At 49.4% G+C, this 283506-nt stretch overlaps 5 protein-coding genes and 1 long non-coding RNA gene across 16 annotated transcripts; 4 read left to right on the top strand and 2 right to left on the bottom strand.

Annotated features, from left to right (window-relative positions):
• Nucleotides 1-257: 257 nt before the first annotated feature.
• On the bottom strand, nucleotides 258-8336 carry FCF1 (FCF1 rRNA-processing protein). Of its 3 annotated transcripts, none has more exons than XM_048852128.2 (8): nucleotides 8210-8336; nucleotides 7856-7923; nucleotides 7313-7384; nucleotides 6757-6905; nucleotides 6104-6176; nucleotides 3533-3620; nucleotides 2705-2799; nucleotides 258-1234 (listed from the first exon to the last, which is right to left on the bottom strand). In XM_048852128.2, exons 1-8 carry the CDS (start codon nucleotides 8210-8212, stop codon nucleotides 1186-1188), a joined length of 597 nt encoding a protein of 198 aa, XP_048708085.1. In that variant the 5' UTR covers nucleotides 8213-8336; the 3' UTR covers nucleotides 258-1185. The 3 variants fall into 3 exon arrangements, with proteins under 3 accessions (XP_048708085.1, XP_048708084.1, XP_048708083.1); XM_048852127.2 differs by lacking the exon at nucleotides 8210-8336 and adding an exon at nucleotides 8092-8185; XM_048852126.2 differs by lacking the exons at nucleotides 7856-7923; nucleotides 8210-8336 and adding an exon at nucleotides 7606-7736.
• AREL1 (apoptosis resistant E3 ubiquitin protein ligase 1) lies at nucleotides 8292-36781 on the top strand. Of its 3 annotated transcripts, none has more exons than XM_048852121.2 (20): nucleotides 8292-8404; nucleotides 15320-15578; nucleotides 16779-16838; nucleotides 17727-17923; nucleotides 18643-18880; nucleotides 19915-20084; nucleotides 20172-20352; nucleotides 21209-21456; nucleotides 23606-23683; nucleotides 24663-24804; nucleotides 25257-25378; nucleotides 27264-27339; nucleotides 28148-28257; nucleotides 28960-29139; nucleotides 29299-29424; nucleotides 29650-29779; nucleotides 29860-29918; nucleotides 31963-32052; nucleotides 33050-33225; nucleotides 33537-36781. In XM_048852121.2, exons 3-20 carry the CDS (start codon nucleotides 16823-16825, stop codon nucleotides 33637-33639), a joined length of 2442 nt encoding a protein of 813 aa, XP_048708078.1. In that variant the 5' UTR covers nucleotides 8292-8404; nucleotides 15320-15578; nucleotides 16779-16822; the 3' UTR covers nucleotides 33640-36781. The 3 variants fall into 3 exon arrangements, with proteins under 3 accessions (XP_048708078.1, XP_048708076.1, XP_048708082.1); XM_048852119.2 differs by having other exon boundaries at nucleotides 8293-8404; nucleotides 17727-17953; XM_048852125.2 differs by lacking the exons at nucleotides 8292-8404; nucleotides 15320-15578; nucleotides 16779-16838; nucleotides 18643-18880 and having other exon boundaries at nucleotides 17829-17953.
• An 8665-nt stretch (nucleotides 36782-45446) lies between these two features.
• LOC142072560 (uncharacterized) lies at nucleotides 45447-66341 on the top strand. Of its 2 annotated transcripts, XR_012669000.1 has the most exons (5): nucleotides 45447-54713; nucleotides 55822-56305; nucleotides 57739-57938; nucleotides 59315-59620; nucleotides 65713-66341. It is a non-coding gene; the product is annotated as an uncharacterized LOC142072560 (long non-coding RNA). The 2 variants fall into 2 exon arrangements; XR_012668999.1 differs by having other exon boundaries at nucleotides 57739-59620.
• Nucleotides 66342-85620: 19279 nt separating this feature from the next.
• LTBP2 (latent transforming growth factor beta binding protein 2) lies at nucleotides 85621-215646 on the top strand. 4 transcript variants are annotated; one of them, XM_048854680.2, is made up of 36 exons: nucleotides 85622-86578; nucleotides 98185-98255; nucleotides 113324-113567; nucleotides 139712-139890; nucleotides 141427-141597; nucleotides 143057-143257; nucleotides 144570-144835; nucleotides 146746-146848; nucleotides 169494-169568; nucleotides 177907-178029; nucleotides 178959-179123; nucleotides 180249-180443; nucleotides 182611-182630; nucleotides 184225-184264; nucleotides 184954-185043; nucleotides 186653-186778; nucleotides 187240-187368; nucleotides 188233-188352; nucleotides 189051-189170; nucleotides 189450-189572; nucleotides 189858-189983; nucleotides 190625-190750; nucleotides 197020-197142; nucleotides 197408-197533; nucleotides 197954-198076; nucleotides 198463-198594; nucleotides 200211-200336; nucleotides 201091-201234; nucleotides 201783-201974; nucleotides 202108-202191; nucleotides 208290-208418; nucleotides 210645-210785; nucleotides 211241-211408; nucleotides 212271-212558; nucleotides 212833-212982; nucleotides 214559-215646. In XM_048854680.2, the coding sequence occupies exons 1-36, from the start codon at nucleotides 86055-86057 to the stop codon at nucleotides 214729-214731; spliced, it is 5436 nt and encodes a 1811-aa protein (XP_048710637.2). In that variant the 5' UTR covers nucleotides 85622-86054; the 3' UTR covers nucleotides 214732-215646. The 4 variants fall into 4 exon arrangements, with proteins under 4 accessions (XP_074985876.1, XP_048710638.2, XP_074985877.1 ...); XM_075129775.1 differs by lacking the exon at nucleotides 190625-190750 and having other exon boundaries at nucleotides 85621-86578; XM_048854681.2 differs by lacking the exon at nucleotides 197020-197142 and having other exon boundaries at nucleotides 85621-86578.
• A 499-nt stretch (nucleotides 215647-216145) lies between these two features.
• On the bottom strand, nucleotides 216146-242164 carry NPC2 (NPC intracellular cholesterol transporter 2). Of its 2 annotated transcripts, none has more exons than XM_048854146.2 (4): nucleotides 241957-242164; nucleotides 218186-218293; nucleotides 217681-217853; nucleotides 216146-216948 (listed from the first exon to the last, which is right to left on the bottom strand). In XM_048854146.2, exons 1-4 carry the CDS (start codon nucleotides 241973-241975, stop codon nucleotides 216862-216864), a joined length of 387 nt encoding a protein of 128 aa, XP_048710103.1. In that variant the 5' UTR covers nucleotides 241976-242164; the 3' UTR covers nucleotides 216146-216861. The 2 variants fall into 2 exon arrangements, with proteins under 2 accessions (XP_048710103.1, XP_048710101.1); XM_048854144.2 differs by lacking the exon at nucleotides 241957-242164 and adding an exon at nucleotides 226003-226318.
• A 133-nt stretch (nucleotides 242165-242297) lies between these two features.
• On the top strand, nucleotides 242298-246617 carry ISCA2 (iron-sulfur cluster assembly 2). 2 transcript variants are annotated; one of them, XM_048854139.2, is made up of 4 exons: nucleotides 242298-242432; nucleotides 243344-243515; nucleotides 244079-244194; nucleotides 244399-246617. In XM_048854139.2, the coding sequence occupies exons 1-4, from the start codon at nucleotides 242371-242373 to the stop codon at nucleotides 244571-244573; spliced, it is 525 nt and encodes a 174-aa protein (XP_048710096.2). In that variant the 5' UTR covers nucleotides 242298-242370; the 3' UTR covers nucleotides 244574-246617. The 2 variants fall into 2 exon arrangements, with proteins under 2 accessions (XP_048710096.2, XP_048710097.2); XM_048854140.2 differs by having other exon boundaries at nucleotides 242338-242432; nucleotides 243347-243515.
• The last annotated feature ends 36889 nt before the right edge of the window (nucleotides 246618-283506 follow it).

The following is a 283506-nucleotide window of genomic DNA, read 5'->3' as shown; positions in this document are numbered from 1 at the left end:
TAATAGTAAGTGCTGCATCAGTTTGGCACCTTTTCTCCTCTGCCCCAACCCCTCCCAGCGAGAGGAGGGTAGAATGCTGAGAAGAGGTGCCCTGTGCCCAGCTATGAGTATACTGTGGAATAGTGCCTGCATCAAGCAGGATGTGGGAGGACACACATGAAGACATGCAGAGTTTTGGGAATGCAAGTAAGACACTACCATGTTTAATTCATTATGGTGACGATATAATAGTTGAAGAAAAGCTGACTAATTCCAAATAAAGACTGAACACCTTTATTATTGCCCGTTTAGTAGAGACACTGCAGTTTGCCTACGGCGCTTTCATCAACCGTCATGCTTGCCAGTTTTTCCTTCAGCAAGGACCCCAGGAAGTTGATGACAAGTGAATTTTTTAAGTTAGTTTATCCTAATGCTTGACAGTCACATCTAGACAAAGCATCTTCTTAATTTGAAACTTGATGGGAGATTTGACCTCAGTAACATTGGCCCCCCATGTTCTCACGTGGAGGAGAGAGGAGAACTTTGTCAGTTTTGTTCACACACAGAATCTACTTAGTCAGGGATTTGGAAGGTGGGATGGTGGTGTTCTATTTAGGTCCCCACAACCCAGCTTCTTGTGCTGATTTTTTTCAGAGCCTCTATCTCCACATGAGGTATATCCACTGCCGTGGCCTCATAATTTTGCTGATTCCCCACCATTCAGATAATGAAATTCAAAGTGTGGGGCAGACTTCAGCTGTGCTAGGGAAATGAATGTCCTGCTGCAGGCAACATTTTTTCAGACTGTACTGCAACTCCAGTTTCTAGGAACTTTTGTTTCCATTCTGTTCCGTTGCTGGATCCTTCCTTGGCCCTTTCTCTAAATACCCCACCTACAGAATGAGGAGGAAAATAGGCAGATGCATTCTCTGGGTCCTAGTATCCCCTCCCACACATGCTGATGTGACAAACGGGTTTAGGCAGAGCAAGGATGAATAAAGGTAGACAGATCTAAAACGGCTTTTCATTAGAAGACCAAAGCTGCAAAGCCAAGGCCTAAGAAATCAGTCCCGTGTCATCTGCAGGCCTGGGAGCAATCCCAGCAGAGGGAGGGAAGGGGAGAATAGAAACAGAGGAGCCCTCTAACTGGGCTTAGGGTCCTGGCGCTTGGTAGCAGGATGTGCTGGGAACATCTGTAGCAATGGGTTAGAATCGAGGGGCTCCATAATCATCTGGCATCCTCTCAATGTTATACCTGAAGGCAACAAAGAAAAAAAATGTGAGTATAGAACATCCTGCTTGGAAAGCAGTCTCCTCCAGTAACTGCCTTGCCATCTTCCCCTTCAGCATGCAGCAAATGTGGAGAGGAGCCTAATGCATTCAGGCCCACAACAAGCAGCTTCATGGCATTTTGACCTGCAGCCTGAATACCCAAGGAGGGCAAAGATTGGCAGTAGTGGAACTGCAAAGAGACTTGGAGAAGTCCCCACCAGTGTTCCAGCATTACAAAGCTCCTCAAGACCAATCGATTGGGGCTCAGGCACCCCAGAAAACTTATCACTGCCGTGGGAGGAAAACAGCTTCAGACCAAGGTCTTACATAATAAGTAACATTACTCCTTTCAGCCCTATGACAGAGCAGCATGGAGAGCAGAGCACTTCAAAGAGCTGCTATATTAGTCACCCAAGCTGCATTCAAGGGCACAAAAGTATGACAACAGGAGACACTTTGTGAGAGAAATATACAGAGCTACATTCCAGTTATGGATCAATTAAGATGCTTTGTGGACTTGCCTCAGCCAATCTTGACACACTGCTCCCCTATCACATATCACCAGACTCCTCCTCTCTTCACAACTAGTACAAAAGCTTTCTCTCTGCTGCCCTTAGGATCTGGAATAGCCTCTCCCTCCCTCATTCCCATTTCAAATCCCACCTGAAAACATCATTTCTCTGCCCATACCTTGTTTTCTCTCTCCGCCTCTATTTAACAGGGGGTATGAAAGATACAACTGTTGTATTTCATGCAGAAGATCATATTAAAATATTGAAGGTGCCCTACAAAGGTAAATAAAGGCCTCTTTCTCTAGGTCCTTATAAACACTTTAGGAAGGCTGGGATTGTTGCAAATCCTTGCAAATTTAGATTATGTTAAAGCAGATTACAGCTCCTGAAATGTTTAAAGTAACTTTAGATTAAGCAAGCAGCCCCAAACAACACATGCTTGGAAAAATTCACTATTTCAAAGTCACTAAATCAATTTATTTCGAAGTTGTTTTGTTTTATATCAGAAACTAGGTCAGCCACTTACTTGTGTACACTAAATTTGTGACAGATGTGAAAAAACCCTACTCTTCAAGGAACTTCTGAGTACATTTTGCTGATACTTCAGAATTAAAAAATAAATAAGCCACTTCTTGGCTGAGATCAAATACTGGAAACTGACCCCAAGGAAATTATTATTCCAAATTATGAGCAACTGAATGAAATTGTTAGTAATGGAAATGGCATTCCAAACTTAGACTACTAGGTACTCCTGTTACAACAGTGTACAGTCCTTTCTTCACATAGGCGGTCATACCACTTCCGTTTATAAAGACTCAATGACTCTACAGTTACAGGCACTATAGAAAACCACAAGATAGATAGAAAGACCCAAACATGTTTGGGAATAAACTGCTAAAAAGTCAAAGTCAGTGTTGTGTCCTGCTAGAGAGGTCTCCCACCTGTGGTTGGAAATATACATGATAGGAACTCCAGGAATCTTCCGGATTCTCCGCTTAAGGTCTCTGTCCACCGTGGCCACTATGTAACACTTGTGCTGCAAGAAAGGGAGGCATATCAAACTCTAACAGTGACCCAGCCCAGTGGAAAGAAGGCCAAACAAATGATTCTGTTCACTTAGTCATAACGCTGTGGGGCACCAATTCTAAAAGAATTGGATATTACTAGGATAAGATGCTATTCTTATTCATACAAAGTCCTACTACAGATTAGTTGTGCTCTTCTTCTCATCATAGTGTCCAAGTGACTTACAGGTGGGAGGCAGTGTTGCCTAATGGATAGTGTTGGACTGGAACTCAAGTACCTGGGTTCTATTCTTGGGTCTGCCCTGGCCTGCTGGGTGACCCTGGGCAAGTCCCTTTGCCTCTCTGTCCCTTAGTTTCCCCATCTGTAAAATGGGGACAGTGATACTGACCTCCTTTGTAAAGTGCTTTGAAATCTACTGAAAAAAACCATTATATAGGAGATTGGTATTATTATCTTTATTGCTACTAAAGCTACTGGCCTGCAAGCTGGAGTATTCAGGAAAGAATTTCCCATGCCATACGTATTCCTTCAGATAGAATTGCACAAGGAGGTGCATGATGGGTATGTTATATCTTCCTTTGAAGCAAATAATGTTAGAGATTGGATACTGGACTAGAGGAACTTTGACTGGCTCCCACAGTTTCTCAGAAGGTCTCAGATTTTATAGGTCATTAGTGCCTACAGGATTTCAGCAAGTTTTCATGCCAACAGTGCAGAAGAGTAATCCTTGGAATGGGAGGTACCTGAGTGACCCTCTGCACCAAGCAGTCATCTGCATAGGTCCCTTTGTGTGTGCAAGGCAGGCGTTCAAATCGCGGGTCCTTGGCTATCCTGTGGGGTCATAAAAGATGTCATTAGGAAGACTACTGAGGACACTTGACCTATACAGAGGCATCTTCAGATAATTCCAGGGTGAGGAAGTAGGAACAACCCCTCTTCCATTCTGGGCAATTTCCAAACCTCAAGACCACAGCCAAGACCAGGGGGTTAAAACCTCTTCAGGCCAATTTCAAATGAGGAGCAAGGAAGGTCAAAAAGCACAAGTTGGATTAACAAATATTGTGGCTAATTATCATTGTTTATGTATTACTTAGTATTTATTGCAGTAGCCCCCAGAGAGCACAATCAGGATCCGGGTTCTATACAAAACGGAAAACTGTAATTAGAAATGTCAGTTCTTTAGACAATTCCCCTACAGAACCTCAGTATCATGTCCAGATGGCAAGAACAAGCCTCAAACGTAGCCAATGTCTTCTTGAGACAGATCCAACAGTCCAGCCTCCTGGTTTTGGTCTTCCAAGCCATCTTTGGGTAAAGCTCAAATCGATTTAGACGTGCTGATAGTGACTGTAAGTGGGGTCTTTGTGACGCCCCCTTTTACAGCTGTGGTCAGTTAGAAGATGTAGGCCACATATTTGCAGGTTGCATCCATGGCGAGGGCTGCCTGGTTCTATCATGGACTTGTATAATGCCCTTCCCTCAGCTACTGAATGATTAAGACATTTAGACTAACACGCTTGCCTTGATTGTCTATGTAGATGGAATCACTACATAGATATCAGGGGCAGGGATCATATTTCCCTTTAGCACCTCATCTCAAAGTGCTTTACAAGCTATATGCAGAAATAACTTCACCCACCATTAAAAGAGAGCCCTCTTGAGAGTGGAACACAGCAGCTCTTTACTAGCTGCACTGGAATACTACATATTAGGTCAAGAATGGAAGTGAATAACTATGACTGATTGACAAAGCAGAGTAAAATTAGTTATCTGACTTGGACTAATGTTGTATAGACAATGGAACTATGAATATACTTGCAGGCCAGTACCCTGATTCTTGGATTACCAGTTCACACTATTATGCTGCTATAGGACTGAGATGGAACTCAGCTGATAAATCCCTGAAAACATGAACTAATCTTGAAGAAAAAAAAAAACCCACAGACACCCCTCCTCCTTTGGGCAGAGGTTTCTCTCCTACTTATTCTCAGCTGCAGGGAAATGTTCTTTTGGAGAGTTTGCTGCAATTTAAAGTATAAACAAAATATGTCACACAGATAAGAGATTTGGAGATTGAAAAAAATCTTTACAAGATTCACTCAGAACTTGTTCCAGACCCACACCTTAATGCCGGCAGGTGCCTTTGATATGGTGGAAGAAATATGAATTAATTATAAGAACTGGAATGATTTCAAAATCCTCTGCAGTATGGATGTTGCAGTGGAAAGTTACAAACATTTCTTTTTTGCTGTGCTGATGTACAAACCTCTGGAAACCCTGGAGAAGTTTCTCAATGATCATGCTAGCAAATACCACAAGTTTGCAGAAGTATGAAGATGGATTTTTTAACATAAGATGCAAGAAGTATAAATGAATGCCTCATTGTCAGTGTGATCATTTAAATTGACATAAGTCAGGAAATTCAGAGTTACAGTTGGAACATCAAGGATCCAGCTGGTGCAGGCTGAGGCCAGAATCATCTTTTCTCCTGTCTTGATGAAAACCAGTTTCTTTGTATCATCTCCTGATATTAAAAGGGATCAAGTTGATTTAAGAGCTCTCAGTGCAAGAACACAGTGCAGCCAGCAAGACTATTATGGGTGACCTCGCAGGACTTTATAAACATCTTTTGTCCTCAGTGTAGGAACTCCTAAATGCCCTCTTCTCAACAGGTTACCCACTACAGAAAGAACAAGCACAAAGGAAGAAGAACAGAGTGCCAGTGGCAGAGATCTCATTATAAACATGGCTGATTTGGATAAAGATTTTTTAAAAAATATGGCTTGCAATCGTGACAAAGGTGGTTTTATCATCCTCCTCCAGAATATCCATGTGGTCATGAGAAGCAGAACTGTCCAGGATGATGTACAAATTGGCGTATATAGAGTCAAATGTTTTTCTCGTGGTGGATTCCTTCAATTTAATTCAGACTGGATTGCTGCCTCCACTGCAGCAGGCCTTCTGTGAATGATCTGTTAATGTCTTTTCTGGGTGTTTTGGCCAGTCTTGCTCACAATGACTGTACATAAACTGGAGCTGTGACTTGCACCATAATGACTAGATATTTTTTAAATAAAAGCTTACATTGTGCAGGAATTGATAGGCCAAGAAGATAAGCTTTTGCAAGACTTTCCACCCTAGCCCAAGCTTTGGGAACAGAACTTTCCACTTCCCCATGCCTATTTAAAATTCAACCATAATGGTTGAGATTAAGTGATATAAAGTGCTATCGTACACAATCTAGTCAGTGATGTGTCTGAAGCAGCCAGGTAGACAGATGGACTAAGGAACAGAGTTGAGTGTCCTGCACCTACCTTAGTGCCACACGATACTTCTGCCCTAGCTTCTCAATTTCAGCCATTACGCAATCTGTGATACAGGGGATACCTGCATGAACAGATTATTATCAATATTAGTTATTACCTCTATAAGTGCCAAAAGTGTATTAGCTCTTACCTTACAGTACTTCGCTATGACAATGTGCTCTACAGAAAATACTAAGATAAACTATCAAGATCTCTGCCCTGAATTGCTTACAGTTTAATTAAACGTACAAAAAACTCATGAAGGGGGATGAAATGCAAAGCAACCTAGCAGCTATTTGGCCATATCTTGTTAAGTTTGTTGATCTTTTGAAGGAATTTGGGGTTTAAAATTTTTGTTTTTATTTTTTTTATTTTGTCAAGATTAGTATTTAAGACTCATCTAATTATTAACTGCATAGAGTTCTAATGTTAATGCGGATCAAGAATCCCAGGTTCACTGAACATCATTAAGCTCCCTTGGCCCCTGTACTTGGCCAGCAGCATAAATCCTTTTAACTGGACTTTTGTTACCTTAAGCTAGTGCTATGTGGCCTGCAAAGTGTTTGTGGCAGAGTGAGGGATTGTTCCAGGCAAGAGCAGACCTCACCATACCAGGGCACCATGCTGTTTCCGGAGAAACTCTAACAGGAACAGACACTCACACTTGGCATAGAGACAGTCCATCATTGACTGCACCAGGTCCAACTTGGCTTTAATGGAGAAGTTGATGAAGTTTGTATCAATCAGAATATAATAGGGTGGGCCCAACTGCATGTTATACTGGAAGAACAAACAGGAAGGGTGCTGAGGGCTGTCAGGAAAGAAACAATTCAAATCAGTTACTTTAAACTAACACCACCAATGCATCAAATCCTATGACCTGGACAGATCTGCTAGGAAACACGCCCAGCCAGGAGCAGTTTTGAGATAATGCCTGGAGAGAAAGATGGTGGAAATTACCAAGCAGCCCACCTCCACCTCTCTTCCTTCTGAGAGCCCACTCCCCCTTTCCCATAGTATACACATCAAAAAGTTCAGGCCAGGGGTGGGGCGCAAGTTCTGACAATCTTTAGAACACTCCTCTAAGTGAAAGAGATGGGGAAAATATTCTTGCAACTGCCCAGAGCTGCCTCTCCTCTGCTCCCAAGTGCAAGGCAAGGCAGAGGGCATCTCCACTCTCCAAGATGTAAGGCAGAGTGCAGCTCCTTGGGTACTTACACCTCTCTTTCCTTGATTGCACTGGGATCATCCTTCTTTTTCACATTGGATTTTGCTCGCTCCGACTGTTTGCTAAAGCAACAAAAAATAAATTACATTTTTGTGTGACACTCAGAAGTATGTTAGTATGGAGTGTGTGTATGGGAAAGACGGGGACAACAATGGATAGAATATTAAAACAAAAATGCCTTAATTATGTAAAAAACAAGGGAAAAAAGGAACAGCTAAGAATGATACTAGAGAGTAAAACTAGAAAGTTTGGACTGAAATTATGAAAATTTAGGTTAGCTCACAGGAAGACTCCTTGACAGCGAAATGGATAAAAGTGGGAAAACATCTTCTAAAGCAGGAAGGGAAAGCAATCACTCGGGATCCTGAAAATGGGACAAGACACTGGAGAACATTCAACCCAGACTCATCCCGCACTGGCCTTCAGAGATTGACTAGGGGGAACCTAAGTTTCTCTGTAGCTAAATCTCCAGTACTATGAATGGGTCCCCGATAAGCTGTTCCCACACCCCATTGCTGCGAGGCTCAGCTCACATGCGCTGGTCTCGGAGGTTGATCATGCGTTTCACGATAGCGTATTTCCTCGCTTTCTTTTGTTTCCCCTGCAAGGAAACAGTGTTAGAGGAGAGGAGGAAAAACAGACACCCCGCAAACCTGCCCCCCGCCCCGTGACTCCCCGGCATCCGCTCCCCAAACCCATCTCCCCTGCCCCCAGCAATGCATCCCCGCCACAGAACCACCCTGCAGCATCCCCCACCCCTGCCGCTCACGTAGAGAGACCCCCGAGACTCGGGAAATCAGGCGCGAGCCACCCCCGCGCGGAGGCAGCCAAGCCCCACAGCTCCCGTCCGCGTGCCTGGGAGCAGAGCGCCGCCGCTCACGACTCACCATCCTGCTCCTCGGCCGCCTCCTCTTGGCCCCCCGGCCCGGACACTTCCGGCGCTCGCCTCGCTCGTCGCCGCTGACCTGCCCGCGAGGAACTATCACTTCCGGCCGCCGCCTCGGAGGCGGGGGCAGCGGGAGCCCGCGCCGGCCGCGCGCACGACCAGGGCCCAGACTCGGAACCGCTGCCCGTAGGCTTCGGTAACTGTCTCCCTTCAGGCCTGTGAGCCGGGGGCTGAGCCCGCGTCCCGGGGAGCCCCGGCGGGGGTTCGGGAAACCCCCCGACTCGCCTGTGGGGGGAGGGGAGACCGGCCTGGAGCCAGGGCGGCCTGGAGCCTGCGAGACGCAGCGACCCCCGGCGGGGGTGGGGTTGTGCGCGCGCGCCTGGAGAGGCGGTGCCTGGTAGCCCCATTACAGAGCCCCACCAGTGCGCCTCGCTCCCGGGGAGCCGCGGTCCGGGGGGGGCCGCGCGGGGGGGGAGCAGAGGAGTCCGGCCAGAGCGGCATGGGGGGCTGGGCAGCGGGTGTCGAAGTGCGAGGACATGGCGCCCTGCACCCGCTGCGGGATGGGGATACAGCAAGTGTCCACCCAGCACAGGCCTTCGCAGTATTTTTACTGTCTGATTCCCCAGTACGTTAAGCCTCTGCCCAGGGTGAGGTTTCCTGGCATGGCTGGACTTGATCCCCTGTCTATTTGCGTTTAGTGTTTGTTCCTGACTCCCTAGTGCAGTGGTTCTCAAACTTTTGTACTGGTGACCCCTTTCAAATAGCAAGCCTCTGAATGCAACCCCCCCTTATAAATTAAAAACACTTTTAAATATATTTAAGACCATTATAAATGCTGGATGCAAAGCAGGGTTTGGAGTGGAGGCTGACCGTTTGTGACCCTCCATGTAATAACCTTGTGACCCTCCTGAGGGGTCCCGACCCCCAGTTTGAGAACCCCTGACCTAGTGGGTTTGTGGGCCTGCTATCCCCACAGGTTGGGAGAGGGTGGGGTCATTGGGTCAAGTGTCTAGTATTATGCACAGATACTCTCCTCTGTCCTTGGATTAGAAGTCATTTCTGATCTTTAGAGGAAGTGAGTCTGCAGTGGAGCAGGAAATAATTTGGACCTATTCTGTATCACGTGGGAAACTTGGTTGTTTCTTTGGTGCCTTATTACTAAGGCTACGTTTATGTCATGGAAGTCAGGGAATCATCCAGAGACCTCAGTGACATTCTCTGCTTCAGCCCCAGGGACTGTAGGACTGGAGCTGGCAGCCAGTGGGGCCCTGACAGGGTTCCAGTGACAGGCGACAGCCTCGTGCAGGGGAGAGGAACGCCTGGGGTGAGCGGCTGGGGGTGTCCTGTTTTCTCTTTGGGAAATGTGGGCACCCTGCAGCTTCCAGCTGCTGTGGGCAGAGGGGGAACCACACAGCTCCTAGCCATCACAGTGGCAGGGAAAACCTTGGAGCCGCAGCAGCAAAAATCACAGACAGGTCACAGCTTCCATGAATTTTTGTTTATTGCCTGTGATCTGTCCATGACTTTTACTAAAAATAACCATGACAAAAGCTTAGGCTTACTTATTACCTCTCACTTCTGGTTTCCAATCTGTGGTCTCTGATTTTGCATTTGAGGAAGTCTGCATGCATTTTGCTCACCTCATTGTAGTGAAGTATTTGTTGGTGAGAAGGTTCTGTTTGGCATCTGCACTTGTCTAGCTGGTTGTTGTAGTTTGTATCTGTCCTTAATGATTGCTATACTGTAAAGTTTTTTTTAAGTGATTTACATTATTTGGGCTTAGGTGCAATTGATTATTTCATTGTTCTGGAGGTTAGATCTTTTGTTGAGGTTTGGCTGTGCTGCTTTACCTGCAGTCATTGTCAGGTTTCTGTTTTTTCTTCTCTAGTGCTTTGTGGTGAGCAAAAAGTTTGTGGCCTTGGCTGAGGTGTCCCCAGAACTTGTCCTTATTGTGTGTTGATTAGCAAAAGGTATCTCTAGTTCTGTCCTGCTGCTGTCTGTTCCTGTGGATACATACTATTTATTTGCAGAACTTGTAAGGTTTCTCTTGTGGTTTTGTCTTCTTCAATGAATGTTGCAGATACAGATGGGTCCCATATTTTGCTTCTCTATAGTAAAATGGTTTGGATTATGTTATCAAATACTTTTCACAAGACTCTAAGCGTATGTATGTGTGTGTATCAGGGGATATTCTATAGCTTGCAATCTCTATCAAAATTTGCTAGTGGTTTTGAAAGGGGAGCACACTCCCATTTCCCTTCTCCCTTTCTCTTCCCTCCCACCTCATTGCAAAATGGAGAGTAGTTCTATATCCCCTCTCATATGGAGCTGTTTTACTTGGCTGTCTTTTGTAGGTGAAACTCTAGGGTCTGAAGAACTTGTTTAGTGTTGGTTCTGCAGGACCCTGACTCTGGATGGTCCAGTCCCTCATATAAGAGAAAGGTATTATCATCAAACATACTTCCTGGTAGTGGCCATTGCCTGAGGTCCTAACAAATGCATGGAACTTCACTGGGTTTGCCCGCAGAGAGTGATAGCTAGTGGGTTGACACATTCCCTTTTCTGGCTATAGGTCTTTTCTGAGACCTCTTACTGCCATGAGCCAGTTTGTGGCCTATGTCCCTGATGCCTTGTGAAAGGAACAGGGAGTTAAGTCTAAGCCTTGCTGTGGTGTCTCTTCTTCATGCATGTCCTGGGATTGCTGTGAGCTTGGAAGCGGAGCTGATGGTGCCTTTCAGATGCGACCTTTTAGTACTCCTTTTCTTTTTGCTGATTTGCTGAGGTGATCATGAAGCATGAGGAAGACAAGCATCAGCACAGGCTGAGTTACAGCTAAGCCACTTCTCCCCAAAGTACTTTCCTCAGCAGAACTGTAATTAAGGAGCTAGTGGTGTGGAAGAGAATCAAAGACTGGAAGGAGAATTGGGCTTGGTAAGGAAATGGGGGGAGAGGTAGTTGAGAGAGGTCAAAATATGGGCAATTTTACCAAAATTAATTGTTGGATGAAGAGATGCATTCTCTAGTGCTTTGCTTGTGATGTTTAGATCATAGAATCATAGAATATCAGGGTTGGAAGGGACCTCAGGAGGTCATCTAGTCCAACCCCCTGCTCAATGCAGGACCACTCCCCCAATTTTTGCCCCAGATCCCTAAATGGCCCCTTCAAGGATTGAACTCACAACCCTGGGATTAGCAGGCCAATGCTCAAACTGATGGTCCGAGTGACCCTGCTTTGGGAAGAGCTGGAGGGCTGATCAGCAGTGGTGAGTGGATGTTCCCCTGTGAGCAGTGGCTGAGGCTTATTTTTACTTGGAAAGTGAATGTTGTGTTATGCAATGAATGAAGAAGGCTGACCTGCTGTATCTGTGGAGGAGGTGAGGAGCACATGTGTACTGACATTGATTTAAGATCTACTTTGGAATAGAAAGAATGGGGGATCTTAGATTTTTGGTATTGATCTGGGATCTCTTGTGTGTGTTTTATTTTTTTCAAAGCCAGCATTTCACCTGGACCTTGTTTAAAGTTTCCGATGGCATGGTCCAATCCCGGAGAGAGAGTGACAGATCTGTTTGTGTTGATCTTGGCCATCGATGTGGCTTTCTGTCCTTGCTGCTTGATATTGGAACCTGCCCAGTGCCCTTGAGCTGACTCTTCTGACTTTCAGGATCATATTTTAAAATTAAGTGCATATGTGCAATTGCACTGATACCCTTGCACACATTTGATTTATGTGAGAAAATACTGGATATTCTCACTCCAAGGAGAATCATCATCTTGTGCATGATCTGAGAAGAACTGACCATTGTCAGTGGGTATTTGTCCACAAGGCTAGATATGCCACGTAAGGTGTTCTGTTTACAAAGTTGCTGAGGTGCTCTCTCAGCTTGGTTTTTATAATTTGAGGCAATACTCTCCTGCAGAAATGATTTGTAAGCCATTTTTCCTGAAAGCTGTTGGAATTCGGGGGGGGAGGAAACCAAGATAAATATTTATCAGTGCAGGAACAGATATCAAAAGAAGGAAAATCTGATGTGTTCTAGGGCCTCAACAAGTCTTTTTTATATAGTGTGTGCCCTCTAATGGCTCTGCAACTTCAGTTACATTAATGTACCAGTGCTGGCTAGTATTTCCCTTATAGCTGCAATTACACTTGCGCACAGCTCTCAGAGCTTTGCTGCATACTCTTCTGTCTCCACCACAGTTCTCTCTGTGGTGCCATGCATTCCATTCTGGCTCTGCAGGTAGTTCGGGAGGGAAATCTGGATTAAGTCCTTCCAAATTCAAATTCTTCCTGCAGGTGGCAGGAGGCCATCACTTGCTGTGTCCTTGGATCAAGCACATAAGGCCTGTAGGAGTGCTGGGTATTTTCTCTGCCCAGTAATGAGGTTGACTCTGTACTGGTATCTTTCACAAAAAGGTTAGTTCCCCACCTTGTTGCTTTTGGCACTGCCTGATGCTCATCTAAAATAACTTGTTCATCTTGTGAATAAATTACATATCTGGGTACCAGCTAACCATGGCAAGAAGCTTACCCCACAGTACCCTGTCTGAGTAAGTATCTTTGAGGCTGGTTCTAATGTACATGCTAGAAAGAAGCTGGCTGTGAATGTGGCAGCTCCTTTTGTCTCTGCTGGCCTTCTGACCTGGTGCCTTGCCTGCCATTTCATGCAGCGATAATGAAATAAGAACTTGCTGGGCTGATTAAGGGAGACAGCTTGTCAGACACAGGGGATTAATTCTGAAATTCTGTAACCAAGACCAAATGGCCCATTTTCATATTGGCCTAAAGCTCCTTGCTCATTCTGGAGGTTTCAGGCACCAAACTTAGAACAGACAGTAACTTTCAGCATGACTTGGGGAAGGGAAGAAGTTATGGGCTGAGACTGGGGTAGCTTGTGCATCTGGGCCCAGAGTGCCAGTTTTGTACTGAGGTTTTTCACTGTGGAGAGGGAGCTGATTCTGTAGATGCTGGTGAAATATTTCCTTCGAGATTCAAAAACATTTCAGAATTGCACAGTGATAAGAGTCCCTGTGGAATTTACAAACTGCTCTTGGCTGGAGTGCACTCCATATTCGGAGGGCGAGCCGTTACAAAGGGAGCACTTATGGAATGCTAGGAAGAAATGTGTAGAGAGGTAGAGGCAGGAGTGTGTTACTGTGTTTAAAAACATTTCGGCTGCCAGTGTTAGAAATAGTTCTAGAAACTACACCCTGCACTGTGTTCCTTCCTAGACTGCATTGCAGTTTCAAAACCATTTATGCTGGTGGGTGGGCAAAACCTTGTAACAAACTAGCACAGTTGGAGCAGAGTTTGAAGCCGACATCGAGGCCATATGAATGAGCATCAAGGAGTACAGGTTTGGGGGTGAAGTCACTAGTACATATGTGAAAGGTTTTGGGTCAGAGCCATGAGTCAATTACCCAGCCCATATCACAGGGCATTAGCTAGATTAACAGCTCCTGCCTTGCTGTGTTAAGAATAGAGAATTCAAAGGCCTGAAGCTGTGTAGGGAAGAAATTGACAACTCATGGCCTTAGGGATGAGGGAAGGATCTCAGCCAGAGAGGGAAGGATAAAATAGCTGAGTGGGTGGGATTTTCCCTGAGATGACACAGCAAGAGACTGTGGTTTTCTGTAGCACATGTAAAGAACTCTGTACAGATTTGCTCATCTGTTTGCATATGTAGGTGGAGAGCTTTGTGCCCTGAAGGCAGCAGGCTCTGTACTATGGAGTTGTGGGTTAAGAGGTCCTGGGGAGGCAGCAGGCACCCTGAAATAGATGGTTTGGAAAGGATGGGGTAAAGGTGGCAGACACCCTGAAGTGGAGGATGGGTAATTGGGGAGTGAGGAGGAGCAGGTATCTTAATGTGGAAGGTAAGGAGAACACCACTATCAGACAGCTAGCTGATGTGATCTGTTTTGGGAGACCTGCTGTAGTATGCTGTCATTCATAATTTATTCTGGTCTTCTCCTTGCACTCTGCATTCTGAAGGAACAGATGTGAGCTAGGGAAGTGCATGGCCCCCTGGGACATTTCCCATTCTCTGTGTCAGAGGTCCCCAACCTGTGGGGCATGTCCCCCAGAGGGTGTGGAGGGGGCGGGGAGTGAGTGCCCCTCAGCCCCACTCCGCTCACAGCTCTGCTCCGGCCCCAGCTGCAGCCCTGGCTCCGGCCCTGGCTCCCAGCTCCAAACCCGGCCTTGCCCCCAGCCTCAGCCCTCCTCCTGGCTGCAGCTGTGTCTCTGGCCCCGGGCCCCAGACCCACCCCCAGCCTCAGCCACCTTATTACCCGTGTCTGCGTCCCCTCCCCCTACCAGGAGCCCCAGCCCCACTCCCAGCCCCGGCTCTTGGGGGGAGGTGTAGACGGGTTAAGGGATGGAGCGAAGCTGTAAAGTTTGGGGACCACTCCTCTATGAGTTACACAGATCCTATCTGTTATGGGGTTTGTCTCCAGACTGAGATATTTGCTGCTTTGCAACTCAAAGAGTTTTAGCAGGGTGGACGGTGCTTAAAATGAATTGTCTTGTGAGGCCACCTGCTGTTCAGATCTGGGACACCTGTAATATGGTAGCAGCAGAGACATTTGCCCCATATGTTTTGGGGCTCAGATTCCTTGTAAGACATATTACCTATAAATGTCCCTGCAGCTGAATATCCTTCAACTGGGATTGGTGCAGTCATATTTTGCAGGACACCATGCTTTTGCTAGCTTTATCCCCACCCCACTTTCTCTGAAGGGCTCAAGTGGTGCCCAGTCCATAAAATTTACTCTCAGGTGGGAGCCAGGTACCTGGCTGCCCTGCTGAACCCCTCAGCCTGTCGAAATCTATCTGGGCTGGCAATGTTTTGTTCCATCTTGGACCTGCAAGGTTTCAGGGGCATTGGTGTTGACTGAATGGCTCTGCAAATCTAGGCTGCAAAGTGAAATGAGACCAGGGTACATTCAGAGTACTGGGACATGGAGAAGCCTAGCACTTTACTCACTTTGTGGTGCTTTATAGCAGCTATGCTTGTGGCAATGACATGGAGTCAAGTTTTTTTTAATCCCCTTCTAGGCTGTCCTTTTTATCTCTGGACAGGTGTAACTGATTTTTCTTCTTGTCCCTTCCCAGGCAGGAAGGCTAGCAAGCAATTGGTGGCTGCACAGTGCAGATATCCTCTTCCCAGAGTTGGGGGATAAGTTGCTGTACTTGAGTCCCTTTCCTCCAGCCGTGAATCTAAGATGTGAGTTCCAGGAGCCTCTCTTTCCACAATGTTCTGCTGCTTGGTCCCTTCCTGTTGACCCTTGCCCCACCTCTGGAGCCAAGAGGAAGGATGTGGAGGAATGAGTGCCCCCCTGTTGGCTTTTAGAACATGGGCACTTTTGTAAAGGTATGTGACTGCCATTGGCTGGAGAGTTGGGAGGATTCACAGGGCTGGAAGGTGATAGCCATCAGATAGGGAAATGTCTGGCTTAAGCTTTCTGCATGGTGGTGACTTTTGTTGCTGCTGTTGTGATAACTGATAAGTAACTTCACCTCATGCATAAAGCAGCTGTATGCACATTGTAATTCCTCACCTAATGGCTGGCAAGCTACATTGTATGCACTAGTGTGTGTGAAACTGTTATTTTCACCCCTGGCTGTTGAGCTAAGTACTAGCTTCTGGAGCAGGCAGGTTCTTGCTCTGCTGCATGATGACACAACTTGAGGGTCCCTCAGCCACCTGCAAACTCCTTGCAATAATTGAGTGTGCATGGTGTTTCCACTTTGCTGAAGTGAGATGGAAGATGTAGGTGTACTTCCTTATCCCATTGTCCCCCTGTGGTTCAGCCTCAGAAGGGCCAAATATATTTCATCCCTATGCTAGAGGGCTCATTTGGGGGAAGAGGCGTGGCAGAGGGGAAGAGGTTTATGCTCCACAACCCACTTATTCCGTAGTTTTTCTGCTGAGGCTGCCAACCTGAGGGCTAGTTGCTACCAGCTATGGTGGTGGTTTTGTGATGTGCCCACATGACTTGTGGGAATGGAACTCAGATCCATGCAAACTCACTTCACAGAGCCGTCAAACAGATAGGAACTACCGTCAGTCATCAGTATTGGAATTGGTGACCCCAAGGTGAGTGACCGTATTGCCCAGTCCCCAAAGCCCACTTGCCCACTCCCAACACAGTCTATGAAGCTCATACTGTATTGTCTTTATTTCAGGTATCACTGGTTCAGAACAGGAATCTGTGATGTAATTGTTCTTTACAGTAAACTGGGCTGATCGGGTGTTCCATAGCCTTTTGGTATCATGCATTAGGGATCTGTTTAGGAAGAAGACTGATTTTCTCAGCTCCCACTGAAGCATATAATGTGTCTGGGGGAGGAAGAGATGGGGACTCCTGCTGGCCCCTCAGAGTTTTGGGGCACTGGGTATTTGTTGATGGGAGCTGTAAGCTGTGTGGATTTGAGAAGGAGTCACTGAACTAGACATGGAGTACTTGTGGCACCTTAGAGACTAATAAATTTATTTGAGCATAAGCTTTCGTGAGCTACAGCTCACTTCATCGGATGCATTCAGTGGAGACATGGTGTGTTTGTGTTCTAGATGCAGCTGTAATCCTCAGCTGTGTGTCTCACCGAAGGGACCTGATGTTTTACATTATTGGTAAGTGGAGAGGTGGCCCTAATGTCAGTTTTCAGAGCAGCAGCCGTGTTAGTCTGTATCGTATTAGTGCATCTCACTGTAGGATCCTGAGGGTTTCCCTAAGTCTTCTACTGTCTTGAATGCTTTCACATTGGTTTATGGTCTATCTAACAAACAGAAAGTTTTCTTGCCACATTGCACTCTTCTTCAACCCCAAGCAGAGTTATCCCATTGACCTCACTCCTGGCTCATCCCTCCTCTTTACCTTTATGGCCTAGTGGGGTTTGTTTCCTCCACGATGCATGCTTGTCCAATTTTAAATACTACAAGTGGTAGTTGCCGCATTGTTTCCTGTGGTGGAATCTCAGTAGTTTTATGTAGGTATTCATAGAAAACCACTTGCAAATGTATCTAGATTCTCCTGTGCCATACTTCAGACTCTGGGCAGCTACAACCATCTCCACTCAATTCATAGGTTTCAGAGTAACAGCCATGTTAGTCTGTATTCGCAAAAAGAAAAGGAGTACTTGTGGCACCTTAGAGACTAACAAATTTATTTGAGCATAAGCTTTCGTGAGCTACAGCTCAGAAGTGAGCTGTAGCTCACGAAAGCTTATGCTCAAATAAATTTGTTAGTCTCTAAGGTGCCACAAGTACTCCTTTTCTTTTTACTCAATTCATAGTCATTCATAGAGTCTAAAACTTAGGGACCTTTATGGTCATCTAGTGTGACCTTCTGAATAACACAGGCCACTGAAGTTCCCATAGTAATTTCTGCATCTAGCCCATAATTTCTGGTTGAGTTAGAGCGTATCTTGTAGAAAGACATCCAATCTTGGTGCAGGTGGGATCTCAGTGCCTTGCTGGGCCATGCTACCATAACCATCCTGTATTCTTTTCCTGCTGCAGGTGGGATCACAGTATCCATTGTAGTCTTCTTCTTCACCATTAAGTTCCTCTTTGAGCTTGCCGCACGTGTAGTCAGCTTCCTCCAGCATGAGGACCGGGAGCGCCGAGGGGAGCGAACTATTTATGACTACGTGCGAGGCAACTATTTGGACCCCCGCTCCTGCAAAGTCTCCTGGGATTGGAAGGACCCCTATGAGGTGGGCCACAGCATGGCCTTCCGAGTGCATGTAAGGGAATGTTTCTGTCTCCACACAGATTGGGGGGTAGGCCTTTTATCTCTAGGAGATGAAGGGGAAATTTCTTCACTGTCTGGAGGGTGTGGGACAGGGTGAGGTCCTCTCCTGTTTGTCTATTAGGACATTTTCGTGGTTGAGCTGAATATAGTGTTTGTGTCTAACAAACTCCTTTCATGCTGTTGCGTGTCATCGCCACAGACTAGGTCAATTGCTGGGGTGAGTGTCTTCTATGCACCTTCCTTTATGGTGAATTGGTGGGGGCACTACATAGTTCTCTCTGGGGACATGTGGACAAGACCTAGTGGTCTTCCTTTAAGGATGTGGCTTCCCCTGCTCTCCTTTTGGGCTTGGGTTCTGTTGATCCTGATCTGGATGCACACTAACAATTCAGGGATCAATTGCCCAGAAACTTGTTCTTCTCAAGTCACTTTTTTGAACCCGAGCACAATAAGGAACAAGGGAGAGGGGTCAAGGGCTCAAAGGTACTCACTGTCCCCTCTCTCTGTAGAAGAACGGTGCCCATACCATGGGGCTGTGGGGCCTTGTCCTGCATTTGCTGTCCCCTCACTCCCTTGCTGAGGCAGGGCTCCATCCTGCCCCTCTATTGCAAGGTGGCTGGTTTCTCTCTGTCCCTGCACCCCATATCTCTGCTGACCTGGGCTTCTCCATTCCCCATGCAGTTATTCTATAAGAATGGGCAGCCCTTCCCTGCTCATCGGCCTGTGGGGCTGCGAGTTCAAATCTGCCATGTGGAGCTAGCAATGGATATTCCTGTGACCCAGGAAGTCCTTCAGGAGCCCAATTCCAATGTGGCGAAAGTGGCCTTCACTGTGCGCAGGGCTGGGCGATATGAGATTACCATAAAGCTCGGCGGCTTGAATGTGGCCTACAGCCCCTACTACAAAGTGTTTCAGCCAGGTAAGGTCTAGGTGAATCGGTAGTGAGCCTGAGTGGATATAGAGGTGTCAGACACCCCAAGGTATATGTGTTGAGAGCTGAGATAGATATGTGGGGAGGATTTACCCCTTCTGCATTCTGTTCTTCGCACATGCCACCCCAAGTAGCAGAGACTCTTGGTTTAAGCAAGCTTATGGGCAGCAAACATAGGAAAACAGAAGCTGCTATATACTGGAGTAGGCTGCTAGTGCCTCTCAGCCTACATAGCTGTTGGCACCATACCATGCCTTGTGGGTAACTTCATCCTGACCCAGCTGAGTGGTTAGAGAATGCCTTTATGCACAACGATTGAGAATTATAATTTATCTTAGGTAATGTCACTGCAAGTGCTATTTTGATTCGACTCTAATCCTCTTGGATCTTCTTAACTTTGCTTCATTGATTTCCTCTAGCAATGAATTTCACAGATTAATTATCCATTAGTTGGAAAAGTTTCCTTTTTCCTTTTAATTATTTTTTTTCTGTTTGATTCCAATCAGCATATTTTATACCCTCTGTGCATGTACAATAAAAAATACATCCATTAAATAATTTTACAAATAGACACGATACCAGTTAAGTTGCCCCCTTTATTGCCTCCAAAAAAAAAGAGGATGCCCAAAACTTACTCAATACCCTTCTGGCTAAAGCTTGCATTACTAGCTGAGGCTTACAGATCCACTGATCTGTACTTTATTGGACTGGCTGTGGGAATGAGTTCCAGAGTTGAGGGCTAAAGTGCTAGCATGATTGGAGTGGAGGACACTCTTTTAAATGTCCTTAGTGAAGCTGAGAGTTAACCCTGTTCAGCATGTTGGGCCTCTATCCCCTGGCAAGCTCTTTCCTCCCCATTCTATGCATTTCAGTGCTTAGTGGCTTGGTTCTCTAGCTGCAGAGGTGGGGAATGTATTAAGAATTCATCCATTCTTTACAGGGCATTGTGCTCCTATCTTGTTAGCTCTCTGCTGCTGTACCTAGGGCAGTCTCTGATTCTAAATTGTCTCTCTTTGTTTCAGGGATGGTGGTTCCTTCCAAGACCAAAATCGTCTGCCACTTCTCCACTCTGGTGCTGACCTGTAGGCAGCAGCACACCTTGCAGATTGTCCCCAGAGATGAGTATGATAATCCCACCAGCAATTCTGTGTCCCTGATAGATGAGCAGAATTACAGCCTTTCCATCCATGAGGTGAGTTGGACTCCATCCCTCTCTCCCAGTCTCCTACTGAGCTAGAGAGTGTTGTTCTCTCCACTGATGTTCTCTCTCTTTATCTAGCTGGGTCCCCAAGAGGAAGAGAGCTCTGGCATTTTGTTTGAGAAGTCCGTGGTGTCCAATCGGCAGACTTGCCAAGTGTTTCTGCGACTTACCCTGCACCATAAAGGCTGTTTCCATGCTTGCATCTGCTACCAAAACCAGCCTATTAGCAATGGCGATTTTGACATTATTGTCCTAAGTGGTGAGTTAAGAGATGTTAGGTGATCCCAGACCAATTGCACTTCCTACTGGATGCCATATGGTCTAGTCAAGTAGAGCTGGTTTTTTATTTAAATGTGGCTTCCCTCCATGCCATCCACACTCAGTTGCCCTGGTAATGTCCATTAATTTAAAATATTATTTAAATAAGGTAAATTTGGTGCTGGCAAAGAAAGCTAGATGGAGAAAACACTGGAGACAGACATTCCCTATCCCCACAACAGGTATAACCCAGGAGCTGTCTCCTCCCCTGCCTCAGAGGGGAATTTTTTAGAGATTGAGCAGTTGACTGTGGCCTACTCATTCCTTTGCAACTCACAGGTTAACAGTAGGGGAGCCAATTTTGGGCGTGCTTTGCGATCTACAGATGAAGAGTAGTATGTAAAAGATAGGTGGTATTCTCATTCCTAATTGTTTTGTGATGTGGTTCTCTGTCCCACAAGGAGAGAAGCTACCAATTTATTTCACACAAGCTACTGAATGACTGTCATATGGTTATGGCTTTTGGTCACTACAGGCAGGAGTTAGGTTAGAACTGGTGCCCTAGAAGTAAAAGGTTCTGTATTCCTACACTCTCTCTCTCTCTCCCTCCCCACCGCCCCCCCCAGCCTGTCTCCCAGGCCTATGGAAAGGCTTGACATACTGATGTCCTGGAGGTGAAAGTCTCCATATCCCATTCTTGAGCCTCTTTCATTATTAACTCACTTTACCAGGTTCCCACTTAGCTGGTTAGACTTTTTGCTTAGTGCTGTTCTGTGGACTCTGAGCTTAATGTGAGATGCTGAACTTCGTTTCTTGGCTGTATCAAGCTTTACACGTGTTCCATCTGTGTCCTTTAGAAAATGAAATGAACATTGTAGAACGCAATGTGTCCACGTCAGGGGTGAGTATCTACTTTGAAGCCTATCTTTACAACTCTACTAGCTATGCCAACACGCAGTGGCACCTCCCACCCACTCATCTGGGCTCCTCCCAGCGCCGTCCTTCTACCGCAACTGAGGATGAGGATGAAGACTCTCCATCTGACGGCCAGACTCCTGAGAAAGTGAAGAAACCCAAAAAAGTGTATTGCTATGTGTCACCCAAGGTAAAGCCCACATGATTGCTGCTCTTTAGCTTTTGATTCAAATGTTCTGGCATTTCAGAGCTTGCCTTGCCCATCACTTTGGGCTCTGCTTCTAGACACGTCAAACTTGGCTGGTAAAGTTTGTCGAAACTAAGTATTTGTTTAAACTTGTTATATCAGATTCCTTTCCTCTGGTTTTTTTTTTTTTTCCTCCCCTAAAGGATCCAAAGATGCCGCTGCAACATCTGGGGAAAAATGATCCCCCACCTAGCTAATCAATGGGAGCGAGAAACCTGGAAAGCAGGAACAGCTGAGGGAGACCAAGAGAGGGAGTGGGCAGAAAATGTAGAGTTTGCAATTCAGTATCAGTTAAAAAGACTGCTTCAGTTTTAGCATTGCATATGTAGAAGCATCGTATCACAGAGCAGGGGGATATAACAATATCTCTGTCTGATCCAAAACCCATTGAAGTCAATGGGAGTCTTTTCATTGACTTTAGTGGGCTTTGAATTAGCTCCTGTATGGGTCTGGTGAGATCGGGCATCAAGTGTCCTCAGTGTTGAGTACTTATAGATCATGATTAGAAGGAAGAAAATCAGATTAAAAACAATAAAACTGATCGGGGGCTAGGAAGGCTGATTTAAGAAGAAAGATTAGAAAAACACAATCTGTTTAACAGCTAAAGTGAAGGGATTAAAATATAAAAACCTAGAACTGAGAGTGGTTATTTAGTTTGATACCTTGAGGTATAACTAGGAGAAATGGCAGGAAATTAAGAAAAGAACAATGTAGATTTTGCCATTGTAACCAGATCAATATTTACAGCAACCATTGACCCTCCACTCCCCACCAAAACCCCTATCCTAAGCAGGGTGCCTAGGGAAGCCAGAAGAGCAGAAAATTCCATTAGAGACCTCAATTTGCCAATCCATTAATTTGGGAGGGGTTCAAGTAATACAGTAATAGGTACCCATGTAAAACCCTAATCTAGGAAAAATCTTCCTGACAGAGAGAGAGATGAGGCTGTGAAACAGTCACCAAACAGTAAAGGGGAAGGCACATTGCTTGGGATATTTAAACCTAGATTGGATGCAGTATTAGAAAATGTGGAACTAGGAATGATGTCTGAGGGGGAGGGGGAATGACCCAGTAGTCCCTTCACTCTGATTCAGGGAGACAATTTTGGACTTTCATCAAGCTTCACTGTTAAATTTCCTGATAGTGGAGATCATTCTGAATGCCTTCTGTTGTAGCTACTGCTTGGACTGGAAGAGAGACCCCTTGTGCACCTGTCTAATCTGTGTATTTTTTTATGCACCCATAACTGTAGTGTTTGGGCACCATATACATAAATATAGACCGTCATTCCTGTCCAACAGATCCAGGCTGTCCAGCCCAGCAGTCCCAGTGACTTACACAGGGCTGTTCTCACTTGCTCAAGTCCAGGAAAATTGCTGCTGACTGTTCCCCAGCCATCTTTGCTGAAGGAGGCCTGTGCAGAAGGGAGTCTTGTATTGTGCCCTAAAGGAACTAAAATTGGGGCTTAGCCTGCTCTCCAGTGAGAGGGAGTTCCACAGCTAAGGGCCTTCTGCCACAAACGCTCTGCATGGTGAAGACAGCAAACTGGCTTGGTCACCCCAGCTTCAACAATTGCAAGATTTTTTTTTTTATTTGTTTGAACTTGATGTTCATGACATTGAAGGAGTAACAGCAATAATTTGGCCAATGCAGGATAACTTTCCTCAGGACTTCCCAGCTCTGTCAATGCATTGCAGTCCTGTACTGTAGCATCCCTTGCTATTTGAATCCTGGCTTCCACCCTAAATTCCTATACACCAACTATCTTTTTAAAAGCTAAGGTGTGCGCCGTTGGCCTGTTAATGCATGCTCTGGTTTACTGCTATATTTATATCACATCAGCGTGTCCTGGGAGCTTCACAGACAAGTGTAACAATTAAGTCCTTTTGCCAAGTTGCTTACAATCATTCTTCTCTCCCATGTTACTGCGTAGTGGAGGTTTGAAGGGCATGTGTATTGTCACAGGAGAGGTTCTGGAAGGAGGCTTTTCCTGTGGGTTTGTTCATCTTGTGTCTTGAGTCTAGAGTACTTCAGAAAAGAGCTTTAGTAGAAATATGGCTGCTAATGATTTCTCTTCCCTACGGCTCCCCAGCAATTCTCAGTGAAGGAATTCTACTTGAAGATCATTCCTTGGCGCCTCTTCACCTTCAGAGTATGTCCTGGCACCAAGGTGGGTTTGTCTCCATCCAGTTATTGTTGCAGTTTCCACCCTATCACCCCTTGTTGCTGAATAATGAATAATAATAATAATAATGAATAATGCCTGTTAGATCTGCTGTTGGCGAATTGTGGTTATTTCCACTGAGCAGCTAGATATGTGAAATCCAGGAACTCAAAAAACACCTTTCCTACCAGAGTACTGGAAATGTGTGCGAGCAGGGGCCAGCCATGTCTCTTCTCCTCACCCTAACATCAGGATCCTAGATATCATTCTCAGTCCTGTATCACACTTCTCCTAATTGCTTTATTGGAGGAGGAAGAAGGCATCTAGTTTTGGTCCCCCTGAAGCCCATACTGTTTGAAGTGGGCTTTATAAAGGCAACATCCCAGCTGGAATCCAGATGCTAGAGCAGAGTTGGCCAACCTGTGGCTCCGGAGCCACATGCGGCTCTTCAGAAGTTAATATGCGGCTCCTTGTATAGGCACCGACTCCGGGCTGGAGCTGCAGGCACCAACTTTCCAATGTGCCGCGGGTGCTCACTGCTCAACCTTGGCTCTGCCACAGGCCTTGCCCCCACTCCACCGCTTCCTGCCCTCTCCCCTGAGCCTGCTATGCCCTCGCTCCTCCCTCTTCCCCCTCTGAGCCTCCTGCACACCACAAAACAGCTGATTGGGAGGGAGGGGGAGACGCTGATCAGCCGGACTGCCGGTGGGTGGGGGGAGCGGGGTGGGGGAGCTGATGGGGGGCTGCCGACGTATTACTGTGGCTCTCTGGCAATGTACACTGGTAAATTGTCTTGTATTGTATCCTTTTCAAACTCAGGTTGGCCACCCCTGCTCTAGAGGCAGTGTGCCTGTTAATTGGTTCTGTGTGAGTGTGCAGATGGGAAGGTGTGTGTGCAGAAAGTGGTCTTGGTATGTGTACCCCACACTCTGTGCTTTCTGCTGCACAGTCGTTTGACCCCTGTCCTGCGTCTCTTTGCTGCTAGTTTTCTTACCACGGGCCTGATCCTGTGCACAAGCTGTTGACACTGGTGGTAGATGATGGGATCCAGCCCCCTGTGGAGCTCAGCTGCAAGGAGAGGAACATCTTGGCAGCCACTTTCATTCGTTCTCTGCATAAAAACATAGGTAAAAGAGGCTGGTGGGATAGACACTATGATTGGGGGATTCAGGTTGCTGCATCCTCAGGTTGCAAGCATCTCGGGGTGGCAGGCAGGGAGTTAGCTCTTGAGGTCATTTATTCCCGTTTACTTAGAGTTCTATAACCCTTCTAGGAATTGTAGAGTAGTCCTCTGTCTCTCCTTCTGCTTCTGATAGCACTTCCAATGAAGGATTTCATTGACCCTGGCTTCTCATGCTCAGCAGGCTTCTCTGTCATTCCTCTGAAGGCATCTCTATGAGTGGCTGGATGTCTGAGAGACTAAACCACAAACTGTCCCCTGGGAGTTATGCTGTCCCTGCCTTCCATGGCAGATCACTCTGACTATAGACCAGTCCTATGCAAATTGGGATGGGGACCCCATCCTGACACGTGAGGTGTTGGCAGCTCAGATGCAATCATAATAAGATCACTGTTTCAGGAGGCTCAGAGACTTTTCAGGACAAAGTGAACTTCTTCCAGCGGGAGTTGCGTCAAGTGCATATGAAGAGACCTCACTCCAAGGTTACACTGAAGGTCAGCCGCCACGGCCTGCTGGAATCTGTGAGTGAGCTTGTGACAATTGGCACCTGGGGGGACAATAGGCTGTTCCCACTTGTGCCCAGGACCCATCCCTGCACCTTTCGTTGCCACTCAGTTACTCTCTAGTGAAATCCAAGTTGACACCAACTGCGGGAACAATGACAATTTTGAGCCTCTAGCTCCAGGAGATAAACTGATCGCCAGCTTTGGGAAGGGAAGCAAAAAAAAATTTCCCGTTTGATAGTGTTACATAATTAGATATATGCTGAAAGCCTTATACCTTCTTCTTAAACCTCTGGCATCAGTCTCTGATAGCTGCTAGGACTCAGGGACAGTTGATCTCTCCTGGTATGGCAGTAGCAATGTCCAGGCTAGAGGGGCAGTTGGTTTGTGTGCAGTAGAAAGAGCCCCGAATACTGCCTTCGTCCAGTGTGCTTTGTTTGGGTTTGGTAACTGTTCCTGCTTATGGGAAGCTGTGTACCTCCCCCTTAAACTGTAAGAGCCAGTGATGCTCTGAGCAGGGAGGAGGCCATGGCCTCGCACTGTTGTGTCCTTGCACAGTTCTTCAGAAAAATATAAGAAAATCCTGATCGTTGTCCTATATCAGATGCTTACTAATCCTTGAAAAATGGGAACCCACCCTAGATGCTCTGAGAATTACTGTCATGTCCATTAGGATAGACCAAGCCAAAGAATGTGGAACTGTGGCAATAACAGCCCCAGAGCACTGGCTCAATCTGTTTGCGAAGTGTTCTGCAGAGCATTAGCAGTGAGACTTGACTCAAACTCACCTGTTATAGTCCTTAAATGACCTTCTAAATTAGATGCAATAGAACTATCAGTTGCCATGACTTGTGATGCCATGTGTGTTTTGGGATAGAATTGTGACAGAAATGGAAAAGACCAGTTGTGGGGGAGGGAGGACTGGTTGAGATTCTCTTTGATATAGTTGGTAAATTTAGATTTGGGAATATTTTCTGCAGGTTGGACAGGCTGTACATTATATGCACTGAGGCTTCAGGTACTGATTCATTATCCAAACCAGTTTTAATTCCTAAAAGCATTTTCAGAGACTCCCTCTGTACCCTGTTATCTTGGAAATTGCTGCAGAGCCATTAGCTGGAGCATTGCAGGCAGATAAGATCAAAAAAATTAAATGTGGGGGTGAGAAATATAAACACTTGAAAAATGAGGACAACACACATGGCAAATGCAACCAGAGAAATAAGCACTAATCAGGGGCTAGCATGATGCTCCAATTTATTTAATGATCAACTAAGTCTGAGCTTACTGTTGCTTTCAGGGGTCTTTAGGGTACAGGTTTTGCACTTAGATCTTTAATTGGGATCAGGAATGTGGGCCTACATATTTCCAGTCACTTGAAAGATTTTGTTAAAGTAAATCATGCTGTAACAGGTAAATGTAAACCAGCAACTTCTCCCTGGGCTTCTTTCTTCTACATTCTTTCTGAGGGGCTGTTTTCTAAACTGGACAGATGGGCCAGAGAGAACTAAGACTTCTTTACAAAAGTTGCTCCTAGCTACAGACGGTTTAATAAACTCTATTGAGTTGCTGCCTCTGGGTAGGAGAGGGGGCAGTTTTGGGGGAAGTGCTGTGAATGGGCAATGCTTAGGCTGTTGCTATTGAGCAAATTTTGTCTTGGTCTTGAGACCAGGAGCTGTCAGATGTGGGGAACTTTTCTCTTAAATTCTGTAATGGAGAACACACCTATGGTTGAGACTGAAAGGAAAATGACCTGCCTAAGATTAGTTTCTGGCTCCCCATCCTGTATTCAGATTACTAGACTGGGCCCCTCCCATTCTGCTTTACTTAAGTCCTCCGTGCATGGATGCTGAGCCCTGGGCAGTGGCCGCTGCTGCTAATGCTTTTCCTTTCACTCTCTCAGTCTCTGAAAGCAACACGGAATTTTTCCATTTCCGACTGGAGCAAAAACTTTGAAGTGGTTTTCCAGGATGAAGAAGGTAAGGGAACTTGCTCCAGCAGAAATTTTTATGGGCTTGAGGAGGGTGTGCCAGGAGCATACTGAGAGTCACTTGCTGGTCTGGAATTCTGGCTGCCTTGCAACATATCCATCTGTGTCTAGATCCTTCTATGGCCTCCATCCCTGTAGTTTTGAACAAACATTAATGAATATAGCCTCCCAACCCCCTGTGAGGTAGGGAAGTATTATTATCCCCATTTTACAGATGGAGATGTGAGGCACAGAGACTAAGTGACTTACCCAAGGCCATACATTTGAGTGTGTGGCTGAGTTGGTATCAGAACACATTATTCTTGAGTCCCCGTTCAGTGCCTTCATTACAAGAGCATCCTTTTTTAGAGTTTGCAGCTGGGCTTCCGATTGTGTCACATGTAAATAGTGGCTGGTTTGATATTGGTCACCTGGGTGGAGAAGGGGATGTGAATGTGGTGGATAGAGAGGTTTCACCAGTCACTTGTGTATTTAAATGTGTGAAAATGAATCTCCTGCATTTCATGCTCACTTAATGGATGTGAAACCACAGGTCTGAGTGAATGGAAAATCATTCAGTAACAGGAGTCTGATATGAGCAGTTATAGGAAAATTAAGTGAACGGCCATCTCTGTACTTATTTTCCTGTGATCGCATTCCCAGAGCAATGCTCTGCCCATCACAGTGACTTAGAGATAATGATGCTCTAGCCAGAGAGATTATTCTGTTTTTCTGGCAGCTCTGGGTGGGAAGAAGAAATGGAAGAGAGCTGGATGTGGCCCAGAGCTGACCGGTTTTGGACTTATTTTATCTTGTAGCTCTGGACTGGGGAGGCCCCCGCAGAGAGTGGTTTGAGCTGATCTGTAAGGCTTTATTTAACACCACCAATCAGCTCTTTACCCGCTTCAGTGACAACAACCAAGCACTGGTGAGTCCTTACCTTCCTACTTCAGTGGACAGAACTTGACATGTAGGCATGCTGTCAGCTAAACAGCAAACACATCAAAACAGCCTCTGTGCCTGCCTGCTTTCCCCGGCTGCTCTCAGGCCTGCCCCAAATCCTCCTAAATTGTCTCCAAATTCTTGCTTGGATGTCCCACCACGTTGCAGAGTTAAGAGCACTGGCTCATAAGCCAGCAAGGTACACCACTAACAGGGAAGTCAAGGCTTTCAGGAACTGGGGTTGGCACTACCTAAGAAGGCCTTATTGGGCAGAAGATGCAGTCTGTCTGCCTATTAGAATCCCTTCCTCCTGTCATGGGGTGGAAGGCAAATTTTTGGGACAATGCATGTGGCTCATGTTGTGTCTCTGCTGGCTGGATTCTGGTTTTTAATCTCTGCTACTGCGCTCTCTGAGTGTCATTCTTGAGACCCACAACAGCTTTACCTTAAGCACTGGGCCAAATCTATGGTCCATGTTATGAAAGAGGTCAGACTAGAAATGTGATTGTAATGATCCCTTCTGGCCTTAAAAGCTATGAATCTATGTTCAGATTTAGGGTGCAGTTCAAGGGCTGTGAGGGCATCTTCCTGGATGTGGTGTGCAATGTGAATGCCAGTTGGGGTCATTGCTGTCACTTCTGTTAACTATGGCTGATACTGTAGTAATTCTGATCCCCGTCCTTTGCAGGTGCATCCCAACCCTGACCGGCCCCCACATCTACGGCTGAAGGTGTATGAGTTTGCAGGCCGCCTGGTTGGGAAGTGTCTCTATGAGTCATCTCTGGGAGGAGCTTACAAGCAGCTGGTGCGAGCTCGTTTCACCAGATCCTTTCTGGCTCAGATCATAGGACTGCGAATGCATTACAAGGTAAGGCCACACAGCCTTCTGTGCTAAGCCCAGGCTGAAGTGAAACTGAATGTGAGCTTGCTCCCAGCAGACCCAGAATTCCTGCTCAACAGTGTATGTTAAATCTCTCTCTCTCTCTCTCTCTCCACCCGCTGTACCTCATCTACCTTTCTTCCTCAGTATTTTGAAACAGATGACCCAGAATTCTATAAATCCAAGGTTTGTTTCATATTGAACAATGATGTGAGTGAGATGGAGCTCGTCTTCGCTGAGGAGAAATACAACAAATTGGGGCAGCTGGAGAAGGTGAGAGGTGGTGAGTGAGGGTGGGACAGTCTCCACTCCTTTCATCTGTAGTAGGAGAGGCTGGGAATTGTGTGGGATGTCCCTGCAACAGTGGCCACAGAAGAAGAGTATCAGTAACGTAGGAGTAGGGAGAGGTTCTTCAGGTGGGGGTTTACGCTACAAGGAAGATACTGCTCATCCTCACACACTCTTACACTGACATCCTTGTGTGGCCTCCTGTTTCAGGTGGTTGAGCTGGTAACTGGAGGGGCTCAGGTCCTAGTAACCAATGAAAATAAGATCTTCTACCTGAATCTACTTGCCCAATACAGACTGGCCAATCAGGTTAGAGAAGAGGTGGATCACTTCCTGAAAGGTGAGGTACTGTGTGCTCCCTGCTTGGCTCTAACTCCCTGTTCTGGAGGCACTGCCACTTACTCTCTTCTTGTCTTTCAGGTCTCAATGAGCTGGTTCCTGAAAACCTCCTAGCTATTTTTGATGAGAATGAGCTTGAGGTAGGTGCTGCTGATCCTGAGCCTGCCTGCCCACTGACCCTCCTTTTCAGAAGAAAGTTGGTTGGGGATGGGAAGCCTCAACACTTGCAAAGTGTGTCTTTCCAAAACCTTCCCCCCCCTCCTTCCCTCCTCTCCATTGTGAGCGTATGTATCTGAGGGAGAAGGCACTGAGTGTTGTTTGATATTTCCTTCTTCTCTCATGTATGTGCAGGCTTCAGGGATAATAATGTATCATTATTGTTTATATTCCTAATCAATGGGTATTTGAGTCATGGGTTCAGATGCTCTTAAGTCCCCTGGGGTAGTAGGAAGGCTAGCCAGACTGTGAATGCCGCTTAGGGCAGGTGGAATGATATTTAGAGGACAGGGCCAGTTCCTTTAGGTCACTCTTCTACCATAATATTGAGCCCAGGGCAAGACAGAGAGGCACTGATCAATTTCTCTGCTCCCCATTTAACATCAAAGCCTAGAATCCTTGGTGCACGCATCCTAGTTCCAGCTCTGAGACTCACCGCTTTGCATAGTCTGTCAAGTACTTTGCTTTGTACAGTGGTCATTTGGGCAGCCAAACGTGAGTTCTTGTTTTCTGGGTAGCTGTTACCCCAATCAATTTAGGGTACTTCAAGAGGGTGTGCTCAGTAGGTGACAAGATTCTAGAATAGCAATGGGGTGCATAGGACTCTTAGCCAGTGGTGAGCTGGAGCCGGTTCGCTGGAACCGGTTGTTAAATTTGGAAGCGGGACAACCGGTTCTAAAAGGGCTTCTAAATTTAACAAATGGCCAAAAGTGGCCCCTTAGGCGCTGACTCCGTGGGTGCTCCGGGGCTGTAGCACCCATGGGGAAAATTTGGTGGGTGCGCCCACCAGCAGCTCCCCGCCCCGCGCCTGGCCCCAGCTCGCCTCCACCCCTGAGTTACGCTCCGCCCCGCTCTGCTTCTCCACTCCCCCCCCGCCGCCCCCCCCCCCCGGTTTCCTGCGAATCAGCTGTTTGCACGGGAAGCCTGGGAAGGCTGAGAATCAAGCAGCGGCTTTGTGCTCAGGCCCGCGGAGGCGGAGCGCAGGTGGGGCGGGGCGGGGCGGCGCGAGAAGGGCTGCCCGCGCCGCAGCAGGTAACCGGGAGGAGGGGGGTGCACGGGGGAACCGCTCCGCGCCCCAGCTCGCCTCCGCCTCCCTGGGTCTGAGAGCGAAGCCGCCGCTTGCTTCTCAGCCCTCCCAGGCTTCCTGTGCGAACAGTTGATTCGTGAGAAGCTGGGGGGTGGGGGGCGGAGAAGCAGAGCGGGGTGGTGCATTCGGGGGAGGAGGCAGACTGGAGGTGAATGGGGCCAGGCGCGGGGCAGGGCAATTTTCCCTGTGGGTGCTCCAGCCCCGGAGCACCCACGGAGTTGGTGCCTAAGGCGCAACTTTTGATGTGATCAGTGGCGGGAGCGACCACTACCCCTGCTCCCCCCAGCTACGCTGCCCCGCCCCTAGGAGCCAGAGGGACCGACCAGATGCTTCCTGGGAGCTGCCCCAGGTAAGCACTGCCGTGACTCCCCACCTCCTCCCCCTCCCCCCCCGGCAGGTCTCTCTGGCTCTTAGGGGCAGGGTGGGCACCCACTACGGTGGCCCATGAGACCCTCCTGCCCGGTTCTGGAGGCAGTCAGGGGACAGGGGAGGGGGGTGGATGGGGCAGGGGGAGCGGGGGTGGGCCATGACTCCCTCGTGGGGTGCGGAGTGAACTGGTTGTTAATATTTTGGCAGCTCATCACTGCTATTAGCCCCCTCCTCTCAGTGTTTCCCCTATTTCCTGGTTTGGCAGCTGTTTTTTCCTTCCCTTAGCCTATCTTATATCCAACAGGAGAAGCTGGTACTGCTTGAGATACCATCCTATCTCTTGATTGAGATCATGAGGTCTTACTAGAGTTGCATATGTCCTGGGCCCAGCACTCTGAGCATCCTGCATGCCTCTTAAGGGCACAAACCTGACTATTGTAACCGGAATAATGGTTGGCTTCATGGGTACTTTGTGCTCCTGTTTTTGTAACTGCAGGTCTTTTTCCTTTCAGTTGCTGATGTGTGGTACTGGAGACATCAGTGTCTGTGATTTCAAGGCTCATGCTGTGCTGGTGGGAGGATCCTGGCACTTCCGAGAAAAGGTAGGTGGGAAGTTTTCTTCTTCCTCCACTGGAATGGGTTGACTGTCTTCTGTGTCACTTGGGCTTCATATGGAGACTGCCTGCTGAAAGCAGGAGAAGCTTCCAGAAAGAAAAACTGGAAAGAACTTGGAGAAGAGCAGAGTGGAAAAGCAAGACCTGGGCCTGGAGGTGTAGACACAGAAGAGCAAACTTTGCATTTGGAAAGGGAGCTTACAAAGAGGACAGAAGCCACTGAGGGCAGAACAGGGATGGCTGCACTGCAGCTGCAGCAGGGGAAAGTTCAGCATTTGTATTGAGAAATGAAAAGGCAACTGTAAGGGCATTTCAGCATTGGCCCAATGCTGGTGTTGGGAATCACATCAGTGAAGATGTTCAGGATGATATGCCTATATATCAGGGATGGTTTGAGGATTTTTCAGTCCATATCATTGTGAGGTAGAAGGTTGGCAGCCAGTAGAGATTCCTGAGCAAGTGACCCGGGACTTATTCCAGGAGAACATCCCACCCTGATGAGGGGGGCACATGAGACTGTCTAGAGAAGTGATGGGAACTGCTAAAGTGTCCAAGAGGAAAACAAATTACATTAGTGACAGACACTAGAACTGTTCCCCCTTCCAACCTGCCAAGGCACCAGAGGATGTGGGAGAGCAAAAGATTAGCCTAGGGCAGGAAGCAGATATGATTTGTAACCTAAACCTTAATTAGCTTTCCCATTAAGCATTTCCAATAGAGAGGAGCACCTATGGTGTGGGAGATGGATGAGACATTCCTAGCGTAATAGAGATGGGTGGTAGCAACAAGGGGTAAAGGTGGCTGGTGAGAAGTGACTATGCAATTGTTCCTTTTCTGGTTTGCCCTCATAATAGGGGTGGCTGTGGCAGTTGGTAGAGCTACTTTCTTGCAAGACATTTTGCCTGCTCTTCTTCTGATAACCTGCCATTGTACTTTTGTGACTCTGCTTCCCTGACCTGGCTCTGCCATTACTGGTCCCTGTCAGGTCATGAGGTGGTTTTGGACCGTGGTCTCCAGTTTCACACAGGAGGAACTGGCCCGGCTGTTGCAGTTCACAACTGGTTCCTCTCAGTTGCCTCCGGGAGGGTTTGCTGCACTCTGTCCATCTTTCCAAATCATCGCAGCTCCAACTCATAGTACTTTGCCGACAGCTCACACCTGGTGAGTGCCCTGTCTGTTGAACTCCCTGCAGCATGCGTGTGGGATTACACTATGTGCTTCTGAGTGGCAAGTACTTCATCTAATGGCATGCCTTGTGGTGAGCTGCCAACACTGCATGCCAAGTGTGTTGGCCCCTCTGAACTGTGAGATGCTGGTAGCAAGCATGTGGTGGGTGGCCTGTATATAATGGGTGACAGATGTGTGGTCGACACCATGTCATCTCACCCAAGGGCAGTGAGCAGCTGGAGGTGCCTGTGGTGGACATCCCCCACTGCACAAGTGGTGCGTATTAATTATTTTTCTTTTTTCAGTTTTAACCAGCTGTGCCTCCCGACTTATGACTCTTATGAAGAGGTGCACAAGATGCTGCAGCTGGCCATCAGCGAGGGATGTGAGGGCTTTGGCATGCTGTGATTCCCTTCCCCATCCCAGCTTCCTGGCTCTTCAGGGCAAGGCGTAGCTTGTGTCCACTGCTCATTCTTCTCTTCACAGAGCAATGGAGACAGAGCACAGACTCTGTGCAAAGAGGACTGTCGTGTGGTCTTTCCGTGTCCAGAGTACATCACCAAGAGCTCGCCTCACACTCTCCCCTCGCTCCCATCTCAGTTCAGAGTGGTACGGCAAAAGAACTGTGGTACATTTGTCAGGGTGGTGTGGCACTGGGATTTCCCAGGACTCTGTGCCTTTGTCCCTCTGGAAGGGGAGAGAGTCCGTGAGCAGGAGTTGCAGTGTGGCACAGGAGGACGTCTATGTAGCAGCCAGTGCTGTAGCTGTTTTGGGCGAGGACCAGCTTGAAGCTCTTTTGGAGATCTGGCATGTGGGAAGCCTTAACACCTTTCCATGCTTTGGCTCAGGTCCTTCTGCTGATGCTCCCCTGTAGCTTATGTAACTGTATTGCATGTCTCAGAAGGGCACAGGCTTGTTTTCCTATTCAGTCCCTGACCCATTAGGGCTTCCAGTTCTCTTCCTCTCACTTGCACTGGAAGCTGCCATTTCTTGCCTTGCTGGAGAGGAGGGAGAGCAGCATCTGCTAGAGAGAGCAACCCAAAGGAACGCTCTCTCTTTAGAGCACAAGCGCTGGCCCAGGCAGTGACACTGTACTACCTCCGCCAAGGGCTGGCAGCAGGAGCGTCCTTCTGTACTGACAGTGGCTGGTACAGGCCTCTGCTAGTAAGCTGGAAGAGGAGATTCTCCTTCAGTGAATGTTTCTGATGGTAGTCCTAAAGTTACACAGGAAGCTGTCCCACACCCCTTGCCTTCCTTTCCCTTCCTCAGGAGAGGGGATGGGTATGAGAGTGTGAGCCCTCAATGCTGAGCACAAAAGCCTCTCCAACGTTCACCTTTATGGCACGTATGTAGTATGCGATAGGCCAGCTGGCCAGCAGGCAGCTACTACTGTGTGCAGTGGGCTTCAGAATTACAGTTGGGGTAATGGTATTGGACAGAATCCAGTACCTCAGCCCCTGACATTCCACAGGGTCTTGGCTTCTACCTCTATCACATGGCAGCAGGAGGCACTGCCTGAAGTATGCTGGAGGAAGAGGAGAGTGTTTCCCAAAGGGGTGTTGGTGCCTGGAGAGCAGCTGGCCTTCTCTCCTCCCAATCCTCTGCTGTTCTCTCCCTGAGCACTGTTCCTTGCTGTTCCTTCTAGTGTTGCTGGCTTTCCAGCAGACAGGGTACGAAACTGGAGCGTCTCCCAGACAGAGACTGAGTAGCCCACCAGGTGGCATGTTGCACTAACATTGTCCAGATTACAGTTTGGGAGACAGTTATGAGCAGCAAATTTATAACTACCAGGTTCTGTTACCTCTGACTGTCTGCTCAGCTCCTCTCATCCCAGCGAAGTAAAGGGGTGAGGAGTCAAGGATCCTGGCTGGCAATCTTTCCAGTTTCAACAGTGAGGCCAAAATCTGAGCAGATAATTGAACTTCCAACTTGCCCCTAAAGTGCATCTCTTCAGGTCAAGAGTGGAAGCACATTGGTGAGTGGTTGGTGTGTGAGAAGAACCTGCACTGCCTGTGCTGAGTGCAGTCACTGGAATGAAGAGGATTCAGGATCCTGGGTTGGGATTTCAATCTAGCATCTCTCCCAAGAGCTAATTTTAGAAAAATAGATAAAACAAAAAATTGTGCCATCACCCTCAGTCCCTTCATTCTGCTGGAGCTGGAGCTGCCCTGAACTGGGCAGGACTTGTGAGGTATGGCTTTTAAGTTGGCTCTTCACTTTTCCAATACAACTTACTAAATACGTTAGGAATCTTGGGAAACATTATAGAAAAATGTCTTTTTTATTAAAGCAGTGTCTTAACCATTCTTAGGGAGCATGTGCATCACATCTTTACAGACGTATAAGCCATTGTGGTGCCCAAACCAGCTGGAACTCCAAGCATTGTCATGGCTCATTGGGATTTCTCAGTCTTGTGGGTTAATTCCCTCTCAGGCACTGAAGTGCTGGGAGACAGCCTGCTAAACAGCTGGTGCATTTCATCCCTGACTGATCACTTTAGCAGTGGCTGATTTGTCCCTTTTTTAAAACAGGCTCCCTTTTTGTAAGGTTCTGACCTCTTCTGGGGTTCCAACTTATTTGCACTCTGGATGGCTTCTATGGTCAGTGCAGTTGGGGCTCTCGTATACTGTTCCACCCATTCACTGCTCTCCCTAGGGACCAAAAGAAGGTGGCGGTGTTCCTCCGCTCAACTCCTGTTGGTTGGGGAGGCGCAGCGTGGTGCTGTTCCCTCATTGCAATCTTATGTCTTGTTCTTTGGCCTGGCAAGGGCCTTTCGAACCTTGTGGTTATAGGCTTATTCTGCCAATGACATCTTCCTCAGGAATCCTCTCCCTCTTTCTCTAGAGCTGGACTGTTTTCACATTGAGGACTGAGAGGCTGAACACCGAGTAGCTTCATCTGCTTGAAACAGCTCCCTAATCCTCACTGTGGGACAGCTAGCACCCCTCGCCTCTCTGCAGTTATACAGATGCCAAGGATTTTCTTTCAACACAAGTGCAGTCAGAACTGTGGTGGATGCTGTTAGTTCTTATTTGATAACCTTTCTTTATTGTTTCCATAAGCTGTTAGCTGGTCCCATTTCCCCCAGGGCTCCACCATTTCAGCGGTAGAGCCTCTTTGTCCCTAAATCTCTTCCTTCCTCTTCCCAACACATTCACCTTATATGCTGCCCTTACAATGACACCAGTGTGGGGGCAAGGTACGGAATGCACTGTGGTCACCTGTACTGTATGTTTTCTGCTGCAGAGGCTCCTTATTTTAGTTGGTCCCTTAAATATTCCCACCTAATTGAGGCGCTTCAGTAGAAAGTTTTTGATGCATGGTACTATCTCAGACAGATTCCTCACTCTCTGGAGCTGCCGTGGACCTCACAGGGCCTGTCCTCTGCCTGTATTTGAGAGTTATGTTGCATGTTTTAGAAACCAGAGACTAAGAGAGAGAGGCCAGGCCCCAGTTCTAGCTGGCAAGTTCCAAGTGGAGTTCAGCAGGTTCTGGAAGCCCATGGATTTTGTAAATAGTTTGTATAATAAATAAAATATTTTAAAAATGCTGTCTTGGTTTGGAGTTGTTCCTGAGAGGCACGGAGATGACCTAAACTGGTTAGCCTTAGTGGTGAAGAGTCCTCTTCAGATCTTCTAGTTTCTCACCAAGTCTGTCCCCAGGATTGGGCAGGGCATCTCACCCATCCCACTGATTTCTGGTAGGACTGACTAAATCAAGGACCTGGAAATTGAACTGAATTCTGCAGCAAGACTAGCTGGCTTCTGTGGTGCTTCAGGGCAGCAGGCTGGAAATTCTGCAGCACCTTCTGGTAAATCCAGAAATGAGATTTTTAGTAAACTTACTATACAAATGAATAATAGGGTCAGCTTCTGAGTTAATTTTTATATAAATGCATTTCATTATATTTTGTGCTGCTAGTATTTGCACTGAATTTGCTTAGCTGCATTGTAGAAGTTGTCAGGGGAGAAGATGGAGGTTTTAGTTGGAAGGGTGGACAGTTGGAGTTTATGGCACCTGGGAAGTTGTGGCCGTTTTGGAATGTGGGATATAAACTTAGCATCTGGAGGTTTCTTCTAAATGATCAACTAAATAGTTAACAGTAGACAAAATGTTTACTATTAGGCCTCAGGGTCAACATTCCTTTACCATGAATCTGAGTGTTGTTTTCAGGCTGTCTGCAGGCTAAGATTAACAGCACTATATTTGTCATTATGTTCTTGTTTGGAAGATTTTTCTTGTCAACTATAAGAACTAGAAACATAACTAGAAAAATGAAAAGATTATGGAGGGAGTGGATTCTGTGGCAACTGCCTTGTGGGCTTCTGACATCAGTATTGCTGGATGTAATGCTGTCAAAGTGTATTTTGGAATCAGCCCAAAGGCTTTGGTTGAGTTCTTCCCCCTTCTCTGGTAGGTATAGCTCTGATGGTTTGTATAAGTCCTACTACGTGCTGGCAGGTATCCTAATGTGTAATGAAATCGGCATTCCCTTCTCTGACTTTGGCCAATATTTGCCTTTAAAGCTGTGAGTGAGTGCTGGCTGCTGGATAGTGTGTGAGCAGAAGGTGTGGATCCCCGAGTCCCAGCTGTAGTATTGCACTACAGAGTTCCATCTGGCAGCCTTCAACAGGAGCAAGCTCTCATTTTGTCTGGTTCAGAGAAATCTGAGCTCAGTTACTGCAGTGATGGGTGCCATGAAGAACCTAGAGAGACTGAGAGTCACAGTATCCCCTTAAAGTGGATAAATCTGGGGTTCATGGTGTTCGATCAGGGCTCTCAAAAGTGGGTAAATAGCCGGATACCCCCTGTGGAACGATCAAAATGATTTCCAGCAGTGACTGTGTTCCTGTTCCAGACAAGAACATCAGCAAGCCACATGCATCATAACTAGTGTGACCATGCGAAAGGATCAAGGTAGAGGGAAGAGCTTTTTGAAACACTACCTGTTTGGCTGAACATGAAGGAAAGGGAGCCGCAGTCTGAATTATTTTAGCATGAAGTAGGTTCTAAAGTTTCTGCCCCTCTTTGCAGCAGGTGGTGTGATGTCATCTGGCCATCTCCATTGTCTTGTTCACCAATTCCTTCTGATGTCATGGAGATGGAATGGTGCCAGTGACCTATAGCCAGGTCTGCAACCTCGGTTCATCCCAGCATCTGTGAGTTTGCCTGGACCTGGGACAGGGCCAGGAGACGTTCTAGCTATGCATGCATCTCACAAGTTCTGCACGCACTAGCCTGTGTTCTTTGTGCCTACAGGCAGCTGCACAAAGGGAAATACTGCAGGCTCCCTGACTGTACACACACACACAGGCCCTTGGCCTGGTATGCTAAAGGGTGAATGTGCTGCTTGGGAACTGCATTGTTTGCAGCATTCTCTCCCCCTCCTAAGTTTTGTCTGCAGCACTAGAAGCACAAAGCACTCACAAGGCATCAGGAGTTTTTTCAGCCGTACTAAGGGAGAGACTGGTTCAGGGAGGTGCTGCTTTGGGGGATTCTCACTATATAAAAGATTGTTACAAGGAGGAGGGAGAAAAATTATTCTGCTTAATCTCTGAGGATAGGACAAGAAGCAATGGGCTTAAACTGCAGCAAGGGCAGTTTAGATTGGACATTAGGAAAAATTTCCTAACTGTTAGGGTGGTTAAGCACTGGAATAAATTACCCAGGAAGGTTGTGGAATCTCCACTGGAGGTTTTTAAGAGCAGGTTAGGCAAACACCTGTCAGCAGACATGCCAAACCCATGAAAAAAGCATGGAAATTGGGCTTGCTTTTGGCTTAATTGGCTTGTGAGTTGCTTGTTGGCTAGTAGCTTGTTGCTTCCTTTTTTTTGATCAGCTCCTGGCAAAGGGGGTCAAGCAGGGGCAACGGGGAGAGAGAGGGGTGCACAGTGGGTCCACCACAGTCCCAGACTACACACTAGGGGGATCTAGTCACATAGTGTGTTGGGGTTCTTAGGGATTGGCTTGTTTTGGCTTTGTTTTGAAATGGGATTATTGATTTTTGGCTTATTGTAAAAGTTGGGGTGCTTATTTACTGCATGAAAGTTTGCAACTGTGCCTGTCAGGGATGGTGTAGATAATACTTAATCCCGCCATGAGTGCAGGTGACAGGACTAGATGACCTCTCAAGGTCCCTTCCAGTCCTACAATTCTGCGATTTTTCTGATTTTTATAATATATTAAGACAGGTTTCAATCAATCTGGCAGCAGCTGTGGCACCTCCTAATGATGCTGTTTGTATCTTCTCTGCTGTGCTTCCATCTCTTCTCTGTGACATTGTGCCAGAAAGAAAGTAAAGGAGGAGAGCCCCTGACCTTACCTTTCCTGAGGATGTGTCAAGGTTCCTTCCCCACTCTGAACTCTAGGGTACAGATATGGGGACCTGCATGGAAGATCCCCTAAGATTTTTCTTACCAGCTTAGGTTAAAAACTTCCCCAAGGTACAAACTTTGTCTTGTCCTTGAACCCTATGCTGCCACCACCAAGCGTGTTAAACAAAGAACAGGGAAAGAACCCACTTGGAGACGTCTTCCCCCAAAATATCCCCCCAAGCCCTACACCCCCTTTCCTGGAGAAGGCTTGATGATAATCCTCACCAATTGGTACAAGTGAACACAGACCCAAACACTTGCATCTTAAGAACAATGAAAAATCAATCAGGTTCTTAAAAGAAGAATTTTAATTAAAGAAAAGGTAAAAGAATCACCTCTGTAAAATCAGGATGGTAAATACCTTACAGGGTAATCAGATTCAAAACATAGAGAATCCCTCTAGGCAAAACTTTTAAGTTACAAAAAGACACAAAAACAGGAATATACATTCCATCCAGCACAGCTTATTTTACCAGTCATTAAACAAAAGGAAATCTAACGCATTTCTAGCTAGATTACGTACTAGCTAACAGAAGTTATGAGACTGCATTCCTGATCTGTTCCTGGCAAAAGCATCACACAGACGAACCCTTTGTTCCCCCCCGTCCCGATTTGAAAGTATCTTGTCCCCTTATTGGTCATTTTGGTCAGGTGCCAGCGAGGTTATTTTAGCTTCTTAACCCTTTACAGGTGAAAGGGTTTTGCCTCTGGCCAGGAGGGATTTTATAGCACTGTATACAGAAAGGTGGTTACCTTTCCCTTTATTTTTATGACAGCATGTGATTATGGGGCCTGTAGAAGGAAACCCCTTAGACTAGAAAGCAGAGTCTGGTAGATTCTGCTCAATTTGCCATGGAATCCACCCTTTGCTGCAGAATTCTGTGCCAGAATCTGAGTTTTCCATTAGAAACTTTTAATTTTTTTTAATTTATCTCCTTCCCCTCCTCAATAGGTTCTGGGCCCTAATGTGCTGTGCAGTTACATGAGAAGCCATTATCTCTGCTCTGAAGAGTTTACAGTCTTATTGTAAGATGGGAGGGGTCACCATGCTAATTGTGTTACTCATTTCAGACCTAACTGATTACAAATCTCCATTTAAAAAATATGTAGCTGAAGCTGGTCTTGGAATTTTCCAGGTGCTGGGCCTGCTAGGAACTTTGGAGTATGCCATTGCCTGAGTCTTGGGGTACTGCACACCGGATCCAAACTCAAGGGAGAAAGCTTTGGCAGCCTTTTGCTTCTTTTGTAAGGCGTCAAAAAATGTGAACAAAGAAATCTGAGTCCTTGAACTCAATGAGAAGCTAGAATTGGCCTAATGTTGCTCAGGAGAGTTTTCTCAGATGTCAGTAGAGGCCAGGACGAGATGGAGGCAGTTCTTTGGACGAGAATCTCTGGCTGTATCTTTGGTGGCCACCACCTGACTTCTCTCTCTGCCTCCCCACTCCAGAGACAACTCTCCAAATAAACTGGAGGGTGGTGCAGCTGTTCAGTGAATTTCAGGTTCTGTCATACTAACATTTTTTATTTTACAGAGACCTCAAAACTGATATATTTTTTTTTAGACTGGTCTTAAAGACCTTGTGGACTAAATAGCTGTCAGTGGGGTCATCCTGTGCTCCACTGACTGAATTGTGTTGATGCATCAGTGGGTCATGCCATTTGTCACAATGACGAAAAAATACACAGAAGAGCTATAGAAATGCTACTCCTGGGGGAATTTTGCTCCACTGTGCATGCACAGAATTCATGTCCCCCGCAGATTTCTTTGTTTCTCCACAGAAAAATGACTTTCTGACAGGGAAGTAAAAGGAAGCTGCAAAAGCAGTCATGCACCACTCCCAAGCTGCGCAGGTACATCGTTTCAGGCACCCGGAGGAGCCGGCGGAGAGGTAGATCACCACAGGGCTGGGGACACCCCAGCCAGTGGCTCCTACCCTGAGCTCAGATCAGCTGCTAGTCCTGGCTGGGCTGGAGGCAGGAAAGGACGGGACTTCCTCTTCCCCTGCAAGGAGTGGCTGGGGCTGTGTCAGACCCACCCCCAGAAACCTCCCACAGCTGCAGCAAGCTCAGTATCCTCCCCTGCTTCCTGACCCCATCACTCCTCAGCTGTGGGGGGAGAGGTCACTGTACGGGGAACTGCTCCTCCATACACCCAAACCCCATGCATCTGGATCTCCCCTACCCAGACACCCTCACCAAGCCTCACCCCGTATACCCAGGACCGTTCTAGCCCTCCATACCCAAACTCCACCCCACTGAACCTCAACCCTTGCATCTGGAGCCCCCCTATACTGAGACCCCCTGCCTCCACTCCTGAACCCAGACCACCCCCCACTGAGCTCCCTGCACTTAAACCCCCACCCTGATGAGCCCCCCACACCACTGACCCCTGACTAGCTGCACCCAGACAGATCACCCCACCAAGTCCCACTCCCCCAGTACCCAGACCTCCCTGCTGAGCCCCCCACACCCAAACCCCTCCACTGAGCCCCAACCACTTTCAGCTGGAAGTCCCTGCAGAGTACCATTGCCTCTGCATCTGGAAAAAAACACCCCCCAATGAGTCTCAGTGCATCCAGATCCCCCCCCCCATGCCACACCTAGACCCCCCACTGAGCTGCCTGCACCCAGATTGTCCCACACAGAATCCTCTCACCCCACACCTAGATCCCCCCACACTGAGCCCCTTCCACACTTGGATCCTGCCTGGTTGAGCCTGCCTGCCCCACACCTGGTGTGCTTGGCGCAGAGGGGCAGGGCCCCAAGGTGTTTCTGGGGCAGGCTTAGGTTTTGTGCTGTGTCCGGGTCGGGTGCAGCCTCACCACTGAGTCCATGTGGGGTGGGGAGGCTGTAGGGTGATCTCCCACTTTTGTGTACCCAGTGGCCTGTGCTCCCCACTGCCATGTTGGAGCCTCTGCATTTGTTTGTTTATTGACAAATAAAACTTGCAGAATTTTAAAATATTGTGCACAGAATTTTTAATTTTTTGGTGCAGAATTTTTAATTTTTTGGTGCAGAATGCCCCCAGGAGTAATTAAATGGCTGTAAAACAAGCAATGGGAAAACCCCAAATGTGAGATGCTCAGGGTTTGTTTAGAGCAGAAGCCTAATGTTCAGGTACTTATTCAAATCTATGGAAGCCCCTGTCCTCACAACCCTCCCCATAAAAGGCCCTGACTCCTTCCTGCTATTTACTTTGTGAAAACCTGGTGGCCTGCTACCCTCAGCAGGTATGATTGAAGTGATCAGCAGGCCCCTTCCCACCCCCATGCCAACGTCCCCTCCAATCCACCATTGCCTGACCTCACATCCCTTCCCATTCTCAGTCTCTTCTATCTAGATACTTTATGGCCCTGTGACAATAATAGCAATTGTCTAGACTAGAAATTAATATTAGGAAAATATTTATTTTTTTTTAGCACCTTTAAATGTGATTTTATAAGCTCCCTTTGTTCTCAGCCAGCTCTCTGGACCCTCATGGACCTTATGCCATATGGACCACCGTTTGCTAGTCACTAGCGATAAAGGGAGAAGCAGTGAGACTTGGTGACAGCTTTGATGGAAGAAGAACATCTCTCTAAGATACAGCCTTTCTTGTCCATCCACAGAACTGAAATTTGTCCAGATTCTCATTGTGTGTCCTGATTGCTGCAACATCCTTTTCTCTGGCCCTGACAATTGCAGTCTTGCCCCACGCATTTCCATTTAGAATGCTGCTACTAAGATCACTTTCCCATTCCGTTGCTTTCACCATGTCACCTGTCTCTTTGCATCCCTCCATTGGTTCCCCTTCTCTATTGCATCAAATGTAAGCTACTTGTCGTCATTTTCCAAGCCCCTTCGTGACCTATTCCCACCTTACCTGTCATCTGTCAGTATCGAAACCTCGACTCCCACCTCCAGCTGACCCATGATATCAACCTCCATCTCCTACTTGTTAAATTTTCAAACAAGGACCATAGTGCTTTCTCCCATACTGCCACTCATGCTTGGGAGGAGCTCTCCATAAACATCCTCAAAGCTATCTCATTATACTCCTTCAAAACCCTCTTTTGCCATGATGCCTACAGAACCCATATCTATGGTTAGATTGCTGGTATACTGGGACCGTAACTTCTCATGGTGACCAGTATAGTTTCATGTTTCCTTGTACTCCCCCAATTGTCTGTCTGTACCCATCAGTGTTGGATGGGCCAATGGGGCCTGTAGCCAGGCGCCCCTGGAAAAATGGGTGCCCTGGCGCCCCGACCCGCTCTGCCTGCCCACCCGGTGCTCATGCTGGGGAGCAGGGTCAGGGTGCGGAGGCTTCCCCTGCACCCTCGGCACTCCTGTCGGGGAGTGGGGTCGAGACATGGGGGCTTCCCCCGCTCCCCGGCAGGAGCGCCGGGTGGGCAGAGCCAGACAAGCGCCCTGATCCCGTTCCTCGGCAGGAGTGACTGCAGGCAGAAGGGATGGGGAGAGGCCCTCTCTTGCTCAGGTCCAGGACCCCAAAAATCCCTAATCCACCTCTGGTACCCATCTCTTTGTAGCTTGCTTTAGTCTTAAGAGTGTAAGCACTTTGGGGCAGGGACCATCTTCTTATTCTGTTTGTAGAGTGTCTAGCCCAATGGGGTCCCGGTCTATGACTAGGTCTCTGAGGCTTTGTGGTCTGTTGAAAAGATAAGGTATAATACAAACCTCAGTTAAGCAAACTTTGGAAAATCTGGAAAAACCTTGCCATTAGACCTTGAATTTTTATTCTCTCAGGTCTCTGTCCTATCTCATCTAAAAAACCTTGATGCCTGGATAATTCTTGAATAGTAGTAATTCATAATTTTGCGGCCTTTAGTTAGTACAGGTCATAATAGTATTAACATGCAAGAGCTGAGTTGAAGATGATTTTAAAGCTTAGGGGACAGGGACAACAAGAGATTCTCCTAGTAATGATTCAGCCTCTTCTAAAGTGACTTTCAGCACAGCAGTGGGAAGTTTGTGCCTTGGTACTCTAACTTCTCCACTTTGACACACTTCCTTCCCTGACGGCACAATAGAATCCTAGAAATGCAGGACACTGAGCATGAATGTCTACCAAATTAAGAGCTCTGTTCCCCTGTGCTGAGGGCCCATACCTGGACCATACCTGTCAGGTGTTTGTCTAACCTGTTCCTAAACACTGTGAATGACGAGGATTCTACAACCTCCCCTATAACCTATTCCAGTATTTAACTATCCTTATAGTTAGAAAAATTTCCCTAATATTTCATTTAAATCTCCCTTGCTGCAGATTAAGCTGATTACTTCTTGTCCTAATTTCAGTGGAAATAGAGAACAATTAATCTCCATCCTGTTTATAACAGTCCTGAATCTGAGATTTTTGCAGCTGATGTTATCAAGCTATCCTGCCTCAAGAAGGAATGCAGCAGTGAGCAGAAGGATGGCCAAAAGGGGATGCAAGAAAGGAGTGGTAGTAATATCCCCTAAAGCAGGGGTGGGCAAACTACGGCCCACCAGCCATTTTAATCCGGCCCTCAAGCTCCTGCTGGGGAGGGGTTGTGAGGCTTGCCCCACTCTGGCGCTCCAGCTGGGGAGCAGGGTCGGGGGCCACTCCATGCAGCTTCTGGAAGCAGCGGCATGTTCCCTCTCCAGCTTCTATGCGTAGGGCTAGCCGGGGGCTCCGCACCACAGGCAGCACCTGCGGACGGGGCAGCACACAGCAGAGCCGCCTGGCCCCACCTCCGTGTAGGAGCCAGAGTGGGGACATGCTGCTGCTGCTTCTGGGAGCTGCTTGAGGTAAGCGCTGCCTGGAGCCCGCACCCCTGAGCCATTGCCCTGTGCCCCTGCCCCATGCCCCAACCCCTTGCCCCAGCCCTGATTCCCCTCCTGCCCTCTGAACCCCTCAATCCCAGCCCAGAGCACCCTCTTGCACCCCAAACCCATCATTCCCAGCCCCACCCCAGAGCCTGCACCCCCAGCTGGAACCCTCACACACACACCCCACTCCAGCCCGGAGCCACCTCTCGCACTCTGAACTCCTCATTTCTGGCCCCATCCTGGAGCCCACACCCCCAACTAGAGCCCTCTCCCACCCTGAACCCCAGCCCCAATTTTCGTGAGCATTCATGGCCTGCCATACAATTTCCATACCCAGATGTGGCCCTCTGGCCAAAAAGTTTGCCCACCCCTGCCCTAAAGGATCATACCATATCATTTCACATCTCACGGAGAAGCGCCCATTGCAGCAGCTTGACCACCAGAGGGCCACCTGTGATTGACTTGAGATGGTGTAGTTCATTCGTTTGGAAGGATTGGTTATTGGCTATTTCCCTTTTAATAGAGTTCTTGAGTTGGTAGACATTCATGCTTGGTTTCTTACCCCCAATCTAGAGAAGAGTGACTCTAGCAGAAGTACACCCTGTTCCAGCACAGTCCCCTTTTACATAAACCCCTCTGTTTCTAGCTGAACAAATTTAAAATGCATCAAAAGGAAATTATCTTTGCACAATATACAGCTAACCTGTGGAAAATTTTGCCCCATTTTGCTGAAGGAAAATAGCTTTAGTAATTATTTTTAAAAATTTAGAATGTCATGTAAATAAATAGTATCCGCAGTAATTCTAACCAGATGAAAACGATCCCTCAGGCTTCAAGGCACAGGTTGGTCACTAGTTTGGGGAGGAAGAAGGAATTTAATCCAATCAGCCAGGAAAGCTCAACTGATTAGGTTCATAGGAGGTGAAATATTCCACCAACACGAGACAGTGTCAGCATTTTAGAAGACAGTAAGGACTGAAGGCATTTGATTTTGGAGCCACAGAAGAGGCCATTTGAGCGTTGCAGGTCAAGGAATTGTAAGGATCCAAGCATAGGGAACTGGGCCCCAGAGGATGCCTCCTCACCATAGCCAAAGTTGGACCTGATCCCATTCTGCCCTGCTGCCAACCACAGACCTGTTGTTCTGAAGCAGCTAGTATACCAACTCTGTTGGTGTCTAACCTTTCCTGCCCTCATATGCTACAGCTTCCTCGAATACAAAAGGTGTGACCTGTCTGATCCAGCACATTTACTGTAAGTAACTTTAGCATCCCCAAGCTTTGGAAGAAGATAGTGCCCCGGCTTCCAAAGTATGTGTGTCTGAGTGGGCCCCGATATTCCTGAGCCCTTTCTAATTGTCCTCTTCCTGGGCTGAGAACAGTTGTGATTTAAGTGAGAAGTGACAGATTTTCAGTGGAGCTGCATACCAGGAATATTAGTGAGATGTAAATCACTTGGTGCTGCCATGCTGTCCACAGGCCCAGGACTCTGACCTTGACAGATCTGGTCTTAGACAATCTGAAGAACAGAGGGAGAGACACCAGCTCAGACAGCTAACACCAGCTAGTGGGAGGTGACAGGTTACAATGGGAACAGTAATTTTGGACCCAGGAGCTCCTCACAGAACCAGGGGGCAACAGTGTGCAGGCTGGAAGGAGTTTGGTGGTTCGATTTTCAGTTGCGTGTTTCTCTTATTATTGCCCTTGCTGAGACTCAGCGGTGCATTCTCAACCCTGGTCATCTTATAAGGATTATAGCAAACATAGAGGGGGTGGGGCTTCTAAAATAGGTAATAAGAATAGGTGCAGGCCTGGAAAGATTTTAATCTGAAGAGAGGTTGTTGCTATTTAGAGAAGAGACAAAGAGAGGGATAGGATAGAAGTATGCAAAATAGTGAACAGTACAAAGAAGATAAATCAGGTGCCCCTGTCTGTGATGCAAGAGCACAATAAATTAGACAGGCAGCAAGTTTAAACCTGATCCAAGGAAAATACCCTTTTCCACAATGAGCCTGTAGCAATGAGTTCCACAGTCTAACAGCACTGAGGCCAAGAGCTTAGCAGGATTAAAAAGGTGTGACATTTACATGGATAATGACAACAGCTACAGTTACATTAAATAGGATTCAACGCAAACCCCAACCAAAAAAAACCTGTCCTGCTTCACAGCATAGGCCAGCCTTTCTGATGGGAGGATGAAACTTCCTCTGCCATTTTATTTCACCTTCTACTGAAATACCGTAGACTAAAGACATCGGGCTCAACAGAGGTATGTCTGAGTGAAATGTAATGAGTGGCCTATGCTATACAGGAGGTTAGATCTGATCATCTAATGGTCCCTTCTGGCCTTAAACTCTGTGAATCTGTGAAGCATCTGATACTGGCCACTGTCAGATACAGGATATTAGGCTAGAGGAGTTTTGGGCTGGGCTGGTATAGGAATTCCAGTGTTCTTAGGTAGAAAGAAGAAAGCCAAAACTGGCCACCTTGTACTTCGATCCCATCAGATCTCTCATGCTAATCAGGGTTGGGCCAGTTTAACACTGCTAAGAAACAACTAGGTGCTTCAGGAAGTGGTGCTGGTGACTCAGTAAGGGGCACTCTCCTCTCTGAGAAAGTACTGACCCCAATACCCCAATGCTATGGTAAGGGGTGCTGTGCTGAAAGATGTGTGGACAACACAATAGCAGGCACTGTCCCCTCTGACCTAGTGTCCCAGGCTGATGCCCAGTGTGCTGCTGGAGGTGCTATCTTTTGAATGAGTGACTAAATGTAGATCCTGACTGTGGTCATTCAGGAATCCTTGGCACATTTCCAAAGTGTCTAGGTATTAAGCTGAGTCTTGGCCAAATTTGGGCAGTTTCATTCTGTCCCCCCCTGCAGTTTCTACTGGACATGGTGTTTGCCTTCACAACCTGCCTTTTGTGTAGTGTTGCTATGTGCTGTGAAACAGCTGCCACACCGCACCCCAGAAGAGGCTGTATTTCAGTGGTGAGTGAATAATCCCTGTATGTATGGTTTGTAAAGTGGTTTGCAATCCTTCGGGATGAAAGGCACATGGAAGGGTGAGAGTTTATCATTCTAAAAGTGCCTTGCCATCTGTGTCCCCCTCTGGGGAGGGGTTGCTGCAGTTAGGGTCAGCAGACATCGTCCCCCATTGACCTGCAGGATGTGCAGTGTAGAAATGTGTCTCATAGGCTTGGAAAGGTAAGGAGCCCCCCCTCTCTAAATTTCCTCTTTGGTATACCCGGTGGGGAGCCCCTCTTATCACTTTCATCTCTGTCTCTTCACCATTTTCACTTTGTTTGTTTGTGTCCCATACTCCACAGTGATTTTTTCAAGGGGGCCCCTATAGCACGGGTTCACAGCTCACTGGTTACTGCTGCCCAAAACACCTGCTCCCTCTCCTTTCCTCTCCCACACTATTCACGTGCATCCCCATCCCTTCAACTAGTGTTCCTCACTTTTTCTTCACCTTTCTCTCTCCTGCCAGCATGGCTGCACAGAGGTCAGAGTTCTTTACGTTTGGCTGTGGTGGGGATGGAGCTGGGTCTGACATGGCAGAGCGCAAAGCACTAACCGTGGCTGCTCTGAGGTTGTCTGTGGTTTGACTTTCTCTATTCTCCAGGGTGCTGGGCAGAGTGTGCTCCTTCTCCAGCTCTTCCTGGCTGCCTTTTCGCTCTCCAATCAGTCATGGTAATTCACCCTGGCACTGTTTGGCAGGGACTCTGTCTTGGCATCACGAACAGCCAGGGTCAGCTGTCAGCCTCAGAGCCATGAGCCTAATTCAATACAACAGATGTAGGTATTTTTTCCAAATTCCCTCTGGGCCACAGGATTAAAGGCTCTGTTCTCAGCCGGGGTCCCTATTGCAGTCACTTCCCCCTGTGTTACACAACACCCCATTAGGAGGAACAGCACAAACAGATCTGTAGGGGCCCCTCCCTCAACCTGGAAAAGCCAGGGGGCCAGATTTCGAAAGGCTGAGGAACAGATTGTGTTAGTCCCAGGGGCTCTGGAATGGTTCTGCCTCCTCCTCTTTCCCCCCGCCCCCCATGAAAGGTCTCTACAGCACCCTACTGCCTCCATTCTAGCCAGGGAGGAGGCAGGATGTGGAGGACGAGGAGTGTGAAAATACTGGAGCCTTATTTCCCATGACCTCTCTGGCTGTGCATAAACCTGAACCTCATACAGTTGGTGTGAGAGTGGCCAAGGTGCAGTGTGCCCACCTGACCACATCCCTGGGTCAGGGCACCCATCTGCTTGCATGCTCATTGATCAGGAGGCTTCTGTATGTTTGTGTACAAGTGATACTTGTGATATCTCAGTAGGAGCCCCAGTCAGGGAAGGAGTGGGGTGTAGCAAGCAGCACTGAAAGGCAGATCGATTTCCAGAAGCCTCCAGTGCAAACAAGAGGGAGATCGGGTAGTGAAATAATCCATCACATAAAACAAAATAACATGCGTGATAGAGACCAGAGGGGACATGCCCTAACAAGCTGCTCCCCAGAGCTGGGCTGCAGGACTGAGGAGACTTTGGTCTCTTTCTGCTGGCTGGGAGGATGAAGCTGGAGCTTGCTGAAAGCCGAGGAGGCTGCATACTAGGACATGTCTTTGTCCAGCTGCAGGCTGAGTGTGAAGTGAGTCTCTGCTACTTCATCTGATTCTGCAACTTTTGGGAGCAGGAGTAAGGGCACCGCCTGTCTGAACATGAGGCACTGGCCTCATTGACAGACATGGGGGAGTATTCAGTGCATTTCCTTGTGCCCACGGGGAATAAAGATTTAGGAGGATAGATGTCCGTTCAGTCCTGTCCCATGTCTGAGGTGCTGCTGCGTTCAGCTCTGTGAGAGCCCTCCCCACCAGCTGAAGCTCCTTGCACCAATTACAGTACTGGCTTTAGTGACAGAAGACCATAAATGAAGAGGCAGCTAAGTAAGTACCCAGCAGGCCAATTTGGAGCTCTGCAGGGCTGAAAAGACTAGAGCTGGTCCAGGTGAGCTGAGGAAGGAGCAGATTTTTGGCTATGTGACAGGCAAAGGAGCTGCTGGTCCTTCATGGTCCATATTGGGAAGTTCCTTGAGGAACTGTCCTCAAACCAGAAGGACCAGGCCCCATGAGGGGAGAGATTCACCCCTGGCTGCCTCTGTTTATTCAGAACTTGGATGGAGGGCTTAAACAGCATGTTAATTCACTCTCTTGTCCAGCTGCAGAGTGTTAGTCACACAGAAAGAACCTCCAGGCCAGTGCAGATATTTAGGGGCCGGCCCCAGCTACCTCTGTGCTCTCTGGGTGCACTGCACAGTTCAGAAGGGAATCACATGGTCTGGAGACCCTTCTGATTTAGGCACAGCTTCCTTTCCCATCTCCATTAAAGTGCTTTATGGCAGGTTCTCTCCATCTGCCGCTTGGTGTTTAGAGTGGTCTCAACTGCTGCGGTGATCTGAGCGGGCTCCATGCAACTGATTGGCCTTGGCCTGCGGGAGACCTGCAGCCCCCTTGCTGTGGCAGTTGCCCCAGCTGTGGGTGGGGAAGGCTCTTTGAGAAAGAAGTGATTGAACTTGTATTAAAGAGATATCCTGACCCAGTAGTGCCTCTGGCTCTGACACCTACAGAGGTGGGGTCCTTGTGGTACCATCTGTCCACTATGTCTTTTCCTGTGGGGCTCTCATCCCCACACATCCCTTCCTACTCCTCTCCAAGTACTATTTATTCCTCTATCCTGAGCTTGGGCTGGAACTTTGGAAGGGATCCAGCTGGAGGAGAGCCTGCCCCAGCTATGCAGTCTAAGTAAGAAAAGGGCATCAGCACTGCAAGGAGGCCCCCCAATGAAGAGAGGAGCACAGCACTTGTGTTCCCAGTAACAGCAACAGGGCCCTGTAGTCTAAGAGCCTGGGGCAGATGCTCTCCACCACCACAGGAAAGGTCTTTCAATGACCTGTTAGAACAGCTGCTGGGTTTGGGTCCCATCAGGTACCATGCTCAGAATGGCTGTCTCTGGGAAGGGTCGTCATCTCCTTACTTCAGATATTTATGTTCTTAAGCAATTCTGGGGGCTGTGGGAAGACAGGAGTTTGGCCCACTGGTGAAGAAGTTTCAGCTCAGTGAGGGTGTTTGGGGTGGGGGGCGGGTCGGATAGCTGGACTGTATATCACCCACCAGGCCCAACCAGCTGCTTTGGAATCAGAACTCAAACCGCGAGGAGACTGGGTTAGAATTCCAGACTTTTCCTTCACCTCATTTTTAAGCAGTTTCAGATATGGATGCTGTGGCTGGGACACAAAGGCCTGACTAGAATGCAAGGCGCCGATGCAGTTGACCTTGTTCAAACCTTGTCCTCTTCAGGCCTGTCTGGATGTGAACAGTGAGAAGGCCTCTAAGAGGGAACTCTGGATATCATAATGGACTCAGTTCATCACCATGTAAGGGTAGTGGTATAATTTAGATGTGTGAGATGGACATGTTCCTGCATGCTGATGCAATACAATGATGTAACACAGCAGCAGTTTGGCCCCAACTCAGATCAGGGCCCCATTGAGCTAGGTGCTATACAAATGTGTAGCAAGAGACACTCCCTGCCCCAAAGAGCTTACCGTCTAAATATACTTTCTTACCTTCCCTGTTTATTTCATCCCCATTTTACAGATGGGGAGCTGAGGCACAGTGAGATTAAGTGATTTATCCAAGAACACGCATCCAATCTGTAGCAGAGCCAGGAAGTGAACCCAGAGTTCTATGGTGCTAGAGCTTCCTGACACAAGTAATTGGGGTCTTAGTCCTTTAGTTGGATGGTAGGATGTAGATAGGGAAAGACTGTTCTACAGGCATGTCCAGTGGCCACTTCAGAGCAGAGCCCCTAGATGTTAAATGCTGCCCGCAGTTCAAACCTCTGGTATCATGTAGTGAGTTGGCCCAGCCTTTGAAGGACTTTGTCTCATTTGCCTGGCTTGGAGGTAGGGGAAGCAGTTGTTGTGATGTTCTGAGTATTAATGTAATTGTTGTGTCTTAATCCCCCCAGGAAGGTGTTTGCATTCAGGTGTGTGTGTGTGTGTGTTTGTTTCATGCCCCAAGGTATGCTGGGTTTATTGGCAGTGACAGTGAGTGATAAGCATGAGGTGCTACTCAAACCCCACACCCAGCACATTTTTGAGCCAGTTTCTAGGGAGAGCAGGACTGGAGCAGGGTAACCCATGAGCATTGTCTTCTAGCAGCAACATGGCTGAGTAACCCCAACTCTGCTAATACATGCCTGTAGGGCTTGGGGGGATATTTTGGGGGAATAGGACTCCAAGTGCTCCTTTCCCTGATTCTTTGTTAAATCACTTGGTGGTGGCAAGGTAATCCAAGGTACAAGGGAAAATTTGTGCCTTGGGGAAGTTTTAACCTAAGCTAGTAGAAATAAGCTTAGGGGGTCTTTCATGCGGGTCCCCACATCTATACCCTAAAGTTCAGGGTGGGGAGGGAACCTTGACATGGTGGCAGAGCGGTGGGATCATTTTGAACCGGAGATCATTTTGAACCAAAAGCACAGACCTGAGGAGTTTTTCTCTCTTTGCCTGGAGGCAGAGGTGTTAGGTTACAAGTCACAAGCAGTTCCCCCCCCCCCCCCCCTTTCTAGCTCTGAGGTAACCTAGGCAAGCAGGAGCTAGGATGACGAAAAGCAATGTGCAACAGAAATGAAAATTAGTCAGATCTGAAGCTGAAGAGAAACAAAAAGAATATGACAGATAGCATTAGAACGCTTGGAGATGGAGGCAGAAAAAGCCAGGGTGGAGGCAGAGGAAGCTGACCACAAGAGAGCTATGGAGGAGAAAGAAAAAGAGATGGAGGAGAAAGAAAGAGGAAGCATGCACTGGAGTTAGAGATGGCAAGGGCTAAGGAGAATATAGCAGACAACCCTAACAATCCTTCTCCAGGTACCGCTTCCCATCCCAGAAAGTTCCCCAACTACAAGGCAGGCGATGATACTGAGGCTTTCTTAGAAAATTTCAAAAGGGCCTGCCTTGGGTACAGCATCTCTACAGACCAGTACGTGGTAGAGCTGAGGCCGCAGCTCAGTGGACCCTTAGCAGAGGTGGTGGCTGAAATGCCTAAGGAACACATGAATAGCTACAAACTTCTTAAAAACAAGGCCAGAATTCAAATGGGGCTAACACCCAAGAAGGGCTGTCGGTGGTTCAGAGCCCTAAGGTGGAAAACAGACGTGTCATTTACCCAACACGCCTACTACACTGTGAAACATTGGGATGCCTGGATATCAGGAGCAAATGTTAAATCTCCGGAAGAGTTGCCCTTCCTAATGCAAATGGGGCAGTTCTTAGAGGGTGTTCCTGAGGAAATAGAAAGGGACATCCTAGATGGGAAGCCCAAAACTGTAATTGAGGCAGGGGAGATTGGAGCCAAATGGGTGGAGGTGGCAGAAAAGTGTAAGCAGTGTCAGGATGAGCTCCACCCTGACATCTGGTGGTGAGGTGTGGCAGGTTGAGGAAAAGAACTTCAGGGGCCGATCTCATTTGCATAGGCACACCCACCCTACCTAGAATGAGGCCATAGCTGCCCAAATGGTCACTTTGGCTGCTGTGGGATCCCCAGTGTCTCTGTTATTGGGGCAGGAAGAATAAATTGTTATTACGCTGATTATGGGAACTGTGCTTGGAACTGTACTTGGCCTTTTGTTATGATGGAGGGACTCACCATCAACTAAGTAGCACTCGCTAGGCAAGGGTCATGAGTTTTAAAACTCTGTGAATGGAGAGAGGCTGGGGACAAGTATTAATACTTGGTGGTATGGGTCCCTTGGTGAGGGCCTTACATGCTAATTGCACTTCCTCCTCTCTCCACTGTGGAATATCAGAGCTAATTTTGATTCTATTAGAAGTCTAATTACAGGCTGCTGAGCTCACTTTGGGCTAATAGTGTACCAGCACTGAGGCTCCCCTACTACAAGCTGAATTCACCTAAGAGCTGAAATCACTGAGTGTTGTGTTAAGTGGCGGGGGAGCCTGAAGATATATTGTGGAGCAGTTTGCAGGACGGCTGGAGTGCCTTGTGGACAGGCTGGTGGAGCAGTGCGTAGGACGGCAGGAGCTGCTGGTGGGACGCGGAGCAGTTTGTGGACCGGCTGGTGGAGCAGTTCATGGGACGGCGGGAGCTGCTTGTGGGCCGCGGAGCGGAGCGGAGCTGAGCAGAGCTAAGCGAAGGAGTTCGTGGGGTGGCTGGCAGAGCGGAGTGGAGCGGAGGCCTATGGAGCTGTGGGACGGTCAGCTTCAGATCATGATAGGTGCCTCTTACCCCCGTCCCATCTCCACCCAGGTTGGGAGGTAAAGTTCCACAGATAAACTTTCGAACTCTGGGGCTGCCCTGACCAGGGACAGAGACTTTTGGGTCATTGGACTTTTGGGACTTTGGATGATTTGGGGTTGCCAGACTCAAGAACCAAAGGGAAAGGGGCATGCCCCAATTTGCTTGGGGTGGGTTTTTTGCTCATGGGTTGTGTTATGAATCCTGTTGGTGATGTGTCCCCACCATAATGCCACATTGTTTCTCTCTGTTATTAAAAGGCTTTTTGCTACACTCAGACTATGTGCTTGCGAGAGGGGAAGTATTGCCTCTTGGAGGCGCCCAGCAGGGGTGGTATATATTTGTCCCAGGTCACTGGGTGGGGGCTCGAGCCGGTTTGCATTGTGTTATCGGAATGGATCCCCTAGATATTGAACCCGGCCCTTGTTGCTGCCAACTCTGACGGGCAGAAGGGTTACAAAAGAAAAAAACTAGTAGCAGTTGGAGCGAATATCAGAAGGGGCAACCCAAAACAAAACCCTATCACCGGGGGCAACCCAAGGCCCCACCTACATCCCAAGGAAAACCCCAGACACCTTATCGTCCCACCACACCATTCTCCAGCAACCCACCTCACCCCAGTGACCAGTCAGCTGGACGATGTTTTAAATGTAACGAGCTGGGGCATGTAAAGATCAGCTGCCCCAAGAACCCCAACAGGTTATGGTTCATTGCACCGGGGTCACACTAAAGTTCCTCAGGCCCAGATGCCTCCCAAATACCCTCAGAGCAAAGGGAAACTGTGAGTGTGGGCGGGAAGAAGGTTACAGCGTGGAGGGACACTGGAGCACAAGTGTCGGTTATCCACCAATCCTTAGTGGACCCCAACTTAATCAACCCAGAGGTCCAAGTGATGATTCAACCCTTCAAGTCAAACTCTTTTGACTTGCCTACAGCCAAGTTGCCTGTCCAGTACAAGGGCAGGTCAGGAATGTGGACTTTTGCAGTCCATGATGATTACCCCATTCCCATGCTGCTGCAGGAAGACTTGGCCCACCATGTGAAACTAGCCAAGAGGGTGGGAATGGTCACCCGCAGCCCGACTAAGCAAGCCATCACACCTAGCTCTGTTCTGGAAACTTCTACCAGGGCCCCTGTCTGTGTTACCGGAGACCCAGATGGAGGTGATGGAACCAGCCCCCCGGCCAATGTCTACAACAGCCGTCGTGGATCCAGTCCCAGAGACCCAGCCAGAGCCAGTCCCAGAACTGGTGGAGCAACCAGGACCAGACCCCGTGCCAGCACTGAATCCAGCGCCTGCAACCCCAACACCAGAGGGCACCACTGAGCCTGCCCTGGCGGCAGCAGCTAAACCTACGCAAGAGGCTCAGCCAGAGCCTGAACCCCAACATAGTGCACCAGCGGAGAGCGGTTCACAGTCAACGGAAACAGCCCCATCACCTGCATCGCTTCCAGAGGGACCAAGCCCAAGTCCACAATCCAGTGAGAACCTGATGTCTCCAGCATCAAGGGAACAGTTTCAGGCTGAGCAGGAAGCAGATGAAAGCCTCCAGGGAGCTTGGACAGCGGCATGGAGCAACCCACTGCCTCACAAGTCTTCTAATCAATCCCGGTTTGTTGTAGAAAGAGGACTTTTATACTAGGAAACTCTTTCTGATGGGCACCAGGAAGACTGGCATAGAATCATAGAATCATAGAATATAAGGGTTGGAAGGGACCCCAGAAGGTCATCTAGTCCAACCCCCTGCTCGAAGCAGGACCAAATCCCAGTTAAATCATCCCAGCCAGGGCTTTGTCAAGCCTGACCTTAAAAACCTCTAAGGAAGGAGATTCTACCACCTCCCTAGGTAATGCATTCCAGTGTTTCACCACCCTCTTAGTGAAAAAGTTTTTCCTAATATCCAATCTAAACCTCCCCCACTGCAACTTGAGACCATTACTCCTCGTTCTGTCATCTGCTTCCTCAGAGACAGTTGGTAGTTCCAACTAAGTACTGGGAAAAGCTCTTGAGCTTAGCCCATGATGATCCTAGTGGCCATGCTGGGGTGAACAGAACCAAAGACTGTTTGGGGAAGTCCTTCCACTGGGAGGGAATAGGCAAGGATGTTTCTACCTATGTCCGGTCTTGTGAGGTGTGCCAAAGAGTGGGAAAACCCCAAGACCAGGTCAAAGCCCCTCTCCAGCCACTCCCCATAATTGAGGTTCCATTTCAGCGAGTAGCTGTGGATATTCTGGGTCCTTTTCCGAAAAAGACACCCAGAGGAAAGCAGTACGTACTGATTTTCATGGATTTTGCCATCCGATGGCCGGAAGCGGTAGCATTAAGCAACACCAGGGCTAAAAGTGTGTGCCAGGCATTAACAGATATTTTTGCCATGGTAGGTTGGCCCTCTGACATCCTGACAGATTCGGGAACTAATTTCCTGGCAGGAACCATGGAAAGCCTTTGGGAAGCTCATGGGGTGAATCACTTGGTTGCAACCCCTTACCACCATCAAACGAATGGCCTGGTGGAGAAGTTTAATAGAACTTTGGGGGCCATGATACGTAAATTCATAAATGAGCAGTCCAGTGATTGGGACCTAGTGTTGCAGCAGTTGCTCTTTGCCTACAGAGCTGTATCACATCCCAGTTTAGGGTTTTCACCATTTGAACTTGTGTATGGCCGCAAGGTTAAGGGGCCATTACAGTTGGTGAAGCAGCAATGTGTGGGGTTTACGCCTTCTCCAGGAACTAACATTCTGGACTTTGTAACCAACCTAGAAAACACCCTCCGAACCTCTTTAGCCCTTGCTAGAGAAAACCTAAAAGATGCTCAGGAAGAGCAAAAAGCCTGGTATGATAAACATGCCAGAGAGCGTTCCTTCAAAGTAGGGGACCAGGTCATGGTCTTGAATGCACTCTAGGCCCATAAGATGGAAGCATCATGGGAAGGACCATTCACAGTCCAAGAGCACCTGGGAGCTGTTAACTATCTCATAGAATCCTCCACCTCAAACCTAAAGCCCTTTTATTCCAGAGAATTAAAGGTTTGTCACTTTACAGCCTAGGGAGAGATGACGCTGAGTGGCCTGAAGGTGTCTACTATGAAGGAAAAAGTGATGGTGGCTCGGAAGAGGTGAACCTCTCCATGATCTTTGGATGTATGCAGTGACAGCAGATCCAGGAGCTGTGCGCCAGCTTTGCGCTGATGTTCTCAGCCACCCCAGGACGAACCAAACGGGCATACCACTCCATTGACACAGGTAATGCTTGCCCAATTAGAGCCCAACCTTAACGGGTGTCTCCTCAAGCAAAAACTGCTATAGAACGGAAGATGCAGGATACTCTACAGATGGGTGTAATCCACCCCTCTGATAGTGCATAGGCATCTCTAGTGGTTCTAATTCCCAAACCAGATGGGGAGATATGTTTTTGCGTGGACTACTGTAAGCTAAATGCTGTAACTCGCCCAGACAACTATCCAATGCCACGCACAGATGAACTACTGGAGAAACTGGGACATGCCCAGTTCATCTCTACCTTAGACTTAACCAAGGGGTACTGGCAAGTACCGCTGGATGAATCCGCCAAGGAAAGGTCAGTCTTCATCACCCATGTAGGGCTGTATGAATTTAATGTGCTCCCTTACGGGCTGCGAAATGCACCCGCCACCTTCCAAAAACTTGTACATGGTCTCCTAGCAGGATTGGGAAAATATGCAGTAGCCTACCTTGACGATGTGGCCATTTTTTCTGATTCCTGGGCAGAACACCTGGAGCATCTACAAAAAGTCTTTAAGTGCATCAGGGAGGTAGGACTAACTGTTAAGGTTAAGAAGTGTCAAATAGGCCTAAACAGAGTGACTTACCTCGGACACCAGGTGCATCAAGGAACTATCAACCCCCAAAGTGGATGCTATCCAAAAGTGGCCTGTCCCAAAGTCAAAGAAACAGGTCCAATCCTTCTTAGGCTTGGCCGGATATTACAGGCAGTTGTACCGCACTACAGCCAAATTGCCGCCCCACTGCAGACCTAACCAAAAAGAAACAGCCAAGTGCAGTCCAATGGACTAAAGAGTGTCAAAAGGCCTTTAACCAGCTTAAAGCGACACTCATGTCTGACCCTGTGTTAAGGCCCCCAGACTTTGACAAACCGTTCCTAGTAACCACAGATGTGTCCGAGCGTGGTGTGAGAGCAGTTTTAATGCAGGAAGGATCGGATCAAGAATTCCATCCTGTCATGTTTCTCAGCAAGAAACTGTCTGAGAGGGAAAGCCATTGGTCAGTCAGTGAAAAGGAATGCTACGCCATTGTGTACATGCTGGAAAAGCTATGCCCATATGTCTGGGGACGGCGTTTCCAACTACAAACTGACCATGCTGCGCTGAAGTGGCTTCACACCGTCAAGGACAATAACAAAAAACTTCTTTGGTGGAGTTTAGCTCTCCAAGATTTTGATTTTGAAATAAAACACATTTCGGGAGCTTCTAACAAAGTGGCTGATGCACTCTCCTGTGAAAGTTTCCCAAAATCAACTGGTTAAAATCGTCCTTGAGATGTGGGAAATATTGTTAGTTTTTATATAGTCAGTAGTATATCTAAAGGTACATGTGTCTTATTAACTCTGTTTTCTCCTAAAGCTCCAGGAAGAAATCACAGCCAGTGTGGAACTGGCTGTCCAGCACTATCTGTGATTTGGGGGGCGTGTCATAAAAATAAAGGGAAGGGTAACCACCTGTCTGTATACAGTACTATAAAATCCCTCCTGGCCAGAGGCCCAAAAACCTCTTACCTGTAAAGGGTTAAGAAGCTCAAGTAACCTGGCTGGCACCTGACCAAAAGGACCAATAAGGGGACAAGATACTTTCAAATCTGGGAGAGGCTTTGTCTGTTCCATGTGGCTTTTGCCGGAGACAGAACAAGAAAGCAAGCACTCCAACTCCTTAGTAAGTATTTAGCAAGGAAATGCATTAAATTATGTTTTGTTTTGGCTTGTGATTTTCTCTGTACTGAGAGGAAGGTATGTTCCTGGTTTTTCTTTTTGTAACTTTAAGGTTTTGCCTAGAGGGAAATTCTCTGTGTTTTGAATCTAATTGCCCTGTGAGATTATCTCCCATTCTAATTTCACAGAGGTGCTTCTTTTACCTTTTTTCTTTCTAATAAAGTTCTGTTTTTTTTAAGAATCTGATTGGTTTTTTTAGTGTCCTAAAAAACCCAAGACTGGTCTGTGCTCATCTTGTTTATTCTCAAGCCTCCCCAGAAAAGGGGGGTATAGGGCTTGGGGGGATATTTTGGGGGAATAGGACTCCAAGTGGTCCTTTCCCTGATTCTTTGTTAAATCACTTGGTGGTGGCAGCGTTTACCTAATCCAAGGTACAAGGGAGAATTTGTGCCTTGGGGAAGTTTTAACCTAAGCTAGTAGAAATAAGCTTAGGGGGTCTTTCATGTGGGTCCCCACATCTGTACCCTAAATTTCAGAGTGGGGAGGGAACCCTGACAATGCCACTAAGCTTGAGCCAGGAAGCTGGGTTTGTGAAGCCCTTTTTGCTCGTTGGGTGGAATGGGCTAGTGAACATTAGGGTTCTTGTTAGCGTTTCCTGTTGATCACTCATAGGGTTTGTTCTTGTTCAGCATCTGGCCCTGGACCCGTCCTTTATCGTTATTTGTATTACCATAGTGCCTAAAAGCCTTAGTCAAGGTCCAGAACCCTACTGTGCTAGGCACTGTGGCAGGTTCAGGTTAGCTGGGAAAGTTCTGCTTTTGAAAGGAGCTGCAGTGATTAATGACCAGGAAATAATGTTACAAGCAATGGAGATGCCCTGCAAATGCTCCCACATCTGGGAGGAGGGGCAGTGGCCCTGGCTGTTGTGAGTGTCCTGCTTGCTTGGGATCCCCGTGGGTTTTCACAAGCTCGAGGAGGGAATGGGGCATCCCAGGTTTTCAGACTGAGTGTTAACAGGTGAGAGACAAATGCAGGTGCTTAGCACATCCATGGCTGCATCTCATAAATCAGATTTAAAATGCCAGAACCTGATCTGGGAAGGAATCACCAGGGAGATGATATGTCTATGTCATCGGCTCTTCAGAGATAATTAGAACCAGAGAAACATCAGGAAGTGAAATGGCACAGAGAATCTCTGGGCCTGCCTGGGAGAGTGCAATGTCTCTGAGCTGCCACTGGGGACAGTGGGGGTCCAAAGTGTTCATGCGAGACTGGGGTGTTTGGTTTTTGAGGGGATTGGGAGGATTGCTTATGATGAATCTTAGAGGCAGCTAAGCCTAAAGGAATAATGTCCTCATGCCCAGTGAAGGCCCCTCCCTCCACATGGACCTTTGGCTCCTTACAGCAGGAAACAATAAAAACCACTAAGGGTCCAGTTGCTCCATTCCTATGCTCAGCCAAGCAGGTGTGGGAGACTCCCCCTACTCTGGACCTGGCCCCTGCCTCAGTTCATCTGCATAGGTAAAGCACCATACCTGGGCATTAGTGATAGCATTCACTATAGATGCGACTGGGGTGTTTTAGTCGAGCACAGGAGTGGGAGTGCTCAGGCCTGGAGTAACTGGCTTGTGAGTAAGACTAAGGTGAGTTAGCAGGTCTGTGTGCTGTGGGGACCCAGGACTGAGAGCAGTGGGCTCTAAAGGGTGGAACCGAGGAGATTCAGCAGAGGTGGTGCGTACAGGCCTGGAATAGGTCAGGACATGGCAGGTCAGGATTGAGGGGCACTGGCGTAGTAGGTCTGTGAGGAGTAGCATGCTCAGCTCCTGTCAGCAATCCAGCAGTGCAGTTAGTCCCTGAGCCTCAAGACCAGCAAATTCCTTTTCTCCCTCCATTTCTTCATCTGACTCTGTGTTTAGTTTTCAGAGTAGCAGCCGTGTTAGTCTGTATTTGCAAAAAGAAAAGGAGTACTTGTGGCACCTTAGAGACTAACAAATTTATTTAAGCATAAGCATCCGATGAAGTGATCTGTAGCTCACGAAAGCTTATGCTCAAATAAATTTGTTAAAAGAAAAGGAGTACTTGTGGCACCTTAGAGACTAACCAATTTATTTGAGCATGAGCTTTCGTGAGCTACAGATCACTTCATCGGATGCATACCGTGGAAACTGCAGAAGACATTATATACACACAGAGACCATGAAACAATACCTCCTCCCACCCCACTGTCCTGCTGGTAATAGCTTATCTAAAGTGATTATCAAGTTGGGCCATTTCCAGCACAAATCCAGGTTTTCTCACCCTCCGCACCCCTCCTCCCCACAAACTCACTCTCCTGCTGGTAATAGCCCATCCAAAGTGACCACTCTCCCTACAATGTGCATGATAATCAAGGTGGGCCATTTCCAGCACAAATCCAGGTTTTCTCACCCTCCGCTCCCCCACACACAAACTCACTCTCCTGCTGGTAATAGCCCATCCAAAGTGACCACTGTAGCTCACGAAAGCTCATGCTCAAATAAATTGGTTAGTCTCTAAGGTGCCACAAGTACTCCTTTTCTTTTTGCGAATACAGACTAACACGGCTGTTACTCTGAAACCTGTCATAAATTTGTTAGTCTCTAAGGTGCCACAAGTACTTCTTTTCTTTTTGTGTGTTTAGTGTCACCAGGTTTCCATGCTCCGGGCATCCCAAGTCTAAACTACAGGGGAGTCCTAGTGAAAACCCTGCTGTGGCTGGAGTGAGCCTGGAATGCGAAGAGTTAAATTCCTAAATGTGGCTCCAGTTCCTTGCAGACCAGAATGTCTTTGCCTGAGGGTTCCTGACTGAGTGGCTTGAGATGTTGGTTTCCCAGGTTGCTGCTGCTTGTTGTTAGGGTCAAGTTGTGGTGTGTGTGCACATGAAAGGGAGCTTTGGTGCGTGCACATTGTGCTGGATTCTATTGTACTGAACATGGCCTCCCCTTTCTCAGCTGCAGCATGAGACAGGGCCTCTCTGGGAGCTGGGAGAGGAGCTGCTCCCAGGGCCACCCAGAGAATTGTGTGTAGAATAGAATCCTCACAAAAGCTCCCAGCCTGGGGTCCCTGCATTCCTCTGCCAGCCTCTCAGGGGTGGATTGTTTCCAGCAACATCCCTGGTAGACAGGCAGCTTCCCAATACAATGAGTTTCCAAGAGGTTAAAGCTGCTCTGTCCTCAGAGAAGGGACCTGTCCCCCTACTCCTTCCATTGTCTTGTCAGTGCTCCCCCTCCACTTCTGTATTCCTCTCCATGCCTCAAGGACAGAATGCCTTGAGGCCCCTCCTCCCAGGGAACAGGACTGCAAAAATGTGAAAATGGGCATTTCTAGCTCAAACGGTGACAGGTTGATGGAGGAGCCCATGCTGTATGTAAATCAAAGGCAGTGAGATGGACAAGACCATGTAGGTCGTTAGTCCATTCCCGGGGGACAGGGCAAGATGGTGCCCTGCAGTACATGTACTTGTGCTTTTAAATGGCTCAAGGGAGGAGATGATTCCCAAAATCCAGTAGCGCTCACCAGCAGAGTTTTCTGGTGTTTGCCCTCTTCATTTGCTGTTGGATCTAATCACATCCCTTCCCCCGGGTGTTCACGCCATCCAAGGGTTAGTAGGCTGCTCCCTGAGGCATTGCTTAACCAGGACATACTGAGAGCATTCTTCAACCATTCTCCGAAATAAATCTAGCCCATCTGCTAATTGTTTTGCTGACCTTTCTGGGTGTCCAGAGTTGTGCATTAGGTCATGTCTCACCACCGGGTCATGGAGTTGCCCTCTGCATAACTGAGGGACCACCTTGACAGTCTGTTTATTTGTATGTTTCCCAGCAGATGCCTGAGTAGTTAAAGTCCCTCTTGTCTGTAATATCCTTGCACTCCTCTATAGATGGTGCAGGAATTGCTCTCTCTCTCCCCCTGTAGTGCTGGGGCTTTGCCCACTGCCTTTATTATTTTTTGTTTATCTTGTAGTTCGCTTCTACCCAACTCAGTAGTAATATATGGGATTCATATAGTATGTTCCTTTGGACTCTGTGTTCCTTGGACCAAATGTAGGCCTGGTGAAAATGCAAGTTCACCAACTGAAACGGAGCCACACTCAGCTAGAGTGGGCACTGAGGGGAGCCACGATGAGGCACTGTCCTCCTAAAATTCTTTGCACCACAAGCACAAGGGGCAAGGGTCATGCTGGCCACCTCCTGGGGAAAGCAGAGGCTGGAGCCAATGGAGCCCTTTCTTTATTGACAAAATCTAAATGGTGGCATCACTTCCCTCAGTGGTTCCCCCAGGCCTGTAGTGACACTCATTGGACACCAGCCCTGTCTCATGGCTGTCCCCTGGTCTTATGAAGTGTGATGTCACCATGATGTCATTCCAGCCAGGTCACTAATGGCACCAGAGGCACTCTCAGCACTTAGCTCAGACCTCCTAGGTAAAATTGAACCAGATCCAGCCCCAACATAAGGGCCACAACTCCCAATGAAGTCCAGTAGAGATGCATCCATTTACAGCAGGGCTGAGCTTGGCCCAGTAAGGATTCTCTGCCCTATATTTTTCTCTTTGGAAAGGAGTTAATTCTGGAGTCACAAGAGGGACTAAGCCCTGGTCTACACTAGGAGTTGAGGTCGAATTTAGCAGCGTTAAATCGATTTAACCCTGAACCCGTCCACACGACGAAGCCCTTTTTTTCGACTTAAAGGGCTCTTAAAATCAGTTTTCTTACTCCACCCCTGACAAGGGAATTAGCGCCAAAATTGGCCTTGCTGGGTCGAATTTGGGGTACTGTGGACACAATTAGATGGTATTGGCCTCCGGGAGCTATCCCAGAGTGCTCCATTGTGACCACTCTGGACAGCACTCTCAACTCAGATGCACTGGCCAGGTAGACAGGAAAAGGCCCGCGAATTTTTGAATTTCAATTTCCTGTTTGGCCAGCGTGGCAAGCTGCAGGTGACCATGCAGAGCTCATCAACAGAGGTGACCATGATGGAGTCCCAGAATTGCAAAAGAACTCCAGCATGGACTGAACGGGAGGTACAGGATCTGATCGCTGTATGGGGAGAGGAATCCGTGCTATCAGAACTGTGTTCCAGTTTTCAAAATGCCAAAACATTTGTCAAAATCTCCAGGGCATGAAGGACAGAGGCCATAACAGGGACCTGAAGCAGTGCCGCGTGAAACTTAAGGAGCGGAGGCAAGCCTACCAGAAAACCAGAGAGGCAAACAGCCACTCCGGGTCAGAGCCCAAAATATGCCGCTTCTATAATGAGCTGCATGCCATTTTAGGGTTTTCAGCCACCACTACCCCAGCCGTGTTGTTTAACTCCTTCAATGGAGACGGAGGCAACACGGAAGCAGGTTTTGGGGACGAGGAAGATAGCTCACAGCAAGCAAGCGGAGAAACTGGTTTTCCCAACAGCCAGGAACTGTTTCTCACCCTGGACCTGGAGACAGTACCCCCCAAACCCACCCAAGGCTGCCTCCCAGACCCACTAGGTGGAGAAGGGACCTCTGGTGAGTGTACCTTTTAAAATACTATACATGGTTTAAAAGCAAGCATGTTTAATGATTAATTTGCCCTGGCATTCGTGGCTCTTCTGGATATACTCCCAAAGCCTTTGCAAAAGGTTTCTGGGGAGGGCAGGCTTATTCCATCAACCATGGTAGGACACTTTACCACTCCAGGCCAGTAGCACGAACTCGGGAATCATTGGAGAACAAAGCATTGCAGTGTATGTTTGCTGGCATTCAAACAACATCCGTTCTTTATCTCTTTGTTATCTTCAGGAGAGTGATATCATTCATGGTCACCTGGTTGAAACAGGGTGCTTTTCTTAAGGGGACATTCAGAGGTGCCCGTTCCTGCTGGGCTGTTTGCCTGTGGCTGAATAGAAATGTTCCCCGCTGTTAGCCATGGGGGGGAGGGGCTAGCCATGTGCTGCGGGGAGGCAAAATGCGACCTTGGAACGAAAGCACATGTGCTGTGTATGTAATGTTAACAGCAAGGTTTACCGTGAAAGAGTGTAGCCATTGTACTAGAAAATGTGTCTTTTTAAATACCACTATCCCTTTTTTTTTCTCCACCAGCTGCATGTGTTTCAAGGATCACAGGATCTTCTCCTTCCCAGAGGCTAGCGAAGATTAGAAGGCGAAAAAAATGCACCCGTGATGAAATGTTCTCTGAGCTCATGCTGTTCTCCCACACTGACAGAGCACAGACAAATGCATGGAGGCAGACGATGTCAGAATGCAGGAAAGCACAAAATGACCGGGAGGAGAGGTGGCGGGCTGAAGAGAGGGCTGAAGCTGAAAGGTGGCGGCAGCATGATGAGAGGAGGCAGGATTCAATGCTGAGGCTGCTGGAGGATCAAACTAATATTCTCCAGCATATGGTTGAGCTGCAGGAAAGGCAGCAGGAGCACAGACCGCCACTACAGTCCCTGTGTAACCAACTGCCCTCCTCCCCAAGTTCCATAGCCTCCTCACGCAGACGCCCAAGAACGCGGTGGGGGGGCCTCCGGCCACCCAGCCACTCCACCCCAGAGGATTGCCCAAGCAATAGAAGGCTGGCATTCAATAAGTTTTAAAGTTTTAAACCTTTAAATTGTTGTGTGGCCTTGTCCTTCCCTCCTCCACCACCCCGCCTGGTGCTTCTCTCCTCCACCACCCCTCCTGGGCTACCTTGGTAGTTATCCCCCTATTTGTGTGATGAATGAATAAAGAATGCATGAATGTGAAGCAACAATGACTTTATTGCCTCTGCAAGCAGTGATCTAAGGGAAGAGGGGAGGATGGTTAGCTTACAGGGAAGTAGAGTGAACGAGGGGCGGGGGGTTTCATCAAGGAGAAACAAACAGAACTTTCACACTGTAGCCTGGCCAGTCATGAAACTGGTTTTCAAAGCTTCTCTGATGCGCACCGCACCCTCCTGTGCTCTTTTAACCGCCCTGGTGTCTGGCTGTGCATAACCAGCAGCCAGGCGATTTGCCTCAACCTCCCACCCTGCCATAAATGTCTCCCCCTTACTCTTACAGATATTGTGGAGCGCACAGCAAGCAGTAATAACAGTGGGAATATTGGTTTTGCTGAGGTCTAACGGAGTCAGTAAACTGCGCCAGCATGCTTTTAAACGTCCAAATGCACATTCTACCACCATTCTGCACTTGCTCAGCCTGTAGTTGAACAGCTCCTGACTACTGTCCAGGCTGCCTGTGTTTGGCTTCATGAGCCATGGCATTAAGGGGTAGGCTGGGTCCCCAAGGATAACTATAGGCATTTCAACATCCCCAATGGTTATTTTCTGGTCTGGGAATAAAGTCCCTTCCTGCAGCTTTTGAAACAGACCCAAGTTCCTGAAGATGCGAGCGTCATGTACCTTTCCCGGCCATCCCACGTTGATGTTGGTGAAACGTCCCTTGTGAACCACCAGTGCTTGCAGCACTATTGAAAAGTACCCCTTGCGGTTTATGTACTCGCCGGCTTGGTGCTCCGGTGCCAAGATAGGGATATGGGTTCCGTCTATGGCCCCACCACAGTTAGGGAATCCCATTGCAGCGAAACCATCCACTATGAGCTGCACATTTCCCAGAGTCACTACCCTTGATAACAACAGCTCAGTGATTGCGTTGGCTACTTGCATCACAGCAGCCCGCACAGTAGATTTGCCCACTCCAAATTGATTCCTGACTGACCGGTAGATGTCTGGCATTGCAAGCTTCCACAGGGCTATTGCCACTCGCTTCTCAACTGTGAGGGCTGCTCTCATCTTGGTATTCTTGCGCCTCAGGGCAGGGGAAAGCAAGCCACAAAGTTCCATGAAAGTGCCCTTATGCATGTGAAAGTTTCACAGCCACTGGGAATCGTCCCAGACCTGCAACACTATGTGGACCCACCAGTCTGTGCTTGTTTCCCAGGCACAGAATTGGCGTTCCACCGCATGAGCCTGCCCCATTAGCACCATGATGCCCACATTGCCAGGGCCTGTGCTTTGAGAGAAGTCTGTGTCCATGTCCTCATCACTCTCGTCACCGCGCTGGCATCGCCTACTCGCCCAGTTTCGCTTTGCCAGCTTCTGGTGCTGCATATACTGCTGGATAATGCGTGTGGTGTTTAATATGCTCCTAATTGCCAAAGTGATCTGAGCAGGCTCCATGCTTGCTGTGGTATGGCGTCTGCACAGAAAAAAGGCGCGGAACAATTGTCTTCCGTTGCCCTGACGGAGGGAGGGGCGACTGACGACATGGCTTACAGGGTTGGCTTACAGGAATTAAAATCAACAAAGGGGGTGGCTTTGCGAGAAACTGAATGGCCCCCTCAAGGATAGAACTCAAAACTGGGTTTAGCTGGCCATTGATTTCACAGAGGGAGGGAGGAGAAAATGAATACAAAACAAATCTGGTCTATTTCTTGTTTTGAGCCACTTCATCTATCTTTATACATCTTGCTGGCAGCAGACTGTGCAGTACGACCACTAGCCATCGTTATCTCCTGGGTGCTTGGCAGAAGACTGTGCAGTATGACTACTGGCCATCGTCTTCTGCTAGCTGCAGATTAAACAACAGTGCACTGCTGTTAGGACTCAATCGCCATGAGACGAAACTTAAAAGGGAAATGACCTGGCTGAGTCACTCCCATGTTTGCCCAGGTGCCCAGTTAAAAGAGCACCCAGGACTACGTCGATGACCGCTACCAGTCATACTGCACTGTCTGCTGCCAAAAGGCAATAAACTGCTGCTGTGTAGTAATGCAGTACCACGTCTGCCAGCACCCAGCATACATATGGTGACGGTTAGCTGAGCGGGCTCCATGCTTGCCGTGGTATGGCGTCTGCACGGGTAACAAGAAAAAAGGCGCAAAACGATTGTCTACCCTTGCTTTCACGGAGGGAGGGAGGGAGGGAAGGAAGGGGGGCCTGACGATATGTACCCAGAACCACCCATGACAATGTTTTAGCCCCATCAGGCACTGGGATTTCTACCCAGAATTCAAATGGACAGCGGAGACTGCGGGAACTGTGGGATAGCTACCCACAGTGCAATGCTCCGGAAGTCGACGGTTGCCTCGGTACTGTGGACACACTCCGCCGACTACCTGCACTTAGAGCATTTGTGTGGGGACACAAACAATCAACTGTATAAAAACGCTTTCTACAAAACCGACTTCTATAAATTCGACCTAATTTCATAGTGTAGACATACCCTGAGTCTCTAGTGTCTTCCTTCTGAGGCTTTCAAAACGCTTTCAACCATTACTGCATTCAGCTCCCTGCCTGCTCTCAGGTCCATTGGGGCGCAGGAGCCTGTTACAGTGCGGGCTTGCCCCCCCCCCCTTCTTCCTGAAGTCTGTGAGTGGGGGTAGCCTGCTCCATGAGCATTAAGCAGTTTGTAGGGTGTCAGAAATCTCTGGCAGAGGGTAGTCACGTGGGAATGAAACCTGTCTGACTTGGAAGGACACTGATGGCTGTATCCAGCCTTCCTGGCTGCAGGTTCACCAGGCTTTATTTGAGCAGCTTGTCCTCTGACACTGGCCCCAGGAAAGGACAATAGGAGATGGAACGACCTCCGCTTCAGCTGCAGGGACTGCCCTGCCCTTTGGCCTTGACTCTAGAAGGAGAGAGGCATGAAAGGACCTGGAGTGTCTGGCACCAACTCCCTGGAGCTCACTGTCCAGTCGCTGCCCTCCCTGCTCCCCGTCGTGCAGCTGGAACAATCCCAGGCTGCTGCAGATGGCCTCAGACATAGAGGGAGCTAATGAAAGTCTAAGGATGAAATGGAGGAGGGCTGGCAGCTGGAGCAGGGGTCTCCAGGGTGAGTCCCAGCTCTGCACAAAAGGGTTTGGTGAGTGTGGACACCTCCATGAATGGAATGTGACTTGTGGGGGGAGGGGAGAATATCTCTGCACAGTTCCCACTGCTTGGCATGGTTTCATGCCTGCAGTCTGGACGGAGCATAGGATCAAGGTAAAGCCTGAGGGAAAAGGAGACTGCTAGGGGAGCATACAGGTGCGAAGCTTTGCTCTGGTTGTGCCCTCTCCACCTCTGTGGGGAAAGGCCAGTGGAACTGTGCAGTCAGGGATCCACCGGCCCTGCCCTGCTCCAATACACAACTCCAGCACCAGCATGACAGGATGAGCCCTGGGCTCCAGGGCTCAGAGGGCATATCCATCCCTGCAAAGGGTTCTGGCCTCCTCTCAGGAAGCTGCATGGGTTTCCAGGCAGGCAGGCAGGACCCTCTGTGCTGTGGGCATTGGTGGGGGTAAAATTTGCCCCTTCAAAGAGCTGCCACATTCCAGCCCTGGCCCAGGGATGTATCTAGTAAAGTTAACTGCATGACGCCTCAGGAAAATATTGCTATTGACAGTAGGTAACTTGTTGCTAATTTTGCATCTGATCTGTGTTCCCAGGGATTGTCTGAGCGGGACTGTTAGCTCTTTGGGACCAGGACTGGGTCTCTGACTGGATTCTGGGAACTTCTACACTGCCTGATTATTACTAATTTCAGTATATAAATATTGAAGTACTGGCCAACCTGCTAGGGGGCTGTACAGACGCTTAGGAAAAAATGCTCCTGGCCTTAGAAAAATTACAGTCTTAAACCTTAATCCTGCAAACAAGCACATGTCTAATTTGGAGCCTCTGAGTTCCATTGAAGTCAATGATTTGAGGACCCTTTGAAGATACCCCTGGGAACCCTCTTCCCTATCCTGGTAAGAACACTGTTCTTGGAGACTCTGAGCATTTTGCTCCTGAAGTTGGTGCCCTAGTGGCTGTGATGATGGTGGCTTCATGAGATATGTGGGGGCATTTATGTCATGGTGGCATTTGCTTTGTGGTCTAACTAATGCATCTCACCTGGCTTGGGTTGGAAGAATGAAAAGGGTTGTCATGAAACGAATCTGATAGAAAGGCTGGCAGGGACTTCCTAATCCCACACTCCCCATGTGAGCGTGCTCTCATATCAATGGCCAGAGCTGATGCTCTTGCAGCTCTGTAGAGTGTGAGCACCCTTGGGAGCATTGGAGTGCCGTTCTAAGCCAGCTGGAGCACTGCATTAATCAGACCTGCTCAAAGGAAGTCTTAAAGCTACAGCACTGCAAATAGCCTTCATGGAGTTAGGCCCTTAGGTAAAGTGGTGGTGATGCTGAATTGGTTGGTTTTAGACAATATCCCTCGTGTAGGTTGTTTGTTTTTTTGTTTCTTTTTTAAATTGTGGCTGTCTCCATGGCTGGAACCCTACAACCTGGTGGTGGGGAGAGATGTTCCACTGTCTAATCATTCTCACCTTTGGAAGGGTTTCCCTTCTCTCTTGCCTTGCCCCTGCTTCAGGGTAAGGGTAATGCTGTCTGTCTCTCTCCCCTGACACCACTCCCCGTTTCTCTCCTGTAGCCCGTGGTGGCAGCTCTCCTATCTCTGTAAGGGAAGTGCCTTTCCTGCATTCCCAACCCCAGGAGAGGCTCAGAAATCTCTGCCCTGTTAAGTGGTACAGTGCGTGAGTCCTCAGCTTTGGGAAGGACACACTTGACCTTTGTCCCCTCCAAGATATGCTTTCCCTGGGTAGGAAGTTTTGATTCAGCCCTTAAACAAAGCTCTGCCTGTAGGGAGCAGGGGGCCTGACCCTGCCTCGGAGATTGATGGATGGGAGGGTGGGTCAGCTTCACCCTCAGTGAGAGTGAAGAGACAAAAGACCCAGTGACCAGCAAGCAAAGAGGACCCAGCTCAATTTATCAAGTAGCACAAAGCCACATCCCCTCCCCCATTGGCAAGAATAAGCTGCCCAGGATCAGTCAGATTGTGCCTCTGCCCAAGGGAGAAGCAAACTTGCTGGATAGGAGAAGATCAGAATGATGCCTTGAAAGTCCCTTCTTTCCTTTGTATCTGAAACCCAGTTCCCTTTTTTAGGGTTGTCTCCTGTTCCACCCACTCTGTCTGAACCAATACTAACTTCTCCGCAGATTCTCCAGGCCCCGTGGAAGCTCCTGTGCTAAGTCTAGTCCAGTTCACTGCACCTGTAGCAAACTTGGCCCAACCATATCCATTAAGCAAACACATACCGGCCCAGTGTAACGTGCAGCTCAACATCTTCATTTCTCCTAAGCAACTAGCAGCAAGGCATGTGGGACCTATGTGCACAGTAGCACAATTGTCCTCCTCTGTAACACACCTCTCCTTTACTATAGGCTGTGTTATGGTAGTGCCTAGAGGTGCCAGTGAAGATCCCAAGGCCTCTTGGATTGTGCAGACACTGGGGAGGAGAAAAGAAGTGATGTTATTGCCATTCTGTAAATGGGGACCTGAGGCACAGAGAGGAGGCATTTGAACCCAGGTGTCCAGTGCCTTACCAGGAGGCCACCCTCCATCTCCATGGGATCTAGGTGCCAGAGGTGCTATTTAGAAAAGAGCAGCTCGGCTTGGCCCAGGCCCTTTGTTGCACCTCTGACTTTGGCATTCCCTTAAGTGGAGCGCCTCTTGCTCATTGGTTTCCTCAGGGAAGGTCCGCCACAGTCCATTCTGTGCTTATTTGTGTTGTGCTGACCGTGCTTAGTACTACCCAGCATACATAACGCAGAAGCCAGTTCCTGCCTGGAAGCCGTCAGAACCTAAAGGAGAGACCTAGAAGACGGGACCCACTGGGAGACCTACAGTGTGGAGTGACTCCGGCTTATTTTTCATTATCAGTTTCTTTAACGTGTAAAGCTCTTTTCTTGTAGGAATGGTGGCAGAAGTGAGTTTCTGGAAAGGGTTTGCATGAGAGAGAGGGTGGCCAGGAACCCTGCTTGTCTGTATGGTGGGGAGACCTGTGCAAAGAGGTGAATGTCCACCATGTCCTGGGAGGCAGGCTTACCAGATCGCCAGTGCAAGAGTTCTCATCACTTGACTCTCAGATGAGGATCAATTTCCTCACCCCTGCTCCTGTGTGTGTTTCCCCTGAGTTCTGTCAGCTTCCCTCAGTGATCACAGCACTTAAGATAAGTCTCACACAGTGAGGCAGCTCTGTGAGAGCTGGGGTCAACCCATGGGGAGCTTTAAAGATTAGCACCGCGACCCTAAAGCAGATCCCGTAAGGAATGAGGAACTGGTGTCAGGCACAGGCCACCGGAGTGATGTGCATGCACCTTTTACTGTTGCTGCAGGTTGCTGAGTGCTGGGCTTGTTGAAACTTTTATTTGGCCCATGACCTTCAGGTCTCAGCTTCTCCAACACCGTCCTTTAGAGGATCTCAAAGCACTTTACAAACAAGTTAATCCCCTCAACTCTCCAGTGAGGAAGTTTGGAATTATTGGCAAGCTGAAGCCCCGAGGTGGCCATGATGTACTTAGTATTGCACAGTACCCATGGCAGAGCGGGAGCTAGAGTCCAGATCTCCACAAGATGCATTTAAAAACAAGGCCAAATATGCATCTCTGGAGCGTCTCAAAGTAAATATGGTGGGACCCATTTATAGTCCGATGGGTTATAGAGAAATGGGGCGGCAATTCTAGATTATTTCCAAGGCTAATCCCCTGGAATGGCAGCCTGGTGTGCACAGTGCTGCAGTCTCCGGACATTATCTTCACCTCCTGAGTGAGCAGAGAAGGGAGAGGGTGAGAGGAGAAATTGCCTCTATCCAGTCAGGATGAAGTGAGGTGGGGTGGGGTGGGGGATGGATAAGGAGTGATTTCTGATGTGTGCAGTAGCTGCTTCTGGCAGGGAATAGATAGGAGCCAGGCTGGCATTGCTATAGCTGTGAATGAAGAGCTGGACTTCCAGAGTCTCCATCCTCACTGCACTTGCCATGTTCTCAGACCTGGTATGAAGGTCATATGCGCCCTGTTACAGTGACACTGTGTTTCTAGTTACCCCGTGTATGGGGAGGGTGAATGAGTATGCTACGGTGCACACCTTGGGTCTAGCCGAAGGCACTAGGGGAAGGGTACAAATCAGTAGCCTGTAGATACACAGTATGTTGTGGGTCCTGGCAACTTGTGGTCTTTGAGTTTGTCATGTGTATGGTAATTAAAACATCAGCTATCAGCTGTTTCTATAGCTAGAAATGCCTGGGAAGAGAGGAAATCCAACAGTGTTACAACTGGTGTTCTAGCTTGCACCTGTGTCTGATTAGCGCGGGTGTGACTGCACATGTTGTGACTTCTGAGCTACTACTGAAAGGGGAGGGGCTGTGCTGCTGGAGGGAGCTCCAGGATGCCATACTGTGTCTTGCTCTCAAATCTCATTGAAGTTTCAACACTGAATTAAAGTTTCGTGTTTGAGAAGGAAACCGGAGCAGGTGTGCCTTGCAATCCTGTAGTAACGAGAATAATTAGATGCAATTCCTATCAGAGCCAACAACCCTTAGCTCCAGCTTGGCACTGTCTCTGATAATAGGTTACTGGGAGTCAGAGCCCAGACCACGGCTCTGTGGAGGTTGAATGCTGCATGTAAGTGATCAGGCAGACCAGGCCCATCTCCCCGAACACAGCCCGCATGGCGGATTTGTTTACAGTCCTCACCCATTTCATTTCCCACAGTTGTTTTGCTAGAAGTGGTGCTGCTGAATCAGCTCTTCTGGATGTGGCTTCTCCTATCAGTGAATCCTTCTGGAGCTGGGGGCCTGGGAGACCCCACTTTGCTGAAAGAGCCTCACTGATGGGGTGGAGCGGGATTGGTGTCAGGAAGTGACTTGGACAGGCCATCTTGTCTCTGGGGGTTCCCTGTGTGTGAAGCCCAGTCCAGCTTGCTGTGGGGCATAAGAAGGGCACTGACCATCCTTCCAGCCCTGCTGCTTCCTCCACTACAGAACTGAGACTAATTCGCTGCCATGTCCAGACTGTTTGAAAACATTGTGATAAACTTCCAAACATCTGTTTTACAAACCAGATGTGCGATCCCTGTCTGTGAATTCTCTTCTGAAGAACAGGTGTGCAGTAATAACTCTAGCAGCAGCTCCAAAGCCAGCGGGGTCATCAAACCGCATATGAGCTCAGAGCCTGGTGCCTTCCCAACCATGCAGCGTAGGAGAGATTTGCTGGGAGCGTAAAGCACATTAGGTGTTTGCATGCCAATAACAGTTAAGATCAACACAGATTTGGTTTGTAGGAAGATTGAGGACTGGAATGAGCAGGACAGAAAAATCCACAGCTCCAAAGCACCCTGCTCTAATTTGGGGTCAGAGCGCCCCCTGAAGGCTCTTTGCCCTGGTTGCTAGGGCAGCACAGTGATGTCCATGGGTACATTTGGTTGGGAGGGCCCTATCACTCTAATGGATGGAGCACAGAGCTAGGTTTGGCCAGCATCCTCGGTGGTAAGTGGCATTCTATATGGGTGTGATTCTGACACCTCCAGTGGCTGTGGGGTTTGGGAAGAGATCCTATGTCTGAGATCTGCTCCCTGCTGTTTCTCACCAGCTCTGAATCACCATCAACTCCAACTCTGCTGCTGCAAGAAGATGTATGCTAAAGTGAGTCAATTTATTCCAATGTCCCCAACCCCTGGCAGGCCCTGTCCTGGAAATCTGGGAACTGGGCTGTGGAGGAGGGAAATGCCTGAGCTTGTGTCCTCTGTGGGGAACTGTACCTTTAAGAGGCTTGGGCAAGGGCTAGTTGGAACCTGTTTTATTGTTATGCACAGTCTCGTGTTACACAATGCTGATCAGTTGGAACTCAGACACTGAATGAAGTGGACCTCCATCAGATTCCTTGCGTTGGCATGCTCTCCTGCTGGGTCTGGATCCCCAAGGTCTGCACTGTTCTGGGGAGGAGCAGAGTCCAGTCCCAGGGAGAGAGTGAGATGTAGAATATGGATTGGCAGATGAGCTCCTGGGAAGACAATGCAACACAATGGTGTGTGTATAAGTATTAGTGGCCTCTGTTGGAAGGAATGACAGCCATGCTCCAGTGTCATCAAGTGACAGGTGGGAGGTGCTTGTGTTGCTAACCAGCTCCTGTTTGACACACATGAGCTAGGATGCAAGGAATAAAAGAAGGGAGACCTAACTGTAGACAAAAGCTGCAGCCGCAGAGGACTGGAGAGGAGAAAGCATGCTTCCCAGACCATCTCCCACAGTGCCACAAGATCCTGCACTCTTGAGTGGATTTTAACTCCCGATACACCATTGGGTGACAAATTTAGCCAGCCAGGCACTGGCAGTGATGCTCATACATTCCACAGCCACCTTCATAACCAGAAAGGAGAGAGCTGAGCTAGAGGTGGGAGGTGAGGACTGACTGAGAATAATAGGGCTGTTTGCAGCCATGCCCCTGGAGCCCTTAGATGCTGCATGGTAAGTCTCAAGGAGTGCACTACACCATTAGCATTTAGGAAAGCAGATGTGGAGGAATTAAGAAATGTAGGGTCATGTCAATGCCTCTTGTCCTGCCCACGGAGGAGATGAAAGGGACATTAAATTGGGGCTGAGAAGGGACTGAGCCAAAGTGACAGCACTGTACCCCCACCCACTGGAAGCCCCTAGATGTGACCTCCGCACAGTTGGGGCTTTGAGGTGCTGCTCTCGTTCCTTCTGATCAACCCAAGACAAACTGCCTTTTGGTGCCATTCCATGGGGTGAGTGCTTTGATCTCCCCAGGCTATGTCCCTGGCTTCTGTGAGTGCCCTTCCCCCAGGCTGATACAGGACAGAAGCTGCCCCACTCATTCAAGTGTAGCAGTAACTGTCTGGGGATTAACCTAGTTCAGGCTGCATTGGAGTCCAGTGCTCTGGCTTTGCACTGATGTGCATTAGCAGGGATGTCCCCAGTTGTGTCCTGATAGCTCCCCTCACCTCCCTGTGCTCTGGGGTTTGCCCCACTACGCAATCCAGGGCCTTAGAGTAGGGTATGTTGTGGGGAGGGGTGTTACAAGGAAGGTGGGGAGGCAATGTCTCCTATCCTCACGGCTAGTGCTGTCCTCTTGACTGCTAGCCCTAGTTCTGGCACCACTCCCTACTGTGCTGGGCTTGCCAGTCTCTCGGGATTTCACACAGTCACCTGGGCTATTAGCATTGCTTGTGTGCACTTGGCTGTGGAAAGCTGCCTAGTCAGCTGGACAGAAAGAGAGTGGGAAGAGGGAGGAGGAAAAGAAAGAAAACTGTGAAATGGATGGGCTGAGAGTGTCTGAGCCCAGGACAGGGCTGGGGTAATGACCAGCAAACATTCCAGGCCACTAGGTGCAATTCAGAGCTGTGGTATGAATATCCCTGATTCCACCTCATATCCCTATTTTTTGGTTATTCAGTCATCTGAGTCAGGGTGAGGGGTGGGGAGGCGGCTCCCATCTACATGGGAAATGGGTGCTGCCTCTCTGCAGCTTCTAGCCCTTTGCAGCAACTGGTGACCAGACCCTGTGCAGAAGTGCAAAGCGGCTTTGCACCTCACATAGCAGCTGCCCATGTTTGCCATGTAACTTGCCATTTCTAGGTCCTTCATGCTAAATCCAGTTAACTGTGCTTGAAGATTAATCCATGGATAAACCATAACAGTCACTGGACCTTGTTTCAGGCCCTGCAGGAGTGTGCCACACACACATGGGTATATAAAGGGCAATAGCAGAACCCTTTGGCTGCTAGCAAGAGAGTCCTTTTGCATTAGTGTGATGTAGCTGGGGAGCTGGTTCCCCAGCCTGTGAAGTCACAGCTGGGAAACTGGAAACCCAGCCTGGTGCCTCCACCTTTTATCCAATGGGATTGTAATATGCAAATGAACTACAAACTCCCTAATTGCATGACAACTGACTTCCTTACCTCTGATGTCACAAATCCACCAGCCAATAGCAATGTTGTTGTTTGCTCACCCCCAGTATTAATTTATTAATGAGCTCTTAGCAGTGACTCAAAATCACTCTGCCATTAATTGTCAGCTGAGATACTGGTCTGACCTTTCATTCTGCTGGTTCAGCTCCCAAATCGGCAGATCAGCTAGGATTCTGCAGTGGGGGTGACTGATAGTCCCAGACTGGCAGAGTGCACGAACAAACTAAAAAACATGGTTAGAATCAACCTGCTGAAAATCCACCTTGTCAACAACTAGCTTTTCTTTTAACCTGAACTGCCATGGTGGTGACTTACGAGCTTCCCAATCTAAACCAAAACTGGTGGACAGCCAAGCGGAGTGTTTTACTTTAAGGGAACTGGAAAGCCGTCACTCCTTGTTTGGTAAAAGAGAAAAGGAATGAAACAGCTTTAATCTGAAGCACGAGTTCAAAAAGTGGTGAATGGTGGTTTTGTTCTTGTTTTTAATAATACTTAAGATGGTACTGAAGAAATTCAATGGTTTTTTTTAGAAAAGTTTAATATAGTGAAACAGAAGAAGACTTTCCACCTGAGCCCTGACTTTCCTCCTGTTTCTTCTCTGTCACTGATATTTGTCCATCTTGCTTGAAGTGCTTGGGTCTGTTCTCTTCTGAGTGTTCTTGTTGCCTTGGAGAGCTGCTCCTCAAAAAACAGATGGGGAAGATCAAAGGGGCCAGGCTTCCACTAACACAGGCTGTCTGGGTTGCTGCATATCCTAAAGTTGGTCTCCTGTTCTCAGGCCTCTTGAGAGTTAAGGCTCATTTCCTCCTTTCTTCCCTCCACCTGTGCAATGAATATTGATGCTTCAACTGTCCTCTTGAGGCAGCCGTCAGAGTTAGCACCCTACCGAGATGCAGAAAAAACAAATTCTTTCTGTCCTTTTCATGGTCCTTCTACAGGCAGTGCAGAGACAGACATGTGCTGCTGTCCATTCTTTGTCCTCTCTATATACATACCCAGCTAGAAAATGGGGAGCACACCCCTCTCTTGGAACTATTGTTTCAGGCATGTTCTCTCTATACTGCATTGGTTACATTCGAGTCACATTCCAGCTGCTGGTGGGAATAGTCAGTGATGGAGCAAAGAGGCTCGAAATAAACATCAGTGTGATCATTAAACAAGGAGCCCGCTGGATTTCAAACAGCAGCCTCACCAGCGCCTTTCTCTAGCCGTATCACATGGCAAGCTCCTATCTGACTTGCTCTTCACTCTTGTCCCTAGGGGTCTCTCATCTGTTCCTGCTGCCCAGGTTTCTCCCTCCTTTGTATAGACATGTTTATGTATATTTTCTTGTGTTCTAACCTCCTTCCCTGTGTGTGGTCTGAGCCAGTGTTAATGTGAACACACATGTTTAGACAACAGTATCCCCAAAGTGCCGAGCCATGGGGCACCCAAATGGTTGGCCTATGCCTCCTTCCTTCCTCCGTCTTGGGGCTGGTCCTGTTTAAGTGAAAGCAGAAGGAACGCTAAAGCCAACAAACCCAGCTCATGACTAAGAGCTGCTGGACAGCTTCTCTCCTCTGTTTCTGACAGCAGCCCATCACTGACACATATGGCTAGTCTGCCTGCAGAGCTCTTCCCCAGGCTGGAGTGTGCTCTGGGGCTCTGAGAGCTGGCGGATGTGGCTGCACTCTCTCTGTGTGGAGCTACTCCCCTCTTGCTCAGTAGCTGCCCACCTGCATAGTGGGAATGTCGTGTTTCTAGTGGAACAGTGTCCCGTAATCCAAACACGCTGAGCTGTGTGTTTCATGGCAAAGTCAAGGGCCTGGAGTTCTATCCTTGGAGGCTTTTCTGGATGCTTTATTGAGTCTTGAAGCTGTCTCTGCTGCTTGGTGGTGTCCTCTCTGCAGGGTCCTATCCAACTGGCTCTTGGGCTTTCTTCATTTTGTACTTTTGTCTGATTGCCATGGCCCTGGCCCTGGCCAGCTCCCCTGAGGTTGCATCTGCTGTCTCTGTGTGAGACATCTGTTCTCTGAATGGTCCCATAACATCTTGAATGCCTCTAATGCTGTATGGTTTCGGAGTGGTAGCCGTGTTAGTCTGTATCAGCAAAAACAACGAGGAGTCCTTGTGGCACCTTAGAGACTAACAAATTTATTTGAGCATAAGCTTTTGTGGGCTAAAACCCGCTTCATCGGATGCATGCAGTGGAAAATACAGTAGGAAGAGATGTACATATATACACAGAGAACATGAAAAAATGGGGGTTGCCATACACGCTATAACAAGACTGATCAATTAAGTAGGATACAAGCTCACCTTCTTGTCAACTGTTGGAAATAGGCCATCCTGATTATCGCTACAAAAGTTTTTTTTTCTCCTGCTGATAATAGCTCATCTTAATTGATTGCTCTCATTATAGCGTGCATGGCAACACCCATTTTTTCATGTTCTCTGTGTATATATGTATGTATCTTCCTACTGTATTTTCCACTGCATGCGTCCGATGAAACGGGTTTTAGCCCACGAAAGCTTATGCTCAAATAAATGTGTTAGTCTCTAAGGTGCCACAAGTACTCCTCGTTCTTTTTTCTAATGGTGTATGTTACCTACCGCACCCTAAAGAAGGTCTGAGCGTTTCCATTTGCTGAGGGATAAAACCTCGTGCGATGTGTCAAAAGGCTGATTCCACTCCCTACCAACAGTGGCAGCGTGGGGGGGTTCTACCAGAGGGAGTGCAGGCTGTGACTCAGGGCCCCCGTAGGCTTTGTCCAGCCCTGTACATAGTAAAACATTCTCCTTTTCCTCTCAGCAGCCAGCTCCCGTATCTATGGAATGCATCCCATCTGCAGTGTGTTATGGATGTGCTCAGCAGTGGAGGAATAAGCACATGTGGGTTCTGAACCTTTCTGCAGAGAATGAAAAGGAGCTAATTAATCTAAAGAATGTGGCACCAGGAGCCACATCTGGGGGCCAACTGTCCCTGGGAGTGGGAATCCCAGGTGCTATATAGCTTTAGAGTCAAATTGCAGGGGTGATGCAGTCACAAAGGGCAAGAATGCAGTGGCACTGAAATATATAAACTCTGTATGTCTGAATCCAGGGCTAAAGGGACCCTGGCCTCCACCATCTCTGCCCTGAAGGACCTCCCTCCCACAGGCCTGAGGGCTAAAAGGGAATTGATTCTTCATGCTAATCCCTCTAGGGAAAATTGAAGTTCAGGATTGGACCTTGCCCTCCTCAGCTGGGAGGTGAATCCAGCCTCCATGTTCTTCCTGTCTTGAGTTCCCTAACACTTCACGCACCCACATCGCTCTGTTCTAGCAGTGGCCTTAACTCTGCCCCTTGAGCAACTCTCTCTCCTGTAGGAAAAGGAGAATCGCAACACCAGCATAGCTACACTCTGCTCCATCTGTCCCCTATGCTGCTCTGAAGAACGCACTCATCCAGTGGTGTCTCCATGGTCAGTCTTGTCCTCTGCTTCGTGGCAGCACATCAGCTGGGACTTGGAAAGCATGTGGGTTTTTTGGGGGGATGGGGGGTGCCCATCTAGGTCAGCCTCTGAGCTTGTTCTTTCTTTAGACACTGCCTTTCTGGGTCTAGGAGCTGTTGATGTTTGCAGCTAAGCTGAGCTGATGCCAAGCACTACTACTTAAGTGTTTGTCTACATGGAAAATTAACAAATAACTAAAGGTGTGAATTTAAAGTGAAAAAGTGAATTAAGCTGAAATGAACTAAGGCTGCTTTACATCTGTATGAGAGCATCCACGCAGGAGTTTAATGTGTTTTATCTAAGACGCAAAATTCACATCTTTAGTTAATCTGCCTTAACTTCCTCGAAAAGCCCTCTGTTCCCAGCAGCAAATGGCCAGATGGCCCAGTCACCAGAGATCATCTGTCAAATTCAGGGTTGTTGTCTAACAGTGGAACGATGATGAGAAAGCAAATCTCTGCAAGGGTTTCATCTTGTAGGTGCATCGCCCTGAACTGTCCAAGCTCTGCTGTCCGGGGAGTTCCTGAGAACTGAGCTATTTCATGTTTGTCTGCTGAGCAGCACATTGAAATCCAACTCCTGTTGCAATTCCCCATGGACTCTGTGCTTCCCCATTTCTGACAGACAGGACGAGTATGAAATGAGTCACTGCAGCCAGAGAAGTGCCAATGCCTAGAGGGCAGCACACGGAGCCCTGCGCTGAATGTTAGCCTGCAGCGTGGGCTGAACCAACACTGCCTCTCGACCCACACCTACCAACCGCTGTGGCTGTAATCAAGGCTTCAGGTGTTTGCATAGCACCTGTGCTGGAGATGTGTAGAGAGGAACAGCTTGCCTAAGCAAAATGGCAATAACAAGCCAGGGGGCTCAGCCTCATGCTCCCAAGAACCCCCACCATAGCCCAGGGTGCCCAAAAGCAACTCTGCAGTAACAAAGCAGGAACGTACAGCTTCATATCCCACACTCATGAGCAACTCTAAATCAGAAAGGGGGGGTGTGGCTCCAGAGCATCCCTACAATAACAAGCTAGTGTTTACACATTTAACGATGGAAAGAGTTTAATGTCCAGCTGCTGAGGGGTTATTGTAAACAGGGAGTAAAAATGATTTTAAAAGTTATGCAAGCTCCCTGGGCCTGGCTCCCTAGGAGGCAAAGCAGCCTGTGTGAGATGTTGGAGGAATGGGACCATTAATTGCTTTGCTTGCTTTATACTTCTCTCTCCTTCTCCTTCTCAGAAAGGAAACTGATCCCCTCACCCCCCTTAACTCTCCCTGGCCCACTGGTGGTTCTGGGCTGGTGCTGGTACCCAGAGAGGTTTAATCAGCTGGGCAAAGAGCAGATTTATTCTTTGATACAAATTGGAGCAGCAGTGGCAGCACCTCCTGTGCTCACGCCCCAACAGGGCAGGAGCTAGAAGAATGTCTGCAGTCGTTTCGGCAGAATCTAGTTTTGAGCAAAGCCTTGGGCTCCAGCTCTTTGTTTTCTAAGCCTTGTTTATGGCACTGATAATTCTTTAGTGTCAGGTTTAGACACTAAGCATTTTTTCCACTGCTGCATAAGAAAGTAATTAGGTGAAGATGGAGAGGAGGTTCTCCCTTAGAACAAAGAAACCAGCAATGGCTTTTATCAGGCTGGGCTCTCTGGATCCAATAGCTACGTACATGCTATCACAAACTGCTTCCTGGGCAGAGACTCAGCCCCAGCTACAGAGAGGGAGGGGTTGACTGCGCATTGGGAAATCCCAAAGCACCCCTTGGATTTCGTCAACAAACGGCTTCACTGATAAACCAACAATTGCCAGCAGGGTCAAATGCCAGTCCGGCCAGCTCCCTTTGCTCCTCACAGACTTGGGTAGACACAGGTAAGTGCTGTAACATCAGCCGTAATAGCACATCACTTCGCCTCTCTCCCTGGTAGTTTGGGCCAAAAAGAAAAGAGACGCTCCTATGGACTCCAGCTTAGCCCATGTGTTTCCACTGCCAGCTCATTAACCCTATAGTGGCTGGATGACTCGATAACATCCTGCACAGAGCACTCTGGTTTTCTCTGGCCTAGCTTTAAGATGAGATTTGAAGAGAGGATGTGCCTCAAGGGCCTGTAGGGAGCTGGTAGGTGGGTAGAGAGAGAGCACCAGCTACAGAGAGCAGCACAAATGAGCAAGCGGTTTTCCTCCCTTCTTTGTCTGGTCCGTCCTCCCTTGCCCACACCATAGAGAGGGGCAGGAAGGAGACTAAGCGCAGGAAAGTGGTGAGAGCAGGCAGCAGAACAGGTGGCTAGGAAGGCAGTGGTGGAGAGCAGAAAGGTAAAGTGGAGTCAGGAGAGTTCTGAAAATGAGGAGCGGGCATTAGAATTGGCTGTAGAGCTGGGTGGGTGGTGACGGTGGTTGATGGAGGGTCTGCAGGGGCTGTGTGGGGCGGTAACCTGGCCCCACTTCCTGGCTTGAGGGAGCTAGTAATTAGCTTTGCCTGCATAGGAGGAGATGGATGTTCAAGGACTAGGATGACTTGAAGCTTACGGCCGTAGGGGCAAAGTTCTGGCCCTGACTGAGGAGCTCTGAGAGAGCAAAGAGCAGGGGAGGGCAGTGCTTAAAGTGGGGTGTGTGTGTGGGGCGGTCCATTATTCTCTACAGCAATGAAAGTGACATCCCATGTGCCTGTCCCTCTGCCTCCTCCAGTCCCCACATCTGTTCCCCCCAGCCCTACCTCTGCTCCTGGTGCAGCTCCAGGGATTCTTCACACCCCTTTCCACTACCCCTGAGGGCTGCAGCAGAGGTGGAGACGAGGAGCAGAGGATCCATCCCTGTTGCTCACTCTAGGGGGAGGGAGGAGCATGACTGCCCTGAGCTATGGGCACCTGGGCAGGGCTGAAATGTGGTCCTGCAGAGACCAGGCTCAGCTGTAGAAATGTCACTTGTTGGGTTTGCTACTACTTCAGACTGGGCTCACCTAAGCCCTGCCTGCAGGTGGCCCTTAGTGCCGGGGTTTAGACAACCACTGGCAGGGAGAACAGAGCGCTTACATCGGAAGCAGGGAAGGAGACAGCTGGGACCTCAGCTTCCATCAGGAGTTACCCGGGAGAGTGGTGGTACTGAGAGCTGCCCCAGCGTTCTGGAGGGTCCGGGCAGCATGGGGAGCGGGTAGGAGGAGAGGTTCCCTGCTCACCTGTACGGAGCAGAGCCTCTGCTTCTAGTCTGTCTGGAAGCAGTTGGAGCTGGGTGAGGTGAGAGGCAGCCCCCTGCTGCTGAAACACTGAGGGAAGGAGGGTGCAGAGAGGACAGGAGTGGGCAAATGAGAGGGGCCTGCTGAGGTGAGCTGTTGTAGGGGGAGAGGGCCTTGTGTTGGTAAGGCTGGTGATGGGAAGGGTCTGGATGCAGCTCCCCTGGATCTGCCAGTTGTGCAGAGGTCACAGACCTGCCGGGCCATCAGAAGCAGGTGGATGTTCAGGGCGGGGTGAGTCAGACTCTGGCATGGGCTGGCAGGAGCTAGTCCTGGGGTCCAGTGGGGTAGTTTTTCCCACTGGTGAGTCATGTAGGAACAAAGTGGATATACGGTTGGTCAGGTGACCTGCTGGGATTTGTTGAGATACTGACCACCCTGCAGCTGCAGTGAGGTCTGCCCCAGATATTCTAACAGGCAAACACCCTAAGCAGGTCCCTCCCAGCGGCACGTACTAAACAACGCCCCTCTCCTCATGGGCACACGCCACTCTTCTCTCTGTCCTCCTTGTGTGCTGAGATACCACGAGATCCCAGTATGCATTTATCAAGCTTGTGCCCATAAGTGAGGAGAGAAGTCAGACCACCGCTAACACTGTGTGCCGCCGAAGCCCCTTCCACCACTGGATCGCCAGGGAACTGAGTTCAGCTTCAGACCCTCCTGGGAGGAAAGTCTGTCCTTGTCTCCATTGAGGGATGATCACAGTGAACAGAGAAGTGGGGAGGCGACCTGGCGTGGACACAGTCAGTTGGTAGAGCTGAGATCAGGACCCTTGGCTCTGTTTTCCCGCTAGATCAGTCCCATCTCTTGGCACGAGAGGTGGTCTTTTCAATCACTGCTTAATTGAAAACACCAGCTGCTCACGTTGGAGGCAGACGAGGAGGAGGCTAGTGCTTCTCTTCTCCATCCTGCCTGGTACTTTCCCTGCCCTTCTCTCCTGGTAAAAAGACTGGTCTCGTAGCTGAAGGACCTAGAGCTTTGGCTAGTCTTTTTTTGGCCTGGCACCATGGATGTGAAGCAATAAAGACAATGAAGCACGGAGCGGGGGACTTGGGGGATCTAGCTAAGAGGCTGGTCCACTGTGTGACCTTCAGCAAGGCAAACTTCCCCTCTCTGGGCTTCAGGTTCGCCTGCTGGGAAATGGGACTAACACCCCTCCTGCCTTCTCTGGGCGTGCGGGCTAAATGTGTTGGGGTTCATTCAGAAGATCCTAGCCCTGTGGCATAGGGGTGAAGGGCCCTGGCCCGGGGTATATTCTGTCTTCGGGGCTCCCCCAGGTGCCCCTCCCTGCCCACCTTCGCTGAACGCTTACAGCTGTTGTGAAATTCTAACACTTGCTGTGAGCTGGGGAAGCTGAGCCACAGGCTTGTTCAGCAGCAGGGAGGCTGAACACAAGTTCTCTGAGCCGGCGGTGGAAGGGCTGCCCTCCCCGGTCGCTCATGGGTTAATGTTTCTCTGTTGTAGTTTGTTTCCCTTTGCCAAAGTGGGTGTTGCTGGAATGTCTCCTCTGGTAAGGAGGGGGCCGAGCTGTGTCCTCTGCAGAGGGGCGATGTCAGCATCAAAAAGACACAAAAGGGGGAGGTTTCCAAAAATAAAACCCTCCATCCCCTCCAGACTCTGCCAGTGCCAGAGGCAGGCGAGAAGGTGCTTGGAGCTGTCTGCAGAGAGCGCAGGCTCTGACAACCAGGGGAGAGGAGGGATTGGGAGTTCTCCTTTCAGTGGTAGGAGGGACGGCTGCAGCCGCTCTGTGCAGCCCACGCTGTTGGGTTTGCTGTGTTACCTTCGCCCCAGGCTCTCCTGCTCCTGCAGGCAGCAGGTACTGATTAAGTGCCCCCTGCACCCCCACCCCTCAGCACATGGCAAAGTGAAGGACTTGGAAGGCTATTTCAGGGGACTTGCTCAAGGAACTTTGCCTAGACTCCTTCCCACAAACTCCCGTTGGATACTTGGCTTCATGGGGCTATCAGCCACACGCTGAGTGCTCTCTGTTCCCTTCAAGACTGGCCTTTCCTCTCAGGCAGGCACCATGAGGGGCTCCTGGCGCAGTTTTCTCCCTCTCAGTTTAGCTCTTTTCCTGGGGCTTGGGGATTCTCAGAGAGACTTTGCCGGAAGATTTGATCCAAGTTCTTCATTCCGAACCGAAGCTGGGAGCAGAGTCACAAGTCGGCTAAGGCTGCGGAACCCGGGCAGTAACTTGGGACCCACGGGCAAGGTGTACAGCCTGTTCCGGGTACACAGCCTGCCTTCTGCCTCGGAGCACCTCCCAGCAGCCTCTCCTATGGATCGCCCAGCCTGGATGAGGAGCTTGACAGGAGGGGACAACAGGGAGCAGCCGTCTGTTCCTCCAGATCACAAACTACCTGCTCCCCAGAGTGCCCGAGGCCAAGCCAGCAACCTGAGGGCAGCTGCAGACTCTCCAGATGGGACCCTGCTTCAGACCCCTGTGCAGAGGCAGAAGACTGACTCCTCACGCCAGCGGCAAAGAAATGGGCTCAAAGCTCGGACAGTGCCCAGGGCAAAGGTGCAGAATGCCAGAGGCCGACTCATGGGGTAAGTGCAGCCAAAGGGGTCTCGCTGCAGGACCAGGTGCCTAACGTGACTCCTTCTATTGCACCGACTAAGAGGTCTGAGCTGGGAGCAAAAGGGACAGAAAGGTCCCATCTTCAGGGGACCTCAGTAAGTGGAGACTCCAGTCCCAAAGCTCCAGCCACAGGAGGGACCTCTGGAGTTGGTCCCATATCCACCCACTATTTGCTCACTAACCAAACAATCTGTGCCCACTGCCCCTATGCAATTCCTGGGAGGCAGAGCTCCAATTGTTTCTCTCTCCCTAGGTCACTTACCCACTTTCTGTCCCATGTGCAGTAAGTAATAAGGGCCAGTCTGTGCTCAACTTCAGCTGTGCTGACCCTCGCCTGCCCCTGGCAGACAGCCCAGGCCCCAAAGCAGCTTAGGAGTCAGCTCAGTTACTTGCTGTAACAATGTGTGTATGTCCCCCACGTGCAGGAGGAGTTTGTGCTCCGTCTCAGCACAGAGAGCAGGCACATGATGTGTTGTCTGCGTCATTTCACCTGGGTGTGTTGCCTTGGAACGTGCTGGTTGTGCTGCCCTTCTTGCGTGGGTTTGTGGCACGGCAGGGTTCCTGTGGGCCACACAACTGTGTTGCATTGCAGGCTGTGGCTTTTGTCGCCCTGCTCGTATGGGTGTTTTGTGTGTAGCCTTGCAGGGAGTTCAGGAGGTTGTTGAGTTGCTGTGCAGTGTGTGTCCATGGGGCAGTGCAGTGGGGTGGGCTGTTGTGGCCCCTGCTTGGCATTGGGGAATGTAGCCGGGTTGCCATGGCCTCCGACTGTAGGTACCTGCCTCTTGGTGCATTACACCTGGAATGGGCCCCTTGTCAGTTCTGCGTGCAGTAGCTTCCAGCTTCCCACAGCTCCTGCTGGCTCAGCTGGAGGAGGCTTCCTATGACTTGCCCGGCAGAGCTGCCTCCAGTTCCAGTCCCTGGCATGGTAATGTGGAGGTGGGAGAAGGGGACTTGTGGCATGCCTAGAGGCTCTGCAGAAGAGCCCTTGGCCCTGTGCTTCCTCCCTCTCCTGCCATTCCCCTCCATGCTCCCCTGCCCAGGGTGCACCTCTCAGCCCGCTCTACTGGTGTAGTGGTGCTCATGAAGCCACCCTCCCTAATCAGTTAGGAACACCCAAATTGCCACTCATAGCCACCCTGTCAGCATAGTCACAGGGTAATGGCAGAGAGGGCCTGTGGGCTGATTGCTCAAGTGCCCTCTGACATGTGAGCTTAGTGCAGACTCACAGAAATGCTTTCTTCCAACACTGAACAAGAAACCTGACTAGAGTAAGGAAAGCAGCACTATTCCTAAAGCTTCCCTCCCCCAGCCTCACTGCAGAGCTCCTGCCTAGAGCTTTCCTCTGCCCCATCCTACCGGCTTCCTACAACAGATTCAAAGTAGCAGCAGGTACAGCCTACATCTCTTCCCCTCCCCTATTACCCCCATTGCTCTGTAAACATGGTTAACAATAGTTAAGAACAAACTATAGCTCTGGACGAGCCTCTGGCTTCCTCACTCATCCAGCTCTGCCCACCTTGTGGCCCTGAGGAGGGGCTTGTCCAGTGGATTCACTTAGATTATCAAATCCCATTCATAGAATATCAGGGTTGGAAGGGACCTCAGGAGGCCATCTAGTCCAACCCCCTGCTCAAATTCAGTCAGTTCAGGACACTTCTTAGCAGAATGATCAGCCCCCACTAAGGTTGTGGTGTAGGCATCATTGCTCTTGGAATCACATGGAAATTCAGCTGGGCTTGGGGAATCAGCTGGAGATGCTGCCTGCTTCCTCTGTAATGAGTACCCAGATCAGGCTCAACCATGTTCTTGGGCTGTAGCTACTTAGGGACAACAGCTGATGTCCAGTTTTATCAGGAGTGGGCGGCCTGGTTTAAGGTTAGGTGGTGGGTCAGGCTGCAGTCAGATGGCTAAAGAATAAAACCTGAGACCTCTTAGAAGTAGCAGCTCTCATTCTGTGAACAGGATCACTTAGGATGAAGATTTTCCTGTGAGGTTGGCAGTGTTGACCCACAAGCAGCTGAGTTTAGTTTACTCTCATGACTGATGTGGGGAAGCCATATAGCTCAGAAGAGTAATAGGTAAATTTTTGTTGTAGCATTCTCTTAGCAATCTGAACTGCTCCCTCCACCAGTCTATTCACTTGCGGGTAATGAGGGCTGGAAGTAAAATCCTTGAAATCACACTGCATTTGAAAAGCTTGGAACATGGAGCTGGCATCTCGTGGGTCATTGTCAGTGACTATTTATTTTGCCCAGATGCCAGGACAAGAAAAGTTGCCATTGTTAACTTTTCTCTGACCTGCTCACTTTGTGTGTGTGTGTGGGGGGGGGGGGGGTATCTAGTGAGGTGGAGAATTTTTGCCTAACTGGAATAGTCAGTGGCTACCAATATGTTCGTTTTCCTAACACAAGCCTGGTGCTATTCTTTTCCAAAGCCTATTGGATATAATGTTCTGGGTAGGAAAGTGTCTCTGAGTTTTGGCTTTCTGGTCATTCTACAAGACTCTCATGATTCCATCTCATCTGTCTGATTTTTGCCTTTGTTACATCCACCGTGTTTCTGCCCAGGAAACTCTGTGATTTGAAGAGGCTTTATTTTATGGTGTTTTCTACCTGCATCACACTTGCACCCCTTTCCTGCAGAGTGCCTTTCATTTTCACTCACTCAGATGATAAGGCAAGATGAACCAGCCATTCCACAGTAGTTCAGACACTAATTATTATAATTCTGAAAGTTCCTTGTTTAAAACCCCAGTTTCTAGATAGTGTCTTATTTGTTTTTTCTTACCAATTGCTGAGTTTCAGTGCTCTGATTCTCCATACAGGGCCCTAATACAGGCCCACCACACTTTGGCTCCAGTGGAGACATAACCTGAGGTTTAATTTCCAGCTTGGGCAGACATACCTGACCTAGCTCTATCAGTGCTAACTATAGAAGTATAATTGCAGCAGTGTGAATGTCGGGAAGGTCTAACCGCCCCAGCTAGGTACCAAGGGTTTCAGATGGGTGGAACCTGGGGTGGCTCGCCCATCCCGCCGCTTGCGCTGCCAGAGCTACACTGCTATATTGTGTGTGCTAGCTTGATCAGAGTTAGCATGGGTACGTCTGCCTGACCTGGGAATGACATCTCCAGCTCCAGTGTAGACGTGCCCTCATGCTGTGACTCTGCACCCTTTGTCAGAAACACCCCATTCCTTTCTGCAATAAAATGCTCACCCTCATACTTCCTAGGAACGATGGCATAGCTGTCTCATCTCTTTTCTCTGGGACAACGATGATCCAGACGTGTGTTTAGCTTCACTCCCTGTGGTAAAAGTGAATGCAGTGACATATCCTAGGGCCTAGGCCATCCTTTGTGTTCACTGTGGCTGCAGTGTGAAAGCTGGTGAAGGGCTTCTTCCACCCAGGCCATTGAGCTAAGCCAGCTTAAAGTCTTAGGGAGAGCTGAACTTTGGTATTGTGTTTTGCTGGCTTGGAATGAGTCAACTTCTGACACCATGTCCTGCGTCAGTAGCAAAGAATCACAGAAGCTGCTTTTTTCTAACCCTGAACAAGGAGCTTTATTAGAATAAGGGAAACAGAATGATCCTGAAAGCTGCAGTCGCTTTGTGGAGCTTTGCTTAGAACCGACCCTTCCTGACTGGTATCCGTACACACGCCCTTCGACCATGGATCACAGCATTCCTGCCCACTGCCAAGGATCAGCCCATGTTCAGGTTGGGTGTGTTCACGTTGATTTTAAAATGTTTGTACATCTTTTGATGTAGTCCTTGGGCTTTTGGCAGGTTCCCACCCTGGGCCTTGGTGTCCCAGATTCGGGAGCCTCTGAGCCATTGAAATGTCTCAGATGCACCCAAGGTGTAAATATGCCACAGAGCTGGGTGTATTGCGAGCAAAAGCTGGCCAGCTCCCGACTCAAGGCTGATGTGTTACAGTGTAGCTGGGTGCATTCCCATTGCACAAGCTGCTGAGAGTGTCGGCATCCGATGAAGTGAGCTGTAGTTCACGAAAGCTTATGCTCAAATAAATTTGTTAGTCTCTAAGGTGCCACAAGTACTCCTTTTCTTTTTGTGAATACAGACTAACACGGCTGTTACTCTGAAACGGCTCTAAAACTGCGGAGCCTGTGCTCCCTACTCTCTCGGCTCCCCCCTCCCAACAGCCAGCTGGCTCCTGAGATCAGACCTAATCACACAGCTCCTATTATTAGTGCCCGCGGGGTGCTCAGTGCTTTCCAAATGGAGAACAGCATCTTCATGAGCCTCCCCCGGGGCTGTTGTACTGTGAGCCCCTCCTTCCCCCCACTCCTGACAGCGGGAGCGGTAGGTCAATGGAGATTGGTTAGGACATGAAGAGTGGAAGTTAGCAATCCTGGCATACATGCATGCACAGGCATGAGACTGACACACTGCATGTATCCCTCAACAGTTCTTGGATACTCCTGCCCTGACACATGTTGCTCCTGCCTCCCCTATCAACACCATAGGACTTGCCCTGTACCATGCTTTGGTTGATGCAGTTTATGCCCATCTCTCCCCTGTCACCCCCACCATGGCTCCCTCCTCCTCTAGCAAACGTGACATAGAAAAGATAGGAACAGAGACATGAAGGTTTGCAGGGCAAAGCTTTCAGAAGTTGGGAAACACCCCAGTTAGGCTTACACGGGCAGCCTTAACTCTGCCCCTAACATGGCTGCCTCATTTCAATACGATCTTCAGTCACATAGTCATGTGCCTTTTTCGGAATAATACAATACCACGTCATACAGTGCCCCTACAATCTTAGGGCACTTTCAATATACAAGAAACTGCTGCTTAATCTTTTTTGTTCACACTGATGTCTTTGTTCTTTAGTCTACAGAATCTGTTTATTCAGACAGCGTATATGGTGTGTTCTCTCTCTAGCATGTGTTCCTTAATAATGTAGTCTGAAGGCTGCTCAGGAGCTGAGGCAGTTAATGATGCTAACTCAGATGCATATTTTCAGAGGCTTGTCTATGCCAGCAGCTTTTCACTCTCACTCTGTGTTGTGTAAGAAGGGTTTACGGTGAACTTCTCATATAAAGTTGGATGAAATTCTCCGGCCTGTGCCATACAGGAGGTCAAACCCTGATGATTTAATGGTCCCTTCTGGCTTTAAATCTATGAATGACTTTAATGGAGCCTGTGTATTAGAAATGCATTGCGCAGTGCCCTGTACTACAGGATGATGCCTAGAAGGTTGTAAAAAATGTATACTATTGTAATATTTGGGAAAGCATGTGATCACATAGGGAAGCTATGCACACCATTAACATGTGCAACTCCATGATCTTATTGCTGCTTCTCTTGTCCTCCTTCCCCCTAGTGTTTGTTACACTTGCTTGAATCTGGTGTCCAATAAGACCACAGAGTCTTCAAGGCTTGTGTTGTCTTAAGTGTGTGTGGAGCACACGGTGCAGTGGGGCCCTGATCCTGACTGAGGCTGCTATGTGCTCCTGCAGTACTAATAATTAATAAGGAGGGCTGTATTGTAATAAGCCAAGGGGGCAGAGTTAAGGTTGCACATTCAGCATGGCTGTGGCATTTCCTGATGTCGGGGTCAGAGGGGGCTTTGCTATGCAGACTGTGCATTCTTGAAGATTTGTTTTCACTGTGGACACGTAGGAAGTTACCCGCTAACTTTGGAGATAAGGCTGGGACAGGAACTCCAGAGAAACAAGACAAGGCTTCTGTCTTTCTGTCTCCCAGCACTTGTGGACCAGGGAAATGGCATCTGGAGGAAAGACAAAGACTAAGGCCCTGAGCCTGAAAGAGAACCACATGTCTGGACCTCTGCCCCTGCGCAGAGCCCTAGAGATCTCTTGGCAAGATCAGGGCAGGAATGGCTCTGTTAAAAAAGGGAACCCTCTTCCCCCTTGTTGCCCCAGATGATGCTTGTTTCTTAGAGCACCTGGAAACCCTACTGAGTGAGGAAGGGACAGCTTCTCTTGTGCTCAGTTTGAGTGCAATTTGGGGCTGCTATCTCCAGACTGTGTTTGGAGATAGCAGTGTTTGGAGATCACAGAGCATATCTAGCACCTCAGGTGAGAGCTGTACCCTAACAAACTCATCCCCATTCCCCGCAGCCCTGCAGGTACATAAGTATTGCAGCTCTGTGTTACTGGTGGGGAAATGGAGACTGAAATGAGGTGACTTAGCAAAGACCCCCTTGGCACTCAGTGGCAGAGCCAGGATTAGAGCGTGGGCCCTCCTGAGGCCCAGCCCCATGCGCGTTTCTGCCATTCACACAAGCACCTGCTGTGGCTGACCTGATAGGGCTTGGGCAGGGAGACCTGCTTGTGGAAATGTCTTTTTTACTCTGGGCCTTTTGGGCTGTGTTGAGCGTGGTACCACCTGGTGGTGATACTGGGAACTGCTGGGCATTCCTGCCACAGAATGGCCAGGCTGTGTACCTGCCGTCTGAGTTATATTATCCGTGCGCCTCTCACCCCCGCTAGACCTGCATGCAACAGAATGGGAGAACAGTCACTGCCTTTCTCCAGGGCTTGATTCCCTCCCTGCTGCTTAGTGCAGAGGGTGGGACTCCTGGTCTCTGCTTAATATTCTGCACGCAGCTGGAAATGCCATTCTAGTTTGCTTCCCTTCAGCAGGGCACAGGGAGCATGGATTACATGTGGCCAACCCACTGTGGCCATGCTGCCATAGTGGGCCGTACATGCGTGGTGACTGGCAGCACAGGGGACAGCGGCATGGGGCAGTCTTCCAACAGGGCTCGTGGGTTCAAAGGCAGGTGACGCAGGGCAGCCCCCAGAAAGGCACTGTGTCTAGGCTATAGGGTTCAGAGGGCTAGTGACACAGAGCTAGTCCCCATCCAGGCTCTGGGGATTGGCCGATGCATGGTGGCCTGGGCTGGCCCCATGGCTGGGCATTTTTGTCTGTGCTCTCAGGTTTCTGGGTGGGAAGCACTGGGCAGCCCCGGCAGGACACCATATTTGAGATTGCAGGGTGGGTGGGTGCCTGTCATGCAGGCTGTGTGTTTAGCTGTGGCTGGTGTTATTCACAGAGCACTGGGGGCTCAGTGCTGCAGAGATCCCAGCATGGACCCATGTCACGCCATGCAGCCACTTCTGACCTGCTGCCTTTGCCTCAGTTCAGAGGCCCCATCACCTGCGTAGCGGTTGACTTTTCACACATACAGAACTCCTCGTTGTGGGGCAGCCCCAGAGCGACCTAGCCTAGAGCGTTGCTTCCAACTCGGGGCTGCAATGCGGGGGGTGAGGGAACCCCAGCTCCTGCTCCATGTGAATGCCCTTGGCTGGAGAATGCCAGAGGAGAAGGCAGCAACCAGAGGGCTCCTCTCTGAGTTGCGTGGTTGCTGGGAGGCATTGGCCTGGGGGCTGCTATTCTGCCAAGCTGCAGGAAGCCAGCCACTCCCTGGAGCACCATCCCTCTGAGCTGTAAACACGCCGTGCTCCTTAAACCTGCAGGGGTTTATTTGGAATTCTTCATAAGACAACAAAAACCACATGGCGTTCAAGCCATGAAAATGTCAAGTAAATGCTTTAAATGTAACCAGATGCTCCCAGGGCTGGTTCCTGCTCAGTGAAAAACCAAGACCACTTTGCCCAGCTCCGTAGCCCCCCAGCCATCCTCTCCCCCAGTCTCCCAAGGCTCCAGCACACCTGGCTGTCCATTAACACCGTCTCATCAGGAGGTGAGAGAAAAGTTTGCTCCATTTCCCACCCGTGGCCCCAGCAGTGCGGCCCGATGAAGTGAGCTGTAGCTCACGAAAGCTTATGCTCAGATAAATTGGTTAGTCTCTAAGGTGCCACAAGTACTCCTTTTCTTTTTGCGAATACAGACTAACACGGCTGTTACTCTGAAATCTGGGATAAGAATAACCCTTAGCACCTCGCTAGCATTTTACTGCTTCCAAGAGCTTCACAAATATTTGGCTAATCAACCCTCCCCACTCTAGAGTGGCACTGGGGCCTGGCGAAATTGGCACCATTTTGGGAGTTGAGATTTTCCTAGCTCTGTTACTGACTCACTGTGTGATCTTGGCAAGTCCCTTTCCCAGCCTCAGTTTCCCCATATGCAATGTAGTGCTTATGATACTGACCTGCCTCTTGGGGTTTAGAGGATATGAGATCGTGTCTAGAAAGTGCTAAGGATTAGGATTGCCCGTGAGCCTGGAGGACACAGCAAGGCTGTGACAGTGAGTCTGTCACTACAGACAGCACCAGGTGCAGTATAGAGGAGCCTTGGGGCAGGCACTGAGAAGATCAGCAGCAACAGGATGAGCCCAGAGGGAGCTGGGCCGGGGGAGTGACACAAAGCACCTAGTGATCATACCCTTTTGCATGCACTGCTTCACATGTGCTCCTCAGACGTGATTCTGCTGCCAAGATAACCATGACTCCTAGTGAGTCAGCCCTGGCCTTTCACTCCTTTCTGTGCTTGTTCTTTGTGCTTCTGCTTCATCCCCACAGCCTCTGGCTGCTCCTGCAGGCCTGGCAGCAGCAGCCTTCCAACAGAGAGTCAGACCAGCCCCCAGGGTGCTGGGGTGCAGCTGTCCCCCGATAGCTCACAAGAACCAGGCATGTTGATGCGGTGCCCTCAGAGAGTGGGAGGGCCTGCTAGGTACTGGGCCACCTGCTCTATTCCAGTCTCGCACTCTGCACCCCAGAATGTGTTGCCCACCCTATGGTCTGGGAAGAGATCTACGCTCACCAGCAGACACTGAGAGGCGTTCTTTCTGCGTGTGCGTGTGTGAGCGAGCGAGCGAGATCTAGACAAAGATTCCGGACTTCATTCCATGAGGAATTGTTGGCTTGATCTGAGGCCAAAGCAGCTTCTCTGAGGGCGGCGCCTGCTCCTGCCTGCAGAAACCACCTTCTGATTGTGCCAGTAATTTGAGGCAAGAACAGGAAATGTTTATGCTCCTTCACAAACCTGCTGAATGTGATTTGCAAAGTGCATCTAGGCCACCTCAGGGAGGAGGGGGGAGCTGTGGTGATGTCCCACCTCACAAAGCGAGCGGAGTTGGGTCTGGTCAATAATTGAATGGGAGGCCTGCAACAATATAATGATTGGATGGTTTTAGACATCTAAAGATAGGGTGCAGCTAGGGTTGCCAGGTGTCCGGTTTTCGACTGGAACGCCCAATCGAAAAGGGACCCTGGCGGCTCCGGTCAGCACTGCTGACTGAGCTGTTAAAACTGCGGTTGGCAGGGCTGGCAGGCTCCCTGCCTGGCCCCGCATGGTTCCCTGGAAGCGGCAACATGTCCCTCGGCTCCTAGGCGGAGGTGCGGCCAGGGGTGCTCCGTGTGCTGCCCATGCCCTGAGTGCTGGCTCCACAGCTCCCATTGGCTGGGAACCATGGCCAATGGGAGCTGCAGGGGTGGCGCCTGCGGGTGCAGGCAGCGCGGAGCCACCGGGCCATGCCTCCACCTAGGAGCTGAGGGACATGTCGCTGCTTCTGGGGAGCCCCCCGAGGTAAGTGCCGTCCAGAGCTTGCACCCCTCACCTCTTCCCATACCCCAACCCTCTGCTCCAGTCCTGAGGCCCCTCCCACACCCAAACTCCCTTCCTGGAGCCTGCACCCTCCATCTCCTCCTGAGCCCCCTCCTGCATCCCAAACCCCTCATCCCTGGCCCACCCCAGAGCTTGCACCCTTGCCCCACCCCAGAGCCCACTCCTGCACCCTGAACCCCTCATTTCTGGCCCCACCCCAGAGCCTGCACCTCAAGCCGGGGCCCTCACCCCTTCCTGCACCCTAACTCCCTGCCCCAGCCTGGTGAAAATGAGCAAGTGAGTGAGGGTGAGGGAGAGCGAGCGACAGAAGGAGGAGGTATGGAGTGAGTGGGGGTGGGGCCTCAGAGAAAGGGTGGGGCTCAGGAGGAGAAGAGGCAAGGGTATTTGGTTTTGTGCGGTTAGAAAGTTCGCAACCCTAGGTGAAGCCTAAGCAGACTAGATATGGGCTTGATGCGGGATTTCCTTCTATGGCCTGTGTTATGCAGGAAGTTAGCTAAGATGACATAATCGATCTTGCTGGCCTTAAAATCTATGAATATTAATAAGAGCTTGATCCTGAAGGATCGGTAAGTGCTTTACAACAAGTTACTCAGCTACAGAAATCACGCTTTCTGCCTCTACTCGCACACAGTGAAATGCAGCCCGTTCTGTGGTGAGCTATGTAGAAACAACACTCCACAACAGTTTGAAGCAGGAAATGAAGAATAGTACTGTATCCATTTGAAACAGCATGGGAGATTTATGGGAGCAAAATATAATTACCAATGCTGGATTAGACCCAATCCTAGAAAACCGTGCTGTGAGATCTTTAATGGCCCCTGATTGTCGGGACCTCAAGTTACTCATAAGAACGGACATACTGGGTCAGACCAAAGGTCCATGTAATCCAGTATCCTGTCTTCCAACAGTGGCCAGTGCCAGAGGGAATGAACAGAACAGGTAATCATCAAGTGATCCATCCCCTGTCGCCCATTCCCAGCTTCTGGCAAATAGAGGCTAGGGACACCATCCCTGCCCATCCTGGCTAATAGCCATTGATGGACCTATCCTCCATGAATTTATCTAGTTCTTTTTTGAACCCTGTTATAGTTTTGGACTTCACAACATCCTCTGGCATGAAGTTCCACAGGTTGACTGTGCATTGTGTGAAAAAATACTTCCTTTTGTTTGTTTTAAACCTGTTGCCTATTAATTTCACAAACCCCTAGTTTGTGTGTTATGAGAAGGAGTAAATAACACTTCCTTATTTACTTTGTCCACACCAGTCATGATTTTATAGACCTCTGTCATATCCCCCCTTAGTTGTCTCTTTTCCAAGCTGAAAAATCCCAGTCTTATTAATCTCTCCTCATATGGCAGCCGTTCCATACGCCTAATCATGTTTGTTGCCCTTTTCTGAACCTTTTCCAAGTCCAATATGTCTTTGTTGAGATGGAGCGACTACATCTGCAGGCAGTATTCAGGATGGGGGCGTACCATGGATTTATATAGAGGCAATATGATATTTTCTGTCTTATTCTCTATCCCTTTCTTAATGATTCCCACCATTCTGTTCGCTTTTTTGTCTGCTGCTGCACATTGAGCGGATGTTTTCAGAAAACTATTCACAATGACTCCAAGATCTCTTTCTTGAGTGGTCACAGCTAATTTAGACCCCATCATTTTACATGTATGGCTGGGGTTATGTTTTCCAATGTGCATTACTTTGCATTTACCAACATACTCATGAGCAAAATGGCACCTCTGGCAGCACAGGCCCCCCTAGCAACCATGCTAGGGCATTGAGGTTAGTACTGATTCAGGAGGGAGAGCACCCCCCTACTGAGTCACCTTCACCACTCCCCGTAGCACCTGGATGTTCCTTCCTAGAGGGTTTCCCCTCCAAGCATTTAACAAGCCCAGCCTGGGTTGGCTTGAGAGCTCAGGCTGCAGTGGTCTGGGTGCAAGGAAAGCTCAGATGTTGTAGGAAGTGGTTCTGTTGGTGTCTCCGGAGGTGCTGGCTATGGGGAGACCTCACCGCCTCTCTTTTCCTAATCCCGCTGTTTGTGACTGCTTAGGCCGAACGTCTGCGGGGGACAGTGCTGCTCAGGGTGGACAACTGCTCCTGGCACAAACCGATGCATCAAACGTGAGTACGAAAGAACAATCGATTAGAGATGTCAGTCATGGCACTTAATGCATCGCTGGCAGGCACTCAGCTGTCCCAGTGATGGGTGTGGCAGGAGGGCCAGAGGATGCCCTTTCCCAGTCCTTTGGCCCTGAAGCCCCCTTAGTCGTTACACTGCTGTCTTTGAATTTCTCCACTGTTTGGTTGAGACATAAACAAGGAGAGAATTCCCTTCTCTGCCTGACTCACCCCACCCCCTGTTATGGGCATGGTGTGCTTCCCACGGCAGAGAGAATGGAGCGCCCCCTGTGGGTGCTGTTACATATATAGTTCCCAGAGCTGGGCCGCATGTCCCCTGTTGGTGCTGCAGCACTTCTGGCCAGGTCAGTAGTCCATGCTAACATCGACTGCGTCAGAGACCAGCCCCCTTACCCTTGTTAATTTGTTATTAATCAGGATCGGGGCCCCACTAGGCTGGGTACTGCACATACACATTCAGAGACATGGGTCCGTTTTTAAGAGCTGATAAATTTGAAACAAGACCCAAGTGATTGTGATAAATTGCAGGAGGGAGAGTGGTGAGGGAGGGTAGTGGCGATACGGTCACATGGCAGCTGCTGCCCCCCAGATTGACGGTTCCAAATGATCTGAACGTTTTTTACAAAAGCAACTAACTAGGTTGGCGAAGGGGCTGCCCTGGGAGGGGCTGGGGTGTGGAAGCCTGCTCTAAGGGGGTGTGCACACTAGGGAGACAACAGAAAATGGCTTGAACGCTCAATCAATCCCTGACCAGCTCGTTACTGGGGAGCTGCTCTCCCAAGGAGGCTGTGTCCCTTCATGCTTTCCCAAGGTAGGAATTACTGGAGCTGTGTGAGCACAAACACCTTCACCCCTATCCCTCAGTTCTGATACAGCACCCAGGGGGCCCTCTGTGTGGGGAACCCTCTTCCTCTCCCTGGCTGTTACTTCAGAACTCCTCTCTTGCCTGTAAATGCAGGGCCCTCTGGGCTGGGGCCTCCTGCAGGGCAGCTCTGCTCGACACAGTCATAGGACTAAAACAGAGTGCAGTGATTTACAGGGAAATAATCCCATGGAGGGGGCTCTGGTGACATCATTAACCACATGAGCTGGAACCCCTGTGATGCAATTAATTACATTGTAAATCAGGGCAGCTCACTGGCTGCTGGTGAGTTTTCTTAACCTGTGGATCCAGCATGGCTTGCAAGTTTCCAAACACATAAATCCTCTAAAACCGCAGAATGAATGAAGAGCGGGGTTTATCCTGCAAAGGCCTCAGCTCCAGCATTCGCTGCGGCCATGCTTCGTGGACCACCCGCAGAAATCTGCCTGTTCCCCTCTGACCTGCTGCCCAAATAATCCCAGAGAGACTCTGTGCAGAGAACATTTGTAAATCCAAGCAGCAGTCTCTCTCCTTTCCATGCCTGTCTTCAGTGGGCCTGACTTCTGGAGTTGGCCACCTGGGAATTCTGCTTCACCCGTCTGTGATGCTGTAGTGGAGCTGGGTCTGCATCTGGGGTTTATAAAGTGGAGTAGATTGCAGCTGCTCTTCTTGTGAGCCCTGTAAATCAAACCTCTGTCACAAGCAAATAAGGAGAGCAATAGTAAGAGGAAGGAAAGTCTGGAGGAGACTGGGCTCCTGAGCAATAAGCAGCATTACAGGGAAGCGGAGGAGTGGCTAGTTGTCCTTGTCTCCCCTGCCCAGGCATTCAGGGTCAGCATTGTGTCCGCAAACTTGTCTGGTCTCCTCATAGCCCTGTTTAAACACAACAGGACAGCCTGGTGCACACAAGCCATGAGTGACCACTGTAGGCCCACACTGGCCAAGATCTGTAGGGATAGAGATGAGTGAAATGTGTTATATGGGAGTGACATGAGGGGTAATGGCAAAGGACTGAGGAAGAGTAGGCAAAATATCCGGAAGATACTGCCTGATGGTGAAATAGGTCAGGCTGAGGAACCGTCTCCCAAGGGAAGGGATGGGAGCCCTGTTTAACAGCAGACTGACTGAGAGGACAAGACAGCTAGATGAAGAACCTAGATCTTGTCCTTCTCTGGATTCTGTGACTTAATATGGAGAGGCAGCCCATGGAGACTGCAGGTCCCAAACCCAGAAATGTGGCCTGCCTTGAAGAGCTCTCTATTGTGCACATCTCTTGGGCTGGAGGCTGATGACTGCCCCCAGAAGGGAAGGGGGAGTACCTAGCCCTTACGATAGGTCTCAAAACGCTTTACAAATGAGGTCAATATCTGATCTGAGCTGGGAATAGAAACTGAGTTCCAGTCCAGTGCTCTGTCCACAAGGAACCACTGTCAGCAGTGGTCTGGTGACTGGCCTTTGGTTTCTGGCTGGGCTAGGAGGATGCCACGGCTTGAGTCACTCTACAGGTCAACTCTTCCCAAGCCTTTCAGAGCAAGGCTTCCTCTGAGCCGGTGAGAGCTCAGCCAGGACCTCGGTTGTTGCTTTGGTTGTCCTCTTTAACGTCTGCAGGCGGCTATGTCCTAACCCTGGGGCTTTTGCAATAAGGAGCCTCAAGTTTTCTATTCCCATCTCCTGCCCCAGCAATTCTTGCTTAACCTTATTTTTGCTTGAAAGGAGGCTGGACACACAGCCCCAAATAGGGTTGCTCCAGGCTCCTTACCCCTTTCAGGATCTTGCAAACCCACTTGGATTTAGCGTGTTTCCTTCAGCCCACTCAGGGTCTGATCCTCTCCCCAGGTCAAAGATGGAATAAGTGCCCTGTCCTTGGGGGAACTCCCTGGAAGTCAGGGATGGGCCAGAATCCTCCTCCTACCCACACTCCATCTCTAGCTCTCTCTCTCTGCCTGTGTTTCTTTCTTCCGTTTGTCTGTGCCTCTCCTCCCTAAACCACTGAGGTCAAGCCCTAGTGTCCCTCTGGGGCTCCTCACCTGCAGAGTGTCACACATGTGAGTGCCTTGCCCCCTTCTGGCTCATTTGCATGTTAGGTTGATCTGTGCTAATTAAATTTAGCTCTTGGCATCATCTTGCTGCTGTTTCGCTGCTAATGAAACATGCAGATTGGAAACAGTTTTCTGAACTGCAACTGACGGATCCTTAAATCAAAGAAAATTGAGATCAGGCCTGTCGAAAGCGGAGCCACTGGCACTGCAGTACCATGCCCTCTGTTATTCTCACCGCCACACTGTGCCTCCCATGTCCTCAGCACCCTCTGATGTCCTTGATTCCTGGCTGAGAATCTCCCCTGCTCTTGCCCAGCAGGCGAAGGGGGTGAGGGATTGGCGCACTGTGGCTGGGAGACTGGTTAGAACTGTGGGTAACTGCCATTAATTTTCCCACCTGTTCCTGCTGAAGTCACTGCTCGCAAAAACTGTTTGTGCCAAATCTGGACCTGATCCCCTCCTGCATCTCCTTTTAGATGAGCCTGACAGGAAGACACATGTCCATACGGGGACATCACAGCCACACCCTGGGCAACCATTTCTGATGGGGGATGCAAAAGGTGGGGGTGGCGGGAGCCTCCTCACTAGAGACATTTTCAATAGGGGCAAAGGGAACTTGCTTAAATGTGCAGTGAGATGGTTCCTCCATCCACGCTGGGGCCCACCATCCCGCTCAGGTGACAACTCCCTTTCGGTGAGAGTGAATCTTGGGCCTGGCGGAAGTGAAGAGAGGAGACGGACCCAGCCTTCCACAAGCTCTGCTCTTGAGTGAGCTGCCCCTGGGATCTCTTCCCAAGGGACATATGCCCTCTGAACATTGATGTATCAAGTGCTCCCCCTCTTTCAATCTCTTGCTGGACTGGACCTGAGCTGTTTCCATGGCAAAGTACATTCTTGGCCCCTGGGTGGTGATGCTGGAGGGGATCTGGTGCTTGCCATGCACATGGGAGCCACTTGTCAAGGGCTTCAAGAAACATTCTTGTTCTGCTGCTGGACACTAGTCCCCACTGTGAGAATGGGGTCCTGGAAAGGAATAGGGTTTGATTTTGTCTTACTCTGGGTGTCTTACTCTGGGTGGCTAGTGCCACAGAGCCTGGGGGGAAGGGCAGGGTGCTGTGTGGGCAGTGGTAGGAGCTGTAACAAAGTGGGGATTGGGCAGAGGTGGGAGCTAGTTTGAGGCCTGTGGAACGTGCAGGTGGGAGGTGAGGTGGAGGAGATCAGGAACTCCTCAGAACAGCCAACGGTATTACTAACATGCCCATCCCTGAATATCCAGGCCCCCTGTTTCCAGCTCCTTTGTTCCTGCCTGGCTCCAGTTCTAGTGACCCCCTCCACATAGTTCAGAGTGAAAGTATCTGCTGCTGCCAGAGCGCGGTGTGCAGGGCACAAAATGATGTGTGGGTTGCAATGGAGCCTGAGTCCAGGAGCTGTCTGTGCCCTTGCTGCATGAGGCTGTTGTAGTAGGTGGGTCTGAAGCCAGTGTGCACCAGAGTTCCCAGAAAACCTCCCCTCTGGGTTGGCACCGTCTGACTCCACGTTCCAAAGCCACCTCCAGCTAAGCGGAGTTCTCTTTCCATTGTAAACACATGTATGTTCCTTTCTTTAGCATAAAAATGCAGGACTCTTGAGCTCTTTCCTGTTCGGGGTTGAGTTTCCCTGGGCCAGCGGTGCTCCTGGCCTCTGAAATCTCTCCTCCTTCCTCTCCTGGTGAAGTGCGATTCTTCCTCTCCTCGTCTTTTTATAGCCCTCTTGCTGTGCTGTCACTTCCCAGCTCGGAGTTCCCATCGTGCTGGCTGATTAAAGCCTTCCGCTCGTGAAGGGTTCCTGCTGTTGCGCCGAATGTGCCAGGACTTGTGATGGAGACGGAGACTGCGTCTGCTCTGCAAAAGCCATTTGCAGGAGTCAGAGCAAGGGCCTGGGAGAGTAGGTGCCACAGCTGTGCCTGAATCTTCCTGATTGGAAGGAACTGGAGATGGGGGCTGTACTAGGCAGCTCTGGGGCATGCGGGGGGAACTGGGAAGGAATCTGTGCTGCTTGGCATGTTTGTGTAGCTGTTTAGATTTATGGATGAGCAGGTTAATGTATCTGTTTTAGAACATTTCAGGCTCCCAGAAGCATTTGAGTAGCAGTTAGAATTCATGAATGTGCCAGCAGCAAACAGACCAGAGGAGCTTAAACATCATCGCTGGCCCCAAGAGATTTCAGACAAGACAGCCCAGTAACCCCCATTAAGTGCTGCCTGTGGGGCTTTCCCCTTCCGTCCCAGGCACCCCCTCTCCACCTGTTCTGTCCATCTGGCTGTAAGAGTGCATCTCAGTGCACCTGCCCCAATGTTTTTATCCTGGTCTCAGGTGGGGTCCACTCTACTGCAGGTCAGGGTCCAGAGGCGGTTAGAACAAACTCGGGCATCAGGGGAAACCTTTGTGAATAAAAGTTCAGCCTATGAAATCTGCCCAGAGTATCCCAGAGCCCCATCGACTTCACCTAGGTAACAGGACCTGCCCAGGTCGACAGTGAGAGAATGAGGCCCCACTTTGTTCACTGCAGGATCTTGTGATTGTTAATGTAGTTATTCCAGAGAAGCCAAATAATTTCTGTTCTGGAACAAGGGGCCAAAGGCTGACTCACCTCCCTTCCCCACCCCACCAGCAGCCAAACAGTAGAGAGCATGTTGGGCTGCCAGACGGTGTCTGTAAACAAAGTGCGGGGCCAGCATCTTTCTCTCATTAGGGACTTTTCTGTGAGCAGCACAAATGCTATCTGGGAGCTGGGCTCCTGCCCATGTGGGCTGCCTGTGACTGCTCAAGTGCCCGGCCATTGTCGGCAAAGATTAATTATAAGGACACTTTTCAGAGTAACAGCTGTGTTAGTCTGTATTTGCAAAAAGAAAAGGAGTACTTGTGGCACCTTAGAGTCTGACCAATTTATTTGAGCATAAGCTTTCGTGAGCTACAGCTCACTTCATCGGATGCATACTGTGGAAAGTGTAGAAGATGTTTTTATACACACAAAGCATGAAAAAATACTTACCCCGACCCCACTCTCCTGCTGCTAATAGCTTATCTAAAGTGACCACTCTACTTACAATGTGTATGATAATCAAGGTGGGCCATTTCCAGCACAAATCCAGGGTTTAACAAGAACGTCTGGAGGGGGGGGGGGGTTAGGAAAAAACAAGGGGAAATAGGTTACCTTGCATAATGACTTAGCCACTCCCAGTCTCTATTCAAGCCTAAGTTAATTGTATCCAATTTGCAAATGAATTCCAATTCAACAGTTTCTTGCTGGAGTCTGGATTTGAAGTTTTTTTGTTGTAATATCGCAACTTTCATGTCTGTAATCGCGTGACCAGAGAGATTGAAGTGTTCTCCGACTGGTTTATGAATGTTATAATTCTTGACATCTGATTTGTGTCCATTTATTCTTTTACGTAGAGACTGTCCAGTTTGACCAATGTACATGGCAGAGGGGCATTGCTGGCACATGATGGCATATATCACATTGCTAGATGTGCAGGTGAACGAGCCTCTGATAGTGTGGCTGATGTTATTAGGCCCTGTGATGGTGTCCCCTGAATAGATATGTGGGCACAATTGGCAACGGGCTTTGTTGCAAGGATAAGTTCCTGGGTTAGTGGTTCTGTTGTGTGGTATGTGGTTGATGGTGAGTATTTGCTTCAGGTTGGGGGGCTGTCTGTAGGCAAGGACTGGCCTGTCTCCCAAGATTTGTGAGAGTGTTGGGTCATCCTTCAGGATAGGTTGTAGATCCTTAATAATGCGTTGGAGGGGTTTTAGTTGGGGGCTGAAGGTGACGGCTAGTGGCGTTCTGTTATTTTCTTTGTTAGGCCTGTCCTGTAGTAGGTGACTTCTGGGAACTCTTCTGGCTCTATCAATCTGTTTCTTCACTTCCGCAGGTGGGTATTGTAGTTGTAAGAATGCTTGATAGAGATCTTGTAGGTGTTTGTCTCTGTCTGAGGGGTTGGAGCAAATGCGGTTGTATTGCGGAGCTTGGCTGTAGACGATGGATCGTGTGGTGTGGTCAGGGTGAAAGCTGGAGGCATGTAGGTAGGAATAGCGGTCAGTAGGTTTCCGGTATAGGGTGGTGTTTATATGACCATCGTTTATTAGCACTGTAGTGTCCAGGAAGGTTTGGGGGGGTGGGGGTGGGTGAGAAAACCTGGATTTGTGCTGGAAATAGCCCAACTTGATTATCATACACATTGTAAGGAGAGTGATCACTTTAGATAAGCTATTACCAGCAGGAGAGTGGGGTGGGGGAGGTATTTTTTCATGCTTTGTGTGTATAGAAAGATCTTCTACGCTTTCCACAGTATGCATCCGATGAAGTGAGCTGTAGCTCACGAAAGCTTATGCTCAAATAAATTGGTTAGTCTCTAAGGTGCCACAAGTACTCCTTTTCTTTATAAGGACACTGTTAACATGGGGAGGCCTGACAGGGGATGGTAAATCTCAGGCAGGCCTTAGAGCAAAACCTTTCTCTCCTTGAAGCTAAACTAATGGTTCTGCTGTGTAAACATTGCTTGGTCCCCAGCAGCCTCCCTCCCCAATGCTGTTCTGCTGGAGTTTGGGTTGCTGGGGACACTCAGGCTGATATTTTTAAAGCTGCCTAGGGGACCCTGGCATCCTGTTCCCATTCATTTCTCAGCCATAATGTGTTTTTGTTTAATTTTTGATCTCCTGATCTTGTACATGGAGCAAATCGGGGGCTCTATCCAGATGGAAATGCAACCAGAGACAATGTGTCTGTGAGAAAGGAGGGGGGAGGAGCTTCTGTTTATGTCTAAAAGCCATAGGTTGGGTCTCAGCATTGGGACAGGAGAGAGGGTATGGCCAGAATGTTGTCCCTGTTCTTTGAGGATCTAATGCCTGTAACATACCAAGCACAGGTGTCAGAGTAGCAGCCGTGTTAGTCTGGATCCGCAAAAAGAAAAGGAGTACTTGTGGCACCTTAGAGACTAACACATTTATTTGAGCATAAGCTTTTGTGAGCTGCAGCTCACTTCATCAGATGCATTCAGTGGAAAATACAGTGGGGAGATTTTATATACACAGAGAACATGAAACAATGGGTGTTACCATAGACACTGTAACGAGAGTGATCAGGTAAGGTGAGCTATTACCAGCAGGAGAGTGAGGGAGGGGAGGAACCTTTTGTAGTGATAATCAAGGTGGGCAATTTCCAGCAGTTGACAAGAACGTCTGAGGAACAGTGGTGGTGGGGAGGGGGAATAAGCATGGGGAAATAGTTTTACTTTGTGTAATGACCCATCCACTTCCAGTCTTTATTCAAGCCTAAATTAATTGTATCCAGTTTGCAAATTAATGCCAATTCAGCAGTCTCTCCTTGGAGTCTGTTTTTGAAGTTTTTTTGTTGAAGAATTGCCGCTTTTAGGTCTGTAATCGAATGACCGGAGAGATTGAAGTGTTCTCCGACTGGTTTTTGAATGTTATCATTCTTGACATCTGATTTGTGTCCATTTATTCTTTTATGTAGAGACTGTCCAGTTTGACCAATATACATGGCAGAGAGGCATTGCTGGCACATGATGGCATATATCACATTGGTAGACGTGCAGGTGAACGAGCCTCTGATAGTGTGGCTGATGTGATTAGGCCCTATGATGGTGTCCCCTGAATAGATATGTGGACACAGTTGGCAACGGGCTTTGTTGCAAGGTTCCTTTTCTTTATACCAAGCACAGTGATTTTCTCCCTTCTCCAGCTCACAGTTTTCCAGGGATTTTTGTTCTTCATTATCTGTGTATATGACTGAATCCAGATCTTGGACAAAATTCTCTGGCCATGTGGCTTTTTCCAGTCTTGGGGGTTGAAATACAATGGGGAAAAAATGAAATTTCCTGAGACTCAAAGGCTGGGAAGATGCAGAAACATGCAAGTATCTAATTCTGGGACACCTGGACACTTCCTGATAAACTGAGAATTGGGGATGGGGGTGAGCGAGTTTTAAGTTATGGGACGAAGTTTGCAACCACTTGGAATGTTCCTTAGTTCCTACCCAGACAGATCAGCAAACCAAGCTATATGCAGAGCATCCTAAGCTACGGGACTCTTAAGGGCTTTGTCCTCAGTGAAGTGCAGCAAGGGAATGAAGATGAGGATAGTTCTTTGTACAATGCTCAATCCCAGCACCCACTCTGACTCCTTCCTCCTTGTCCTAAATCCTCATGGCCCCACTCCTCTCCACTCATTCCTAGCTGAGCAATCCTTTTGCCATCCCCGACAGGCACCTTTACCCAACCACAATTGTTACGCTGTCCCACAACCACCTCGTCACAGCCTCTCCATAGTGTAGCTGTGGAAATCTCCCAAGAATTGCCCTCTGCCCCACCACCAGCCCCCAGAACCGCTTTGGGAATTGGGCTACTTGCCCAAAGTAGGGGAGAGGGTGTTCAGCAAATGTAGATGTGGAAGTGAGGGAGGCAGTTTGATAGGAGGACAGAAAAAAAGTGGGATTGTCTGCCTTGTCTCCACCTTAAGGAACAAGTCCCTGCCGTTCCATGGGATGACAGCACTAGCTGGTCAGGTACAGGGTGGGTGACGGGGACTCCCTTCTGAACTTAGCCTTTTACATTTCTAAAACACACTTTTAATTTGGGCCTCCGGGGCTCAATAAACAACTATAGGTTGCAATGTTGTGAGGCTGGGCTTAGGGTTGAGGCACTTGGGCTGAGTCTCAGAGGATCTGGGATTGGTTCTGGTTCTTCCACAGACTCCCTGTGTGAACTGGGGCAAGTGATTTAATCTCTGTGTGCCTCAGTTTTCCCTTTGTAAAATGGAGACATGCAAGGGGCGGGGGGAGAAAGTACTCTTGGCTATTCAGACTGTGTGCTCTTTGGGGCAGGGACTGTCTCTCACTAGGGGTATTTCTTCACTGCAAATTTAGCCTGAGCTCTGACTCATTTCTTGCGCCTCTGCCCCATCCCATCCCAGCACACATGCCTCTGCCCCAAGGTTAGTGGTGCTTTGAACCCAGGACAGCTAGCATGGCTGGGAGTGTGGCAGGTGCCACATTCACTCCTGCTGGTAACCTGCCCACTGTGCCATGAGGACTCAGGCTAAATTACTCAAGTGCTGATAGTCCTCCAGTGCCTTCCCACAATTTCCCTTGTGGGCCTAGAAGTTCTCCCACAGTTCATTGGAAAAGAATCATAGAGCAACTCATCTTATTCCAGCGCAAAGAACCATGGGATATACCCCCAAAAGCCCTAGTGACACACATGGGTAAGTGCAGCCCCAGTAACTCAAGCAGGGCTTTGGAGTGTGGCTGCTCGCACTAGGGCAGGGGTTCTCAAACTGGGGGTCGGGACCCCTTGGAGGTCACGAGGTTATTACATGGGGGGGTCGTGAGCTGTCAACCTCCACCCCAAGCCCCGCTTTGCCTTCAGCATTTATAATGGTGTTAAATATATAAAAAAGTGTTCTTAATTCATAAGGGGGTCGCACTCAGAGGCTTGCTGTGTAAAAAGAGTAACCAGTAAAAAAGTTTGAGAGACACTGCACTAGGGTGACCAGAGAGCAAGGGTGAAAAATCGGGGTGGTGGAATAGGCTCCTGTATAAGACAAAGCCTTGAATATCAGGACCGTCCCTATAAAATCAGGACACCTGGTCACCCTAGCTTGCACCCAGCTTAGGCTAACATGGGTGCTCAGATCTTGGTGCTGATCACCCAAGTTACCTCTGCAATGAAGAGTTATCATATGTGTTTTGTACAGCTTCTGGCACAGTGGGGCCCTGTTCTCAATTGGGAACCTGTAGGTGCTAGAACGGGGTGGGCAAACTTTTTGGCCCGAGGGCCACATCTGGGTATGGAATTTGTATGGCGGGTCATGAATGCTCATGAAATTGGGGGTTGGAGTGCGGGAGGGCTCCAGCTAGGGGTGCAGGCTGAGGTAGGGCTGGGGATGAGGGGTTGGGGGTGCAGGAGGGTGCTCTGGGCTGGGACCGAGGGGTTTGGAGGGCAGGAGGGGGGGATCAGGGCTGGGGCAGGAGGTTGGGGTGCAGGAGAGGGCCGGGGGGCAGGCTCCGGGTGGCACTTACCTCAAGCAGCTCCCAGGAACAGTGGCATATCCCCCCTCTGGCTCCTACCCCAAGGCACAGCCAGGTGGCTCTGCGTGCTGCCCTGTCCGCAGGTGCCGCCTCTGCAGCTCCCATTCACTGTGGTTCCTGGCCAATGGGAGCTGCTGGGGTGGCGCTTAGGGCGGGGGCAGCATGCAGAATCCCCTTGCTATCCCTATGCATAGGAGCCAGAGGGGGGGCATGCCTCTGTTTCTGGGAGCTGCGTGGAGTGGGGCAAGCCCCTGATCCCACTCCCCAGCTGGAGCGGGGGAAGCCCCAGACCCCGCTTCTCGGTGGGAGCTCAAGAGCCAGATTAAAACGCCTGGAGGGCCAGATGCAGCCCCCGGGCCGTAGTTTGCCCACCCCTGTGCTAGCCCTACGATTATTTTGATTATGTTGCAGTGTTGTCAACTCTCATGATTTTATTGTGAGTCCTGCAATATGTGTTGTTTTTCCTTAAAGCCCCAACTCCTGGAGACAAGTGATTACTGGAAAATCTCAGTTTTCATTTTGAAAGAGTACGTTTCTAGCCCTAATGGTGCAGAGAAAAGCTTGAAACGTGACCTGGGTGTAACTTAAGAGCTGGAAGGCAAATAAAAAGAATCCAATATTTATAATTTTTTTGAGAAGCTTGTGATTTTTCAGGGCCTGACTCATGATTTTTAAATTCTGAGGGTTGGCTATGCTGCTGCTGTCAGGTGATCAGCCCTCTGTTGCGCATCTGGAGTGGGTGAAAAACAGTTTTCAGAGGGCTTTTAAGTTCTTTTCTAAGCCTGCTGGGACAGCTTGGCAGGGGATAGATCCAAAGGCTGGAATATTTCAGCTACGGCAGTTTCCCTACTGCCTGAAGAGAGAACGGGTCTGACCCCACTCGCCTCCTTCACTTGCTTTATCTCAGCAGCTCAGGGATTCCTAGAATGGCTAAAAGAAAAGGAGGACTTGTGGCACCTTAGAGACTAACAAATTTATTTGAGCATAAGCTTTCGTGAGCTACAGATCACTTCATTTGATTCATTCATCCGATGAAGTGAGCTGTAGCTCACGAAAGCTTATGCTCAAATAAATTTGTTAGTCTCTAAGGTGCCACAAGTCCTCCTTTTCTTTTTACGGATACAGATGAACACGGCTGCTACTCTGAAACCTAGAATGGCTAGTCTCTGATGGCTGGGCTCCTGATAAAGTACCAGAGTTTAAAGCGGACGTGAATATACTGTATGTGGTGTAATTGTAGCTGTGTCCATCCCAGGATATTAGAGGACAAGTTGGGTGAGGTAACATCTTTTATTGACCCAGCTTCTGTTGGTGAGAGACACAAACTTTTAAGCCACAAAGAGCTCTTCTTCAGACCTGGGAAAGGTACCCTGAGCATCACCCCTAAATAAAAGGTGGAACAGATTGTTTAGCATAAGTAGTTAGCACACATTCTAAGGGACTGTTCAAGGCAGAGTGGCCTATTAACACCTCTGCAGACATAGGACAAAAAGAGAGGGTTAGTGGCTTACAGATTGTTGTAATAAGCCATAAATCCAGTGTCTCATTCAGTCCATGCACTTAACCACCCTTTTTATACTATGACTGCAGAGATATTAATGGGCCACTCTATCTTGATTGGTCCCTTAGAATGTGTGCTAACTACTTATGCTAAACAATCTGTTCCACCTTGTATTTAGCTTTGATGCTCGGAGTACTTTCCCCAGACCTAAAAAGAGCTCTGTGTGACTCGAAAGTTTGTGGCCAGGTCTGCCCTACAAAATTATGTTGACCTAAGTTACATCGGCATACAGCTGTTGCAGTTATTCCATCGCTACGCTCCTTGTGTTGGCAGTGCGCATCCTCACCAGAATTGCTTGTATCGATGCAGAATGCAGTGCACTGTGGGTAGGTATCCCACTGTGCAACTCACCACCATCCAGCACAGGGTGTTTTGGGACGTTTTTGCAATGCCTATTGGGGCCAAAACAAGTCATGCAGGGGTGACTGGGAGCATGGGGTCAACTTCCCATAATGCAGTGTTCTGCATCCCGTAATATTTCACACCTTCTTTTCAAAATCCCCGCAAACTCGCACGTCCTTCCTCTAGCTACCCTCTCTGACAGAAGCATGGAGCCTGCACAGCTCTGCACTCTTGTCATGAACTTTGCAAGCACAGGGTGCATGATCCTCTAATTCTAAATGACATCGAACCCCGGAGTGTCAGACTTCACTGACACGGCGGAATTCTTGCCTAACTAGGACCCTGGTTGTGCTCTGGGATCTGCACTGATGGCCAATTCACTTCACAGAGGGGGTGTAATTCCAGTTGTTGGCTTTAGCCTATACAACCCTAAGTGGTTTGTGTTCTGCCCATCCCTGAGACCTGCCTCTCTCCCAGTACAGTAACACAGCGGTCAAGGTCAACTTAAGTAACCATGCCAACATGCCCGTGATTTCCCTGGGAAGGGGCTGGTGGCAGGTCATTTTCAGACAGGACCCATCCCCACTGCTCTGATAGGGCTGTAGGGCCTTTCTGTTCTGAATTCTGGGGGAGGAGGTATTTGGGAGTGAGTCAAGCTGGGTGAGGAGATGGCATGTGTGGTCAGGTTTGTAAACATTTTCTTTGTCCATGTGCCTTTAGTGATGAACTAGCGCTTGCATACCAGTGATGAGTGTTGTATGGGAACCCGAACAGAAGGGAGGTGCATTAAAAGTCTACGTAGCTATTTGAGAACATGGCTGGTATGTCAGAATGCCTTAGACACCCGTCCCTTCTGCTTGGCTCATGGAGGAACTACACAATCTAAAATAACCGTGATAGAAATGTTCACTGCACATTTCAGCCCCCACAGAAAGGGTCCATTTCGGCTCAGGTTGAGCCGCAGGTGAAAGTTGAATTGTTCTTGCATTATCCAAACAGGTTCCCCTAGACCTAAAATCCGAACCCTCCAGCGGGGCTTCTGTTGGTTGGGGCTTCCTTTCCGTTAAGGGAGATGCTTCCATTTGGTCTCCTTTAGCCACGAGCCATGTAGCTGTTGTCCAGTGGAGAATGACTAACTTGGTCCCACTGAAGTGAACTGTGATTTCCTGACTATTACTGACTGGATTATAAACCCAATTTGGCTCCTCTTAACTTGGGAAGCATTAGGGCCTCCAGCATGTAATTAATGACACTTTCCTCCCAGAGTCAGAGCTGAAGCTGATGTGCTGTAATTAGGAACACACACAGGCTGTGAGAATGATTTGGGCATGAAGTTAATGAACTGTAAGTCCCTGTAACTGCTGAGGAATTTGGGCATGGTGACTTCAGAATTAGCTGGCAGGGGAAGGGTAGGAATGTTTCAGAGAGGACAAGAGAGCTCAGAGGGATCGGGGAGGGGAGCCATAAAATATAACCATGAAATAGAATAATAAAGCAATATCATAAAATGAAACCTAATACAACAACTCCCAAGGGATCCCAGAGCCATATTGTCCTCCGCCTCCCGCTTCCCTTCTCCAATCCCTCCCTGTGCTATTGCAGCTCCTGTTCTCAGCTTAATTGAGACCTTCTTCTTGCAATGAGCTCTCTGTGGGGATCAGGGCACTGGATTGTAAGCTTTTCTAAGCCCATTTCTGCTCTCACTTGTACCAAAGTAATTCAGGAGTAGCCCCTTTGTGTTCAATGGAGGGATGAGTAGCAGCTCTCAGCTCTCTCTCTTGTAGATCATATTCGTGATCCATGGTAATCACAGTACTGAGACTTTCACCTCCAGGGTGCTGGTTCCAGTCTAGCCCAGAGCTGTAGCAACCCAAAAAGATGTGACCTGTGTGAAATGTCAGTCTGACCTTCCTCTTCACCCCAGTCTTAGCAGTTCACCTGCCCTTAGGAGTTGACTGAGGGAAGGGAAGGGTCTCTCCTGAAGCTGGGATTTAGCCAAGGGCTGGTGGGGAAGGGAAGCCTCCTTTAACTGTCTGTGTCAGGGGTGGGACAAGTTGTGTTATCCCACTCCTTAAACTGCAACTGTATGGAGAGGGCAACATGGGCCTGTTGCACTGGGAGCATGTATCTCTGTTCACTCCTTTCCGTGTCCCTCCAGCCGTCTGTGACCCTCCATGCCAGAACAAGGGATCCTGCAGCCGACCCCAGCTCTGCATCTGCCGCTCAGGTTTCCAGGGTGCCCAATGTGAAGAGATCGTTCCAGAACGAGCATACCATCCTCCTGGCTCTGTGGCAGCCCTCCAGCCCCCAGCAGGCTCCCTTCCGAAGAGGGCTGGCAGTGCAGAGAGAGAAGGCTCACCCAGAGGGGCCCAGACACCTATCCTGCAGCAACCACGAGCTGGGTAAGTCACCCCAGTTATCAACAGGAACCAGATTCCCTTGACAAATGAAAATTAACCCCAGGGTTTGTGCTGTGCTGGGCCAGGCCCTGCTTCCATTCCAGGCCCCAAGCTCTCATTCCCGAGGCCCAGCCAGTGCCCTAGGGAACAGTGCTCTGCTTTGCTATGCAGAAGATCTAGCTTCCTTTCCAAGTCACAGGCTCTTCCTTGGGGCGATTAGAGCTGCAGAGTACTGGTGCAGGGGCAATTGCCCTGAATCCACTCTAAAGCAGAACTAGGTTTGTCTCCATCACCGTCTCCTGGTTCCTGGGAACAGGTGCGACTGTGGGGAAGAGCCTGTGGTGGAGTGTTCACCCCACACTGGTCCAGGAAGGGTTAATGAGACTGAGAAGGAGCCAGATAAGCACACAGGCCACACCTGAGAGGAACTAGGTGGCCTAAGTAGCCACAGACTGAGGAAGGAGCCCAGTGAGAAGGAACAGGCGGGGCTAGTGTAAAGCCAGGAAATTGACAGCAGAAAAAGGGCTGCAGTGGGGGAGCCTCCAGCCACTCTGGTTGTTAATGAGGGAGGGAAGGAAGGAAAGCCAAGGGGGGAGAGCAGAAACCTCAGGAGACTGAGGCCCTGAAGAAGGGATTTATCCAGAAGGGTGGTGGAGTGAAAGCCTGAGAGAGGTGGAGTAGGAAAAGGCTCAGGGAAGTGGTAGCAAGGTGGGACATTGCAGACCTTGGCTGCTGATTAGAGGGTCCCTAAGCTGGAAGCTGGGCCCGGGTTCCCCTACCAGCCACTGGGGAAGTGGCACAGTCAGAGCAGTGGATTTGCAGCCTGCCTGGGACTGTTCATCCTGTGGGACTTTGATACCCCCATAAGGGGAAAGCACAAAGTGACCTGGCCAGATGGCCAAGCCATGAAGAGAGAGCATCCTGAGTCTAGGGTGACCAGATGAAATGGAGAAAATATCGGGACACATGGGGGAAGCAAAAAAAAAAAGCGGCTGGAGTTGCCAAAGCAAAAAACCACGCCGGAGTGGCCAAAGCCGCAATATCAGGACAAATGGTGTCCCGACCGTGCATCAGTCAGGACATGAGACAAAGACCTAAAAATCGGGACAGTCCCAATTTTATCGGGACATCTGGTCACCCTACCTGAGTCAGAGAGAGAGAGAGAGAGGTGGCAGGGTGTATGAGCGAGCAACAGAAGGGAGCGTCAGACTTGGAAGGAACTAATCTTCAGGGCAGCCAAAAGAAGGCGCTCTCGTGGTGAATGTATCCCAGGACAGAGCCTCCCCAAGGTTTAATAGTGTCGTCCTTTGTCCAGTTCAGTAGCATCTTTAATGGTCTCAGCCAGGAAGACAGGCTGGTGGCTTTTTGTGTGTCCAAGCAACACCCCCAGCTAAGAATATTGGTTAGAGTTGTGCTATTATATGCAGAGAAGAGCACAGGTACTCGGGATAGTATACAAATGTACGCAGGCGTTTCCAAGGTGCCTATCATCATAGATCCTAGGAGCAAAGGGTTGGTGTAACTGTTACACACTTAAATTACACGACTGTATACAGTTCTTATATATCGTAGTGTAATATAGTAGGTGCATGGGCATCTGGTGCAGGATTATTATGCTTAGGTAACTCTGCAGCTTTTGTTTATTTGATACTGTGTCTAAGCGAGACTAACCCCCTTCTAGATTGAGTACTGTGTGGTAAGGGCTCAAGGTGGTTGTTGTTTCTTTGTTTCTTGTGTGTTAAAAGTAGCTCATTGGCTACAGCCCAGTTCCCTCTAAGCCAAGCTGTAATCTACCCCATTGCTCGTATTTTGTAAGTCCCACTGTAAGTGTAGGCTTTTTCTCTTGTAAGCCTTAGGGTGGTCATACACTTCCCAGCTACTTCTGGGAATATTCCAAAAAAGTATCTCTTTGTTGTTTTGTATATTTGCAGAGTGGGGGTACCTCCTAGAGTAACGTAATGGGTGGGAGTTTTGCAGGATCCATATCAATGTTCTTCTGTAAGTGTTTATGGATGTCTGAGCAAAGTGCTTGGCTTTGTGTCCAGCTCCAGAAAGCATGCCTGCATCCTACCTGTGTCCTCTCCAGTGGGTTTGTTTCTGTGGAGCCTGCAAGATGACCCTTTCCCCAGCACTTTGAGGAGAGCATTTCATTCTTGTCACTATTATCGCTTTCATATACGTGCATCTTATACAATTGCAATAGCTGGAGATTCACCTATGGCCAATGCTGACTGCTACCTGCAGCTAGCTCTTCCTCCAGGGTGAGGCGCCCACCATTTCCCTGGGAGATTATTCCACCACCTAATGCATCTCCTTGTTAGGCAATATGAAGTGGTCCTTGCATGTGCCATGGTCTGTACTGATGTTCAGTCCTTCAACCTGGGGTCTTTCACAGAAATCTAGTAAATGACTGATTGCAGGTGACTGCAAAGCTTGTTATGGTGATGCAGCTTCCCAAGGCTGTAAAACTGACTCTGATACTGTCCGGAGCTTCCCAGGCTGGGCCTGTAACCCCAGAGAAGCTGAAGCAAATAAATCAACTGTTGTTTGTTTAGCAAAGCCAAGTTCTGCTTGTGGGGTGTTGCTCATGTCCAGTGAGTTGAGCCATATCCCTCAACAACTGGCTTGCCAGCACCCTTGGTTCAGAGAGAAGATATGGAAGAACATCTTAGGAGGGTCAGGAGTGAGGGGCCACTGCTGGTTCCATGTCATAGATATTGTGAGGCAGCTCTGAGATTCAAAACACACTGTCAGCCCCAAAAGTTCCAGCACAAGGTTATTGGTAATGAGGGGAGCTCAAGCAAGAGCAGGGGTTTGTAAACTTTGAAGTCCAATCCTCACTACAGGAAATGCCAGGACACAAAACCAATCTTCAGACCGATTCTCACTGCAGGGTTTCCACTACTCTAAGGTGTAAATTATTTGTATCTAGTAGTTGTATTACCGTAGTGCCTTGGAACCCCAGTCATGGACCAGGACCCCGGAGTGTTAGGTGCTCTACAAACACAGAACAGAAAGCTGATCCCTTCACCAAAGAGCTTGTGATCTAAATAGGGATGCGGCAACCTTTGGGTGCAAGGGTTTTTGAAGTAGTTCTTGACACGTAGGCAGTGAGCCTCTTCTCATGTTGTTCAAAAACTATCTGCACCAAATATGTCCATTCTCACAGGAGGATGGACTGGTTTTAGACCATTTTCTGACCTCTCCTGTCACTAACTGGCTGGGTTGCTGCCGCACTAACATGCTGGCTGTCAATGTAGGTCTGTAAGGAAAGAGTTTTCAGTTTCAATCTGGTGCTGCCTTGTTAGCAGTGTCCATGGTGTTCAGTGTTGTCTTTTCCTTCTGTGTGGTGAATCCTGCCCCACTGCTGTGGCATACAGGAAGGGCTTTGTGAGGTACCCCAAGGAGAGGTCTCTGCTTACAGGGCAGATTCCCTCACAGGCCCCAGGTGGTGATTATAAATTCTGACTGGCTGTGTTGCAGAGTTGAATAGCGAGTGCCCAGTTATGTCTCTGGGCTGTACTGGGGGGGGATTCTAGCTGTCATCCTAAAACAACTGGCTGGTGTTGAAATGAGGAGAGAAACCTCACTCACCACCGAGCCCATGGAGCTGGCTCTTGCAGCTTTTCGCAGTGTCAGTGCTGGTGCTGCCCATTTCCTTTGCTGGTTACTTCAGTTTGACCTTGGATGTGCTGGAATTGTCTGCTCTGTACTGGTGTCCTGGCCTCGGCTACTCTACCATGGTGACGGCTCCGTCGGGGTTCCCTTCAGGACATGCCCCAAACAGGTACAGAGCTTGATAAGGAGAGATGGCAAATTCCTTTTCATCAGGCCCTTTAGCGAAAGTTAGAGCCCAGTTGCCCCCAAGGGTGGTTATAGGCCTGTCTGAGATGAATGATGCTGACTGCGATCTAACTACGGGGATTAGCCTCACTTGCACATTTGGTCTCAGGTTAATGAGCCTTGGGAAGTTGTTGGAGGAGCCCACGTAACCACAGTCCTGACCCCCAGTTTCTGTGGGCTCCTGTTTTTGTGGTTGACTGCAGTGGCTGATGCCAACAGCTGTCCTGGCAAAGAGCAAGGATGGAGTTGTGGAAACACTGTTTTTTGGGATGGAAACCTGCCCTTCAGCTGCCTGTTCTTATGGACAAGCTCCTAGTGAACGTGCCCAGACTGCTGGTCACCTCACACCTCAAGGTCATAGCATGGGAAACAGGTGCAGTGATTTCTGGGGACCAGGCCTTAGCATGCGTCCCTATTGAGTGTTCCCTGAGAGAGTCTGGAAATTGTGACCCCAACACTTCTGAGAATATATTATTTATGTGTATTACCATAGACCCTAGGTGCGCTAGTCGTGGACCAGGACCCCGCTGTCCTTGACCCTGTACAAACATAGCACAAAAAGACAGCCTGCCCCAGAGAGCTCACAAGCTAAATATAAGATGAGAAATGGATACAGACTGAGGAGGTAGAACAAAGACACGAGACCCTGTTGGTCAGCTTGAGAGGCTGTGTACTATCGCAGTTATACCCCCAGCCTCAGTGAGGTAACTGTCCTGAACTGAGGGGATTAGAAACCCTTTGACAGACAGACAAAAGGTTTGGTAGATCAGGTGTGTTCTGGGTAGGGTTTCCATCTGCGACTGGCAACTGTTGGAAACAGGGTGCTGGACTAGATGGACCAATGGGTTGGCCTAGTATGGCAATCCTTGGTACTTCTTTGAGTGAGGTAAGGGTCCCAGGGAGATTGGGGTCCCAGTGATTGAGGGCAGTGGTACATCAATGGGTAATCCAAGGAGTGACTCCCAGTGATAGCCATCTGCATCCTTGATTGGAGTCTGATCAATGAGGTAAAGCTGACGTGAGCTAGGCAAAGGCTCAGATGATGTCTTGAAGGCTGAGCCCTTGTTCCCAAAAGCCCCCTGTTGTGAACTGGAGACAGCAATGTTCTCTAGGATAAAGGCCTTTCCCCTCTTCACACTCACTGGCATCAAGTATGTTTGGAGTTAAATTGTAAAATCATCTCCTAATTCCCATCCCTGGGAGAAAATTCTGTCCACATCAGGGGTAATCACATTTACCCACATCTGCTGCAGAGGGGAAGTTGCATATTGGCCTCAACCTTGAGTGTCCTCCAGTATTCCCTAATGGAACCCATCCCTGCCCTGTCAGGACAATCTTCCACGGCTTTCACTGAATCCTTGGCTTCCCCACACTGCTTATTACTGTACTCCCTTCCCCTGGAGGCTAGGGGAGAGTCCATGTTTCTGCATGTCTGGTGTTCCCATACTTGAAGACACATGCTTCTGGGAGAAGGAGGTGGGTTTTGAATTCCTGTGCTGTTTTCAGGATTGGTGGGACCAGAGCCCCCGTTACCAAAATTCAGACTGGGAAAGAGTTGGCGCTTTCCATGCCCCTTTATTACACGCCATGTTTGGCAGAGGTTCAAAGCTGGTAGTGGGCTGGAGGCAGCCACAGGGAGCTCGTCCTGTACAGTGTGAGAGCTGGGAGGCATGGGAGTGGCACCCTTTGACATGTTGAGTGCTAGAGAGGAGTATTCTGGGCTTGTCAGTGACTGGGAAGCATTGCTCTTCTGGCCTGGCCTAGTCACAGATCCTCTGTTGGCGCCACACTAGCCTGAATCCCTGCCCAGAGAGAAGGGAGGTCCTGACAGTCCGCCGGGCAGGCGGAGCTGCACCTTGGCTCAGAAGGCAAACTAAATGGAAACAGTTCAGTTTTTCTACTTTTGAAGTAAACAAACAGTAATTCTTTGGATAAGAAGAAGCTGCAGGGAATATGACCCCTGCCCCTCCCCCAGGAATGGCCTGCTGCCCTGCAACCACTTGCATGTTAATTCCAGGTCAGTGTGTGAGGAGGAGGCCCCCGTTGCTGGGACCACAGGAAGTTGCTTCTGTGGGAACGCGGTGCATAAATCTGTATCCAGAATCTGTCTGGTGGGCTCCTGCTGCCCAAATGACACATGTGCTGGACTGTGGCTGTATAGCAAACAAGGAAGGGCTACTGGGACCTGCAGAGCAGTTTCCCAGCAGCCCAGGCATGGGAATAGGAAAGAGCTCTGTTTTAAGGTGCTTAGACACTGCATGGACATCTTGCTGGAGCTGAACTGTGGAGCCTAGAGAGCTGCCTCTGGGAGGACTTTGTTTTGACAAGGTAGTTGTTAGGAGCATGCTTGGTGTTTCAGACCTAGAGGTGTGGAGGAGGACTTATTCGCAACACCCTCACTTCAGTGGCACCTCTTCTTGGCCCTGCCTTCTCCCCAGCACTCACGAGACACCTGAGGGGAAAGAGTGAAGGTTCTGTCTCTACCTGTGCTCTCTGTGTTGGGGTTAGGAATACCAGCTGTAGGGAGCAAAATTTATGGTAGGATCTCGAATGAGGGGAGAAAGGCGAGTGCAGCTGGGGTTGGTGGTGGGGAATGTGTATTTTTCTCCCTCTAAAAATTAATTGAAATAATCTGTGATTGTTAAATTTCACCATAACAACACAACAAACCTAGAGATGGGTTCCAATTCTGAAGGTGAACAAAGGGCTAGAACACTTATTTGAAAAGAAAACTTAGATTAGGTGGAGGGGAGCCTGCAACAATCTTCAGATTTCTCATGGAAATTACAGACTGTGGCTCAAAGGCAGCCTCTAATAACCAGAAATTTAGAATCCCACCTTGGTAAAAAGAGTCAACTGGTCCAGGACTAGCAGATAAGATGGCTGTCAAGTTTTGAGACCCAGCTGGCTTTAGAAGATGCCACCCCAAAAGAAAATTAGACCTTCTGAAAAAGTAAAATCCTAATTTTTTTCAAAATAACATCTCTAAAACCTTTTGTCCAGTTAACCCTGAATTTACACATTCAGGATTAGAATGGACACTTTCTTGCAACCTTAACTATGGTGTTGCCACTGCTGAGTGTCCATAACTATTTGTTAAATAATACAGTACACACAGTGCCAACTGGAATTTCTTATTTAGCCTTACAAATGGTGTACATATTGTACACACCTTATGCTGTTCTGTTCACTTAAGGCTGTCACTCAGTTTAAGTTAATGAGAAATACTGTTTAGTAACACCAAACTAGCTTCTAAAAATGGGACCTTAACTTGGCCAAAAAGCCACGATACGCAAATGCTTTTCACATGCATGTTCTGCTGAAGGTTTCACACACTGCTAAGTTCAAAACCAAAGCAGGATATTCACAACAGCACACATACCCCAGTAAATTGAGGGTAATATTTAAGGGTAAGTCATAGAGGTCCAAGCCCCACTTTACACCTGTGCGGCATGCTTATGCACAGGGCTTACACAACACAAATGTAGCTACAGTGGACATTTCCTTAATGCAGACAGGCCCTTATTCACAACTTTCTAGGGCACTTTCCTTTAGCAACAATTTTCCCGAGGCAGCTAAGCATTTAAGTTTCTTGATCCAGCGCCATCTGCAAGTGGATATTTGAAACCTTGTTAAAAACATGAAACTAAAAAGCCAATGCCAGTCTAAATGGAATGATGTGAAAAAAGCAATTCTGCTTGGAGCCAAGAGAACTTTGAGTCTCAGATCTCAGCCCCTCTCCGGTTTTGACACAGTTGAAAGCCTTTGGCAAGCAAGCTGGGAAGCCTATAAGAAAAACTAGAGCTGCCCAAGAGACATGTAAATGTCATTTTTCTTACATAAAAATACTGTTTTAAAATCACATGGCATGTAACCCCATTTCGGCACTATAGACAATTGCTTGGCTTTCTAACATTTTAAACCTGTCAGCACTTGTGAATTAAACTAAACTGAATTAAGGCCACTTTAATTCTGATTAACAGCATCCACACAGGGATTGAATGGGATTTAACTAACCCACTTCAAATTTATGCCTTTTAATTGATTTGGATTATTTTTCCTGGATGTCCCTGTGTAGACAAGCCCTAATCCACTTTTTCATTCTCATTTTTCTAGCTGAAAGAAAAACTGTCAGATTGTCATTTTAGACTCTGTATTGCAGAGCAGGGTGACACTGGAAATACGGCATGGGTATGCTATGTGAGGCTATATTAACAAATCTGGTTCACAGCGTATTTTATATATAGAATATTTGACATATAATCTATAACAACACAGTTTGAATGCATCCAATGAAGTGAGCTGTAGCTCACGAAAGCTTATGCTCAAATAAATTTGTTAGTCTCTAAGATGCCACAAGTACTCCTTTTCTTATTACAGTTTCAATAGTAATTACAGACAAAAAAACTTATATTAAAAGAACATTAAGGCCACAAGGTCAAGCAGTGAAAAGTTAGGAACTGTGGAATGAAGGTTGTCTGTGCTATCTTAATTCAGCCTTCTAGTGTGTATGGTTCACAAACCCCTTTGAGTAAGCTTTGGTAAGGAACAGTCAAAGCAGAGGGGAAGAGAAGGGACTGGGAAGTGGTGAGCAGAGGTAGAGTAGAGAAGGAAAGTAGAAGGAGGGAAGAAAAACTGGATTAATTCACAGTTCATTCTGAGAGACAATATTTCACATAAAATTTCTTTTCAATTTTTCCCTACTGGCCTGTGGGGGTCAAGTGAGGGAGAACAGAAAATACAAAGATTTCTTTTTTTCCCCTTTTTCCAGTTTTTTCCCCCTGGACCCTCACATCTCTAGCTACAGTCTTTAATTACATATCCTACTTTTTGGTTAAAAACTTGTTTAATAAAAAAGCTGCTTAAGCCAAATCAAAATGGGAGACTTTTGTTATTCCAAAAGGAGAGTTTCCACACACAGACTTGCACTGAAATAACAAACAGTATGAATTAAAACCAATTTAGTTATTTCGGTGCAAGCTTGTGTGTAGAGCGTGCATGAGGGACCCAGAGGGATTAGAAACGTAGGCAGGAAATAAGAGAATGTGATTCCACCTGGAAAAATGTTATCTATTATGTCTGGAGGAAAAAAAATTCCCATAGCCTGAGTCTCAGTGGGAGGGAGAAACCTGGGAAGGAGGAAGACCTGAGAGAGATGGCGGGATGGTAGCAGGCAGCAAATTGAACAGGCAATGACAGTGTCATATGGCTGTATGAAAGGCCAAGCAGCTTTGGGCTTTGTAGTCAGAGGCATAATGTCCTAGAGCCCCCCTGTCTATGCATATGGAATATTGTGTTGAGTTTGGGGCACCTCCTTGCCAGAAAGATACTGGCAATTTGGGAGGAATTCAGAGAGCAATAAAATGAGCAAGGGGCTGGAGGGAGTTATGGGGAAAAATCAGTAGCGCAAAAACTGTGTAGCTGAGTTAAGGGATGGCCATAGGGCATGGGGGGACATACTAAGCATTTGTAAATAGCGGAGGGGAGTAACCACTGAGCACTAGATTGCCCTAGTCCTGGCAGGGGTGCATACTTATTGTCCAATTGCGAAGGGACTTTTACAACTCTTTCTGATGGCTCTGAGCAGGGTGTGAAGGCATGGTGATGAAAACACCTGAGACCTGTCTACCCTGGAGCTAGCACTGCTGGAGCTGCACTGCCTGGAAATTTCATGCCCAACTGTTGCCAGCACAGATGCAATCCTAGTGCTTGGTTCAGCTCCCTTCACCCTGAGTGATGCTGGTCCCAGCCCTGTGCTCCCTGCTGGTCCCTGAGATAAATATTGAGGGCCTGGTGGGGAAAGGAGCAAGTGCAACTTTGTGATGCGGAATCCTCTCCTTGGAGAAACTGCCCATTCCTTCAGCCAAGGGGCTATCAGGTAGAATGCAAATGGAAATACGGACGTATTCTTGGCCCAGACTCTGACTCTAATCCCTCCACTAATGAGCGACTGGAAGGATGGAGCTGGTGTTGATAACAGAGCAGAATCCCCAGGAGGCTTGTTCCCTGAATCCCAGCAATGCCGAGACTTGGACATCTGAGAAGAACATAGTGTAATTCCCCAGCATGGCCGTAATGGTCCATAAACCAAGGATGGGGCAACAGCACATTAGGGGGAGTAAGAGGAAACCTAATTAAAGCAGAGCTCATGGAGCCAAATGCCAGGTTCCCTCTGAGCTTCAAGCTGCAAATGAAACTCTATTGGGGAATGTCATTTTAAATTAAAACACCCAAAGTCCTCTTCAATCTGTAGCATTTTTAGGAAGATCGGGAGATTTCCCAGCATTTCTACTTTCTAGATTTCTACTTTCCTAGATTCAGGGCAGAAAAGAGGCCACTTCCACCCCACACCCCCCTGTGTTTGTGGAGCAGCAGCCTCTCTCTGCCCCTCCTGCAGTTTGCAAATAGAGAGACCCTCTCAGTCCCAGCTGTGCCCAGCGTAAATGGGGGAGGATGTTACTTATTTCCCTGCCTCCCGAGGGGGTGTGTGGGTGTGGAGATGAATCGGCTGATCTGTTTGTTCAGTGCTTTGAAGCTGGGAAGCCCAATGGCGGGGATGGGTGTTGCTAGTGAACAAGATGCAAATGTGACTAAATGTGCTTGTTTTGTCTCTGTGTGACATGGAGATGAGTGACCCTCTCCCGTGAACCCAACAGGAGCATTTCCTCTGGTTAAGGCCTCGCCTATGCAGTATGTTTTCAGCAGGGCGGGATTGGGTCCCCAGCCCACTGTCATTGGATCCCACTCTGGCAGCCGGGGTCTCTGGAATGGGATGCTCAGCCTGCTGTGTTTGTTTGCAGAGGGCCTGCGCGCATTGGGTTCAGGCGGGCTTTGCTTCCATCATGTCTTTGTACTCAATCTGTTTCCTTTCTCCAGTGCCTGCCAGGTTGGGCCCCTCCTGCATGCTGCGCTGTGAAGTTTCTCATTAGGGCACGTGCTTGCTCAGAACCGTAGTCAGGAGCCATGCCTAGGCGTGGGGAGTTTAAAGTGCTGGCTGCACTGGGAGCCCACATTTGGCTTAGGCCTAGTGATCTTTATGGAATACCAGGGGAGCCCAAGCTTTGCCCATCCAAGAGCTGCGCTGGCATCGTAGCATGAACCAAGGGCCACTCTTAGACCTGGTTTACACAGCTTTTGTACCGGAATAACTATTTCAGATGGGGTGATTTATTTTTATCAGCGTGGTTAAATGGGCACAACCTCTTGTGTGGACGCTGTTATATTGGTATAAAGGTGCCTTATGCCAGTATAAATTATTCCCCTTCAGGGATAGCTATACTGGTATAAAACACCTCTCTATCAGTATAACTGTGTCCACACTAGGGGGCTGTACTGCTTTACCTATGCCAGTGTAGCTAAAGCAGTACAGCTTGTGTGTGTAGATAAGTTCATAATATGCATGAAATGAAGCCAACTGGAGCAACTCATTATTAATGAATGCTGCAGCCTATGGGGACAACAGGTTCCAGCATGCAATGCCCCATCTGTAACTGAACAGCCTGGCCTGAGGTCTCTACCAGCTCCATCTCTGTATTGGAGCTGAGGATGGCTGAGGACTGTGTTGTGAACCCCATCAGCAGCATTTGGACTGCACTTTGCCTGTTGGGTCGAGCAGATTTCAGATGTCCTTGTGTTTTGTCTTCAGGGGGTCACAGTTCTGTCCATCCTGTGGATCAGCCCCAATATCCAGTAGAACCAGTTAGAAACAAAGGCAAATCCTTCCTCCTGGCAGCAACAGCTGTGTGCCATGTTCTTGAATCCCCTTCCTGTGCCACCTTCATGCCATGCAAGTGTTGCTCCCCTCCTGAGGAAGCTGGGTTTCTGCTATGGGGTCAGCTCTTTTGCTCACTACTAGAGCAGCCAGCCAGCCAGAGAACAAAGGAAACGTAGGGCTTGTCTACACTACGCAGCTTTTAGAGACAAGGCTGTGTCGACACAGCCTTGTCACTAAAAGTCAGCGTGTGTGAATGCTCTTTTGTGGTATTTTTGTCAGCACTTTTGCCGACAAAATACTTCCAGCCCCACGAGCGGCATAAGCTTTGTCGGCATGAGAATGCTCCTGCCGACAAAGCTGCGTTCACACTGCTGCTTGCTTCAGCAAAACTTTCATCTTTCGCGGGGGACTTTTTAAAGTACCCCTGAAAAACAAAAGTGTTGGCGACAACTGTGCAGTGTAGACATACCCTTAGTCACAGGCTCTCTTTCTTCCTTCTCAGCCTGTGGAAGAAATAAGTAGATTAGCAAATTTTTGTTTGCTTGTTTATGTTTAGGCTTGATAGAATTTGATTTTTTTAAAATAATTTCAACAGATAATATGGATGTCTAATTTTTTTTTCTATTTTATCTATTTAAATTTTCACAGTTGCAGGAAATTATGGGGTGGGGGTCAGACAACAAAGCAGGTCACTCAATAATTATTTAATGACAGTGGATATTGATTTCAAAAAGTAAAAGCTTTGTAACCATTAAAACACAAAATATCAACATCACATGTCAAAATATACAAAGTAAATAGCCTTCCATCAAACCCAATACGTTCTCACACAGCATTTCTCTCACTTTGTCATGGGTCTGCAGCTGTGGGAGGGAGGCCATTTTATTTAGGGAGACATTTGTTGTTGCCTTCTTTGGTGCTTGTAGAGTGGGTGAGCGAGCTAGCTGGTGCCATTGTCAGGCACGAACAGGTCCCAGTGGGCATGGAACATAACGGTACAACTATGTTGAGGTATTTAATGCCTATTTTGCTTCAGTCTTCACTAAAAAGGTTAATGGTGCCAGATACTAAATGCAATTAATATTAACAACAAGGGGAAAGGAAAGCAAAGCAAACCCAAATCAGGAAGGAACACATTAAAGACGATTTAGATAAGCTAGACGTATTCAAATCAGCAGGGCCTGATGAAATTCATATGAGGGTGTTTAAGGAACTAGCTGAAGCAATCTCAAAACCATTAGCAACTATCTTTGAGAACTTCTGGAGGACAGGTGAGGTCCCAGAAGACTAGAGAAGGGGAAACATAGTACCGATCTTTAAAAAGAGGAACAGAGAGGACTGGGGAATTATAGATCAGTCAGCCTAACTTTGATACCTGGAAAGATATTGGAACAAATTATTAAACAATCAAGTTGTAAGCACCTGGAGGATAACAAGGTGATAAACAATAGCCAACATGGATTTGTCAAAAACAAATCATGCCAAACCAACCTAATTTACTTCTTTGTCAGGGTTCCTAACCTAATGGATGGAAGCTGTAGATGTGATATATCTTGATTTCAGTAAGACTTTTGACACAGTCCCACATGACATTCTTATAAGCAAACTAGGGAAATGTGGTCCAGATAAAATTACTATAAGGAGGGAGCACAACTGGTTGAAAGATTGTATTCAAAGAGTAGTTATCAATGATTTGCTGTCAGACCCAGTACTGACCTCTGCAGGACCCCACCAGAGATGCCCCACAAGTCTATTTAATATATTTATTAATGACTTGGATGATAGAGTGGAGAGTGTGCTTATGAAATTTGCAGATGACACCAAGCTGAGAGGAGTTGCAAGCACTTTAGAGGGCAGGATTAGAATTCAAAATGATCTTGACAAATTGGAGAATTGGTCTGAATTCAACAAGATTAAATTCAATAAAGACGAGTGCAAAGTACTTCACTTAGGAAGGAAAAATCAAAGCTACAAAAATGGGGAATAACTGGCGAGGTGGTCAGACTGCTTAAAGGGATCTGGGGGTTACAGTGGATCACAAATTGAATATGAGTCAACAATGTAATGCAGTTGTGAAAGACTAATATCATTCTGGGGTGCATTAACAGGAGTGTTGTATGTGGGAGGTAATTGTTTTGCTCTCCTTGGCACTGGTGAGGTCTCAGCTGGAGTACAGTGTCCAGTTTTGGGTGCCACACTTTAGGAAAGTTGTACACAAATAGGAGAGAGTCCAGAAGAGAGCAACAAAATAAGAGATTTAGAAACGTTAACCTTTCCTCATAGGTCAAAAAAACAACTGAGCATGTTTAGCTTTGAGAAAAGAAGACTGATGGAGAGACCTGATAAGTCTTCAAATATGTTAAGGGCCGTTATAAAGAGGATGGTGATCCATTGTTCTCCATGTCTGCTGGTGGTAGGACAAGAAGTAATGGACTTAATCTGTAACAAGGGACATTTAGGTTAGATATAGGAAAAAACGTTCTATGTATAAGTGTAGTTAAACTCTGGAATAGACTTCCAAGGGAGGTTGTGGAATCCAGTGATGGGGATTCAGAGGTTTTTGAAAACAGGTAGAACAAACCCCTACCAGGGACGGTCTAGGATTAATTGGTCCTGCCACAGTGCAGGGGGCTGGTTTTGATGACTTCTTGAGGTCCCTTTCAGCCCTACGTTTCTATGAGTCTATCTACAGGAGCAGTGTGCCTGTACTTAAGAGTCTCGAAAAGAAGGGAGGCTTAAGTGGTATTGAAGGAATGTGCAGATGAATGCTTGTACCCCATAAAGTCAGTAAAAGTCTTAATAGAACTCTAGGGCCAGCAGCTGGATCCACTGTTCATACATGGTAATGGCAGCGTCTTAACAAGGTACCAGTTTGCCCCGGTACTGAGCAAAACCATACGCTACAGTTTCCAGAGGTAAAAGACCTGGGATTTTGGTAATGAACCTTGAGCCCATGGGATAGGGTGAGACCTAATAGGCTGAGGTCCCTACCCATCTTTCTACACCCTCAGAGCGAGTTGAGTCCTGGGGGGAGGCTGAGGAGCATCTGGCCTCATTTTGCTGCTGCATCCAGATGGATTCAGAGTCTGACAAAGGGGAAGTTTCTGGTCTGTAGGCACTTGAGGCTTTCTAAGCCTAGCAGCCTTCGGTCCCTGTGGACATGGACATTGGTGTGATGAGATCTGTCTGTACTGCTCTGGTTCTTTAGTGGAAAATCAGAGATTGCGAAGCATTACAGAGAGGTAAGTGATTCCCTGGCTCACCCTGTGCAGAGTGGAGCTGGGAGTGTGTCTGGCTGAAGGGATGGGCAGATGGACAGGGCTGATACTGAGGAGGATGTTGATGTTATAAGACAGAGGTGAATCTGCCTGTAGTTCTGGCAGATTGTCAGGAGCTGAGTGTCACTTAGCTGCTGTCCTGGCTCAGAGCTCTTCTCTTGGAGCTGTTTGCACAGACTCTGGCCTGAAGAAGCCAGGATGGAATTACCAGCACATTAGTGGGGTGTGTCATTAGAAGGCCCTTACTCTGGGGCCCTGTGTGGGGAAGGCCACATGGCCCATCAACCCTCTTGTATGGGGGTCTGTGACCCTTGGCCTCGACAGATCTATCTGAACTGAAGGAGCCAGTTGAGTGCTTGTTGTCATACTGACTGCACAGTGCTGGTCCCATGTGTGCTTAATATCTTCTCCCTGTGCTGTCCAGTAACCACTCTCCACACTCAGTACCTCCTGCTGGTTCTGCCAGTTGCTCTTGGTTAGGCGTTGATTAGGCAGATGGTGAGGCAACATGGACTAAAATGCCAACAATACCCATGTGGTACCTGCCTCTACAAACCTTCACACGAGCTCTCCAAAGGCCTGGCCTAGATCAGCAAGTGGACGAAGAGCTGGATGAAAGCTGAATCCAGGAAAGACGGAGGTGATTGTGATGCATTTACCCACAGTGCCTCGGATGAATCACTGCCATCTGCTTACAGTGTGAGAATGCCTTGTCTGTGCCCCCAGGGAAGCCCTCTCCACTTACTGGCTGCTGGCAACTCAGGTGCTCTATTCTGGGCTCCATAAGCCCTGCTCTTTCCCAATGCAGGCTAGCAAATTACACACCCAACTTTGTTACACTTGAGTGCCCAGTCCCTTATCTTCTGGATACCTGCAATGGTCACCATTTCACTGCCTCCAGGGAAGCAGTGAGCCCCAGTTCCCTGGTTTCACCTCAGTTCAACACTCTCCTTACCTCAAGGCTCTTAGAGGTGTCTATAGTAAAACCAACTGGACACTTACTTAGCAGGGCTTGAGACAGGGATTCAAACAAAAACAAGAATAAGGGTTTAAAAACATAAGGTTACATGTAAAAGAAAAACAAAATGCAATTTGTAGCCTATGCTTGTTAACAAGTTACTTCCCTGTCTGATAAGGTATTTCTCTCCCAGGGGTTAGTTTTTACAGCGCTTGTCCAGTTTGAAAAGCTGGGGTCCACCTTTCATGAGGCACCCCCCCGGCAGAGTCTCTCTTCTGTAGTGGCTAATAACTGGTGCTCTTTCTTCATCTCTTACATAGTTACAGACTACTGTCTCGTACCCCAGGGGGTGCCCTATATCAGAGACTTTTCTTGGGGGTGCTTGTGTCTCTGTAAATCCTCAAGCCTCCACCAGGCCCAGACTGAAAACAAAGTGCTGTCTCCACAGATGTTCACCGCTCTCAACATTGATTGAATTAGCCCTGAGACCTGCCTCACTCAGGAGACAAGTTTTGCTTCAACAGTTTTGAACCCCAATATCCCACGTGTTATGTAACTCTACAGTTATTTCCTGTGCAAACATCTTGCAATACCCATGACAATCAGCTAGTTCTTAGCTTTCAGCAGAGGCTGCACATGACCCCTGCCGGTGAAATATTGAAGAAGCTGGTTGGACACCTGTGTATGCCTGTGTCACACTGATGTGGTGGGGAGAGGGGAAGCACTTGGAGGAATTTTCCACCTCTACGACATCGCCCTACTGAGGGCATCTACCCTCAGACCATTAAGGTAGGCCACAGCCTGGTGTCCGCCTAGATTCCTCACAGCTTCTAGATACCCAAATAGCTGTGATCATGAAAAATGCCCTCTTCTATCTCCAGCTGTTAAGAAGACTAGCCCACCTTCTGTCAGATGCAGACTCAGCCTTGGTGGTCCAGGCTTGGTCTTGTAATTCCCTATATCTTGCAATAAAATTGCTGACCTTTAAAAAAGCCGTAATTAGTTCAGAAAGCAGCAGCCTGACTGCTCAGCAGCGCCAGCCTCCAGGAGCCTATCAACCCAGTACTCCGCTCTCTGTTCTGGCTCGCCGCAGAATGCAGGGTCAAATTCAGGGGTTCAGTCCTCAACCTTAAAGTTTTTCATGGGATGGATCCAAGTTGCCTTGTCTATGCAGGAGACAGAATTTTCTCGGGGCTGGTCCAAGACTGGAACAAACTCCCCAGGAGCCAAGGACCATCACAAACCTCACCTCTTTCCTCTCCAAGCGTAAGGCACGCTTCTTCGACCTGCCTTCTCTAACATAAACACAGAGAGGCATGTACCTAAGGGGGGAAAGTGACCACCAGCACAACCCTACCAAAACAAAACATTTCAGCATATACAATTCTCCTTTTGGGAGAGGGCACCAATCATATAGATGTTAGCCACCTCACTTAATGCAGTTCGTCTGGGAAGGTGCTCAGGGGCTACAGTGACATGATAGAATCAGAACCTCTATAGGATACCTGAGGGACCAGCTCGCCCTATGTTTTTATTTCCTGCAGTGGCAGCCACGTTCCACTGGTGCAGTGGAGCCATCGCCTTTAGGAGTGAAACTCCTGTGTTCAGGAGACTGAGCTTTGTCAGCAACTCGCCATTGGATCTGGATCCCGGGAGCGATCAGGATGAGCACAAACATCAGCACCTTCAGAGCAGAATGCCATTGCCACTTTGACCCAGCCTTCCCACAATAACACCGCAAGTGTTAGCCAGGTGCTCATATATCACTGTGGTGGGTTCCCTACAACAACTCAGAAGGAGGGAGGCTGTCCCGGGAGGCTGTCCCACGTGCTGTTTCTGTCACATGTGCTGGGCCTGACTGGAGAGTGCTGTTAGCAGCCCTGACAGATGACGAACAGGGAAACCAGCTGCTTGGCAGCCAGTCCCATTTTGTAAAGGAAGAGACCATTGTCTGTAGGCAAAGGCTCCAAGCTGCAAAGAGCTGTGCTGGCCATGTGCCTGGCTGGAAGTGTGGAAATGAATAACAGTGCTGAGGGATGGATTCTGAGGGATTGCCTGAGGCTAAAGCCCTGGGCCTTTACTGTCTCACTGCATAATCCCTGGGGCTGTCCCATCCTCATAAGCTTCCGGGCCTGTCCTTTGAACAGGTGTGGGCACGGACAGTGGTTGCACAAACTCCCCAATTGCCTCTCAGCCCCTACTCTGGCCCAAAGCAGCCCCAGCTAGCAGTGAGAGGGTATGTCACTATTTTCAGCCCTTAGTCTCACTGCTGGGACCTTCAGCAAGGGGCGAGGGGGAATGTGGTTTTTGCGATTCGGACCGCTGGGAACTGGACTGAGACTCAACTCCTGTCACGTATCCAGGGACACCAAGTGGCTGCAAGAGGGTGATGATTTCTAGCCACTACTGACTCAGGCTGCATTTAAACAGATGAACTCCAGATGAAAGGTTCCATTCCCCAACCTCTCTGAGCCAGTCAACCTCCTGACCTGTGGCTTGATTGTAGCTGGAGCTCTGAAGGTGAAAAGCTCTTTTCTGTTCCCTGACCTTGAATCTGAACCAGCCAGTAAGCCTGATGGGGGGCTGGATTTGAACTGGCAAACAGAGCTGGAAAGAGACTCCCTGCTAGTTGCTTTCTGTGACTCCCGCAGCGGACGGACGTGTTACCTAGCTTAATGTACAAATCCTGGAACGCATCTGCCTATAATGGAATCAAATAAACAAGTTAATTCAAAGCAAATCAACATCCCCCCTGCCACGCACAGACACAGATCCTTCTCTGTAAACAGGATCCTAGCTGGCTGCCTTTTCCCCATCGTTTTTCATGCAGGCTGTCTTGTTCCATTTTTATTTGCCTTTTGCAGGATAGGTGCTGGCCCCATGTGATGAGCACATCTCACAACTTTTATTCCTAACAGCAACATTCATCTCTTTTTTGAAAAGTCCATTCATATGGGTGTTTTAACTGCATGTAACCCTTCTGCCCATCAGAGTTGGCAGCAACAAGGGCCGGGTTCAGTATCTAGGGTTCCGTTCCAATACCACCATGCAAAACCAGCTTGAGCCCCCAACCAGTGACCTGGGACAAATATATACCACCACCACCACCCCCCGGCGCCTCCAAGAGGCAATACTTCCCCTCTCGCAAGCACAGAGACTGAGTGTAGCAAAAGCCTTTTAATAACAGAGAGAAACAATGTGGATTATGTTGGGGAAACACCACCAACAGGAATCATAACACAAACCATGAGCAAAAACCCACCCCAAGCAAATTGGGCTGTGTCCTCTCCCTTTGGTTCTTGCTTGAGTCCAGCAACCCAAAAGTCACCCAAAGTCCCAAAAGTCCAGCAACTCCAAAGTCTCTGTCTCTGTCCTTGTTGAGTCCAGAGTTCAAAAGTTCATCTGCAGAGTTTTAACACCCCCCCCCCCCCGAGCCTGTGTGGAAATCAGGGGTGGGGTGGAATAAAGGGTTACCTACGTGCTCTGACAGCCAACTGCCCCACCTCTCCGTGGGTTTCTGCTACAGCCTTCATCACCAGCAGCTGCTCCTCTTCAGTAGCCATCCTGCAAGCCACTCATCAATATATTTTCAGGCCCCCTACTACTTAACACAGTACTCAGTGATTTCAGCTCATAGTAGGGGAGCCCCAGTGCTGGTACACCATTAGCCCAAAAATAAATTCAGCTCTGCAATCTGTAACCAGACTCCTAGTAAAATCAAAATTAGCTCTGCTATTACACAGTAGAGAAACAAGACGGTACAGTTGCCATTTAAAACCCACAGAAGGGGCACAAAGTACAAATACCTGTCCCCAGCCTTTTTCCCGTTGCTGAGTTTTGGAACCCATGTCCCTTGCCTAGCTCCTTAGTTGATGGTGAGTCCCTCCATCATAGCAAAAAGCCAAATACAGTTCCACTGTCCTTGATTCGCATAATCAGGATAATAACACTTTATACTTCCTGCCCCGATAACAGAGAAACTGGGGATTCCACAGCAGCCAAAGTGATCATCTAGGTGGGGTGGGTGTGCCTATGCAAATGAGATCAGCCCCTGAAGTTCTTTTCCACAACCTGCCACAACTCACCACCAGATGTCAGGGTAGAGCTCATCCTGACTCTGCTTACATACACAAATTGGTGTTTCTGAAAATCCCTGGAGTTGTCCCTCAAAACAAGAGGTCATATGCCAGACAGAGGAAAGAGCATGGCCACTCCCTACTTGTGGCACGTGTGCTTCCTCCCTCAAGGATGATAGGTGCTCAGTATGTTTTGAAGTACAGGGGCTATAGTTTCTATTAGTTCATGTCACTGGCCTGCTCCTCTGTGCTGCTATCCAGAGAGCCCCTGCTGCCCAGGGCTGAAATTGCTCTACAATGAACCTATTACCAAGGCAGTGGGTGTCATCATGCTTGCTTCGTGAGATCTCAGAGTGTCCCTTCTTTTGGGGTGCTCCCATATATACTCCAGAAGCTTTTAGAGTTCTGGCCACACATGGCCAGAGTAGGTCATTTATGGATAATAAGAAGGCGCAGATGTCTGTTGTTAGACCTCCAGGCACTTGCCATTGTGTGTGAAGCTCCCAGGAATGTCATATGGCTTCCAGCTCTTCCCTTGTCACCCAGATGGCCTTATTGGAAACATATGGCCTCATCTTAATGACACCTATGAGAGATGTGGGAACATTGGATGGGCTTTTCCCAAAAGGGCTGTGTTAGCAAACTGGGGGCATTCATACCTGTGTGCAGAACGTCTGAGATCTGCAGGCTAGCCATGCCATGGCTTCTGTGGGAGATCAGGGCTGGGTAGGACTGTATGAATTTCTCATTGGAGATGCTTGGAGAGACTGAAGGGGAACACTAGAAGAATAGCAAAAATGCATATTTATGTAGATGTGTCAAAAAAAACTGAGGGAAAGATTTCAAGAACAAACACTGCTTGGAAGGGCCAGCATGTTGGTGTCTTGATATAGACTCAGTCCTGGCTGGTCTTCTACTGTCTGTATGCCACTGGCTGCTCCTCACCATGGGAGAGTCTAGCTGGCCGCAGCTCTCTTGAGCGCTGTACTGTCACATAGGGCTCCCAACTTCACTGTTGCTCTCTGTATGAAATGAGATGGAGGCAAGAAGCCGAGCCTAGACTGGATGTTAAGGGACGTGCTGACTGTGACATTGGATGTGGGGACTGGATGTTGTGGGACCCCAACTTGGCTTTATATTTCATCACCCAGCGCTCATGGAAAGAACAAATTGTAATTTGTTTACATAGATTTATGAAAACCAGATCCTAGTGCTCAGCCCAAGTGCTGGGAGCCCCTCATGGATCTGAAAACTCACAATCCTTAAAAAATCACATTAAACTACTTAAAGGGAAATAAAAACTGGATGTGGGCCTTTGTGCTGCTTCATGAAAAAGGCCTAAAATGTGTTGTTAAAATATTTTTTTTTATTTTTACCTTAGAAATTCATTAGAGGTTTTGTCTGCCCTGAAAGATGCAATGGCCTTGTCTCTTTCTAGTCTTTTTCCTAAAATTTCCCACTATTCACACTTCTGGTGAGTTCCACCAGTGGTAGCAAAGTTTGCAGCTGTAGTGTAGACAAGACTCTCAGGGCTGTTGGCATTTTACCACAGTGTCAACAATGTTGTGCTTTTAAAACACTGAGGTTCCCAAAATTACTAACACAAGGGGAGGGGAACCTAGAGTAGACAAGGATTTGGTCATCTGTTTCCCCCAAGGGATTGAGCTGAAATGGAGACGCCCAGCTAGGTATTTCCTCACATTGTGAATGCTGTCACCCATGTCTCCTTCTGAACCCTCCTAGTGGCCTCTTGCACAGAAACAAGAGAACATTTGCTCCTAATCATGCTCTGGGTCCTTCTGAAATGCTAATCATGTTCTGGGTCCAACTTCAAACCAAGTCCATCTATTCTTGCTAAGGACCACAGCCTTGGTAACACCACCTCATTGTCAACCACAGCCACAGGCTTCATAGCATAAGCACAGACATGCTGCCTTCATCCATAGCCAGGAGGAGATCATCAACCAACAGTACTAGTGCCATTTCTGTCCCTTACCCAGGTCTAAGCACAGACAGACCATCTTAGGGGAATCTGAAGATTGCAGATATTGCCACAAGAATCCTCAAGAATCTTTCTTTAGAGATTAGATACCTGTCAATAGCAGGCAAGATCATTAGCATCAAGAGTTGGTTTCTTGTGTTAAGGTCTCACGAGAGCCTCCTAGAGGCCACCTGACAGTAACATTCTTCTTGAACAAAGGGCCCACTGTCTTGCTGCTGGCCTTTAGCAGCCCAGAGGGAGCTGGTTCCATTACACATGTAGTGACCTGAAGCACCCCAGTGCCTTTTTGACCACAGCTACACTTTGAGCAGAGGTTTTCATTGACTTGGCTATAGTGATGCCCTGGTCTCCTTCCTGAGTGGTTACAGTTAACTCAGAACCCCGCAATGTGTGTGAGTAATTAAAATGACTACTTCAGACCTGCATTAATTTGCATTACTCAACACTGAATCCCATCTGCCCTGGTGCTGCCCATTCACCTACCTTTGTGAGGTCTCTGAGGAGTTTCTCACCATCCTCTGTAGTCTTGCGTAACCTAAGTAATTCTGAGTTAACTACAAGTGCTGCTGCCTCTTTGTTCATTTCCTTTCCCAGATCAATGATAAATACATTTAAACAACAGTCCCAGCATAGAACCTCGGGGCACTCCACTGTTAAGCCTTTGCCATGCTGAAAATTGACCAATTATTCTGACTCTGTTTTCTGTCACTTAGCCAGTTTCTGGTCTGTGACAGAACTTAACCTCTCACTTTGTGATTACTCAGTTTAATGGCCTCTTGTGAGGAACTTTGTCAAAGTCTTTTTGAAAGTCCAGATAAACTGTGTTAACCAGCTCTCCGTTAGCCACTCTTTTGCTGACATGCTCACAGGATTCTAGCAGCTTAGAGAGGCATGCTTTTTCTTTACAGAGGCCCTGCCGTTTTTCCCTATCATGTCCACCTCTGCAATTTACAAATCTATTTTTAATTACCAACTCAGCCAGTTTACAAAGTACTGACGTAAAGCTCACCGGTTTGTAATTCCTTGGATCGCCTAGTGGGTTTTTTTTAAAGATCAGTACAGACGCTCCCCGGGTTATGCAAGACCCGACTTATGCAAATCCGCACTTACGGAAAAAAATCCATAAGCTAGAAATAGGAGAGTTTTGTTGTTGTTTTTTTTTTTTTTGTGTAATACGTTCCCGACTTACACAAAATTCGAGTTACGCAAGGCGTTCCAGAAGGGAACGATTGCGTAAGTTGGGGAGCATCTGTACAGCATTTGCTATGCTTCAGCCCTCCCAGTATAGAAGCTGATTTTAATGAAAGAATGCATATTTTCATTAGCAACTCAGTCACTTCATTCTCCAGTTCCTGCAAAAAAACCCAAAACCCTCTTGGGTGAATGCCATCTGGGCCTGCAGACTTCTGGCTTTATAATAAATCTGTTTCTTCATAGATTCATAGAGTTTAAGTCCAGAATGGACCATTAGATCATCTAGTCTGACCTCTTGTACATTACAGGCCATCAAATTTCACCAAGTTATTCCTATATTGAGCCAAATAAATTATGTTTGACTAAAACATATCTTCCAGAAAGGCATTCAGTCTTGATCTGAAATCACAGAATATGGAGGATCTGCCACTTCCTTGGTAGTTTCTTTACAACAGTTTGCTCACTATTTAAAATTTTGTGCCTTATTATTCCTAACTTTGTCTGGCTTCAGCTTCCAGCCATTGGTTCTTGTTATGCCTTTCTCCAATAAATGTAAGTACACTTTGATACCTGGAGTCTTCTCCCCATGAAGGTACTTCTATGCTGTAATCAAGTCATATGCTGACAAAGGCAGCATGCTCCTGGTGGGTTGGTGTTGTTGGTCAGCAGAGGGGAGCCAGCATGACAGCAAAGGTTTGTGATAGGAGCAGTGGGAGATGTTAACCCAAGAGCTGCTGGATGCAAGAAGCTCTGTGCTGGGGACCAGAATGCCTCTGCGATGGGCAGTAAGGAGCATGGCCTTGGAAGTTGGGAGCAGATTTGTACTCTCCCTGCTTGGCTTCTGCAAAATGCCCAAACCCATGAACCCCCAAAGCTGTAAATGCACCAGTGGGAGTTTGTTCCCTGTAAAGTTTCCCTCATTCATGACTTTTATGGGCTGTGTGTTTTGTTTATTTCCTTGGCCCAGCTCCTCTCCAGGCCAAGTCTCTGATCTTGTCAGTGCCCAGGACTCAGGTAGGGTTGAGGACTCATTCCCCAAGGAAGCTCCCATAGTGAGAGGAACTTACATAGAGACACTTGTGTCTGGAGTGAAAAGGGTAGATAAGAGGAGCTATAGGATTTTCCTCCATCAGCATGGTCCCATCTGATATAGGCATCCCCCACTGTAGTGATGGAGCTGGTTCCTAGAGGCTCAGGGCTTTCCTTATGCTAGGAGAGAATTGCTTTATTTCATGAATGATTTATCAGAGGGTGAGTGGCTTGTACTGGGCTAACAGGGGGAGGGATAGCTCAGTGGTTTGAGCATTAGCCTGCTAAACCCAGGGTTGTGAGTTCAATCCTTAAGGGGGCCATTTGGGATCTGGGGCAAAAATTGGGGATTGGTCCTGCTTTGAGCAGGGGGTTAGACTAGATGACCTCCTGAGGTCCCTTGCAACCCTGGTATTCTATGAACTCAGCAAGGCTGCACAAATGGTATGTATGACTGCAAACCCCCTCTAAGGATCAGGCTGCAGATGCTCCAAGATGCCACCTCACCTGACTCTGTACCAATCATCCAGTGGATGCAGGTGTTTGTGTATTAGCCCCAACTTGGGTTCCTTATTGGAATGCTTCCCTTTTTACAAGACATAAGAGAGATCAGGCTGGCCTAAGCAGCAGACTGACCAGCTCCAGAAGCAGCTCCCTTCTTCCTAGCAGATTTTAGGCTGCTCTTCTGCATAGCTGTCTCCAGAGCAATTAATTTAAAACAGGCACAAGCGAGAACATCAGTTGTGACAATGTGCCATTTTTGTCTGTTTGCAGGAGCTGGCATGTGCAAGTGTGACTGACTCAAAGATAACTAGCTTCTGGGCTGCTGGATTAAACTCTAGTACACCCCATATTATCCCATAGCACTGAATCTGTTCCCTGCAACAGTCCTACTGAGGCAGGGCTGCTTCTTATTTGCTCTGCTACTGTGAGTGAGCAGTTAGTGTGCTCTGTGTGTGCCTCTGCACAGATGCTCTGGCACACAGGTCTTAGGTCCAGAGAACTGTTTGTCTGGAGCACGTGGGATGAGAAGAACTGGGTCTCATGTTTGGTGCCCATCTGGTTGCTGTGGTATGGTCTTCCATTCCTCTGCTGGGCGTTGGACAGGCAGGCAGGCAGGCAGGCAGAAGGACCTGCATAGGGCTGGCACTGCAGGCGGAGAGGACAGTGAATAAGAGGCTGGGAGCAGCTGTTGCCTCTCCTTGCACGTTTCCCGGACTGGCTTTCTTGATTACTCTCAGCAGGTTCATCACCTGGCTGTACGGTGTTGGGGCATGGTGAATGGTTCCAGCATCATCTCTACTTCAGGTGTCCCCTGTGTTCATGGCATTCAAGCTGAGTGCACCAGAAGGGGAAGGGGGTTACCTCTGAGCATGGCCGTGTGGGCAACAGGCTTTGTGTGACTGCCCAGGTGCTTGTGTGGCCGGGCAGGGGGTTTCTGTGACTGTTGCAGCCCATCAGGCTCAGTTCAGTCTGCAACCTCAGCCCTACTACAATCCATGCTGCAGCCTTCCTCGTGCCGCTGCAGTTTGCTCATCTCCTGGGGCTATGCTACCCTGCCCAGGGCCTGCAGGGACTCTGTAGCCCCCTGGTACTCACAGCAGCTGCATGCTTTCTTCAGAGCATAAGACGTGGCTGCATGTGAAGTGCGGAAAGAAGCCATTGTGCCCCCTGGGTTCGGTGCCTTTATACTGAGATGTTTCCCAGGGAAGATGAGTGCAGCCTGCCCAATTAGCATCCAAACATTTGTTTAGTGACAGAACCGGACTCTGTATTATTCTGGAGGGTGACAGGCTGCTACAACATGCAGAGATCTGAGCCAGGAAGTCCTGTGGGAGATGCATCAGGAGAGGCGCCAGGAGGTCGCTAGCATTGCAGTGAAATGGCAGGATGGGCAGTGGTCTGGAGGGGGTGAAGAGCGGGCGCGGCTCACCCTGACTGGCAGACAGGAGGCTGGGGTTTCGAGCATAGCAGTGCGGGTTCGTATAGAACACACAGGGCGCAGCTGCAGGAGCACGGCATGGTCATCTGTAGTAAATATTCTTTTCCATAGAACTCAAGGAAGAATCGGCTCCCCCGTCTCCCAGCACGCTGGGTCTTCACGCACTGTCCGGCGCTACCCAACTGGTAATACTCAGCTAACATCCAACGCTCTACCCAATGGGAATGGGCATGAACAGAGCAGCTCTGGACAACACGCAGCCTATCAAGAGCATATGCTGTCTCTCTGGGGTAAGACCTACTGGGCTGCCAGTATCTCTCAAGGGCCTCCTTGGGAGGGGCTGCATTTGCTGATGACACCAGAATGATAATCAGAGGGGTAGCAAATACACAGGAGGCCCAGATCATCTGCCTAGCACCTCATAGAGTGGAGGGGCTGCAGGCAGTACACTGGGATTCAGCTCTAGTGAGTGAGTGGAAAGTCCAACCCCAAGGAGAGGGAAGTAAGCAGCATGGAGAGAAACCTAGGGGTGGAGGAGGAGTCTGCGGCAAACAGCAAGTGCAGGAGATGGCTTGGGTGACAGGATATCAGTAAATGGAACCTATGCTCCTAGGAGCACAAAAACCAATAACGGGTGCATGCATGTGTGTGAACTGAGAGAAGGCATAGTGCTACTCACACTGCTCTGGAGCCAGCAGCGCCCTGGGATGGTGTTGCAGCTCTAAAGAGAGAGAGAAAGCTTGAGAAATAAAGTACGAATGCTGCAGGGATTGGAGAAGCCCCATTGCACAGGGATGGACTGAGGGAGCAAAATGCAGATGGTAGGGAAGAGAGAAGGCTTGGGGGACATGATAAATGCTCCCAGAGATAGTAACTTGGGATGGGAATTTCACACTCAGGACATTGGCTGAGTCAATTCTCTCTCAGTATAATCAGAGAGCAGGGATGCAGCAATTCTCTGCCCCCTGATTTGGCTGTGGATGTCTGATTTGTGTAACCTACAGGTGGTTATTTCTTTTGGCTGGCCCCCATAGGCCTAGTAAGGTGCAGAGGAGCAAGGCTGTTAGAGACAGCTTGTATGAGATTGCCGGGAGAGAACCCCACCCTGACACACCTAGGGAGGGTTCAAAGTGCCCCCTGCAGCTCCTAAATGGGGGTTCTCTCCTGTGGGCCTCCTGAGATGTGGGGTACAGAGTGTTCAGGTGGCGTCTAGCCGAATAGCTCCAGATTGTGGGCTGGCCGTGCCCTGTTGCCCATTTGTTGCCAGCCAGCAGAGCCCAGCAGGCTTGGAGAGAGAGCCTGCTCCTTTTTCTGGTTTGAATAGTTTAACTATTTTGTTCTGTCTTTAAAAACAAACACCTAGGACGTTCTTCACAGAAAATGCTGTTAAGGAAACGAGAAGGGCGCACAGTGAAACGTCTGGAAGTCAGGAAATGCCACAGTTAGGGCTTGTCTACATGGGGAAATTTACTGGTATAATTATATCTGTAGTGGTATGACCCCCTGTGGGGGCACTCTTATTCCATTATGAGTGGCCTTTTCCCTGTTTAGCTTATACTGCTTCTAAAGTGACATTAGCTAAATCTGAAAAAGGCCAAGAAGCAATGGCCAGAATCACAGAAAAGGTAGACCCCTGGGCAGAGAATGACTCCCTCTCCCCACAGTTCTAGCAGAGCAATGGTCCAATCAGAGAGCGTGTGCAGCAGTGCACAGCCACAGCTGCCCTGGTGCCTGGCCTGCCATGTGCAAGTCCTGCAGTTAGGGGGCAGTTGCTCATGGGGCTTGGCTGTGCTGCTTCCATTCTGCCCTGGCTTTTTCCTTCACAGGGGCCAACCTGACAGAGAAAATCCGAAAGATAAAGATTGTCTTCACCCCCACAATCTGCAAACAGACGTGCCGGAGCGGCCGCTGCTACAACAGCTGTGAGAAAGGGGACACCACCACCCTGTACAGCCAGGGGGGCCAGAACCATGACCCTAAGTCTGGCTTCCGCATCTGTGAGTATCCCAGGGCTCCAGCCTCCTCCCTGCCTGGACTCCTCCTCGTGTCTCAACAGACTCAGGCCATGGCTTCTCCCTGATCTCAGAAGAATGTCTCACTCTCCCAATCAGGAGCTATTTCAGCTTCTCTGGGGGCCGACCTCACCCCCCCACACACACTTCCTCCCCTGGGAGGGGGAACCTCATCTCCACCGTACTCCTCCCATTCTGGGTGGGGGGAGAACGGGTTTCAGTCAGAGCCGCAGACAGGCCTCACAGTCTCGCTCCCAGTCAGGGCCAGCTTGCTGCTTTCATTGGCATCCAGTCTTGGGGCTGCCTTTCATCACCTAATTTCATCCCACCCTCTCCTTTCACTCATGTGGTAGCCAGGAGAGCTGGCTTCAGGTTGTGAGTTGTTTCAGTGAACAGGGCTGCTGAAATCTTTCCTCTTGTTTCCTGGATGCTGGGATTGCCTGGGAATTTTCTGTGCCATCTAGTGAGTTGGGCAGACCGTCTGCCCCTCACACCAGGGATCCACTCAGGCTCCGGCCCCCTGGGTGGTGGGATAGGGCTTTTCATTTGCTAGCCTCGGCAATCCCATGGCGGTGAGATGAGCTGTTTCAGAAGCACAAGAGTCCAAAACCAGGGGAGTTTGAGAGAAGCCCTGGCAGAGGTGGGGACTGAGCCAAGCAGGCGGTTTGTGTGAACTACCCCAATGCCCCAACACAGCTGGGTGTCTCTTCCCAAAGGCTGACTGAGTAGTCCCAAAATCTCCTGACTTGTAAGTGATTTCTAAGTGGTGTTCTTGGAGAATGGTGGGTGCCCATCTGCCAGGCACACAGCTTCACCCCAAGTCTAACAGGCCACCAGGGGACCTGAGGCAGGAATGTCTCATCGAGCCAGGAGAGAGAGTTGCCCATTGAGCTCCCCTGCCCCTTGGCTTGTGAATAGTAACCCCCGCCAAACCAGGTTTCTTGGAAACTCTGATGCTGAGGGCAGGAATCATGCTAACTCCTCTCCGACTCCACTGTATGCTGTTACATTAGCCCCCAACCACCTCTAAGAGATCCTGCTGGTGCCAGCAGTATCACCCTGGCTCTGTGGGGCTTTGCAGAAGGGTGTGTGTGTGTCTGTCTGTCTCTGTCTCCCTCTCTCTCGGTCACCAGCCACAATGACAAAGCCCAAGGGAGAGCAGATCTTCCTCAGCCTCTGACTGAAAGAGACTTGCTCCATTCTGAGGTAAGGGAGGGTCTGTGGTTTCTCCTCTTGCTCTGGTTAGGGTGAACCCCAGGCTGCCACCAGGCTGCTTTCAAGAAACGAGGGGCCTGCTGCTGTGCTGGACCTGCTGCTTGGTTATTGCAAGGCTGCTGCCAGGCCAGGCCACTCATCTGGGATCCCAGGGCTGATGCTGGGCCACTCACTGGCCAGAGGGAGTAGCTAGGCTCCTCTGTTAAGCCGGTCTCTCTTTGCCTTACAGATTTCTGCCAGATCCCCTGCCTGAACGGAGGGCGCTGCGTAGGCAGGGATGAGTGCTGGTGCCCATCTAACTCCACAGGGAAGTTTTGCCACCTGCCAGTTCCAAAGCTGGAAAAAAAACAAGTGGGGAGAGTCCTGAAGACCCTGGCCAGCGGCTCCATGAAGCAGTCCATGTACACACTGCCTCTGTCCAACCAGCTTGGTGAGTGCAGGCCTGGGCCACCGACCCTTTCGGTCTGCCTGCACGTGTGGTTTAGAGAGCAGCCCTGACTGAGTACCTGGGCCCAACTACCCTCCAGAGCATGGGCTTGCAAAGCTAGTGCCAGGCTGCTTGTGCCCTGGAGACTAGAACATTTCTGGACAGGGGTGTGTGGAATTCATGGGGAAGGGGAGGAAGGTCTCTGGTCTGGGAGATAATAGCGGGGGAAGCAGTGGGGCTAGCTCTGGAGTCAGTGGAGGAAGGAGGTAAGGGGTTGGTCCCAGTGACAGTGGATCCCTTAACCCTGACACACTCTGTGCACTTTGGACAGCCCCCTCCCTCTCACTCACCCCACATTCCACACGTGAAGTATGGGATGGAGTGATTGTTATTAGATTAAAATATTGTGCCTGCCCTTCCCTCAAGCCTGGTGTCAGTTTTCTCCCAGGAAGCCCATGACCTCCCCACCTTGCTGCCAAACCCTTCAGGTCTCTCTCTCGCCCACGAGTGAGAACACACTTCTGAGCAGGTCCAGGTATCTTGGTATTCCAGTGGCTTCACCCTCTTCTCTCTGGACCAGTCAGTTATTAGAACGTGGGCTCTTTGGGAGGGCCCAGGAAGGGGTGCAAGCGCTCGAATGTGCATGTGGGAGCTTGTTGCGAGCACATGGTGTCAAGGCCGTGTGAGAGAGCGTGCAGATGAGCAAGTCCCACGTGTACAAGGCCTCAGCCACCCAGAGGCAGCAGGACCTGAGTGTTGTGCCTTTTCCACGCTGTGAGAAGCACCCACAGGAATTAAACGCCACTGCTCTGTTGAGGCAATGCTCAGGGTAGGAATTTCAATGCACGGCTGTCAGGGAGTATGAGAGTTCAGGCTCCCACAGTGCCGTGGACGCAGCCAAAAGGCTGAAACCAGTGGGAGCTGGGCATGTGCCTCTAAGTGTGGTCTGCATGAAGGCTGCCATGGGAACACTGGACTCTCCTGGCTCGTGCATTTAACCCCCACCCCCACCGTAGCGTGGCATTAACCCAGAGTGTTGCACTAAAGCACCGTCCTGTGGGTTCTTGACGAGCTTGTCTCAGGTTGCGCAGGAAGGCTCTTCGGGGTTTGCCCAGCTGGGAGACTAGGCAGACGTTTTCCTTCATGACACAGGTTTTCTCTGGATTTCCCCATGCGGTCGTCCCAGAGTGGCCCCAGCAGTCAGTGTCCCCTCCACAGTGACACACTGGCAAACGAGGAGCTGCTCCCAGTGCCAAGTAGGTCACCTGGGCAAGCGTAGCTGAATTGTCAGTGTTGGTCTAAACTCATCTTCCAGCTTCCTTAAACCCTTCCCTGGTGAACGTCCACATCAACCACCCACCAGAGGCCATTGTGCAGATCCACCAGGTGGCCAGGGTGAGGGGCGACTCGGGCCAATCGGAGGAGAACAGTGTGGAGGCTGTACTCATGTCTCAGCTACCTACTGGGCTACAGTACAGCTACAGCAATGGGAACAGCAACAGCATCACCAGAGAGAGCGGCCAGCAGCAGCGGCCCCCGGAGCTTATGGGGAGGTGTTTCCGGGAGACACTGCATGGACAGGTAAGGGCTGCACCTGTCCTGCTTTGGGGGAGGGGGTGTGTGGAGCCGTGAGGGTGTGTGAACATGAGTGCAGTCCATGTGGCGGAGTGCATATGCGGCGTGCTGGCATGCAGGCTGTGCGTGCAGAGTGCAGTGCCTTTGAGAGGTGCAGGTGCTGCATCCGTGTGCTGTGGGTGCAGCTGCAGTGATGTAGTGGATGCATGTGACCCAAAGACGGAGAAAGAGGGCATGCCAGTGGGACCTGGGTCGCCGCCTGGACCCCGTCACGCCCTGTGCCTGTGTTGCTCAACCCTGACACCTCTCACATACAGTCTCCTTTGAATAGGTGCCCTATTTATAGAAACATTTACAGCAAGACTCTGATTCCTGGGTAGGAAATGTAGGAAAGTTCCCCTCAATCTCACACAGTAAGTGAAAGTCTGATTTTCATGGACAGTTACCTTCCTAAAAAGAAAAGGAGTACTAGTGGCACCTTAGAGACTAACCAATTTATTTGAGTATAAGCTTTCGTGAGCTACAGCTCAGCTCACGAAAGCTTATGCTCAAATAAACTGGTTAGTCTCTAAGGTGCCACAAGTACTCCTTTTCTTTTTGCGAATACAGACTAACACGGCTGCTACTCTGAAACCAGTTACCTTCCTGTGCATCTTGGTCAGATCTAGGGAAGCAAATGCTCCTGGCGAGTTGCCTAGCCCTTCCCCTGCACTGCCTGGATTTTATTATTTTACCTTTCCCTGTTGGAGATTTCTGGCCCCCAGTCTAACACCTGTGAATTCCCAGGGCTGAGCTCTGAGCGAGACCTATAGTCTGATGGACTCTTCCTTCTCCCCCAACACCATGAATACAGCCCTTGCTTTCAATCTATTCCTGGGACCTTTCCCATCATTTGCTCTTTTCCATCCAAGACATTTTTAGCTGGATTTAATTCTCAGCAATTTCCTAAAGCAAAAATAAATGAGATCAGGCCCCAAACATTTGACATGTGAATACAGGGCTGGAAAAGCCCCATTCAGCTATGTGAAGATGGAGAGCTCTCTAAACCCAACCTCAGTCCCAGGGGACTCTCCCTCCGAGGGGCCAAGTTAAAGGAGGCCCCGTAAGAGATACGATGGTGCTCTTCTGCGACCCATAAATCTGCGGAGGGGAGCTCTGCAGTGGGAAGAGGGGCCACGCTTGCTGGGAACGTGCCTTGTTTAACTGGAGCTGTGGCTGAGCAGCCTGGGTGACGGCAAGGAGCCCAGGCAGGAAGCATTTGTCTCTTCTGTCTGGGTCTGAAGCAAAGGTGATTGGAATGTGAGCACTGGGCACGTGGCCATGTGTCAGATGGATGGGGGCCAGATTTGGCCTGTGGGCCGCGACATCTCAGCTCTAGTGGGGAAGCCTGTAATCCAGAGGGGGAAAGAGAATCATTAAGCAAACAAAAGCATTTTACCACAAGCTCCCCATGTGGGCTGGAGCTGTGCACCCATCTCGATGGGTAATCCCCGGGTGGCTCACTGGCCTTATCCCGGGCTTTGCTGGGTGATCATCTCTGGGTCATGCTCTGGTCTGTCTAGCACCCCCTGCTCCTCCAAGGGGGCAGTCCCGGGGAGGCTCGTGTTTTTCTGTCTGTTAGACTGTTTACTGTCTTAAACTGTGTCCCTGGCCCCGCTCTGTCCCTGCAGGGAGCTTTGCTGTGATGGCTGTGTTAGTGTCTAGCACAAGGCAGTCATCCCCTGTGCTGGCTCTGCTCCCCTCCTCTGCAGTGAGCCAGGGCTTTATTCCTCCTCCTTGCCCCCCTCATACTACACTGCCTCCCACACTGCCCTCCCTTGGACACCCTTGCCCTGGAAGGGTGGAGGGGCTGGGAATGGTGCATGGCATAGTCCCACTCTGAGAATCCTGATGCCTCCTCTCCTCCTCCCTTTCAGTGTGCTAACCCACTGGCGGGCCTGGCCAAGTTTGAGGATTGCTGTGGCAGTGTAGGGCTCTTCTGGGGGGTGAACCGGTGCATCCCATGCCCCCCGAGACCAGGTAAGTGCTGCTGCAAGGGAAACTTTAATGGGGACAGTCCATGGCTTCTCAGTCCCCAGAGCTGATCTTTCTCCACACACGCTAAAGAAGGTAGGGGGATCCAGAGAGAACAGAGGGCTGCTCCAATCAGCTGAGTAAGCACAAGGCCTCTCTCATTTCAGGCCTCTTGGAATGTAGGTGTCCTTTGCTGAAGGCCTCTGGGAAGGAGGGTGCATCTAACGTGGTGTCTTGGTTGATGCTTGTCCTCTCCAGCCTCAGCCCATGCGCTGGGAGGAGCGGTTTGGTTTGAGCGCTGGCTTGGAGCCCAACACTTTCCCCACAAACCGCCTCTGTAAAAGTTCAATGCAGCCAGTGGCTTGCTGCGTGCCAGATACATTAGGAGGGCGAAACAGGAAAACAACGGCCGAGGTTTTAGGAGGTGCAGCCCTAGATTAGCCGAGGAGGCTGCAGACTCAGCTGATAGAGTTACGGGCCTGCTCTAGGTCCAGCGCGGGCTTGGCAGGGGCTCTGGAAATAACACTACATCAAACAATTGGCAGGAGTGTGCTTGGAGTCCGTTCCAGGGACACAAGAATCCAGCTCAGGTTTTTCTGCTCCCAAGAGCTGAGCAGACTGACCCAGCACAGCTATAGGGGAATCCTTAGCCACTTGGCTAGGACCTTGGGCCCTCACTATGGGGCTCATTCCTTGGGGTGCTAGGGTTTCTGGGAAGGACCCCCCATCCTGGGGAAGGAGAGGGAGTTTCCCATGGACTAGGTGACTCCTGCACTGTTCAGGACTGCTGCCCTGCTTCCCTCCTTGTGGGCAGACACATCTGTGGGCTCCAGCCTGAGATGGGGCAGGAAGCTGAGCCCCCGGGAAGGCCAGTGGGGTGGGATGTGCTCCAGGATGGGAGGAGTGATGCCAGTAAGGGTGAAATAGTCTCTAGCCTTGGAGAGAGTGCTGAGCTCTTCAGCCCCCTCTCTGTGAGAACATGGAGTTACCAGCAGGTAGTCTTCGCAGCTTGGCAAGATGGGCTTAGTGTTGTGCCCCCATGCTGCTTGTGGGATGGTGGATGGGGTCTGGTGCTTGCCCCTCTCCCACATCCTTAGTGGGACAGGGCCTGGAGCTTGCCTCTCCCCTTTTGGCATGATGGGGCCCAGTGCTCCCCACCCACCGGCAGGACAGGGCCCGGTGTCATCCCCCTTGGCAGGTACAGGGCCACTAAGATGGTCCTGGCACTCCCTGAATGGAGGTCAGGTTTCAGTCCCATAGTAGGGTGAGTGCGTAAGCCGGTGTGCAGTCTGGGGAGAGGATTATTGCATTGGAAAGGGGAGTCTCATGTGACCAAATAGCCGCTGCCAGTAACCACTCAAACCTGTGTGCAGCCAGCCGGTTCTGCCCCTGCCTCCCAGGCTCCTTCCATCCCAGCCGTGGTTAACCAGCTAGAGAGCTTGCCAGGGGAGATCGTCCGGGGCTGCTGGAGTCTCTACAGCCCTCTCCACCTATGCCCTGCATGAGCCTCGCTGGATGGCAGGGACACCCTCTCTCCAGGCTCAGTGAAGTGCGATGCCAGCATTGGAGTCACAGGTGCTAAGTCCCTGCTCTTAGCATGTTGTGCGTCAGGCTGCAGCTCTCCCACCGTGGCTTTACGAGAGCAGGGAGCCTGTGCCCTGGGATTCCTTATTAGGATTAGATCAGCCTCTGTTCAGAGCCCCCATAAGAGATCCCCCCTGCTTCTGGGCAGGCAGACTTCATTCCCCCCATCACAGTGATCTGCAGCAGGCAGCCCCCAGGCACCATCAGCCCTACAGACAGAGAAAGGAATGGAAGCCTGGTGGTGGAGATGGCCAGGCCAGTGTGGTGTGAGCAGTCCTGAGTGTCGTGGAACTGAGGTCAGAGAGGGTGTGCTGAGAGGGGGTGGGCTTATTGGCAGGGCTGAAGCCAGACTAGAATGGCCCTGGGGTACCTAGTGTGGGGAGCTGGGAGAAAAGGATGTTCTCTGGTATTTGGTGAGAAAGGGGAGCTGGCTGTGGGATAGTCCTTTGAGTGCAGGGAATTCTGTCCTATGCCCTCTGCTCTGCGGAGTGCAGTGGGCACGGTGCTGCTGAGCTCACGCCTGCTTGCCTCAGCCAGACATGGGACTCTCGCCTGCCTCCCATCTCTTCACCTTGTCTGTCTGTCCATGCTTGGCACTGTAGTATCAGAGCACCTACACCTCCCCTCCCTCCTTCCCCCACCATGGGGACTAGCAGAAATAGACCCCTGAGAGCTGGACGACAGGAGTAAAGGGGAACAGTTACATGGAACAGGATTATTGGCACCTTCAGGTAGTGCCTTGAGTCAGACCCACCTCCTGCTTGCGTGCATTTACATAGTCATTTAGATCTTTCTGTCTTCCCTTTGCTGCCTGTTGCTGGGATGACATTTGTCTGAGATGCTGGACTGGTTTCTCCTCAGTCATGGGCCATGCTAGCTGGAGCCGTGTTCCCTGAAATGTGGACTAGTGCCTCAGCATCTTGGCACCAATGTTAAAATGAGGTGCTCTGAGTTGCTGTGACCCTCTTGCCCTGTGGGACTCTGCTGTGGCCCCGCTTCTTGCTGCCTGTTTCTCTCTGCTGGCCCCGGTCTGCTCCAAGGGATGAGCATGAGCATGTGACTATGCGAGGGATCGCATGGTTGATGGGTTCAGTACAAACAGGGAAATACACCATAAAGGCATTCTACGCACACACTTTCTCCCCTCCCCAGCCCCCGTATTTGGTTTCTAGTAATCCTCTGACCTTTATCTCCTGTGACAAAGTTCCTCCTCTGCCTTGGTGGGTCCTGCACTTATTGGCGGATTTGCTCGCCTCAGAGGTTCACGGCAGCCCTCAGTTTGGCCACTTTTATGGCTCAAATCTGCCGTTCACTCAGTTAGCCTCATCACTGGCAAACATGGGGAAAAGGAAGAAGAACAATCCCTACAGTCTCTGCTGATCCACCTAGTGGATCGGGGAACAGGCCAGAGACCTTCCCTTCTGGTGGAACCCACAGTCCAGGTCAACGCCTCTGGTATCAAGTAGGGAGTTGGGGGGATGGAGGGAACCCAGGCCCTGGGCCCGGGGCCCTGTGGACTGCAGCTGTCTACAGTGGCTCCTGTAACAGCTGCATGACAGCTACAACTCCCTGGGCTACTTCCCCATGGCCTCCTCCCAACACCTTCTTTATTCTCACAACAGGACCTTCCTCCTGATGTCTGATAATGCTTGTACTTCTCAGTCTTCCAGTAGTACACCTTCTCACTCTCAGCTTCTTGCAACTCTTGCTCCCAGCTCCTCACACGCGCACCACAAACTGAAGTGAGCTCCTTTTTAAATGCAGGTGCCCTGATTAGCCTGCCTGACTTAATTGATTCTAGAAGCTTCTTGATTGGCTGCTGTTCTAATCAGCCTGTCTGCCTTAATTTTTTCCAGAAAGTTCCTGATTGTTCTGGAACCTTCCCTGTTACCTTACCCAGGGGAAAGGGACCTACTTAACCTGGGGCTAATATATCTGCCTTCTATTACTCTTCTGTAGCTATCTGGCCTGACCCTGTCACACTCCATAATTGCTGTCTTCACACCCTTCCCATCCCCATGTTCTCTGTGCACATCCTCCATTTCCCCTTTCTCTCTGCTCCCTTTATTGAGAGCAGGGCTGCAAGTGGCATCTTCATTGGGCTACCGAAGGCTGTAAGAACTTCCCACCTCCCTGCCCCTTGCCAGGCGCTGGGTATCCCATACCAATGAATTCTACAAGCGTGAGGCCCAGCAGCTCCCCCACCCCCCCAATTTACACCCCTGGATCTCAGAGAACTGCAAGGGCTAGGGGGACACAAATTCCATAGACTTTCAAGGGACCCTCACGGCTGGATTGGGTGCCGCTCTTCTACTGTGCATGGCAGGTGAATGTCAGTGAGAGAATCCCAGGTTACTAATGTGTGTTGAGTTTTTCACTCAGGGGGGCACAGAGTGCCCCTGATTCCTGCATGGGAAATCTTGGCCATCAGTGGCAGCAGGGACCAGACAGACATCCCATAGGAAGCAGGCTTCACCCCTGCAAACACAAAATCTCCATCTGTGCTCTTAGCAGATAGCCGGGGAGGGCACTAGCTTGTTAGAAATAACCATTAACTCCCAGTGGCTCCCGATTCCACGGCTTGCCACACTATGTCCCTGTAGCAGCTGGGCTCAGGGGAGCGTGACATTGGTTCAGATGGCTGTTTGTCTGTTGATTGAGCTCAGACAGATGGATGCCTGTCTGGCTTTCATCAGATTAATTCCATGTGGACGTGAAAGTCGACAGCAAAGAATGTATCCCCCATGTTCTTCCTTCCCATGCCACCAGGAAATCCCGGCCTCAGTCCCTGGCTTTGGGCTACAGTCTCCCCTTGAAGGCCAACAGGCCCTTGTATACATTGGCAGAAATTCAGGTTAGCTGGAGAGGCCCAGAGCTTCCATTTTTCTCTCTAATTCTGTGCAAGTCTCTATCTCTGTTGAATCCATCTTTGCTTTGCTGCTCCTTAAACGGCCCTATGTGGTGGAGACCACACGGTGTGAGAACAACCAGACAGCTGCCATGTGCTGGGGCTGGTGCAGCGGGAAGGTTGCACTGCTCTGAATGAGGGCAGTGCCACTGAATTGCTGATGTGCTTTTCCCTGGAACGTGCTCTCAGCATCTGATGCCAGAGGTCAGACAGAAATGGGACAGGGGCACAGGTTCCTCTTCCACATTCTCATCTCTCTCCTGGAGGCACCAAGTGCTATAACCTCTCTTCACCCCCAGCTTTGCTCCATGCCTCCTCTCCTCAGGGCTCTCAGCATCTATGGATGCTCCTTTCTCCACCCAAGGTGCTGGTATAAAGAGGCCTTCTACCTGATGCTTGGGGTGTATCACTCTGCATTGTGCCCACCAGTAGAGACTCCACATCCCATGTTCAGAGCCCAGCTGTTTCTTTCAGACTCAGACCTGGGCCCTGCACATTGTTCATGTTGTTGGGCTGTAGCTCATTGACCCGGTCAACCACTTGCGCAGCAACGGTGCATCCTGCTCACATACCGCTTTCCTCTGGCACTGGGGATTTCCAAGAAAGCTCCCCTCTGTGCCCTCCTGTCCTGGGGAGCTGTGCACCAGAACCCAGTCTCGACAGCTCTTGGAATTTCAAGCATTCCAGCAACCAGAGACGGAAATGGCAGAAATTAGCTCAGCGTAAACACTTACAAATGTACGGTAGGGCAGCCAGGCGAGAGCTAGACAAATGAAGAACTTGTTTGGATTGACTTGCTGCCTGAGACACTGGATTATTAGTTGAGTCTGGAGACAGCCGGACGTCTCTGCTGACTTGCAGCTTTTATATTAGGTACACATTAGTGTGTGGGAAACATCAGAGAATCGGATGGAACCAAGGCCGACAGCTCTCTGAACTCACCCGCCACGCCCGTCCTGCCCGTTCTTCATTCACCTAGCATCAGCAGTGGTAGGGGCATTTCATATGCCACATCTGTGTCCAGTGGAGGCTGGGGCTGGGATGTGCCCAGGTGGGGTGTATTTTACTCCAGGCAGGGTATCAGCCCCACAGCTTTCATTTGCATGTGTGATTTTCAGTTGCCTGGTTTGTCCACTCTCTATTGGGGGGACATGGATTTCTATGCCTCCTGGAAGAGGTGTGTTTGAGAAGGGATTTGGAAGAGGAGGTGTGGCAGAGTGCTCAGGGAGCGGCTTTTGCCCACGTTAAGTTGGTGGTAAGACATCCAGGAAGAGAAGTTGGAGACAGGCTGAAACATGGGATTGGGTGGGGGTCAGGAGATATGTCAGGAGGGGTGAGGTAGATCTGTGAGTCACTGGTGTATGGAGGGTAATTAAAGCTGTGTGAGTGGATGAGATGATCTAGAGAGAGGGTGTGAAGGGATCAGAGGATGGGGCCAAGCATGGAGCCCAGTGGGAGCCACTTGCAGAGTGGGAGGCAGGAAGGAGGATCCCCTGGAACAGTTGCTGACCAGAATGACCAGAGAGGCTGGAGTGAACTGAGGCATGAAAGCCAAGGGAGGGCAAGACTGCAGAAAAGAGGATGTGCGACTGGCAGGGTCAGAAGTAGCTGAGAGGCTGAGGAGGAGGATGTTAGATTGGAGGCCCTGGGATTTGGCTGGGAAGAGGTCAACGCCTGTGGGGAAAGCAGTATCAAAGGAGTGCGGAGGGTGAGAGCCAGGCTGATGTTTGTGTCGTGTTGGAGAAGAAGCTGAGTTACAGTGATGTTGTCAGCATCCCAGCATGAGGTCAAGAGGCCTGTGACAGGAGGTGGAGTGTTAGGACCATTCACAGCAATGCAGTGTTATTTCTGCTGACTCACCAGTCTAGACGACTCGTGGTTAGCTACCAGCTTGGGGTTGGAGTGCCTCTGTGGGGTACGAGGGCCAGGGAGTGCAAAGAGGAGAAAGTGAGGCGAAGAAGATGGCTTTAGCTGAGGGTTATATCTTACTCTTAAGTTACCAACAGAGGCAAACCCAGGCAGGGCATGAGTTTGGCCACTAACCCTGTGGCCTCAGCGCAGTGTCCCTTGCCCACTACAGAAGCCGAGGGATAAAGGAGAACAGAAATTGAGAGGTTTTCCCTACAGCTAAGGTGTTTGCTGCACCATAAGACACAGCAGAAACTAACACAGAGGCCAATTCCCCAAAGTGCTCGGTGATAGAAACTCCAAGAGAACAGAAATTAAAGTCCCGAAAGCTTCTCCAAGCAGATGGACCCCCCCTCCGCCCCCCTGCACACACACATACCTCTTTTCCCAGCCCCACTGCGTTTCCTGTGGGTTTTGCCTCCCAGGGCCATTCTCAGTCTGGCAGAAACCCTACCCTAACGCCCTTGGTGCTGCCTGTTTCAGGCTTTGTCCCCACCAGCAGAGGCTCAGAACACTGCTTCGCCTTCTCTAGGATGGGGCCACAGAGTGGGAAGCTTAGCAAGATAGAAATAGCACCCATCACTTTTCCGCAGAGCCTGGTTAGCTCTGTGGGAGTGAGCATCCCTGCGAGGATGGGGTGCTGCTGGATTTGTCCAGGTGTTGTGTACCGTCTTTTGCACTGACTAAATGGCTGGGAGAAACCACTTCCCTTCTGCCCCTCCCAAACAAGCTTTCAAGAGTTTCTGGCTGGAGCAGTAAACTAGTAAAGCAGGCCCTTTCAGACTCTGCCCCTTCCCTTCTCCCACAGGATAGCCAGAGGTCAGCCTAGCAATGGGCCCAGATCCAGCAGTCCTGCAAACTCCCTTCCCAGTAGGGTTCACTCCTGCTGCTCTCTTTCTTCCCGCCGACCCCACCCAGGAGGAGGTTTTAACTTCATTAAGATACCGTTCTTTGAAGGCCATCATTTTATTTGTATTTCTCCCACATTTTTCAAGGTTTTGTCCTAGAGAAGAATCTGAATGTACTGGAAAGTTGGATCCTGTAGTGTCTGGCTTGGCGTCTGCAATGTTCCCCATATGGACCTCCCACCGTGTTAGGCATAGCTGGCAAATGGCTGGCAGCTCCCCCAGCTGGAGCCACAGTCATTAGATCTATGGAATGGTATTGCAAGCCGCATGCCATTCTCCCCGCTGCACCCTTAGGCATTGTAAAAGCAATTGGAACCCTCTTGGAAACCAAACTCTGGCTGGCCTCACCACAGTCAGATCAGGGATGATGCAGAGAAAAGAGATTTAAAAGATTTGATGAAGCCTCCAGAAGGACCTAGTTCTACTGGAGTGGCACAGTCTGCCATGGACACCGCTCTCACTGTGGCGATGCACATGGGCATGGCTGGAAGTGGGGAAGGAGCTGAGGCTTACACATGATTTCAGTTTCATAATGCTTCTCGGCCAGAGGAATCCCAACAGGCTTGAGACACATTCCTGACTTGTTCTCTGGAGGTCTCCCTTTGCCCATCACTCAGGGGTGGCTGGATGGGCTGCAGCAGCTGGTTCACAGTGCACAGCAACACAACACAACCAGTTAGCACATTAAACGCAGAAGAATCTTGTATCCAGTTGGAACAGCTAGTAAAGTAGAGTGGAGTTACCCGAGCTGAAAGTTACCCCAGCCACCAAGGCTAACAGTCCAAGGCGGGATCTTGGTCACAGCTCGCCTCGATGACAGCACCTCCAGCAACACAGCACCCCTTGCTGGGGCCATGGGGAATGTTGTGACTCATGGGGAAGCTGTCTGTCACAGATCATCTGGAAACAACACATCTGGAGAGCAGGACTCTTTAGCCCAACACCCTTTGGGCAGCTTTAGAGATTCCTATTCTCAACTGTTGCAGAGTCTCTTGGGCCTTGCGATTGTCCACTGGCTCCAAGAAATGGACTCATTCCCTCGCCCCGTACCTAGCAGTCTGCCTGCTCCTAGGGATGCAGTCACTTGTGTGCTTTCCCTCTGGAGCCCATTGCTAAGGCTGAGCTGTCTGCTTTTCTGCTGGCAGTGGTTTCAGCAGCTGGGTCAGAGTTTCTCCACTTGGGGAGCAGGTCTTTTCTGCTGTGTGTTAAACCAGGCTGAGGTTTCAGTGACATGCTTGGAGCCTTTACTCAGCCCAAGGAGAAAGGATTTTGCAGTCTGGTTTCGATTAACCGCGCACACTCCAGCCTGTTTCTCTCTGGCTGGCTCCATCCCTGGGTTGTTTACTGAAGGCCTATTGACTAAAACCCAAACTAGGCTGAATGCTAGAGATAGGATTTCTTGGCGGCAGAACACTGGGCTCCCACTAGCCATCGACTGCCTGTCACGCTGATGCCATCCCTAGGTTTCTTGGGCCCGTGCTGCACATTCTCATTGCACAGCCTTGGTTCCTTGCCTGTCTCTGCTGATGCCGCTCTGAGAGCTATATTCTCCTTTTGTTGGAACCTGCCTCCTTTTTTCTTAGGAGGCCTCCTGTTTGCTGCACTCTTGGTTCACTGTGTGCTGACGGTTATACCTGGCTCCGCTCCATCACCTCATAATCAGCAGTGACTCATAAGACCCCCTCTCCCAGTGGCTCTCCCTTCACCTACAGAGCTTCCTAACAATCTCTGTTAAACACCCTGCTCCCCACCCCCCCATCCAGTGCCTGCACCAAATCAGTGTGTCCAGCCATTCATCACTCTCAGTCTCTTCTGGCTTCTGTAAACCCTTGGGCCTAACTCATTCCCCTTCCACACACAACTGCCATCACTGTCTTGGAAGGTGCCTAGAGCACTAGAGAAGAGATGTAACCTAAAAATACATTCATCAAAGTGTGCAGAGACCTGGCCAATGGTGCTTCCATCCAGTGCAGTGTCTCCAGAAGGGCTGGCGTTAAGTGGCTTTGTGTCCTGAACGTGGCCAAGGAATCCAGCTCATTTTTGATTCACCGCCAGTCTGGGGACCCTTTCCATCCTGCCTGGGGCAGCACTGCCCATGTGCTGTGTCAGTACCCCAGGGGCAGTGTGGTATAATGTATCTGGCACTGGGCTGGGAGCAGCTCTGTCATTAACCTGATGTACAGGGCAGCAGGAGCCCAGGGCCACACGCTGGGGAGGGGGGCAGTGAAAGCCAGGGCCCTAGATTCTCCTCTCCTGGGATGGTTGTAATTGGGTGGCAGATGAGAGAAAATAGTATCTCGAGTCTTTCTGACTGCGTAAAGGTCAACTTGATGGACTGAAAATCCCCTGTGACTGATCTTCTCGCTGGTGGTTTCCTTTTTCATGCTGACAAGCTTGACTATTTTAACAGCCGAGGAGATAAGCGGCTGCGTGAGCCCTGGGAATCCAAGGCTGTCAGTGGAGCTCACTCACTTCCCTCTGTCGGAGGCTGTGAGCTAATGGCACCTGCCTCCCAATGAGATCACTGAGAAAGCACGTACCCCTTTGCCGATGTGGAAGGCAGGCCTTGCTTGGGACGCTGCTGCATTTGCAGCTATAACAAAGACTAGGCTTGCTCAGAGTTGTGAGCCTGGTTGACAGGGGGCTGGGGAAGGGCTCTTTGGAAAGGGCTCCTCTCTGTCCTGTCTAGAAGAAGTCCTGTTGCACAGCCACCTGGAGAGCACTCGCTCCTTAAATGCAGATCCTGCTGCCTGAAGAACTGGCAGGGAGGCAGGGCTCAGCAGGCACAGCATTTTAATCTGGAGCCAGACCATAATGCCTTCAAACAAGCCTGAAATCTCCCTGCCCAACAGGTGCTGCTCAGCTGCTCCCTAGGGTATGTCTACACTATGGGCACTATAATGGCACAGCTGCAGCGCTGCCATGTAGACGTTTCCTGCATCGATGGCAGGGTTTCTTCTGTCAGTGTAGGCAATCCACCTCCCCGAGCAGCGGTAACTAGGTTGAAGGAAGAATGCTTCTGTCTACACAGGGGGCTAGGTAGCTTAACTTCCGTGCTCAGGGGTGTGAATTTTTCACAGCGCTGAGCGCCATGGCTTCATCAGTGTAAATTGTAAGCATAGACCAGGGCTAAGCCTCACTCTGACCTTCTGGAAAAGAATCAGACACAGACACAGAGGAGCCCAGGACCTTCTGGCAGCCTTTGCTGACCCTAGCACTGCCGCTATTCAATCTGAGCACCAGATCTATTTTCTTCCAGTCACTACCCACTGTTAAATTCCAGAACACTAACCTACCAAGCCTGTCTCCCGTTGCCAAGAGCTGGGAGGTTAAAAGTGGATGGTTAAGTTCAGATGCAGTTCTCCTTCACTTTGCTGGCTTTCCAGATTGGCCTTTTGTTGATTTCCTTGTCTCGGTTCACATTGTATTTCAAGGAAGGAAATTATCCTCTGCTTGCGTAACCAAGTCCAAGCTGGCAGTTAGTTGACATCCTCCTGCAGCCATAGGGTCTCATCGCTTTGTGACCATATCCTGACAGAAAGAGAGCAGCCTCCATACCATTTCAGACATCGTGTCTTGGTTCCCCTTGGTGCAGAGATCTGCTCATGTTACGCAACAGTTGCTCTTTCAATGAACATGGGTTACTTCGCAAAATTAATCTGTTCGTCTACAGCAGTGGTTCCCAAACTGGGCTTCATGAACCCCTGGGGGTTTGCGAAATGTTACAGGGGGTTCTTGGGAAAAAATTCCCTAATGGCGGACAGAGCTGTCCCTAGGGACCCTGGGCAGCACAGGGCCAGCAGCCTGGAGCCCCTGGACTTCCAAGAGCTAAGCAGATCAAAGCAAGCATTTCTACCACACTGAGGAGATTTAAACTTCAAGACTCCTTATAAGAAATGGAAAGGGAGGCGGATATTTGTTGCTGTTTTTAAAATTAAATAGGCAGCTAGTATTGTTTTTTAAATTATTATGAAGAACAGGTTTAAGCTTTGTTGTAACGTGCGTTGTTTGCCTGGGCTGTTCAAGACCTGAATGCCGGTGTAGGAGGAACTCTCTGAGTTGGCTTCTTAAATACCTTCATGCTGTTTCACATCTGATACTCCTTGATGAAACATAGGAGCCTTGTCTTATAATAGGCTTATTCAAAGTGATACAAGCTACGAAAGTGAGATCTTGGAAGAGTGTTGCCATTTTCATAATGTAATAAAAATACTGTAATGATAAATAATTAATAATAAATAGTGTGTAACAAGCATGTCATAAAAAATTTATATTTCCAAGATCACTGCTTTTATAATTTATACTCAGGTAAAGTGATCAATGGCTCCATGTCTAGTTGGCAGCTGGTATCTAGCGGAGTGCCCCAAGGGTCGGTCCTAGGGCCGGTTTTGTTCAATATCTTCATTAATGATCTGGAGGATGGCGTGGACTGCACCCTCAGCAAGTTTGCAGATGACACTAAACTGGGAGGAGGGTAGATATGCTGAAGGGTAGGGATAGGATACAGAGGGACCTAAACAAATTAGAGGATTGGGCCAAAAGAAATCTGATGAGGTTCATCAAGGACAAGTGCAGAGTCCTGCACTTAGGACAGAAGAATCTCATGCACTGCTACAGACTAGGGACCAAATGGCTAGGCAGCAGTTCTGCAGAAAAGGATCTAGGGGTTACAGTGGATGAAAAGCTGGATATGAGTCAACAGTGTGCCCTTGTTGCCAAGAAGGCTAACGGGATTTTGGGCTGTATAAGTAGGAGCATTGCCAGCAGATTGAGGGGCGTGATCATTCCCCTCTATTCGGCATTGGTGAGGCCGCATCTGGAGTAGTGTGTCCAGTTTTGGGCCCCACACTACAAGAAGGATGTGGAAAAATTGGAAAGAGTCCAGCGGAAGGCAACAAAAATAATAAGGGGGCTGGAGCATATGACTTATGAGGAGAGGCTGAGGGAACTGGGACTGTTTAGTCTGCAGAAGAGAAGAATGAGGGGGAATTTGATAGCTGCTATCAACTACCTGAAAGGGGGTTCCAAAGAGGATGGATCTAGACTGTTCTCAGTGGTAGCAGATGACAGAACAAGGAGTAATGATCTCAAGTTGCAGTGGGGGTGGTTTAGATTGGATATTAGGAAAAACTTTTTCACTAGGAGGGTGGTGAAGCACTGGAATGGGTTACCTAGGGAGGTGGTGGAATCTTCTTCCTTAGTGGTATTTAAGGTCAGGCTTGACAAAGCCCTGGCTGGGATGATTTAGTTGGGGATTGGTTCTGCTTTGAGCATGGGGTTGGACTAGATGACCTCCTGAGGTCCCTTCCAACCCTGATATTCTATGATTCTGTGATGAAAGGAGAAAATCCCTGGAAATATTCATTTTTAGGAGGGTGTTTGTGAGACTTGACATTTTAGTGAAAGGGGTTCACAGGTTGTTAAAGTTTGGGAACCACTGGTCTAGAGTCTGACCATTAACTTGCTTCATTAATGAGCAACAGCAATCTGCCCACTGCAGATAAGAGTCACACTGGTGCTAAGAGGGTACAAGACTCCATGACTTTCAGTATCTTTCAGCCTATTTATTGTCTTCAGAATGGAGTCTTTCTCCCCAGCAGTGTCTGGCTGATGGTGCTGGGTGTGGTCTATGTCTCTGTAAAGGCCTTTTGGAGAAGAAGTTGAGCCTCACTCTCTATTCATGTTCCATCATCGTCTGATTGCAGGAACACCTTGCTCCCTGTTGGAGTGCTTCCGTGTTACAATGCTGTGACATTTGTGTGTTTGCTATCACAATTGTGCCAGGGCTGACAGATGTCTCTCCAGGCACTATTGTGTCCTGCAGTCAGCCCCCAGTATATGGACTAGGCAGTGGGACTGGCCTGGAATCTCTTTAACGGTTCCAATCCCAGTGGGTAGGGTGGGGCAGAGAATGGTTTTTTTAAAGTGTTGTAACTTCAACCTCAGTGACCCTGCCCCCACCCTCACACTTTCAATGCTACACCCCCAGCCTCAGCATCCTGCAGTGGCCACACTCCCAGCATCACTAACACTTATATTCTTTGAGCATCTCTGGTTACTTTTTAGTGCTGAACTGGTGGGGAGGTGGATGAGCTTCTACTTAGTCTTTAGTTCTGGCTGCAGCCCAGACTTGCTGGCACAGAGTGCATCTCTGCCTCCCAAAGGGTGTCCCTGGCCTTACCAGTGATGTCACGTGGCTGGGGAGGTAGGTTACTGTCTCCCCTGTGTCTGTCACAGGCTTATAGACTCATAGATATTAAGGTCAGAAGGGACAATTATGATTATCTAGTCTGACCTCCTGCACAATGCAGGCCACAGAATCTCACCCACCCGCTCCTGCAATAAACCTCTCACCTATGACTGAGCTATTGAAGTCCTCAAATCATGGTTTAAAGATTTCAAAGTGCAGAGAATCCTCCAGCAAGTGACCCATGCCCCATGTTGCAGAGGAAGGTGAAAAACCCGCAGGGTCTCTTCCAATCTGCCCTGGAGGAAAATTCCCTCCCGACCCCAAATATGGTGATCAGCTGAACCCTGAGCATGTGAGCAAGATTCACCAGCCAGATACCTAGGAAAGAATTCTCTGTAGTAACTCAGATCCCACTCCATCTAACATCCCATCACAGGCCATTGGGCCTATTTACCATGAATAGTTAAAGATCAATTAATTGCCAAAATCATGTTATCCATCTCCTCCATAAACTTACCGAGTTTAATCTTGAAGCCAGATAGGTCTTTTGCCCCCACTGCTTCCCTTGGAAGGCTGTTCCAGAACTTCACTCCTCTGATGGTTAGAAACCTTCCTCTAATTTCAAGTCTAAACTTCCCGATGACCAGTTTATATCCATGTGTTCTTGTGTCCACATTGGTACTGAGCTTAAATAATTCCTCTCCCTCTCCGGTATTTATCCCTCTGATATATTTATAGAGAGCAATCATATCTCCCCTCAGCCTTCTTTTGGTTAGGCTAAACAAGCCAAGCTCCTTGAGTCTCCTTTCATAAGATAGGTTTTCCATTCCTCGGATCATCCTAGTAGCCCTTCTCTGTACCTGTTCCAGTTTGAATTCATCCTTCTTAAACATGGGAGACCAGAACTGCACGCAGTATTCCAGATGAGGTCTCACCAGTGCCTTGTATAATGGTACTAACACCTCCTTATCTCTACTGGAAATACCTCACCTGATGCATCCCAAGACCGCGTTAGCTTTTTTCATGGCCATATCACATTGGTGGCTCATAGTCATCCTGTCATCGACCAATACTCCGAGGTCCTTCTCCTCCTCTGTTACTTCCAAGTAATGCGTCCCTAGTTTATAACAGAAATTCTTGTTATTAATCCCTAAATGCATGACCTTACACTTCTCACTATTAAATTTCATCCTATTACTCCAGTTTACAAGGTCATCCAAATCTTCCTGAATGATATCCCGGTCTCTCTCTAAATTGGCAATACCTCCCAGCTTTGTATCATCCACAGACTTTATTAGCACATTTCCACTTTTTGTGCCAAGGTCAGTAATAAAAAGATTAAATAAGATTGGTCCCAAAACCAATCCCTGAGGAACTCCACTGGTAACCTCCCTCCAGCCTGACAGTTCACCTTTCAGTATGACCTGCTGTAGTCTCCCCTTTAACCAATTCCTTATCCACCTTTCAATTTTCATATTGATCCTCATCTTTTCCAATTTAACTAATAATTCCCCATGTGGCATCGTATCAAACGCCTTACTGAAATCTAGGTAAATTAGATCCACTGCATTTCCTTTGTCTAAAAAATCTATTACTTTCTCAAAGAAGGGGATCAGGTTGGTTTGGCACAATCTACCTTTTGTAAAACCATGTTGTATTTTGTCCCATTTACCATTGACCTCAATGTCCTTAACTACTTTCTCCTTCAAAATTTTTTCCAAGACCTTGCATACTACAGATGTCAAACTAACAGGCCTGTAGTTACCTGGATCACTTTTTTTTCCTTTCTTAAAAATAGGAACTATGTTAGCAATTCTCCAGTCATATGGTACAACCCTGAGTTTACAGATTCATTAAAAATTCTTGCTAATGGGCTTGCAATTTCGGGTGCCAATTCCTTTAATATTCTTGGATAAAGATTATCTGGGCCCCCTGATTTAGTCCCATTAAGCTGTTCAAGTTTTGCTTCTACCTCAGATATGGTAATATCTACCTCCATATCCTCATTCCCATTTGTCATGCTACCATTATCCCTAAGATCTTCATTAAAGACTGAGGCAAAGTATTTGTTTAGATATTGGGCCATGCCTAAATTATCCTTATCCTCCACTCCATCCTCAGTGTTTAGCGGTCCCACTTCTTCTTTCTTTGTTTTCTTCTTATTTATATGGCTATAGAACCTTTTACTATTGATTTTAATTCCCTTTGCAAGGTCCAACTCTACTTGACTTTTAGCCTTTCTCACTTTATCTCTACATGTTCTGACCTCAATAAGGTAGCTTTCCTTGCTGATCCCTCCCATTTTCCACTCCCTGTATGCTTTCTGCTTTTTCTTTCTGAGATGCTTGCTCATCCAGCTTGGTCTACAACTCCTGCCTGTGAATTTTTTTCTCCTTTCTTGAGATGCAGGCTTCTGATAGCTTCTGCAACTTTGACTTGAAGTAATCCCAGGCCTCCTCTGCCTTTAGATCCATAAATTCTTCAGTCCAATCCACTTCCCTAAATAATTTCCTTAATTTTTGAAAGTCATCCCTTTTGAAATCAAAAACCCTAGTCGCAGATTTATTTTTGTTTATCCTTCCATTCAGTTTGAACTGAATTAGCTCATGATCACTTGAACCAAGGTTGTCCCCTACAACCATTTCTTCTATGAGGTCCTCACTACTCACCAAAATCAAATCTAAAATGGCATCCCCTCTTGTCGGTTCAGCAACTACTTGATGAAGGAATCCATCAGCTATCGCATCTAGGAAAATCTGAGCCCTATTATTGTTACTAGTACTTGTCCTCCTGTCTATATCTGGGAAGTTAAAGTCTCCCATGATCACGCAGTTTCCATTAGTATTTACTTCATTAGAAACATTAAAGAGGGCTCTATCCATATCCAAATTAGATCCCGGCAGTCTATAGCACACCCCAAGCACTATCACAGGGGAGGCTCTAATAGTTTTCTTCCCCAGTGTGATTTTTTGCCCAGAGGGACTCTGTCTTATCCATTCCGGTGCTTCTTATTTCTTTACATTCTACCTCATCATTGATATACAATGCTACTCCACCACCTTTACCTTTATTTCTGTCTTTCCTAAACAGCACATACCCTTCAATACCTGTAGTCCAGTCATGACTACTATTCCACCATGTTTCTGTTATCCCAATAATATTTGGTTTCACTTCCTGCACCAGTAGCTCTAGTTCCTCCATTTTCTTTCCTAGGCTCCTTGCATTGGTGTACAAACATCTTAATTTTTGCTGTTTGGACTCGCTCACATTCTGTACCCTATTAGGCACGGACATTCTTCAGCCAGTATGACCTATTAGACTGGTATCCACACTGCCCTTCCTCCTTATGTCCATTCTCCTACCCACGGCTGTATCCTTTCTTACTTTGTTTTCTTCCCTCTAAATGTTAAAATCCAGCGTGGCGATTACCTGGACATCTCCCAACCATCTCCCCCAAATTCCTAGTTTAAAGCTTTCTTAATCAGTTGTGCCAGCCTCCATCCTAGAAGTCTATTTCCTTCCCTACTCAGATGAAGTCCATTCCGAGAGAACTGTCCTCTATCCATGAATGCCTCCCAGTGGCCATACATCCCAAAGTCCTCCTTATAGCACCACTGCCTGAGCCATCTGTTGATAGTCATAATCTTGTCACACCTTTGTTGCCCTTCTCTAGGAACAGGCAGAATCCCACTGAAGAACACCTGAGCCTCGATTTCCTTAAGCGTCTTCCCCAGCCTGGCATAGTCTCCCTTGATATGTTCCAGTGAGAATCTACCGGTATCATTTGTTCCCACATGAAGGACAATGCGTGGATTCTTTCCCGCTCCTGTTAGGATCCTCTTCAACCTCAGGTCCACATCCCGTATCTTAGCAGCTGGAAGACAGTACACCCTTCTGTTCCCTGGATCAGCTCTGGTTACAGGCCTGTCCAACCTTCTCAGTAAGAAGTCCCCAATCACTTTTCCTGGTGACGGTGCGATTCTCTGGTCTATCCCCTGTTCCCTTTGGCTGCAAATTCTTTCTATTCCTATTCTCCCTTGTAATCCTCTTCAACCCATCCTGTATCCTCCTGGGGCTCATATTTGGTGTAGTCTCCATTGACTCTTCCCCTTTTCCTATAGGACTAGCCGCTCGTCTTTTCTTCCTTGCCCTTCCCCCTTCAGTGACCATCTGCTGAGCCCCTTCTTCATTTTCCAACTTTGCAAACCTGTTCTTGAGCTCTATTTCTCCTTCACTAGCCCATCTTTTCCTCTGCCTGGTTCTCTTAGACACATGCTTCCACTGTCCATTTTCTTCACCTAGCAGTCTCCCCTCAGAGTTCTTCGGTCCTGCTTCCATCTGCAAGTCTGAGCTTTTCCCTTCAGCCGCCTCATGTCTTTGCTCCATAATCTACTCGAATCCCCTTCAAAACTCAACCAGACTTTCCACTTGCATCTCCAATCCTCTGATCTTTTCTTCCATCAGCTCTATCAGACGGCACTTCAAGCAGACAAAACTCTTTCCAGGTACCCCCTCCAGGATCATGTACATACCGCAGCTTCCGCATCCAGTCATCTTCATTGTGTCTTCCACTACTTGGGTCACTACCACTGGTGAATTAGCTTTGTGTTCTCTTGCCATTAGTTTCCCTAATTCCTCTTCAGTGAGGGGAGTGGGGATCAACCTCCTAAAGGCTTAGTCCTGCCCTGCACTAAGTCTCCTGTGGTGACTTAAAGCTGCCTTAACTGGGTGGCTGAGGGCTTTCCTCAGAGAGTGTTAGGTAGGACCCAGGATGATCTTCTGCCCAAGCCCTGAATAGCACTTGCTGTTGTGCTTTTTTTTCACCCATAATAGGGTCCTTTTATGGCCATTTTCACAGTCCACTGCCTTGTGGGTTGTCTCAGATTTGTCCCTTATTTATTCTTGGCATCCATGATGTGCTAGGTGCCTCACAGGCGCTATGGACAGACATGTTCCCTGCCATGAAGAACTTGCAGACCTGATACTACAAGGAAGAGCTACAAGTGCTAGATGGGGGACTAGGAAGCGGGGCAGATGAGGGGTGTCAGGATACAGCCATATGGTTACTTAGTTGTTACGCGCACGTCTTGTTCCAAAACATATTCCACAATACGTGGGAAAAAAATCCGTCACTCCACAAAAATCTCTTTCCAGGACAAAGTGCCCCTTTAACCACTCTCCACCCCAGCCTGGCTCCCTCCCCAGCTCCTCCCACTCCCTGAAGTTAACTTTCATTCACTCCAAAACACGGTACCTGAATTGGGCCTCTTTGGAATTTGTTGGCTGGATTGTACTCGCCTATAAAAAGATTGAGAGACTTAATTATGTAGGTTATGGACCACTTTTAAACCCACCAAACTATTTTAAGACACTATTTAAAATTCTGTGTAGTAAGAGTGAGTCAGGAAATCATGTGCAGCCAGAGCAGAGAGCTCCTTGTAAAAAGGGGGAAAAGGTAATAAATGTCCCCTCAGCTGTTATTTCAGCATCTCTTTGGGGCCTATGTCATTCCTTCCATTTCCCTTGTCAAGTGCCCATGGACAGTCCAAGCAGAGGACCCGAGACATCGCAGAGGTGGAGAAATGACTGATTGCAGGTGTTGTAACTGTGCTGCTTTGCTGGCACTTGTCAACGGCGGAAGCAACTAGAAAATGTTGCAATTCATCTGCCCAGCCAGGCCATCATCCAGGCACTCTCTGGCCTGGTCTGGGTGCTCTTTGCTATTTTTCTGCCCTGAGAATCTTCAGACCTGTAGCACAGCCAGTCTGGGGGCACCTTCTCAGGTCTGAGTTGCAGGCTCCTTAACTAGAGTTGTTGGTGTATCTAGGAGCTGCCTGTTAATTGTGCTACACATTTGCTTGGGATACTGAGGCTGTTTTTAAGGTAAATTTCCCAATAAGGATCAAGAGGCATGTGCATGAGAATAGAAATGTGTGGGGAACCCTAGGCCTGATGGGTTGTCCACCCTCCTGTTTCCACTTAGGCCATATACTTACATGATGAATCACTGGCTGCAACGTTATGATTCATTGGGGGTGAATGATGGTGGGGCTGTGGCTTGCACATCCGCACTTGAGACCCAATAGTAACTTATTTCATAAGGAAAAAAACATTTGTTTATCAGTGGGAGATCGGCCAGCATGTTTGTGTCCAGGACGGATGGAGTAATCCCTCATCATGCTGTATGAAATTCACACTGGGTGCCCAAGTGCATCTACTGCTCCTATACATTAAAAGGCCAGCTTTGTATGGAGACCAACTCTGCAGGAGATGGCACGTATAGGGCTGAGCCTGCTGCTTGAATGCTCCTGGGGTGAAAAGGGTTCTTTGCATGTCTCCTGAGTCTGACTGGTCTAAGCCCCTCACTAAGCTCCAGCATGGTCTGTGTCATGCCTCTCTTTACACTTCTTACTCTGCGAGGTCCAGGGAAGACACAAGATGCTGTTGGTGACTTTTCCTTCCTGGTCTCTTGCTTCCTGAGCCTTATAATAAGAACAGTGATGCTTTGCACTCCAATAATGCCTTCCATCAAAGGATGTCAAAGAACTTGAGAATATAGCTTTACTGGTATCTCTATGTTACTGATGGGGAAACTGAATCAGAGAGGGAGAGTAACCTTTGCAAGGTCACACAGTGATTCAGGGACACAGCTGGGAAGAGAAGTGGACTCCTGATGCCCAGTCCCCACTGCTCTACCCAGTAGATGACAAGACTTCTCAGTGTGTAAGGGCCTTCCTTCTGCTGACCTTAGCCCCCGAACGGCATGATGGGAGAGTGATCATTGAGTTGTATGCACTCTGTTAATTTTCTTAGACAGTCTAATCTCTGACTTGCAGATTTCACTCACCTGTGGTTGCCCAACATGAGTGACATTGTTGACATATTTTACTGGAAGGTGGTGTCAACAGGCCCAGGTTCATAACTCTGGTTTGTGCCCCCTCTGGATGAGCCTGGCATGTATGACTCTTCATACAGGATCCTGTGCCTCTCTCTGAAGGTGTTAGGGGAGCAGCAGGAGTCAGAGCCTTGCATGTGACATTAGTGATAACCAGGTCCTGCTTCAGGGAAGGTTGTTGATGGGGGTGTTTTTTTGTGGGTGATGACATTGCTCCAGAGAGGTGACTGTGTGAAGAGATTGGGCCCTTCCCTTTGGGACTCAGCATCAAACTACTATTCATGCTCCCCCCAAAGCAGGGAGATTGCAGTCCTCCCTCCTTGAGGATCTCAAAGCACCTGCGAATTGGAGCCAATTTGCATCCTAGTACCCTTACAGTTGCTTGAATTTGGAAACCAACTGATAGAAGTCTGGGAGATAGCCAGATAGGCTGAGACCAAGGTCACAGAGGATACTCAGACACCATGGAGGTAGGTAGGGACTGCTTCAGACCACGCAAAACTCATGTCACACTGAGGGCGTAGGTCAGAACTAAGGCTGATTGGTTGTTGTGGTAAGAAATGGGCAACGTCCTTATGTTAGGATTTCTTTTGAAAAGGAAAGGCATGGCCCAGAATATGTGAATTACTGTTAAAGCTGTTTATCATGGGGAAAGTATGAGAAACGTCAACTGACTGCTCTTTATTTTACAGTAAAAATTGTAAAATAATTCTGATAATATTTCATAATAATTTAAAGCCATGTAAAAATCCATCCAGACTCCAGCATGCTGCACATACAGCCTGGTTTGGGAAAGTTCCTGGGGGAGTCTGGATTGTCAGCAGGCCGGCTGGGGCGACAAAGACCGAAGAAATGTTTTCGAAAGCGTCCAAGTCCCATTTTCAAAAGGGGAGTTGGACATTGGGGAACCTATGTTTCATTGAAAGTCAATGGGATTTGGGTTCCTAAGCCACTTTGAGCACTTTTGAAAATGTTACCTGTCGGCTTGTTGTGAAACCCACTTCAGAGCCATGACTTTTGTCACATGCAGCCTTACTCCTAACCCTGCCCATGGCCTGCAGGTGTTAAAGGTGAATTGTTTAACCACTCAGTTGGAGGACAAACTTATGAAGTGATCAACTAATGCTTGGAAACGCTACATGGTGAAGTTGGGTGTCTGAAACGGCTGCTCTTGGGCCACTCCCATTCTCCATCCTGCTCCCCATCCCACCCCAGGAGGCTGGCTGTGGTGGGTTAGTGTGGTACAATCCAACTTGATCCTGTGCGGTATGTTTTATGGACTCTTTGGGCCAGGCTTTCGGAAGTGTGCAGTCTCCATTTAGGCCAAAAATAAATCACCAGATCTTTAAAAGAGCCCAGTATATTGCGTGTTGAATTCTTTGGAAAATCTAACCATAAATCTCACACATAGGAGGTGCTGAGATTCTTATGAAAATCTGGCCCTAATCTCTGTGCTGAGCAGTGGGAAGTCCGGCCATGAGGACTCTTGAAAATCTGTCCTGATCTGTGTGATGTATTTCTGATGCATTGATCACCATGAGCTGTAGGTGCCTTTAATATAGACTGTGTCGCCTAGACTGCTTTATAGATTTAACACCAAGCACTATATCATCAACGAAAGACAATAAGGGCATTGGGCACCATTGGACAGGCCCTTCACTTGCAAAACTGCTGTTGAAGTTATTGACAGTACATGCTCAGAGGGCTTGCAGGATCCAGTCCATTGTATAGTGAATAAATTGAAACATCTGGTTGTGAAGTAATGGTGGGGGAGGAAAAAATAAAGTAGTAAGCAAGGGATAGAAACATCTGAAAGGGAGATTTGAAAAAGGGTGGAGTTGATGGTACAGGAGGCAATTCCAGATGGCAGCAGCTGCAGAGGTGAAAGCTCTCACACCAACAGCAGACACTGAGTGTAGGGATGGAGAGAAGGCCAGTGGAGTAGCAGATGCTGTGGAAGAGAGGGCTCTGAGGTGTGTCAGGAGCATCTCCTGCTTCACTGTGGGACCACCGCTGAGCAATTCGGTAGTATGAGTGTGAGCTGAGTTTCTGGTGTGCATAGCCAGTGGTGTGGAGGTAGTGACAGGGGACTTATTGACAGAGGAGGTGGGAGAAGAAGAAAAGGCAGAGACAAGAGTATACCAAGCTCACAGGCTGGTGGATGTAAAGGAGAGACTGAGGTCAAGGAGAGAGAAAGAGAAGATGGGATTGTGGAGTTTAGCCCTGGTCCCTAAGCTTACTGTTTGCTGTCATTCTAGCTCATCCAGTGATTGAAAACAGACAGGTGGAGTGTCCTCAGGGATACAAGAGGCTGAATCGGAGCCACTGTCAAGGTAAGGATGCCACTCTGACCGCTTTCTCAGACTCCTTATCAGGTAGAGTAACGATCATTCCTGTGTAAAATGAGTTCACTTCCTGCCCTGGGACCAACCTACTGGGAACGTTACAGTTAAAGAACCCTGGCCTTAAAGTGTGAAAGTAACTAGCTACATTCCACTAACTGTACAGAAAAATTGCATGTCCCTGACAGCTCAGGCTGTTTCACAGCAAAACCAGTCAAATTTCCCAGATAACAACCTTATCTCTAACCCACAAGACCCACCTCTATTCTCCCAGCATGTGCATGCACTAGTGATTTGCATCTCTAAATTCAGCATGTACTTAGTGGTGTTAAAAACAGGAGATCTGTATATTTCCTGTAGCCTGAAGCAACTTTAACTGCAAGTTACCAGTGATTGTGGCGGGGTGGAAGGGGGGGAGAGTTTGTTTGGGTTTTTCGAGAGGAGTGGTGAAAGTGAGTTGGCTTGAAAATCTGTCTGCACCAAGTACATAAACTTTATACTCTGCCAGGCTCCTCAGAGTCTGCCTTGCTCCAGGGTGGGGCCCGTCTATGCACCTTTCAACCCCAGAGTGTCCTCTGCCCCACATCGGGGGGTGGCTGTGTCTGGACCATTCATCCCAGGGGTCCCCTCTGCCCCACATTGGGAGTAGAGAGTGTGTCTGGGCCATTCACCCCAGGGGTCCCCTCTGCCCCCACATTGGGGTGTGGTGTGGTGGGGGGAGCACTCACCCAAGGGGTCCCTTCTGTCCCACATTGGGTGTGTGTGTGTGTGTGGGCCATTCAACCCAGAGTCCCCTCTGCCCCCATTGAGTGAGTGGGTGTGTGTCTGGGCCATTCAACCCAAGGTCCCCTCTGCCCCCATTGGGGAGTATCTTATGTGGGCCATTCACCCTGGAGTTTCCTCTGCCCCACATTGGGGGGTGTCCATGTGTGGGCCAATCACCCCAGGAGTCCGCTGTACCCCACACAGGGTGGCGGGGGGGATGCCTGTGTCTGTCCCATTCATCTGCTCCACCTCAGGAGGGCGGCTTTTTCCCTGTTCCTTGTTAGAGGAATATCTGACATTTTTCCAACCGTAAAGTTTTCCATGCAGTGATTGGGAGCTAGAATTTCTTGGTCACATTGTCATGATTCCTGATAAGCCATGAGGTGTCCCTTAGAGGATGCTGTCTGGGCCTGCCCTGGCAAGCTCATGACATGCAGTCCAGTGACTCATCTCCTCTAGCAGGGACTTTCCATCTGACTGAGTTAAGTAATGAGTCACCTGAGAGCTTCACCACAGTGTCCTAGAGGAGAATGGTCACCAGAACAGTGGCCTCAATTCCCTGTGACAATCAGTGTAGGGCTAGTGTCAGGGTTTTGTGCTGGGCCCCTGTGTGGCTCCTGGCATGGGGACATGTTGGGAGAGAGAGAGAAGTGGCCATGAGTGCTCTGCCTCCCCAGGGACCTTTCTGAGCCTGGCAGGAGACACACTGTCCTGGCAGTGCCTTGGTGCCTTGAGGTGCCATATACTTACATTACCATGTCCTTGCTGTGGCCATGGGACGTGTGTCTCGGACCCCAGTGCTAATCGAGGACCTGAATTCAAAGGCAAAGAGAGCAATTTGGCTAATAGAACGTTGGAGAAGGATCCCATGGGTAACATGGGGTCCTTCCCAGCAGAGATGGAAGAGGGAGTGGGATGATGGATGAGAGCCCCTGGATGTTCTCCAGGCCTTTGTCTATAGGAGTGGAGCCCAGCTGAGAGGGAGCCAACAGGCTGAGTGATCCACTGAGCTTTGGGTTTTGTTAAAGCATTGATGAGAGATGGCAGCAGGGCCCAAGCTGGAGTTGCGGGGACCTCAGGGAGCTCTCCTGCCACTGCTCTGTCTGGCTGGCCAGTAGGCCAGCATGGGTCACTCTTTTGCTCCCCCACTGCAGAGAAGCAAACCGCCTGGCTCCCTTTGCAAGGACACCTCCTTGCCTTTGCTTACTAAATACCAGAGAACAGCCTTGCGACATCAGCACTGTTACGGAGGCCAGATCGAGAGTGGCTGGAAGTTCAAGTACTAACTGGTATGAACTCTGGCAATCCAGCTGCTCCCAGGAAATGCTGTGCCTCTGGAACTGAGTTTGGCTATGCAGCACAAATCCCCCAGAGCTAATAACTGGGAGCCACAGCATCTCCAGTGGATTTGCTGATTGCCACTGATGAATGACAACCCAGGGGCCTCAGGTCCACTTCTGTTAATGAGAACAGCACAGGTCCTGGAGAGGCCATTTCCTGATGCTCCCGGCACCCAGCTATTCAACAACCCAGCACCCAGCTCCCGGCACCCAGCTATTCAAGAGTGGCAGCCAGCTTCTGAGCACGGGGCAGAGATTGTCATGGAAACTGGTGGCTGATGCTGGGTAGGGGAAGAAGATGGGGATCCCTCCCGCAGCTGGGCTGCAACCTGCGGCTGCCAACTGGAAATGCACAGGGGGACTGGGCAACATGTAATCACTAGGACCCAGAAACCCCAAGCAGCCTGGTGAAGATGTCAGTACCAGTGCCAAAGCCAGGATCTTGCTTCAGAATACACTGAGGACAATGTGTGTGACATGTAGGGTGACCAGACAGCAAATGTGAAAAATCAGGGGTGGGGGGATAATAGGGTCCTATATAAGACAAAACCCCTAGTATTGGGACGTCTGGTCACCCTAATGACATGCATGAGTCATGGAACACAGCATCTCCAACTCGGGTCTGGTTTCCTCTTCAGACACTGACCGTGTCGGCCCCACGGTAAACTCACTAGGGCCTTTGTACTATGTGCTCCCCCTTCCCTGTGCACCTGAGGGTATTACTGAGACGCACCAACAGGCATAAGAACCAGCTATGTGCAGAATGGAAGAAATGGCCGGGCTGCTTGTGGTTCTGGGCTTGTGGGCTCCCCTTCCCCAAGGCACTGTGTCATGGGTCCAGCCACATCCCTGACTGGAGGTGGGCAAGGATGGGCAGCGTACAGCTGGCAATGCTGCTTCTGTGTCACTTGGGGATTCCCATGTGGTGGGAGTCCTCAGCTGCACTTCGGGTAGCTTTACTGCACTGACAGAGAAACGTGAGGGGGATGGAGCAGGGGATGGGATCTAGCCCTCTGGTTTAAATTAAAAGCTCAGTCCCCACTGCCAGTAAGAACATAAGAACGGCCATACTGAGTCAGACCAAAGGTGGTCCATCTCAACCAGTGGCCAGTGCCAAGTGCCCCAGAGGGAATGAACAGACCAGATAATCATCAAGTGATCCATCTCCTGTTGCCCATTCCCAGCCTCTGGCAAACAGTGGCTAGAGACACCATCCCTGCCCATCCTGGCCAATAGCCATTGATGGACCTATCCTCCCTAAATTTTTCTAGTTCTTTTTTAAACCCTGTAATAATCTTGGCCTTCACAACATCCTCACGAAAACAGTTCCACAGGTTGACTGTGCATTGTGTGAAGAAATACTTCCTTTTGTTTGTTTTAAACCTGCTGCCTATTAATTTCATTGGGTGACCCCTAGTTCTTGTGGTATGAGAAGGAGTAAATAACACTTCCTTAAAGAAAAGGAGTACTTGTGGCACCTTAGAGACTAACCAATTAGCTTATGCTAACGAAAGCTTATGCTCAAATAAATTGGTTAGTCTCTAAGGTGCCACAAGTACTCCTTTTCTTTTTGCGAATACAGACTAACATGGCTGTTACTCTGAAACCTAACACTTCCTTATTTACTTTCTCCACACCAGCAATGATTTTATAGACCTCTATCATATCCCCCCTTAGTCGTTGCTTTTCCAAGCTGAAAAGTCCCAATCTTATTAATTTCTCTTCATACGGAAGCCGTTCCATACCCCTAATAATTTTTGTTGTCCTTTTCTGAACCTTTTCCAATTCCAATATATTTTTTTTGAGATGGGGCGACCACATCTGCACACAGTATTCAAGATTAACAAATTTATTTGAGTTTAAGCTTTCGTGAGCTACGGCTCATTTCATCACTCACGAAAGCTTATGCTCAAATAAATTTGTTAGTCTCTAAGGTGCCACAAGTACTCCTTTTCTTTTTGCAGATACAGACTAACACGGCTGCTACTCTGAAAAGTATTCAAGATGTGGGCATACCATCGATTTATATAGAGGCAATATGATATTTTCTGTCTTATTTCTCTATCCCTTTCTCAGTGATTCCCACCATTCTGTTAGCTTTTGTGACTGCCGCTGCACATGGAGTGGACGTTTTCAGAGAACTATCCACAATGACACCAAGATCTCTTTCTTGAGTGGTAACAGCTAATTTAGACCCCATCATTTTACATGTATAGTTGGGGTTATGTTTTCCAACATGCATTACTTTGCATTTATCAACATTGAATTTCATCTGCCATTTTGTTGCCCAGTCACCCAGATTTGTGAGATCCTTTTGTAGCTCTTTGCAGTCTGCTTTGGCCGTAACTATCTTGAGTAGTTTTCTATCATCTGCAAATTTTGCCACGTCACTGTTTACCCCCTTTTCCAGATCATTTATGAATATGTAACTTGTGCTGCTTGTTACTATAATCCCTTGTATCCCTCTGCTCATTCAGACTCCAGATAAGTCAGATCCATTCAGTGCCTCAGGATGACAAGTTAGATATGTGCTGCTGGCTTATGTCAGAGATGAGCCCTGTAGCCTTTGTAAGGGATAGATAACCAAGCCTCTGCCCTGGATGGGGTTTGCACCATGTTTGGGGTTTGGTCCCCACTTCATCAAGCGTCTGCCCTAGACAGGGATTCCCAGGTTGCTTGGAGTCTGGGCCTTTGGTTCTACATATCACAAATCTCTGTTCCTGACTCAGTAACAGGGTGCTACTTAGCATGGCTCTATCCTTGCCATCTCTCTCGCCAGCAGAAGGACAGGAGTGGCAGAGGGAGGATGGGCACAGTGGGTCAGGTGTCTGGCAATATGCACGGGTTTTCCATCATCCTGGGATGGGAAGTCATTTCTGATTACTTGAGGACAGAGGAGTAGGAAATGTCTCTTGGGTTGGACCTCTCCTGTCCCATGGCATGCTTGGTTGTTCCTCTCTGTGGTTCTAGTTTCTATTCTGAGGGCCCTGGCTTTCCATTGGAAGAGGGCCTGCTGTGCTTTGCATGCCACTGTGGTGAGGTTCACCAGTGAGAGGGCTCTTTTTGGCACCTCCATCTATCTAGCCAGGGTGGTTTGTGATCTGTAGGATTTTCTCCAGAGATTTGACTCTGTCACTGTGGTATCTAGCCCAGGGAAAGCTGCTACTCATCTCCATCCTCTGTTTGAATGCAGTATCCAGGGTGCTGATTAAGATGCGTGCACCAGACAGGTACATCCGTGCCTTGTGTCTCCAGTCACGAGAGCTGCATGTGCCCCAGTTACCCCCTGTGAAATGTCCCACACCCTGGCCTGTGACCCCCCTCCTCCCTGAACATGGCTGAACAGGGACACCTGGGGAATTTTCCCATTTAGAAATTTTTACACCTGGCAAAGATGGGGAGGCAAACTGCTGCTGCAGACACGTCCACTCGGGTACCATACACTGGAGCCCAGGTTTATTCATTTCACTATAATGCCCAACGCAGTTAATCCTGGGCTCTGCTTCGATGTGCCATGTTCGAAGGGTGAAAAGCAACGGCTGGATTCTTCCGTGCTGTGAAGGGGATGCTGGGTCTGTCTGAAGCCTGCAGCGGGGACTCTCTGCAGCAGGGGAATCTGCTCTTGCCTGCTGTGTGCCATGTGACCGTCTGGAAGCTTACTCAGTTATTAGGACCCTATTGGATGGGAACTGTGAGGAGCTGTGGGAACAGCAAGGAAATGATGCTTGTCTGTCCTGCTGCACAGGTGGTGGTGATAACAAGTACTTAGCCAGCATTCCTGAGAGCTTCCAGTTGGTTTTAAATCATTGTCTGACCTTCCCAGCCCCCTGTCAGTATCTTATGGATGGCCCAGAGGGGAGAGGGAATTTGCTTGAAGTCATACACTGCATCAGTGGCAGAGCCATGGCTTGGACTTGGGAGCTGCTAGCTCTCATGTGTGTATCCCCAGAATCAGCAGCACCAGTGACAAGCTGGAGACATGCCTTCCACTCATCCGACTGATGCAGGGCTGTCAGTGCAAGGGCAGGTTCCCCCAGCCCTCACTGTGCACCAGCACTCTTTGATTCCTGATGATGCATCCTTTGCAGACAGTGCCCCAGTCTGGCCACACAGGGGATTTGATCGAAAGGAGGAGACTTGCTCATAAGTCAAGTCCCGCCAAGCTTTGATCTGGCAGCTTTAAAAATTACTTCGCCCGGATAGCCCTGTGAGATGCAACATCTGGTGTCCACGGGGATCCCAGAGTAGAGCAATCATTTGAGCCATCTATGCAGCTGCACCTAACAGGCTGTGCACAGCGGATGTGGGATTGCAGTCATCACAAAGGTTCCTGTGAAGCAGTTTGCAATGCAAGTGTCCTACGGGACACTGGACTAGCTGAGACTAGTGTGCTGATGCTGTATGGCAAAGGTGGGGTATGGGACTTGAGGGACTTAGAGGCCTGATCCAATAGAGCAAGTAAGGTGCCTGACTAACAGTACCAGTCACCTGATCTGATAGAGCAGGAAGAGGGGCCAGTAACTTTCCCAGTCATTCCTTTCCATTAGCGAAAATCCCCAAAATAAGCTGAAGAGCAATTGACTCTGAAGGCAGCTGCAGGGAGGAACAAAGGGGACATAGCCAGGGCAGGAGGCAGGAAGCAGACTGCAGGTGAACCTGGCTGGGAGATAGGCAAGGCAGGACTCTGGGACAGAGGGGAGGAGGTTTTTGAAAAGTCTGGAATCTCCTGGCACATTATTGTACCCACCTGGGGCTCAGCTAGCAAAGGCAGGCTCCCAAATTCCTCCCTAACCCATGGCATGCTGTACAGCTTCCACATCTGGATGGCACATGGTGACTGGACCCAGCTGGATGAATCTGGAGCATCAGCAGCAGGGAAGGAGAGAGGCGAGGCAAATGAGACGTTCTGGGTTGGCTGTTTGCTCTTGACATCCCTTTTGCAGGTTAACACAGCCCATGGGACAAAGTGTACTTACCCCTGCCTTGGTGTGGGAGGGGGACTAGATGGCCTGCTGAGGTCCCAGCCAGCCAGGTCAGGCCCCTAGAGAGAGCATCAGCTTGAGAGAGCAGCACTTTGTGGAGTCAGGTGACCTTGCGATACAGGACACTGCCACTGTCCCTACCAACAGACTAGCTGGGCATCAGTGTCATCAATGGCAGGTATGAACCCCTCAGGCCTGGAGCTGACTGTCCCAAGCTGTGACTGAAGAAAGAGCCAGGCCAGAGTCGAGATTGTTTAATACTGTTTTGGAAATGGAACAACTGGAAATCTCAGAGGGCACCATCCATACAATCAGTGCCTTGAGGGGCCCTGCAAGACCCTGGCCTTGCTCTGATGTGGGGTCCCCACCCCTAAAAGCCTAGTGCTTGTTGATGGGAAAGTATGAGAGAAGGCCTGGCAGGACTGTGCTGGCCCTGGAGTGGAATCCTGTGCCAGAGGACTGAGGGGACATTCTTAGCTGACAGTATCCGGGAGGGGACAGAGTGTCTCAGGAATTTCTGGAGGGGGCCAGGTAGCACAACAGTGCCCTGCCCTCACCCCTTCTGTCTGAGGCTCCTGAAGGCTGAGCACATTCGACCCTATGCCCCTTTCAGCCTTCACTCCCCCAGGGAACGGCGGGGGGTGGGTGGCTGACCCAGACGTTTCCCCCATTATCAGAGGGACAGAAATGTTAGGTGAGAACATGGGAAGCAAATGCTACCGGCAAAATTCTCCTACCCTGTCTAGCTACAGAGAGAGACTCCCCAGCTCTCCCATGCTGCTAGGTCTCCTGGCTTTTGCTAAATCATATTTTCTACCAGTGTGGGAGACAGCAGGTCTCCAGCCAGGGCACTCTAGGCAGACACTGATCTCAGTGACTCTGCAACGCACCCCTAGCAGCCCCTCACATGAGACCTTCCCCAGCTCTGTATGTGGGAAAATCCCATGGGAATTTACTCTGGTGACTCCTGCTGTCACCTCTCGACTGGTTCAGTGCTGGAGAGACCAGCTGTGTTGCAGGAAGGTAAAGACTTCTGCAGTTTGCTGGTTGCATGGGGGTCAGTATCAGCCCGTGGGGTGGGGGGCTGGGAAGGGTCTCAGAGAGAAAGTGCTGTTTGTGCGGCTGTTGGACACACGGTTTGATTTGTCAATTTGCTGTTCAGTGGGTTGTTCCCTGCCCTTCTCTTCGCTTACACCAACCAGGGCATTGTGGCTGATTCTGTTCTCTGCTTTCACCCTGCAGATATCAACGAGTGCCTGATGCTTGGCCTGTGTAAAGATGCCGAATGTGTGAACACCCGCGGCAGCTTCCTCTGCACCTGCAAACCCGGGACCATGCTGGACCCATCCCGCAGTCGCTGTGTCTGTAAGTGCTCTGGAGACCAAGCCCTGCACGGCTGCTTGGAAGCAGCTGCCCAAGGTACCCAGTGATGTGCCCCAAAGCTTCCCTGGAACTGTGAGCAGGAACCAGCAGATCATGAGCCAGATGGAAACAAGATATCACGTGTCAGTGTGTCCCAATGCCCTGAGAGAGTGTATGGGTGGGCGATGTGAGACCCTGTGTGCGTGCATTCATGCCCTTGCATGATGTATGTACTTGGACGTGTACCCATGTGTCCCAGCACTCTCCTCGTACAGGGCCACTGGACTCAGCTCCCATGGGATTCTCATTCACGTCCCTCCCTTGTTCACATCGGGTTGTTGAGTGTGTAACTGAGTTGACATGACGGTAATTCCATGGCAGAGAATGCAGGAGATAGGAAGCCTGCACCCAGCTTCTGCAGAGGCTGCCGTGAAAGCAGTGACCTCTCCCCAGGGGTGCAGTTCTGAGGAAGGGGCTTGAGAGCACCTGCACTGGAGTATCTGGAATCGAAACAGAAGCCCATCTCTTCCATGCCACTTCTGTTGGATCTGCCCACTCCACTGAAGTCCTAGGGCAGAATGTCCAAGAGGTTTAGGCTGCGGAGAGATATACTATGGAAACCGCAGCTTCCGGGAGAGGGGCCTGCAGCTCTTCACCAAAATCCTCATCAGCCAGGGGCAAAGGCCGCGTGGTGTGAGTGGGGGGTGCTAACCTGTAGGGGCAGCATGGAGACCGTTGGGGCAGAAGCGGACCAGTGGGGTGATGGCGGCTGTATGGCAGCAGAGGAGGGATGCGATAAAGCCCTGGGGCTGGGGACAGAGAGGCAGAGCTGGGAAGGACCTTGAAGGCGATGACAGACAGCACTTTGACACTCTGTGCCCGGCAGAGGTAACAGCTTGGCCTCCGACACTAACCCTGGGCTTGTGTTTCAGCGGATAAGGCTGTGTCCATGGAGCAGGGGCTGTGCTATCGCTCAGCAGCGGGAGGCAACTGTGCCCTACCACTCGCCCAGAGCATCACCAAACAGATCTGCTGCTGCAGCCGTGTTGGCAAAGGATGGGGGAGGAATTGTGAGAAGTGTCCTGTGCTCGGGTCAGGTGAGAGCTGTGCTTGCTGCCCAGCTGTGCTCAGAGTTCTAAGCCAGGAGCCTGGTCTTCACCTTACAACTTCTCCCGACTCCTCGGCCCAGAACCATCGCAGGCTCCTTCCCATGCACTAATGTGTTGGGATGTGGGTGTGAACAGTCTATGGGGGACTCAGTGCAAGGGGCACAGGCCAACACAGAGACTGTGGTCTGCATGGCTGCTTGCTAGAAGGCAGAGTGCACTACTGAGAGTGGCCTGCCACTCTGGAGGCTGGGGTGAAGCAGAGAAGATTCCAAAGCTGGGGGATCTGCAGCACAAGTGAGTGCATCTGAGCTTGGAGGTGGGGAAGTTCCTCACCAGGCAGCCATCATGCAGCACTGCCCCAGAGGGAGATCACAGCCTTTCCTATGCCTGGGTTAGTCTGACAGTCCCTTTCATCTCACTCTGCCTCCCATAAGGTTAAAGTTTCCTCCTTTCCTAAAGTGTCAGCCTTTAAGTGCTCCAACACACCAAGCAAGGATGGGTTTGGCTTTTACCGGTGTGTTAAGTACTAAAGAGACAAGCACAGAACCCCACAGGGCTGGGAATTCCTACACATCCCCCTGGACTGGGTGGAAGGCGTCTTTGGACATGTGCATCAAAGGGCCAAAGTACTAGAAGGTCCCTAGGGGTTGCAGCATTGTAGCCATTTATCTGGTCCCTTATCCAGCCTTGGCAGGCTGTGCAGCCCCCTCTGCCCATTATACGGCTCTCTCCTGTTGATGAAGTGATAGCTGTCTTCAGATGTGGGAGAGTGTTTCCTTGGTGCTCCCCCAGGGAGCTTTGAGCCAACGGAGAGATTCAGTCTCCAGTAGCTGTGAATGCTAACCGGTATCAGTTACAGACACACCCAGCGCTGGGAGCAGATTCTCTCTGCTGGAAACATCCACCCTTCACACCATGCTCTAACGTACGGTGGCTGATGGATGGAGGGTGTACACACACACAGACACACACCTGCCGTTCTCATCTGTGTAGCAGAAGACAGCATCTTCAGTTCCTCCATTGGATCTTGCCAGAAGGGCAACCTCGTGTGCTCGCAACTGGTTTCTGCCCCTTTCCCCCACATGTCAGCCTTGCCCTGTGTCTCCCTTGCAGAAGCCTTTAAGGAAATTTGCCCAGCAGGACATGGCTACACCTACTCCAGCTCAGATATCCGTCTGTCCATGAGAAAGGCGGAGGCAGAAGAGCTGCCATTCAGCTCAGAAGAGCAGGGGGAGAGCAGCGACCGGACACCCAACTGGGCAGCAAAAAGGCCGCAGCTGCAGGAAGCCCTGAGTGGTGGAGTCACAGGTATGCTCCTCCGTGCTGGAACCTCAGCAGCAGAAGGTAGATTGGGATGTGATGCAACATTAGTAGCGGCTATGCACACAGGTGCCCTGGATGAATTCCCTCTTTCATCCTCAGGCTGTCCCTATCCCAGGGACTGTGCTTCCAGCTGAAGTGGATTTGGGTCAGCTCCAAAGCTATGCAAGGCTCTCTTGCCCCTGTATCCCAATGGCATAGGGTATGACCTTTTCAGAACTCCCTGGCCCTGCTGGGCAACCTTTGAGTCCCAGCCTCAGATCCTCACATGCTAACAGGTGCTGCTACTGCCAGATGGCCATGCTGCCTCCACACTTGGAAGCTGCAGTCTGATTCAGATGTGCCCTGCTGAGCAGGGCTGTGGGTCCAGCTGAGTTTAGGGCTCAGTGTGAATTCTGGCACAAGTATCCCTGGGCGGTTATCCCAATGCACTCAGGCTGGGAATCCAAATCAGTCACACTATCAGAGGCTCGTATACCTGCACATCCACCAATGTGATATATGCCATCATGTGCCAGCAATGCCCCTCTGCCATGTACATTGGTCAAACTGGACAGTCTCTACGTAAAAGAATAAATGGACACAAATCAGATGTCAAGAATTATAACATTCATAAACCAGTCAGAGAACACTTCAATCTCTCTGGTCACGCAATCACAGACATGAAGGTCGCTATCTTAAAACAAAAAAACTTCAAATCCAGACTCCAGCGAGAAACTGCTGAATTGGAATTCATTTGCAAATTGGATACTATTAATTTAGGCTTAAATAGAGACTGGGAGTGGCTAAGTCATTATGCAAGGTAGCCTATTTCCTCTTGTTTTTTCCTACCCCCCCCCCCCAGATGTTCTGGTTTAACTTGGATTTAAACTTGGAGAGTGGTCAGTTTGGATGAGCTATTACCAGCAGGAGAGTGAGTTTGTGTGTGTATGGGGGTGGGGGGGATGTGAGAGAACCTGGATTTGTGCAGGAAATGGCCCAACTTTATTATCATGCACATTGTGTAAAGAGTTGTCACTTTGGATGGGCTATCACCAGCAGGAGAGTGAATTTGTGTGGGGGGGTGGAGGGTGAGAAAACCTGGATTTGTGCTGGAAATGGCCCACCTGATGATCACTTTAGATAAGCTATTACCAGCAGGACAGTGGGGTGGGAGGAGGTATTTTTTCATATTCTCTGTGTATAAATAAAGTCTGCTGCAGTTTCCACGGCATGCATCCGATGAAGTGAGCTGTAGCTCACGAAAGCTCATGCTCAAATAAATTGGTTAGTTTCTAAGGTGCCACAAGTACTCCTTTTCTTTTTGCAAATCCAGAGAGGGGAGTGACAGTTGTCACTGGAACCAGGGTCTATTAGAATGTGAGTTCCCTGCGGACGCTGGGGGAGGAGCCAGGACTGGGGCAACTCAGTGTGCTAGGTTTGGAAGGACAAGTTCCCATCTTGTGCTGGGAGAAACGGGAGGCTCCTAGCCAGCATCAGGGAAGCAAGTGAAGTTAGTGCAGCCTGGGCTCTCTGAGGTATGTGGGGTGCTGACGCTTCTGCTTTAGCCAGCAGATCGAGGGACATGATCGTTCCCCTCTATTCGACATTGGTGAGGCCTCATCTGGAGTACTGTGTCCAGTTTTGGGCCCCACACTACAAGAAGGATGTGGAAAAATTGGAGAGAGTCCAGCAAAGGGCAACAAAAATGATTAGGGGTCTGGAACACATGACTTATGAGGAGAGGCTGAGGGAACTGGGATTATTTAGTCTGCAGAAGAGAAGAATGAGGGGGGATTTGATAGCTGCTTTCAACTACCTGAGAGGTGGTTCCAAAGAGGATGGTTCTAGACTATTCTCAGTGGTAGAAAATGATAGGACAAGGAGTAATGGTCTCAAGTTGCAGTGGGGGAGGTTTAGGTTGGATATTAGGAAAAACTTTTTCACTAGGAGGGTGGTGAAACACTGGAAAGCGTTACCTAGGGAGGTGGTGGAATCTCCTTCCTTAGAAGTTTTTAAGGTCAGGCTTGACAAAGCCCTGGCTGGGATGATTTAATTGGGGATTGGTCCTGCTTTGAGCAGGGGGTTGGACTAGATGACCTCCTGAAGTCCCTTCCAACCCTGATATTCTATGATTCTTGTTCTGAAATTCACCATGTGCTGTTTAATTTTCCAGGTCACTCTCCAGATAGTGAGGTGAGTCAAGCCCATGCTGCTGGCAGATGATGGGGTGCGGATATGTTTGTGTTGTACTTCACTAGTGGTAAAGGGATCGTTTAAAAAAGTAACCAGAGGGAAACACTGAATGTGTTGGAGTTGGAGTAATGAGGGGAAGTGGTGCTGGAGGAGGTTAGAAAACACCCAGACAGCCAGGCATTTTCACTTACTGCAGATCAGCTGCAACGTTCAAGCCGCAGCTGATGCTTTGGGCTTGGGAGCAGCTGACACCCCATTGTTGAGGGTTGGGAGCGAATGGTGTCTCCTCCCTACTCCCGCGATAGGATTTGGGGGTTTGCCTCCTTGTGCCCTAAACCTTTAGGAATAAAGCTTAAAAGTAAGCTGTGAAGGGAAAAAATGGGGCTTGTGACTTTGTTGTGTTGGCTTCTTTGGGATGGTTTGGTTTGGTTGTTTCAGTTTGACAGCAGACGTTCACATCCAGTCTGTCTCCCCAGTGTGCTCCTATGGCCTGCATTGCCATAGTATCTGAGCACCTCACAATCTTTAATGTATTCAGCCTCACAACACTGCGGGGAGGATAGGGAACAGCTGTTAGCCCCATTTTACTGATTCCCCACCAATGAAGAGATGAAGTGACTAGGCCAAGGTCATGCAGGGGCTCTGGGGTAGTGCTGGGACTTGAACTCAGATTTCCCCAGTCCTGAGCTAGCCCCCAGACCCCTGGTCATCCTTCCTTTCTAGCTGGGAAAAGTCTCTGATGACTGGAGAATTCGTGAAATGATGACAGTCCGAAAGAGTGAAAGTCGAGCTATTGAGGGGGAAGGAGTTTAGCCAAACTATAGGAAACTGCTTTGGTTTGTGTTTAATGCCTGGTTAATGCCAATGACTAATTAACATCCTGAATAAGGGAGTCTTTTGCCAAAGAGTCGGTACTCTTGCCCTTTGAGTTGAAGATTCAGAGCTCACAACAGGCATCCCCAGGATTTCCCAGAGGTTCTCCAGCAAAACCAGGAGAAACCACACTGACACTTTGGAGATTGTCCTTGGGAAAATCTCTGCCAAAGGATTGCCTGCCCAGTTCAGGTTCTGGAGCGCCTCACAAGATTAGCCAGGCTCCCATCTGGGGCACTAGGTAATGCAGATACCTGACTCTGAGGTTTGTAGCTATGCAGTCGGCCTGTGAAGGAGACTTGGAGGGAACTGAATGCAGAAATCTTAAAAAAAAGGATTACTTGTGGCACCTTAGAGACTAACAGATTTATTTGAGCATAAGCTACAGCTCACGAAAGCTTATGCTCAAATAAATTTGTTAGTCTCTAAGGTGCCACAAGTACTCCTTTTCTTTTTGCGAATACAGACTAACGCGGCTGCTACTCTGAAAGAAATCTAAAAGGCTCCTCCCTAGGCATAATGCGTTGTATAGGGTCCAGCACACGGAGGCTCCAGCCGTTCCACACACTAGCAGCTTCACCTGCCATTACAGTACCCTTAGTGTGAACCAGCAGCCAGGATGGGGCAGGAGGAAGCTCACCTCTCTCTTGCCCCTTGGCTAAATACATCCCTGGGCGGTCTAAGCAAAGCCAAACTTTGTGTTTGTGTTTCTCACCCACAGGGCGCTGCTGATGCCACCCAAGAACCTGCCACACACCCAGGTGCGTAAGTGCTCAATTGGCTTGTGAATAAGCTACAAGTAGAGAAGAGAAAGGAGGACCAGGGTTGGCCCAGCTGGCAGCTTCAGGCTGTGCTGATAACCTTAGGGCCGGGGAAAGGCAGCTTTATTTCATAGGCACCTCCTAATCTCCTTGTGTGTCGCTCCAAATGGGCTGTGCTGCACAGAACCGGGAGGCGCTGCAGGAACGGGGGAGCCCCATGAGATGCAGGGCACGGGGGGCCACACTCCGTTTCAAGTATTGGAAGAGCTGTTCCTCCAGCCCGGGGATGGGGCTCTGTTATTGTCTGCCCACATTCATGGTCTCTGCGTGCTGGGCTCTGTAATGGGCACCACAGGGTGGGGGTGGGGTCAGGTTGCAGGGGTCTGCACCCCCAACAAGCAGCAGCAAGGTTGCTGGCTGTGAAATTTCTCAGCCGTAACACGAATGAGGCTGGATCAGGTGATAACTGGTCTCAAGATGTCATGTGGTAGAACATATGCAGCAACCTAGATGCTGGGCTCAGAACTGGGGCTTGGCACCCACACCTGCTGCTCCGCAGCTGATCCTTCCGTATTGTGAGGTGCTGGGACGTAGAGGTTGGGGGCTCATGAACAGGGCTTAGGCTTTGACACTTGCTCCTGTGTCCGACTGTGATCCCAGGCTGGTGCTCACATCTCTCTCGTCTGCAGGGGATGTAGTGGAGGAGACATTCTCTCGTCCTCCTGCCCAGCCAGGCCCAGAGGCTGCAGGGGAGGGCACTGCTGCAGCACAGATCACAGGTTCGTCAGCAGCTCTAAATGGGGTTTACTTGCCTCACCTGGTAGGCCCTAAAGAGAAATGTGATCCAGTCAGAACATAGGGTCCTCCCCCACAAGGATCCCTGGTATGCCAAACCCTGGTAGATCCCTCCAGGCCTGGGTGTGTGCTGAGGGATCCAGGCAGATCCCAGTGGGTACAAGAGCAGATGCTTTGGCTTTCAGTGCCCTTCACTGTGTAATCTGTATAACGCACGACCTTGTCTGTGTCACATGGAAGGGAAGCTTAGGATTCATGCCATGAATGAACACAGCCCTTCATTGCTGCCCAGCCAAGCACAGAGACTTGTCACCCAAGAGAGCCCTCACTTTGATTCATGTGTTTAGCATAGGTCAGTGTTATTTCCCTGACATACAGCTCCTCCTGGTGCGCACTGCGTCTGCTGTGCCTGCCCAGGGCTACGGGGATGGAGGCGGTCCGCAGAATACGTGAGGCTAGCTGGATCTCTGCACTGTGAACAGCAGGGTCTCTGAGCAGAGGGGAAAGGGAAGGGCTCCCCGGGGAAGAGAAATCACAGAGGAGGTGGCAGTGACTCCCAAGGAAAGGGACTGGCAGGGTCTCACTGGTGGCTTTGGCCCAAGCCCTGCTGCAGTCAGAGTTGAGTCATCTGGAAGCTGTAGTGGAGCGGGAAGTGTGTGGCTCCCAGGGGAGGCTTGTTTACTGCGTGAATAATAGCAGTTCTGTTATTCTAGGGTTGTCTAAGTGTCTGGGAGTGCTGCCCCTGCTTGGGGCCAAAAGCACCCTCAGAAGAAACCCTGGCACAGGCACCTTGCTGTGGAATGCGCCTCCCACAATAGCCTTTTGTTTGTGTGTGTTTGTGTGTTGGTTTGGTGATGGGATTGTTTCACGGTTGGGGCGTGTGTGGGTCTCTGCTGGCCTCTCCTTGCCCTTTCTGCATTCACTGCTGCTAAGCTGCTTCCTCGGGCTGCCCTGGGATTAGTGAGACCAGGCTGGAGGCAGCAGGAAGGGAAGCAGCATGTGAATGGCCCACATTGAGTGGGCACTAAAGCCCCGGGGACTGTGCCTGCCCTGCCTCCCTGCTCCCAGTGGCCAGTTACAGGGCTGCACTGGCTCCTGGGGAGGCGCTTGCCTGCCCAGGCCAGATAGAGCTGGTTTGCTGTTTTCTTCCGAGCTCTCCATGGGCTTTCCCCGCTTTCCAGCGCAGGGGTGGGCCAAGGTGTCCCAGCCTCCTGCTCTCGCTCAGCCCAGCTAGGAACAAGTAGAGACGATAGGCAGTGCCTAGCTGCAGGGCTCTGGAGCCCTGGGAAGCCATGTCCACTCTGCTAGGTGCACTGACCCAGGCCAACCCACAGGTGCTGGCCATTAGTGCTGCCTCTCCATTCTTGGGCACTGGGGGTCCATGGCTGTCGTGGTGGCTGGAGGCTGCTGAGGCCCAGCTCTGGCAGCTGTCTGAGGTGCAGGGGCCTTTGAGCTGTCTCCCATTCTGTCTGTGATGTGGGGGAGGTGCTAGTAACTGTGCGGGGGGGGCTGTGGAATAGGGAAAGCCCTGTACTATGTGCTGGGGGACTGCAGAGCAGGGGCCTGTGACTTCACCCTGTCTGTCTCCCTCAGAAATCGATAGATGCTCCTCTGTACCCGATCCCTGTGGCCCAGGCACTTGTGTGAACCTGCCCGGCAGATACAGCTGCATGTGTGGCCCTGGCTATCGGCTACATCCTGGCCTCCCCCGATGCATTGGTATGTCCCTAGCTCTGCTGTTTCTAAAGGGGACAGTGGGGAGATTTCCACGTCAGGAAACGGGGCACGTGGAGAGAGGCTGGCTCCTGAGCACAAAGCCTGGCCGAGCCAGGCCCCTTGCAGGGCACCAGCCCCGCTGCCTTCCTGAGCAGAACAACCCTGTGGCTTGGGATCATTCTCTCTGTCCTACTTCCCCAGTTTTAGTAGCCAGGGGACTTTTGTAGGGCAGAACCCTCCCTCTCCTGCCATGTGTGGGGATGTGATGCTGCCCTCCAGTGGTGGATGGCAGATAAACAGGGGCCCTCCCATGTCATCTAGCAAGCTCCCTGGGGAGGGAAATGCTGAGAGGGGGCGATGGGTCCCCTCAGGCCCTTGCTTATCCCATCTCCAGAAGTGTCTGTAGGAAATGGGAGGGCTAATGGTATTTCCTGAGTGACTCTGTTCCTCTGCTCCGGACCCAGATGATGATGAGTGTGTGGGAGATCCCTGCGCTGGGAAGGGTCACTGCATCAACAGTGTGGGCTCCTACTCCTGCCTCTGCTACCCGGGGTACACACTGCTCACCTCCCAGGACACACAGACCTGTCAGGGTAAGTGACACTCCAGCTGGCACACGCCTACAGCCCCGGGGGGCACCTTGCCCGCAAGGTTCCTGTGACCTCCCTCGGCTACGTGTTTCCTTGGTAATGGAGGTTCCAGGCTCCTCCTTTATATGGGCTTCCCCCACCACTACTGCCCAAGCCTTCCCTAGAAGGACCCCTCATGATGGGGCAGGGGAGATTGCGTTCTCCTTGCTCGTTCCCCCAGCCTCTCGCTGAGACGGGGCAGTGCACTGTGCAGACTGGGGAAGACTCTGCAGAAAAGAGTCAGTCAGCAAAAGCTTTTCCTCCAGAAAACCCCTCAGCTTGGGGCCTGTCTGACCCAGGGGCCAGTGGCGTGGAGCCCAACTAGCTCTGCATCCCCTGCCCTGTGTCCCAAGCACCCTCTCCAAGCATCTGGAGAGGGCAGGAGGCAGCTCGGCAGAACGTCACCCACTGGTAGCTGGCAAGCAGCCTTGCTCCTTGCTCCGCTGCTTGTCTGGGCTCATGAGCTGGGCCCTCTGCCAAGCAAACAGGAAACCCTGGCCCTGGCCCAAACTGCCTGCAGCCTGCTTTGGCATGTGGGGGTGACCAGCAGCAGCAAGGAGGGGCTGGGGCATGGCAGAGTGGAGGTGTGAGTGACACAGGCCCGTGGGGAGTCTGGCCCTGAGTACAGCGTGGCACTGCCTTTCCTCCTCATTGGCATGAGGGCAGAGGTTGGTTCTCAGGAGGGATTTCAATGAGGGGAGGGGAGTGGCCATTCGGAGTGGGTTTGGGACAAAGGGACAGGGAGGGCCCTGCACACAGGCAGAGCTACCTCTGATGCCCTTAGCTGAGCCCAGTTCCCTGACGGGACCTATTCTTGGGTGCTAACAGATCTGAATGAGTGTGAGCAGCCCAGCATGTGCCTGGGGGGGCAGTGCACCAACACACCTGGATCATATCACTGTGAGTGTGCCAGGGGCTACATCATGGGCCGCAGAGGACAGTGCGAAGGTGAGTTTGCTAACCTCCCCTACGTGAGCATCTCCAGCCATTTTGTGCAAACCTGAGCTCTCCACACCCCCCTCCCTCCAGATCTGCACTGAGGTACCTGCGCCTTCTCACTTTGTCACTTAAGTCGCCTGACGCAGGTCTGCCCCTGCTTGCCTGGGGGAATCCCCACCCCGCTGCGGGAGAGGGGAGCTCTCTCCCCAAGTTCGTTCCCCTTCAGGCTCTGACTCACCCCTCAGGCCCAGTGGGACCCATCCTGAGCCCCGTCTTCTGGACTGGAAAGGGAATGCGTTTTGTTCTTGGGCTGGTGCTTATCTTTGGAGATTTGGCATCTGTCATTGCTTGCCCCTGTTTGAGCCCTGGGCTGGCAAGTACATTGAAGGTATGACGTCTACAGCCAGCTGCATGTACACAGCATGTCACAGTGATTGAAAATCAAAATGGACATCCTACCAGGTGGGAGAACAGGCCACAGAGACAATGAATGACAAATGGGACTCATGAGAACGTCCTTCTGAGCCCCAAACTCAATGCACCATCAAGCCCATCCGCTTAGAGTCACAGTCACTCTTACTTTGGCCAGAGCTGGCTGAGAAGGTGAGATGCAGGTGACTGTGGTCCCAGCTGCGAGGGCGTTCTGGATGGGACTCAGTCTGTCTCTCTCTTTTCCTGGAGTCTGAAAGCAGGGGGTCTCTTTGCAGATGTTGATGAGTGTGCTGATCCCAACACCTGCCCCAGAGGAAGATGTGTCAATGCGCTGGGCTCCTATGAGTGTCTCAGCTGTGCAGCCGGTTACCATCCGATGAATGGAAGATGTGTTGGTAAGGAGATGAGAGCTGTTCCCCGCAAGACCCCTCCCCACCTTGTGGAAACTCCCTCTTGCATGGCAGCAATTCCAGCCCTAGCCAACCCCTCCTGGGACTGTAATGTGCCACACAAGCCTTGTGGGCAGGCACTGGCTGTGGGAAATGGCAGGCAGGAGAGGCTAGTGTGTGTACGGTGAGTACCATGCCCTGCAGGATTGGGTTGTGGGGAGATCCCTGGGGATTTTAGAGCATCCCTGTTCCTGGCTTGATGGGCCCCTTTGCTGTGTCTTGCAGATGACGATGAGTGCTTCGCCGTGGGAACCTGTGCTCATGGACTGTGCATCAACATGGCTGGCTCCTTCAGGTGTTCCTGCTACCATGGCTATGAGGTGACAGCAGATGAGAAGAGCTGCCAAGGTATCATATCCTCTACCAGATGCTTTTGGACCCAGTCCAACTCCTAGTGAAGTCTGAGGCATTGTTTCCATTGAACCTGGGGCATTCCTGAGTGCATGGCCTGGCTGCCTATACCTCCCTGCCCCAACTAGGGTAGCTAGGTCCTGAGATCCTGTGGGGCTAGCCCCTCTCCCTCCTTATCTGTTATTGATCTATTCTCCGCAACACACCTGGCTCTGAGAGGAAGCCCCCCCTCCGTAGGCTCCTCCCTGTCCAGCTCTCACTCTGGTTTGTGGGTTTATTTAGATATCGATGAGTGTGCGACCCACAGCACCTGCCCCATGGGACTCTGTATCAATACCGAGGGCTCCTTCTCCTGTGAAGCCTGTGGTGCTGGATACACCGTGTCCAGAGATGGCAGCATGTGTGAAGGTATCTCCTGTGGATGGTGAGATGTGCGGGTGCCAGGGAGACTGGATTCCCTGGGAGGATGTGCTTGCAGTTAGGAGCAGGCCATTGGTGGTGTCTGGGGCTGGCTTTCCAGCTGTGGCTGCAGAATCTCGTAATGTGCATGGCACTCGGGTCACTGGGCATCCCTCAGCCCAGCTGAGGCAAAGCTGCCAGCTTGTGGCACAGTATTTGCAGGCTGCAGTTGTAATCAGTGCCCCTAAGGCTGAGTCTCTGGCCCTGGGTCTGCATCACTGGTGACCTGAGCTGAGCCACTCTTCCTGCAGCAGCTCCAGCTGAGCTCCCTACACTCAGGAGAGCTTCTGGGGAACAGCCCCCGAACCCCAACGAGACCCACTTGGAGAGCAAAGGGCCTGCCTAGGAAACCTGCTTCAGCAGTTTAGCTTTTGCAGTGCAATAGAGAGCAAGAGGGGGTTTCGAGGGGAGGTCACTGGGGGTGACAGGTGTTCAGAGAGGGACCACTGCAACTTTGGAAAGGGGTCTGTGAGTCACAGAGCTAATTCCCCAGCTGGCTTTGAGTACCTGGCGGGCAGGGGAGCGGGGGAGCAGAGTAGGCACTCCCTGTCCTTCATCCCATCTGGAGTTCCAGTCTGTGCTCTCCCCAGATATTGATGAGTGCAGCTCACCCGCTGCCTGCCCCTTGGGAATCTGCACCAACATGGACGGCTCCTTTGCCTGCCGAGCCTGCGATGCTGGCTACATGCTGTCCTCCAACAGACTCACCTGTGAAGGTAAATCACCCGGACTGCTCTCTGCCTCTGCTGGGAGCTGTGGCTGCAAGTCAGGCAGTAATAAGTGTGTCTGTAGTGTCAGACTTGGAAGCTAGGGGTCTTGCTCCCATTGGGTCACACCCCCAGTCGGGTCACGCCCCTGCTCGGGTCAGCTTAGCCCTGCACACTGGCAGCACATAGTGTTTGGAGGGGCAGTGGGTATCTGAAGGGAAATGATCAGATCTGGGAAGGGGTACAGGTACAGAACTCATTAATGAGATTCTCAGATGATACTAATTTAGGGGGAGCTGCAAGCCCCAGCGAGGACAGCGTAATACAAAGAGGCCTTGAGAGAGCAGAACCACAGGCAGGGAATAGCAGAATGGGATTCTGTTCAGAACAGCATGGCTAATATGCCTGGAGAAAACAACCCTGAACCTAGGTAGTCAGTGGGAGGGGGAAGGCTTGGAATCCGGAGTGTCTGAGAAAGGCATGGGGCAGTAAATTAGGAATTTCTGATGCAATGTGGAAGCAAACAGGGCCCATTTGGGCTGCAGGCAGAGCTATTTGTGTCTCTGAACAGGGGGAATAGCCAGGTCCTACTTTGTGTAGCGCTGGTGCATTTTGTTGTGGGCACCTTTTTTCAGAAAGATATTGGCAAATCAGAGGGAGTTCAGAGAAGACCAGCCAGGGTGATCAGAGGGCTGAGCTATAGGTAAGGCTATGATTATGTCGCAGAGGTCGTGGAAGTCACGGAATCCGTGACTTCCAGAGACCTCCGTGACATTGGGGCACCATAGCAGCCCAGCCACCGCCAGGAGCAGGGGGCCTTCCTGCAGCAGCCAGCTCAGCTCTCTGCCCCCGCGGGTGGCAGAGGATCCCCAGCAGGCGGCAGGGGATCCCCCCCCAGCTCCGTGCCCCCACAGGCGAGGGGGATTCCCCCGCAGCTCCCCAGCCGCCGCTGGTGGAGGGACCCTGGCAGCTCCCCAGCTGCCGGTGGTGGTGAAGGATCCCTCCCAGTTCCCAGGCCCCATGGGTGGTGGGCCCCACTCTCAGCTCCCACCCTGCAGGGCACTGGGGGATCCCGCACAGCTCCCAGCCACTGGGTAAGGATAGGGGGCCACAGCTGGGATAGGGTGCTGGACCCTCCTCCCTCCCCATTTTGTCAGGGATACTTTTAGTAAAAGTCAGGGACAGGTCACGGTTTCCGTGAATTTTTGTTTTTTCCCCATGACCTGTCCATGACTTTTACTAAAAACATCCATGACAAAATGGTAGCCTTAGCTGTAGAGAAGTGTGAAATGAGTTAAACCTGTCTAGTTTGGCTAAGCCTCAACTCTGGGGGTAGGGGGTCCTGGGCGGAGTTTATAAATGTCTGCCGGGTATAAGCTCCAAGGCAGAGAGGAATTATCTAGGCCCATGGTGCAAGGGTTCAAAACAAAACAAAACAAAAATAGGCAGAGGGTTAACAAAGACACGGGCAAGCCAATGAAGGAGAGAAAGCTGGCAAAAGGGTGATGAAGTAATAAAGGCCCCAGTTCAACAAAGCAGTGAAGCAGGCACGTGGTGGTATTGAAGTCACCAGCACCGCTCTCTGGGTTAGGGTACATCCACACTGCAAGCGCTACAGCAGCAGCTGGGCAGTAGCAGTACGCCCTGAGCAGCATTGCTAGGTGGTCTACTTAAGCTTTAGGTGCAGGCCTGCCCTGAGAGCGCTTTGCTAAATAGGGACAGGTAAGCATGTGGATAAGTGTTTGCAGTGTCATGGGCAATAATAATAACAAAAGTAATAAGGGGGTTAGACTAGATGACCCTTGCAGTCCCTTCTAACCCTGTGGTTCTATGAACCAGGAGGACTGGGATGAAATTGGGGAAGAGAAAGCAAATGCTGGGCCTCAGCAGAAACTCCCAGACAGTGAGATCTGTCAAACTGCAGCAGACCTTGTGGAAGAGAACTCCAGCCTTCCCTAGTGACTGCTAAACCTGTGGTTGTTAATTGTTCTGTTCCCTAGGCCCTGTTGTAACTTGTGTGGGTTTTTTTTTCAAGTGTAGCTCTAAGGCTGTGCTCTGTCGTGGGTCCTTGAAATTGTGGTGTAGAACATGAGTTTATGTTGCTAAGTTACCCAGGAGTGGCAGAGCCACAGGTAAGGTGTGCAGAGACTCCTGCCAACTGGTCCTCTATACCCAGCTACACCAGCATAGGTTCTGGATCAACCACATATTCAGCAGGAAAGCTGCCTTAGGAGCGTGACTGAGAGAGTTTAAGGTTCTTTGTTTCTCCCCTTTCTCCTATTCACCCAGCTGTACAGGCCTCGGAGGAAAAGAAAAAATAGAACTAATATTGTTTAGACCACCCCCTGAAAATGACCTAAAATGAAATTTCTGTATCTCCTAATGCCTGAAATCCTGCAGCCTGCTATGGTCATAACTGTGTGCTGCATTCCATTGGGGATACCCTCCCCCAGCACCTTTCTGTTAGTATCAGGGTCACCTTTAGGATCCGAGATATTGGACCTTAAATCTGTCTCTGGCCCAGTGCCTGTCATGGGTGTTCAACAGGGATATTTTTGGAGAGAAATCCCACATTTGAGGGCAAAGAAGGAAACATTTTTGTGGCAGGTTTTGTTTGTTATGTGAAGCAGTTCGGATGGCTGGAATGGTGGAGAAGGGCCCTTCGGAGATGGATCAGTGGGCAGAGTGCAGATGTAGTCCAAGGTGCTTGATAAAGACCCCCTGGTGATGAGCATGGCATGAAAAGCTAGTGAGGGAGAACTGTAGCTTCTCTCATGGCTTGGCAGTGGAGTACTTGGGAACCACCAGCACACAGATGGTAAATAAACCCACTAACAGGCTGTTTGTTTGGGGTAAAACTCATGGGCAGAGGCACACTGCATCTGGTGATTCCTCCTAGAGCGGGAGAAGGCGTCTTGGCCACTTTTCTTCTTCCTCTAGGTTTACAGCTGGGCCTGAGGCACACACAGGAAAATGAGGTAAAGTTTCCATGCTCCTGATGGGATGGAAGGATTGCACATTTTGTTCCATTTGCGGGCTAGTCATGTGACTCCCTCCTTAGATGGGTCTTTCCCGGCAAGTCACTTCCCCATGCTCGCCGCTAGAGCAACTGCGGGAGAGAGCACTGAGGGAACATTATGAAGTGTTTGGTGACTGACCCCAGGAGAAACTGTTCCAGTCTTCCCTTGCTGGATTGGTGTCCATGGCTCTAGATTTTGGGTTTTGTGTATAAAAAACAATAAGGGTTTTGTGTTGGCTTACAACAAATGAACTAGGGTCTGGATCATCTGCTAGGGAACTGGTGGAAGCTAGGGATGTTTTAGAACTGAGTGTGGTAGGAGTAATCTTGCCCCAAGGCATAAATAAATGGTGCCCTGTTGTGTACACCCTGTGCTTGGCATTTAGCAGAGGCAAGGTCCCTGCTCTGCCCTGAGGAGCTTTCAGGCTCAATGTTTCCATCTCTAACTTCTGTGATGGGAACAGACAGAGCAAGGGAGATGGGGAATGTTGTTGGTGCCCTCTGCAGCCCGCAGGCTGGTACTGACGGGGAATCAGTCCTTTTAGACTCCTGTGCTTTCTCGCAGTCAAAAGAGCTGCACTCAAAGGCACTGGGCCCTGCCTGGCAGGCTGCGGGGACTGAAAATGTAGCAGAAATGTTGTTTCCTTCTGAGGACGTAGAGCATCACACCTCCCATGGATGGACCCGTGGAAGGGTGGGAGTAATGAGTTTTCACTGCCCTGTGGAAGGGTGGAGAGCTGCCTCCTGCCCTTGCCCCCAGCATGCATTTGCTGAACTGAATTGTGTTCCAAAAGAGGCAGGTGAATGGGACAGTCCAGGGTGACAGAGCCAGGTGAGGCCGAGGCTATGTCTGGCTTTCTACAGTGGACATGGTCATACTGGGATATGGAAGCCCCTTTCCCTTAGTGTTACCTGCACACTCTAGGGCACCCCACCTTTACTATTCCGTGGGCTCATGGCGTAACCCAGTTAATTTAGGCACCCCCACCCTTTCCCAGGTTCTAGGGCTCTGGTTGAAAGGCACCTACCCTTATCCAGCTCCTATGGCTCAGGGCGTAATTTTCTGCGGGTTTGCGGCGCCATTTACCAGTGAAAGAGCCTTACACAGTAATATTCTTAACCTCTGTTTATTAACAGTTACCAAAACAGAATACACATGCTAAGCATACAATGCTTCCAATAAGGCAGACAAACTTTTCCTGGTGGCCAGTCAGGATCAGGTCGTCTGGGGCTCCTCCAGCTTCTGCACAGTGTGATTGCAGGGTGTTGAGGTCTGGCAGCTCTGATCTTGGGCTGTGTCCTGGAGTTAGGTTCCAAAGAACTTCCTTTTAGACCCCAGTTTATATACTTAAACTTGAGTCCTGCTTAGCTGTACCTTAACCCAATGGTTCTCAATCTTTCCAGACTACTGTATCCCTTTCAGGAGTCTGATTTGTCTTGTGTACCCCAAGTGTCACCTCACTGAAAAACTACTTGCTTACAAAATCAGACATAAAAATACAAAGATGTCTCAGTACACTTACTGAAAAATAGCTTACTTTCTCGTTTTGGCCATATAATTATAAAATAAATCAATTGGAATATAAATATTGTACTTACATTTCAGTGTGATACTTGAGCCTGTTTTTCACTTGTGAGCCTTGTCTGAAGCCCGAGCCCCACCACCCAGGGCTGAAGCATGTAACTTAGCGTTGTGTGGCTCCCTGTGGCATGGGCCCTGGGCAATTGCCCTGCTTTCCACCCCCTAATGCTGGCCCTGCACTTGCAACCCTCCTAAACCCATCCCATGATCCCCCTGGGGGCTACAACCTCCAGATTGAGGAACACTGATTTAGATGAGTTGAGTACTCCCTGAAAGACCTCTGAGTATGCCCAGGGGTACATGTACCCCTGGTTGAGAACCATTGTCTTAAACAATCATTTTAAACTAAAGAACTACAAAATAATTCTTTGACCAATCCTAACATATTGTGAAACAATTATTTAGCCAATCATACACCACCACCTTAGTTGATTTAAATCTTGCAAAATTAGTTATGGACCAGACAGAAACAATCAAAGAACCAGACAGAAACCATGCAGATAAACAATAGAGAAGTAGGGACCATAAAGGCAAAACAATAAAGTATAGCTTTCACAATCACAACTGTTGAAAAGTGATTCCTTGCCAGACAGAATGCTATCAAACAAAGTTTTTTTTAAACATCTTAAGATCCGTTTCTTTATCTGGTGATCTGGTGGTGGTGGGTACTATTAGGACAGGATTGCCTTCTTAACAGCCCGATATTTCATTGGTTTAATATAATTTAGATGGAATGTGAGGATGTGACTTTCTGCTTTTTAGCTCATGGCTGCTGCTGTCTTAATGTGGCTGCAGAAAAAGGCCTCAAACCTTACATTAGTGTCATCCCATCCCTCCTCCTTACACCCCCACCCCCGTACCATCACTCCCTCCTTAGAGCTTACACCCTGCAGGTAATAGCAGGTTGTTGGCCTGTCCCCCAGCCACGTCTTAGCCCAAAGGAACAGATTTAATTCCTTCAACCTTTCATTATTAGTGAAACTCTTAAAGCACTTATGATGGCTGGGGGAGGGCCAGGACAGATTAAGGGATGACTGGGGAGGATGAGGGTGGGGAGTTTCCACAGTCGGGAGAGAATGAGGGGCGCCTGTCAGGGAAGGGATAGGCAGCCAGGAGAGTGGGGTCTGATGGGGTGTTTGGGGGTGTTGGGGCACTTCACTGACATACACTCTTGTGCTGTTAGCTTGACCCTTATCATGGCTCTTCTCTGGTTTCCCTCCAGTTTGTGGCCCAGTTCTGAACTAACTTGGGGACGGGCCCAGGAGACTGGGGCCTGGGTTTGGTTTAGCAAAACCTCCTTGGTTGGTCCTGGTTTGCCAAGGCAGGACTAGCTCAGATCTGGGATCCCTGGGTAAAAAGGCACCAGAGTCTGAGGGAGCGTTGGAAAAGGTGCTGCTGTAGCTCCTCTAATTGCAGCATTCGAGAGCTGTATAGAGCCTCTCCGCTCAGCACCCCTTGACGGGATCCCTCTTTGTAGGCAACCCCAGGATCGCACTGTGGGCTGACAGCCAGGGGCTCTGCGCTCAGTGGGCGGGAAGGTCTCTGAACACTAACCTGCCTGCGGCTGTCAGAGGCCTGAACGGCTGCTGCCCTCGGCCTCTGTTTGTTTGTAGCAGTTGCTCATTGCACACCCGTACTGGCCCTGACTCTTAATTCTGTGCCTCTCTGCCTGGGCAGATATTGATGAGTGTGAAGACCCCACCATTAGCTGCCTCGGGGGAGAGTGCCTGAACACACCGGGCTCCTACGGCTGTCACTGCCGCCCTGGATTTGAGCTGCTCAACGGCACTGTGTGTGAAGGTACAAGCACCTCCAGGGCCTGTCCATTCCGTTCCCCTTTGGACTCCACCAGGGAGTCTGGGGCATCTGCTGGGAATTCCCATTTCTACCCATGCAGGGGGGATTGTAGTGCAGCCTGGGACGATGCACTCCCTGTGCCTGCGATGAGAGGGCTGGATGGGGCCCTAAACCCTCCCGGGGCCTGCCCTGTGTGGACGAGGGGAAGGGCCCTCCTGCCATCTGCCCCCAGCAGATTGTGTGGAGCTAACTCACATTTCCCCTGCAGACATGAACGAGTGCCTGGGCAGTGAGATCTGCGGCCCCAATGGCGAGTGTCTTAACAGCCACGGATCCTATTTCTGTATTTGTGCTCCTGGCTTCTCAAATGCGGCTGGGGGAGTCAGCTGCCAAGGTGAGGGACTGGGAGAAATGGCAGCAGCTAAATGTGCCTGGGACCCTGGCTATCACCCTGGGCTCTCCCTTGCCCCTGACCGTCCTCTGGCTCTCCCCCTGCCTGACTCTGCCCCGTAGCTATCCCCCTGGGCTTTCCCCTGCCCCCTGGCCCTCCCCTTGCCCATATCCCTGGCTCTCTGCCTGTCTGACTCTGTCCCCTGGCTATCCCCCTGGGTTCTCCCCTGCCCCTGGCTTTCCTCATGCCCATCTCCCTGGGCTCTCTCCTGCCCCTGACTATGCTCTCTCCTTTCCCTGGCTGTGCTCCCTTGTCCCCTCTGCCGTGATCCCTGCCCACTGTGGATAGTATTTATTGTGCAGGGACCAGTGTACACCCATCAGACAGCCTCTGTGCTAATTCTCATCATGTCGTCTCTTCCAGATGTGGACGAATGTGCAGACAAATCTCGGTGTTTGCAAGGCCAGTGTTTCAATACGGAGGGCTCCTACAGATGTTTGTGTGAAAATGGCTTCAGGCATTCGCCAGAGACCGATGACTGTGTAGGTAAGCACTGGTTTTGGGGGAACACAGGGCTCTCCCCAGATCGCTGGTGTATGTATGAGGGTCTCCTTCCCCACACAGAGGGAACACCTCTACTTCAAGTACCAGTGACAATCATCACTTCACCCCTGCTCGAGAGCCATGAGGCCTCTGCCCCTTCATTGGTTCTCCCATTAGCTGACAGAGGGCCCCAGGGCCCAGAGTGGGTTTGTGGGTTGGGAGGCCTAGTATCAGGTCATTCGTGGGTTTATGGGGGCAGTTGCGGTTGTGGTTGGGGTCTAGTTGGGGTCTAGTTGCACGAAGGCTCTCCAGTGGGGTTGTGGGGTTCCCAGTTGACTGTCCCATCTCTTTGCCTTTCTCCCTCTGTGTCTGTTGTCACCGGGTGACAGATGTGGACGAGTGTGCAGATTTCGGGGACACTGTGTGCGGCACATGGAGATGCCAGAACACTGTGGGTTCATACCGCTGCATTATGGGCTGCCAGCCTGGCTTCCACCAGACCCCGCTGGGTGATTGCATTGGTGGGTACCGCTGCATGATCTGTGCTCTCTCGTGGGGGTGGGATGGCTGGCTCAGTTGGCATCCTGAGGGTAAAGCTTGCTGACGTGCCTGTGGTCCTGTCCCCGGTTAGCAATGGGGAGGAGGAAGTGCTTGGCCAGTGTCGATGTAGATAATGCTGAGTGCTTGTTTTCCTGGCTGTTTGTGTCTAGACTTCTCTCTTCTTGGCATTTGGTAACAGATGCTGCATTGTGCAGCTTTTCCTCTCAGGGAGATTCCTGGGGAGGTTACAGTCCATTCCAGGGCTAGGATTGTATTGCAGCACAGAGTCCACCAAGAGGCAGCTGCCTGCTGGGGTTTCTGGCTGTGTCTAGCTGCCTCCCTCCCTCCCTGGAGCTGCTGGATGAGCTGTGCTCTGACAGAGGCTGGTAGCTTGGCTCTGGGGTTGATGCATGGAGATCCCCCCTGCAGAGCCCCGGGGCTGGATTTAGAGCTCCCAGCCAAGGGCAGCATTGAAAGGTGACACTACAGAGGGATTATTGTGGCATTAAAGAATCCCCCAAACTCTCATAAGATTGTGAGGGGGAGCTGTCACCAGCCGGGGCCCAGTGTTGCTGCTAACACCATAGGTTAATGCCATCTGAGCTCAGCTTCCGCTCCTTAATGTCCAGACAATGCCAAGCTGCAAACATGCAGCTTCCTCAGCTGTTGTGAGGAAATCTCACACCCCATGCAGCAATGGGAGGGGTATCCGGGTGCACTGTACAGCCCGGCAGCCTTCTTCTGCAAAGTCACACCCCCTACCAGGCGAACCAGCCCCTGCAACCCTGACTTCTTCCAGCTTTGGGGCACCCCAGATGTCTGTGGGTGTAGTTATGGACAGGTGAGGGGTCCCAGCAAGCCTCCGATTATGCCCGAGAGGCCATAAAGCCAAGGTTTGGGTGCTTGTGGGGTCTATGTGTGCGAGGAGCAGGCTCTGCACAGCTGCAGGCAGAGCTCTCTATGGGTCCGGGTGTGGAACTGAGGAAGGAGAAAAAGTGCAAGTCTGCCACTGATCAGCAAGGAGGTCAGGAGCAAGAGAGCACAGTCCCTATCTGTGTTCATGGCCCCAATATGCTCCCACATTCTCCCAAAGACTCCTATATACCGGCCCATAACACCTCATATTCAGCTTATTCTATCCTGTATCAACCCAAACTCCCCTATCCTTGTCAATAACCTCCATATTCCTCTATACCTGCCCATGGCCCCATACCCATTTGCACTCCCCCTGTCTCCTATACTTTCCCATATTCATCCCCTATACCTCCCTTTATCCATCCATATCGCCTTTCCCCCTAATTCCCCAGCCCTGCCCGTGTCCCCTGTACATTTTTCATCCCATCTCTACCCAGCTGGAGCACTGAATTATACTGGAGGTTGCCCTTATGGTGGCTCTTCCCCTGTGCTAAGTTGTTCCCCTTCCTTCTTGCAAACTAGGGAGGGGAGCTGGGCAGGCCTGGCCCTGTGATCCTGCAGCGGCAGGTGTTGAGAGCTTTCACTCTGGGGCTGATCCAGGTGGGAGGGCTCTGGGAGTGTGATGTGGATGGCCTGGGGAAGGGAGGTTCTGCAATGACCTGGGCCCTCCTCTCTCCTGCAGACATAGACGAATGTGCCAACGAGACGCTGTGTGGGAGCCACGCGTTCTGTGACAACACCGATGGCTCATTCCGCTGCCTTTGTGACAGTGGCTATGAGAACTTGCCCCCAGGCCAGGATTGCGTGGGTAAGAGTCACTCAGTGCTTCTGGCCCGCCGCCTTCACGCTGCCTCTGTGCCTGTGCCTATCTCTCCAGCGCATGGGTCCCTGCACCCTTTGTGCTGCACAGATCAGTCTGTCCACATCTCAGTGGGGGTGTCCCTTCCCGGCAGGGGATGGGAAAAATCCTTTCCCTGTGGCTTCCTCAGGATCCCTAGCAATGGAAGGTGTTCACAGGCGGGTGGGACTATGAGCAAGGTCAAGAGAGGAAAGTGGCTACCAGGTGAGTCTCCAGGACATGGGCCCCTTTCAAGCAGATGGACACAGGGGCCCCTGGAGGTCAGAGCAGCTCACTTGGGGGATCGAAAATGGGCAAGGCCAACACCTTCCACCAGGGAGGGGGCTGCAGGTGAATGGCGAAGAGATCGATTATTGGGTGTTTACATTGGAGTGTGCCTGAATTGCAGCAATTGGAGGAGGAAATGCCCTGTCAGATCCCACCTAGTCCATTCCGGAGGGCCAGGGCAGGGTCTGTTCCCAGCGCTGGGTCCAGGTGAAGTTTAAATGCTCCTGGTGAAGGTGCTTCCTGCGTTTCATGGATAGGGAGTCCTCTTGGTGTTCAACACTGTGCAGCCTGTCCACAGGCTTGTTCCCACCTACCACGGACACACACTGAGACACAGCCCTCTGGGGCAAAGAGCATCTGCGACTCTGAGGACTCAGGTGGATGCACTGTCCCACTGCGGAAGCCTTAAAGCCGTTTCCTTTGCCTTGTGTGACAGACGTGAACGAGTGTGAGCTGATGGTAGCCGTGTGTGGGACCGCGCTCTGTGAGAACGTGGAGGGATCATTCCTGTGCCTATGCCTCAGTGACCATGAGGAGTACGACACGGAGACAGGAGAGTGCCGGCCACGAGCTGGCATGGGTGAGATCTCACTGGGGCGTGAGATGGGTGCTAACAGGGCGGTGCCGGCCACAAGCTGGCATGGGTGAGATCTCACTGGGGCGTGAGATGGGTGCTAACAGGGCAGTGCCGGCCACGAGCTGGCATGGGTCAGATCTCACTGGGGCGGGAGTTGGGTGCTAATAGGGCAGTGCCGGACACGAGCTGGCATGGGTGAGATCTCGCTGGGGCGGGAGTTGGGTGCTAATAGGGCAGTGCTGGCCATGAGCTAGCATGGGTGAGATCTCACTGGACAGCAGCTGGGTACTCAGGGGGTAGTGCTGGCCAGGAGTTGGCATGGGTGAGATCTTGCTGGGACGGAAGCCAGTTGCTGCCTGGGCATTGTTGACCATGAGTGGGTGTGGGTGAGATCTCACCTGTGGGGATCTGTTCTGAAGGCTGAAGAGTCGTGCCAGGGAGGCCACATTGCCAGTCCTGTTTTCATCCTGGGAGATTCTGGATGTGGGGTGACCTTCCCTAGGGCTCCAGAGTTCAGGCTGAGAGCCCGGCATTGTTGTGTTGTCTCTCAGGGGACCCTGAGCGGCCCATAGCACCACGTCCCCCTGGCTCGGAGCGGAAGGAGTGTTACTATCACATCAGCGACGTCCAGCTATGTGACAGCGTCCTGGCCAAAAACACCACCAAGGAGGAGTGCTGCTGCACTGAGGGGGCTGCTTGGGGGGACAACTGTGAGACCCACCCCTGCCCTATCCTGGGCACAGGTAGGGCACCAGCCCCAGAACTCCTCTCCTCATGCAGATCAGAGCAAATAGCATGCTCGCCGTGTCCCAACCTAATCATAATACAAATTTCTGGGTTTTTTTCTCTCTGCCCTCTTCCCTTCCTGTGTGCCAGTGGAATACAGCGAGATCTGCCCGAGTGGGAAGGGCTATATCCCCGTGGAAGGGACTCTGCTCTTTGGACAGACGTCATACACAGGTACCAGCACCTTTTCTCCTCTGCGGGGCCTGGGCTACTAGAATGGTCGTCTGTACCCCACACAGGCTCTGAATGGGTTCATGTGGGCCTGAGAGACCAATTATGTTAACTGGCTGCATCTGGAGGGTAGGCCAGGCTCACTTAAAGAGGCGTCCCAGCTGGGAGAAGCTGTTGGTGGTTGCTATAAAGGCAGGAAATCTGACACAGAAGGGAGCTGGGCTGGAGCGAGGGAGGATTTTCTGACACCAAATGAAGTCCCTCTGGTCACTGAAGAAGAGTCTATTAGAGAGAGAGAGAGAGAGAGAAAGAAAAAATGGACACAATGTGGGAGGGGGGGGAAAGAAAAGAATAGAAGCAGAATCAGGGGATGATCTCAACAAAAAAAGCAAAGCTGAGAAAGGAAATAAACCAAAATGCTACAATTATAAGATCACTAGTCAAAGAACAAGATTCGGTAATGTTAACCCTTTGAAAGTAGCTGACTGGATTAAAAAAAAGCATAGGGGATATTGTAAGAGCCAAGAGGCTGTGAGATGAAGATTTTGTAGTTGAATGTGAAAACAAAGAACAAGCAGATATAAAAACTAAAATGCTAGGGAAAGTTAAAATAAGTTACCAGAAATAATGTATGGCATGCCATTAGAGCTGACCAGTGATGAGAAAACCAAAAGCACAGGAGAAGATAAAATGTTAGTAAGTAAGCAACTGATCAGTAAACCAGGAGGAGAAAGCAAAGCCATCAACCGCCGTAGTGTTGAGGGATGGCTCTACCTGAGAAAGTAACTCTAGGGTTTCAGATATTCAGAACCAAGTCATATATCCCACTCCCCTAAGGTGTTATAAGTGCCAATGGCATGGGCATGTCGCAAATGTTTGTCAAGGGAAAACGAAATGCAGTAACTGTGGAGGAGAGCATTCCTATGAGGGGACAGAAATCAAATGTAGTAACTGCAATGGTAATCCCAGTCCAGCATATAGAGGATGTATTGCATCAAGACAAGCTACTGAGAGACAAAAGACAAAAATTGTTAATAACATGCCTTATGTGGCAGCAGTAAGGAGGCTCTCAAAGCATTAGGAAGAGAAGGCAGAGACAATCAGCCCAGGAAAAAAAGAATTGCGGACACAGCCTTATTCGATAAAGAGTATGATAAACACTGCAGAAGGAATAGGTGACGATATACTTGTAGTGAAAAAAAAATGATGAACTGTACATCACAACGGGGAAAAATCAGAAAAAAATGAATATTGTAGCAAGGGCAGTAGGAAAAATACTTATAAGTTAGCAATTTGTCAATGGACCGTATTCATGCCATTTTGAATGAGGTTAATGGTGAAAGGTGACTAGTATGGAGATCTCAGTCTTTTGCTGGAATATGAACAGTCCGATCGTACATGGTCAAGAACTAAACGAAAATATCCTGGAAATGAAAACTAAACCAGATCTCATATCTATCCAGGGAACATGGTTGCTTGGAAAGTTTGCTTTTAAAATTCCAGGGTATAGTGCCTTTAGGCAAGACTGAAAACTAGGAAGAGGACAAGGTGTTTGTACTTTCATAAGGGAAGGATTAAGCTACATAGCAGTAGAGAATGAGGAAGTAAGCCTAGAATATAATGTTGTTGAGATCCTCATGCAGAAGAGAAATATTTCTGTAAGGATTTATAAAGTCTACAACCCTTATGGGAAATTAGAAAGTTTGGAGCTACAAGAAATAGTGAAGAATGCTAAATGACCATATATTATGTGGTGACCTAAATAGTGATGATAAATTGTGGGGAAGTAAGACAACTGATAAAAAGGGTGCATACTTAGGAAAGTTCATGGATGAAAACAGTGTAATGGTTTTAAACGATGACACCTCAAATAGATTTAATGCAGCAGATGGTAGTTTTTCCTATTTAGATGTGGGAATTATAACAGTAGATATTGCAATTAAATGCAACTGAGAAATATATAAGGAAGAAGGAATGGGGAGTGATCATTTCCCTATACTTATTATTTTTCAAGGGCAAGGTAAGGTTGAAGATAATGGAAAATTACCCACCTGGAATCTTAAGAAAGCTAACTGGGAGCTGTTTACAAGTAAATGGACTGAATTTGTGAATACTCATTGTGTGAGTGATGACAGAGAATGTCAATGATAATAATGGGATTAATAGCAGCAGCTACTGTAGCCATACCTCAGATATTGAAGTACCCTCAAAACTCAGTTTTATGGTAGAATGAGGAGTGCAAAATGGCGGGTAAAGAAAGGAACAAAGCCTATAAAAAAGTGAAAAACACAGTGACTAGTGACGATTGAATGAAATATAAAAGAAGTAAGACAAAAGCACAAGGAATTACAAAAAATAAAATCAAAGAAAGTTGAAGGAAGTACTGTGGGTGGATAAAGAAAGATGCCACGACATCAGAAATACAGAGGCAAACTAGAAGAATGAATGGAATTCAGACTGAAGCTCTGTCTACACTAGTACTTTTGTCGGCAAAACTTTTGTCGGCTGGGGGTGAGAAAAAACACCCCCCCCCGACTGACATAAGTTTCACAGACAAAAGAACCTGTGCGCACAGTGCTTTGTCAGTGGGAGAGTGTCTCCAGCTGACATAGCTATTGCCCCTTGTTGGGGGTGGTTTAATTATGCTGGAGAGAGAGCTCTCTCCTGCCGGCATAGAGCGGCTACACAGGAGACCTTACAGCTGTTCAGCTGCAGTGGCACAGCTGTGCTGCTGTAAGGTCCGTAGTGTAGACACAGCCTAAGAGTAGCCACATCCCAGGTCTCATTTGGACTGACAAGATAATCAAGTTCTGATCATGAGAAAGCAGAAGTTTTAGCAGAAACTTTCCAAGGGATGAGTAATGATGGAAATCAAAGTGACATTTTCCACCAGAATAAAAGAAAATTCATTGAAGAGAGCCATGATCTATTATGTAGTTGAGGTAAACATGAAGATACTGTACTGAATGAATGGTTTTGTATGGGAACCTGAGGAAGCTATTGATATTAGCAAGAATACCTACCTGGGTAAATTTAATGTATTTAACATAATGTTTAAATATCTCTCTGAAAGCAGTTTGTGGGTTCTCTTGGAATTATATAACACTTGATGGGGGAAAAGGAGTTATTCTGATAGAGTGGAAACATGAAGTAGTAATTCCAATACGAAAACCAGGCAAACTATTCACAAAAGTGGGTATCTATAGTCCGATTGCCTTTACATTCTGTCTGGATAAAATTATGGGGAAAATGGTGAATGAAAGATTGGTTGCCTATTTGGAAAACAATGGCATCATAGGTAAGGTGCAAAGTGGTTTCAGAAGAGGAAGATGCACCATTGATTACATTGTTATATTAGGAACTGAAATACGAAAAAGTCCGAGGGACAAAGGTTTTGTGATAGCTGCCTTTCTAGATATTGAGAAGTCATATGATATGCTGTGGAGGGACAGCTAGTTGTACAAAGTAGGTGCACTAGGGAAAAGAGGAAGAATGTATGGATGAGTTAGAGAATTTTTGAGTAAAAGGACCATGCAGGTCAGAGTTGGGAAAGTTATGTTGAATATATACAACATTAAAAATGGCACACCACAGGGAAGTGTTATTTGTTAAATAAGATTGGGCTGATAAGTGCCGAGATAGGCATTGCTCTGAATTCGCAGATGACTGTACTCAGTGGGTTAGAAGTAGGCATATTGAGGTGGCAGAAAAGGGAATCAGCAAAGAGTTACGAGAGACCTCTGACTGGGGAAATGCATGGGGTTCATGCTTTCCATTGATCTTTACGAAAAGGAAAGTTACAAAGGAATGTAAACTGTATATGTATGAAGAACAAATACATAGAATTAAAAGATTCAAATTCTTAGTGAAAAGAAAAGGAGGACTTGTGGCACCTTAGAGACTAACCAATTTATTTGAGCATGAGCTTTCGTGAGCTACAGCTCACTTCATCAGATGTACATATACATCTGATGAAGTGAGCTGTAGCTCACGAAAGCTCATGCTCAAATAAATTGGTTAGTCTCTAAGGTGCCACAAGTCCTCCTTTTCTTTTTGCGAATACAGACTAACACGGCTGTTCCTCTGAAATTCTTAGTGGTAACTTTTGGTACTAAATTACTTTGGAAAGATCTTATAAACCAGCAGTTCTCAAACGATGGGGCGGGCCTCCCAAGAGAGGCGCAGGAATGTGTCAAGGGAGGCACGAGCTGTGTGCTTTTTTTTTTTTTTTTTAAAGAGCTCCGGCTGTCAGCCCCAGGTGGCTGGGGCTCATGCAGAAGGGCCATGCACATCCGGGAGGCAGGGCACATCCTGCTGCTTGGCTGCCCCTCCTGCCCCTCCATCCCCCACTGGGAGGCAGCCCGGACTTAGGATCTTCTCACCCCTCCCAGTTCCTCACCGGGCGGCAGCCCAGGATCAGGCTCTCCTCTCCCACCAAATCCCTCACCTGGAGGCGGCGGGGCTCCAGCTGTCAGCCCTGGGGTGGCAGCAGCAGCAGAGAAGGGTGGCAATGGGGTGCTAAGTTTGCTGTGAAAAGTGATATTGACAAATACCACTTTCCACATTGCCACCTTTACTTCTGTGCTGCTGCTGGTGCGGCGCTGCCTTCAGAGCTGGGCGCCCAGCAGCAGCGGCTGCTCTCCACTCTGCCTTCAGAGCTGGGCGCCCAGCAGCAGCGGCTGCTCTCCACTCTGCCTTCAGAGCTGGGCGCCCAGCAGCAGCGGCTGCTCTCCACTCTGCCTTCAGAGCTGGGTGGTGGTATAGTACCTGGAGGAGAGTAAGGTGTAAATGACTACAGACACAAAGAAGGGGGCGCAATCAAATATGTTTGTGAACCAGTGTTATAAACTGTAGTAAAGGAAAAATTAATCTGCTTAAAAGTCTTGCTGGGACTAATTGGGGGACGGATAAGAAAACGCTCCTCATGGTATACAGAGCCTTAATCAGAACAGTTACTGACTATGGCCGCCAAGCTTTGGGTCAGCATCAAAATCAGAACCTAAAAAATGTGATTTAATACAAGCCCAGGCACTACGAATTATGTACAGTGCATTCATTACAATACCTATAAGCACGCTACAGATCGCTTCTAGTGAAATGCCATTTACAGTACAAATGAAACTATTGGACTGTCATTTGTGGGATTTCCTTCCCCAGGAAGAAGTGGACTGAAACCAATACCTGGCTGGAGGGTCAGGTTACAGGAAGAGCTATCACCCCAGGGCCAAAGCAGCTGTCAGCAGGGGGTGCCTGATGGGGAAGCAGCTTGCTATGCCACCCCTACCCATGAGGAAGTGCTCTAGCACTGAGTGCACTCTTTTACAGCATTGCACTGAGAAGTAACTCCCCAGGACACCTTTGGGATGGCCCTCTCTGGCCCTAAATCCAGCAGAGTCGGTGGTGGGAGGTTCTGAGACAATATTGACAAACGTGGTTTTTTGACTGTTCAATATAGCAGGAGTGTGAGTGACTTCCAGCATTAAGACTGAAATGCCCTTTCCATGAGAAGCCCCCTCTACCCATTGCCAGTAACTCTGGCAAACTAATTCTTTCTGGGCTGATATTTCTCAGGTTTGATTCCAGCCAAGAGACAAAGCTTTTTGGGAAGTTTCAGCAGAATCCATGCAGCCGTTTTTGAGTTCTGCGTGTTTATAAACCAGACTTCCAGTTTGTAAAGATTTAGCTCTTTCTCCTCCTGGTTGCCAAGCTGGATTCCAAGCTTGTGGGTTTGGAATGTGGACTTGGCTCTGGCTCTGGCCCTTTAGCTTCACGGAATGGATTTTCAAACCAGTTAAAAATATAATGGTGCAACTTGTTTGTGTGCATATCTCAGGGAATTGCATGTGCAGTGTCCGTAATGAGCTCTGGGCCCATGACTTCCCCCTATTCCCACTTTGCCCATGGTGATTCCCTGCCCCTGCTCTACCTACCGACGATTCTCCCTCTGTCTGAGCTCAGGACCTAGATGCTGAGCTGGTTTTCCCCAGCCTTTGCTCATGTCGACCCCAGGGATGGAAGGAGCAGGTTCCCTTCCTGCTGCTGGCTGCAAGTCACATGGTCTCTGTGACTGACGCAGCCTCTCCCGCCCCCTCTCTTGGCAGATGCCGATGAGTGTGAGACGTTCGGCTCCGAGATCTGTCGGAACGGGCATTGTGTGAACACGGTGCCCGGGTACAAGTGCTTCTGCCGCTCTGGCTATCTCTACGACTCCAGCCGGCTCGAGTGTGTGGGTGAGATGGGCCTTCCCCTCTGGACGGCTCCTCCCTCTGTCTGGGCCTCTGTGCCTCGCTGGGGGAGGCAGGCCCATTCTGTCCTTAGGTGGGCCCGGTGCCCTTGCTGTGTGGGTGGTGCCAGTGGTGGTGCCCGTGTTATGTGAGGTTAGCGTGTTAGGGAGCCGTGTCCCCCAGGCCCTCGTTTGGGTAGGAGTTGGCAGAAGCGTTTCACAGGGCCTTTACACAGTGTGTGTGTGGGATGGGGGGGGGTGTTTGGGGGTGGCAGAGGCGCTCCCTGGGGCCCTTGCACAGCGTGTATGTGAGGTGGGGGTAGGGTGACCAGGTGTCTGGTTTTCAACTGGAAAGTCCGGTCGAAAAGAGGACCTAGAATCATAGAATATCAGAGTTGGAAGGGACCTCAGAAGGTCATCTAGTCCGACCCCCTGCTCGAAGCAGGACCAATTCCCAGTTAAATCATCCCAGCCAGGGCTTTGTCAAGCCTGACCTTAAAAACCTCTAAGGAAGGAGATTCTACCACCTCCCTAGGTAACGCATTCCAGTGTTTCACCACCCTCTTAGTGAAAAAGTTTTACCTAATATCCAACCTAAACCTCCCCCACTGCAACTTGAGACCATTACTCCTCGTTCTGTCATCTGCTACCATTGAGAACAGTCTAGAGCCATCCTCTTTGGAACCCCCTTTCAGGTAGTAGAAAGCAGCTATCAAATCCCCCCTCATTCTTCTCTTCTGCAGGCTAAACAATCCCAGCTCCCTCAGCCTCTCCTCATAAGTCATGTGTTCTAGACCCTTAATCATTTTTGTTGCCCTTCGCTGGGCTCTCTCCAATTTATCCACATCCTTCTTGTAGTGTGGGGCCCAAAACTGGACACAGTACTCCAGATGAGGCCTCACCAATGTCGAATAGAGGGGAACGATCACGTCCCTCGATCTGCTCGCTATGCCCCTACTTATACATCCCAAAATGCCATTGGCCTTCTTGGCAACAAGGGCACACTGCTGACTCATATCCAGCTTCTCGTCCACTGTCACCCCTAGGTCCTTTTCCGCAGAGCTGCTGCCTAGCCATTCGGTCCCTAGTCTGTAGCGGTGCATTGGATTCTTCCATCCTAAGTGCAGGACCCTGCACTTATCCTTATTGAACCTCATCAGATTTCTTTTGGCCCAATCCTCCAATTTGCCTGTCAGTTTTAGGTCAGTAGGGTAGCCAACTTTCTATTTGCAGAAAACCGAACACCCTTTTCCGGCCCCTGCCCTGCCCCTTCTCCAAGGCCCTGGCTCCACTCACTCTATTTCCCCCTCTCTCTGTTGCTCGCTCTCCCCTACCCTCACTCACTCACTCATTTTCACCATGCTGGGGCTGGGGTGCAGAGGGGGGCTCAGGGCTGGGGCAGGAGCAGGATGTTGGGGCGCAGGAGGGCATGAGGAGTGTGGGCTCCAGGTGGTGCTTACCTCAAGTGACTCCCAGAAGCTACTGGCATCTCCCTCTGGCTCATAGGTGGAGGCATGGCCAGGCGGCTCTGCGTGCTGCACCTGCTTGCAGGCTCCGTCCCTGTAGCTCCCATCGGCCACGGTTCCCAGAGCCAGAAGGAGATGCTGGTAGCTTCCCAGGAGCTGGGAAGGTACCTGCCTGCCCCGCTGCAGGCAGCCAACCAGATTTTTAATGACCCGGTCAGCGGTGTTGACCGAAGCCAACAGGGTCTCTTTTCGACTGGGCATTCTGGTCAAAAACTGGATGCCTGGCAACCCTACTGGTCAGATCTACTGAGCGGACACCCGAAGTCCTGTTACTGCGGATAGGGGAGGCCGGGAGGCGCCGAGTCATCACTCATGCCTGCCCCTACTCTGCTGGGGTCGCTCTCTACCTGCATTGGGTGGCTGCAGTTCTCAGGCTCTGCAGGCAAGTCCCTCCTGACCCACACAGGGAGGTGGGAGAGGGGAAAAGGTGTGAGCGACAGAGGGAGGGGGAAGGAGGAACGAACGGGGGGGTGGAGCCTCGGGGGAAGGGGCAAAGCAGGAGCTCGACAGAAGAGGCAGGGCAGGGATAGGTCCTCAGGGAGAAGGGGAGGTTCCGGTACTCCTGCTGGAGTGTCCGGTTTTTAAACATTACAAAGTTCGCAACCCTAGGTGGAGAAGAGGTTGGCAGAGGCACTCCCTGGGACAAGGGTTGGGGTGGTGCCCTCATTTGCCAGTGTAAGGGTATCTCTGCCTTCCTGTGGCTGCAGATCAAGACGAGTGTGAGAACGAAATGTCCTGCGTGAATGGCGAGTGTCTGAACACAGCAGGCTCCTTCCACTGCTTCTGCAGCCTCCCCCTGGTGCTGGATGTGACTCGCAACCGCTGCATCAACGTCTCCAACAGGGCTGGTGAGTGGGGCCAGCCAGCAGGTTGGGTGCTGCTGCAGGGCCTTGGGAGATGGGTTTGCTCCTATGATCTGCACCATCTTGGCCTGGGCCGGTAGTGCAGGCTGTGCCCCAGGACCTCCATGCATGCCTCCTTGGAGTGGAAAGCATTGACATAAGGTGCAGAATGGTGGAGTAGTCCATAGGCAAGGTGGTGCTGCACATGGGGGGAGCAGGGGCTGTGGGGTATAGGGCCAGATTCAAGGGGGAATTTTGCATACTGTGCTGAACCTGAGGAGCGCTGTGCATGATTCATGTTTTGGGAGGGGCAGTGTGCTGGCTGGCTCTGAAATTCAATGCCCGGGGTGTGAGTGCGGGGCACAGTCTGGGAGCAGGACACTGGGCACGGCGCCTTCCTAAGGGATCCCAGGAGACCTAGGGGATGTCCCCATGGCATTCTTTGCCCATCTCACTAACAGAAGACCTGGATGAACATGAAATCCACCTGGACATCTGTTGGCAGAGAGTCTCCAACTACATCTGCAACCAGCCACTGCGGGGGCGACGGACCACGTACACCGAGTGCTGCTGCCGCTATGGCGAGGCCTGGAGCCAGGACTGTGCACTCTGCCCCCACAGGGCCTCTGGTGAGAATCGGGGGAGGAGGACAGGCTTGCTCAGGGACTGTGGAGCCTTTGGCCTCTTGGCTCCTGCTAGTCAGACCCTGCAACGGTCAGCAGTGAGTGAAAGGTCATTGTGGGCTGTGGATGAATGGAGAGAGGGCTCTCCCAGCAGGTCCCAGTGAGCAGGTGTCCACCTCCCAGAAACCAGACCCACAATGTGTTATCAAATGCCCCCTTATTAGCAGCCCAGGCCTGAATGGGCCACAGGGAATGAATTCTCCTGTCACTCCTAGGGGAGTTCCCTCTGGCTGAGGTAGCATGTGAGTCCTTTGCTTGATGGTATCTGAATGAGGGCACTTAATGGCACAGCACCCCTAGTACTGCGCTGAGGGATTGGAGTTAGTACCGACTCCGAGGGGAGACTCCACTACTCGGTCACCCTCACTGTTCCCGGCAGCAGTTAGGTGTTCCGGAGCAGGAGGGGTTCTCCTCCAAGAGTGTACAAGGCCAAATCCTGCTTAGCTGGTTAGATCTGACACAGACTCAGACTCTTTCTGGCAGGTATCCAGCCCCCTTAGTCATGGCTTGGAGTGTGGGTTCCACACCTTGCAAATCCCATAAGGACCCTGGGACCCAAGGGGGAAGCCTCCTCCTACAAGAGTTGGACACAGAAGTACAGCTTCAGAGCCTTTTCCCATTGCTTATAGGTGCCCTAGCTCTGCCTGGCCCTTGCCTGGCCTTTGCTCTTCCTGGGCTTGGCCTTTCTTTGCCCCGCCTGAGTCCATCCCTGATGCAACCCCCCACTTAGCTCATCCTTAGACAGTCAGGCTTACCCTCCTTCGTGCCATGGTGCTAGGCTGCTCCTTCCCTCTCTCTCCACCTCCAGAGGATTTTGCTCACCTGTGTAACGTGGCCTGGGGAGAGACTGAAAGGGAGGCTGGACTCCAAGAAAGGCCTGGATACGAGTATGGACCAGGCCTAGAAGACTCTCATTATGGACTCTATAGCCCAGACTTAGGGCCCTATTACAATTACCTGAGTTCTGAGTATGGAGCCCCTGATGCCAGCTTCGCCCAGAGAGAACTGAGCAGCGAGGTTGGTGGCAGCACATTCCTACGCACTCCTCAGCTCCACCCAGAGCACGCCCAGCCCCGCTACCTGCCCAGCCAAACTGGTGAGTACTGAAGAAGACCAAGAGATGTCCTGGCGGCTTCCTCTAGGTTCAGGCTGTGCCCAGAAAGTAACCCCCCCCCCCCGCTTCTCCTAAAGCCAGCCTGGTTGGGGCCCCATCTGCGTATCCAGACCAATATCCATATCTGCTGCCCCTGGCCCCTTTATGTGACCAAACTGCCAGACTGATGGTCTTCTGTTCCCCTATGGGCAGACAGCCTCCCCTCCCCCTCCCGCAGTGTGTTCCCTGCAGGCTGATGGCCCCTCTGTATCCACAGGGCACTTTGACAGCTTTGAGGGACTCCAGGCAGAGGAGTGTGGCATTCTGAACGGCTGCGAGAACGGGCGCTGCGTGCGCGTGCGGGAGGGCTACACCTGCGACTGCTTTGACGGCTTCCAGCTGGACATGACCCACATGGCCTGTGTAGGTGAGTGGCCCCAAACAGTGAGAGAAATGGCCCCACAGAGGGTAGGGGGTGGTCTAGCTGCCCTGCACCCCCGCAGCTGGGCTCCCACAGGTGCTAAGATACTGGTTTTGAGGAGTGCTGGCTGGACTCTGCAGCTCCCAGTCGCTTCAGCTGTGGAGCTCAGCACATGCAGCCCTCAGCCATTCCTGACCTGCTGCTTCCCCCTAGGGTCACTGCCAGGGGATGGCAGTTGTCACTGGAGCTCCATAGGAGCAGGCCTTGTGAAACCACTCCCCACCCCAACTCCGACTACGTTCCCATCACAGAACTGCAGGGAAGAGAACTAGGGTCCGACCAGTAGGGACCCCTTTCCTCAGCACCCAGGGCTGTCACTGTAATCAGGGCATCAGCCACTTTCCTGGCCCGTGTGGCTGGGTTATACAGCCTGACTGAGGCTGAGGGGAGATTCACACAAGGCCTGGGTCTGTCATGGGAAGGGGGACCGCTGCTCACGCAGTATGGGGGAGCATTGTGGGGAACAAGGGGGAGCCACACTCACTCAGTATGGGGGGCAGATGTGGGTAATGAGGGAGAACCCTGCCTCCTCAGTCCTGGAGGTGGGGGTGCTGTGGGGAATGAGGGGGAACCCTGCTCACTCTGTGTGTGTGGGAGCTGTGGGGAGAAACACAGGAAAATGAAAAGTGGAGAAGGAGAAGGGATCTAGGAAACACAGTGAGGGCAGAATGGGTTGGAGGTGTGTGCGCTCTCGTCAGTCTGGGCAGGCTCCCTATGGTGCTAGCGCACAGAGCACTGGTACAGACCTGGTACAGGTGCTTTGGCCACCTGTCACATAGCAGTGCTCGCAGCAGGTCTAATCAACATGGTGTTTAAAAGCCAGTGGCTCTTGGGCCTCCACCACACTAACTCTCCTGCCCCAGAAACGCTGGTCTAGACAAAAGGCCTCCATCAGCACTCTGGAACAGCTGTAAGGTTAATAAAATGCTCATTTGTTTGCTCACTGCAAGGTTCCTTGCCTGTGTTTTGGTCCCTGAGGTGATAATTGGCCCCTTTCAGGGCCACCCCAGAGATGCCCTTGTCTGTTTCCCGGCAACCTTGCCAAATCAGCTAGAGGAATTTTGCAACACCAAAATCACCCTTTCCCCCAAATCTTGTTGTTTAGCTCATCTCATTCTTGAGAGGGAGCACAAAGCATTCTTCTTGGGATGATCTGTATGGGGGGCAGTTTATATCATGGGATGCTTTGTTCAGTGTACGAGAGCCCTATGCACTGTGAGGTTGCTGGGCATGAGGGAACACTACAGCATGGGGTCACGGGATTGCTTTGCAATGTGGGGGTGCTGGGTTTGGGGCAGCTTTGTGTGGCTTGGGGGCTGCTGGGAATGGGGAATTGGGTGTGGCATGGGGGTGCTGGGTGTGGGAGGCTTGGAGGGCTCCTTGCAGTGGGGGTGTTAGGTGTGGGGGAGCTGGGTGTGCTGTGGGGGCATGGAGTTGCTGGATTTGGAGGTATACTGTGCAGTGGGGGTGCTGTGCTACAGAACATGGCTTTCAGGCTTTTTTCTCATCCCTCTCCTTTCAGACATTAACGAGTGTGAGGTGGTGAGCGGCCCTGGGCCCCTGTGTGAGGCCGGCACCTGTGAAAATACAGAGGGCTCCTATCGCTGCAACTGCTCGCCTGGCTTTGTGGTGCAGGCTGAGCCCCACCGCTGTGCTCCTGCACCGACCCAGAGCCCAGAGGCAGCACAGCTTTAGGGGACTGACGGGGCAAGGGTGGCCCCCCTCAGACACTCTGCTGGTACCTGGGATCCATCGGCTGGAGAGAGGCCCCCTGGGACTGCAGTAGCTTTGATGCCCTTTGCTCATCCCCCAAAGCGCACAACCTTCTTGCCATACCGCGCCTGGCTGAGCCCATAGGGACACAGTCCAGGGTAGAGAGCGCCAAACATCTGCAGCCACCTCCCTGCCTGGTCTGCTCATCACCAACCTCCTGCTTCTGCCACAACATGGACCCACAAGGCCCCCCACTCCTCTCCCCGACCAACCCACAGAGCCCCCCATCTCCCTGCACTGCAGACCTGTGAGGCTCACCATTATTGAAATGGCTAAACAGGCCTTAAGAAAGGAACTCTAGCAGCTGAAGCTGCAGAAGGGCAGCACCTTCCCCCAGCTCCTCAGTAACCGGTGTAAATAGCGGAGAGTGGTGAGAAGCCTCAGCCCTTCCCCAGTGCCTGGCAGAGGAGTTGATAGCAATTCATCATGCTATCCTGTTTGAGGGCTCACAGGACAATTCACCCCACTCCCACCCATAGTCCAGAGCCTTCATAGTTGCCAGTGTTACCCCTCATTGCTTTTGCTGGTGTCTTTGCCCTGCCCCAAGGCACAGCCTGGTGCATGAACCCCCAGGCCTGGGAGCTTGAGTGTGAGGAGGGCCAGCTCCAGCTTTGTACAGATGCTGCCTGTCCTCTGACGGTGGCTTGGACGTGGAGCCCAGCAGGTTTGAAAGGCCTGGGGACCCTGCTCTCCCTGGGCACAAGACTTCACCCCTGCACTTTGTACGATTGCCTAGCAGGGGGATGGGGTTCCAACTTTGTAAAGCTGTTGGTGGCTTTTCCTAATGGAATCTGCTAGGGAACATCTGTCATTGTTAAATAAAACGTTTATTTTGGACCCTGTGGCTTAGACACTGCGGTTGGTCAGGACTATCCCTGCCTCATCTCTGCCTAGCCTGACCACTCAGATCCTGGGAAGAAGAGTCCATACATGGTGATGCACACAGTGCAGCAGGAGCACCTTCCTTTAATTCCCCAGTTAGAGGGCCACTGTCTTCTGGCAACGTTTGCCCAGACTCTCTCTTTAGGGGGAGGTGGCCCTTTTAAATTTAGGGTACACAGCCCTGAAGGGACATTTTACTACTAGCTGGTGAGTAGCCTTAACTCCTACTATGTTTTTCCTTTCCTATAACTGAGGGGAGATCATATGTCCAGCCTGGCAGTGGGCTGTGGCATCAAGCTGCTTCCTCATACCAGCACAGTGCAGGGACTGGCTGCATCCTCAGCTGGGCCGTCATCCACTCCTCTCGCATAATAATAGTGGCATCTCTGGCCCCAGCTTGAAGATGATACCTTACACTGGCCACCCCATCAGACAAAGTAAAACAGGCAGGTGGTAGTTTTTATTGAGCCTTTATTAAAAAGGAAAGTTATAAAAAGAGGTTAGGGGTAAAGAGCCCCCAGCAGCAGCTCCATGTGAATTAATAGACAGTGCAAATCACTGGTTAGTAAGAGTCATCCCTGCAGAGATGCTGCATGAGGTTTGGGTTTGCGCCTGCACAGAGGAAGCATTCTCCCAGCTGTAGAGCCGCTGGCCACTGCTGGGCCAAGGAAACACCAGTGCTCATGGAAGACAAGTGGCAGGGCCAGTCCCCTCTCTTCACCCTCCATTGGCTCTGGATGGCAGATGCAGGTCGCAGGAATGCTCTGGTCATGACTGAGCAGGAGAAAAGCAGAGGGATGCAGCAGCATTCTATCAGGACAGGCACTCAAGGGTTAACAGGCAGCAGCTGACACCAGCCCCATTGCATTAGAGAGAGAGAGGCTCATTTCAAAGGACAGAAACCATGGCAGAACTCCAGCAATGTGCTGCTCAGCCACTGCCACCAATGGCTGCCAGACTCTGCCCCCTCTTAAGTTGCAGGGAGTTGAGCCCTCTGCCTATTGATGCCCCTGCAGCAACTGTACCTCAGCTTTGGGACAACACAGTGCCGGCTGCTTAGAGGCTGCAGAATTTTGAAGCAGATGCCAGGAAATGCCCATTATATAAGAAAAGTCTGATCTATGTTTTCACTTCTACTCTCCCCTCCCCCAAAGCGGCAAGCAGGGCTCCTTAGCTGGTGATCTGGACAGGTATCTTCCAGCAGAACAACATCTCATTTTGGTCATCAATCAGCTCCCACTTGACGATCAGTTTAATCTGGAAGAGATAAAGGATGTGAGAGTGTGCAGGGAGTTGCTGGTCCTCAGGCATGGAGGCAGCCTAAGTTTCTTTGTGGGGTGGGGAAGGAGAAAACCCACCCCTCTGCCCCCAATTATGGGAGAAACTGCACCTCTGGAAGCAGACTGGGAGCCAGGTGAGCTGCAGCAGGCTAATTCCAGCTACGCTGTACACCCAGAACATCTTGCATGCTAAGCAGGGTTGGCTGGAAGATCTCTAAGGATTAGCACTCCACCCTCCAAGTCAATACTGACCCTACTGTGGTGATAGAGGGACTTGCACTGTGTCTGTTAAGAAAAGTCCTGGCCCTTTGAGCTGAAATTTTCATTAAGCTCCCCATCACCATGAGGCACTAGGGCTAGGAGGGAAGAGCTGGTGCAGGGCCATGACTCTCAGAGTCACAGGCTCTGGAAGGAGGTTATCTGGAAACACTGCCCGGAAAGGGGCCTGCAAACACTGTACACACCTTCCCCAACCCCTGCAGTCACAACCAAGCTGCTCCCCCTGACAGGCCTGGCATAGGATCAGGAATTGGAGACCGGTTTTGGAGAAAATAGTGCATGGAGCAGAGGTGACTCCTGACAGGTGACCTCCCATGCACCCCCTATTCCCAAGGATAAAAGGGCCTCCTTGCTGAAAGACATGCTGCGGGGCTGAGCCCTGACCAGGGTGGGTAGCTCCGAGACTTGGAGCTGGCTTGTGGGTACTTACACTGGGGTACTCGCTTTTCACAGGCAGCTTGTTCAGGTAGCTGTAGGAATGGCCTTTCTCAATGGGGCACTGGATCCCACACTTGCATCCATCAGGCTCAGGGATGGGAAAGGGTATGTCCACATGGAGCATCTCCCCATACACCTTCGCTGTGCTGCCCTGGCTCTCGATCTCTGCAGACAGGGAAAGGGATGAGAGGGAGATGAGCAGCTGCCCACAGCTACAGAGCTATTAGGGCAGGGCACCATTTCCACCCCATGCAGTGTCCCCTAAAGCTCATAGGGATGCAATGTAGGATGAGGTCACCAGTAGATGCTCTTCATTTCTCTCCTGCTGTGAGGACACTTCCCAGCCATCCTTCCCCACATCTCCAACTGCTGCAGGCAAGTCTCAGGGATGAAAAGTGGTTACCTCCCCTTCTGCCCTCCCATCTCCACCCACCGCTGCAGAGAAGCCACCACCCCCATAGAAGCTCAACCCCTAAAGTAGCATGTTCTGCTCTTACTGCTGGAGAAGGTGACATTGACGCTGTAGGACATCCCTTTCTGGAGCTGGCAAGGCTGTGTGGGGCAGGGGCTCACATTCACTTCTGTGATGCTCCCATCTTTGGAGCCTGCAAGAACAAACAAGAACTTGGTCATTTTAGGGCCCTGTTACCCATAGTCAGAGGCCTCCAAGCAGCGTAACACCCAGTCCTAGTGTACATGACATGCACACACCAGCAATGCCAGACATGGCATAAGACATACACGCCCCTTAAAGCAAAGGGTCTTGGAGACTAACGAGGCTCCAGCTAGAGTTACTTTGTGAACAAACTGGAGAGAGTCCAGAGCAGTTCAACAAAAATGAGAAGTTTAGAAAATATGACTAATGGCCAATTCTTTCAACCCTTCCTCCTGTTTAGTCTAAAGAGGAGAGGGCTGAGCAGGGACCGGATAAATCTTCAAATATGTGAAAGGTTATTATAAAAGGACAGTGATCAATTGTTCTCCATGTCCACTGAATGTAGGACAAGAAGTCATCAGCCTAGTCTGCAGCAAGGGAGATCTAGATTAGACACAAGCTTATTAATGAGGAGTAAGGCTACGATTTAATCACGGAGGTCGCTGGAAGTCACAGAAACCATGACTTCAGCTTGTGGCGGTCGGGAGCTGCAGAGTTCCCCACCTCCCGCAGAAGCAGGGAGTTGCAGGTTACCCCCACTGCCTCTGGCGGTCCCCTGGAGTTCCAAGCCATTGCAGACAGTGGGGATACCCCACAGCTCCTGGATGTGGCAGGGTACCCCACCGCTCCTGGCCACCGTGGGCCCAAGCTGCAGGCGGTGGAAGTACTCTGGAGCTCCCGGCCACTGTGGGTGGTGGGGTGACCCCGCAGCCCCCAGCTGCTGCAGGGAGCGGGCCCCCACATCCAACCCACAGTGGGGGCCCCCTCAGCTCCTAGCCATAGGCAGCAGGGGACTCTGGAGCACTGACACCCAACTCATAGTGGGGCCCCCTCAGCTTCTAGCCCCGCTGCAGGCCATGTGGGGACCTGCAGATCCCCATTTTGTTACGGATTTTTTAGTAAAAGTGAGGGACAGGTCACTGCTTCCCTGTACTTTTCTTTATTGCCTGTGACCTGTCCCTCACTTTTACTAAAAATATCCGTAACAAAATCTTAGCCTTAATGATGAGGGTAGTTAAACAACGGAAGAGGTTAACTAGGGAGGCCATGGAATCCTCATCTGTGGAGGGTTAAGACAGGTTGGACAAAAACCCCTGTTATGGATGCTCTAGGTTTACTTGGCCCTGCCTCAGCAGAGAGAGTGGGGATGGGGATGATGATGGACTAAATGACCTCTCTGATTTACATGGCCCAGAGATGTTGGGAGCTTTGCACAATGAGGAGACCCACCCACTCTGCACAAAGAAGGTGCTTTGTGATTAGGTTGAAGTAGGACAAATTGGGGGGTGAAGAGGAGATGTGGACTGCTTAGGTTTGAAAGTTTCCCTAGGGAAGGAGTGGGAGCCCTATTAGGTGGGACAACTATAGACCTTGCCAGGGCAAGGTCCATACTGGCAAATTGGGTGTTAGCAGCTCTAGCTCTCGGAGTTTTGCATTATTTGTATTCAGTGGCACCAAGTCAAACTAAGCAAATTCCAGTCCCCACCCCTCCTCCATCAGGGACCCCATTCTACTCCCCTCTCTCTCTCACCCCTCCCCCCCCCCCCGGGACCCTCTCTCTCAACCAGGGAGTCTCCCCTCTCTCTCTTTTTCATAGATCCCAACCCAGAAGGGACCATTGGGATCATTTAGTCCAGGGGTTCTCAGGGGTCAGGAGGTTATTTACAGGGTTATTTAGTCCAGGGGTCAGGAGGTTATTACATGAGGGGTCACGAGCTATCAGCCTCCACCCCAAATCCTGCTTTGCCAGCGTTTATAATGTGTTATAAATTAAAAACACTTTTTAAAAATATGTAAGGGGTTTCACACTCAGACGCTTGCTATGTGAAAGGGGTCACCAGTATAAAAGTTTGAGAACCACTGATCTAGTCTGACCTCTTGTGTCACACAGCCCATAGACCTTCCTCAAAATAATTCCTGGAGCATATATTTTAGAAATTGCCAGAGAGCGAGAACCCACCACAGCCTTTGGTTGTTCCAATGGTTAATTACTTACACTGTTAAAAATTTAGAGTGTCAAGGTGCGTGAGGTAATATTTACGCTTTATTTCCAGTCTGAATATGTCTAGCTTCAAGTTCCAGCCATTGGACCGTGTTATACTTTCTCTGCTAGACTGAAGAGCCCATTATCAAATGTTGGTTCCCCACTTAGGTACTTTTAGACCATAATCAAGTCACCATTGCATGAGTCGATGCTATCAGGAAGTAAGTTCTTGGCAGTCCCCGTGCACCAGGTTGCAAAACCATTTGGCTTGGCAGCCCTCCATCTGGACAGAGAACGGTCTGGGCCAAGTTTGAGTGGCATTGTAACCCTATGCATCAGGTCACAACGCCACTCACTGAAATTTGGCCTGGCTGTGTCTCTGTCTGTACAGAGGGATGGCTGGGTCAAATTTCAGTGGCATTGCAATGCTCTGGACCGCTCCTGCAGCAGAGTACTGATTTAGTACAAGACCACTGCTTAAGGAAGTGCAAAAACCAGGGGGGGAGGAAGGGGACATGATATGTCCCGTCCCCATTCCCCCCCCCCCCCGAATTGGCACCACAGTTTGTACTGAGCTATAAATGATGCTTTTCAACGGTCCATAGAGAAAAGCAAAACCCTGCTCTGGAACACAGGGAATCTGAGTGGGTGAGTAACAGCAACAGACCCCAAGTGTCGGCGGGCGGGATTGAACCTGGGACCTCTGGAGCTCAGTGTATGAGCCTCTACCACAAGCTAAAAAACATATGGCTGTTAGCTAAGGCTGTAGAGCAAACTCATTAAACTCTAAGTGGTCCAAGTGCCACTAGATGGGACAGAACACCACACCCACGAGGTGTGTGCGTTACGAGTGCAGGGCAGCATGAAGCAGCCAGGGCAGCAGAATGACCTGCTGGGGTGTAATAGGTGGGGTTTCAGGAGATGGCAGCACAATGTACCTCTCCAAGCCTTTTCTCTAACTACATTCACGGGGAGACAGTGCCAGCCATGGGGGCAGCATGGGCCCGGTGAAGGAGATTAACTAACACTTAGGACTGGAAGAGACACTATTAGGGACCATCTAATCCAGCTCCCTGGTACTAGCACATGATTGTTCCCCACCTCTTCTAGCGCAATGGCCTCCAGCGATGGATCTGAGGACAAGGCAGTGGGCAGAAGAAAATACTGGGTGAGGTGCAGGGACTGCAGGGGAAGGTGGAAATACCAGCTTCTTTAGGTAAGCAGGGCTAGAGACAAGAAGGGGAAGCTTGGGTTTAGTGGGAAAGTCAGTGCAGAGATTCAAGGAGGAGGATACATGGTAAGAACAGCCAGAAAGGAAGATCACGTGGGATGAAATGGAGGAGAGAGGGAGGAATCTGCAACTGTCACAACAGGAAAACAGCAGAGGATGAACTATCGGATGAGCAGGGGGGAGAGGAAAGGACGCTGGTAGCAGAGAAGGGAGTTATAAGTCAACCCTGGCCTTGGTAGGATAGAAAGGAGGCCAGGCTCTGCTTGGTGACAGACATGACACATGACAGTAGTGTCCACAGAGGAAGAAGGGGGCTATTTAAATGGCCAAGTGTCCTCACTCTGAGTTCTAGTGACTATGAAGGGTTTTGTCTTGTCTATACCAACACATGCCCTGAAATAAACGTCCTTCAGGGGAGGGAACAGACTACATGCTGGGCCTCTCTCTGCAGCCACTTCTGGGTATACACAGACAGACTCTGCAGCTGTTTGTCAAGACTGAATGGGACAAGGCAAGTTTAGTAATATTTTTCAAATAGTGTTTCACCTGGGAGCACTGGAGTGCAGCACAAGATCAATTAAACCTTCCCAGTGCCTAAAGGCCCTCATCTGCAACCATAGTGCTTTCAGTGGGTGGGCATGCACTAAGTAGGCCCTAAAGACAGGCCGTGGAAGACAAAGACAGCATTGAGTATTTATCAATACCAGGGAAGTCTCAGTCTCTTGCAGAGTACAATGCTATGACAAAGCTTTAGAGTTCTCTGGCTTCACTGCATTGGGGGAGAAATTTATCTTTATCTTAGTTACTGGGATATAAGTTAAGAAGGTTTATTACTAAACTCAATGTGACCAACACAAAGCAGCCTTGGAGATATCTTTCTAATTAGCCAAAAAAGCCCTGCTTTCCAGTCTCTTCTCGCCTTTGAGAAAGAGCAATCTGTCATTTTACAACGGCCACCCTATCTTGTTTATGGAGGCCAGAGGTGAGTTAGATTGGAGGGAGGGAAGGTCACTTCATCCCTTTGTTCCCCATATCATCCTTGTCTTTATTTTAACAAACACTGTGTCATTGTGACCTCCCCTCAGAAGCTACATATTGAGCCATGGTTCATATAAAAGCCGAAACATAATGTTTGTGTTGGCTTATCAACAGCTCTGCCATCATCCACTAGGATTCCTAGGTCTTTCTCAGCATGACTGGTCACTGGTTTCTCCCTGGGAGGGGGTGAGGGGAGAAGTCACATTCGGAACCTATCTGAATCTTTAGGCATCTAAATACCTTTAAAAACCAGCCCCTTCCTGCCTTTATTCTCCATAGGCCTCTGTGTTATTTCTCTGCCCCGACTGGTCTCTGAACACTACCCAATGTAGTGTTATTGCTCAACTTTGCTGATATGCTCTTTATGCACCTCTTTCAGATTAGTGAGATTGTTCCACAAGATGGCCTGCCTGGATCAATGTAGTTTACAGAATCCCAGTGGATACCAGCCCGCAACTTGATATCTTGCCGTTTATCATTACCCATTGTTCAGAGGCGGTTATCACCCCAGCAGCCTCTCTACCAGAAGCAGGGCCATAAAGTACAAGGTGCAGAACAAACAAGACAAGTCACTTTGTGAATCTAGCTCCTTAGGTGCCTAACCGGCCCTTCAGGCCCAACATTTAGGTGCCACTGGCACTAACAAAACCCCTGCTCAGCTGCTGCCTAACTCTGTAGGCAAGTATAGGGATTTAAACTCCTATATTTCTGCCAGTGGGCATGCACAAAACCATCTCAGTCTTGATGCCACCTCACAACTAACAAGGTGCTTAGAGCCCTTGCTCACACCTAAGCCCCAGTGGGATTCTCTTCTCCCTCTTATGGGGCCCAATGCATTAGGCAGGCTCACAGTACATTTAACTCATACAAAGGACAGCTGGGGGGCAGCAGGCATGGGTCCCAGAATACCCACTAGCCCTGTGGTTACCGTACTCATCTGGGATGTGAGACACTCGGGTTGGAATCCCCATGCTGCCTAATTTGGAGCTGAGAATTGAATCTGATTCTCCCACAGCCCAGCTGAGCACTCTGACCACCAGGCTATAGAGGAGGGGTGGGCAAACTTTTTGGCCTGAGGGCCACATCGGGGTTGCAAAATGGTATGGAGGGCTGGGTAGGGAAGACTGTGCTTCCCCAAACAGCCTGGCCCCCACCCCCTCCCCACCCTTTGATTGCCTCCCTCAGAATCATAGAATATCAGGGTTGGAAGGGACCTCAGGAGGTCATCTAGTCCAACCCCCTGCTCAAAGCAAGACCAATCCCCAATTAAATCATCCCAGCCAGGGCTTTGTCAAGCCTGACCTTAAAAACTTCTAAGGAAGGAGATTCTACCACCTCCCTAGGTAAAATCCCCGACCCATCCAACCCCCCTGCTCCTTGTCCCCTGACCGCCCACTCCCAGGACCCCCTGCTCCAGGACTGGCTTATTGGAAAATCTGGGAGGTGGGCGGGCGCAAGAGGAGTGGTTGGGGGCTAGCAGGGGAGTGGCCGGGGGGCCTCCCCAGCTGGGAGCTCAAGAGCCAGGCAGGACGGCCCGGATGTGGCCTGTGGGCTGTAGTTTGCCCACCTCTGCTATACAGTCAATCTCGCTCTCCAGCCTAATGAATATTTATACAAAGCAGAACAGCTTCCCACATAGCCTGGCAGTTAGGGCAGTCCTCTGGAACACAGGAGACCTGGGTTCAAGTTCTTGCTCCAAGTCAGGCAGAGCAGGGACTTGAAATCAGGCTTCCCACATCCCCAGTGAGGGCCCCAGGCACTGGGCTATTAGCTGTGATGGGGTGGGGTGGGGCACACTCCGGGCTGACCTGGTTTAGGCACCTAATACCAGGAGAAGGTTCATAGCTGAGAATTCCAAACAGAGAGAGGCCTCCGGCCTGTCAGTCAGGTGCTTAGGACTCAGATCAATGGGGGTTAGTTGCCTAAGTATCTTTGTGGATCTGGGCCTTAATCCCCACCCCTTTCCCTTGCATTTCACTCCTGGCTAGCTTAGGTAGCACTCCTTACTCAGCTCGCTGGCTTCTGAGAATCCCTTACATAGGTCCCTAAATCTCCCCTGAGGTGAGGCTGCAAATTATTCCACTGGGTGACAGGTCACCTAAGCATTGCCATGCTTAACTCCTAAATCGACTTTGTGAATCTAGCCCAGGGTCCCTACTCGGAAGAGCTTTCAGTTCTAGGATGGCAGCCAGAGAGTTGCTATAGGTTTTTATATATATATATACACACACATATACACACACACTTCCATCACTGGTAAGTGTAGATTTTCCTGAACTGCCTCCTTTCAGCCTACTTCGGTGAGTGTTTGCTGATTACTTGTAAGCATTGTGGGAGGAAGCTTTCAGTCCCGTGACAGCGTCAGCTCCAAACCACTTTTAAGTTAATGTTTCAGGAAGATTGGGAAACACTGTTGAATGCAGACAGAGATTATATCTCCGGCCCTTCATTAAGCTATTCATTTTGAAATTCTAACAAAAGCTGGCTAGATGGGGAGAGAGTTGGATGCACATGAGGCTGAATAAGAGAGGACTTCCCATTGCTCTCAAAGGGGCACTGGGAAACTGAGCTGGAAACTCCAGGAGTTACTTATTCAATGGGATGTGCATGAATTTTCCATGGCTGCTCTCCACAGAAAGAGAGAGAGTCAGAGGCTGCTATCTGTACTTAGTGCAAGCCTAACAGAGAAGAGACTGGCTCTGTATGACACCTGGCACAAATCTGGACACTCACTATTAATGCTATTTAAACAATTAACATGGAGCAAAATGGTTTGGAGAGCCGGTGAAGCTTGAAGCAAGAAATGCAGGTACTTTATGAATCTCCTCACTGTAGTAGCCCAGGCCCTCAATTCACCCTTAGCTGAACAAGCAGAGAACCGCTGCTAGGGAAAGTCTCTCCTTGGTTTCTCAACAGACCAGAGACATACCAGCCACCAGTCTGTAGCCTAGGACTTAAAAGAGGAACACGGAGGGAGCGTGCAGTGTCTTACAAGTACTGTCAGTCAGGGAGCAACAAGGTTAACCTGCGTAGCTAAGGACTCCGCTAGGTACTGGAGAAGGGGGTTACAGACACATTAAGTGCTCCCTATGGGGGCCAGGGGATGCTTAGTAAGGGAAAGGGGGAGGAACCTTGACAGCAACTCCCAGGTGGGCGGGGAGGGCACTAGGAAACCCTCCAGGACCCGAGCCAGCCAGCCAACAGGGAAAACACCCTCCCCAAGACTTCCCTGCACCTTTCACCCCCTCCCCAACCCTCCCAGGGGTTCGTGGGCTCCTCAGTTCCGAGGCTGAGCCGCCCCAGCCTGGCGCGGGGAGGTGTTGTGCGGCACGCGGCCCGGGACTTGGCCAGGTAGCGCCAGAGCCCGCAGCGCCCCGTGGAGCCGGGCAGGGCAGGAGCCACTCACCGCAGTCCACGAATCTGAGGGGCTCGGCCCGCGCCACGGAGCCGAGGGCCAGGAGCAGAGCCACGGTCAGGGCGAGCATGGTCCCGGCCGGCATCTGAGCGGGGAGAGGAGAATCCGGGAAGCGCGGCGCAGCCTGAGTCACCCGCAGGTCACCTGAGAGCCCGCGGCCCTGGCGCCGCCCCTGCGCTCAGCTGACTGCGAGGGAGCCGCCCCACGGTAGGCGGGGCCGGGCCAGGGGGGTCTGGGGGTTCCCCTTTGGACTCCTGGCCCTAGGCCCCCGGGCCCAGCCACATCACAGACAAGAACCTTTCAGCGTGACCCGGCCAGACCTTCATGGGCCCAGCAGGGCCAGAGATCCGGGCCCGGCCGAGGCGGACAGAGGGCGTTGCCAACCCCAAGCGTTCACACGCCCCACGTCAGGCCCCCCAGAGACCTGAGAATGGATTTCTGTACATACATTCGGGAGTGTTTAGTCCCTTGCCGGTTTGGGACTGCAGGGGCCAGGGCCGTCCCTTGCCATTTGGGTGCCCTCCATGCGGGATAGGGCTGGTTGCCAGAGCTGGTGCTACTGGGTATGCAGCAGGCAGCTGCCTAGGGCACCATAAAATTTGGGGCTATTTGGTGCCCCAAATTTCATGGTGCCCTACGGAGCTGCATATTCTGCGCATGCCTAGGGACTGCCCTGGCAGGGGTGCTCGGTTCAAGCTCTCAATCTTCCCCCACACAAAGCCAAGGGCTAGATGCCTCCTCCCCCCACCCTGCCCCTGGTTACAAAATGGGAAGCGGAGGTTCTTGTGTGATCTCTTGCTGTCAGGAGTGGAGCTTAAGAAAGACATTATCACAAGATTTAATGATTTTAAAAGTCACAAGAGCCGGTAGCACAGCTGGTCTCTGCTGCTGGACCAACCTATCCCCTGTAGAAGACATGCCAGAGCTTGTGACTAACACTTCTGAAAAGCACTGACCCAGGAGCCATCTTTCACTGAGATCGAACCCCAGAGCAGAAGTCGCAAGGAACAGCTGGGGTGTAACGCAGCCAGTAATTTTGCACGCTCAGTCTAGTTCAGGGATTCTCAAACTTCATTGCACCATGACCCCCCTCGGACAACAAAAATTACTACACGACCCCAAGAGGGGGGACCAAAGCCTGAACCCACCCAAACCCCCCTGGCCTGAGCGAGAAGGCCCAAGCACAAGCACATGGGCTTCAGCCCTGGGCAGGGGGCCTGTAACCTGAGCCATGCCACCCAGAGCCAAAGCCAGAGGGCTTCGGCTTCATCCCCATCCCCGGGCCCCAGTAAGTCTAATGCCAGCCCTAGCAACTCCATTAAAATGGGGTCCCAACCCACACTTTGAGAACTGCTGGTCTAGTTTATGGAGATTAAGACAGAACCCCCAGCCCTGCCTACCCCACCCCATCCCAAAGACTCCTCACATGGTTCCTGGGTACCCTACACAATCACCCTGACCAGCACACTCAGGAAGCCAGTTTAACTGGGTGGTCAGGGACACTCCCCTCCTGTAACTGATCAGCATCAGGCCACATATGGAATTCATTCCTGCTGCCCTCTTACCCATGTCACACATATAATGGGGCTGTAGAGAGGCACCAGCAGCACCCTTGCAGAGTCTCCTCCATGTTGGAGCTGCTGTGGCAGGTGTTCAGCAGGCAGCTTTTCTCAGTGACTGTCAGTGATCCAAGGTAGGGGATTCAGTCTGAGCCCCAAACTCCTCCCCTCTCTCTTCCCCCCATGATGGCTCCACATGCACACTCTTTTCCACCTGCATCAGGGCAGTAGAGAGGAGTAGGCTCCTGGCACTTCCACCCACTGCTCAGGGAGAGGAGAGAGATTGGTATGCGTCTTCCCCGTCTACCTACACCTGCTCCCCATATGGCATTCTTATGTACAGCTTATTATTGTACTGACACACCCTTTGCTCTTCCTGTAGCACCCCTTTTTAATGTCATCCCATCCCCTCTGCGGTCTCCTTTGCAATGGAAACTCCTCAGGGCAGAACCTGACTGCCTTTTTGTCTGGCTAGTGGTGTGTTGGGTGCCAGAGTAAGGTTACACAACCTTTGTTATTCACGGGGATGCAGTGTTTTACACTGGATTTAGCAAACTTGACAATGAGGTAATTAGTTTGCTATTTGGGAATAAGTACTCCTGGTTAAATGCTGACTAAGGAGAGAAAAAGTTATGCAATTGTAGCATTGAAAGGGTGTAAACAGGAAAATTGGAGCAGTTACTGAAGATGATCCAGTGATGGAGGGATCCATAGGACTAATGTGATTAAATTAAAGAAAGAAAAATGCAGGCTGGATATCCCAACAGCAAGCTGGATTAGGCTGCAGAGTGGTCTCCCATGAGAAGTGGTGGTAACCCCATCCCCTGGGACATTTAAACTAGACGGCTCTGGACTGGAGAGGGGGTCCAAAGGAGAAGTGGCCCATAGTCCTTTTCCATCTCTCACATCCAATTTGAGCCTATGGAATGAGATCAGGTGGAGGTGTGAGCAAGGCTGCACCCTAGAGGAGATGAAATCTAAGATCAACAAGGAAAGAGTTGGTTTGAGAGCGAGAGAAGCTGGTGACCTGCACAGCATATCCACTGGGAGCAGAACCATAGTGAGAGAACCAGGACAGTTATACTTAGGCTTCCTCTCCTAGGCCCTCTCCCCAACGCCTCTACTGGAAAGCCACCCATTCCTAAATTCTTGATTGGTAAATTCAGTTTCTAAGCAAGTGGAGAGGAACAGTTGATGAGGGCATCCACATGCAACAGATGAGGAGCAGCCCAAGTGAGCAGATCCTAGCTAGAGCAGTAGAAGGAGTTCCTACAAAAGCAAGTGGAAATGTTCTTCCTTCAAGCAACAGTGAGTGAGCATGTCAGCAGGCTGACCTGTAGCCTCATTCATTAGTCAGACTTTGTAAAAGGTATTTCAACATGTAGGGCACATGCTAAGCGTTATTTTGAGAAGGCAGTTGCACTTTGACCTGCACCAGCTATACCATGAGTCAGTTCTGCTTCATAATCCTCCAGTAACACTCAGTGATGGGCTCCAAATTTACTCCATGGATACTAGAAACAGGTGGCTACAAAAAAAAAAAATGCCAAACAACAAATACATTTTCACCTGCTTCCTACTAATATTTTAAAAGGGGTTTAATCTGGCACCCTAAACTAGATTTAAAGTCACTCTGTGCTAATTTGGTGCTGTAGGAAATAGTTGGCTCGTTAAGTCATGCCAATAGCAGATCAAAGACACCAACACTCACATGCCTTGAGGCAGCAATGTGGCTCGAGAGGGATGAGGCAGCCTCAATCCTTCCCTTTTCAGACCTGTCAGTGATCTCCACACTCAGCTTCATATCACTCAGATGTAAAGCCCCTGCTTAGACAGATGATCTGAGTATCTGTCCCCCAGACAAGAATCTCTTGATGAAAAGACTGCAAGAGAATTAGTACAACTGTGGAAGACTCTCCAGCAGCCACCTTTTTTCAAAAAGTTCCATCACTCCAGGAAACAATGTTTTTCTTTTAGATTGGTTTCAGGTAACAGCCGTGTTAGTCTGTATTCGCAAAAAGAAAAGGAGTACTCGTGGCACCTTTAAATTGGTTAGTCTCTAAGGTGCCCCAAGTACTTCTTTTCTTTTTTCTTTTAGATTGTCAGGGGAATTTTCCTGGGAGGTTCATCAATGGTTCACTCTACAGAGTCTCAAGTAAACAAAGATCCCTTAGTGCCTATGATAATCCTTTCCAAAGTAAATGCTAAGGGAGTGGCTTGTCCCCACAAAGCACACCTTCAGAGATTTTAACCCACTCAAGTATCTCTTCTGGTCCAGCTGCTTGCAAAGTTATTTGATTTGTGTATCTTGAGTTCTTTCCTCAGGGTCCTCAGAAAGAATTTCCTTCTCTCCATCTCCAGACTTTGTCTCTAGCAGCACCTATATGGGAGTTTTGAGCAGAGTTACTCTCAACTCAAATAGCGATATCCCCAAACTATTCTGTAGCATTCTCAATAAAGCAAGATAATAGGTCACCTTCAGCAACATACTCCATGAGAATTAAATGGGACTCCTCCCTGATGAGCTACCCACCAACCACATCTTTACTTCATCAGAAGCTCAAACGTAGTAAAAATAAAGGGATATTTTCTCTTGTTCTATTTCATAGACTTTGAGACAAAAGATTTGTTTAATCCGGTACCAGGACTGGCTCTTAGAAATGCTACAAAATAGATTTGTTATAAAGGCATCAAGTACAGAATAACATTTCAAAAAATAGTTCACACCTTCTGACAGTTACTGCAACACAACGGTCTACTGGTCAACTCAGAAAAAGTGCTTCAGACAGACATTTTAGAGCACTCCAAGATAACACAGACTAATGTTGTATTACACACATGGAGATTGAACACACCCTAGTTTATGCATACCCAGGTAGTCTCATCATAAACACAGTTGGGAACAAAAGACTGTTTACAAACCCACTGAATAAAGACCTGTGAAATGAGATAGACACACTATCCATCATTAACACTACTGCTAGAGCTGTTCAGTAGTATAACCCAACCAATTGAGAGTAAAGTCTAGGGCTCTAGTTTAACAGACAGTTATAACTATAGCAACCTATAAAATCCCTATAGCAACCTTACATTTGCAGTCCAACGACAAACGTTTTATGTACATAGCAACAGTCCACCACGGAGCAGAACTGGATCACTTCCCTCATCCTGATCACCAGCCAGAAAAGAACAATTAAGTTCTCATGCTACATCAACCAGGACAGCAAATAAATATGCCCCCCCCGCCCCAAGCACTAGACAATCAAAATTCAAATGAAAGTTTGAGCCTCTCATTATATAGCTATTCACTCCTTACATCTTATTACAACCAGCTTCCAAATCATTAGAGCAAACCCCACCCAAAGCTAAAATGTGCTCAAAGTGCTTTATTAACCAATTAAAACAGCTGGACTACCGCAAGTCCCCACACAGCTCATAGTAGCAGATGACCTCACTGCAGCAAACTGAGCTGAGCTAAAGCACATGTTCACCCAGTAAGGAACCAACAACCAGATTAGGGAAGGAAACACAAAGCACAGGCCAAACCCAGAAAATAGAACTAAGCAAGCAATCAAGGTGATAAAGAAGAGTAAGGGACAGAGACGTTCTCTGCTCCAGTGTCTGAAATACAAGGGAGTGCAGAAAAGAGATATCATCATTGCCAGGAATCAGAAAAGACTTTTAAAAAATAAAATTAAAAGAAAAGCCATGAAGGGAAAATCCTGTGCATGACCCTAGATTAGAGAGACAGCAGTACACTGCTTAATGACTAGTTTAGGAATGGCTACTAATAAACTAGGGGACCCAAATACAGCATGAACCCCTCTCTGGTCATAGTATCAGAGGGGTAGCCGTGTTAGTCTGTATCTGTAAAAGTAGCAAAGAGTCCTGTGGCACCTTATAGACTAACAGACGTATTGGAGCATAAGCTTTCATGGGTGAATATCCACTTTGTCGGATGCATACTCTGGTCATGCTTACTTCTAGCAGATATCTGAGGGGTCTATTTCTTATACATGACAACACCTTCTGATTGTAACCCCTTTGGGGTTTAGAGAGCATGGCCCCTTTAAATCATTTTCCTAAGGGGCAAGGGGGAGCAGTGAGAGAAAGGAGGGAAACTCCAGGGTGTGGCTCTGGAGCTCCAGAGAGAGAAGGGCTGCAGCAAGCACGCCCTCGCAAAGTAAACCTGCCTGAAGCCTGGGAAGGACAGGGCGGCCAGTCGGGGACACCCTAGGACAGGAGCCAGGAGGAGCACTGTGCCAGGGAGAAATCGCCCAAGAAGGACAGGCCGGACCTGGACCCAGTTTTACTGCTGCCCAGAGCTGCATGGGGCTGTGAGTACTGGGGCTTGTGACTCTGCATTGGGAATAAGGAGGGAGGCTGCTAGTTAGTTAAGTGGGGAGGTGGTCGCTCTGTGTGGCTTTGCAGAGAGCGGCAGAAGAGGGCACCGGAGGGGTTTGCTGGGGAAAGTTTACTGGCGTTGAAGATGACCAGGAGCACCCAAGACTCAGTGCCAGATTGGAACTTTGCTCAGGACTCCTGAACTCTGTGTGCAGACACATTGCTCGGTGTCTGCCCTTTCAGACTGTGCTACAACTGGGCCTGTGGGGCCTTGGTTTGAATGCAACCCTATGTTTTACTGCTCCCCCTATATTTCCCCTTGTTATTTTTCTCCTCTCATCCCTCTGTAAATAAATATTTCCCTTTCTTATATCCATTGTACTTTTCTGGTGGGTTCACTCTGTGAGGTTTGGAACAGATGCCCCTGGGGTGGAAGGAATTTTTCCTGTTGCATTCCTGCACGCGCCTTCTCTTGCCCAGAGCTGCCTGCAGAGCAAACTCCATCTTGGCCATGAGGGTGCTAAAGTTACACCTGGTGGCCCGGATAAGGATTTTGCAGTACACACATGCACACACCTACGTTGTGCGCCCTGGACTCTCCTTCACAAAGAAACTCCTGAGTGACTTAGTTAAAAAATTAAAATAAAATGGAGAAGGAATTACTAGAAGACCTGTGCCGAGGGGCACAAATCCCAGTAACCAAAGCTGTGCTGGTGGCGGGGTTCCCAGAAGAGATGGAACCGAATGAAATTGAGGAGGGCCTAGATGCAGCTGAAATACTGGGGAGAGTGAAGGTCCACCCTTGTATTTACAACGGCAAAGTGAAGGGCATGGTAGCACTATGTACTCACTCCAAGGAAGTAGATCTTGATAAAGTGCCCAAAGAGGTGCAAGGAGGTGGTATCCCCTGGACAATTCTGGGGGCAGAGCAGTCCCCTACTAGTGTGCCCGTGTCACTTGAGGTGGATTCTTTAGTGCAGAAATTGCAAGCTTTGATGGTGGATGAGAAGCGGATAAGAGAGGAATTAATTTTGGCATTAGGAGGGGCTCCAACACCCACAGCACCCAGCCTGGTTGGATGGGCCAAAGCACTGAGAAATGCTCTCAAAGATGCATTGAAGCCGGCATATGAAAGTGCGCCATACAAGCGGTTACGTTCTTTGTCGGGGGGTGTCCTCTTTACCCTCAGGGGAGGATGATTATGAGACCTGGAGGGATTTTACGGTGCCACTTGTCCAAGAGTGGGAATGCTCTGATGCTGAGAAGCAGAAACGTGTGCTTGAGAGTCTGAGGGGATCTGCCATGCAAATTGTCTGAGCCCTGAAAGACTCCTAACTAGCTGCCACCGTGCAAGACTATTTAACCACTCTTGAGAGTGTCTACGGTGCTACTAATTGCAGTGAAGACCTGTATTATCATTTCAGCCATACCTATCAGGAGCCCCAAGAATGATTGTCGGATTTCATCAGGAGACTAGAGGATTTGCTATGGCAGGTAGTGCGGAAGGAAGGCATCCCCACCAAGCACATTGATTCCACTAGGTTGGACCAGATCCTTCAGGGCACCCAACAAGATGGGTTGATGTGGTGGCAACTGCAGCTGAGGGAGTGGGCCCAAAACCTACCCCCATTCCACAAGCTCATTCAAGAGATACGTGAAGAGGAGGAGTGATTGTTGCAAATGGACGCAGTGGTGCAGCCAAAGAAGGCAGGGAGTCACACCACCACAGTGCTTGGAGAGATGGAAGATGCCCCATCAGAGGCAGCGGCACTGAGAGATTTGACCTGAGAAGTGGCCATACTTTGCCATCCTCAAGAGTATCAGGAGGGGTGATACCCGGCGAGAAGGTTTCTGTTACAACTGTGGGGGAGATGGTCGCTATGCCTTAGATGCCAAAACAAGACAGATCATGCAAGGGTATCTCAGAGATTGCAGCAAACCATTAGGGAGCTTCAGGGAAACACCAACAAGGCTTTGGGGAAGGAGCAACCCAAGACCCTGAAATTCCAAGGCTCCCCAGAAAAAAACACAAACAGGTTTACATTATGTTTTATGGAGAAGCACACTTACCTACTGAGTCTTAGCCCTGGTCTACACTAGGACTTTAGATCGAATTTAGCAGCGTTAAATCGATTTAAACCTGCACCCGTCCACACAATGAAGCCCTTTATTTCGACTTAAAGGGCTCTTAAAATCGATTTCCTTACTCCACCCCTGACAAGTGGATTAGCGCTTAAATCGACGTTGCCGGCTCGAATTTGGGGTACTGTGGACACAATTCGATGGTATTGGCCTCCGGGAGCTATCCCAGAGTGCTCCATTCTGACCGCTCTGGACAGCGCTCTCAACTCAGATGCACTGGCCAGGTAGACAGGAAAAGAACCGCGAACTTTTGAATCTCATTTCCTGTTTGGCCAGCGTGGCAAGCTGCAGGTGACCATGCAGAGCTCATCAGCAGAGGTGACCATGATGGAGTCCCAGAATCGCAAAAGAGCTCCAGCATGGACTGAACGGGAGGTACGGGATCTGATCGCTGTTTGGGGAGAGGAATCCGTGCTATCAGAACTCCGTTCCAGTTTTCGAAATGCCAAAACCTTTCTGAAAATCTCCCAGGGCATGAAGGACAGAGGCCATAACAGGGACCCGAAGCAGTGCCGCGTGAAACTGAAGGAGCTGAGGCAAGCCTACCAGAAAACCAGAGAGGCGAACGGCCGCTCTGGGTCAGAGCCCCAAACATGCCGCTTCTATGATGAGCTGCATGCCATTTTAGGGGGTTCAGCCACCACTACCCCAGCCGTGTTGTTTGACTCCTTCAATGGAGATGGAGGCAATACAGAAGTAGGTTTTGGGGACGAAGAAGATGATGAGGAGGAGGTTGTAGATAGCTCACAGCAAGCAAGCGGAGAAACCGGTTTTCCCGACAGCCAGGAACTGTTTCTCACCCTAGACCTGGAGCCAGTACCCCCCGAACCCACCCAAGGCTGCCTCCTGGACTCAGCAGGCGGAGAAGGGACCTCTGGTGAGTGTACCTTTTAAAATGCTATACATGGTTTAAAAGCAAGCATGTGAAAGGATTACTTTGCCCTGGCATTTGCGGTTCTGCCTTTGCAAAAGGTTTCTGGGGAGGGCAGCCTTATTTCGTCCTTCATGGTAGGACACTTTACCACTCCAGGCCAGCAACACGTACTGGGGAATCACTGTAGAACAAAGCATTGCAGTGTATGTTTGCTGGCATTCAACCAAAATCCGTTCACGCGGTGGGAGGAGGCAAAATGCGACCTTGTAACGAAAGCACATGTGCTATGTATGTAATGTTAACTTTCAAGGTTTACCCTGAAAGAGTGTAGCCACTGTTTTATAAAATGTGTCTTTTTAAATACCGCTGTCCCTTTTTTTTTCTCCACCAGCTGCATGTGTTTCAATGATCACAGGATCTTCTCCTTCCCAGAGGCTAGTGAAGCTTAGAAAGAAAAAAAAACGCACTCGCGATGAAATGTTCTCCGAGCTCATGCTGTCCTCCCACACTGACAGAGCACAGACGAATGCGTGGAGGCAAATAATGTCAGAGTGCAGGAAAGCACAAAATGACCGGGAGGAGAGGTGGAGGGCTGAAGAGAGTAAGTGGCGGGCTGAAGAGAGTAAGTGGCGGGCTGAAGACAGGGCTGAAGCTCAAAGGTGGCGGCAGCGTGATGAGAGGAGGCAGGATTCAATGCTGAGGCTGCTGCAGGACCAAACCAGTATGCTCCAGTGTATGGTTGAGCTGCAGCAAAGGCAGCTGGAGCACAGACTGCCACTGCAGCCCCTCTGTAACCAACCGCCCTCCTCCCCAAGTTCCATAGCCTCCACACCCAGACGCCCAAGAACACGGTGGGGAGGCCTCCGGCCAACCAGCCACTCCCCCACAGAGGATTGCCCAAAAAAAAGAAGGCTGTCATTCAATAAATTTTAAAGTTGTAAACTTTTAAAGTGCTGTGCTTAAAGTGCTGTGTGGCATTTTCCTTCCCTCCTCCACCACCCCTCCTGGGATACCTTGGTAGTCATCCCCCTATTTGTGTGATGAATGAATAACGAATGCATGACTGTGAAGCAGCAATGACTTTATTGGCTCTGCAAGCAATGATTAAAGGGAGGAGGGGAGGGTGGTTAGCTTACAGGGAAGTAGAGTGAACCAAGGGGCGGGGGGGTTCATCAAGGAGAAACAAACAGAACTTTTACACCGTAGCCTGGCCAGTCATGAAACTGTTTTTCAAAGCTTCTCTGATGCGTACCGCGCCCTCCTGTGCTCTTCTAACCGCCCTGGTGTCTGGCTGCGCGTAACCAGCAGCCAGGCGATTTGCCTCAACCTCCCACCCCGCCATAAACGTCTCCCCCTTACTCTCACAGATATTGTGGAGCACACAGCAAGCAGTAATAACAGTGGGAATATTGGTTTCGCTGAGGTCTAAGCGAGTCAATAAACTGCGCCAGCGCGCCTTTAAACGTCCAAATGCACATTCTACCACCATTCTGCACTTGCTCAGCCTGTAGTTGAACAGCTCCTGACCACTGTCCAGGCTGCCTGTGTACGGCTTCATGAGCCATGGCATTAAGGGGTAGGCTGGGTCCCCAAGGATACATATAGGCATTTCAACATCCCCAACAGTTATTTTCTGGTCTGGGAATAAAGTCCCTTCCTGCAGCTTTTGAAACAGACCAGAGTTCCTGAAGATGCGAGCATCATGCACCTTTCCCGGCCATCCCACGTTGATGTTGGTGAAACGTCCCTTGTGATCCACCAGAGCTTGCAGCACTATCGAAAAGTACCCCTTGCGGTTTATGTACTCGCCGGCTTGGTGCTCCGGTGCCAAGATAGGGATATGGGTTCCATCTATAGCCCCACCACAGTTAGGGAATCCCATTGCAGCAAAGCCATCCACTATGACCTGCACATTTCCCAGGGTCACTACCCTTGATATCAGCAGATCTTTGATTGCGTGGGCTACTTGCATCACAGCAGCCCCCACAGTAGATTTGCCCACTCCAAATTGATTCCCAACTGACCGGTAGCTGTCTGGCGTTGCAAGCTTCCACAGGGCTATCGCCACTCGCTTCTCAACTGTGAGGGCTGCTCTCATCTTGGTATTCATGCGCTTCAGGACAGGGGAAAGCAAGTCACAAAGTTCCATGAAAGTGCCCTTACGCATGCGAAAGTTTCGTAGCCACTGGGAATCGTCCCAGACCTGCAACACTATGCGGTCCCACCAGTCTGTGCTTGTTTCCCGAGCCCAGAATCGGCGTTCCACAGCATGAACCTGCCCCATTAGCACCATGATGCATGCATTGTCAGGGCCCATGCTTTCAGAGAAATCTGTGTCCATGTCCTGATCACTCACGGGACCGCGCTGACGTCGCCTCCTCGCCCGGTATCGCGTTGCCATGTTCTGGTGCTGCATATACTGCTGAATAATGCGTGTGGTGGTTAATGTGCTCCTAATTGCCAAAGTGAGCTGAGCGGGCTCCATGCTTGCCGTGGTATGGCGTCCGCACAGAAAAAAGGCGCGGAACGATTGTCTGCCGTTGCTCTGACGGAGGGAGGGGCGACTGACGACACGGCTTACAGGGTTGGCTTCAGGGAGCTAAAATCAACAAAGGGGGTGCCTGTACATCAAGGAGTATTTCAGGCAGGACTGCACGGAGGGTTCCAATAAGAAATGGTGCACCTAAGTTATCGTTGTTATTGGAACAAGGAGGTTAGCCTGGCCTCTGATTGATACATGGCTAGATTTACCTCGCTGCACCTTCTCTGTGAGTGACTGCAGTGTGACCTAGAGGAATGAGTCCCCTAGACAGGGGAGGAGGCAAATGAGTACAAAACAAATCTGGTCTATTTCTTGTTTTGACCCACTCCATCTATCTTTTACATCTTTGGCTGGCAGCAGACGGTGCAGAAGGACTGCATGCCATCCACATCTCATGGCTGCTTGGCAGAAGATGGTACAGTACGCCTGCTAGCCATCCCCATCTCTTGCCTGCCTGGCAGAAGATGGTGCAATACGACTGCTAGCAATCCTCATCTCTTGCCTGCCTGGCAGAAGATGGTACAGTACGACTGCTAGCAGTCCGTATCGCCTGCCTGCTCACCATAAGACGGTTCAATAGGACTGACTGCAGGACTAAAGAGAATGACCTGGTCAAGTCACTCCAAATTTAGTCCCTGCGCCCATGTCTGCCCAGGCGCTCCCAGCCGACGCGGCCAGGAGCACCTCGGACACGATGAGGACGACTACCAATCGTATTGCACCGTCTGCTGCCAGAAGGCAAGGGGTTGCTGCTACTGTGCAGCAAAGCCGTACCGCGTCTGCCAGCACCCAGGAGACATAGGGTGACGGTTACCTGAGCGGGCTCCATGCTTGCTGTGGTATGGCGTCTGCACAGGTAACTCAGGAAAAAAGGCGCGAAATGATTGTCTGCCCTTGCTTTCACGGAGGGAGGGAGGGAACGGGGGCCTGACGACACGTACCCAGAACCACCCGCGACAATGTTTTAGCCCCATCAGAGCGCTCCATTGTGACTGCTCTGGACAGCACTCTCAGATGCCCGATTGTTTGCCATTGCTCTGACGCTGGGAGGGGCGCTTACAGGGTTGGCTTCAGGGAGCTAAAATCAACAAAGGGGGTGGCTTTACATCAAGGAGTATTTCAGGCAGGACTTCACAGAGGGTTCCAATAAGAAATGGTGCACCTAAGTTATTGTCCCTATTGGAACAAGAAGGTTAGCCTGGCCTCTGATTGATACATGGCTAGATTTACCTCGCTGCATCTTGACTGCAGTGTGATCTAGAAGAATGAGTCCCCTAGACAGGGGAGGGGGGGGGAAGCAAATGAGTACAAAACAAATCTGGTCTATTTCTTGTTTTGACCCACTCCATCTATCTTTTACATCTTTGGCTGGCAGCAGACGGACTGCATGCCATCCACATCTCATGACTGCTCGGCAGAAGATGGTACAGCACGACTGCTAGCAGTCCGTATCGCCTGCCCGCTCACCATAAGACGGTTCAATAGGACTGACTGCAGGACTAAAGAGAATGACCTGGTCAAGTCACTCCAAATTTAGTCCCTGTGCCCATGTCTGCCCAGGCGCTCCTGATCGACCTCACAGAGGCGACCAGGAGCACCTCAGACATGACGATGACGGCTACCAGTCGTACTGTACCGTCTGCTGCCACAAGGCAAGGGGTTGCTGCTACTGTGTAGCAATGCCGTACCGCGTCTGCCAGCACCCAGGAGACATAGGGTGACGGTTACCTGAGCGGGCTCCATGCTTGCCATGGTATGGCGTCTGCACAGGTAACTCAGGAAAAAAGGCGCGAAATGATTGTCTGCCCTTGCTTTCACGGGGGGAGGGAGGGAACGGGAGGCTGACGATATGTACCCAGAACCACCCGCGACAATGTTTTAGCCCCATCAGGCATTGGGATCTCAACCCAGAATTCCAATGGGCAGCGGAGACTGCGGGAACTGTGGGATAGCTACCCACAGTGCAACGCTCCGGAAGTCGACGCTTGCCTCGGTACTGTGGAAGCGCTCCGCCGAGTTAATGCACTTAATGCACTTAGAGCATTTACTGTGGGGACACACACACTCGAATTTATAAAACCGATTTCTAAAAAACCGACTTCTATAAATTCGACCTTATTCCGTAGTGTAGACATACCCTATAACTGCCACTTTGTCTATTCCTTGTACATTCATGCTACTACACTCTCTTATGCTGCTTGATATCCTTAAAAAAAACACAGTAGATATTTTTTTACTATTACCCTACTTTCCTGAGGTTCTCACTAAACCCTCACAGTATGTTCTCAAAAAGAAAAGGAGTACTTGTGGCACCTTAGAGACTAACCAATTTATTTGAGCATAAGCTTTCGTGAGCTACAGCTCACTTCATCAATGAAGTGAGCTGTAGCTCACGAAAGCTTATGCTCAGATAAATTGGTTAGTCTCTAAGGTGCCACAAGTACTCCTTTTCTTTTTGAGAATACAGACTAACACGGCTGTTACTCTCAAACCTAACAGTATATTCTGTCTCCTGAAAACATAAGTTTTTCATAAAGAGGCTTTCTTTCCTGGGGAACACTCCCTGCAGTCCCATATCAGGTGAGCAACCATTTCTTTAATCTTACATATGTTACATAACACATCTTTATGTCTATTCAATAAATATAAATTATCATTATTCAAACAACAGTAACCAGTTAATGGCCTAACTAGAAGTACTTCACCTTACATACCTTTGTAGTACAGTAGCACATTATCCTCTATTTTGGGGTATACTTCATAGAATCCTCGTCCTCTTTTCTCCTTGGTCCACAATTCCTGGCATACCTTTTAAAATCCTTTTTAACTAAATTTTCAAATTCCTTCTTACTCAAAGGACTCTTTATATCAATTGCTGCATTTTTAAAGCATTTTTTTGCTTCCTTCTCTGCCATTTCGCTGCCAGGCCAAAATGTGCTGGAATCCATGCTAGTACTATGTTCACATTCAAATGACATCTGCCTAGTTTGTCTTGCTAATAAAGTATTAATGACATTAGTTGAAAATGAGCCCAGCTGGCTCACCCTTGCTTCTCTCTAGGCCTAAGTGCACTTCATATGTTTTATGGAAATATGCTAATGAGTGTAAATATCATGTAACTGGAATATGCTTCATGCAAAAGGTCTCTTGTAAGGTATCGTTACAAAGCTTATAATCTACTGAGTGTGTTCATCCTATTTGTATGAATGTATTGTTCTTGTGTCTGAAACTAGGAATATGAAATATAACTCTGGGGTCACTGTAATTATGCAAAGTGTGGACCATTAATAGTGGCTTGGAATCTTGATGGCTCCTATTAACTAGGACAACTGGTTGTGAATGGCTCTGTTTACTTGCAAACCTTCATGGGTACTTGCAGGCCAACCCTGAAAGAATGGAGAATGAGGTCTTAGGTGATCATGTCACCTGGTACTGGAATCCATCTTCTAAATGGAAAAGCACCAGGTTTAAGGAAGGGTGGGGACCCAGAGAGACAAAACATTCCCGCCTTGTGCAAAAGCTATAAAAGGGGGTGGGACAGAACAAAGGAGGCTGGCCATCATGAGAAAACCCCTAGTTACCACCTGAGCTGGAACTAACAAGAACTGTACCAGGGGAAAAGGATTGGGCCCAGATGAGAAGGGAGTCTAGTCTGAGAAAGAAGCTTACTGGAACATCACTGAGGGGGAAATTTACCTGTATTCAGTTTCTTAAATGTATTAGGCTTAGACTTGTGTGTTGTGTTTTGTTTTGTTTTGTTTTGCTTAGTAACTTACTTTGTTCTGTTGGTTATTACTTGAAACCATTTAAATCCTACTTTTTATACTTAATAAACAAAAAAGTGATTTTATTAACTCAAAGTAGGTGATTAATACCTGGGGGAGCAAACAGCTGTGCATATCTCTCTAGCAGTGTTATAGAAGGTGAACAATTTATGAGTTTACCCTATATAAGCTTTATACAGCGTAAAACGGATTTATTTGGGGTTGGATCCCATTGGGAGCTGGGTGTCTGGGTGCTGGAGATAGGTGACTTCCTGAGCAGTTTCGGGTTAAAGTCTGCAGCTTTGGGGCGTGGACCAGACCTAGGTCTGTGTTGCAGCAAACTAGCATGTCTGGCTCAAAATGACAGGGTTCTGGAGTCCCAAGCTGGCAGTGGAAAATGGGCTCAGAGGAAATTCCAACACATCAGGTGTCCGCCTCAAGGGGGTCTCTGTGACCGAACCTGTCACAGCCTATATTAACCTTATTGTCTGGTTGCAAGGGGATCTACAATCTGGGCAACATAGAAAAACAGAAGTCATGCTGTCAGATTTTTACGACTACTGTTACTAAAAACATCTAAAATCACTAACATTAAAAGACATTGGATTTCCCCTCCTGTTTTTACTCCCTCTGTGAGTCAGTTTCTGTTTCCTCCGTATCAGCAATCTGGCCCCAATCCTGCAAACTGTCCTGCAGAAATGAAGTTTGCCAAACACCTACCTATGTGACATGCTGTCATGCAGCAGGGTAATCCAGTACACAGAGGTCAGCCCAAACACACTGTCGGCAAGAGCGAACTGAAGGTGGTGCAGCAGTTAAAGGGAAGACAGGATGCCCGACCCCATCCCTGGGTTTAGTCCACAGGAGCAATCCTTCTGCTCAGGGGCGCCGCCTCTGTGGGTGCTTGGAGGCTGTGACGCGGGTGAGCCGGCCCCATCAGCCAGTCTGTTGCTTAGCAACCAAACTCAAGACGCTACGTTCCTAAACCACTTCGCTTCCGCGCCTGCGCACCTCCTCCCTGGCATTTCCGCCTCGGTAGCTGTCATAGCAGGTTCACGTCACCGAGCCCGGCGGGCTCTGCACCAATAGCGATGTGGCAGGTGGGCGGGGCATTCTAAGGGCCCCTGGTGCAAGATGGCGGCGTTGGGGGTGCTGCTGAGCTATCTGCGGAGGCTGCGTCCCGGCGCTCGGTGCAGGTAGCGCTGCGGCCCTCTCGCCGGCCTCGGGCGGAGCCGGGACACTAGCCCGGGGTCCCCGCTCCGTCCCTGGCGCGTGTGGGGGGGCCCCGCGCTGGCGCTGCGCGCCTGCAGCTCCCTCTCCCGGCCCTGGGGCAGCCTCGCCGCGAGCACCCGGCCCCTGCCGTGCAGCGAGCGGTCGGCAGCGCCAAGCCCCGCTCGGCGCCTGACCCGGCCGTTCCCCCGGGGGGCGGGGGATGAGGTGCGGGCCGGTGGCGCCCCTGGAGAGGGACACGGGGCCACTGCGAACCTCGGGGCCAGGGCGCGGTTAGCTCCGCCCCGCAGGCCGCGCGGTGTGACCCTGCCGGGGAAAACCGCCTTAGAACAATGCGCAGGTGCTCCAGGGACTCGCTGGTGCCCGGTGCCCGGCCAAGAGTTGGCAGCAGGTAGCAAAATAGTCTCGCCTGTAGCTAAGGTACCTGTAGTAGACAGGGTGTCAGACAGGTGATGGACACGGACACTCCTGGTTCAGGGCACAAGCCATCTCCCCAGGGACCCCCTCTGTGGGCAGGCTCGCCCAGCACAGTGGGCTGGGGCGTTCTTCGCTCCTGCCTCCAAAGCATCTGATAGTGGCTGCTGTCACATACCCAATACCAGACTAACCTGACCATTGCTGTGAACCAGCCTGTTTCTATAATCTCTCTGTGCTGTCACTAGCTATATATATATATATATATGTACGTCGAAGCAGTGTCAATTAGGCATTTCTCCTCCTTGACACTCCCCATCCATCTCAGGTTGTTTCTACTCTCTCATGAGAATTCCTCCCCCCCCCCCGGCATTCCCAAAATCTCCTTTCTGGAGCTCTGCTCTAGTAACCTTTGTGCTTTTCACCTGCCTTGCTGACTATTTCCTTCCCCATCTTTTCACAGCAGCCTTTCTCCTACTTTGCTGCACCTAGTAAGAACACCACCCTGTTCTTCTCAGAATGGAGTCCATGTACCAAGCATCAGGGTGCAGTGGGCATCATCCTCTTCTAAACCAGGGCAACCAGTGTCTGACTCTAGCGAGGGACATATCTACCTCACCAACAGCTGTGTGAAGGTACAGTTCTCTAGAAGGCACTCATGGTGTGTCATTGTGTGCATGTCATTGAAAAGGTTGTTGCAGTGCCTGGCATGCTCTGAGCATGAAATTCTCTATAATTGACATGCCTGTAACATCATGCTACTTATAGCTACTTGATCTAAAGGTTCCCAAAGCATCTGGTAATCATCTGGTAATCATCCGCAGGGTTCACTGATGACCACCCCCCCCCCCCCCCACACACACACACAGTCCTTTCAGACATGCAGTGCCCTTTGAGGCAACTGCAGACTTCGTGGGAGCTGAGTCTTGGGAAATCAGTGATTTCCCCCTCATCTCTCACATGAGCTGCATGAGGGATTCCCCACACATGGCTGTGGTGGACAGGGGTATGCTGCAGACCTGGCTGCTTATGAGTTACCTCCCCAAGGTCATACAGGTGCCCCTTCCATATTGCTCTGATTCTGGCCCTTGTCCTGTTGAGGCATCTTGTAGGCTTGATATGGGATTGGAAGCAGATGCTGTCTGCTTGCACATGAATATTGCAGATCTTTTAATGCTCCTCCCTTTCTGCTTTGCAGAGGCTGCTGGAGATTATAGAAGGGTCTGAGTTTCTCAGGCTACAAGTGGAGGGAGGTGGCTGCTCTGGATTCCAGTACAAGTTTTCTTTGGACACAGTTATCAATCCTGATGACAGGCAAGGACAGAGGATAAAGGGGTGTGGTTGTATGATGGTGGGGGGAGACTTCTGTGGACTAAAGTGGTGAGAAGGGTATGTGTCATAATATGTGTTGAAGGGAGGAGGTAGGTGATCACAGTGTATTCCTTTATACTTCTGGAAGTGTGCTTTTCCCTTTTTTGTCTGTGGGGTTATAACAAGCAACATATGCTTCTTTCCTAGGGTGTTTGAACAAAGTGGTGCTCGTGTTGTTGTGGATGTGGACAGCCTGGCCTTTGTGAAAGGTGCAATGGTGGATTTCAGCCAGGAGCTGATCCGCAACTCATTCCAGGTGGTGAGCAATCCACAAGCTGAGCAGGGCTGCTCGTGTGGGACATCCTTCTCTGTCAAACTCTGAGTGGACTCCTCCTTGGGTGTTGCTGAGGTGGACATTGAGCCAGAGACTGTCCTCAGCATCATCTCCAAGGGTTTCTCATTTTGGTATTTTCTCAGCTTCCCCAATCCTCCTCCTCAGTCTGTTATACAATTATTGCAAATGTCCCCATTTGCCTATCTGAACTGAGTCTGCAGCCAAGACCTATAGAACTCTCCCTCCAAGGGTTTGAAATAGGCTTTAAATCCCACACAAAAGCATCTTCTGTCCTCTATGAAGCTCCAGGAACTGCTGAATATAATGAGCCACCCTGATCTCCCTGAGCCACCCAGCACATGGGACTGCCTTTCAGGAGCTGCCTGTACATGTGTATTTGACTGTTTTTTTTAATATCAATTTCCATGGTTTATTTATATTTTTCATGCTTTTCAAAGTGTGGTTAGAATGCAGGTCTCTCTAGGGAGATGGTTGTTTCCCCCTTGTCCTTAAACTGGCTGTGGAATTCCTGGGGTGCCTGCCCTTTTCAGCTGGCTGTGGGTCTTCCCAGACAATTTGTTCTACTAATCTCCTTATTCTCGATGACCTACCTGCCTACAGGGAGCAGCCAGCAGCTGGGGGAAGACTGGTCTACCTGGTACATGTAGGTGAAGCAGAGAGGTGGGTGTAGGGGGGAGGATTAAAGCTTTAGGGTTAGGGCTCCAAAAAAAAAAACAAAAAAAAACCAAGCAATTTGGTTTGTTTCCCTCCTGACTCAATTTTAAAAAGTGGTACAAATCAGCAAATGGCTTTTTAAACTCTCTACTTTTGCCAGCAGGGTATAAATTGCATGGTGGATTGGCAAGCCTGTGGTCACATCTAGGAGGCTTTGTACCCTGTCCTGCACATTGCTTTGATTTAATAATCTAAAGCATTTTCCTAATTTTGATGCATAACCTAATCTCTCATTAGCCTTGTTTCTGTTTTTAGGAGAGAAACACATCTCTCATTCCCTTTGTAGGGTAGTGCCCAGACACAACTGTGCTGTAGGAAGGGTGGCCTAGGGGTTTCCAGTGCAACTTCATTTTCAGTTACTCATCACTTTGTGGAACTCCCATCTTATAGCTGAAGTTTTCCATGCTTAGTCTCTGCCTGAAGGTGAATGTTTGGTAAATTGAGCCAAAATGCTTCATCTGTTTTCAGCTGACAGGAGGGATAGGGAACTTGTGTGCTTTTCCCATTATTACGAAATAACCTACTTTAATAGTCTCACAGCCAAATCGTGGGATTTAAAAGTGTCAGTTTTCCATGGAATGGGGAGCATCCCAAGGAATCAGCTTGCGAATTGGGGAGATTTTAATCCATTGAAAATTGAATACCCCCCCCCCAATATTTTGAATCTGGATCTGCTGCAACTTTGGCTTTAGGGGAACATGCAGAAGGTCCTGAGTTCTGCTCCTACCTCTTCCCTGAGTGGCTTTAATAATTTTCTGAAATTGACATGCCTTCTTTTGTTATGTCTCTTATTTGCCCTTCCTAGGTGTGGGACTAACATTAACCCATTTGGTAGATGGTGTTTCTGAAGGCACAGAGAACAGACTTGCCTAAACTCCCATGGTTAAGCTTGCAACACAGCTGGAAAGAGCATGTTTATTTCTGTGCTAGACTCTTGTTTTATCTACCAAACCACAGTGCTTCTCAGACAAAGTGTTTCCAATCTTATGCACTTAGAAGGTGAGCTCTAAAGCCTTGTGTGGATGCCGATCATTATTAACCTGATTTTTAGGTAGGGTAACTAAGCCACAGGCATTGTTCTCTGGTACAAGAAACAGGTTCTAATACTGTTTGAACTTGGGTAATTCCCTTTCTGTGCCTCATTTAACCGATACAGAAAAATAGGTATGAGTGATTGTAAGATGACAAAAATGGCAGGGGGCTCTGGGACACTGTAGAGCCTGAAATTACTTAACTTTTTTTCTAAATGGACTTGATTTTAAGTTGTCCCTTTAACCATACCACTTTAACATTCTATCAATGAGTTTGTTGTATGGAATTTAAACTGAATGTACCTGTTCTGTTCCACTCCTCGCAATCCGTGTCTTTGCTCATTTTCTGTTCAGTGCTGTCACTTAAGGAAACTCTCCCTATACGCAGACCATTTTCCCCCTTTTGCAGAAGTTGCCTCCTGAGCGACTTAAAGAACACTTTAAGTACTACCTGTAGTCACTTGTGCACAATCCTGGGGGAAACCCACATATGCAGCTTTCTTCACCTGTAATGTTGGCAATATCTCAGTAACTTCACTAGATGGCACTCTTACTCTTTGGGAGTCATGTTGTTGAACAACAACGTACAGAGACTTTGGGCCTGAATTTTGGTTCTGACTGAGCTGTGCCTGTCTCAGGTCCTAGGAAAGGGGCAAAAATGTATTTGCAGCTTCCCAGTTCCAGGGATGGCTGGGGACTAATTCAGCTCCCAGTGTAAGTTAAGGAGTACTTGTGGGACCTTAGAGACTAACAAATTTATTTGAGCATAAGCTTTCATGAGCTACAGCTCACTTCATTGGATGCATACCATGAAAGCTTATGCTCAAATAAATTTTTTAGTCTCTAAGGTGCCACAAGTACTCCTTTTCTTTTTGTGGATACAGACTAACACGGCTGCTCCTCTGAAACCAGTGTAAATTAGAACAGTCTGGTTGTTTGTTGTTTGAATGGACAGGAAGTGGATAATATGAGTGTCTGGAAAGCCAGATAGGAGGAAGTTGCATTAATGGAAATGAGATGAGGATGGACTGGGTGAGTCTTGAGTATATATAGAGAGAAAGCTTGGTTTTAGAGCCTCTGGAGCAAGAAGTGGCAAGGTTTGGACACTGAATCTTTGGGGCAAAGATGACACCTGGGTTGCTGGCCCAGGGGACAGGGCAGATATTCAGTTCACAGTTCTGGAGAATGGTGAGAGTGGAAACGCTAGTTCAGGAATTCAGTTTTGTCCATGTTGCATTTGTTAACATAATATAACCAGGAGAAGGTTGGATCGAGTGAGACAGGTCAAGAATGGGAAAGCAGATTGGAGTCATTGGCATAAAGATGATCACCTAATGAAAGGGTGTAGAGGGAAAAGAGGAACCAGGACAGACCTGCATGGGGGCTCATGGAGAATGAGTGATTGGAGGAAGAACATGTTTCTTTGCCTCTCACACCTAGGAGGAACACCTTACTCCACCCATTCCCTCAAGAGACAAAGAAAGAATGACCAGAGAAGAGAACCAAAAAAAGGGTAATTATGGAAGCCAAGCTGAGATAAAATTTCAAGAAAGAGCAAATGTAATGGACATGGTAGATAAATCCTATGCCTGCATCTCTGCTATTGCTTTGTTTAAGACCATCAGTCAGTCACTGCCACTATGCTAGATCTCTCTGTCAGGGCTCAGGCCAGGGAATGATGCACAGATAGCATTTGTTGCTCTGGTGGAAGCACTTTCCCTTCCCATAGATTAGGGAAGTGCATCACACCATCCTGCTGGACCTTTCTGCAGTGTTTGATACCACTGATTGCCAAGTACTCCTCTCCTACTTCCAAAGAGCTGCAGGGGTGAATGGACATGCCCTAAAATGGCTCAGGTCCTTCCTCTGAGATCCAACCCAGTGAGTCATCATGAGCAACTGGACAGAAGATGCAGACCTGGCCATAGTGAGCCATTCATTCTTGATCTTCAGGCACAATTATACAACTCATATCTAGGAATAAAGCCATGCACCCTGAGAAGGCTCGATTGGCAAAACACAGCAGCCAGTCTGCCTGGCAACACAGGTTATGTAGACACATCTGTCCAATGTTCTGCTCTCTTCTCTTGCTGTTTTTTATGTACAATGTCAATATAAGGTCCTGTGTCCTGATATTCCACTCTGTCTGTGAAGTTGGCCTTAGCTGCTTGAGAGAGCTGCTCTATCTGCAGCTATAAACTCCCATTACACTGGATCAATGTAATTGTCAGCCAACAGGTGGAGACTCATGAGTCCAGAAGACAGAACTTCCATAGAAATGGACTGTGGAACTCATCTCTGTAGGAAGTAAGTGACCACGGACCTAACCTCTTTAGAGCTAAATGGAAAACTCCTTTATTTGACCTAAGTCTCCCTCTGTTTTTTCTCACACAAAACATGCTAATACAAAAAGGGGAGTCTAGTTTGATTTGAGGATCTGGGTCTCAGTCCAAGGTATTTAGGTGTCTAGCTCCTATTTAAGTTAATGGGAGTTAGGTGCCTAAATCCGGGCCTAAGTCATTAGATGTAGTATCAGATGTAGGATTGAGTTTTGGCCTGAAGTGGAAGCATCTACTTTGGTTGGTGTTTGGGATTAGGATTAGACCGAGTCTGGGTTTGTGACAGGTTGAGGATAGGGGAGTGGTGTGGAGCTCTCAGGTCTGAGCAGGTGATAGACTTGAGCTCAGGTTTGCATTTGGTTTGGGATCGTAGGTGTAAATGAAGTCTATAGAAATGGTTCACAGCTGGTATGAGTATCCCAGTGGGAGATGTGCAGCCATGGAGGCAAGTGCTGTGTTAAGGTAGCTTCCCCAAGCCCATCTGGGAGTAGGCACAGCAGCCTTCTGGATCAGTATGTGGTGCTGTTATTCCTCAGTCAAGGGAGGCAGTCTGTGTGCAGTGCCTCAGGCCTTCACACACATGAATTACCTGGGGTCTTTGTTTGTTTTTAATATTTCCTTCTGGAGTGATAAAGAGTTTCCGGCCTCGGTCTTTCTCCTCTTGTTTTTAATCAGTGCTCATTTACCTTTGGCATCCTTCAAAGGAACAGAATGGTATATCTTTCAGTTGCCATGGAAACAGACTAAATGCATATTACCATGGCAACCTGCCATGATCTTCAGCTTTATCTGTGGGTCTCATTTTCTGAACTTGGGGGTGGGGTGCTGATATTGATCTTCCACTGTTTTGAAAAATGAACCCTCCTCTGCTACCAGCGTTGGTTCAGTGCTTGAGAAGTGCAGTCGACAAGAGACCTGTGACTGCTGCTGCAGCCACCCCTTTGGCCAGACTTGCAACCATAGGATCATCTGCAATTCCTTTCTCCTCCTTCTCCCCACTTCCAAAAATACAGACACATTCAGAATGATCCAGTGTTGGCACTGACGCTTTCCAGACTTCTCCTCTCCATCACCTCAAGCCACTCCCCCAGGTCAATAAATTCAGGCTCTTTTGGACCAATGGGCAGAGGTCGGAGACAAAAGAGTAAATTCCGAAGTCTAAGGCACTCCCTGACAATCCATTCCCTCTGGGTGAATGCAGATTGGACTGTACACTTGAGCATCCCAATTAACCTCAACAGCCAGGTACAACACTATGAGATAGGCAGGCCTCTAAGGTGAGTAGAGTTCATACCCTTTGAAGCTGTGTAGGTCCAAAACAATGCTCTGAACTATGCACAAATTAATAGGAAGCCAGTGCTGATCACAGAACAGGTGTGTAATGTGCTTTCTGTGGAAGAGAGGTTCCTACCTCCAAGCCAACACTGAATTGGGAGGGGAAGGGAAGGGAGCAGGGGGCAAGACGCATTCTTAGCTGCTGCTAATGTCTCTGCCTTCAGCAGCAGCCCAAGTTCCAAAAAGATTTCCAGTTTATGAACCTGAGAAACAAAAAGCTCAAGGAAGCTGCTCTACCCTTAGACTCCCTCCTGTTGTTCCCTTAGTGTATGCATATTGTCGCTCTTATCTAGCTTGAGCTTCAGTCAGTTCCTTCTCATCCAAAGCCTAATCTTGGTTATTCAGGGATAAATCCTATGTCTTGCGCTGTCCTAGTCTGATGCAATAGAGAGACAGAGCTGAGAGTCACTCAGCTCCCGTCATGGTCTTGCACACATGTTGAACAGTAGGGTGACAATGTTGTACTGCACAGTTGTCCTCTGCTATCTTCTGGGTCCTGTCAGAGAGAAGAGGACAAAGCCACTAAAAGGCAGCTCTCTGTCCTTAGCAGAGTCTGCAAAGGTGCCAATGACACTTCTAGGTCACTGGTTTCAAAATCAGTGTGGACACATGGCATGTCACCAGGAAGAGCACACGTACCATCAAGTCCAGTGCACTTCTGAACTAACTTCGCAGTAGAATAAAAAATGCTGCCCTTCTAGGCTCTCAGACCTACGGCAGTGAGACTTGGCAAGTCTCCAAGTTTCAGTAGGGTAACCATCTAATTGTGTGGGTGCACAGTGGCTGAGGTGGATTGTGCTCTGCTGCTGCATGTGGTGGGTTGCATTCACCTTTGTGAGCACCCCTTCTTTCTTCTGCGCCCAGCACCCCCTCTGCAGGTCTTCTGTGGCTCAGGCCTCCGGGTGAGAATCACAGTCCAAACCCCTTCTATTTTGACTTTGTTTTACCCTGCAAGAAGTTCCTTGCCCTTTAGGACCAATTGTAAATCAAATGGTTCATTACCCTTCTGGGGCTTAAATCCTTCTCCAGAATTAAATTTGCAGGGTTCCTCCTGAACTTCTGTCACCTGTTGTGGCCGGCAATTGGTCCTGGCCCAACCTGGTTCATTTGGCTGTGGGCTAGGGAGCAGCCTGCTTCACTCCACGGGTTCCAGCCAGAAATGCTCTTGCCAAGAGCTAGCAGCAGGCAGCTCCTTTTTTCAGCCTCGTGAGCCTAGATTGGCTGTTGCTGATTCCCAGCTGATATCCCTTCCAGTTGCTGGAGGACCAGATCTCAATGGTTCCCAAAATCACTGCTCCCAGGATGTTGCTCTAGGCAAGCCTGAAGGGTTAATACTCACTGCTCTTTTCCTCTCAGAGAATTGTTTCCCGAGGCAAGGTGCAGCAGAGCAGTGGGACCTCCAGCAAGGGGCCACAAAGGGCTGGTACACCCAGTCTGATTCTTAGAAAGGTCTTCGCTACACATGTGGGGAAAGATTGCATACAGCCTTATGTGGGTCTGAGGAGCCTCCTCCTCTTTGGCTCTGAGGTCAGACACACTGACTATCCGTGCTACCTTGTCTAGATGAGATGTGTTTCCCTATGTGTCTCGAGCTGCCTTGGTGCAAAAGGAGTGCCGGCTCTTTCCTCTCAAAGGGTGAAGCAGTAACTGTCCTCCAGAGCTCTTGGAACAACGTGCCCGAGTGAGCCAATGGACCACTTTCACACCTGCTTCAGCAACCTCACTGGAACGAGGCAGGGAGAGACATTTTGTGCCTCCCCTGTTCAGGGACTGCTGGGGACTGGTTTGGCTACTGCTGCAGGCTGGAGCAGACTTGAGGACTGTCCTGATTTGTACCCTGTTGTAGCCTTATAGACTATTGCAGGGAGGCAGAATTGTTGGGGCAAAGGACAACCCTGGAAACTCCCCGCATGTCCCCACTCTACTCCTGTCCTGCCCAGAGTAGTCCTTGCACCAGGGCCCCTGTGTGTGTGGGTTATATAGCTAGCTCTTGTGGAGGGCTTCTTAGGCCAGGGCCTTTGAGCCAGTGCCGGGGTGAACTGCCCTGACTGCCTTCCAGTGCTGTAGCTGGGGGTGTGTGGCTCTGCTGTTCATGCTTAGAAGGGTCAGATATAGACTTCCCTCCCTCTTGTTATGCGTGCATGCTTGCTGAAAATGTCAAACCCAGCAAATTTATGTTCAGTGTAGAAAGCTCCCGCTGAAAAGCAAGGAAGAAATAGTATTTGGAAAAGAAAATTCTGTAGCTGTCTGGTGACAAACGGAGGAGTAACAAGCAGACGTTGTTAGTAGGGCTGTCAAGCGATAAAAAAAATTAATTGCGATTAATCGCGCTGTTAATAGAATACCATTTCAATATTTTTCAATGTTTTCTACATTTTCAAATATATTGTTTTCAATTACTATTTCTTTTGTTAACATTTTAACGGTGCAAATATTTGTAAAAAAAAATACAAAGTGAGGCTTTGTATTCTGTGTTGTAATTGAAATCGATTATATTTGAAAATGTAGAAAACTAAAAATATTAAATTTCAATTGGTATTCTATCGTTTAACAGTGCAATTAATTGCGAGTCATATTTTTAATTGTGATTAATTTTTTTGAGTTAATCGCATGAGTTAACTGCAATTAATTGACAGCCCTAATTGTTAGTAGAACTTTTATCTGCTTGCACCTGTGAGAACATGGTAGGGAGACAGGAAGCAGTGGGGCCGCATAGCAGATCCCTCTGCCTGTTAAGAAAACTCTTCCTCCACTGCCGCTGTCCTATATTCCCAGATAACAAGAAGAGGCCAGAAATAGGACTGATAGAGTGAAAGAAGTTTCTTAATCCTCTCCAAATTGAGCAGAAATGTATCAGTGAAAAACCAATTCACAGGGCAGAGAAGAATTACATGAGAGAAAATTAGATCTACAAATTGAAGGGAGCTCCTCCATTGCTGGGAAATGAAGAGAAATAAGGGCTGGGTAGGGGAAGAAAAGTGACTGGTTTCAGAGAACCATGTTGCTTTGAAAGGAGACGTGGCTGGCTAGGCCTTTGGTGACTTACAATGAGAATGGGGGAGCTGCAGAGTCAGAAGACCCAAAGTGACTTAAGATATGGTATAAACCAGTCAGATGGATGCTTCCCAGGGCAGTGGTGGAACTTAGGGGATATGGAATGGTCTAGAGCAGCATTTCTCAATCTGGGCTCTGCGGACCCATGGGGGTCCGCAAGGGTACTCCAGGGGTCCACCGGCCCCGCTGATCAACTCCTCCCCCTCCCTGCCAGTGTCTCCTGCACCCCGGGGAACAGCTGTTCAGCAGCGTGCAGGAGGCACTGGGAGGGAGAGAGGGTGAGACAGGTTGGCCAGGGGTGGATCAGGGGCAGGAAGGGGTGGAGTTGGGGGCAGGGCTTGGGGTCTGTGAAAAAAAATTAAATCAAAATGAGGGTCCTCCGATTGCTAAAGTTTGAGAACCGCTGGTCTAGAGAGGTTCTACCGAAGGAAAAAGAGACAGCAGGAAGGCCAGAGGTGGTCTGAACTTCAGTAAGCGTTCAGGGCCTGGGTTACCAGTCAGGAATATAAACCCCCAAAAGCAAAAAATCCCCAAAGTGTAAGGGACAGAGGATCTAGGAGGGTGTATGTTGAGCCCCTCCTACCCTTCAGACTCACTCTTCATAATAGTCAGAGACAGTAATGCATGGACTGATACAAATGTTGTTGAGGTTGCAGACAGAGATGCTTAGGTACCATGGAGATGAATGGTATAAATGCCTAGATAGATAGGATTCCTGCTTATTCCAGGTGTCGCTACAAGAAAAGACTAGTTTCAATAAAGACAAGACAAGCGATTCATTTAAGAAGAAATAATCAAATAGAAGATAGTGGCTGGGAAACTAGACCTCAGAGGAGACTCAAGGTGAGAGAATGAAGGGTAAATTTAATGAGCCAACAATACAATGCTGTCACAAATGCCATATTGAGATCTAGTAATAGGAACATCAGATAGGAAACACGTGAGGTAAGCAGCTTGCTTTTCTTTGCCTTGGACAGGGATGGCCTACGGGGATGGGCTCCTAGTTTACAGAAAAACAAAGGGGGAAAGTTCAGAGGAGAGCAAAATGGCTGGAAAATAACCTTCCTTCTTAGGGCTTAGAGGTAGGCCTGCGGGGCAGGAGGAAAGAGTGAGGGGAGCCAGGAGAAAGGGCAGCAGCTCTAGAAAGAAAGATTACCAAGAGGACATGGGTCGATCTATTACTTGTATAGCAGCATAAGTGGACATGGCAGTTTCCAGAATATGTAAAAAGACAAACAGCCTGTTTGGAGCCTACAATACCCAGCAACTCAGGTCTGGTGTGAGGAGAGGCCACTTTTACAGTACACAGGGCATGGTAGGATCGCCTGGGGAGAACTAACTTTCCTTGATTGCTATAACATGACACTGATCTCCTTCCACAAGGAGAATAACATGATTGAACTGTCAGTTCAGCTGCGATTGTGATAGATCCTGGAGGGAGGCCTAGGGCACCTGGCACAACTTGTAGCATCACCAGGACCTGATTGAGACCTGACTCTTGGTTGGCATGTTAGATGCATGCTAGTGAGAACAATCTATACGGAACATGACAATTTTCTAGTGCAGATCAGGCCAGTGAGAAGTCAACCTGGGGAAACTTGAAGAAGAACAAGGGAGCACGCTTGGGATGGGAGACTATTCCAAGTAGCAAGGGCTGGCGGGAAGGAAGGTATGAATTATTCTTACTAATGGCCGATGAGAAAATAAGATGAGAATATAACACCAGCAGGAAGTAGGCTTGTTAAATGAGAATGTGACAAAGTTCCTGCTCTACCTTGGTGGGTCTTGTGCTTATTGGCGGATTTGCTCACCTTGGAGCTTCACGGCAGCCCTCAGCTTGGTCATTTTTCTGAATTCACAGTCCAGGTAGACTCCTCCTGTTTCTGACCAGGAGTTGGGAGGATTTGGGGGGAACCTGAGCCCGCCTTCTACTCCGGGTTCTAGCCCAGGGCCCCGTGGAATGCAGCTATCTAGAGTGCCTCCTGGAACAGCTGTGCGACAGCTACAACTCCCTGGGCTACTTCCCCATGGCCTCCTCCCAACACCTTCTTTATCCTCACCATAGGACCTTCCTCCTGGTGTCTGATGATGCTTGTACACCTCAGTCCTCCAACAGTCCACATTCTCACTCTCAGCTCCTAGTGCCTGTTGCTCCCAGCTCCTCACACTCACACCACAAACTGAAGTGAGTTCCTTTTTAAAACCCAGGTGCCCTGATTAGCCTGCCTTAATTGTCTCCAGAAAGTTCCTAATTGTTCTGGAACCTTCCCTGTTACCTTACCCAGGGAAAAGGGACCTACTTAGCCTGGGGCTAATATATCTGCCTTCTGTTACTCTCCTATAGCCATCTGGCCTGACCCTGTCACAGAGGAAAGCTCCCAGTGGGACACTCTGCCAAGGGCAGAGGTGGCCAACCTGAGTTGGAGGAAGGAGAAGGAGCCAGAATTTAACAATGTACATTGCCAAAGAGCCACAGTAATACATCAGCAGCCCTCCATCAGCTCCCTGCTCCCAGCGCCTCCCACCCACCGGCAGCCCTGCCAGTCAGCGCCTTCCCCTCCATCCACACACCTCCTGATCAGCTGTTTCATGGTATGCAGGAGGCTCTTGTGGGGGAGGAGGGAAAAGCGAGGGCACTGCAGGCTCAGGGGAGAGGGCAGGAAGGGGTGGAGTGGGGGCAGGGGCAGGGGTTGAGCAGTGAGCACCCCTGGTACATTGGAAAGTTGGCACCTGTAGCTCCAGCCCCAGAGTCGTTGCCTATACAAGGAGCCGCATATTAACTTCTGAAGAGCCGCATGTGGCTCTGGAGCCACAGGTTGGCCACCCCTGGCCAAAGGAGACCTGCATGGTAAGACTAGGCACTGTCTGGATAATTTAGGCATACTGAAGTACATCCTGCCTTGGTACAGGGCAAGGACTAGTTACCCTAGCAGAGCACCTGACCCAATGCACAGGACACAAGGGTAGATTAAATATCATACCATGCTAGCAGTCCCTTCCTGCCTTGAGGAATCTCCAGGGCTCCTTGGGCAGAGAGGAGAATGCTGAAGTAGGAGGATCCCCAGGCTTGGTGGATTTTCCCTGAGTTCCTTGGAGCTTGCACTCTTCCTGACCCTCCTTTTTCAGATGCATTTGATTAATGCATATACATTCCTGTTTCCCACATGAATGGGTTTCAGAGTGTGTCAGCTGTGTGAGAAAAATTGATAGAGTAGGCTGCAAAGCAGCTGGAATCTCTCCTAGCGGAGCTGGAGTTGTTAATTATAGGAGACTAGCTAGATCATGGCTGAGCCATCAGCCCAAGAAGTGCTTTCTAACCCTTTTCCCCATTCTCATTCTTTTCTGTTCAGGTTCTTATATTTGTGGCCATCACCATAGTATGATCCTAAGAGTCAAAAGTACATCTGCCTTATTTACATGCACACACACATGCATCACATGTGGTTAAACCTCTCCTCCTTCTTCCCCCTCCCCAGCCAGTAAATTGTGCCCTTTCTGGCTCCTGCCTTCTCCCCCAAGCTGGACTAACCTGGGTCATGCCTCTCTTCTAGCAAAGACCAGATGCAGCGCTTGTGCCCATCCATCTCTGCCTCTGACTGTGCAGACAGAGCAGCGGTTCAGCACTCTTGTCTCAGCCATTGCAATTTCAGGTTATATCTGAGCTAGCAATGATTGAGCAAAATTTTTTTTCTCTTTTGTCTCCAGGGATCAAATCTTAGCAGGACTTACCAGCTGTTTCTGCATTGCTTAGAGAGCCCATCTTCCTGTCCCTTTTTTAATAGAGTGATCTTGAGCCAGAGTTCAGTCCCAAGTGATTCAACACCCGTTATCAAGGTAGGGATAACATTCCCAGAGTGTCTTCTCTTCTCTGCATGGATCTATCCCAAGTGGAAAGGGGACTAAAAGAGTAGGGGAATTTGTTTACTCACTAGTTCATCCCCATCCTACTTCTCAGTCTGGGACTCACAAGACCTGGGTTCCCTTCCCTGCTTTGCCACGGACTTCCTGTTTTACATTGGGCAAGTCACTTAATCTTTCTAGGCCTGTGATCCCCACCTGTAAACTGGGATAATTGTCTTTTCCCACCTCACAGGGGTGCTGTGAGGAAAAATACATTAAAGATTGTGAGGTGCTCAGACAGTATGGTGGTAGGGACCACATAAGTTTCTAAGATAGAGCTGGTATGTGGCATCTCTAGGATTTGTTGCCTTTGCTATTGAAAGGTTGACACGTTCTCTCCAGGCTTCCTGGAGTTGCAGGGAGGAGCATGTGCAGAGAGAAGGTCTGTGCTATCATCACTAACTGGATTCAGTGCCTGGAGTGGAGGAGGCCCCTGCCTTTTGCCAAGGCTCCTCACGGACTTGGCAGCCAGAGACAGAGCACCAGGTCTCCAATTAAGGGAGCATCCTTTGATTTCCACTGCTCTTACAGGGAGAGGCAGACTCGGGGACTGAGGAGAACCCCTCACCCATATTTGGGTCCAGCTTTAAAGCTGCTAGACACACAAAATCTGCAGGAGCCTTTGATAATTCTCAGACAAGAAAGTGACATAGAAAAGCCTTTGAGCTGCAGGCTCAGCTTCCACTTAGAGATGCTTGCACAAGAGAAACTGATGCACATTACAAAGTGGGGAAAGAGACGGAGGATCTGAAATCTGGCAGAAGGCGATTCTTTGAAGGGGCTTGGCTCACAGGAAGAGGAAGCACTTTTGCTTCCCAAAGTCCCTGTCACAGGCAACTTAGGAGGAAAAGGGCCTGGGACCACTTCTAGCCAATAATTGGTACCAAGTTCTCAGCCTTCAAGCATTCACCCCCCAGTGCCTCAAACTCTGCTCAGGGTAGGGCAGGTGGAGACAGACAAATTACATCTTCCTTATTTCTGATTCATCACATGGCATTTTCCAGAAGACTCCAGTCCTACTACTCTGCTTTCTCCACATGTGGGACATGCTCCTGCTGCACACGCCTATCAGGTATGCTAACTACACTGTATGCACAATCGTCATAAATAGCCCCTGGTGGAGGCTAGAATGTGCATGCAGAAAGAGCCAATCTCTTACCCTGGGATGAAAAACTAAGGAGAAATGACCATGAGTATCATCAACAGAACCCTGGGCACTGGAGGAGAGAGAATGAGAAAATAATAGGTTGTCGCCCAGGGTGCCTGACATCCTGAATACCATCCCCTGACACCCTGATACTGTTGCAGGATGGAAAGCATCACCAATGCGATTCCTAACTTCTGTAGGGAATGCTTTGATCATCCAAAAAGGAGAAAAGCATGCCTTAGTACCATCTGGGAGGCCTCTGTGGCACAGGTGAGCATGCACTGGTGTGGTCTGAACAATGCCTGCAGCGCTCTGTGAGTGGTACCCACAGTGGTTTGGCACATGGGATTGTGTCTGGCTGGGAGCGGTACCCACAGTGGTTCTGTGGCCCAGGGCAGTGTGGCTGGCTGGGAGCGGTACCCAGGTGGTGATCTGGTTGCGCCTACTGCCTTGGCTGATTTCAAAATTTGTTCCTTGAAAAATGTGCCAATTTTAGGTGAAGAGATGACAGACCTGAGCTTTGAGGGAGTGTGTATCAGAAAGGGTTGGGAGGCCAGGGATTAGTTTGTCTCTTCAGCACACCCTAGGGGCTCCATCAGTTAGAGTGGGACAATGATGCAAATGGTTTGCAGAGAGGCTATTATTTTACTGTGTCTTTAAAAGGCCCAGGCCAGTAGAACTCCCCTAAACCCATCAGAGCATTAGGAGGTTCAAAGTCCCATCTCGCTGAGACCTCAGGGGACTTAGACCCTTCCCCACACAAGAAAAACACTTACTAGGTTACACGCACACCCCCACTCTCCGGCTCAACCCCTGCCTCCTCGTTGGAAAATCTAAGTCTTGGAATGACAGGCAGTGCCCAGATGGGCAGGAGCTTGCACCAGTACTGGGGGCTTCTGGATTAGTTGGGCCCAAACAGGTCTTTGACATCTTTGACTCCACATTTCCTCCATGTTTCCCTGGCAGGGAATTGGCTGCCTGTTGATCCTGTCCAGTAGCTGTAAGGGCCATTTAAAGCTTCACAAGAGACACTTGGCATTTCAGCTAATATGAGACAAGATGAGGATAAATCACCTAATGCCTGGAGTGCAGCTGTCCCCAGGGAGCCAATTGCAGGCATAGGAGCACTCGCTCCCCATCCTCATGAAGAGGTGAGCACTTCACAGCGCCTCCACTTCAGCCTGCACATGCATCCGGCAGGAGGGACTTGCTAATAGGAAGCCTGGTCTCTTGAGTGCCCACTCCTCCCTCGTGTCAGCTGGGTTCCCTCATCAGAGAGGTGAATTAGTAAGTCCTGGCTGCTGGAGCTGCCTGTGTGCAGGGAAACCCCTCCCCACAACACCATACTGGGTAAACATTTCTCCTGTTCCCAAGCCAGAGGCGAGCAGTTGAGCTTCACCCCACACTGAAAAGGCAGCCAAGGTGCCTGAACAATTCGGGGGATGGAAGATGGCAGCCAAGCTAGAGGATGTTGAAACAGGCCAGTCTCCTTTTCCCCCCACAAAGGCTAAATGCCAGTGACCTTCCTTCAGCCTGGCACCGTGGCCCCACCACCCACTTGGGGTGGCAGTGTAGAAGGGGGAGCCCTTTGCTCTCATACAAGCAGAGGCAGAAGCATAGGGCCTCTTTCTCCCTCTGAGGAGTTGCATCTTCCCCTCTCTCCATCCAAAGAGGCTGGGGTGCTAGCCGGGGGCCTACCAGGTCTTAGCAGTCGCCAGAGTGTATCCGCTTGGGTGGGCCAGGCCTGGTTATTTTCTTCACAACCACGAAGGCTACTAGAAACTTTCTTTTTTGAATGAAAGCTGAAAGCCTGACGTAGTCACATGATTCCAGGAGCTCGGAGTCTGTGCCTTCATCCGTCCCTGTCTTCATCTGAGGCAGGCTGTGAGGGACTCTCTACATAGCCTGTCAACACCACCACTCCTTCAGCCTGCCAGGGGGGCACACCAGAGAACAATGCAGTGCACTTCCCTCTCGCAGGGAGGGAGAGGGTGCATTACAGAGAGGTGCAGGGCTGAGTGTGCTGACTGCAGGCTTCCCAGGCAGTGAGGGAAGAAGAATAGTCCCAAATTTAAATCCTGCTCCCTATCCCTTATTTGGGGTCCTGCCTCTTGTCTTCCCCCATTGCATCCCCTGTTCCCTTCTGGTGATTCTGGGGAGGTAGATTGCAGAAGAGGTGTGGCTGGGGCCTGACCTTTCTGTTTGATGAGAATATCACAACGAACAGTGGGTTTCCAGAAGGAGCCTACTATAGAGCTGAATAGTGCAAGGAGTGTAGCTTCCCCGATACTGAAAGGGACAGTCTCCAAGGTAGACGCTTGTTGGTACCACCGACCAGGGAAAGGAGGAACTGAAAGGAGTGTCTGGTTTGCGCAGGCGACAGCTGCTGCAGGATTGCTATTTCTAATGAAAATTTGTGTCTACAGCTTTCAGTGTCTCACTGGGTGACCTTGGAGCCCTTCCACAGCCCCAGAATCAGGCTGGTTTGCGCTGCTCCCCATTACCAAAGATGACTGGCTTGTAGTTCCATGTCGGCTCAGGCCTGCATGTGCCTCAAGGGGAACGTCTATCTCCCAGCATCTGGGGGAGAGGTGATTGAACCCCAGGCTTTGCATCCAAGCAGGGAGGCGCTACCAGCCCCTGCAGCCCTCTCTGCTTCTTTAACCTTTGTGAGATGTAAGCATAAGGAAAAGCAAAGAACAGCAAATCTAGGGGATTTTGCTGGGCAGGCCCATTGGAGCCCCTCCAACCTGCTTCTGTCACACTCCTAAGACACACAGAGACAGCTCCCTTCAGAGACTTTGGCAGTGATAATAGGGATTGAGTCTCAGCAGGGCTGGCAGAGGAAGAAGAAAATGTTCTTTGCCTTAATCCCTGCCTCTATACTGCCTGCCTTGCCCTCAGAAGCTGCTGTTTAACCAAAGTCAAACAGTGTAAGTGGCTCAGCCCTAGGTGCTTACGTTGGGGCTGCTCAGATCTTTTCAGCTCATCTCTGCTTTCTGCTCCTTTGGGCTGCCAGTCGCTATGGGGCCACACTCACCAACAGAACCCAAAAAGAGCCAGCTGGGGACTGGCTTCTCCCTTCCCCATGTTTGGGGATCGGGGAGGGGGAGGAAGAAGGCATTGGAGAGTGTGGAGTATTGAAAACTCTGTTAAAATGACTAGCTAGCACTTGAAATGTAGGGGGTTTCCTTGTCCTGCTTGCAGGCTAAGGGGCTCTGCAAGGGAAGTGTGCGATCTGAACTGGGTCTTGTGGAGTGAGTCTGCAGAAAGCCAGCTTAGAGTAAGGTGAAGTGGGTGGTGCCATTTGGTTTTTAGGGAGCAGCCTGCTTTGTCTCTCTCTGTTTTGGAGTTCTTGCATGTTGTTGTTCTGAAAAAGTAGTGTTACACTGCAACCTTCCAGCAAGTGTATTTTATGGCTTTATCTAACTTCTCTGTCTGTATGCTGTGAACACATCAGAGAGATCCAGGGATTTCCCCAGAAAAGGCTTTGGGAAGACGTGCCAGTTGGTGCATTTCAAATGCAAAGTAATTTGCTCCCCAAAAGAATCTCTTATAAGGCAGCAGTAAAATCATCCCAGCAGAGAGGGGGTGAGTCTTTGGGGGTCTATCTACGCTGCAATTAAATACCTGCAGCAGGCTCATGTCAGCCGACTAGGCTCAAGGGGCTCAGGGTATTGAGCTATTTAACTGCAATGTAGCTGTTCGGGCTCACACTGGAGCCTGGTCTCTGGGACTCCATGAGTGGGGAGGATCCCAGAGCCCATCTACACTGAACATCTACACTGCAATTAAACAGCCCCGTAGCCTGAGCCTTGCGAGCCAAGTCAGCTGACACGGGCCGGTCGCGAGTGTTTAATTGCAGTGTAGACATTCCCTGAGAAGCAGGAAGATGCCATCCTGATTTCACCTTCTTTTAACTGCTGCCAGTGAAAAGGCCTCAAAGCTGCTTTATGGCCAATTTAGTGTCCACAGACAAAGGGAAAATGGAATCAATAAAACAGAAAGGTTCAAGCGGGAGTGAAACGTCTCAGCCTCAAGTGTGTTGCCAGATAAACTTGAACCTCCACTTCAGAGGGCAGCCTGGAATGAGCTGGGATCAATTCCAATCTGCTTCAGACTTCAGCCAGACCACCTTGGACTCTAATCTTGTCAGGTCTCATAAGATAAACAGGTTTGGATGGAAGGAGCCCCCAGTTTGCTGCAGGAAGTGCTATTGGTGAGTCAGTAGGTGATGCTCTTCCCTTTGGGTCAGTATTAAATCCATATCACAGTGTGGTACGATGGAGCACTGGTCTGCTGGAAGTGAAGAAAACTGAGGCCCTGACCATTTGTATCCATAAAAATTCTCACGGTTCTTTGTGTGAAACAGGGGTGGGGATTAAACATTCCCTTTAATGTATGCAGCCATGTCGGCCCCAGCGTATTAGAGACAAGGTGGGTGAGGTAGTATCTTTTATTGGACCAGTGTCTGTTGCTGAGAGACCTGTTCAAATGCTTGTCTCGCTCACCAACAGAAGCTGGTCCAATAAAAGATATTCTCTCACCCACCATTCCCTTTAATGGCAGATGAAGTGTGAAGTAACAGAGACAGTAAGATTTTAGGCACATTCTGGCTCTCTGAGTGAGTGGTTTCCTGACAGGAGAGAAATGAGTGGGCACAGGATACTGTATCCTAGTTTAATGTATTGACAAGGGCATATACTCTTTGGTGGGGCAATTAGATGGTAAAAGGAAGTTGCAGTTTGTAGCTGACATACCTTAGCCCCTTTCGGAACTGGAACGAAACACCGCGGGATTCCAGTTCCAGCCACACTATTGGTCTGTCTGCAGCTTCTCCGGAGTCATAGCGTCTGTTGCCTGCTGTGTGTCTGTCTCAACTCTCCCATACCAAACACATTAGAACCCTTTGTTAAGGGCATGTGCGTGGGCTGAAGTCACTATGCCCAGCTGCATATCCGTCAGTGTCACCCAGCCAAGTCAGTGTGAGTCTGTCTGGGTGTGTTGGCTTGACAAAAGAGAGACATTTGCACCTTGTACCTTAGAGACAAGAGCTTTGGTAGACACTATATTAGATGATAGCCATTGTGTCATTACCACTGGGCCATTAAGACAGGCCTGCAATGACAAGGTGGGTGAGGTAATATCTTTTATAAAGGGGGTTTCTCATCGCTGATCTGTTTCAACTAATTAATTATATTCATAACTTCACCACTTTTATTCCCTGCAGTTTAGTAGAGGGGAGGAGAGGGCGGGCATGGGAATTGTCTGGACAACATATATGAAGTGACAAGAGTTCAAAAGCACCCAGGAGAGGTGAATCCAGCTGTCTGTAAAGCCCTCAGGGTGCAGGAGGAATCTGCAAATACCCAGACTCCTCTGAAGCAACTTGGTCTAAGGAATTTATTACTAGTGTAATGAGCATGACTCAAGGACTGAAGAAGCTAGGCTCTGAGGAAAGGTTAAAGGAGCTGGACTCATTTCCAGTGGAGGACACTGCCCAGCTCCTCAGAAGTAGTTAGGTGCCTACCCCCTACTGATTTCAGTGCTAAATACCTTTGGATGATCTGGGCCTATGGTCTTGTCTGCACTGGGGAAATTTACCTAATGTTTAAGCTGGTTCTAACACCCATTCAAGTGAGGCAGGGTTAGCACCAGCGAGAGCTGCAGTGAGACGAGACTCTTGCAGCTGGCAGTTGTCTTCAGTTCTCACGTGCTCCAGGGCTTTTCTAGGTCAGATGGAAGAACCGTCATGTGCCCATGGAGAAGGGGTGGCGTGGCAGGATGCTGGCTTACAAAGACTTAACGTTCTGCATCCCCTGCAGGTGAAGGGGGCTGAGCTACTCCGACAGGGCTGAGGATCAGTCAGTGCTTAGATTCAAACTCTATAACGTCAGCTCTGTGGGCACTGCCAGAGCTGGAGTCCCTAACAAGACAAGGTATTGTGCCTAGGCGTCTTCCTTTTCTGGGGGCTCTAAACCTTTAGGAGAAAACATGCGGGGGAGCTGGGCTTGCGATGGGGCTGGGTCAGCAGCTTCTAGGGACTCCAGGCTGGGAAGAGAGCAGAGTAAGAAGGCTAGTTAGAGGGGATGGGGCAAAAGATACTTTACAGTTTGACTAAACAGCCCTTCCCACAGCTGAGCTTTGTGAGGTTCTGGTCATTCCAACCACCCAGGCTGAGAGGTGGATAGACAGGAGCAGGGCCTGGAGTGCCGCCTGCTCGTCTCCTAGCACTGTCAGCCGTAAAGGGTTTCAGAAGAAATGATGTTTGTTCTGACATTTAGAATAGATTAAAAATCAGTACAGGCTTTTCTGGGACATTTCAGAAGGTGAAGCTATTGATTTAAAAACTCAGCCTCAGTTTTGAGAGGCAAACTCTCCTCAGTTTCCTCCCATGAACACTAGCTCCAAGCATCTCCTTCCCTGGCAGTAAGACATTAATCCCTGCGTCATTCTGTGTCCAGTAGCCTTAGAAGTGAAGCTGTGGACTGGTGAAGCTGTGGACAAAACGCTATGCCTGGGAAGTGTGAGGTGAGCGCTTAATAGCTGCTTCCAAAACTTTTTAATAGGTGAATCAGTACAGGTGCATATTCCAGGTGCATTGCCCAACGTGCTGGTGTCAGGAAGCAGCATTCGCAGCCCCCACCAATCAGAAATCCAAGACCCATGACTCAATAAAAAAATATATGGGGGGTTCTCATGATTTGCCTTCAGGTGTGAGTCCTCTCAAAGCTACCACCCTCACCTTTCACAGCTGTCCTGTGGCTTGCCTCTTTGGTGATGCCAAACTCCAACCCCTGTGGAAACATCTGAATCCCAGTGATGAGGTCCTTAGATGTACCTACCATTCCCCTGAGGCACTGAATGCTGATGATAATTAACTATAATAATTTCTGGTCCTGGTCTCAGTCCCATAGGGGATACTCAAGGTTGAAAAGTTCTTGTCTCCTACTTTGTGGCTGCTTCTCCACATATCTGTACCTCGGTTCTGCATTTTAGCCACAGAGTTGGAGAGCTGGATTGGATTTTCCACCTACGATGAGGTGGTGGGTTTGGCGCTCCACCTAATTAGCTGTGGCAAATGTTTAGATCCCTCCTTTACCCCTCTGTAAGGGGGGAGGGAGGGTCCTTGCTGTGCCACAAAGGGTGTGCTAGTTCAGTCTGTCTGATAATTATATTGCACCCATTGTGGTGACATCACAGAATAGCCATCATGGGAATGAAATGCCCCCTGAGCATTGACTCCTGAAGCCTGGCCTCTATGTATGTGCTGGTGGAGCATGAATGCCAAGGATGACATGAGGGGGCTGTTATAGAGCTAGGCAGGTACCAGCTCTGACAAGGGGAGAACACCCTGATGGGAGAGCCTTTTCTATCAGAACCACTCTGTCCTCCCTTGCCAGTCTCCCCACAGTACTTTCCAAATCACAGCCCATCCAGAGGAATATAGGCATAGGATGCAGCACTCCCGGCTGCCAGCCCCATGCACGGGGACTCCACTGCTGGTCCTGTGCCCGGGGCTCCACTGCCTCATGCCCGGGGCTCCACTGCTGGCCCTACGCCCGCAGTCCTGGCTGCTGCCCCGTGCCCAGGGATTCCGCTGCTGGCCCTGCCCCCAGGGCACTGCTGCTGCTTGTCCCGCCCCCGGAGCTCCACTGCCAGCCCCACGCCCAGGGTCTTGGCTGCCAGCCCCATGTCAGGGGTCCTGCTGCTGCCCTGCACCCAGGGTCCCGGCTGCTGCCCCTTGCCCAGCTCTGCTGCCACCCTGCTCCCAGAGTCTGCTGCCACCCTGTACCTGGGGCTTTGCTCCTGGCCTCACCTCCAGGGGGAGGGTGGACAGGGGTAAGGGGGCTGGCTTTCAGCACCCCCACTATTAAAACTGTTTCATCGCCACTGTAGAGGAAGGCAGTGGAAGAGCCCGTGAGGCCCCCTCCCTGTGGGAGGAAGGAGTCCATGGAGCAGGGTATAAAAGCAGCAGCTCTTGCAGCAGTGCTCAGCCCGCCAACTTTCTCCACATATCAGCAGAAGTGAAATGAAATTGTGTCTGCTGCTGGCTATGGAGAACTTATATCTTACAGCCTCTAATCAGGGCAGATATGGCATTTCTTATCTGTTCTATAAAATGGTGCTGCGCTTCAATCCATCCAATTATTTTTTCCAATAAGTGTAAGTGAAGGGGGAGGGGAAGCTGACAGAGCAGGGCCAGGAGAACTTATTAGACTCAGCAATGAGCTGGCAGCACAGGGACAAGCCGCACCTGGCCAGGCAGTTGCCTTTGCGCTGTACACAGCAGCTTATTAGATAGATGATAACAGAACCAACCAGGGAGGGGCCCATCACAGAATGGAGCTCTCCTGGATAAGGAGTCATGTGGAGACCCCTAGTCAGCAAGGGGGTCAAGGGTGAAGGGCTGACACTGTCAATGGAGTCTCTGCAAAGACCCCTCCTGCACCCCCCATAGTGAGACAGTCAATATGCCCCACCCAAATACTCCCCATAAGAAAAATAGTGTCCAGGGAAACACATGGGGATGTTTCCCTCCTGTGCCCCCACTGTCCAGGGCTAGCGTAGGGGGACTGTTGGCTCCTTACTGAAACTTAGTGGGGTTTTCCAATAAGGCCAATATCCCAGTACCAAAAGAAAGGGGAAGGGCCGATGAGAAATCAGGACCCTGAGACTGACAGTCCCCAAGGCCAATGGGAAGAGGCCAATGCTTCCGGTTAGCTTGATTGATAGCGCAGCCAGGCCAATGAGGGAGTTGGGAGGCTGGGGTCTTATCCTCAGTGCGAGCTGAGCCAAAGCGGAGCTAAGGAACCTGAGCTGAGGTGGGGAGCAGAGTTGCGCCAGCCAGAGCCAGAGCGAACCAGAGAAGCAGGCTGAGCTGAGCAGAGCCGGAGCAGCCCAGGGAGTTGCGCTGGAGGCAGAGCGGCGGGGCTGGGGTTGGAGCTGGAGCAGTCTGGAGCTAAGTGCGGTAGGAGCTGGGGAGAGCGAGGGGGAACCCTGGGCAAAGGGCCCAGCACAGGGAGATGCCCCCAGCCAAGAGGTCTTGCAGGCTGGACTTGGAGGGGGATTGTAACCCTGATGGGAAGGCCAATGCTGGGAAGAAGGGTCTGGCCACCTCTAGAGCAACTGTCTGACCTGCTGCATCCTTGCAGCACAGCCAGGGCCTGGGACATGTGAGGGACAGACTGTGAACTTCCATTACCTTCCTGCAATGACTGTTTGGGTTTCCTTGGCCTCCAGGGCGGGGTTACATGTTGTCTTTTAACCTTTCCCATTTTTTCCTTATTTTTTTTAAAGTGGTTGCTGTTTAATAAATTGTATTTTCTTGGAACATTATTCACTGAACAGTGGGTCAAAGAAGGATCCAGCACGGTGAGAGCACCCGGAGTGGGGACACTCTAGCCCCTGTCCTAAGCGACCATGACAAAATTGGGGGTCAAGCCCTCCAGGAATCCAGAACCCAGCCTTTTCGGGGTTACAAGGATTCTGTCACACAGGAGAGTTGAAGGGGAGCCCTCGAGGTCAAGCAGGTCTCTGGGTAAAGGGAGTGGGAGCAAGGACTCAGATCCTTTCGCTAGCCAATTGCACCAGGGTAGTGTATAAGCCAGGAAAGTTCCCCACAATAGGGAGACCATTCCCCCGCTTACATATGGCCAGGCATTGCCCAGTTTCTTGGGTGGGAGGGGACTCTGCACCAGTTTAGCACTATGGAGTTGCTCTCTGGGGTTCCATCAATGGTACAAGGGCTGCTGAGAAGAAATTCTAGCATCAGCCTGCAGCTCAGCAGTCTCCTGAGCTGCCAGCATAGGCTTTCACCACAAGAGGAGCTAGCAGCATTGTCACACACAGGTGCAGTGGCATTCGTGGAGAGGGGAGGAAGGGTTTGGGGATCCCTGAAGGGTTATATCAAGGCCAGCAGAACTATTCCTGAGAGTTAGCCATCTACAAAAGTCAGAGTGTTCACACTAGCCCCAGAGCTTGGGGCCACCTGCTGTGAAGAGCTCGGCTGACTTCACTGGAAAACCCAGCACAGTACAAAATAGCAAAAGCGGAACAGCCTGCTGCCCCATGATCAGGATTCAGCCCAGTCAAACAGAGCCCCTGAAAGCGCTTTGGCTGTCTGGGCCACTCCAATCTAGAGGGCGCCCCCTACCCAATAAGATCTACCCCTCTTCGTTGTTCCCTACATTTCCTGTAAGTTACACTTACACCTGAGGGAGGAGCAGAGAATATGGACTGTCAGCAGACAGCATTGGCTGTTGTATTGGTCACCCCAGTGCTACAGTGATGTGGGCACCGTATAAATAGAGGGGGAACTTCAGGCAGAGGCAGAGGAGGAAAAAATATGGGACTGGAGGAAAGAGTGGGACACAGGGAGGGGTCAAGCAAAAAAGAGAACAGAAGAAAGGGCGCAAAGGGAAGAGATTCTAGTGTGGAAGACAGCAATGGGGCAAACAATAGAGAGTGGAGAGATAATATGAAAGAAAGAATGGGGTGAAAGGAGATGCTGCTTTTCAGAGAGAAAAGGAAGAGTAAAAAGGATAGCAACAGCACAGTCAACAAATGATGTGGAGATGGAGAGAACATGTCAGAGATGGAAGGAGAGGGAAGAATACGATACATGAAAAAAATCCCCATTTTTGATTAGTGACTGTAATTCATTCTGCTCCTCTCTACTTGCCCTTGGTAGATTCCTGTATCTCCATACATTTGAGGAATGGATGAGAGAGGATGACTATTTTGAGCACTTACCCCAGGTTATATTAATATTGGTGGCTACTCTTGATTTGGGCATTAACTAATTAGGTAAGTAAGAGAAAACAAGGTAAACTTCACCATGAAGCCCCTTCCCCCCTCCTCCTCGCCCATGCCCTAGTTCTCTTGCTACAGGATCCCTAGAAACCCCAGCACACACAGAGACTTGGCCAGTGAAAAAGTGTTCAAATGCTATCAACCAACACACAGACCCCAGCGCAAGCAACTGTGCTCAATTTCTGCTACAGGGACAGAGGAGGCAGCTGGCAGGGCAGAGAATCTTCCCAACCCCTTTGATTTAAAATAAGCCAGCAGAAGCCCCCTGAGGTTAATCTTGCAGGCTACTCCCAAAATTCACATGGTGACCTGGCAGGGAGCGAGGCCAGGTCCACTCTTGTTTGGACAGATGACCTGATCTGCAGACCAAAGGGGTCTGACTGTAGCTCTGTGAGAGGCAGGTGCTATCCCTACTGTTCATCTCCTGGTTCTGAATTCCAGCAGCGTTCATCCTCTCTCAGCCTCATTCAAAGACACAGCAGCAAAGCTAAAGATAGAATTGGGGACAGTGCTATTAGTCATCAGAGACTTCAGACCTCATTAGTGTTCAAAGCGGCCCAAATCAGGCCTCCTTTCCTTTTCCCTCACACCTTATTGCTAACCCTCTGCACTATTCACCCTGACCCTGAGTCACGGGGGTGCTGACTCTATACTGTGACAGAACATTCCTGGAAGAAAGCACAGCAGGGATTCGACTAGCTTTTCTGTCCTTTCATGTCCCTCATTATTTGTGTAACTCTGGCAACATGGAGTCATCAAGTGGGGGGGCGGGGTAGGAGAGAGCCATTGCCACAAATCCCTCTGTATCACTGAAATGATTTTGTCGATCTTATCTTCTACACTGCATCCTGGGCTCCCTCCAGGTTACTCCTGCTCCTGCTCCTGCCAGGTGGCCTGGCTTCTTAGTTTCACCTTTTAGCCTATAAGCCCTTTGGAGCAGTGACTGTCTCCTTTTGTATCTTGTACAGTGTCCAGCATGTTGTTGGCACTTACCCAATAACAATAACAGCTTCTTATGGGAGCCATGAAACTGCCCAAAAGGAGATCAAATTCCAGCCATCCCAGAACCCTTTGTCTTCCTGGTAGTGAGAGCAAGCTGCAGAAATGCCTGGCCCTTTGTCCAGGTCAGGAAGATATTCATGGACTCCCAAATGGTGCTGTGACATAGTAGGCTGAGCACTGGGCTGGGAGCTAGGAACTTCTGAGTGCTAACACCAGTTCTGACACTGATTTCTCTATAGCAAGTTTCTTCTATTAAAGTTCAAATATTAACACTTGATGTCAAAAAAGAAAGTACAAATGGAACAGCTGAGAGTCCCATTCACTAGCACTGTAACCAGCTATCAGACACTATATTATCTGTCTATCTCTCTGGGTAGCCCATCACCATGGTATCTAAGCACCTTCCTTGAAAAGTAAACACCAAAGTTCCACGTATAATGTAAAAAAGTGTAAGAATACAGAAAAGCAATCAGTGGCATCACAGCAAAACAATTATTCCACTATTAAATTTTTTAACCCCTCACTGCTTGTTAAAATAGTGCCAATTAAAAAACTCTCTAAATCAAAAGAACTTAATGTAATTTAAAGATTAACATTCGTAGATTCACCAGTTAATTTGGAAACAGTCTTCAGCGAAGAATTCTCCAGCTTCTCAATTTTACCAATGGAAAAATAAAAGCCTGTTAATCCAGGTCATAACATTAAAAATGCTGCTCTTTCTTATTTAATTGGAGACAATGGTATGTGATTTTTCTCTCATCCTTTAAACTCTTGACTTCAGGACTGAAAAGTGGAACCATTTCTCTCTGATTGATGGTAGCTGAAGTAGCATTGGGGAAAGCCAATACCTTTCCTCCGTGAAATAAAGTGTCAGCCTATAAATCCCAATCCTGAACCACTGGATTCAATAGGAGCATTGCCATTGACTTTAATGAGAGCAGGATCAAGCTCTTGGCAAGCAAGTGTGTAATATCTGATGTTGCTCAGAGGCAACAATAAACAGCACAAGAAGAGCACTCTGAAATGTAGTACTGTTCTGTACTCTGTAAGGGTGTCTACCCTGCCATTGTACCCAGAGAGAGCAACAAGAAGGAATACATAAAGATTTCCATATAGGTGATTCTGATTGTTCATCTGTTTCCAAAATGTCTTTTTGAATAAGGGTTAAATTAATTAAAAATGGGTTTATTTTAGAATCTTCTGACTGAACAACAGGGAAATTAACAAAACCGAAGTGTAAATATCAGAGCGAGTTCCCAGTGACCTCTCAGCTCTTCATTAATAATGGGTTTTGGATTTGAATGGGGGTTACCTTATTAGATTAGCTTGTTTCTTTTTCCATTAAATTGGCAGGCTTTTGCTGACCCCCAGCCCGCCTACAGAAGCACTCAGAGAGTCAAGCTTTCTCTCTGGTCTGACTAATGCTGCTGACACTGACTCAAAGGGAACACCAGGCTGAACAAAATCTCTTTTTTGAGAATCGGCAGTTCCTGATTTCTGTGATGAAATTTCATCTGAGGGGTTGATACAGATGGACAGTCATACATTATTCCATGTCCCTTTAATACCTCTGGGCACTTCACCAAGAGGCCTGGTGGGGAAGAAAGATTTTTTTGAGAGGAGAGAGTGAAATGCTAAGAATTGTGGCCTTTAATACCTGGCCATGGTGGCTATTTGAGTCACTAGATGGATTTGAGCAGTTCCCCTTCCCATCACTTATTTCCTTGAGACATACTGTTAGAGTGAAAATAATCCAGAACAACAACAGAGCTATTTAATACCAAAGCACCCTTGGCCAGATCTAATGATGGAAATGTAGGATGCCAAGGGAAAATATCCTCTATGTGCTGGGTTAAATTCCAGAGGAAACCTCTTATAGAATAATAAATCCCTAGCAAAACAACTGTAAGCAGGCCTGTCCCACCGAAGATGGACCTGAAGGGAGGAGGACTGACCATCACTGAAAGGAGATCATCCTCATCGGCGATCTCAATTCAAGGATGGTCTATACCACAGATTTACGTATGGGTCCTGACCCTGAGATGACTCAGGAGTCCGATCCTGGAACCACCGAAGCCTTTTAAGGTGGGGAAACTGTTGCACCTACAGCAACCACATGATCATAACAAGCTGGAGGTTTGGGGCCCAGTGGCAGGGAAAGTCCGAGACGACTGAAGATCTCAACTTGCTGCAGCCTTCATCCACTTTCACAGCCATTGAGATCCAAAGACCTTCCCGCCTGATCTACCACTGGGGACTTGATCGAAAGGAGAGAATCCCCTACAAGAGACAAGAACGTTTTTTGGGTTTTTTTTTAAAGATTTTATGTATTGATATAATTTATGTATGAAGGTCTCTCCTACCTGACATCTTAAACAATTGCTTTCTGGAACAGCCCTTTCTAGAGCAAACAAAGGGAGTGGCTTACATACAAAGAATTGGTTCAAGAAGTAACTTTAGCTGAGTCACTAAGTAACGGTGACCACAACTCAGTGACATTCAGTGTCCTCAGGAGAGGGATTGTGCCAAAAACTGTGGCACTAAATTTTAGAAAGGGAGATTTAAAAAAGAAAATGAGGAAGCTAGTCAAAGAGACACTCATGTTAAAAGTGAGGAAATTAAAATCCTTAGATTCTGCATGAAGGTTACTTAATCAACCATAACAGCATTAGAGAATCCACAAGACGGGGACTGCTTACCTTGCAGAGGAGTCAGATAAGAGGGAAGTTTACAAAATAATGAATGTTATAGAGAAGGCAGATCGTGAACTTCTATTCTCTCTTTCTGATCATGAAAGAACAAGAGAATAGTCAAGGGAATTGAAAGGTAACAAATATAAAATGAATACAAGCAAATACTTTTTCCTGCAACAGATAATGAACCTAAGGGACTCATTGCCACATGATATCACTGAGACCAGGAGCTTGGGAGGATCAAAAAAGGGTTGGATTTATATGGGTAACAAGACTATCCAGAGTTAAAATGGTATTTTTTTTCTTTTTTTTAATTGGAAGGCTGTGGGTAATTTAATTTAATTTTTCCCTGTGGGTACTCCAGCCCCAGAGCGCCCACGGAGTCAGCGCCTATGACCTAAGAGGCTATTTGAGCCAATCAGATACCCTTAGTGAAGCCAATAGCAAGGTTTCCTCAAAGCTTTGTCCCCAGGGTGCCTGTTTCAGCTTGAACAAGAATCCAGTTCCACACCCCATCTTTACTGCTCATTACCCTTACTTGTGGCTTCACATCTGTCATTAGACTGTAAGCTCTTTGGGGCAGGGCTTCCTTCAACCTGTAGAAATTAATAATAATAATAACAATAATAATGAATATTAAAAGTTTATCTTCCTCAAAGCATCATGTAGCTGGGGCAGGGGCACTGTCCCGGAGGAGGGAAGGAGAGTCCCGCAGTTTCTGCCTGGCTTGAACTGCATTCCTCCTGCTGCGTACAGGCTAACAGGAGTTTGGAGAACTGTTTACTGCTGGTTTGTCAGCTTGACAGCAATGTTTTCTTGATGGCCTGTCAGCTGCTGATAACAGTAACATCCTCACGCTTTGGAGCACAAGCCCTGGCATAATAAATCCCAAGCTGTTGTCTAAGGTTGAGCGGCGAGGAGAGATGAAATCAGGACCTTGCTGTTGTGGATTTACAGACAAACTAGGAGAAGCAGAAAACTGGTGGTTTGTGACGTCTCTAATCCCACTGCTGAGAGCAGCCTAGCAGATTGATCATCGCATTTATGGGCTTCTGAGACTAGGGAATGAGGTATGTGAACCTTCTGATTGAGAAAGAAAGGAGGAAACAAAGAACTTCGACTCTCCAAGAAGAGGACATAGCAGCTGCCATTGCAGGTGGCCAGACGAGTCATTCAGAAGCAACATGTTGATGTAAAGCTCTGGTGTGCCAAAAGAGTGGTAAAAGAGAGACCCACTCAGTGCTCCTGCAAACAGAAGGAAATGGCTGCAGGAACACACAGTACCTGAACATGTGGGTGGAGAGACAGGGAAACAGCCAATGAGGCCATGTCAAGAAAAGGGGCCTGTGGTCCCTGCCACAGAGCTGGGAAGAATGAGCAAGAGAGATGAAGAAATGGCTTTACCTGTGCTCTCTGTCTCAGGATCTTCCCAAGGGTTCTGGGTGAGGATAACTGCTTTAAAGGGAAGTGGATACAGGAGACATGGTATCATCATGATATCATGATGTCACATATCTTAGCAAAAGGCACCGCCTTCCTCTGCGAAAGCTGTGCGGCAGATATGTATGGGGTGGTCGATGAACACACAGGTGTCCATGGACAAATGGCTAGATGGCTACTTTTTCTGGGGAAGGGTGATTATCCATCCCTGCTGGGTCAACTGTAGTTGGAAAAGATCTGGCAGAAATAGTCAGAAATTCACATGTTGGAAAACACAAACAAGCCTAACTGATCCCATGCTCTTATTAGGTAGAGCAGCAGTTCTCAGCTGGGGAAGTCAGTAGCAGCGCGGCGTGGAGCTGAAGCGAAAAGTGGCATGGGACAGAAGCTGGAAGCCCCGGCGCCTTTCTCCCACTCACCCGCTGAAGCTGGGAGCAGTAGGGCTGAAGCCGGGAGCCCTGGCGCCCTCCTTCCTTACCTGAAGCTGGCAGCGGCACGGGGCAGAAGCCAAGGGTGGCATCGGGCTGAAGCCCGGAGCCCTGGTCCCCCCCCCCCCAGGCTGAAACCAGGAGCAACAAGGGACCCCTGGCACCCCACACCCCGTCTGAAGCCAGCAGAAGCTGGGAGCCTCAGTGCCCCCCTGCAGACTGAAGCTGGGAGCGGCGCAGGGTTGAAGCCGGTAGCCCCGGCACTCCCACCTCCTGCTGAAGCTGAGAGCAGCGGGGCATCCCTGGTACCCCCCTCACCAGGGCACCTCCCGCGCTGAAGCTGGGAGCAATGGGGGGCTGAAGCCCTGAGCCCTGGTGCTCTCCGTGGGCAGAAGCCCTGAGCCCATGGGCAGAGTTTGGGAGGGCACAAAGGTGTTGCACCTCCAGACTGCAGTGTCTTACCCAGAGTGGGGCAGTCCAGGGACAGCTCCAGCGCTCCTCCTCTCCCTTAGTCCCCCTCAGACCCAGCATTTTGGCCAGGTCATAGGTCAGAAGCCAGAGCCAGGCAGTGCAGGGCAGTTGCTCCTCTGGCTGGGGGTGCCATGGAGCAGGCAGCCAAGGCATTTGCCCGTCTGCTGTTAGTGCCTGGGGCTGCGGCTGCTCCTCAGCTCCCAACTCCCTTTGGTTGCTCATGCAGCCAGTAAGAGCTGCCCGGATGGGGGGACCCAGCTCTGGGACTGGCAGAGCCCACAGGGAGCAGCCACCGCAGAGGGAGCCCTCCTGGCACACAGTCCCTAGCTACCCTCTCCCTGCACCCTGAGCTACACCCCCTGCTCACACACAGCCCCTAGCTACCCCCTGCCTGCACCGTGAGCTATCCCCCTGCCTGCACACAGTCCTTAGATATGCGCTTCCTGCACCCTAAGTGGTTTTCAGACTTTTTGAACTGAGTCTCCCCTTTAAGTTATATTTTTTGGTTGCATCCTCCCACAACCCAGACAGACTGGGTGGCCTGCTGAGGTGAGTCAGGGAGTGGAAGTTGTGCTACCTCGCTGGACCCCGCTGTGAGGAGCTGGCCCGAGCCCCGCTGGCCCTTGCCCCCCCCCAAAATAGAAGTCAAACTACACCTATGCCCAAGGCCCCTCCCTCCTGACCCAGAGCCCTGAGTCCCTCCCTGTCCCTTCTGGGCCCTGGAGTTTTTATAGCATAACGAGGGGGCCTCAGAGAGAAAAAGATTGAGAACCCCTGCAGTAGAGAACATGAACGGCATCACTAAAGGGGGCAGTCATCAGACCAAAGGTCAAAGTGGATCTAGTCAAGCCATTACTTGTCTCTGTGATGGAGTGTATTGGCCCGTCAGCATCCAGAGTAGAATCCTTTTTTACTGACAACACCCACCTTAACCTGGCCCCAGCCTTCAGCATCTCTACTTCTACTACAGTGGTTCATCCAGGATCCATGGGGTTTGTTTAGCAGATATCCTGGTTATCTTGCCAACTAGGGCTATGTAAGTACTGACCTTGCTCTAGCAGGGCTGAAGGGGAAGTGCAGAGACCAGCCAGGCGTCTCTGAATAAGGACACTAGAGCAGATAGCTGGGGAAAGCATGTTCCTGCTGTGTGTGCTGAGTTATTTTTGTTCCTTATTATAACTGTTGTCTGTGACCCACGATACAAGCATCCATCATGGGGCTTATGTTTTTTGTTTGGTTTGATTTGTCAAATGGCCTATAATAAATCCAGTGCTCCAGCAAGAGAAGTGTTGTGTGATCAACCAGAGGGACTGGTGTGTCTTTCCTGAAGAGGCAGAATGAGTTTGGTTATAGACACATATGGTGAATGATCATCTCTGATTCTGCTTGAGTTTCTAAAAAAAGGAAGAAGGTACCTGTGACACAGAGGCCCACTGGTGGTTCATTACTCTGTTTCAGCAACTCTTGTGAGGCCTGACATACTCGCTGCACCTCACACACTGTTGTCATTATATATACTGAAAAGGCGGAAATTAATATATCATTGGAAAACTACTAACTCAATGATCATTAATATTCCTGCGTGATGTATGTACACAGTGTGTATGAAGAGTTATGGATATGTGCTAGAATTAGGTTCTTAAAATGTGTTTGGTAAGCAATACATATGCACAGCAGGCCTTAGACAAACGAATGTGTATTTGCTTGTCCGACCACCCTGCAGGCAAAGAAGGTACATTTACAGACAAGGCAAACAAAGCCATCAACCTACTGAGCGGGGGAGATAGCCTTCTAACTATAAAGACAGGGGTCTTATCCTCAAATGATAAGCAATTGAATCAACTGATCATATACAATATTACTGTCATATAAACGTGTATCAAGCAAAGTCTTTTACAAACGCTTGTGACACACATGATTAATAACACAGACATTTCACCGTGATAACACTACATGAGGAATTATGGATACTCAGTGTTATTATGCTTTAAAGCAATGGCTCTCAACCTTTCCAGATTACTGTACCACCTTCAGGAGTCTGATTTGTCTTGCATACCCCCAAGTTTCACCTCACGTAAAAACTACTTGCTTACAAAATCAGACATAAAAATACAGAAGTGTCACAGCACACTTACTGAAAAACTGCTGACTTTCTCATTTTTACCATATAATTATAAAATAAATCAATTGGAATATAAATATTGTTCTTACATTTCAGTGTATAGTATATAGAGCAGTATAAACAAGTCACTGTATGAAATTTAACTTGTACTGACTTCACTAGTGCTTTTTATGTAGCCCGTTGTAAAACTAGATGAGATATTGGACCCTCTGGAAGACCTCTGAGTACCCCCAGGGGTACATGTACCCCTGGTTGAGAACCACTGCTTTAAAGTCTGCGACCAAGCACTGGGAGAAACAGATTTTCTCCCAGACAGGAGTGAAGGCAGCTGTTTATTTTTTGGAATCACAACAATGGAAGCCCCATTTACATATGAATCCGCAGGGGGATGGGAAGTCAACAGGAAGGGAAGAACAAGCAGAAACCTTCCTGCCCCTTGTCGCAGGTTCAATGAAGTTTGGAAAGACAGCATGGAGTCTGCACCCCAGCAGGAGAGAAAAGCTGGTCTGGGCTTACTTTTCAACGAATACATTTCAAAGATTTAATGGGCTATAAAATGCAAGGGGGAGAGAACCCCATAGTTATTATCCATCACTTGGAGGATTCAAGGGGCCAGAGCCCTTGGAACCACAGAACGTTGTATCCTTCAGCCAAGGGGGTCAAAGTCTCTGGGAACTGAGTTTAGGTGAGAAACCTGCTTAGGCAAGGATTGTAACTAGCTGAAGTTGAATTTTAATCTTGGAAGTGTATTTTTGCTTTTGTTTGCTGTGATCCTTTCTATCTTTGTTCCTCGTGCTTGGTGTCACTTCATCCTATGTCCTTTTGTTAAATAAACTTGTTTTACTCTTACTGTAAACCAATTCAGGGCTGTGATTAAAATAAGATTGTCAAACCCCAGTTAAATAATGAGCTGCAGCATATTGTCTCTTTGCTGGAGCAATGAACTTAATTATGTCTGTGCTTGTTCTAGGAGAGGGCTGGATGCTGCAGGGAGATGTCTCTGGGGAGCATGAGTTCACTGATTGTTACCTGCAAGGCCAGATTTGGAATGGCAGGGTCCTGAAGAGTTTGCTGACAAGGCAGACAAGCTGGTGTGTCAGGGAGCTGTCACATAGCTTAGCAGTAGCAAAACTCTCACTTGCTGAGGCTGAGGGGAACACAGTAACTCACAGCTCTGGGAACCTCAGCAGATTGTCACATTGGCAGACGATTTTGGAAAAATTCAGGACGGGGGTGTTGGATTCACTCTGCAAACAGTAACTGGGCAGTGGAAGTCGAGGTGTGATCTGCAGGCTTGTAGGCTTGCTGTTGGGTCAGGGCTGTTAGCCACAGCTGCATAGCACTGAAGGTGCCCAGAGTGGCTGGGCAGGTGGTGACACAGCCCTTTACTGGTCTGGGTTGAATCCCAAAATGTCACAGTACCAAAGCTGGGGTAAATCCATCGTTACTGTAAATTCAGTGCTATGTGCAGAACAATAGCCTCTCCCTTGTATTGAAGATCCCTTTACTTTTTAGCTGTGGGGCAGAAATTTACCAGTACTGATCTGTGGTGGGCATAGGGAAGGAAAGACCCCAGGAGCTGCCAACAATAGTTACAAACATTGGGTTGGCATCAACTTTGTTCCAGAGGGCATTTGGTCTATGTTGCTGACACCAATGGGCATCAAAGCCACAGTGGATGCCAGTGTTCCTGAAAATGTGAGTTAGGTACGTTCTTTTTCAGGGATTACTTGAACTACTGTGGGTACATCATTTCATCTGGCAACAGTAAAAATGGATCTTTTCCTCCAGTCTTGTAGCTCAAGGAAAGATCAGGACGAAGCTGGTAAGGTGAGAAGATACAGACATAGCAGACCCTGTGCTGTTCTGATTTTTGGACCTGGGCCACATGAGCAGACACTAAGAAAATCAGACCAGCTCTCACCCTATCATTCCAGATGGCTGGAACTCCCAGTTTAGTCTGAGTGTCTATAATGGGGTCTTATGCAGTCTTGCTGTAGCTGTGTTGGTCCCAGGATATTAGACAAGGTGGGTATTAACTCATTCACCTTGTCTCTCTGTTATGGGATCTTTGCATTTTTATTTCACTACCTTTAGGATGAGCTGCAGCCAGCAGCCTCTGCTCTCCGGCTGCCCAGTTCTTAAGGCAGAGCAGAGAGCGGTGGCTGCTGACCGGGCACCCAGCTCTGGAGGTAGCGGTGCCGCCAGCAGCAACAGAGAAATAAGGGTGGCCTGGTGTGGTGTTTCCACCCTTACTTCTCTGGTGCAGCTGGCGGTGGCACTGCCTTCAGAGTTGGGCACCCAGCCAACAGCCGCCACTCTCCTGCCGCCCAGCTCTGAATATGCGCAGTGAGATTTTTTCCCCCCTGAATCTTGTCATGCCCCCTCCCGGGAATACATTCTTCCCCCCCCCAAAGGGGGACATGGCCCCTCAGTTTGAGAACCTCTGTCCTAAAGTAATTGTGATAGCCTGGGTTGGATCGCACCATTGATGAAAAGAAAAATGATGGTAACTTGTGTCACGCTATGAGCAATATGTCAGGACTATTGCTCCTGTATCCATGGTGGTAGCCCAAAAATCCATGGCAGCGTCTTCATGTACATTCTTCTGGTCCTTTGAAGGTACACATGATTTTGGCAGCTATTGCTTTACTCAGAGCAACCAGAGTCCTGTGTGATAGTGACTTTTATTATGTACGTATTATTGTACAGTGCCCCAAGGTGGGTAAGTTGTTTTATGATAGGAATAAGAAGATGCAATCCCAGCCCTGAAGACCTGTGTTATGTCTCATTTCAGACATAACACAATGAAATAAAGTATGTAAGCAGTAGAAAGGAGTTGGAGGGGAAGAACAGGGGAGACAACAATAAAACAATGCAGTAACTCAGCGCAGCTAGTGCAATGGTGCATCAAAGCCATTTATTTTATATATACCATAAATAAATCTCCTTGTAGGCTAATTTCTCGTAGGTGTTGTAGAAGTGAGTCTCTAGGTGGTGGTGAATGAAGAGAGTGCAGCGGCTTCATGGACCAGCTCAGGAAATCTTTTCTACAACTACTGAATCTGAATCTGTACTGCCTGTGGGAGGCATAAATGTTCAGCAGTCACGTTCTCCCAGAGCAGCTAATAAGTGACAATGGACTTCAGTTTATATTGCATGAGTCTGAAACTTGCATGAAGATGGATGGTGTGCGTCACATCAAAGGAGCACCATACCAGCTAGCAACAGCTTAGCAGAAAGATTTGTCCAAACAATGAAGCAAGCAGTGTGTTTCTCAGAAGGAAGAGCATCTATTACTAAATGCTTGGCTAATTTCTCATTATCTTATTAAAACAGCTCATGCCACTGCAAAGGAGCCTCTAGCATAGCTAATGCTTAGTTGACAGCTGGGTGCCTGTTTTGATTTACTGAGCTCACCCAGACTGACACAGGTGCTGAAAGAACAGGCACAGGTAGATCAACAGGAAAGACAAGTAAAAAGTAGTGATTTAAGATGAGGATGTGCAGAACTAGCTTGTAAGTAGGCAATTGCCTCTAAATGGGCTCTTGCTGTGGTTATTGCCAAGCCAGGATCAGTGTGGTGTTCACCTGCTGCAGGAACAGAAAATCGTCTCACAGTGCCAGGGATTGTGTTGATCAGCATTTAGCAGCACCCACTGAATGAATCAGCTGAAAGTTCAAGAGTTTCTGATCTGGAATTTGTGAATGATGATGAGAGGCCCCTTGTCATGCCAGAGTCTTCTCCAGCAGTGGTATTAGTGGATGAGCTGATGTCACCGTCTGCTTCCACATCACTAATTCTTCTCAGACATTGCTCTTGCATGCTGTGGACTGTGACGAAGGTCCCAGTTCCTGTTCCCCATGCACATTTAATGTGAGTCGACATCACATCCCTGTTCTTTGACATCATAGTCTGGAGGCAAAAGAATTCCAGGTTTAGATGAGAATTTGATGTTGTTGACCCTATTCTCTAGCTTTAACAGTTCTGTTGATGGAGTATTTCTATTGTGGGGCACAAGTGATTAGTATTGGAGTACCGTGTGGTTTTGGGTAGTCCCCCTTAACACTATTTGACCGTACAATTCAACCTTAAAATATTGGACACACATCCTAAGTCTGTCTCTCTCGATAGAAAAAATATAAAGGTGTATTGACCTGCCTCAGTTTCCTATGAAATAGGGATAATGAGACTAGCCCACTGTTGTAAAGTGCTTTGAGATCCTTGGATGAGAGCTAAGTATTAACCTGGTTCATCTTTGTCATTAATTCTCTTGAAAGTGGGCTAGAAGGGGAATAGGCCCTGCTCAGTTATCTACTCTGTCTGCAATCTTTCCCCACCTTGTGCTTTTGCTGGTGTGAGGCTAAACCTGCCAATGCATGCCTGACATGCAGTCCTGGCTTCTGTAAAAGGGAGAGGTGGGAAGATGAAATATATTTGGTAAAAGTGTGGGGAGCGGGGAGAGCAACTCCTTCTACTGTACTTCCCAAGTGCTGGGTATTTTGTCTTTATTATGGTTTGCAAATGAAAACAAACAAGGTACAACAAAAGATAAATTGAGGGTGAGGAACTGAAAGGGAGGCATTGGAGACAGAGAAGAGCAGGAGAGAAAGGAGTAAATGAAGACACGAGGGCACAGATTAACCGAACAAGAGTGAGTGTGAGGAAAAGAAAGAATTGTGATAGATTTTAGAATCTACAGAGAAAAAAAGGAGAGGTAGATAGAGATGTGGGACCTGAGAGGGGCCCGGTGAAGAGGAGGGAGCTGTTCTCTTTGAATTAGCTGTACCAGGCGGACGCCCGCTGTTCCACCTCAATTCAGGATTATTGATGGATTATTGATCTGGGAAGGTAACAAAATAGAATCTAGTGGAACTCTGCACTTCTCCTGACTATTTCATAGCAATGAAAAGCAGATGCTATCAGAGAACAGAAGGGGTTTGGGGCTAGTTGGTAGCTTTCAGTGTCATGAGATTTTGGATCTCTGTTGTGTTAACTCCATGTGGTGGAAACTGTTGTGGGGATGCATGGAAGGGCAACACATTATGTCTGGGAATTCAAGATTAGTCCAACATAGTGAGATTTAAGTTTTTACAGATGTAGAGAAACTCAAGGGACTGACAAAAATCATTTGTTTAGCAGAAGTGGCAGTGCAGGCCTTCTGATGTAGGTGGAGAAATCAACTGAAACCAAAGCCTGGCTAAATACTGAATAATACTTATTTATGTAAAATCTTTTATTGTTTATAAAACCTTAATAAACAGCGCACCCAGGTTCATAGAGTTTTCAAATACAGGTGGAGAAGCTAAAATGCCAGCACTGAAATTAAAGTGCACTACAAACTGCAGTGCAGTTCAGCACTTGTTTAGTTCCTATCAAGGGGTTGGAGTCTAATATTTGGGGTTTGGTTTCACATTTGAGCCAATTCTATGAACTTTTTAGACAAGCGTCTTGAATTGTGTTACTTGATCCCAGCACGTGCACCTGTAATAGCTGCAGCGCTCCCATCACAACTTGGAATGACCCTTTGCAAAAGTCGCCTACAGATTTTTCCATTTGGTTTTCATGTTTTCACCCTCTGAGTCATTTTCTGCTTTCAGCAAATCTGCAGCCTTTTTATCCCCATTGACAGCATCAGTGCTGCAAGCAATCGATTTCACGGCCAGCTGGCTGGTTGCTGACAGAAGGCGCTGTGTCTGAAGACAGGTAACTAAAAACCCTGGGGAATATTTTAGGGGGGTGGGTTTCTTCACAGGACAGGTGATTGTTCCAGTATGGGTTTCAGTGTACTTCTAGGTGGCTCCTCTCTTGTGGAAAGGATCTCTGTTGTAAGCTTCCTGGCAACACAGCAATAAGTCACACCCAGGTGTGTGCATTACATGCCGCTGGTGCCCTGTGAAGCACAAGGCTGAAGGCAAGTGCTGTGGAGGAAGGATGGTTCTGTGGTTAAAGCACAGATCTCAGAGGCAGGACTTCTGGGTTCCCATTGGGGCTCTGACAGTGGCTCTCTCTATTATGTTGTTACGTCCCCTCTCTGTGCCCCACAGAGCATCAATGGGGGCATGAACGCAAGCAGAGGAGGGAGATACATGTGAGCGTTGAGTGCTCTGGGGCCCTCCAGCTGTCCTGGAACGTGTTGGGCAAGAACTGAAGAGTGAAATAGGATGTTGTGATCCTCTGCTCAGCAACGCAGCCAGCAGACCTGGCCCTGCTCCTGCTGCAGCCATGAGCCAACAGAGAAAGGAACAGGAGATGAGGCCAGCACAAAACAGCATAACAGAACGTTTGGGCCGCAGGGAGAATGTGACACAGTGAGTGGCTTCAAGGCAGGTACGGAGGAGAGCAGCCAGCTGGCCGGATGCCTGAGCAGGAGGAGATGGGCCCAAATCCTTATCTGAGATTAACATGCAAGGACTTCTTTCCCAAACCAGAGAGTTCAGTTCACCAAATCAAATGTCCTTCTTGTAA

Source organism: Caretta caretta, chromosome 6 (genome assembly GCF_965140235.1).
Source record: "Caretta caretta isolate rCarCar2 chromosome 6, rCarCar1.hap1, whole genome shotgun sequence".
Classification (NCBI taxonomy): domain Eukaryota; kingdom Metazoa; phylum Chordata; order Testudines; family Cheloniidae; genus Caretta; species Caretta caretta.
Note: the sequence above shows the minus strand (reverse complement) of the source record. Positions and strands in the feature narration are given on the sequence as shown.

Coding starts and splice junctions, on each gene's coding strand:
- FCF1 (XM_048852128.2), bottom strand. Junction 7,385..7,855: donor AACCTCCGAGACCAGCGCAT/GTGAGCTGAGCC, acceptor TTGTTGCTTTAG/CAAACAGTCGGAGCGAGCAA. Junction 6,177..6,756: donor GGACTGTCTCTATGCCAAGT/GTGAGTGTCTGT, acceptor CTGTTCATGCAG/GTATCCCCTGTATCACAGAT.
- AREL1 (XM_048852119.2), top strand. Junction 18,881..19,914: donor CTACAAAGTGTTTCAGCCAG/GTAAGGTCTAGG, acceptor TCTTTGTTTCAG/GGATGGTGGTTCCTTCCAAG. Junction 20,353..21,208: donor TGACATTATTGTCCTAAGTG/GTGAGTTAAGAG, acceptor TGTGTCCTTTAG/AAAATGAAATGAACATTGTA.
- NPC2 (XM_048854144.2), bottom strand. CDS start 226,096: ATGCCGGCCGGGACCATGCTCGCCCTGACCGTGGCTCTGCTCCTGGCC. Junction 217,854..218,185: donor CAATGTCACCTTCTCCAGCA/GTAAGAGCAGAA, acceptor CCCTGTCTGCAG/AGATCGAGAGCCAGGGCAGC. Junction 216,949..217,680: donor TGAAAAGCGAGTACCCCAGT/GTAAGTACCCAC, acceptor TATCTCTTCCAG/ATTAAACTGATCGTCAAGTG.
- ISCA2 (XM_048854139.2), top strand. CDS start 242,371: ATGGCGGCGTTGGGGGTGCTGCTGAGCTATCTGCGGAGGCTGCGTCCC. Junction 242,433..243,343: donor CGTCCCGGCGCTCGGTGCAG/GTAGCGCTGCGG, acceptor ATCTTTTCACAG/CAGCCTTTCTCCTACTTTGC. Junction 243,516..244,078: donor TCACCAACAGCTGTGTGAAG/GTACAGTTCTCT, acceptor TCTGCTTTGCAG/AGGCTGCTGGAGATTATAGA.
- LTBP2 (XM_048854680.2), top strand. CDS start 86,055: ATGAGGGGCTCCTGGCGCAGTTTTCTCCCTCTCAGTTTAGCTCTTTTC. Junction 186,779..187,239: donor TGGCCTCCCCCGATGCATTG/GTATGTCCCTAG, acceptor CTCCGGACCCAG/ATGATGATGAGTGTGTGGGA. Junction 189,984..190,624: donor AGATGGCAGCATGTGTGAAG/GTATCTCCTGTG, acceptor TGCTCTCCCCAG/ATATTGATGAGTGCAGCTCA.